General features: G+C 41.9%; 5 protein-coding genes and 1 long non-coding RNA gene across 21 annotated transcripts; 2 read left to right on the top strand and 4 right to left on the bottom strand.

Annotated features, from left to right (window-relative positions):
- Positions 1–33,705: 33,705 nt before the first annotated feature.
- Positions 33,706–49,147, bottom strand: HHEX (hematopoietically expressed homeobox). Its single transcript, XM_028729791.2, has 4 exons — positions 48,696–49,147; positions 38,652–38,830; positions 37,566–37,616; positions 33,706–34,721 (listed from the first exon to the last, which is right to left on the bottom strand). The coding sequence occupies exons 1-4, from the start codon at positions 49,072–49,074 to the stop codon at positions 34,488–34,490; spliced, it is 843 nt and encodes a 280-aa protein (XP_028585624.2). The 5' UTR covers positions 49,075–49,147; the 3' UTR covers positions 33,706–34,487.
- Positions 49,148–62,320: 13,173 nt separating this feature from the next.
- Positions 62,321–91,624, bottom strand: KIF11 (kinesin family member 11). The gene is made up of 22 exons (XM_028729792.2): positions 91,284–91,624; positions 88,724–88,856; positions 87,028–87,125; positions 86,869–86,947; positions 84,638–84,823; positions 84,411–84,535; positions 83,009–83,099; positions 81,915–82,157; positions 80,918–81,013; positions 80,663–80,751; positions 79,520–79,607; positions 78,780–78,968; positions 77,700–77,907; positions 77,367–77,539; positions 76,534–76,656; positions 76,093–76,251; positions 74,985–75,112; positions 72,287–72,566; positions 70,275–70,497; positions 70,026–70,156; positions 69,505–69,618; positions 62,321–62,643 (listed from the first exon to the last, which is right to left on the bottom strand). The coding sequence occupies exons 1-22, from the start codon at positions 91,352–91,354 to the stop codon at positions 62,518–62,520; spliced, it is 3,153 nt and encodes a 1,050-aa protein (XP_028585625.2). The 5' UTR covers positions 91,355–91,624; the 3' UTR covers positions 62,321–62,517.
- A 7,562-nt stretch (positions 91,625–99,186) lies between these two features.
- On the top strand, positions 99,187–148,204 carry IDE (insulin degrading enzyme). Of its 5 annotated transcripts, none has more exons than XM_028729795.2 (25): positions 99,187–99,941; positions 110,663–110,847; positions 111,838–112,045; positions 113,266–113,435; positions 117,198–117,320; positions 117,993–118,105; positions 118,477–118,639; positions 119,548–119,640; positions 121,041–121,132; positions 121,702–121,782; positions 122,820–122,923; positions 125,132–125,234; positions 126,331–126,453; positions 127,160–127,242; positions 130,611–130,755; positions 133,696–133,806; positions 134,553–134,673; positions 137,551–137,642; positions 140,016–140,127; positions 141,090–141,257; positions 141,733–142,005; positions 142,658–142,719; positions 146,252–146,324; positions 146,637–146,704; positions 147,342–148,204. In XM_028729795.2, exons 2-25 carry the CDS (start codon positions 110,688–110,690, stop codon positions 147,435–147,437), a joined length of 2,937 nt encoding a protein of 978 aa, XP_028585628.2. In that variant the 5' UTR covers positions 99,187–99,941; positions 110,663–110,687; the 3' UTR covers positions 147,438–148,204. The 5 variants fall into 5 exon arrangements, with proteins under 5 accessions (XP_028585628.2, XP_028585629.2, XP_028585630.2 ...); XM_028729796.2 differs by lacking the exon at positions 99,187–99,941 and adding an exon at positions 99,995–100,329; XM_028729797.2 differs by lacking the exon at positions 99,187–99,941 and adding an exon at positions 100,395–100,486.
- A 3,467-nt stretch (positions 148,205–151,671) lies between these two features.
- Positions 151,672–155,690, bottom strand: LOC144328019 (uncharacterized). The gene is made up of 2 exons (XR_013393235.1): positions 155,281–155,690; positions 151,672–152,117 (listed from the first exon to the last, which is right to left on the bottom strand). It is a non-coding gene; the product is annotated as an uncharacterized LOC144328019 (long non-coding RNA).
- Positions 155,691–166,452: 10,762 nt separating this feature from the next.
- MARCHF5 (membrane associated ring-CH-type finger 5) lies at positions 166,453–183,999 on the bottom strand. 3 transcript variants are annotated; one of them, XM_028729810.2, is made up of 6 exons: positions 183,882–183,999; positions 173,265–173,467; positions 172,449–172,579; positions 170,505–170,688; positions 169,910–170,046; positions 166,453–168,731 (listed from the first exon to the last, which is right to left on the bottom strand). In XM_028729810.2, exons 1-6 carry the CDS (start codon positions 183,962–183,964, stop codon positions 168,615–168,617), a joined length of 855 nt encoding a protein of 284 aa, XP_028585643.1. In that variant the 5' UTR covers positions 183,965–183,999; the 3' UTR covers positions 166,453–168,614. The 3 variants fall into 3 exon arrangements, with proteins under 3 accessions (XP_028585643.1, XP_028585642.1, XP_028585644.1); XM_028729809.2 differs by having other exon boundaries at positions 169,910–170,076; positions 183,882–183,992; XM_028729811.2 differs by lacking the exon at positions 183,882–183,999 and adding an exon at positions 183,555–183,852 and having other exon boundaries at positions 169,910–170,076.
- An 80-nt stretch (positions 184,000–184,079) lies between these two features.
- Positions 184,080–260,673, top strand: CPEB3 (cytoplasmic polyadenylation element binding protein 3). 10 transcript variants are annotated; one of them, XM_028729804.2, is made up of 11 exons: positions 184,080–184,226; positions 191,958–192,850; positions 216,826–216,985; positions 226,676–226,732; positions 234,372–234,395; positions 239,482–239,649; positions 239,753–239,842; positions 249,654–249,772; positions 251,418–251,532; positions 252,175–252,356; positions 254,867–260,673. In XM_028729804.2, exons 2-11 carry the CDS (start codon positions 191,969–191,971, stop codon positions 255,092–255,094), a joined length of 2,025 nt encoding a protein of 674 aa, XP_028585637.2. In that variant the 5' UTR covers positions 184,080–184,226; positions 191,958–191,968; the 3' UTR covers positions 255,095–260,673. The 10 variants fall into 10 exon arrangements, with proteins under 10 accessions (XP_028585637.2, XP_028585638.2, XP_077786556.1 ...); XM_028729805.2 differs by lacking the exon at positions 184,080–184,226 and adding an exon at positions 189,709–189,843; XM_077930430.1 differs by lacking the exon at positions 184,080–184,226 and adding an exon at positions 189,977–189,997.
- The last annotated feature ends 7,553 nt before the right edge of the window (positions 260,674–268,226 follow it).

Genomic DNA, 268,226 nt, shown 5'->3' with positions numbered 1-268,226 from the left:
ACAAATGTAAGGGGGAAATAACCAGAGGAACTACTGGTTTTGTGCAGAGAGAATGACCTCTTAAATCATTAACCGAAGACAGCATGCTTGTGGCTGATCCCGCCAGCCACTGGATGTCACACAAACACAGATGAAAGGATCGCTTGACAGCAACCGTTGCCATCTGGAGACTGAACATGCACATGCAAAAGATTAGGTATTAACTTCTAGCTTATTGGAGACACCTCTTGAAGTTCAATGATTATAAAATTATTAACCATAACAAAATAATGGCTTACTGAGGGCATGATTCAGTCGTTGCAAACAAGAGTGAGAAACACAGGTAAGTAGTTCTGCTTTGACCCAAGGCCAGTCACTGCCTCCAAAGAAAGAGGTATAATGGGGTGGAAGAGCTCATGGGGGCGGGGTTTCAAAGAATTAGTCAGGTTCAAGTTCACCCCCCATGGAGCATGCAGTTGTGGAACCCTTGAGGACTCTGTCTGACTCCATCTCAGTCTCCTGCAAGCCTCTGGTACAGGGATGGAGAACTTGTGGACTACAAATGTGTTTCTGGACTACAAGTCCCATCATCCCTGACTATTGGCCATGCTTGCTGGGGCTGGTGAGAGCTGGAGTCCAACAACATCTGGAGGGCCACAGGCTTTCCATCCCCGGGGTTAGAAAGTTGGAATTGGACTAAGGGCATCTGACTTCAAATTCCTGCTCATCCATAATGCACATTGGACAATCTTTGGCTAGTCTCACACACATTTTCTTGGCCCAACCTATCGCACAGGGTGGCTTTAAATATAAATGGGAGTAGCTTTCATGTACACTAACCTGACCTTCTAACAGGAAGGTTGAACTAGAAATGTCAGAAAGCAATTGTGAGCCTTGTGCGTTAACCTGTAGTGTCCAAAGTGTTTTTCTCAGCTGCTTTGATCTGGCAGAAATGATGGTGCCCATACACAGATTATCATATTTTCCACTTGGTTCCTGGCTCCCTGCCTTATTTAATGCACGATTGCAAACCCACATCGTCAAAACAGTGGTGATCATTTTGTTCCTGGATCAGTATTGTGTGAACGAACGGTTATGCAGCTGTGAAGACATGTTGTTTTTCATTCATCTAGCACAACGGTGGCAGACAAGCAAGCCCCCCAATGGCCCAGTTACCAGACATGAGGCAAAATATGCGCATAGGATGGAGCAGGTGACAAAAGTTGAAACTGCATGCCAAAATGGCACAAAACCTACCCACACAGCCAAAGGAAAACTGTTGCTTGCATAGCCTGGCAAAGGGCTGGTGATGGATGTTCTCTTCTCTATACTCTCTTGGGAAGTAAAGAAGCACAACCTTTCTAACGTGAACATTGTTTACTGTAGATATTACCCACAGTAAATTTTAGTGTGGATTTTCTGTGGGGTATGTGGCCAGGATAAAAATGACGAGGGGGCTTGGCCTGTAATACCACAAGGATTAACGTATTTATTATTATTTATCTACAGCATTTATATCACACCCTTTAGCCAAAAAGTGACTTACAGAAATCAATTTAAAGCCAAAGCGTGGATAGCTCAGTTGGTAAGAGCGTGGTACTGATTACGCCAAGGTTGCTTGTTCGATTCCCTTAAAGGGATAGCTGCATATTCCTGCATTTCAGGGGGCTGGACTAGAGTTTCCTCAGGGTCCCTGATGCTATGTCTAGGTTTAATTACTCCCATCAGTTTCACAATCTAAAAAGACATATCACAAGAGGAAAAAGGAATGGGAAGGAGGAGGGGAAAGCAAGCTCAGGCACATGTTCTTAAGTTTACAGTTCTTAATGTTACGCTTATGTCAGTCATGGTTCTGAACCGCCTTCAACCCTACAGATCCTTTTGGGGGCTACGTTCAGAAGAGGGGGCTCTCTGGGTAGTTTCACCACCCTCAGAAGTTTGTAGCAGGGAGTGGCAGCCTCTAGGCCGTGGAATGCCCTCTCCCAGAGGTGTATCTGGCACCTTTGTTATGTTTTGGTATCAGATACCCAAAACACACCACTTTACCCTGGCTCTTGACACCTGAGAGATACATATTTTAGCACCTATCCTATGGTCTTGTTTTGTAATTGATTTTCATATTTGAACTGATTTTCATATTGAATTTTTAAAGTGCTGTACCCAGACTTTATGGTGAAGGCCAGGTAAGGAAGTATAATCATCATCATCATCATCATCATCATCCCCTTGGTAAAGAGCGCTGCACTGAAGAACTGCTTCCTCAATATGAGATGCAGGAGTGGAGCTGGTGACCACATCCAGGCCAGGAGGACCAGGTAGCTCCTGCCACTCACTTCTTCCCTCAGACAGCTCAATTAGTATCCTCACAGTAAGGGGCTTGTTGGAACTGAATTCCTCCCTCACCGATAGCAAGTGGCAGTTCCATAATCCCAGTCCACAATCCTATACCCACTTACTTGGCAATAAGTCCAAAGGAACTCTATGAGATGGATGTCCAGGTGGACACATATAGATATTGTTGTATATGTTTTTGTGGACTAGGTGCCAGATGTTGGTGGATAAGAGGGGAATTGTAAACAGTGCAGGGAAGGCCATTGAAACAGCAACCCCACAATTAACACTCCTTCATACCTGTGAGGGGTGTGCTTGCGTTTGTTTGTTTGTTTGTTTGTTTGTTTGTGTGCATGTGTCTGCCACCATCTAACTCTTCCTGCATTAAATGAAGGGACTTTTTCGTACAAAAAGGATTGGGCCATAAGAAATCTCACAGTCCTTAAGGTGCCAGAAGACAGCCTTTGTTTTTGTTTTTGCTATAATAGTTCTGTTTGGTAATAGTCCTGGAAGCATCTGTGAGAGATGTGTATTAGGTCCTATGGGAAATGGGTCAGTGCAAATGTACTGTTAGCATGTGATTCCTCCCCTAGTTAATAGTATATTTATTGCTACCACAACTTCTGAGTAATATAATGAGGGCTGGTTAATTATAGTAAAGTGGCAGCTTTATTCATTTTAAACCCTTTTTTATTGCCTCTTCGGACAGAACCCTTTCACACACACACACCCCTCCTCAGCTAGGACGCTCACTAGGTGAGCTTTAGCCAGTCACTGTCTATAGGGCCAACCTACCTCACATGGTTGTTGTGAAGATAGCTGGAGAGAACCATGTTCATTGCCTTGAGCTCCTTGATGGAAAGACTGGATATCAATACAATGAATAGATATAATTATATAGTCATTATTGGCTATAATTTGCAAGGTAGTAATCAGTGACTTGTTTGTTTTTTTAAGTGGCTGTGTGTATCTCTAATGCATAATTGTGGAGTGCTATTGCTTTTTTTCTTCTTCTCGAAGCTACAAACATGAGTCTGACCAAACTGCGAGAGGCAGTGGAAGACAGGAGTGCCTGGCGTGCTCTGGTCCATGGGGTCACGAAGAGTCGGACACGACTAAACAACAACAACATTGCTTTTTTAAATGGAAAAGGCAGCAAAGTTTTACATCCACGTTGCACTGCACATCTGCTATGCTGCACAAAGTCTGTGCTCCCTCTGTTAGGAAAGAAAGACAACAACAGTAGCCTGGCTTTCGCACTCAGAGAGACCCTGCCTGCCTACCCTCCACATTATAGAGTTAGCCCAAGACATTCAGCAAATGGCTGCCTGCTCCCCCCTGCATTCAAGGTCCCCACCCCACCCCCAAAATTGATTGTTTCCCTATTTGTCTTCCTGGAAGAGCTCCATTTAGCAGCACTGGTGGGTGTCTACATCTGGAACTGCCATTGTATAATGAGCAAATATGTTTTCTGCGGCCTTTTTTTGGAAGTAGCATCCCGTATGGTGCCAGCCATATGGAACAATTTAAAAGGTCCTCTGCATATAATCTGCCATAATCTGCCACTCAAACAGGCAATGATGATCTCAAAGGGGGCAGATAAGGAGGTGGGAGAGATGGGTGTCGAGGTGATTGTGTTGCTCATTATCTATTAACATCCTGCATTAGCAGCTCTTCATTATTCAATTGGCGAGGCACTAAAGGAGACTTTCAGAAGAAGAACAGTCAACACTGAATAAAATATCTTTTAGCCTCTGCATTGTTCAGTTCTCACACATCACCTCAGAGAGGCTTTCTGAAGGAAAAACAAATCCAGATGCTTACCAGATGCCAGGGTAGCTAGGGACCATTTAATGCATCACACAGGGCAACACTCTAGACAGGGAGTTGCACTCAGCGCTGTCTCCCTGATTGAGTCCCTGATGTGATATCTGTGTTTGCAAACATATGTTTGCCACATGCATGTGTTATGTTTTAGGTGAAGAGGGCCTAAGCCATGGGGATCTTGAGACTCCAGATATTGATGGACTTCAGCAATATCAGCCCCAGCCAGCACATTAGGGTTGATGGAAGGAGTAGGCTAGCAATATTTGGAGGGTCACGGATTCCCCACTTCTGCACTATGATAAGGCTAACCTGGGAGAAGGTTTGTATTCAGGTAGCCACTATTTAGGCAGTCATACTGAAGCACCACTAAGAAGTGAATGCTTCTGCTAATCATTCTAAGAATTCCTCCTGAGTGAACACATTGGGGAGCTTATTGTCCTGCCAAACAAAACACATGACAACGTGAAGCTCAAATGATTTTTCAAAAGCACTCCATCTACAGGTCAGGTTTTAGTTCCTCTTTATTACACACCACATAGCATGCTTCCGGCTTGCTTCATGCATGATAATGAAGTAACCATGGAACTATAGTCATGCAAAATAAACATTGTTGTGGGAAATAAATGGGGTGTGTTGCTACACACAAGAATGCCAAAACATTGAGCAACGCCAATCACTTAAATGTCAGTTTAATGAGGGCATGACCAGATTGTGTGTTCTTCCTTCAAATTAATTTATAGCTTGGTGTAAAATGCTAAACTGACTCAGACTCAAGGTTTTACTGTTCTCTGAAAAAGTGAAAAGGAATCTTATTAATGAATGCAAGCATAAATATTTTCTCCAAAGTTTCAAAGCACCTATTCCCCCCCACACACATATTTATTATTTGCAGGCAGAAACAGTTTTTGAAAACAAAAGTAGCTGCAAGTAACTTCCCATGTTTTTTTAAAAAACTATTGTGCACTTTGCCAGACTCAAAGTAAACTAAAATGGTACTGAAGGAAAAATGGGGACATATTGAATCTTCCACATATTCCACAGAAATAGCAGGGCTTCTCCTGTAAATATCTTCCCGAGAGAGAGAGAATGTTTATGGAAAGTGAACATCACATTTGAAAATATGTCTACAACAGTTCATTGAATTGTGTAAATTGGTGTATCAGCTTATTTTTTTAAAAGAAACCTAACTAAATCTTGAATTCAAAATGTTGGAATGGCAAACAGATAACTGAAGTATGTGCCCATATTTTAACATACCTTTTAACTTTCTGCAAATGCATTTATTTAGTTCAGGTTTAGGGCTCATGTATCAGTGTCTGAGTCAAAAGCACAATACAAGCATCTGTGTTCAGTGCAGGACGTTGGTGCCCAAGTCAAGAGGGAGTCAGCAAAATAAAAATAACCCACCCACATTTCTTCCCTTAGTGGATGCCTCCGCTGGAGGAACATAGCAAGCAGCACCAAGTGGATTCCACCTTCTGCGTTTCTGGGTCTCCAGATATCAAGTGATTCCTTTTCAAAGCAGGTACTGAGGTTATATAGCACTTTAAACACTCAGCTGTGTCCTCGGTGTTTGGAGGAGATTAAGTTCAGAGTTCATTGTGCTGTCTGTCATTTTCAAGATTAGATAATTTAGCTAGGCTCCTACCGGCAGTGTAAAAGTCTCCGTATTTATTGACTGTCTGGAATTATTATCAAAGCTTCTAAACCCCATCAACACCTTGTAAACAAAAATCCCATTATTTTAGTGGGCCCGATAAGATTTTACACGGAGTTTACATTTGTGTTATGTTGGATGTTGCTATTGAAGATGTTAGAATAATCTGAGGTCAGTATGATGAATGGCTGCAGATTTCATTAGCAGCTATGGGTGCTTTCACACATGAGGCTTAAACTATTTATTTATTTATTGCTTTAATTAGTTTATACAGTGTGAGACACACCCTACATTGCTTAGGGCAGCAATTCCCACACGGCAGTTGAATTAACTGATTCATTGAAGCCTGAGTACAGGACATTTTTCATCCCAACGGCCAGCTCTACTATTGGGCAGAGTGAGGTGGCTGCCCCAGACAGCAGATACTAGAGGGAATTGTGAGTTGCTGAAGCTGTGTATGCAATGGGACCTGCCCTGCACCACCTAGGCCAGCCTGCTGCCCTCAAGTGCACTGTAGGATGCTGTCCCATCACATGGGTTGAAGTAAGATTCAACTGGCCTTCTGGTTGGCTTTTGCTTCAGGCAGCAAAGTGCCTTGGATCAGCCCTGGGACAAGTACATGCTCTGCATACAGATGATCCCTCATTCAGTCCCTGCCACCTCTAGCTACAAGGACCATACAGCAGGGCAAGACCATGTGGTACAGGGTTACAGGCGCTTCAGGTTACAGACGCCTCAGGTTACAGACTCTGCTAACCCAGAAATAGTACCTTGGGTTAAGAACTTTGCTTCAGGATGAGAACAGAAATCGTGTGGCAACGGTGCAGCAGCAGCGGGAGGCCCCATTAGCTAAGAACAGTTTCGGGTTAATAATGGACCTCCAGAATGAATTAAGTTCTTAACCCGAGGTACCACTGTACTAGGTGTGCTTGGGTCATTTAATTTATTCCAATATAGGGATGCAGCAGAATTTACTTCCTGATGATGATGATGATGATGATGATGATGATGATGATGATGGTGTCTGTACCCAAATCATGGCTGTGGAATGGCCTTCTAATCAAGAGGCAACAGAGGCAGATACTACATTCCATGCAGAGTGAGTAATAGCTATGTCTAAACACGCTGACAGGACATGGCATGGTGCTCTCTAGATGTTATTGTGTCACATCTCCCATCATCCGTCATCATTGGCTATGCTGACTGGGGCTGATGGGAGTGAGAGTCCAACAAGATTAGAGTCCAGTGTGGTGTTGTGTTTACAGTGTTGGACCAAGACCTGGAAGACCAGGGGTCAAATCCCCAATTATTCAGAAAGCTCACTGAGTGACCTTAGGCCAGTCACAGCCTAACCTGTCTCACAGGGTAGTAGTGAGGATAAAATGTGTAGCAGGTACCATGTACGCAACCTTGAGCTCCTTGGAGGAAATGTGGAATAGGTACGTAATAATAAACAAACATACATACATCTGGAGAGCACCAGCTGGTCACCCCTGCTTGAAAATAAAACCTTTTAGGGTGTGAGATTTAAATGTGCCGCCAATTTTTATTAGGAAAAAATGTGGCTTAGATCCAAAGGTGTCTTTCTTTTCCTCTGACTCTGAATTTGCAATCACCGTATTTTTCGCTCTATAAGACGCACCAGACCACAAGACGCACCTAGTTTTTGGAGGAGGAAAACAAGAAAAAAGATATTCTGAATCTCAGAAGCCAGAACAGCAAGAGGGATCGCTGCGCAGTGAAAGCAGCAATCCCTCTTGCTGTTCTGGCTTCTGGGATAGCTGTGCAGCCTGCATTCGCTCCATAAGATGCACACACATTTCCCCTTACTTTTTAGGAGGGGAAAAGTGAGTCTTATAGATAAAAAAATATGGTAAAATGTATTTAAATAAATCAAGTTATTTCAAGCTGAAAGGACTTGAGAACTAAGGTGTTAGTGGATTATGTTAGTTTGTGACTATGAACGAAAAAACCCACACACTCCCATTAATTTATGGATGAAGGAAACTTTTAAAAAATAAAGATCACTTCCAGGAAACACAGTCACTATAGGAGATAAAATGTTCTTTTTTTATATATTTACCTGATTGGTTGCATCAGGCATAGGCAAACTCTGGCCCTCCAGATGTTTGGGACTACAATTCCCATCATCCCTGACCACTGGTCCTGTTAGCTAGGGATAATGGGAATTGTAGTCCCAAACATCTGGAGGGCCGGAGTTTGCCTATGCCTGGGTTACATATTGAGTTCATTGTCTTGAGCAGATAAAAGGAAAACCGCACTGTGAAGCCATAATGCTTGTTGAAAAAGAAGAAGAATCACATGATGCTTTTTTTAGGTGGGCGATTATGGTGTTGGGCTCTTTAATACCATGTCAATTGAAAATGAGTTTTTAGAGAAGAGGTCACACTAAGTGTGCTGTACAAAGTAATTAAGCAAGACAACATAGAAGCCCGTTACAGATTATTCATATCTGAGACCACAGGAGTTTCTGTGGTATGGAGGTTAAGCAGCTTGCAAGTACAAGACACATAACATCTACCGCACCTCCTCTTTAAAGTTTTCCACACCTGGGTGAGGCTTGGGTCCAGTTTTTCATCAGAGTGCAATGCACTAAATATTATTTATGAAGTTCTGCATGGCTTGGGTCCCAGTTGCTGTGCAACACGTTCTTCTTCATACAGCCTCAGAAGTAAAAATAACAACCCAGGGTCAATGGGGCTTCTTTAGATTTTGCTTGGAGAACATTGTAATTTTTACTTTGCTCTCAATAGATTCATGTCTTAGGAGGATATGTTAAGGCAGTCTATAAAAAGACCCATATATTTGGAACTTGTTGCCTGTCTGGTCCATCATAATCCTCCCTCCTCCTTCCCTGGCTTTCAGAAATCACGCAAGTTTATAAGCACGTTAATTCTCCAGTTAAAACAGCTGCATTGGCCTCTTCCAACTCTAAGATTCTATGATTGTATGACTTGTTTCTAGACCCAATTTAAAGTGCTGGTGGTTGCATTTAAAGCTTTTTTTCAGTTTGGCACACGTTAGCTGAAGGAACACCACCACCACCCAGCTTTCTCAGGTCATCAGCAGAGGGCACCCAGTTGAGGAAGTCTGACACAGGGACAGAATGCTCTATTGATTAGCTTCAAAATATAATCAGTTTTTCTATTTAATTCCATTTTCCGTTTTCATGCTCATTTTATTCATTGTTTATGTTTTGTTTAGTTAATGTGTTTAAATGCTGCTAACGTTAATAGATCATCTTTAGTTAGTGTATGTTTTTTCCCCTGTGACCACAGTTCAATATGTTGTGTTACAGTTTCATTACAGAGATTACTGGGCTTGATGGGTCAACGGTCTGACTCAGCATAAGACAGCCTTGTATGTTCAAGCATATTTTGACAGGGACAATTTCATCCTGGTAATGAATGTAGATTAAATGCATGCCAGATCCATCATTGTTTGCCAGAACCCCAAACCTGTCCATTCCTGTCTATATTTGCTAGCACTGACAAAATGGGAAGAAGATAAATCTACTCTGCCTTATGAATGTTGGGTTTATTTTTATTATAACTAGACAAATCTTAGCATATGAGACATATATTTTTGCTTCTCAGCTTTAAATGTAATTGTTTTTGTCAAAGCATTGGGCTGTCTTAGACTTCAATCACTTTGCTTAGGTAGTAGTATCATTCCCTGCTATAATAACCTCTTAAACAATTTGTAGCATTCAATGCAAAGTCCTGTTTAATAGGATTGTAACCCCACAGCATCATTAAGAGCACTTCAGCTACATTTACTTTTTTTTACTGCCTGGATTTATTGCAACCTAGTAAAAGTGCCGGTTTGGATGGCCACACACACAAAAAATCTTTACTTCAATTTATAGAGTAGCCTTTTCTTGAGAGAGATCAGAACTAGCATGATATGAGAGAGAACGAAAGAATTCCGTCTTCTTTAATTAGTCTGTAAAAGGTAGGAGCCCCTAATACAAATATTTAACTGTGCAGTTGTACACCAGCGCTCAAGTCATCAAGGAGAAATTTACAGGCAGCTCTAAAGCCACTTGACAATGATTTTCTTGGGTTACGACTTCTCAAATTGCTGTTTATTGCCAATAGCGCTACATCTGGACATAAATAAGGTTCGTGGGATTAAGGCACTGTCTATGTTAAAATGTTTAATCTTCACTTTACATGAGTTATGTTAATGGAAGGCTTTTCTTTGTGTTCAGGTAGAGTTTTCAAGTCAAGTTAGCTATTTTTACACACACTAATGAATCACTAGTTAAACAGCCTTTTGGATTAGAAGCCAGATTTGTCTTGTTACCTGGTAGTTTCTTTCGGGGAAGAGAGTGGGGAGCATCAATCCTTTGTTGAAAGATGTTGTGAGGGGGAACCAGATTGGCTATTTAATTATACAGTGGCAAAGACATGCCTGATCACTATTGATTAAAACTTTTTAAACACTGAAGTGATAGACAAAAACAAACATTTTCTTTTCTGTTTCCTGGCTGGTTCTTTCTAATGCAGGGTTGCTTGTTGTGGCTGAATGTTGCTTTGTTTCCTTGTTCAAAAAAAGCCCCACCCATTTAATAGGATCAACCAAATAGCAGCAGCAATAAGAGCATGCAAGTGATATTTGACATCGCCGACCAAATAAAACACCCACTTGTCAGGAGCATACTTGGAGAAAGAGATGTTACCAATCCCTAATGGAATTAACAAAGTTAATTTGGAATGTGGGGGGACTTGTTAACGCAATGGCAAATAGCACAGTTAAGCTTCACAATGCAGAGAAGTTCTTAGTACATGAAAGCATTGGTTTAGCTAGGACTTTGTCACACAAACCCCCGCTCTGCGCCCACCTCATCCCAGAAGGTGACAGCCTTGCTCATATTGAGGAGGCTCCACGACACACACACACCCCACACACCAGGTGCCCCTGAGGGTGAATTAACTGAAGAACTTTAGAAAAAAAATATTAAACAGACTTAGTATGTGAAGAAGAGAAAGGGCACTGAAGGGTTAAGAAGAGGGACTGCCGACACAATAGTTACTGGGGTGATGTTCTTAAACCCACAATAGAGAAGTGATTCTATGGCTTGTCAGTCATCTGTGGCACAATAAAGAACAACACCAACATAAGTGTTAAATTGCGTAAGACAGCCATACATGAGATGCATCATCACTTTTGTAGATAGGAAGGCCACATTTACCAAACTGCGAAAGGAAGCACTTTGTGGATAGACCTTAGAACTGTGTGGTTTGCATCACACTTGGGTGTTCGACAACAAACCATAATCTCCAAACAAAATTTTTCTCTAAAGTCTTTAGAGGGCAATTTTGTAGGCTGTCATTTCAATTTTTCTGCCTACCACACGTGCACCACAGCCTTGCTTGTCTTCGCTGAATTCAGCACAGTAGAGCAGCAGCTGAAAAGGTGGAGTAGGCTAGTCCCATCTGCTGCAGTAGCGAACTCAGTTGACCAAATGAGTTAATATTAAAATAAGAATTTGAGTAGCACACATTTTACAAGACAACACACAAACTGAACTTCTCTGAATTTCATATACTAGGGTAAGTGTTGCATATAACTGCAGTGAAGACCAGTATACAAAATTGCATAAAATAGGGGAAATTGTGTATACCAGGAGAAATTTGCACTAAAATACCGATGAATTTTCACGAGGGCTTTTTTCCAAATGCAAACAGGTATGGAAATGTGGATCAATTAATTTAAGATTAGATTAGTGACATATTTGCCTGTTTGCACTGACAGGTGCCAAGCTCAACCCCACCTTACAAATCTCTGGCCAGAGGCAACAACCTTTGACCTGTTGGCAGCTGGCACATGGCATCATGCACCAAATGCCATCAGCCAAAACAGACCAGTCCCTCTCAGTCCCCATCAATGCAGCGTGCTGGCTCTTGCTGTATGGTTGCTGCAGTGCTGGACCTACATTTGGGGGGCCGTGAAGCTCAAACTTATGGGGGGCCCTTCTCAACCAGCAATGAGGTCTTAGTAACCCCGGTTACCTTCTTCAATTGGGTTAATCCACAACAGATCACGGCATTAAACAAAAACAAAAACACTAATACGTCTCAGATTTTGATTACAATGGCTGCCCTGGATTATCTCACCTGTCAAAGTCATTGGGGTGAATAAAAATGTCCTATGCCTTATAGTTTTTGAGCCCCATGTTGGGCAAAAGATTCCTGCATTGTAGGGGATTGGACTAGATGATACTTCCAACTCTATCATATAATTCTGGGATTCTTCCCCCCCCCCCCCCGATTTTTTAAGCAACATATTCACATCCAGTTTCATCAGTGGAGCGCTTCCTTGCAATGTCATTTTCTGGAGACAAGATGGGGAAAGAATTTAAGTGCTCTTCAGCAGAGCAGCCAACTTACTTTGCAGCATCCATGCCACTGACTCTCAAACTTCGGGATTGTCAAAATATATACCATCAAAAAAAGTAGATTTGAGTTATGTGACTCTAATTGGGTCTCCTGGTGGTCCTGGGGGGAGATTTCACTTTCTCCTAGACACATTAGTTTCCTGCATGAAAGTAGATTTTGATGCGAGGACACTTTCAAAACCACAAGCCCCTGAGTACATTCTGATGTGGCAGATTTTCATGGAAAGATTGCATGGTTCAATTAGGCCATTTGACCAAAGTCGTACTGACAGGATCACATGACAAAAACATGCAGACTCAGGGCTGGAAAAGAAGTACCAAGCCAGCATTCATCGTCGTTGTTTTTTTACAGTGGCCAAGCACGGCTACACCATGAGGGCTGCAGCTCCGACCAGCTGCTGGCAAGGGTCTTGAGTAACAGCACTGTGGTTTTTTTTTTTCTTTTTCCAAGGAAGAGTTCAGAGTGGCTGTGCAGAGGTAACACTGCCACCACATGCACAGAAAAAGAAAAGAAAAACCCCAGAGTCAGCAGAGGAGGAGATGGGGCCCCTCACTTGAAGCAGAAGTATTGCTCCACTACACAATTGAATGGGTTTCCTGTGGCTGGCAATATAAGCTAGCATCTGGTAATGCAAGCCTGCGATAGGAAGAGAGAACTTCTCTAATAGAAGGAAAAGAAAATAGAAACAGTAACCACAAGGGGAGAACAGAAACTTTCTAAACCTTCCTACAGGGGCCACGATTTTTGCACTGCTGAGCACAGAAGTACGTAGATCTGAGTTTGAGAGAAGTTCTCTCAGTGAGACTCCTCCTCCTTCAGAATCAAAAGAAGAGTGCTTATTTTTCCAGCAGAAGCAAAGGTGGCAGCAAAAACGATTCAGAGTGAAAGCTTCTTTCTTTGCAAACGATAATAGTTAAGTATTTTGGTTTACATAGTAAAATCAGCCGAACCATATTTCTTTCCTTTTTTTTCTTTTTTTGAAAGGGGAAAAAACAAGGCTTATGAATGTATAAAAAAAAGAAGAAGTGAAACAGCACAGATACCTGAAGCCCTACCAACCAGCCACCCCCACTTTCTGGGCCTGTCCTTTGCTGCACAAACCAACAGAAATAGCCCTGTCCTGTTGAGATATAATTTGTTTTGCTACATAGCCGCATATGCAGCGAAGTGATATCGAGGCCAGAGAGGGTCCGCTCCTTTGATGAGTTAAGCACACAAAGGCCCACATTTTGATGCAATCTGATCTCATATTTAAGTCCTAGGCAAACTGCAACTGAGAGGAAGTGATAAAGAGAACTTCCTGCACAAAACAGCCTGAGATAACACTTTCCATAGGCTGGGAGGGGGGAGACGGGGGGGGGCGACGAGGACGAGAAGACAGACACAAATTGCCACATAACTAAAAGGGAACTCATTCTGCTCTTAATAAATGACCTTTTCTTTTTTCACGTGGCTATTGCAAAAGCCAGAAAACACTAATTACCTACAGTCAGAAAAGTAAGAGCCATTCTCTGCACAGCAACACTCAGAGGGGGTTGTGTGGATATTTATTTAAAATGCACTATATATTTAATGCATTTTTACCCATCTCTGCAGCATAAAAGGGGGAGTTCCCAGAGCAGATCAACAAAAACAGTAGTGAACAAGATACTCCCTTGCCCATAAGCTTACAATCTAAGAATCGTGATGCATGCAAAAGGAAAAGCAGATTGGGACGGAAGAGGAATACACACAAATTCAAGGTACCAGTTTGCCAAGGGACCATGTTCTTATAACGACTGGTTAGAATCAGTGGAAAGAATTCAGAGTGAGGAGGAATCAAATGGCAACTGGTCTTTCTGCTGAGCCAATGGAGTGCGCCCTCCTGCTCCCTTTCTCCCTCTCCTAGACCCACATTGAATTAGGTTGGCTGCTTTGGCATCGCCCGAAAAAGAGGAACTGCATCATCAAAGAAGAGGAGGAGACAAGACACATATTTGCATAAAATTTGCATATGTTGACGCCTGTGCACAGGTGCAAGTTTACAAGTAATTGCTACATTGTAAATAGAAATGCAGTTCATCTCACTGTAGTGGTGTGGAATGTGGCTGTTCAGGTGCTCTCTGTTCTTTTAGTTCTTTATCTTTAACCTGGACTCAGACCAGCCAGCCCTTCAAATAAGGATTGCCCTCTGCAAAGTAGGGCACACAGCCACCTTAGAAGATGGAAGGGCTGCCTATAGCCGACTGCAGAAGGAAGAGAGGAGTCAAATGGAGCTGGTCTCCCTGCAGAGCTGATAGAGCGGGACGTCTTGTCTCATCTCTTCCTCTGCTGCAGCCGCTTTAGTTCTGGATATGAATTTATGCTGCAGTTAAGTGTTGCATGTACAGAGTTGCAGCCCTTAATTTCAGGTTGTGCAATGAATTCTTCACTCACTGTCCTTTTCCGTTCAACTAGAATTCAGTACAGCTAAGTGAGGTTGTGCTCATAGAATCATAGAAGGGACCCTGAGGATTATCTATTTCAACCCCTTGCAGGAATATGCAGCTGTCCCATGCTTTGAAAATCTCAAAGGGTGGGCAAACTCCAGCAAATGGGGCAGTTTGTTTGGCCCACAAGGCCATTTCCCCCCAAATCACACCCAGCAGTCAATCTGTTGGATCCAGATTTATCAGTGCCTTCCTTATGGGGAAAGCACTGGCCAAGCAGCCTCCTGCAGAGAGAAGGACTGAAGTCCCTGTGCGTCAGCTGATGAGCGGACAGTTCAGTCCTATTGGGTGCTGCTTTACCAGGGGTGCAGAAAGATTAAGGTTGCCCTGCCCCAAAGCATTGGAGATTGTTGTTTGTTGTTTAGTCGTTTAGTCATGTCCAACTCTTCGTGACTCCATGGACCAGAGCATGCCTGGCACTCCTGTCTTCCACTGCCTCCCGCAGTTTGGTCAAACTCATGTTGGTAGCTTCGAGAACACTATCCAACCATCTTGTCCTCTGTCGTCCCCTTCTCCTTGTGCCCTCCATCTTTGCCAACATCAGGGTCTTTTCCAGGGAGTCTTCTCTTCTCATGAGGTGGCCAAAGTATTGGAGCCTCAGCTTCACGATCTGTCCTTCCAGTGAGCACTCAGGGCTGATTTCCTTAAGAATGGATACGTTTGATCTTCTTGCAGTCCATGGGACTCTCAAGAGTCTCCTCCAGCACCATAATTCAAAAGCATCAATTCTTCGGCGATCAGACTTCTTTATGGTCCAGCTCTGACTTCCATACATCACTACTGGGAAAACCATGGCTTTAACTATACGGACCTTTGTTGGCAAGGTCATTGGAGATTAGTGTGCACAAAACAAGACAAAACACCGAGGTTTAATTTTAGCCTTTGCACCTCTAAGCTGAGCCCCTCTAGATCTGTGACATGATGCAGTCTCGCAAAATCACAGCCTGCTTGAAATATATATTTTTAATCTGCTGCAACTTCAACAATGTATTTATATTTTAACATATAAATGCAAAAACTTGCTATTTTTAAATGATGTGTGCCTTATTAAGGTGCCATACACAAAAACTCAGTAAGTAAATAAATCTAATAAGTAAGGACATTTAAAACATTGTAAGATAAGTAATATGTTTTTAGAAACCTAAAAAGAAATAAGCAAGTCTATAAAATCAGCATCTAAATAAAACAGATCAATACAAAGTTTAGAAGTCTGGAAAATTAAGAAAATTATTCAGCTTCACCAGGTACCAGAAAAAGATGAGGAGGGCATTTCAAAACCAGGGTGCCACCCTTGAAAAGACCCTCTTCCCATTTGTTTTCTTTATATTATTGTGGATTTTTCATATCATTTATTCTAAGTCACCTAGAGTGTATTTTATACAGAATGACAGGATATAAAAAAAACCAACAACTTTAAAGCAATGTGTCCATTTACTACTTTAGCTGTGAAGTAGTTTTGCTTGCAAAGAAATCATTGCCATTAGATTTATTGATAATAGATTCCAAGCTTGTTTTTGCAGGCATAGGAAATGTTGATGAGTTAATTCCCAGGTCTTCCCAGGCAATACAATGGTGCTTACTCACTTGGATTAAAACTAAATGCATTGCAAAATAGTGGGGAGAGACAGAGTGGAGAGAGTGCGAAGGAAATGTGATTTTTAAAATAAACATGCTTCTCATCTGTTGAATGGATTCCAATGTGTAAAATATACTTAACAAATAGCACAATTTCATTACATGTAAATACCCAGAGCAGATAACCAATGATGAGAGGCTTACTGGAGCAGCCTGTTGTGAAAAGCAAACAGTAGAGTACAGGATAGGAAACAAATGCATTCATGAATACAATTGAAAGATTTGGCAGTGGCAGTAATCTTGTAGTGGGTTTTTGAGCATTTTATCTTAACCATGAATGACTTTTTGCTTTCTTCAGCTGCAAAAACAACACCGGTTAGCAGACTTTCTAAGAACTCCAAGGAGAGTCCTTATCCCATGCTAGACCGTGGACAGCAAAGTGCTGTCTGCGTCAGAACTTGGTGCTTAAGGGAGCAAATCTAAGGCAGAGGCTCTGCTAAAAAAATACGACTATAAGAGTTGCAGAAGGAGCCTTTTCTTTTTACAGTAGAAGATAAGGGTGCTGTGGTTTTAGATGAAGGAAGTGCACAAACGACCTCTCGTCCTCCCATCGTGCTTCTGATCATTTAGGTTGCCAGCTATGTCACCTATAGGTCAGTGGTAAACCACATATTTTGCATGCAGAATGCCCCAGGTACTATCTGTAACATCTCCGGTTGAAGGATGTCAGGTTAAAAAAAAAACCAGAGAGAGTCTTGTGGCACCTTGAACATTTAATTCTAAAATCGATTTGAATACTTGTTTTCTTTAGAACTATTGCATATTATTTTGTGTCCCTGAGAAACTGGTTTCCTTCTGAAAATAATAGCTCATTGCAGTTTGTTTCTGCATCACCCCACAGTGTATCCATTTGAAAACAGATGTAGGTGGCAATAGGGGGTGTATCTACACCTGCCCAGTGACATCCTGGGTGGGGACATACCAAGATTGCAATCGCCACTTCCTTCTTCCTTCACCTGGGGCTTGTGCAGGGAGGAGAAGGCAGAGATAACCAAGCCAAGGGAAGGGTTCTCAAACAGTTTCTGCTGAGGAATAAGGTGGGAGAGGTTAAAGAGGCTGCTTAACCCTTCCTCTTGCCACCGTTTCCTGCTCAAAATCACACTGCCGCAAGATGCTTGTCATCCCAACGAAGGCAATATGTTTCATTCTCCCATTGAAGTTCACAGCCTCTGGAAGATGTTTTCCGATAAGATAAGAAAAGCCCAGAGTGGGGGCAGATACACAACATGTGGTCTGGTCCTCGATGCCTGACCGCTGAAAAGAGCCAGCATTATATTTTAATTTACATTATATTATTTATATCATATCATAATTAGTGGAGAAATTGGGAAACTGTGTATATCTAGATGGTGGGGGGGCTCCATCAACCCCGGCCGAGATGACGGATGTCAGCATCAGGAGGGTCACAGGTCCCCTATTCCTGGTATAGTGAGATGGTGTGACAATTCTTCATAAAGTGTCTGACCTGTGGTGGTTCATTCACATAATGCAAGTCATCACTTGGACTGAACATGCATGTGTGATTGTGAACAAATCTCAAGCTCTAGTTCTGTAACTGTGATGGTCAGTGAGCGACTGGAAGTTATTTGCAAGTGGGTGCTTATGTCTAGAGCAGGCAGACAATTCTTTTATGGGTTTTACCACCTCGGTGGGAAATGGAACTTCATCCTGTCAAACCATGTGCCACAGGGAAATGCCATGCAGGGGCAGCTGAAGATATTTGGCTATCGGCAGCTAAGGACAAGATGGTGCAGACAAAATGCCATTCCACCTACTGTAGTGGACCAGACTGACAGCTGAACTTTACTTCAGCACTGGAGATGAGAGAGGGCAACTAGGTTAGGGAGCACAGGTCAGGCATCGAGGCAGGTAGGCAAGAAGGAAGCTTCACTGCCACTGGGGTTCTGGCTCAGAAGGACTGGAATGGCAGCTTAGCAGAAATGGTCAGGGAAAACGACTGCTACCCTCCAACATCTGCCACCATACTCTGCCTAATGTTAGGGCCAGCTCAATAATACACACATATATAATGCTGCCCAATATTTATGAGAATGATCCCACAACAAACACAGGAGTGTCTAAAGGAGAGCAAGGAGGAAAACATCCATTGCACTGATCCCTGCATACAAAGAGATAGTACAATTGTGCATGGAAGAGCAAAGGCCTTCTTGTTACCCTTTCCAAACTTTTCTTTTTTCCCCTGAAGGCCCCATAGCCTCACAATTCACAATTCTTGCCTGCGAAATGGAGTGAAACTAATAATGGAGCCCACAATGGACTTGTATATTCTTTAAAAAGCAGAACCATCACCCAGCACTCAGGCACACACACACACACAAAACTCGTGAAATTTGTTCATGGTGTCTCAAATGTAACTTCTGTTGATCTTCTCTGTTGACCCATATTGGGACGTTCTGCACATTAGGCATACAAAGTAGCACTTAGAGATCGTTGAGGCAGACATCAGGTGCTTTATAAAGGAATGTCTATCATTTGTCTTGTATTATCCTTGGCTTCCCCGACTCTCTAATATCCAGAAGTGAACTTAAATAAATCTGTCACTCTTCTTGAACACTGCATTAGCTTGGTCAACAGCACAGTAGCCCCTCCACAGTGCAATTGACCATCATTAATGGCTGCTCACAGACATACTAATGGGCTTACTTTACGGTTAAAAAAAACGTTATCTCTGCCCAGGAGTTGTTTTGCGAATCCAGTGTCTGGAGTCAATTTTAACTAGCTCTTGGAGATATACAGAATGGCATTACAAACAAAAGCTTAAGGGGAAGATGTTTGTAACATCGGATTGGATCCTTTCAAGTACAATTATTTCCAGAATATTGGTGCATAGGGACAACCTTTGGCAATTTAGGAGTCATGGGTAACATCTGTCTGAGATTAGAACAATTGCAAAATCCATCAGCCTTATCCATTGTTAGCAGTTCTTAATCCCAATTCAATTCTAACCCTACAGACACATAGGCTTGGTCTTGACTGAATCATTAGCCCCCCGAATCACTGAGCAAGGCAATACTGAAAATTTTAAGGTGCATGCATCATCCACCTCATTTTGCTTACTGGAAAAGTTAGTAATCTCCTGCAGGTTTGGAAAACTTTGAAACTTGGTTCAGTGTTTATATCAATGTTTAATAAGATGCATGATTTTAAAATCCAAAACCTTTAATTCTGTCAGCCAAGCTCTTGGCTTTACTTTAATGTGCAGAGTACCATCTTGTGTATGTTGGACCAAAAGTAAAACTAGCATTCCTTTTTGGGATTTTAACCAATGATATCCCAAAAGAAAGAACAAGATTATTTCTATACGCAGCTACGGCAGCTAGGGTACTGGTAGCCAAGTACTGGAAAAGTGAACAGATCCCTACAAGAGAAGAATGGGAATTAAAGTTAAGCAAGTACTTGGAACTCGCAAAAATGACCGAATCATTAAGGAATAAACCAATCGATGTAGTCCAAAAGGAGTGGGAATGCTTTAACACTTATCTAATGAGACAAGGTTCAACAAGCAAAATTTGGTTGTGCCTAGAATAAAGCCGTAAACAGAAAAAATGTTTCCTTATACCAAGATGAGGACATGAATTGAAATACAGGGAAAAAATCGTATCAGGTAGATAGAATGAATTGTGGTGAGGTAGATGGAAGTTGAAAATAAATAGAATAACAAAAGAGATCTATTCCAAAAGGGAAAGTATTTTGTTTGAGAATTGATGTTTTGGGATAGTATTGTATTTTGTTTTTCCTTTTTTCCTTTTTCTTTTTCTTTTTTTTTTTTGCTTTGTTTCTTTGTTTTCTGTAGATTTGTTTGATATGTCAAATCTTGTTTGCACAAAACTATAAAAAAAGTAAAATTAGCAAGTAACTGCTCAAGCTTCTCCTATTTACAGACTTGCTCTGCTTGTCAATTCTAAAAAGCCAACTTACTGCAAAACATCCTGTGTCTGTTCTGCCATAAAGGTGGGACTTTCTGTGTAGAAGGATCCTGGTTTGATTCCTGGCATATCCAAATAGAACTGGAAGTGACTCCTACATGAAATAATGGAGAGCCACCACAGAGACCAAATGAAGGACATGCACTACCCCACTCCAGCCCAGAGCAGAAGAGGAGTAGCAGAGTGAAGCAGGCTGGCTTCTTCTGCTCTCTGTGCCTGCTGGCTGCAAGGGAATGGGACAATAGCATATATTGGATAACATGTGCTTGGTAGAAATTAGCCATGGGGTTGATCTGCTCCATAGGTCAGGGACTCCATATCCCAATGGTAAGTGCTCACCTAGTCGATCGACCACAGGATAAGAAGTACCACAGAGCAGAAAATAAACTTGCTTGGCAAATCTCTTTTGACCTTTTAAATGATAGGTTTGCCAAAATGAAGACAAGAGAAAGAAGTCGCACAAGTAGATTTAAGCAGCAGGCGATTCACGAATTACCGTTTTATTAATTATGTGAACGTTCTATCATTTCTGCTCTTGCTTTTTAGCAATTCTAAATAACGTTTTGGAATACAAAAATGATTTGTAATTTCCTGATATTGCAAGGTATTCGTTTTGTAAAGCAGAATATATTTATTAATAGCCATGAATTAATTAATAGCTGTGAACGCTAATTCACTAGGTAAGCAAACCATTTGCCTATCTAGTGCATTGATAATGCATGGTTACGAATGAATTTTTCACCATTCAATACCTACAAGTTAAGCCGATATTCCATGTGCTACATTGCCTACTGACAGCATTTGGGGAGGGGGTGCAAGAGGAAGGCCCTCAAGTTTGTGTTCTGCCCCAGGTTCTCTGTGGCCCTGTGTGGTATTCTGTGAGCTCCAAAAAGGTTATCTTGCCACTGTCATAGGAGCTTCCTTTCATCTACAATCTAGTGGCAAACAAAGTAGATTTGAGAACCTGGGCAGTAGGGGAAAAAACCTCAATCAGACAGAAATGAGAGTAGCAGGATTAGTCAGCACGTAGCCTTCAGAATGAACAAACACTGCAATGTTGAAAACAACTCCCATTGCCAAGTTGTTCCTAATGCTGATAGTTCTCCAGTACACATTTCCCTACTCCATGCTCTCTTAAGGGCAGCTATAGCCACAACTTACTTACTTACTTACTTACTTACTTACTTACTTACTTACTTCCTCCACCAGCTTATTCAATATCTTTACAGTACTTTTCCATCCCATCAATGGGTGAAATAAACAGCGGTCAACATCAAAAGTTTTAAACTGCATAGTTTAAAAGAAAAGAAATAGACAAATGCAGCAGCTAAAACAGTTTGCAAAAAAAAAGGGAGAGGATAAATCTTCTATCATTGGTCATCTCTTAAGCTAGGGATGGGGAACCTGTGACATCACCTGCCAGCTGCTGCTGTTCTCCAGATCCCATCATTCTGGACCATTGGCCATGCTGGCTGGGGCTGACGGGAGCTGGAATCCAATAACATCTAAAGATCGTCAAACTTTTGGGAGAAACTGCAATGCACGCACGCACACCACCTCCAAGAATGCATCACAACCTAATCTATTGGCTACAACAGATTTTCACAAGGAGAAAAGGTGGAGGAAGAAGACCCTATGATAGACAGGAAAGGCCTTTGTGGGGCCTATGCACCCAGGAGTGCCACACTGGCAACTCCCAATCTAAAGGGCCACAGATTCCCCCTATTCCTTCACTATACAATATTTTTTTTGGGGGGGGGGGGTTGATAGGATCTAGCTGACTCTAATGTTGACTCCATTTGGATGGCAGGCATCAAGGGCCAAACTACATGTTGTATGCAGTTGTGTGCACTTTTTCTCCTCCAGGAAGGAAAGAGCATCATCTGGAAAGTCACAAGTTCCCCATCACCGGCATAGGATAAAGAAAATAAAAGTTATTACTTGGCATCTGAACACTACTGGATGTCCTGCATCAAGGAGTATCAGTGGTTATTATATGTATATTTGTTTGTTATATTTCTACACCACTCACCAACTGAGTCCTCCAAGTGGTTTATAAACTTTAAAAAAGCAGTATAAATCAATTATATACAGTACAAATCAGCCCTCCAAAGCAAACTAAAAGTCAGTATAAGCACAAGCACCCACAAAAAAACTACAAAAATATATGGAGCTGCTGTAAGTTAAAAGGCCTAGGAGAATAAATGCCCATAACCCACCAGGAGAGCTTCTCTGGGGAGGACATTCTAGAAACTTGTCACCACCACCACAAAGGCCCTGCCCCTTGTGACCAACTACCTTACTTGGTTAGGTGAGAGAACTTGGAGAAAGGCTTATGATGAAGATCTCAAGGTCCAGCAGGTACATACGACAGAAGGCCGTCTTTCAGGTAACCTCTGTCCTGACTACTATTTAGGGCTTCATAGGATACAACCAGCACTTTGCTTTGAGCTTAATAACTGTTGCCAGGCTATCTCTGCCTAGATCAGCCCATTGCTGGTAGGTCAGCTGAAGCTGATAAAATGTCTTCTATGCCATACGAAGGCTACCTGAGCCGCAAGTGGCCATACTGGATTTAAACCCACCCCCACCAAGGATTCCTTTAGCCTCCTAAAGTCCAACCCCATCCAAGGCAATCTGAGCACCACTCAGCATGGGTATCTGCAGGGGCCAACGAGGGTGTTCCCTCAACCGTAAAGGTGTTTATTTTAATGGACATAGGCACACATACATCCAGCTAGTCAAGAAGAGGTTTAGAAGGACTACTCCTATTGTGAGTGGCTGCCAGACTTGGACTCTCTTCACTTTTCTGGAACAGTCTTCCTGGGCCAGCAGGCAACTGAGGAAGGAAATGAATGCTGCTTGTTCTGCTCTCACAACGTTGCTTCTGCAAATGTCCCAAGGTTTGAAAACCCAAGAAATATAATGGTATTATCCATAAGGGAGTTGTGGTGCCTTTTATGATCAGGCGAAGAACTTGAGGGAGCCTCAGGACCACACCAAACTGCCCCCCGCAATTGAAATGGCTGAACAAGAAACACCCTCTCCTGTAAACTCCTGCTTCTCAGTCCCAGGCCTTCTAAGGACCACCCTTCTTTTCTGACCCCATGTATCTCCCCCTTGGGTCAGTCACATTCATTCAGTACAAATGAGCTGAAGTTAAAAGTTAGGTTCTTCGGCTAGTGTTAGGAAAACAATGGGGATCAGATTCAAGCTAAGACACTGAGTACAAATCAAATTTCAACAGACTCCCTTTTTCATGCAATCTTCCCGAATTTTCTCTCTTCTTGTGATACATCTAAATGGATGTATTTACATCTTATACAAGGCATTCCCAACCTGCGTCCCTCCAGTTGTTTTGGCCTACAACTCCCATGATCCCTAGCTAACAGGACCAGTGGTCAGGGATGATGGGAATTGTAGTCCAAAACATCTGGAGGGCCGAAGGTTGGGGATGCCTGTCTTACACAATAGTTGAAACAGTAAAATAAAGTCCCCTTTTACACATTTGAGAGGAATGTAATTGATTTCAGGGGAAATCACTGTGTAAAAGCGAAGAGGTAAGCTAACTGTCCTTGCATTTCCAAAGAGGCTAAAGTTCAGGTTTGGCTTGAATGATTGCAATTCATTCTGATTAGATAAACTGTAAAAATGTCCTAGACTGTCTCAATGTACACATATTTGGTATTTCTAGCCAAGCTTCTACCCCTGACTGTTTTCTCTAGTATCACGCAATGGACTCATTGATTATCCAGCACACAGCAAGCCTGCCAGGTGAAGACAAATTCTGTGGTAAATCATTCATCCTCCTCTAGTTACTTGTGTTTACTGATCCTTTTTCATGCCTGCAACTCAGTTATGGGTGGCTGTTTTGTATTTTTCATTTTCCAATCATAAAACAGGTTGTTGTTTTTTTACTGTAATGGTTTCTTTCATCTTGGTTTTTGTTGCAAGCATGCACTCTATTTTTTTATTATTTTACCATTTGTGGAAGCCACCCAAAGATCTTGACTGGATGGGTGGTATACAGATGTAATTTAAAAAAAAAAAAAAACCAGATGTAATAAACAGGGCTTTGTTTTGCAGGGCTTTGGAACTCAACCACTGGTCACTGTTGATTTGGCCTTAATCTTGAGTCTGCTGCTTCTTTCCCTATATCAGTTGTGGGGATAGTTGTCTTGCCTTTTGTTGCAATATATATGCTTTGATTATTTTGTCATCCTATTTCACAGTTGTTGTGAGTCATTCTGAGGATATCTGACCATCTGCTTCTGCTTACCACTTAGCCTATATGCATATTGAAGAAGAAGAAGAAGAGTTTGGATTTGATATCCCGCCTTTCACTCCCTTTAAGGAGTCTCAAAGCGGCTAACATTCTCCTTTCCCTTCCTCCCCCACAACAAACACTCTGTGAGGTGAGTGGGGCTGAGAGACTTCAAAGAAGTGTGACTGGCCCAAGGTCACCCAGCAGCTGCATGTGGAGGAGCGGAGACGCGAACCCGGTTCCCCAGATTACGAGTCTACCGCTCTTAACCACTACACCACACTGGCTCTCATTTGCATTATGTATACGGGTTGTGAAATTCAGCTTTCCTTGACACTGAATTTGGGTGGAATCTATGTTTAAAATGACAGAATACTAACACCCCAACTTCTGTGATGGAGTGAGAAAGGTATCCTCGGTTTAAGATATGAATCATTAAGCTATTCATTTTTCAACTGTCTCCTGAAATATCAGTGTGTGCAATAAATAATAATAATAATAATAATAATAATAATAATAATAATAATATATTTATACCCTGCTCATCTGACTGGGTTTCCCCAGCCACTCTGGGCAGCTTCCAACAAAATATTAAAAATACAATAAAACATCAAACATTAAAAACTTCCCTAAACAGGGCTGCCTTCAGATGTCTTCTAAAAGTCAGATAGTTATTTCCTTGACATCTGATGGGAGGGCGTTCTACAGGGCGGGTGCCACTACCGAGAAGGCCCTCTGCCCGGTTCCCTGTAGCTTTGCTTCTTGCAGTGAAGGAACTGCCAGAAGGCCCTTGGAGGTGGACCTCAGTGTCCAGGCTTAACCATGGGGGTGGAGACGCTCCTTCAGCTATGAAGACAATTTACTATTTTCCTTAAAATAGACAACTGCAGATTTCTTTCCATGGCACCCACAAAGCCTCCCTGCCCCCTTAGTCATGAAATGGAGGGTAGGTAGCTTTTTCTACCTTGAAAAAAATACATAAAGCTGTCTAATGGTCAGACCATTTTAAATACCATAGAAAAGTGCGCAAGCTTTTGAGCTTCCCAGAACCCTTCTAACAGTTATTGGTAGGTTGTGGAGGGAAGGAGGGGGAGTCATTTGTGGATATATTTTCTACACTTTATTTAATTTATTTATTTACTTACTTACTTACTAACTGCATTTTCACATAAAATATCACAAAATATACAGACTAAAAACCACAGCATTCCAATAAAAACATCAAACAATAAAAAACATCAGATGTAAAAGTATCTTTCACCAAGTGGTATTCTACACAGGTTATGTGCGATATATAAAGGACTAAAAATAAAAAAGTATATGGTTAAACAGTGTGTGATCCTTCAGTCTAACAATGCATGGACACAGAAATCACTATAATAGCAAAAAATGGGTCATTAACAGCTCTCTGTCCAGGAGTGGCAAAGCCATATCAAATGAAGCATTAAACGACTAATCTTGAAAACGATGACAAACACTGGCTAATTGACTAGCATAAGCCATCTTGAGTCAAATATTTAGTTTTGCATTAAATCCGTATCCAGCATTAGAACATTTCCTCTTGATTAAAACAGCTAAAATGTGGTTTTTCTGCTCCATTTCCCACATCTAATTAATGCTGAACATTGACTCATTTTCTAATAACATTACAAATGTATTGGCAAACATGCAGAAAGAGGAACCAAACTAGGCCTGTATGATTAATTCCTATTTCTCCATTTGCAAAGGGTGCTAATATGGCATAAGTGAGGCTATTTGCAGACACTTGCCTGAGCTGTATGCAGTTGAGTCCTCTGATTGCTAAGATAAACAGTCATCTAGATCTGGAGATAAGCACTGCCAAGAACACACTGCTGCTAATTTAATTTTAGGCTCATTAGGAGTTAAAAGGTGATCTGCTGCTACATTTGCAGGCAGTATTGGCAGAGCAATTATATCAGCATCATCCAATATGGTTCTGAATAACCTTTACTAGTAGAGGAAATTTTAAAGAAGAAAGCCGGTTTAAGAGGAATATAAAGGGAAATGAGTGATATGTATCTAAAGAGGAGTGTGGATGTGGTCAATAACATTTTAGCAAAAATACTTGCCAGAACTAAGAACAGCTATACTTTATCTACCTACCTGCTTGTGTACACTATAATGGAGGTTGCCAACAGGGTGCGCTCCAGATATTTTGGACTACAGCAGTGTTTCCCAAACTTGGGTCTTCAGCTGCTTTTGGACTACAACTCCCATCATCCCTAGCTAGCAAGACTAGTGGTCAGGGATGATGGGAATTGTAGTCCAAAAACCGCTGGAGACCCAAGTTTGGGAAACACTGGACTACAGCTACCATTATCCCAGCCCGTTGGTTATGCTGGCTGGGGCTGATGGGAATTGTAGTCCACAACATCTGCAAGGCTCCACCTTGTCTACCCCTGCACCCCACACTGCCTTGATCATATTTTGATGGAGATACAGTGGAGAGGAGGGAAGCAGATGGAAACGGCTGGTGCGGAGCCATTACAACCCAAAATTTGAAAGGTGGCTGTAGCTGGCTCATAATGGCTCAAGAAATTCGGAATGGGGGTGGGATTCATTTCTGACATTGCTAGTTCCAGTTTTAGAAGACATCTCAAAGCAGCCCGGTATTGGAAAGTTTTTAATGTGTGATGTTTTATTATGTTTCTATGTGTGTCGGAAGCCACCCAGGGTGTCTGGGGTGACCCAGCTGGGTGGACAGCGAATAAATAATATTCTTTATATTATTATAATACTTCTGTTTGTACAACTCTCCCTCCCACTGATCATTTTTCTTAAAATGCATCCTTCAGAGCAGACAACAGGTGAGTACGAAGGGCCATGTGTCAACCAGATCTGCTATGCTTGTACCTCTGTTGAGCTCCTGTTTAGAATACTGCGGTGAACTTCTTGAAGCCCATCCAGAGTGGAAGCTGGTTTCACTCCCATGCTTAAAAAAACCCACTGCAGTGGTTTCCATGTAGCTTCCATGTGCTTTTCAAAATGCTCGTTCCTCTGTTGCTTAAGCAATCTAGGACTAGTATATCTCAGGACACGGATGGAGAGCTTGTGGTCCTACAGATGTTGCTGGACCACATCAATCATCCCCAGCCACTGGCCTTGCCACCTTAGGTTGATGGGGATTCGTGTCCGACAACATAGGGCCTCGGGGTGGGCATTCTTGCATACAAGGTCCCCCTCCTATGTTTGGATCTGCTTCAAGAGCCAAGAAATGAATCTGGGGACTACAATGAGCAGAATTGTCCTGATTTCAGCGGCCATTCCTTGGAACTCGGTAACACCCACCTCTCCCAAGTCAAGGTGCACAAGACACCCAGGACTTGACAATATATTCTGGCATCTGAGGTAGAAAATCCCATAAGTGACTCTTATTGGAAATAAAAATAGAATTATAATGAATTGAAAACTAACAAATGTTCTTCCATGATACCAAAACTCTCCATGGTGGCTGCCTATGGTGGCTTCCCCACTCTGCTGAACATAAGAGCCAGTATTGACATTCTCCAATACATTTAAAGTGCATGATTTACTCCCAAGAATGCCAGGAACTATAGTTTGTTGAAGGTACTGGGGCTTGTAGCTGTGTGGGGTAAACTATGGTTCTCAGGATACCTTGGGGGGAATTTAATGTGCTTTAAGTGCATTGTGTGGCTGTGACCATACATTGTTTTGTTTTTAGGTGTTGGTCAAAAGTCATCTCTTTTGATCAAGTTGTTTCCATAAGCCTTCTGCTGATTTATTCAGTTTTTACAGTTGTGGTGTCTGAGCCCATATTGTTTTGAGACAGATTGTTTTCTTTTAAATCTATAGAGAGTACAGGATGCAATTGTGCACCAGTGTTCAGGGAAAGAGGAAGCCTACAGCCATGGAAGGTAAGGAGTGGCAGTTCCTTGCTACCTAAGACCAAGGGCAAGGACCTGCTCCTGCTGTTCCATCTCCAACATCCAACCTCATTGGCAACTGAATCATATTTCAGCAACAGTGGCTGGACAGCATCCTCCATCACATCTGAGGGCAGCAGGCAAGTTTAGGGGGCATATGGAACACAGCTCTGTCCCCACCTGCCAACATCTACTACCTCGTTCCAATTGTCCAATGGTTGGGCCAACCCTAGGACTTCAAGGAAGCATTTGGAAAACTGGGAAGTCACCTTCTACAAAGTTCTTTATTATTTCAATCAGGGATTGAGCAGGGAAACTTTTATTTATTAATTGAAAAAAACAACAACAAATCAACTCAAGGTTCTTCCTTAGGCTTTATACATCAAGAATTCAGATCCATACCTCCATCACCTTGAAAGATCCCCATATCTGATACTTAAGGCAGCCACCCCACACAACTGCCTGTTTATCTGAAACCAGGCCCCACTGTGGGGCTTACTTCTGGGTAGTCATGCATAGAATTTCACTGTTAGTTGTTTTTTTGCAACACAGCAATTAATGATGAATATAACCGAGGCCTAATATTATGGGTTAAAAGGGAGAACAACACAATCCAGTGACTTCTTACCTCCTTTCCTCTGCCAACTTGTGATCCTTGAAAATATCACACGTCCTTAATGAGGAAAGCTGTTCTCCCATGTTTGCACTTGCTATTCACCATTAGCCAGATAATTATCCTAATGTGCTAGAAAAATAGTGACAAGGCACAGTTGCTTCAACCAGGATTGTATGTTAGTGAGTTTTAAGGACTTAAAGAGAGTAGGTAATTGACTAGCAAAAGGCTTTAATAATACTAAAAAGGAGGCTCTATCTTCAGTAAAACAATCAACCGTTCTGTACTTCAATATCACCATCTCACCACAGCCACGTACCTGTTATCAAATCTATTTGTGGGAAACCGTTGTCTAAGAAACCACTTCCTCTGTGCTTCTAAACCAGCACTCTGGTCCATTTTGAAAGCATTTGTTCAATTAATCTGTTGTAATTTGCAAATAATGGAATGTGGATTCCATAAGCAGCTAAGGAAAAATTGGACCCCAATTTGCAAGACGGTTAACGGGTTGATTAACTGTTAATCACGCACTTCCTGGTGCAATTGACTATTCATTTTAATCCTTGAAGCTGTAGTGTGGGGTGTGTTTTTCCAGAGCCTGCAATGTGGCAGATACTCGCAACAGAAGTCAAGGTTGCATCTATTTAATCATGTGGTTAGCAACCAAGCCAGGTAGCTGAAGACAATCTCCATAAATTGACAAAATCATTAATGGATTAATCAATAAACTCAACTAGAACTACTTTGTTTTGTCCTTATCTCCTGATGAAAGGTTTGATGACGAATTGAGATATATCTGCTCTTGCTGATAAGGTCATCTGTACAGAATTTGTGAAACACTGCAGAATAAAAATAAAGGGTGCTATCAAGTGTTAGCCACACTCAGAGAAGGCATATTGAAGTCAGTAGACTTAAAAGTAGCTTCTAGTGGGACTATTCTGAGTATGGTTTTGTTGGCTACCAGCCAAAGTTCTTTCAGCAAACAGGCCTGCTCAGACATGCCATGCCTAATGAGGACACCAGCTCCTCATAGGTCTTTCCCCTATGAAGCAGCTGTGGAGGCTGAAGGTCCCTGCCTTCCCACATCTGCCTAAATCTCCTGCTCACCACCTGGGTCCTTCCTACACCAATGAACCAGCCTCTGCTCCTCTCCCTTCATACCTCTTCTAGTCCTGGGAAACCACAATGTCATCGCAGTAGAGGGGGGTGACACCCTCCTCCTTCACCAACCTGACTCATCTCTGCCTCTTGGCCTCCTTGCCTGCTTCTGCTTCTAGACTGCTCTCTGCCATAGGCTCTTCCTGCTCACTAAACCCTATCATCTCTTCAGCTTCCAACACTTCCTCCTCCCACTCTTCCTTATTAAGAGTGGTTGGCCACTGTGATGCTAGGCTAGATGGGCCATTGGCCTGATCCAGCAGGCTCTTCTTATGCTATTGACAGGATAACATGAGTATCTGTGAAGAGCCAAACTACTGAACTGATAACAGAACTTGGTTTAGGGTTATAAAGAGAACACTTGTACTCTCATGTGAAGAGCTGTTTTGATTCAAAACTCCCTTTTGATGAAAATGCTTGTACTTTAAACACTGCCATGCCTGTTGAGAAATCATGCACCTTTCCACATGCCAGCCACTCGCCTCAATGAAAACCACTCTGTTCTCCCTCCCTCCACCCCCCTCCAAAATCTGTGCCAGGCACTTTGGTCCAGCTGAACTGTTAGACACTGTTGACAGTCTTCAAAAGTGGGTGTTGTTTAAGGAGTCAAAGTACACTATCCAGCAAAATCAATATCCTATTAGGCTAGAAAGAGTTCTGACTATCAAAGGCCAACGAACCTAATGGCTAAAAATATAAGTACCTGACCCAGAAGATTAATCACACACTGCCATGCTGAAATTGGTGCAATTCTTCCAATCATTAACGTTTTGCTTGCAAAAATGCGCTTCCCATGTTTGTTCTGCTGCTAAATGATAACCGTTTTCAAGTTGAATCTCCTGATAAAATGAGCTCCAGAACAAAATGGGAGCCATGCCGTAAAGGTCACCCATCCCAATTCAACCAAAATAGCCAACCGTCAACCAGAGAATGGTCCAGAAAGATGGAGAGCAACACACCAACGTACAGATCTTGGGGTCGGTGAGATGAATAAGAGACCGCATTGAATAAGAGACCGCATGAAAGGGAATATACAACAGATGGTCTGGCGCTACAGTATTGTTGTGACTGATTTCCACACTTGCAAATAGTAGTGGGGATTGCAACTATTGCTACAGTGCTGAAAGTTCCCTGTTCAGAATTCCAGCTATTCCTTTCAATCTCCCATTCCCTGTCCATCCCCCCTCCATTTCTATTTTGAGGACACTGGGAAGAGAGGTGTATGGACACACAGGTGCCCCACGAGTAGAACTTACTTTCCAGTAATCATGCTCAGGATCAGTCCTGATCGTCATTTCCCAGCCTGTTAACATGACCTGTCATCCTGTTTGCAAACTCAAAGCAAACTGAGGGGTTTTCCAAAAGATCAGGCTTGCTTCCTCTCCAGGATCACCTTCCCGGGAACTGGCGGAAACTCACGTAGGCCTACAAATAGCTGCCTTGTCTGGAAGTCATTCCGTGTACTGCAAACAGTTCATCATGAAGCATGGGGTCGGGGGAATTTACCACTGTGCTAGACTTTCTAACACATCTGATTCATTTTAGATGGCAAAGTGGTGGGGGGAATTCAGTTTGAGCCTTGATATGGCTCCTTGGACATAAGTCCCGCTGAGTTCAGTAGTGCATCTCAAGTGCACGGAATTAGATTATTCAAAAGGGCTTGCTTCTGAGTAGATGTGCCTAGGATTGATTGCACTGTGAAAGTCTAGGTATGGGGGACTCGCTCTAATCCTTGATCAGGAGCAAGACAGCTCACCAATGACTCTCCTTTAGCTGACTTGTGCCTCCTTGGGATCATCCACCCTTCAGCACTTGAGAATAACAGACAGGCTGCCCACTTAATATTAATTAATACGTAAGTTCTTTGCAAAAAAATGTATGTGCGTGTTTTGATGTACAGTGGTACCTTGGGTTGTATATGCTTCGGGTTACATACGCTTCAGGTTACAGACTCCACTAACCCAGAAATAGTACTTCGGGTTAAGAACTTTGCTTCAGGATGAGAACAGAAATTGTGCGGTGGCAGCAGGAGGCCCCATTAGCTAAAGTGGTACCTCAGGTTAAGAACAGTTTCAGGTTAAGAACAGACCTCCGGAACGAATTAAGTACTTAACCTGAGGTACAAGGGCATGAAAGTAATCTCTTTTGGCCTTTAGAATAAGTACAGGGATGTGTCCATAGGAACTGGATCTCAAATCTTTGGGGAGGAGGGGAAGTTACAATCAAATGGTGTATAATTTTTATGAAATGAAATAAATAAAGCTAACTCCTAGAGGATGAGTTTGTTTGTTTGTTTGTTTGTTTGTTTGTTTGTTTGTTTGTTTTAAACAGTTTACCCCACTCTCCCATTAAACAGGGTTTGAGTTGTTCTTTTGCTTGTGTTCTTTGCCCCATCTCCTCTCCAAGGAGCTCAGGGCAGCATATATGGTCTCCTTCCTTGCGAATCTTATACCTACAAAAACCCACCCAGTGAGATAAATTAGGTGGTGGCATGCGCTTCATGAGTGAGTGAGGTTTGAACAGAGGTCTCCCCACTCCTAGGCTAACACTCTGACCACAAGCCCCCACAATACACATGTGTATATCCCACAATAGGGAAGAATAATTTAGAATAATAGAATGGTCCCCCGCAATGAAGGAATCTCAGCTAGATCCTCCTTGACAGATAGCCACCCAACCTCTGCTTATAAACCTTCAAGGAAGGAAAGTTCATCACCTCTCATCGAAGTCTGTTTTCCTGTCAAACAGCTCTTACTGTCAGAAAGTTCTTCCTGATGTGTAGTCAGAACTTGAAGCATTGATTTGAGACCTACCCCCCAGAGCAGGAGAAAACAAGCTTGTTCCCTTTTCCATGTGACAGCCCTTGAGATATTTGAAGATGGCTATCATATCTTCTCTCAGTCTCCTCTTTTCCAGGCTAAACATACCTAGCTCCTTCAACTGTTCCTCATAAGGCTTGGTTCCAGACCCTTGATCTTCTTAGTTGCCCTCCTCTGCGGATGTTCCAGCTTGTCAACATTCTTCTTAAAGATAAGGGAGTTCTCTTCCTGCCCATGCCATTGTTCCTTCCCACACACATATTCCAATCATTTAAGAACTCACTTCACATAATACCCACATTGATCTGACCAACAGCATACAAATCAATATAGCTAACTTGAACCAATAACATCCCACACACACACACAAACAAAACACACGCAAACGAAACTTACTGCAGTATACTGAAGGCAAACAACCATGTCCTGGGTCCACAACCTCTCTCGCTGCCAATAACTAATAAATGAATAGAAAGAGAACCTACCCACATTATGCCGACACAAAAACTTGTGTACCATGTAAAGGAATGAAAGTTTACTAACCCCTCCCCCTGCTCTCTCTCCCCACCTTTCTTCTTCCCCAACCTTATACTGCATACAGCATTAATGTCTCACATTGAATATAGCTGATATGTAGAAAGGACTTTATGAACTGAAAATAGAGACAATGTCCATGCTTTTGTAACCCAAGAGAATCTTTAATAAAAACATTTTTTAAAAAAAATCATGATGCCCACATTGGTTATACATTGTTTTCAGTCAGTGGGGCAGGACTTTGGGGCAGAGGTCAAGGTGACCCCACTGATGAACCAGAGGGCCCTCAAATGCATTAAGGCTGGTTTACCACCTTTTGAGGTGATACATATTCTCATCTGAAGAGCATCCCTGTAAGACCACTGGAATTAAGTGTTAAGTGAAATAATACACGATATGATCGAAGGAGAAAGTCCCACAAGCCCAGCATCTGAAATTACCTAACTGCACCACTGTTTTCAGATGATGAAAGTAAGGTTATGTTGATGGTATCTGCTACACTCTCTCCCCACTTTTTGGACCCCTGGGCCCAAGATTCAAAACATTTTGTTTCAGTCCTGCAACATTCAAAAGGTCTTTTTGCAAAGGTTCCATCCCAGAAGTGAAATTCTCCTTGGGGAATCAAAAGGGCCCTTTTCATCCAGTTTGTTTGGTGTGGTTTTTTTCTCTCAGCCAGTTAAAGGTCTTCAAAGAAGATGTAGTAGTAGTTATATTCCCAGGAGGATATAAAAACTGATCACTGTACAAATCTATCAACAAACACAGGCTCTTTCCTGTCATTTCAAAGTAAAAAGATCTGCCCCATTTTTCAGGTGATTGTCTCAACAAAAACACTGACTTAGAGTTATATTTCCCCTCCTCATTTTTGTCAAGCCAACTCCTCTTAAAGTGCAAGCAGAGGGAAAGTCCGTCCTCAAGGGGACCACTACTGATGAGGACTATTGAAATAGCCCTTGTCACCTTCAATGTCCACCTCTTGGTCTGAATCATCAGAGATGTCAGTATCCAGCTCTTCCTGGGAGGCTGGTGATGGGGTGTACAGTGGTCTCCCTGGAGAAGTCTCCTTATTGTGGTCGGGACTCAGACAGTCCTCTTGTCTTGGATCCTGGTGATTGTCCCCACTTTCGGTTTCCTCTTTTTTGCTAGCTTGAGGGTTCTCCTGAAAAAGGCAGGGAGAAAATTTACAATGAAGGATCCCAGGTGAAGGAAACACTGGGGCAGTCAAGTAGGAGGGAAGGGAGGCAAGGATGGAGGGGTTTATTTATAAAAACCATTTTTAACCCTTCCACTATCTCACAGAGATAAGGTAAAGGTAAAGGGACCCCTGACCATTAGGTTCAGTCGTGGCCGACTCTGGGACTGCAGCGCTCATCTTGCTTTATTGGCCGAGGGAGCCGGCGTACAGCTTCCAGGTCATGTGGCCAGCATGACTAAGCTGCTTCTGGCGAACCAGAGCAGCGCACAGAAATGCCGTTTACCTTCCCACCAGAGCGGTACCTCTTTATCTACTTGCACTTTGACGTGCTTTTGAACTGCTAGGTGGGCAGGAGCTGGGACCAAACAACAGGAGCTCACTCCGTCGCGGTGATTCGAACCTCCGACCTTCTGATCGGCAAGCCCTAGGCTCTGTGGTTTAACCCACAGCGCCACCCGCGTCCCTTCTCACAGAGATACCAACCAATTAAAATCACAACTATTTTCCTTCTCACAAGTACAGGTGGGGGTGGGGGGGGTGTGATCAGGGAAAAACCCTAGGACCACTTACTTGGTCGCAAGCCCCATGGAACATGGTGGAATTTCCATCTAAAACCATGATGATCAGAAGGGTTACCGGATTAGGCTGCAATTCTATAGAATACAGTGGTACCTCGGGTTAAGAACTTAATTCATTCTGGAGGTCCGTTCTTAACCTGAAACTGTTCTTAACCTGAAGCACAACTTTAGCTAATGGGGCCTCCCGCTGCTGTTGCACCGCTGCTGCACGATTTCTGTTCTCATCCTGAAGCAAAGTTCTTAACCCAAGGTACTATTTCTGGGTTAGCAGAGTCTGTAACTTGAAGCATCTGTAACCTGAAGCGTCTGTAACCCGAGGTACCACTGTACTTGCTTACAATGGGGCTTACTTCTGAGTAAACATGCATAGGATTGGGCTGCATAGTGTCTGTTTTGGATTGTGGCTGACCATGCCCAAAACTCCTTGGTACTGCAATAGAAATTATTTGTTTTTGATTTTCATTAACAGATTGTGGAGTTTGTTCAGAGGATGTTGGGATTTTTTTTACTCTTTCCTTCCTTAAAGCAAAGAATGCAGCCTGCCATTTTTGCATATACAGTGGTACCTTGGGTTAAGTACTTAATTCATTCCGGAGGTCCGCTCTTAACCTGAAACTGTTCTTAACCTGAAGCACCACTTTAGCTAATGGGGCCTCCTGCTGCCGCCGGGCCGCCAGAGCACGATTTCTGTTCTTATCCTGAAGCAAAGTTCTTAACCTGAAGCACTGTTTTTGGGTTAGCGGAGTCTGTAACCTGAAGCGTATGTAACCTGAGGTACCACTGTAACCTATGTTCACAGCTCCAGGGAGCATGTTCTATTTCCAACATTGCAGGGTGTTGAACCAGATGACCCTCAGGGTCCCTTCCAACTCTGATTCTATCTTAGCACTTCTAAGGGCCACTTTGTCATCTGAATCAGAGCCCCGCTGGGTTTGTCAGTGGGAAATGATGCTTATGCATACTGAACCCCAAGAAAGCAATGAGTCCATTGACTTGGGCTGCATCACTGGTGTGATCCTATGATGGTGAAGGAGTTCTGCCTGTTTCACTGGGGGTGCTCAGAAATAAATGACTGGAGGGTCCCACTCGTTTTCCTAACACGTTCAGTTCATGGGTCAAGCCAGATGAACAGTTAGTCAGGGACAAGGCAGGGCTAAGTTCTCTATCCCTCTCAATCTCCAGAGAGCTGTTGCACTCAGATCCTACTTGTGTGCTTTCCATATGAGAAGAGGATACTGGAATAGGGCCTGATCCAGCAGGGCTCTTCTTATGACTCGGAGCGGCTCCTTTTCCTTTTAATGTGGCCATGTCTTTTTCTAGGGCTCCCAAAATAAGTAACATAATTGGCACCCATTGGAAAGACAGAAAGCAGAGCTAATTTTGGGGTGCGGCAGGGGGAGGAATAAGGTTCATGCTAAACAACAACTCAGAGATCCCAATGGGACTGTTCGTCTTCTTAAGAGTAGTCACCCAGAGTGGCTGGGGCAACCCAGTTAGATGGGTGGGGTACAAATAAATAATAATAAATAATAAATAATAATAATAATAATAATAATAATAATAATAATAATAATAATAATAGCTGAAGAGGGTAAACAGCCTCCTCAGCACTCTCTGTGTGTGTAAAATGAGGATCCTGGAGTACAGGATCAGGTTTAAAGTGCTGGTTTTAACCTTTAAAGCCCCATACGGCCTAGGACCCTCATACCTACGGGACCGCCTCTCCTGGTATGTCCCACAGAGAAACTTACGGTCTTCAAACAAAAACATCTTGAAGGTCCCAGGCCACAGAGAGGGTAGGCTGGCCTCAACCAGAGCCAGGGCTTTTTCGGCTGTGGCTCCAACCTGGTGGAATGCTCTGTCACAAGAGACTAGGGCCCTGCGGGACTTGACATCTTTCCGCAGGGCCTGCAAGACAGAGCTGTTCCACCAGGCCTTTGGACAGGGCACAGCCTGACTCCCTCCTTTGGCAATCTTCACAGAACTCTAGCCCAATGGTTGCCATCAATTTGATTTGAATTAATTTTAGAATGAAATGATTTTAGAATGTTGTACTATTTTATTGTTATTAGCCGCCCTGAGCCCAGCTTCGGCTAGGGAGGGCGGGATATAAATAAATTTTATTATTATTATTATTATTATTATTATTATTATTATTATTATTATATTATTATTATTATTATTATTATTATTATTATTATTATTATTAGAATAGGAGGATCTCTCTTACCTGCTTTAGACGCCGCCATTTAGCCCGGCGATTCTGAAACCAAGTTTTAACCTAAGCAATCCAACAACAGCAAAAAGAGAGAAAAGGGGATATTAGAGAGATGGATGAAAAGACTACAGTCCTCAATACACCCACAGTGTAATGGCAATCATGCCTTCTCAAGAAGTGGGACCCACTGAGTTGACTAGAGAGCTTATTTCCAATAAAGTTTATACAGGGTTACAGCTTAAATTCCACCCCTTCACAGTGGGACTTGAGACTGCAGTCCTGTGCCATGGGCTCCTGTTGGGAGGAAGAGCATAATAAGAAACCTATGCACACTTGCATGAGAGTAAGCCTCGCTGAAATCATTGAATATTGTTTCCAAGTAGGTACGTATGTGTTTGTACTCTTGCTTCCGAGAGAAATTCGGAGAGGCCAGGCTGCATATTGGGCGTATAGTCTACTCCCTACGTCAAGAAATTGCTCCGGATCTTCCTTTATTGTGATATCAGGTAAAAAAAAAAAGGGGGGGGAGGCATTTCTTGGAATTTAGCCTAATTCTTTTTTTAAAATGTATTTTTATTAAAGATTTTCTTGATTTGCAAAGGTATGTGCAATGTCTCTCGTATTTTTTTCCACGTAACACTGTTTTAAAAAAACAACAACAAATCGGTTTCATTTGTTGAGACATTAGGAAGAATAAGGGGCAAGAGGTGGAGGGGGGGAAAGATGAGTGGGGGTGGGGTCGGGTGGTGATGTTTCTATTTTACTTATTATATGTGGAGTTTTGTGTCAGCGTTGCTTGTGCGGGTTCCTTTGGTGGTGAGAGAGGAATTTAGCCTAATTCGAACCAGTCAATCGTTAGCTGCCAATGTAAAGTGGCCAGGTTTTTTTAAAAAAAACAACCCTGTTCCTAAAAACCAAGGTATGTCAATATATGGTAATCATATCATATCATATCATATCATATCATATCATCATCCGAACCCAGGTGATTGCACCGTTCGGGCACGATCACTAAGGAGGTGAAGGGAAAATAACTGACATTTAGTCGGAATCCGTCTTGGAAGGGTCACCCTCAATTGCCTCCTCGCGTCGCCTCACCTGCCTCTCGCTCAGCTGCAGCATCTTGGCCAGGCGCTTCCTCTCGGGCGGAGAGAGGTACTTCTGCGTCTCGAACTTCTTCTCCAACTCGATGGTCTGGTCGTTGGAGAAGCGCACCTGGCCCCCTTTCCGCTTGTGCAGCGGCCTCTGCATGAAGGGGCTCCACAGCAGCGGCTTGCCTGCGGGAGACGGAGAGACAGTGGCGCTGTTAATACCGCATTGCAAGGCACCTCGACGCCCGTGGAGCGTCCAGGGGCAAAGCTTTCCACATCCCCATTTGTGCCAAGATCGCAAACCCCTCTTCGCCGAAATTGATGCCCTCCGGCTACAATTCCTACCTGCAGTCCGCGACATCTGGAGGGCGCCCTCGGTGGCGAAGTCTGATTTAATCCGAATTTCCCTCTACTTGATTCAAGCCCATGGAACGTTCCGTTTACCCCATAGAATGTTCAGTTCACCGGATGGAACGTTCACTTCACTCCATAGAACGCTCAGCTGGTTCAACTCCAGGGATATTTAATCTGGAGTAATTTCCAGCTCTCTTCCACCACCACCGCCCGCAAAACCTTAGTGCCCTTTCTGCTCAGGACTTGGAACAGAAGTCCAGAGGCGGGTTCAGAATGCGCAGAAGGGCACCCTAAGCGCAGCAGGGCTAGCTCACCATATTTTGACAAGTAATGTGCATTGCCAACTAAAGAGACAGAGAGAGAGTTGAGCCGGGAGGGGTACCCCATAAAACCAGAATCTGAAAATACTAAGAAATAAATTCCCATGGAGCTAACTTGTACTGAAATGCCTATTTGATGCATAGGCAGGCGAAGGGGAAGTGCGAAAAACCTTAGCCACCTTTTATTCACTCTTATTCTATTTTTTATTTTGGAAATCCGTGCAAACGGCATACATCGAATGAATTCTCCCAAGAAGGTGCCCGAAGACAACACACGCAACAACTTTTGATCCTTTTTTTTTTCTTTTTTTTTTTTTGTAACTTCAACGTGCGCCTCTTCGACACTACGGTGAGAAGCGGTCTATCAACCGTTGAAATGAATGAATGAGCAAGATCCGTAAAAAGACGCTTAAGAGGGGGCTGATGCTGCAATGCCTATTGAACTCCGTTGAGCTCAATGAGGCTGAGTTACCAGCAGGTGCAGAATGGATCATTTCTTCGCAAAGGCTAATAAATACACCGTTGTTAGCAAATGGGTCCCACTTTCGTCCTTTCTCCACACCAACGTCGTTCGTTCACTTTTGCTTAAAGAGAGAGCCACGTTCCCATACTTTAACCGCTCACTTCTTTCAGGCGCCACTCCGATTTCTGGGTCCGCTCGCCCGGCGTTTACACGAGCAGCCCAGGCCGACGCAAGGAGAAGCCGCCGGAGACCCAGCCGACTCTTTCCTGTTCCAAGGACTGTATTCCCTTCCAGCAATGCCGACGCAGATAAAATAAAAAGGGATACTGCCTTGCCTGGTTGGCTTCTCCCCGCTTTCTAGATCCATGGTGCCGGTCACTTCGACTGAAGCCCGGGACATATCGAGGAAAGGGCGGCGTTTTCCGATTGGGCCAGCTCAAACACCTCTTTTCCTGCACCCAGCCTAATCAAACTGGCACTTTGTGCCAGTAATCCTCCATCCTATGATTAGGCCCTGCCTTTTACGATGCAGCCAGTGTTTAGTTGACTCCCTAACGGTGAAATACTTTTGCGGTGCTACCACTATCCAAAAACAAACTTAAATCGGAGTCAGCCCCATTGAGTACAGCCGGACTTTCTGCTGAGTGAAAATGTCCAGGATCGCACCGTCAATTAAATAATCTAATTGATCAATTAATTAAGAAACTTAAAAGGGGAATGAGCCACCACTGAGTTCTTTCGGAATTCCTGCTGAATGAAAATATTTTCCAGCAGCAATTAATAAATCGCCGGTCTAGGAGACGATACCGCAATGCCTTTTGGAGATATTGAAGGAAGTTCAAAACAGCTGACATGTTAAGAAACAAAAGTCATCACTTATTATCAGAAGAAGAAGAAAACACCTTCTGTGTTTCATTCTCTGTTACGGTGACATACCTGAACCAACATTTTCTAGATTGATTCAGGTGTTACTGTAGGAGGGAATGAAAAATATACACCTGTACGTCGCTTCATATGCACACACTCACACACTTGTATGTGTTTGTACATACATATATGTTTACACGCAGACAAACGCAGGCTTCCTATACACTGTACCTTTAAAGTGCATTCAAATCACATTACCCCCCCCCCCAAAAAAAGAACCACGGGAACTGTAGTACCCACCCCGCAGCTACAATTCCTAGCACCCTACGCTTCCCAGAATTCCGGTCGGAGTGAGTTTATGTGTTTGCATGTGCTTCAAAGGTACGTATATAGCTTGTACATACACTCACAACAAAAGTATCCTGAAATCGCTTGCCAAGGGGGTAGTAAATGCCTTTTGGGATTCAAATAGCCCTCTGAGGTTGACGTGGGTCCTTAACTGAAAGCTGGGGGCGGGCAAAGTGCGTCACAAGATTCCAAAGCGGAGTCACTAATCCGGGGCGGCTAATCCGCGGTTGTGAGGTCGGTGCTGCGCCCGGAGCCGCCTGGGGTTCCTCGCGGCTTCACTTTCCGCTCCAGCCTCCCCCGATTTGTCACATCAGCCAGAGGGCAGTTTAAGTCGCTCTCCGCAATGGGCTGATGGCAACATTTCCGCCAATGTGTTTCCTGTTGGTCTCTCTTGCTCAGAAGAAGAAGAAACACCCAAGGCTTCCTCTCGGCTCTCTCGCGCCCAAGGAAGCCGCCTCCCAAGGCAAATCAAGGCTCCCCGCAAGCTGAGCGCGGCCAGCGCAGCGCAGGCCGGAGCCGGAGACGCGCAGACCCGGAGGCGGCGCGCCCACCCCTCGCCAGCCAGCCTTGAAACCCCCGGGGCTTTCCTCTCTGCTCCGTCCCTAGCAGAGAGGTCTCGGAGACACCCGAACGCGAAGTTTCCACTTAGCGACCGCGTCTAATAGCTGTCCGCCATTGGTTAGTAAACACCATTTTTAGTTGATTAATTCGATGTGTTATGATTACACGGGCGCACCCGCCTTTCTTCCCAGGGACTCAAGGCGGTGCACACGTTCTGTTTGCCCCATCCCCGTTCTGACCCTCACAACAACCCTGTGGGGAAGGTTAGGCTGAGAGGCTGTGGGTGGCCCAAGGTTACCCAGTGAGCTACAGTGGCCAAGTATGGATTGGCCCGCTGGTCTCCCAAGGTCCTAGTGCAACGCTCTAACCACTACTACACCATATTGGCTTTTTTATTTTATTGTAGATCGCAGCTAGGATGGGCGCATCTAAAGCCCTTCGAAAGTCATCTGAAACGATCTGCACTTCTTGTGACATTTCGGACACTTAATTATACCTCGTGCGCACTTTGTTTCCGCAGTTCTTAATCCAGGTGAATGAAGGGAACCTTTCGAGCACCAGATATTGCTGGACTACAACTCACGAGTTCTATACATGAAGAAAAAATTCTGTTCACACGCTTAGAAAATTGGCATCATCTTGATGGTCTTTTTCTCGGTGTTTATTTTATTTTATTATTTTATTTTATTAACAAGCTACTGCTTTATTCTACTCTTTCATCGATTGCATTTTTTTTTAAAAAAAGGTTCTTGAAGCAACTTGAAGAATAACGAGTTTATTATCGTTTTCCGTGGATTTAAACCCATTTCCTCAGATGCATGCAGTCAGCTACATAAAGGGGAAAATTGTAAGGTGGGAGCTGAATGGCAATGAGATGCGAACATTACAGTCTGTGACAATCACAGCTTGAATGTACTGTATATTCAAACATCTTTTACAGCAGGCATGGTCAAACTTGGCCCTCCAGATGTTTTGGCACTACAGTTCCCATCATCCCTGACCACTGGTCCTGTTAGCTAGGGATCATGGGAGTTGTAGTCCCAAAACATCTGGAGGGCCAAGTTTGGTCATGCCTGTTTTACAGAAACAGATTGGTGATCATGTGCTCGGCACATAATCGTATCAACACCCTAGTGGGGGTCTGGGAACCATTCGCAAGGAACGGCAATAGGTAGCACAGATACCCGGGCAGATGAATAACCCTAATTAACAAATGCAGTGTATAATAATAATAGTAATAATAATACATCATTCGTCCCTGTTTTCGCCCACAAGAGGACTGAAAGACGGTCCCGCAGGTATTCCAGATCAACAGCACAATCCTGGGCGCTTACTAAACAGGTAAAGCTGCAATCCACTGCACGCGAATGTGGGAATAAGCCCCAACTGGCGTTGCATACACGTGTTAGAGAATTGCACTGCCAGTGCAAACATTGTTTAAGCCGGACACTTAAATGTGGGTGTGTTTTTTGGGAGGGAGAAGTCAACATTCTAGCTGTTTGTTCAAAGCATTTTGCTGCTGTCATTGTGGATTGCTTTGTGGGTTTTTAAAGGAATCGTTATATCTATATCATCTATCTCTGTACTGTATCTAGATTTTACAAAACTGACGCTTATGCTCATAAAAATGGTTTTAAGTAGCTTGGAGCCCTTACGTGTGTGCGACTAGTAAATAAATTCAAGATAAGTAATAAGATCATTTTTAAAGTGGTGCTTGTACACTGGGAGGGAAAGGGAGAGTGGAATATGCTTTGAATCCATGGAGCGCGCTTGCTTGCGTTTAGACTTGGTGCCACAAATCCGGATGTGCACGCGCTTAGTCGGAGGAGGGGGCCCCACGGACCTTAGCACTAGAGCACGTCATAAGTTTGCCCTGCAAGGACGGGGAGTCCTTATTGTTTGAACGGAGCCCCGGGTCTTTAACGACCAAGCCCGATTCGCCTAGGCAGGAATGAACACGCGCTTGAACGGCGTTCTCACGAGCTCGGCGGTAGGAAGAGGCCGTTTTCGGTGTCAAGGGATCCCGAGGCACCTGACGCGACGGCAGATTCTCTGGAAATCGCTGGAAATGCCCAACCACGTAAAAGCTAGACGGGCGCGCTTAGTCAGATGTAAATTTCATTTTAGCTGGTGGGCTTTCCCTCCATCTAAAGGAGCTACAAGGCTGAAACCTTGAATGAGCAGATTTGCCTCCCGATCCTAAACTCATTAACCTGGATCTCATTTTCAGGTTTAAGTTCCGCAAAAACAACGTGATAAACACAGAACCAGCGGGATTCCTTTCCAAACAATGGAGATCGAAATAACAAGAATAATAATTCCTAGCTATTATACAATGTTTTCAACGTGCAAAGTCGTATGTATTATCATGGGCGTAGCCAATATTTTTGTTAGGGGGGCAGGCCTTTTGTTGGGGGGGCAGAACCTCTGTTAGCCATGTATTTTTATTTATTGGGGACCAGCTGCCCCTCCCTGTCCCCCCTTGGCTACGCCCATGGGTATTATATACTGTATAGGCCATCCGTGCAACGAACCTTTAGACTTCCATTAACTGGTTGGTTGGTTGGTTGGTTGGTTGGTTGGTTGGTTGGTTGGTTGGTTGGTTTGAGTGGGAAGGTGAGACGAATTATTAAAAATATGATATCACGCAAAAATCCAAATACTTTGGTTTGTTGAACGAGATGTAAACCAGTTTAAGTGGAAGCACGCGGAACTCCGCCCACGGAGTCCGTGGCATGCCCTGTCCCCAAATCTGAATGAAGGCACCTCCGTTCAGTTTCCTCTGGATTAAATTCGAGGTGACTTCGATTCTGGTGCACAACAACACCCCATCCCTTAAAGGGTTATTTTTTAACCGGGGTTTTAGGCAGTGCAATTCTGCACAGGGTCTACTCAGAAATTAAGTTCTTCGGAGTTCACGGGACTTACTCCCAAGGAAGCGTGTGCAGGACTGCAGCCTAGTCTGGTTTAATTCAATGGAATTGACTTCCACGTGATTTAGGGCTGCTTCCTCACGGAAGTGGAGGACAAGAACTGTGTAAGAGGAAGCAGAGAAGAGCCTTTAGTTTAGCGTCTGCTGCCAAGCGAGCTTGGGGGCAAAACTCCCGTTGAAACACATGGATTTGTTTTCGTCCCCACGCAAACGGTTTTGTTTGTTTTTTACTATGGTAGGGTGGTGCAGTGGTTAGAGCCCTGGTGACCAGGGTTCAAATTAGCCATAAAGCTCACCGGGTGAGTGACCCTGCCCGTGTCTCTCAGCCTAACCTACCTTACAGGGTTGTTAAGGATAAAATAGAGAGAATCATATCTCTGCGGGGGAGGGGGGAGCAGGATAAAAATTGTAGCAATTAATTGCTACATTTAATTAATTGGTACGTTCTGCATCATATCAAATAATACAAAAAAAGTTTGTGTGTGCATAAAAAGCGTGGGCCTTCAAAAACAGCAGTTTCCCCGTTTGTATAAAGGGAAAATCATTATTTTCTGAGGTGGGCTCGCTATTCCAGTGTTGCCGCAAGAAAACTATTTGACACTGGCGCTTTTAAAGTTTTTCCACAAATTTAAGAGCGCTCTACTGGCCGTGTTGAATCAGACCAAAGAAAGTTCCACATAGACCTGCGGATCTGGGGCCTTTACAAGTGCCGCATAATTATTCATCGGCACAGCGTACACGGTGGAACTCCCTGCCGATTGAAAGTAGGCAGGCACCTTCGCTGTTTTCAGCGCCAGCTAAAAACTTTTTTTTTTTTGTTCCAGCAAGGCTGCTCGAGCATATGATTTTAGTAGGCATAAGGTGTGCTTTTTTAATTGCCGATTTGTATTTATTTATTTTTAAATATAACTTATTTCATTTAATTTTTAATTAGCATTTTAAAGGTATATTTTAGACTTGTACACCGCGCAGAGGTCTTTCGTTCTACTAAGCGGTGTATAAATTTTGCTCGATAAGAAAGATAGAACAACCGTTCCGTCCTCAGCAGGAGTCAGGCTTCCGAGAAGCAGGATCTCGCCTTGGCTCGTTGCTCGCCCCCAGCGTCCCCATAACCAGCTTCGGTCCATCAAGGGCAGCCAAACTGATATCCTCCCGGATGTTAAGGACTACACTCCCATCAGCCCCACCAAGCATGGTCTAGAACGATGGGAGTTGTAGTCCTAAAATATCTGCCGGGCACCATGTTGGGTGCTCTTGCAATATATGGCCACCCTCACAAGCAACCCTGTGAGGGAGGCTGCTTGTTCCATTACTACGGTGCTGTTTCCCGTGCACGGCTTCTGTGGGATTTATCGGCTGCATAAGATCGCAGCCTGGAAACACCAACAGAGCAATCCTATGCATGATCACTCGGAAAGAAGCTCTGTGCCTGTAATCCACTCAGACGCCTGTAATCCATTCGGATGTCTATAATCCACTCGGAAATCAGAGCTCACGCAGACTAACCCGGTGGGGTTTTCCTTAAATATATTTATATTTCTATATATAATTCATTTCTAACGCGATCCTAACGACGTTTACGGAAATCAGTGTAATCTACCATTGCTACTGTGCAGTTTAGGATTGCAGCATGAGGACGAAGCAGTGGAAACGGGAGGTGGGATGTTGATCCATAACATTTTGGACGGCACGCACAATGTACATCTAAAGCGTATTTAAAGCACATTACTTTCCCCCAAAGAATCCTGGGAACCGTAGTTTAAGGGTGCTGGGAATTGCAGCTCGGGGGCAAACAAACTAGAGTTCCCGGGATTTGGGAGGGGAATCTATGTGGCTCAAAAGTACGCAGGCTAGTAAGGTCATGAAACACATCGCTTCAGAAGGCGGCTGCCCTCCTACGCCGATCCACTTGGCAGAAAGCCCCCTTAGGAGACAGAAGGCTTACTTTCAAGTAAACAGGCCCCGCATCGGGAGTTTATCCTACGCCATAATAAGGAGAGCGGGCGCCCGAGTTTCAAAGGGCCCCACATCCCTTCACCCTGTCGGTCGGTGTTTGTGTTTCTGTCTGGCCGAAGCCTTTGAAAAATGCAAAAAACATTGTTATTCAAGATTTCGTTTGCGTCAGGCCTTAGTAATTCTGGTGAAAACAGGCTTCTTTTTTCTGCATGTGCTGATTTTTTTTAAGGAAGCAACGAGTTATTTTAGCTGTCATAAAGCCCCATCCCACACAGAGGAAATGAACAATATCAGAAAAACGGATCCGGGCTATCAGAAGCCGAGTGTTTCCTGAATTTGTCTGTATTGAGGATGTCGATAAAATAATCAGCAGTGTGCACGACTCCCGGGGAAGAGCCTGCTCCGGGCGGCCAGGAAAACACTTAACAGCTTCTGAACCCAGATTTACTCCTATCAAGAGCTCAAGATATCCTGTATGAACGGAAAGGGTCAGCCAACCCGCTCTCAGACAGCACGAACTCGAGCCAATCCTGCAAATCTTAGACGTTGCAAGGTCTGCTGGAGGCCTGCGGTGACTGGGGGGCGGGAAGGGAGGGGAGGGAGAGAGAATCGGGGCCCTCGCAAGCTTCAGTTTTACGCCAAATGGGGCACAACCTCCCCTCTTCCGGTTCGAAAGAGAAACAAGCGCAAATACAGACAAATAATCGAGAAATCGTAAATCCGTTTCGCCTCCGGAGTGACCCCGCTTTTGCAAACCACCTGAACTTCAACCCGTTAGGCTGGATCCCTGCTTGGAGGAAAGCTTTTTTGAAGTCGATGGCACTTAAACTGGCCATGATTACGGTAAGTCAGTTCCATTCATTTCAGCAAGAAATGAATCTGGAGCAAGACTGAAAGCCCGGAGGATTCCGCGCCTGTTGCAACTGGAAGTCGAATCCCGTGGCAAGTCCACCAGCGCGAGAGAGATCGCAGCGGACTAACCGCGCACACCCCAGCCTCCGATCCGAATTAACACCTAGAGAAATGCTTTTGAGTCGAATCGGTGCCCAAAAGAAAGAAGAAGCGTTCGGCCTGCGCGCTCCCTCGTCCTAAAGGCCCATCCGACGCCGCGGAGCTGACTTGGCGAAGGAACACGCCTTGGCGAAGGAGGAGTGACAAGATCCGACGTTTTTAAACGCACGTACTTAATTCCCAGCAAATCCTCCTGCACTGCAGATCGGATCGTGCAGGAGAACAGCGCGGACACACCCTGCGCGGGGCTGGCGGCTGCTGCTGCAGCTGAGCGCCACCCAGTCCCGGCTACGGTGGTGGGGCGCCTAAGCTCGCTCTTTCACTGCCCCGCCACAAACCATAGTTTCTCCCTTGCAGCCTCGTTAATCAGTTGCAGCAAAAAAAAAAAAACAACCCCAAAAGGTTTAGCACGACGGTGACCCCTTAGAGATCAAGGCTGCAAAGTCCTCGGAGCCCCCAGCAGAAAGCCAGAGGACTATGAGTCAACACGCACAGGCTTGCACGCTTCGTGTAAAAGCAAGAGGCCAGCTGCGGCTTCATGTTTCGTCCACTTCCCTGGGTTCTCTGGCCCACGAAAGCTGGTGCCGCAAAACCCGGGTCCTTTAAGGGTCCACAAGCACACGCACCGATTTCAAAAGCCCTCCAAAGGCCGCGGAAGAAGCTGAGCTCCTCTTGTCACATTTGCCGTGGAGGCGCTCGATTCCTCTCGGGAGGCCTAAGGCCCAGGAGGAGCTGATTTTTCCTTTTCCTCCAGAATCATCTGCACTCTTCAATGCAACTTCTATACTGCCCAACCTACTCAGAAACGTTTGGGGTCCAATAGTCACTGGCTCGCTCCTCGGCTATTCTAATTTAAATATATATATATATTTAAAAACTTAGCTTGGTCCTTCTTTGACAACCAAGTAAGTTTCCAACTCGGAAGCCCGCTGCCCTCACCACGATCTCAATCATTCCTCTGGATTTTTGGCAGCGCCGGCTTAAGGCGCGTGGTAAGTGGGTCAACTGACCGCGGGGTAAGGGAACCAGGAGGTTAGGGGCTGGGGAGAGGACCCCATACCTTCCCCAATCCTCTCCCCCCCCCCGGCCCCTTAATTGGTCTATGAATCCCATCCTTCTTGACCAGGAGCCAGCAGATCTGGGAGCGCAACCAATGTGGAAAGCCCCTTGCTTCTTACCCCGGGGTTGGAGCGCCCCCTCCCTGCACCCCCCCCCCTTCCCTCGGCCTGCGCCGCTTACCCAGGGGGTCGTGGCGGATGAGGGCGTGCGCGTAGTCGCTGACGGCGCGGGGGAACGGGTAGAGCGGGGCTCCGGCGGGCGCGCCGTAGGGGCCCGCCCCGTAGGTGGCGGCAGCGGCCAGGTGGTGCGAGAAGGCCGGGTGGATCGGGGTGGGCTCGTAGATCGGGGTCCGGTAAGAGGCCCCCGCCACCAGGCTGGTGAAGGACGAGTTGGGGGACGGCAGCGTGGGCGGAGGAGGAGGCGGCGGCGGCGGCTGCGCGGGGTGGGGGAGCCCCGTCGGGGCGCCCCTGCCCAGGATGTCCTCGATGTAGAAGGGCGTGGGGTGCACGGGCTGCAGCAGCGGGGTGGGCGCGTACAGGGCGGGCGGCTGGTACTGCATGGTCGCGATCCTGGCACCTCGCTCTCGCGCCAGCCCTGCTGCCCCAGGCGCTGGGAAGTTTGCTCTGAGTCTTCCCTCCGGGCAGCAGGTTTCAATCGGAGGGGGCGGGCCCGCCTCATGTCAGGCCGCCGGCTAGCCAATGAGGGCGCTGGGCAAGCGGGTAAGCCACGCCCATCGCCTGTGGCCAATCCTCCCCCCTCCCCTTCTCCAACCCCACGGTGCCAATCCACAGCAGCTGATGGAGCGGCCGCAGAGCGAATCCACAAGGGAAAGTGGGGGGGGGGGTTTGCCCAGAGGATCAGTCCGAGGCCCCAGCTACGCTCCTAAGTGGTTCTTGACAGCAAGAGGGACAGTGAGAGGAAAAAGTACTTGATCCCCTGCTAAATTTGCCCGTTTGCCCTCTGATGAAGAAATGACCAGTCCATAATTTTAATGGTAGGTTTATTGTAGCTGTGAGAGACAGAATAGCAACAGGGAAGAAACTCAGAAGTCAAAAGTCAGAGATTGATGTGCATTATAATGAGTGAAAGAAGTATTTGATCCCCTATCAACCAGCCAGATGTCAGGCTACCTGGTATCTTCACTGTATGTAAGGAGCTGAGATTAGAAGCATCTCCTGTAAGGGAGAGGTCTTACCTGTCATCCCAGTTCGTTACAGTACCTGTACAAAAGACACCTGTCGATAGAAGCAATCAATCCAGCAGATTCCAAAGTAGCTATCATGACCAAGACCAAAGAGCTGTCCAAGGATGTCGGGGACAAGATTGTAGACCTGCACAAGGCTGGACTGGGCTACAAGACTATTGCCAAGCAGCTTGGTGGTGAGAAGGTGACAACAGTTGGTGCAATAATTCGCAAATGGAAGAAACACCAAATAACTGTCAGCCTCCCTCGGTCTGGGGCTCCATGCAAGATCTCATCTTGTGGAGTTGCAATGATCATGAGAATGGCGATGAAGCAGCCCAGAACTACACAAGGGGAACTTGTCAATGCTCTCAGGGCAACTGGGACCATAGTCACCATGAAAACCCTGATCTAGCTGGCTGGATCCTGCCCGCGGCAGCCTTTTTGAAGGGCTTCCCTCCGCCTCCTCTGCATTCTTTCTACCACCAAGCTTTGCACGGATCCTGTGTGCTCATAGTGGTTGGTTCAATGCCACCTGTCGCCTGAACAGTCAGAATGGATGCATTTTGACCTGGGAGTAATTCTAGCTGAGTTCAATGGGACTCCTAAGTAAAGGTGCACAAAATTCCAGTGGGATTTTGCCAGCACGGTTTGGGAACCAAACCTTCCGGGGGGGGGGCGTGTCCCTTCTTTTGCACCTCTTCTGTAACAACCTAGAGGGGGGAGGGGAGATATGTGTCCGAGACACATTTTCTTGCCTTGGAAGCCGCTTAAGGCAGCTTACTCTGATTACCGCAGCAACACGGGAAAGGCACTCTGCAGTCGCGCAGGGGAACGCTTACCTTCCCGCCCTTTTCACAGCTCATCCCAAATATTGCAGAACAGGTTCTGGGGCTGAGCCCAGGTTGGGCGAGTATTAGACTCCGTTCTCCAACGGGCCCTTGTTCCTTCTCTCTTTCTTGCCGATGAGTTTGTTTAAAAGAGTTTCTCCTACTCTCCCAACTAAACAGCGTTTGAGTTGTTGATTCCTTATGGATTTTTTCATCCCATATTTTCTCCAATGAGCTCAGGGTGGTCTCCTCCCTCCCGAATCTTAGCCCCAGAAACACGCACCCAGTGAGGTAGATTAAGCCTATAGGTGGTGACCGGAAGACACTTCATGAGTGTGTGAGGATTTGAACTCAGGTCTCCACACCTCATAGGCTAACACTCTGACCATATGTGTATATCCTTCGTGCAATATGAAGGAACAATTGAGAAGCATAGAACGGCCGAGCTGCAATGCAGGAATCTCAACTAGATCATCCATGACATCTGCTTGAAAACCTCCAAGGAAGGAGAATTCACCACCTCTAGTGGGAGTCTGTTCCACTGACGAACAGCTCTCGCTGTCTCCCCGATCGTTTCCTCTCTCGCTCCCCTGCAACTTCTTCTCTGCCCATTAATTCTTCCGTTCGCTCGCCTGCCTTTGATCCGACAGATCATTGTTTGAAACTGCCGGCTCCTCCTTCCCATTTAAGAAGAAGCTGCGGATGTCTTGAGGCTAAGCTAGGCTCGTTCCTCCCCACTTATCTCCTGGCTGGGTGCTAACTGAGCCGCGAGGACCTTTCACCTCCTGCTCCTCCTTGCACCCGGGCCTTCCGGGGCTGGCAGGGGCGTCAGACACGGATCCATATACACCTGGGATCTCCGCTATGCCAAGCGCAGTCGTCACCATCAGATCCACGCGGGGGTGTATTGACTAGCAGCAGGATTGGACCAGGCGCGAGACAAGCTGGATCAAACGGGAATGCCAGGGACCGCAGTTACCTTCCTCCCTTTGCTCCCCAGGTGTTCGTTCTAAGTTTGTTTTTTATTTTAACCCCCGGAATATTCTCCAGGTCCTCCGTTCTCCCTCCTGCAAACAGATGTTACAGATGTCAGGGGCGTCAACTGCCCGATCACACGCAGGCTTCTTTTGGAATTAAAAATCCCTTTATTGGGGGGACCTCGCTTTCAAGTGGAATAGCAAAATGTCCTGACTGCGAGAGGATTCTTTCTTTCTCAAGTCCATTCTGGCTTGCTTTTGGTCAGTTGCAGGCAGACGAAACCTCGGCCAGTGAAGTCGCCCGGTTCGTTTCCAGTTGCATCTCGTCGAGGGGGGGGGGGCGGGCGGGTAAGGAAACGCAAAGAAACGTAGCCTTTCATGCTGAGCCAACTTCATTCAGAGAAAGGAAGGCTCCTTCTCCTGTTCCCCACCCTCTCCAACACGCCACGGTTTGGCTCGTTTGTAAACCAATTTCCTCCTCCAGCCGAGAAGGAAAACACGCCCTTTTCGTTGACTCAGAAGGCTTTTCCCGCCGCTGATCGTTGGGAAACCGACTTTTCTCGGCTATGAACATTAAGGGCTGGATGTGGGGCGAAATGAATCCTGCTTTATTCCCGTTGCAATCAATGGGACTCGCTGGGCCCATAGATTTCGATGGAGTGTGCGAGCCCAACCGGGGCTATTCAGAAGCAAGTCCCGCTGAATTCAATGGGGCTTAAGCCATAGCTGTCAACTTTTCCCTTTTCTTGCGAGGAGTCCTATTCGGAATAAGGGAATTTCCCTTTTTAAAAAAGGGAAACGTTGACAGCTAAGGCTTAAGCTCCTAGGAAAGTGGGGCTAGGATTGCAGCGTCCAAACCCATACTTTCTCTTCTTGTCGCCACTCCCATTCTTCCAAGACTTGAAGTATCATGGGGAGAGGGGGGGTTTCCTTCCCTTGGCTTCATTCATGAATATATGAACATCTATATATATATATCTGTCTGTCTGTCTGTCTGTCTGTCTGTCTGTCTGTCTGTCTGTCTGTCTCCGTAAGTCCTCATCAGAAGACAAGCAAGGGCAGCTGCTCCGTTTGCAGTTCTTCCGCGTGGCTCCTATCTTAAACCCACGAGGCTCATCACAGGAGAGCAAGCGAGGAGTTCCCAACCGAGATGCAGAACGATCAGAAATCCTTGCGTTTACAGGAGCCCCATTAAGTTCTATGGAGCCAGCGAGGCTTCATCACGCGCGAGAGCCTGCCACCCCCCACTGCGTTTGCCAGGGTCTTATAAAAATCTGGTATAGGTAACTGAATCCCTTTCTTTGATGACTTTTTTTCCTGCCTACCTTAGAGCGCCCTCAAGGTCTTGCCTTGTTGCCCACCCCAAGCGAACTGGCTAACATTTTCACCTGGAAGCGTTGGATTTGCAAGTTTAGTTTCCTTAAGACACGTGCAGTAAAAGAAAAAGGAAAAAATAGTACCCAGCCACCCAGCCACCCACCCCCAACCTCGCTGCCCTTTGGGGATAAACAAACAAACGACGGGTTTGATCGGAACTAATCCAGCCTCAGCCCTCCCTCGATATTTTTACAAGCCACCCAGTTTTTTTATTTTTGAAAAGGCGAGAGACCTCAAGATTGAAAGAGATTCAAGCTCAGGTTTGTTGTACTCTTAGTGGTGGGAAGCAAATAAAGAGGGAAGTGCGGGGGGGGGGCGTGGAGATTATTCTTTGCTGACTTTTATACAGGCAATAGGCCTTGTTAAAAGGAAGTTTCAATAGCCGAGTTATTGCATTCCTGGACTGCTGCATAAGCCCTAGCAAGAGAAGTAGGAGTTTGCGGGGGGGGGATCGGCACTTAATTTTTAGTGCCCCCCCAAATAAACCCCCACCACCATCTCCGTTCGCGATCCCAGCGCCCTTTTTCTAGAGGCTGAAAGCGATTAAGCCCAACTCTCCACAAAACGCCGCATTTATGGAGCTACATAATTTTTAATATCACCCTCGCAGGTTTTTATAGTCGATTGTATTATGTTTTTACGGCCATTCGGGGCTCCAAAAACCCTGCTCTCCCCACCCGGCTCCCTTCCTCCCTCTAAAACTGTCCCCGTCCGTTCTTTTCACACACTCAGAACTCATAAAATGGAACAGTTGTGACTTTTTAATGCAAGAGGGCTTGAAGTTTCAATATTTCCACTCTGCTGGATACTCGAAGCAATAAAAAATACAGGAGATTTTAATTATTTTCTGGATAAAATAAAACTTCCTCCCTCCCTCTCTTCCCCTCTCCTTTAAACAAAAAAAAAAAAGAAAAGAAAAGGCATGGGGGAACATATGTTTGGTTCTGCCGTGGTTGGGAAGGAAATTTGCAACGCCTCCTCAGGCGGCCGCCGAGCGGTGCAGGAACAGAGGCTGCAGCCCAGCGCGCAGAGCGAACGTCGCGCGAGGCGGGTCTCTAACCCCTGGGAGGCTAAACCCAAGTGAAAGCGCAACACAGACGCTCCCCCGCGTGGTAGACAACCAGTGCAGAGTCTCCCGCTCCCCTCGTTATCGACATCCATCGCCTCAGTCTGCAATCAGAAGCAATAGCCACTGATTACCTAGAATTTGGCTCCCGGGCCCCGAGAAGGCTGGCTCTCTTTGAGCAGAAGGGGACTGGACTCCTCAGAGTAAAACCCAATGCTTCAGGATGGGTAGATGAAAAGGACCCATTGGGGGAAACAGAAATGTTCGAAACACCGTGGGTTTTTCCAGGCTTCGTGCTTGAGATGGGGTAGGACATGGGCGTGGCCAGGATTTGGGGGGGGAGGCTTTTGTTGGGGGAGCAGATAATTGTTGGGGGGGCAGAACCTCAGATTTGTATTGATTTAGATTGATTTAGGGGCCAGCTGCCCCCCTGACTATGCCCATGGTATGGGGTGGGGGGTGTTATTCTGTTTTTCAAGCAGACCGCAACACAACCTTCACAGGAATTTCACACTCTTCTCCACCACTTTTAGAATAAAATAGGTTTCAGGTTTTCCCCTTCCCCTTGCTGGTCTGAGCTTGTAGCCATTTTACAGAGTTGGGCTATGTAAAATAGAGGGAGGTGGGCAGGAGAGCAGAGGGAGCCTGTAGTGTTGCGGTTAAATTTGTATGCCAATAATATAGATAATGGGACGCAGGTGGCGCTGTGGGTTAAAGCCTCAGCACCTAGGACTTGCCGATCGAAAGGTTGGCGGTTCGAATCCCTGCGGCGGGGTGCGCTCCTGTCGTTCGGTCCCAGCGCCTGCCAACCTAGCAGTTCGAAAGCACCTCAGGGTGCAAGTAGATAAATAGGGACCGCTTACTAGCGGGAAGGTAAACGGTGTTCCGTGTGCTGCGCTGGCTTGCCAGAGCAGCGATGTCACGCTGGCCACGTGACCCGGAAGTGTCTGCGGACAGCGCTGGCCCCCGGCCTCTTGAGTGAGATGGGCACACAACCCCAGAGTCTGTCAAGACTGGCCCGTACGGGCAGGGGTACCTTTACCTTAATATAGATAATAATAATAGATATGGGAAAGACAGATGATGATGATGATAGATATAGATAATAATAGATATGGGAAAGACTAATAATAATAATAATAATAATAATAATAATAATAATAATAATAGATACAAATAATAATAGATAAGGGAAAGACTAGTCCAGAAAGCAGTAGCAAATAATAAAATTATTATTATTAGTTATTAAGGAGGAGGAGGAGGAGGGAATGGGAAATACCTGCTTCCAGTCAAGTAGGCAGCTAGTGAGCTAGCTGGACTAATAGTGTGATCCAAGTGCTTAAGGCAGCTTCTGATGATGAAACCATCCCTCCTAGCAGCCCCCTCTTCCCCACCATTGCCCCGCCTCTTCTTCTCCTTTGTCCATCCTCCTTCATCACTTAAGTCGCAAAGGAGAGTATTGGATAAACCAGGGATGGGAAACTTAAAGATCTGGCACGCCAACCCGTGACACACCTTGGCCACATATAGGGTGGCTCTGGGAGATGAAGATGCCCAGTGGCTGGGTCTCCCCAGCAGGTGGCCTTGAGGTGCCCCCCCCCCCCGGCTGTCCTATATGCAAAGTTTTGCAAAGCAGAGGCGGGACCAATGAGGCCTGTTACAAAAGACCTATCGCTCAGTGCCCCAGGCCCACTCCCTAACAATGGCACACAATAAACCCATGTGACTCAATGGCAAAGGTTTTGCATGCTGCTTGGGTATTTAATTAAATGTACAGCATCTTGCAAAGTTATCTATTTAAAAATAAGTAAAAGGTAACCACAAATGGAAGAGGCTAGATAAGGTTGCAATAGGCTATAAATCTAAAAGCATTTTTAAAAATTGATTTATTGAATTTATATACCCCAAGGGACCAGAATGGCATGCCAATAGAGGGGCAAATGGCCCTCTATGAACTTTTGGAAAGAAGGTGGACTAAATGAAAATCAAATCAATTAGCAATTGTTAAAAGCTGGTGTATTTCCACAGGTTTATTGAGCGGAATGTCCATTTATCTTCTCAGATCATTTTAGCTGCAGCAGGGGCTGTAGTCAAAAGGGAAACCTCTTATCTCTGCTGTTTGGGGCCTGTCTTGTCCAGAGAGACTGTCTCCCCTCCTCTCCAGTGCAAACAGTTCACCTGCCTGGGTGGTGCCATCTCACCTTGTTGACTTTCTCCTGTAATTGCCAGTTTATCAGCTTTGCCCCTTAAGCACCCAATCCGCCTGGAATTAAAAGCAACAAATAAACTAAGGCACAAGTGTGCACGCCAAGATAATAGAAGGTTGACATTGGCCATCTTTTGTTGGAATAAGCAGGTCATTCTTTTAGCAGGGGATTTTTTTGGAAGGTATCACCCAATGGAACAGGTCCCAGTTCTGAAATGTAGATAGGATTCCATTTTCCTTCTGCCATCTTTATAATAGTAAGCTCCTGCACACTCCCAACTTTCTGCAGGAATTTTCTTTGTGTTCCCAGTTGCTTTCTATTCCAAATAATAGGAACTAGAGTTTGTTCTTCAGCTCCTGCGTATTAGTATCAAGCATGTCCCTGTCCCATGTGTATTTGTGAAATGTGTTCAGAGGGGAAACATTAGCGACTGTAGGACAGTCTTTCCCAACCTGGTGCCCTCCATATGTTTTGGAGTACAGTTGACAGCTGACTGGGGGCTGATGGGTAGAGCTATGCATAGAAACCCAGACAGATGGGCGGGGTATGTATAAACAGACATTATTATTATTATTATTATTATTATTATTATTCCCCCACATCCACCCTGTGCCCTCCCAAATCAAGTTGATTCACCCTATGCCAACCCCAGAGGGCATCTACCCTATACTGAATGCATCCCTGAAGCAATTCAGGAAGCAGGGCTAAAGGTTTTTTAACCCTATTTTACCATCAAGTTAAAATATGGTCTAGAAAAAAATCAGGGGTTGCACTGAGCAATAGATCTAGAACAAGCAGAAACCTATGAAACCTCAGAGGACAGAGGTTGCCCATGATTGTGGTAATGTCAATTGCCACTTGGCCAGAAGAAAGTTACTTTCACTTTGCAGATGCTCCCTTATGAAGCTTTGCCTTTGCCTCCCAGGGGGGATTGGGTGACCTCTTGTGGTGGGTTGAATTATCACACCAAAGCCAAGAAGCATTAAATGGGGATATGACCCAAACATAGACAGAGTTACAGGCATACATGCATCATTCCGTTTATCATCTGGTGTCCTGGAAACAACTAGAAATAATCTGGGTTTTGTCCGCCTTGAGTGCCATTTTTAGCAAATATCAGGCGATGCCAGGACACTTTATATTCAGAATAATACCGCAATGAGAAGTCAGTTTCATAATCGATTACTCCTTGTGTATTTGGTAGATTCGTTTGAATCTCTTTACTTAAGCAATCGAACCTGGCTTTGTCCAGATTGGGTTATTCCTGGTAATTTCCCCTTTTATCCCTCTTAAAAAGAATAAAGACACAACTGTCTTCTTTAAAAGTAATAAGAAGTTTACTCACATTCAGTTCACAGTTGGTTCCCTGAAAGCAGGCTTAAGCTTGTAGTTACGGAAGACAGTTCGAGTTCATCCCATATGGGAATGAGCCCATGTGCTGCTGGCTGAAAGCCAGCAGAAAGCAAAATACGTCAGTATCAGCATCAAAAGAAGAAGAACAACAAGGGAAGATGGCTGCATGACCGGCCTTTTTATGGGGTCTCCCAGGGTTATGCCCTTCTACCTGGTCACACGCAGGGGGAGGAAGCTCCAGACTAGAAGTCCTCCTGGCTGGAGTAGCACCCTCCCTGCGTGTCCACTCTGGGCAAAGAGGAAGTGTTGTACTTGACTGCTTATGTTACACCCCACAAATTCCACCAAAGACACAGCAAAAAGACTTACTATTAATCCCCTACCATTGTAAGCAAGGGGAGTCACCATTTTTCTCCACAGGTGGTTACCACCTGGAACAGCAACATTGGTCATTAAATTTATATCCTGCCCTTTATCCGAGGAGCTCATGGTTCTTCCACCTTTTTTTCTTCTCACAACAAACTTGTGTGGTAGGCTAGTGACTGGCCGAAGGTCACTCACTGAGCTTTATGGTCAAATGGGCACTTGAAACTAGGACTCCCAGTCCTGGGACAGACAACTTTGCTGTGTATATGATACAGTGGTACCTCAGGTTAAGTACTTAATTCGTTCTGGAGGTCCGTACTTAACCTGAAACTGTTCTTAACCTGAAGCACCACTTTAGCTAATTGGGCCTCCTGCTGCTGCTGCGCCACCAGAGCACGATTTCTGTTCTTATCCTAAAGCAAAGTTCTTAACCTGAAGCACTATTTCTGGGTTAGCGGAGTCAGTAACCTGAAGCGTATGTAACCTGAGGGACCACTGTATTTGTCCTTCCCACTAATGGTGAACCTGGAGGCATTCAGAAACAAACCCCTTAAGTTATATCTACAGCTAGCACACACTGGGCTTTGCGGTTATATACGGTGTATATATATATACATACATGCGCCACGCAGGTGTTATTTCACTACATCATATGTATAAGAATATGTCCTAGAACAGCACCAACTTTTTCCTAGGTGACAGAGGTTAAAGAGCCTGAACTAAACTCTGGGCAAGATAATGAGAGAATAACTAACACAGACAATCAGCAGATCATTCAAATTAATTGATTCGGTTTTGTCTGGCGTCTTTTTCTCTGGCTAAAAGCAGCATTGAAATCTGTAGAAGGGGCTGTTATCTGTCTGTCTCTTCCTGTTATCTGGACCCTGCAACATAAGAGAAGCAGAGGGAGGAGGCAGGGGAACGCTGCCTTTGAACAGGATCCTGGCTGTTCACTTGAAGAGAGTACAAAATGGCACCTGAGCAATTAGAGACCATTACAAGGAGGATAACTGACAATCCAGTTAAAGTCAAGGACTAAGATTTAAATGCCAGCACCTTTTTAAAGATTATGGGGCAAGTTAACCTGGGAGTACAAGGCAGTTAAAAAAAAATACTAGGGCGCAAACAAATTCTGCTTGCAAGTCAGATGTGCATGAATGAGTGGTACATATTCTCTCCATAGCTGCATTCTTGCAATATTACAGACTTTCTACCAAACCATTTGTATCCTTGCAGTACATCTTTTTCATGTAGCCTTACCATCTTATACTTTAGGAGAGAGACTTATATTGTGGTATAGCAGCTAGACCACCTACAATATCATTATATATAACCTTCTGATGCCAATCTTTTGCTGAGGAAAACATATGTGCTGTACTAAATTTGAGACTACGAAATCCATGATGCAGAGAGATTGCAAGTGAAATACATGCTCAAATATTTGATGATTTCTCCTTAAAATGATATGTAGCTAATAGTGAAATCACTGATGTGCAAGCAGAACTCGACGTCATTTAAACAGCAGCCTGATTTCCCCTGACAATTATCTGTTCAACTTTACACCTATCCCAAAATATACTGCCTACGTCTCCCATACTTCACTTTACTTCTTATCAGCTTGCTGTTCCTCTTGCCAAACCTTTCCTTTAAAAGCAGCAGAAAAAAAACATCTCTTCTGCTGCTTAGTAGGACTGCTGAGATTTGTTAGCTCAACAATTCTGGACTGTGCTCCACAACTCTGACTGAAAATGAGCAGTGCTGTCCCCAGTGCCCATCCCAGCTAAACAATGTTTCTTGCCACCCTGGGTCCATCTTCCTTTACCTCTCAGCATCCTTCAGGCTTGGCTGTATCTGAGTGGAGTCAAGGACTTTCTGCGTTTCAACCTTTTTGCCCAGCCTACAAACAGGTGTGTCCTTCAAGTAAGAAGTGGGGAACCTGCCAACTATAACATTCATCATGCCTGACTACTGGTCATGCTGGCTGAGGCTGATGGGAGTTGGAGTTGAATGACTTCTGGAGGGCTACAGGTTCCCTGCTTGGCTCAAAGCCTTCCATTATATGCCCCCATTATATATTGCCACTGTCCAACCTTGTGGTCCATCTATCCGAGTCCTGATGCAAATGCATCTTGTCTGCCCTCAAGTAGTTATGCTGTAACATAGCCAAAGGAAGGTCAGCCTTAGAAGCCTTTAAGTTCCAGCCCATCAGCTGTTAAAATCAGCCAGTGTTTTTTTTACTTGGTAAAGTTTCCAGAAAAAATAACCGTTTGCAATCTTTTCTGCTCTGTACAAAATTATCCATAAGAGCGATTTCATGATCTGCAAGTACAATCTGTGTTTAACAAGCAAGGAGATGGAAAGTTGAGCCAATGACATCTCGGAAGATTTCACCAGCCCAGTAAACCAAGCCTGAACAGTTTTATTAGAGCCACTAGTAGTATACTTAGATCCTACAAAAATATATTGGATAGAAAAACTAGCCAGAAAGCAACACACATCACTCCAACCTGGACAGCTGAATCGTTTCTTTCCTTTGTACAATTTTGCAGTGGTGTAAAATGGCAAGACTCATTTAAAGAACAATGACAGTCCCTGAAGAAGAACAAGAGGGACAACCATGTCTCAAAAACAAGTTTTAATAGGCACTGTAATAACCTGTGAAATCAGAGTCAGGGCAGAAAAGCTCAGAGGCCATTAAATGTAATGAAAGCAGCTTTCACTTTCCACATTTCCACTCTTACAGCAGTTTTACGTGAGCATTTCGCAGGCATAACATTTACAATAGCAACTCTATATAAAGCCAATTTAATTATCTTTATCAAATGGCAGATAATAAATTTCGCTGTTCAACAATGAAAATCAATTGTCAACATAAGCTATGGATAACAGCTAATAAAATGACCTTCTGTAAACCTGGGATGAACAAGACTGGCTTCCGCGTTAACAGATGTAATAAAATTTCCTTCCCTGCTTTCAGGCCACCTATTCAGGTGCTAGCTTGCTGGATTGAGTTACATTATAGATAGAACCTAATATAAATGAATATCTGAGCAAATACTTAATATTTGTTGTTACAGATTACTGAATCAGTGCTACGTTTGGAAACTATTGGTGACCCTGGACCCGAGAAAGAAATAATGAACTGAAAGGGCACATGTAGCACCCTCCAATGCACGGTCAGTGCATAGTTGCAGAAAGATCGGTTGAAACACCAATGAGATTTGATTGTGTGGGATGTGATACATAAGTAGCAGTCAAGTACAACGTTCCTTGTTTTCCTAGTGGACATGCGGGGGAATGTTTGGTCCAGCCAGTTGAAAACTTCCTGTTTCCTCCTGGCTGGGACATACTTCCTTTGCATGTGACTAGAGGTGGGCGTGACCTTACCTGTCCAGGTAACAAAAGGACAAGGCACACAGCACTCTCTTTTTGACTTCCTCCCTTGTTAGAGTTTTTAGCTAGAGATGCTCTGTTGGCTTCCACTGGGATTATCCCCATATGGGATAGCTCCACTTGTATATACTTTGTAACTAAGTCTGCCCTCAGAGATCCAACTGTGAACTGAATGTAAGTAAACTACTTTTATATACTTTACACAATATTGTGGTGTGTTTACTCTTTTAGAACCTAATAGTGAGAGGCTTACAGAAGCCTGCAGCCAATTATCCACTGTGAGTTTAAAAGGGGAATGTGAAACTCTGCTAAGTAAAGGAACTTGCTAGCGCAAATTAGGAGGAATATTAATAAACAATATATCCTCTCCTGCCTCCCTGAACATTCTAACAGATTAAATATGGGTGATGAGAAAGTGAATTTAAAAGTGATTGGAGCTTGATACTAAAGACAGGCAGCAGACATGCTTTTAGATGTTTTTAATTGTTCTTAAATGTTCTAAATAGGTTAATACCATTGGAGAGTGTTTGCCTGACAGCAGCATAGGAACAACTTGGTAAGATCCACACCCGTGCTCTGCTGTACGAGGCAAATGTCCTGGCTTAGCTTCAGATTTCAGTTGTGGAGAAGACTTGCCTTCTTGTGCTATGGAGAGTAAGCCTCAGGAGACAAAGCTCAAGGGTTTGATGACTCTATACACTGCTGCCAAGGAATCTAGGATCCTTAAGATACAATAGGGTTAGCTGAACATCTTCTGGGGCTTTCTTCTGAGATGGAGATCTGTTGAGTTCATCCCCGTATATCTTCACTTAATGAGTCAATGCGTTATGTGTATGAAGATTGTATCCCTGAGTTTGGGAAAGCCCATCAGAGCAGAGGCCAATCTGGGGTGGACGGCTTGATATTAAAAATGCTTTTGGTCATTTGTTAGAGAAACCCAGGTTAATTCAATTTACAAATAAGGTACACATGTTTGATATGTTCAAAAGGCCTGTTTCCCACCCAGCAATGTGTGTTGATTCCTCTTGCAGAAAAATAAGATTAACGATGCTGGACATTTCATGTATTTATTAGAAAAGAAGGTGTTAAAAAAATTCAAAAATAGTGAGTTAAAGCATTTATTAAGAGGCTGGTATTTTCAAACTCTCTTCACAGCTAATTTGGGACACCAACATTATAGCACTGCATACAGAGGTCAAACTAATAAGCCGTGAAACATTGAAGAAACAAAGACAAATGCTGTACATTCCTTAGTTCTGTACTCTAAATGGATATCTTGACTTTGGAAAAGTTGGGTCTCCTTTATCCTCCTCCCTGGTCTTTTCCAGGATCAATGCAGATCTGTTCTCTTTATCCTTTTTGATACTCCTTTTATGCTGTAGGGTTAAAGAGCTCAGCTGATCATTTATTCCACTTTATATTTTAAAATTTACGGTACGCACTACAGTACACAGTTCACTGACTGGCAAAACCACACAGAAGATGACACTGGAAATTTGGCTCTTTTGAAAGGTAGACTTATCACAATTTTAGACTGGCCTAGCAACTTAGTGATGATTTAAAGCTGGGTCAACAAATGCAAAATGAAGTGATAGAAGAGATTGCTCCTCTTAATACTACAGGCGGACAATACCACTTAAAGGAGGGGGGGAATCCAGTGAACAAAAAACTAGCACAATGTAAAAATGTTCAAGTCCAGGTCTGGGCCTGTCATGCTGATTTTTTAACAGCAAGGAGCTTTGAAATGTAGGGGAGCAGTTTTTAAAAACAGCATTCTTCATCTGGAGTCTACCCTACCATCTCTTTTGGCTTGTTGGGCAAACCATGTCTTAATATATGGAAAACAGGGTTCCACTAACCATTTTTTTGATATACGATATCTTTATTGTTATTGCCCCATGCAGGACAATGAAATTGAAAAACTACATAAAAACTACATAAAACATTCAAAAACCCCTAAAAACTCTGAAACCCCATTTTAAAATACACTATACTATACTAATGCGTTCTGCAAAATTTAATTTTCCATCTGTATGAGAACACTGGAAAAGTCAGATGCCTCTGCTATAAGCTGCAGTCAAGGTGGAATACTGAATTTAGTTTCTCATCCTTACAGAGCGTCATCTGCATTCTGAGACAACTGTAGGTGCCAGCAAAAAAGTTCCGTTCTGTGGTACCGTATTTTTCGCACGATTGGACGCACCGGACCATAGGACGCACCTAGTTTTTTGGGGGGGAAATAAAGGAAAAAATTTTCCCCTTTATTTCCCCCCCAAAAGCAGGTCAGGGAAACCGAACCAGGTCGAGGAACAGCGGGATAGTGGCGCTGCGCCTCCCTGCTGTCCCCCGAGCTTGTGGGGCTGGCTGATGTCTGCCTGGCGCGCGGGGCGCTCTGCTTCAGGGCGCCCACCCGCCAGGCAGCAGGCTGTTATCCGCAGCGTGGGGAGCCTTGTCGGGAACTCCTGCAAGCCTCCCCACTCTGCGGATGTCTGCCTGGCGCGAGGGGCGCTCTGCTTCAGGGCGCCCCACCCGCCAGGCAGCAGGCTGCTATCCGCAGCGTGGGGAGCCTTGTCGGGAACTCCTGCAAGCCTCCCCACTCTGCGGATGTCTGCCTGGCGCGAGGGGCGCTCTGCTTCAGGGCGCCCACCCGCCAGGCAGCAGGCTGTTATCCGCAGCGTGGGGAGCCTTGTCGGGAACTCCTGCAAGCCTCCCCACTCTGCGGATGTCTGCCTGGCGCGAGGGGCGCTCTGCTTCAGGGCGCCCCACCCGCCAGGCAGCAGGCTGCTATCCGCAGCGTGGGGAGCCTTGTCGGGAACTCCTGCAAGCCTCCCCACTCTGCGGATGTCTGCCTGGCGCGAGGGGCGCTCTGCTTCAGGGCGCCCCACCCGCCAGGCAGCAGGCTGCTATCCGCAGCGTGGGGAGCCTTGTCGGGAACTCCTGCAAGCCTCCCCACTCTGCGGATGTCTGCCTGGCGCGAGGGGCGCTCTGCTTCAGGGCGCCCCACCCGCCAGGCAGCAGGCTGCTATCCGCAGCGTGGGGAGCCTTGTCGGGAACTCCTGCAAGGCTCCCCACTCTGCGGATGTATGCCTGGCGCGAGGGGCGCTCTGCTTCAGGGCGCCCCACCCGCCAGGCAGCAGGCTGCTATCCGCAGCGTGGGGAGCCTTGTCGGGAACTCCTGCAAGGCTCCCCACTCTGCGGATGTCTGCCTGGCGCGAGGGGCGCTCTGCTTCAGGGCGCCCCACCCGCCAGGCAGCAGGCTGCTATCCGCAGCGTGGGGAGCCTTGTCGGGAACTCCTGCAAGCCTCCCCACTCTGCGGATGTCTGCCTGGCGCGAGGGGCGCTCTGCTTCAGGGCGCCCCACCCGCCAGGCAGCAGGCTGCTATCCGCAGCGTGGGGAGCCTTGTCGGGAACTCCTGCAAGGCTCCCCACTCTGCGGATGTATGCCTGGCGCGAGGGGCGCTCTGCTTCAGGGCGCCCCACCCGCCAGGCAGCAGGCTGCTATCCGCAGCGTGGGGAGCCTTGTCGGGAACTCCTGCAAGGCTCCCCACTCTGCGGATGTCTGCCTGGCGCGAGGGGCGCTCTGCTTCAGGGCGCCCCACCCGCCAGGCAGCAGGCTGCTATCCGCAGCGTGGGGAGCCTTGTCGGGAACTCCTGCAAGGCTCCCCACTCTGCGGATGTCTGCCTGGCGCGAGGGGCGCTCTGCTTCAGGGCGCCCCACCCGCCAGGCAGCAGGCTGCTATCCGCAGCGTGGGGAGCCTTGTCGGGAACTCCTGCAAGCCTCCCCACTCTGCGGATGTCTGCCTGGCGCGAGGGGCGCTCTGCTTCAGGGCGCCCCACCCGCCAGGCAGCAGGCTGCTATCCGCAGCGTGGGGAGCCTTGTCGGGAACTCCTACAAGCCTCCCCACTCTGCGGATGTCTGCCTGGCGCGAGGGGCGCTCTGCTTCAGGGCGCCCCACCCGCCAGGCAGCAGGCTGCTATCCGCAGCGTGGGGAGCCTTGTCGGGAACTCCTGCAAGCCTCCCCACTCTGCGGATGTCTGCCTGGCGCGAGGGGCGCTCTGCTTCAGGGCGCCCACCCGCCAGGCAGCAGGCTGTTATCCGCAGCGTGGGGAGCCTTGTCGGGAACTCCTGCAAGCCTCCCCACTCTGCGGATGTCTGCCTGGCGCGAGGGGCGCTCTGCTTCAGGGCGCCCCACCCGCCAGGCAGCAGGCTGCTATCCGCAGCGTGGGGAGCCTTGTCGGGAACTCCTGCAAGCCTCCCCACTCTGCGGATGTCTGCCTGGCGCGAGGGGCGCTCTGCTTCAGGGCGCCCCACCCGCCAGGCAGCAGGCTGCTATCCGCAGCGTGGGGAGCCTTGTCGGGAACTCCTGCAAGCCTCCCCACTCTGCGGATGTCTGCCTGGCGCGAGGGGCGCTCTGCTTCAGGGCGCCCCACCCGCCAGGCAGCAGGCTGCTATCCGCAGCGTGGGGAGCCTTGTCGGGAACTCCTGCAAGGCTCCCCACTCTGCGGATGTATGCCTGGCGCGAGGGGCGCTCTGCTTCAGGGCGCCCCACCCGCCAGGCAGCAGGCTGCTATCCGCAGCGTGGGGAGCCTTGTCGGGAACTCCTGCAAGGCTCCCCACTCTGCGGATGTCTGCCTGGCGCGAGGGGCGCTCTGCTTCAGGGCGCCCCACCCGCCAGGCAGCAGGCTGCTATCCGCAGCGTGGGGAGCCTTGTCGGGAACTCCTGCAAGCCTCCCCACTCTGCGGATGTCTGCCTGGCGCGAGGGGCGCTCTGCTTCAGGGCGCCCCACCCGCCAGGCAGCAGGCTGCTATCCGCAGCGTGGGGAGCCTTGTCGGGAACTCCTGCAAGGCTCCCCACTCTGCGGATGTATGCCTGGCGCGAGGGGCGCTCTGCTTCAGGGCGCCCCACCCGCCAGGCAGCAGGCTGCTATCCGCAGCGTGGGGAGCCTTGTCGGGAACTCCTGCAAGGCTCCCCACTCTGCGGATGTCTGCCTGGCGCGAGGGGCGCTCTGCTTCAGGGCGCCCCACCCGCCAGGCAGCAGGCTGCTATCCGCAGCGTGGGGAGCCTTGTCGGGAACTCCTGCAAGCCTCCCCACTCTGCGGATGTCTGCCTGGCGCGAGGGGCGCTCTGCTTCAGGGCGCCCCACCCGCCAGGCAGCAGGCTGCTATCCGCAGCGTGGGGAGCCTTGTCGGGAACTCCTGCAAGGCTCCCCACTCTGCGGATGTATGCCTGGCGCGAGGGGCGCTCTGCTTCAGGGCGCCCCACCCGCCAGGCAGCAGGCTGCTATCCGCAGCGTGGGGAGCCTTGTCGGGAACTCCTGCAAGGCTCCCCACTCTGCGGATGTCTGCCTGGCGCGAGGGGCGCTCTGCTTCAGGGCGCCCCACCCGCCAGGCAGCAGGCTGCTATCCGCAGCGTGGGGAGCCTTGTCGGGAACTCCTGCAAGGCTCCCCACTCTGCGGATGTCTGCCTGGCGCGAGGGGCGCTCTGCTTCAGGGCGCCCCACCCGCCAGGCAGCAGGCTGCTATCCGCAGCGTGGGGAGCCTTGTCGGGAACTCCTGCAAGCCTCCCCACTCTGCGGATGTCTGCCTGGCGCGAGGGGCGCTCTGCTTCAGGGCGCCCCACCCGCCAGGCAGCAGGCTGCTATCCGCAGCGTGGGGAGCCTTGTCGGGAACTCCTGCAAGCCTCCCCACTCTGCGGATGTCTGCCTGGCGCGAGGGGCGCTCTGCTTCAGGGCGCCCCACCCGCCAGGCAGCAGGCTGCTATCCGCAGCGTGGGGAGCCTTGTCGGGAACTCCTGCAAGCCTCCCCACTCTGCGGATGTCTGCCTGGCGCGAGGGGCGCTCTGCTTCAGGGCGCCCACCCGCCAGGCAGCAGGCTGTTATCCGCAGCGTGGGGAGCCTTGTCGGGAACTCCTGCAAGCCTCCCCACTCTGCGGATGTCTGCCTGGCGCGAGGGGCGCTCTGCTTCAGGGCGCCCCACCCGCCAGGCAGCAGGCTGCTATCCGCAGCGTGGGGAGCCTTGTCGGGAACTCCTGCAAGCCTCCCCACTCTGCGGATGTCTGCCTGGCGCGAGGGGCGCTCTGCTTCAGGGCGCCCCACCCGCCAGGCAGCAGGCTGCTATCCGCAGCGTGGGGAGCCTTGTCGGGAACTCCTGCAAGCCTCCCCACTCTGCGGATGTCTGCCTGGCGCGAGGGGCGCTCTGCTTCAGGGCGCCCCACCCGCCAGGCAGCAGGCTGCTATCCGCAGCGTGGGGAGCCTTGTCGGGAACTCCTGCAAGGCTCCCCACTCTGCGGATGTCTGCCTGGCGCGAGGGGCGCTCTGCTTCAGGGCGCCCCACCCGCCAGGCAGCAGGCTGCTATCCGCAGCGTGGGGAGCCTTGTCGGGAACTCCTGCAAGCCTCCCCACTCTGCGGATGTCTGCCTGGCGCGAGGGGCGCTCTGCTTCAGGGCGCCCCACCCGCCAGGCAGCAGGCTGCTATCCGCAGCGTGGGGAGCCTTGTCGGGAACTCCTGCAAGGCTCCCCACTCTGCGGATGTATGCCTGGCGCGAGGGGCGCTCTGCTTCAGGGCGCCCCACCCGCCAGGCAGCAGGCTGCTATCCGCAGCGTGGGGAGCCTTGTCGGGAACTCCTGCAAGGCTCCCCACTCTGCGGATGTCTGCCTGGCGCGAGGGGCGCTCTGCTTCAGGGCGCCCCACCCGCCAGGCAGCAGGCTGCTATCCGCAGCGTGGGGAGCCTTGTCGGGAACTCCTGCAAGGCTCCCCACTCTGCGGATGTCTGCCTGGCGCGAGGGGCGCTCTGCTTCAGGGCGCCCCACCCGCCAGGCAGCAGGCTGCTATCCGCAGCGTGGGGAGCCCTGTGGGGAATTCCTGCAAGGCTCCCCATGCTGCGGATGTGTTCCCGAAGCGCCCGGAGCTCTGCTTTCAGGGCGCCTGGCGCTCCGGGAAGCAGGCTGAGCGGAGCGCTAATCCCGAAGCCCCAAGCTTCGGGATTAGCGCGGCGCTTCGCTAGCCCTGGGAGAGCCACGCAACGTCGCGGGGCTCTCCCAGGGCTAGCGAGACCTTGCTGGCACCCAGAAGCTTGGGGCGCGCTGAGCTCCAGGCGCCCCAAGCTTCGGGATTAGCGCGGCGCTTCGCTAGCCCTGGGAGAGCCACGCAACGTCGCGGGGCTCTCCCAGGGCTAGCGAGACCTTGCCGGCACCCAGAAGCTTGGGGCGCGCTGTGCTCCACACGCCCCAAGCTTCGGGATTAATGCAGCGCTCCGCTAGCTGTGGGAGAGCTGGGTCTCCCACGGCTAGCGGATAGCTTCCTGAAGCCTGGAGAGCGAGAGGGGTCGGTGCGCACCGACCCCTCTCACTCTCCAGGCTTCAGCGAAAGCCTGCATTCGCTCCATAGGACGCACACACATTTTCCCTTGCTTTTTGGGAGGGGAAAAGTGCGTCCTATGGTGCGAAAAATACGGTATTTTATTGGCACAGCCACTTAAGGTGGATTATCAAGTCTTAGCAGTGATCTATGAGAGAACCACACCAACACCACCCAGAAAAAGAAACTCGTAATTATATTCTTTACCAGACAGTACGGTTTTTTGTTTCAAGACAACTGTATTTATCAGGTTGGTGACCTAACATACAGTTGGATGTAACCTGCTCCAAATTCATCCAAGACATTACCTGTATTTATTCTCCATCTGCTAGTCATGGGGTGGGACAAGGAGATACACAGCACTGAAGCCCCACTGCCTGATTTTAGCAGCTGCCCAAGTTTTATTTGCAGCCAATAAGGGTAAGATTCTTGTTTTTAAAAATGAAAGCTACTTTTCAAGATTAACTCTCTTCCCAGTACCAAATTCCATACTTCATTCAATTCTATCTAAAATCTTCTACAAGCTTATGCCGCCTAAGGATTTTTGCTAGAAATTCTGCAGAGATTCAGGCTTTGGTGTGAAAGTGTGATGCTTCAAAGGTACAAGGTTGCACCACTTTCGTTTTGGACAACTGCAAGTACACATTCAAGTTCACTTTACCTCTTTGTGAGAAGCCAGACTTTCTACAGCATAGTCCTAGGCCTATCTACTCAGAAGTCAGTCCCAGTGAGTTCAAGGACTACGTCCCTAATCTTCTACATTTCCAGTGTGCTTGTTATACTGAACTATGGCTATCTCCTAGCTCTGATTAGTCCCGACAAAATTGTAGATTGTTACAACCTTGTAATTTTCTTGTTCTACAGAAAATACAGCAGTTACCTGGAAGAACGGAACTCCTCCACTGATACACACACTTGTCTCCAAGAAGGATTTTTCACTTAGTGGGCTCCCGTTGGTCTCTATTATATCCTCCTCCTCCTCCTCCAAATCATCCTGGGAACACAACAGTAAGCCTGCTATATCAGTGAATACAGATAGGAGCCCCGTCATAAAGTTAAATGCAGAGCCAGAAGGAGGTGCTTGTGTAACAGGCTAGTTTCATGAGTACACATCAAATGAAAACTTTTCATTCCTTGCTGTGTGCACTTTTGCCTCCAGCCCTGTCCACCACTGGTATGTGGCCTTTAAAAATGGTTTGCCCCCTTGCTCTACAGCCACTTACCAACCCTAGATCTGCAGGTATAGGGCGGTATGATAGATAGGTAGATGATATAGATAGATAGATGATAGATGAAAGATAGAGATCTCACTTCTATTTATGTACTTCTGTGTCCCTGCCATTAAGAATTACACACCTGAAGAAGCATCTTTCCTCCCCCCCTTCTAACTTCCGCAAATACCTTTTCAGGACCTTTGGGCGTAGATGCGACTTCTGTCTGCTTTTGCCTTAATCTTTCCAGCAGGACATCACGAGGTTCTGTTTTCACAACTGTCACTGGGTACTGGTATCCTCTCCTTTTTGGGGTGGCTCCTTCAGGAGAAAAGTAAGTTTAAGTGACACCTAAAACAGCCGTCTTTTGGCACAGAAAAGCTGCTAAATTCCACACACTTTTGGATCTCTCCATGACTCATCGTTTCCCTCCAAATACCTGTCGGGACATCCACTTTAAGTTCCTCCCTCAGGAAGCCATTAATGCGAGTTGACCCATCCTCGGTTTCTTCAAGGAGTATCTCTTTCTGCTTCAGGAGCACATTCTTATCATTCCTCATCCTGTCAAGGAGCGCCTTCAGGGCTTCTGCTTCAGTATCTTTTTGTCCTGCAATATGGTCCGTGACCTTAGCAACTGACGAGCTGCAATTCTCATCTAAACCCTGAAAGCAAAATGCAAGTCTTAAAACACTCCAGAGTTGTAGCAACTGGTAAATGTTTTCATTTTTCATCATATGGTTCCTACTAACCACTGTAAGAAATCTAAACACCACGCATACACATGGCACCTGAAACCCAGAAGTGGGAAGCACCCTGTAGAGTCCTTGTGGCTCCTGAGGAGACCCTCCCCAAAGCCAGAAGAGGGCATCCTCTTCAGGGTCAGGGAAGCATCTCCCGAATCACAAGGACTCTCCACTTAAACACATTTCACTTATGCATGGGGAGCCTGGAACGTAATCCCCACATAAGTGGAGAGTCGCCTGTAATCAGTCAAATGGGAACCATGGGACTCAGAGGGACATAACAGGTCTTTTTTAATGGCAGCTATTTTTTTTGCTAATTAATTCACGAAAACTCCTAGATGAGCTTAATACTAGGAACTTTCTTTACAAAATGTGGAATTAATAAATACAATGCTGGACAAAAAGGGCTTAAGCTTGGTTTCATACATACAAAGGTCCATGTTCTCAGAAAACCAAGTTAGCTTCCAGGTAGCAAAAATATTTAAGCTTTCTTCTTTGCCAGTTCTCCTCTACAAAGGCTTCTAAAACTCTGGAAAACCACTAGTGGCACTGCCCAGACATCTCCTGACTTCTTTGTCAAATTATAAGCAGCAGCGTATAGTGTGTTAACAGACACAGAAATTGGGCTGGGGCAAAAGGGAGCAGCAGCAGGTGTGGGGAAGGAATGAAGCACTCCAATTTCAGCAATATGCCCCAGCATGCTGCATGCTCATCCTGAACCACCTAGTTTGCTTTAACTATGCTTTAATGTATCATGTGAACCAGGTCCTGTTGCCTCGGCAGGAAGGTTGACTAGAAAAAGTTGGTCCAGAATCAGGCCAGAGGGTGAACATTTTCTAAAAGCGCTATATTGCTTGAAAGCACATCACACTGCACACAGAAATGATTGTACATCCTGGCACAACCGGAGCTCAAAGCAAGGGTACTGCAACTTCATTTGCCTTCACCAATATCAGGTGGCCAAATCTGATAGCGCTGCCACTTGTGATCAAACTCTCAGAAGGCCTCATCTGCACTATACAGTTAAAGCAGCATTGTACCACTTTAACAGCCATGGTTTTCCCCAAAGACGGTAGTTTGCTAAGGGTGCTGAGAGTTGTTAGGAGACCTCTATTTTTCCCACAGAGCTACAATTCCCAGAGAAGAGGGATTAACTCTTAAGCCACTCTGAGAATTATAGCTCTGTGAGTGGAGTACAGGGTCCAGCACCCTTAACTAGCTAACATTTCCCAGATTCATTGGGAGAAGGCATGGCTGTTTAAAGTGGTATGGTGCTGCTTTAAATGTATAGTGCAGAGGGGGCCAAAATGTGTTTGAATTCTTCCATGTAAAGATGGGCAACTCTCCCCAACCTCGGCCAAATACCAGATGTTGAATAGGCCCGGCCTTTCCAACTGTTCTCGATTGAGAATCAAGTAATTTTCACACCCAAATGTTATCCAATCCAAGATGTTTTATATATGCCAGCCACAGACCAGTCTTGTCTATCTAAAGCAAGAGTGGGCAACCTACAGTATTAGGCCTATTTTGTGGGTGGCAAGGGGTGGAGAAACAGGAAGGTACACAACAACAAGAAAAAACAGGAGGCCCAGCGCACCACTGCCCCTGACCATCCAACACATCACCCCCAAGAGATTCTTCACCCATGGCCTAAAGTGGTACAGTACTTTTAGGAAGTCTGTCATTAGGCTGTAAGATGCTAAGTAACCTTGTAGATTCTTTGTAGGTGTTCCTTTCTGGTGCTGAGGAAGGCTGCCTGTTGATCAACCATGCAGTCCATCTTTGTAGCCGCAATTTCACTCCACTTATTTGTTTCCTGGCACATGTCTTTCAGGAGCCTGTCCAGGTCCTTGCAGTGGCTGGCTGATTCCAGCAATATCTGAACATTTTCTTCGTTGGATTGCCTGATCTCTTGTGAAAAATCATTCAGAGGCTGCGTTAATCTGCTGTGCTGCAAAGTTGTAGAGTTGACAAGGCCAGTAGTCTGCCTGTATTAACAGATTTAGTAATAGATTATTAAAACTTTTGATCCAAGTACAGTCGTACGTTGGCTTTCAAACAGCTTAGTTCTCAAACATTTTGGCTCCCAAATGCCGGAAACCCGGAAGTGATTGTTCCGGTTTTCTAACGTTGTTTGGGAAGCCAAATGTCCGATGGGGCTTCTGCAGCTTCCGATGGGCTGCAGGAGCTTCCTGCAGCCCATCAGAAGCCATGCTTCGGTTATCAAACTGACTTCCAGAACGGATTTCGTTCGACTTCTAAGGTACGACTGTACAGTGGTACCTCGGGTTACATATGCTTCAGGTTACAGACTCTGCCAACCCAGAAATATTACCTTGGGTTAAGAACTTTGCTTCAGGATGAGAACAGAAATTGTGCTCCAGCGGCGCGGCAGCAGCAGGAGGCCCCATTAGCTAAAGTGGTGCTTCTGGTTAAGAGCAGTTTCAGGTTAAGAACAGACCTCCAGAACAAATTAAGTACTTAACCCGAGGTACCACTGTACTTGCTTTTCATGGCACACAGCAGGCTTATTGCGTTGGCTATCACTTCCTATGTGTTGAACAGATCACATTATTACTGTGGATACTTTCCTGCATTTATATAGTGTATGAGTGCTCAAAAGCACTGAGCTGCAGTCCTTTCTTGATACAGTAACTAGTAATTTTGGGGGCCCTCTGTAGGACAAAGCCTAATCATAAATACAGTGTTTCATTGTGACAGCATCAAAGTGTATCCTTAAAGGTAGCTGAAGAATGTAGCAAAAGAAACAACCTTCCGGAACTCTGTTACACGAAGTTTTATTTAATTCATCTAGCAGGCACACCACAGCTTACAACTACCATCAGCTCTCTGATTTTAAATATATAACCTTTGGACAACTAATCACAAAAATAGGTCAGGCACCCACATTGTTCAGAAACTAATTTAGACCATTTGATAATACCGTATTTTTCGCACAATTGGACGCACCGGACCATAGGACGCGCCTAGTTTTTTTTTGGGGGGGGGGGAAATAAAGGGGGAAAAATTCCCTTTATTTCCCCCCCAAAAGCAGGTCAGGGAAACCGAACCAGGTCGAGGAACAGCAGGATAGTGGCGCTGCGCCTCCCTGCTGTCCCCCGAGCTTGTGGGGCTGGCTGATGTCTGCCTAGCGCGCGGGGCGCTCTGCTTCAGGGCGTCCCACCCGCCGGGCGGCAGGCTGCTATCCGCAGCTTGGGGAGCCTTGCGGGGAACTGCTGCAGGGCTCCCCACGCTGCGGATGTATGCCTGGCGCGAGGGGCGCTCTGCTTCAGGGCGCCCCACCCGCTGGGCGGCAGGCTGCTATCCGCAGCTTGGGGAGCCTTGCGGGGAACTGCTGCAGGGCTCCCCACGCTGCGGATGTGTTCCCGAAGCGCCGGGCGCTCTGCTTTCAGGGCGCCCAACGCTCCGGGAAGCAGGCTGCTATCCGCAGCCTAGACACGGCTAGCGGAGCGCTAATCCCGAAGCTTGGGGCGTGCAGAGCTCAGCGCGCCCCAAGCTTCTGGGCGCCGGCAAGGTCTCCGCTAGCCGTCGCGCGGCTCTCCCAGGGCTAGCAGAGACCTTGCCGGCACCCAGAAGCTTGGGGCGCGCTGAGCTCCGCACGCCCCAAGCTTCTGGATTAGCGCAGTGGTCCGCTAGCCCTGGGAGAGCCGCGCGACGTCGCGGGGCTCTCCCAGGGCTAGCGGAGACCTTGCCGGCACCCAGAAGCTTGGGGCGCGCTGAGCTCCGCACGCCCCAAGCTTCTGGATTAGTGCAGTGGTCCGCTAGCCCTGGGAGAGCCGCGCGACGTCGCGGGGCTCTCCCAGGGCTAGCGGAGACCTTGCCGGCACCCAGAAGCTTATCCCCAAGCTTCGGGATTAATGCAGCGCTCCGCTAGCAGTGGGAGAGCTGGGTCTCCCACTGCTAGCGGATAGCTTCCTGAAGCCTGGAGAGCGAGAGGGGTCGGTGCGCACCGACCCCTCTCACTCTCCAGGCTTCAGTGAAAGCCTGCATTCGCTCCATAGGACACACACACATTTTCCCTTGCTTTTTAGGAGGGGAAAAGTGCGTCCTATGGTGCGAAAAATACGGTAGTTTGGAAGCAGTCCTAAACTTAAGTTTTATTCATTCAACTCCCACAATTACTCATTACTAAGTTCACAGCAGTCACAACTAATTAATGCAAGTCCCAAAAAATGTACAAGAAGTCAGTCAGTTATTACTAGGTGCTGCATTCAAGCATGCTTAGGTTTTGAGATTCTTAGAATCAGACTTCTACATTTAGAAGGCTCACACATTTGAACTCTTACATAGCCTACCTGCAAAATTATTGCAGGGTAAGCCTAAGGAACGTGTGCGCAGCCTTTAAAAGGCATTTAAGCGATAAGCAAGTTGAAGAGCTTCCTTACAAGGTTATGCTTTCTTGGGCAGCACCAATACTCTTCTTCACCATTTCACCTTTCTCCAGCACTTCACTTAGATTCTGCTGGGTTTCTTGCTCTAGCAGGCCCAGAGAAGCAAGAAGCTGGGAAGAGGCCTAGAACAAATGCAGAGAATTAAAACACAAATCTACTGGTTTTCAGAGCCACAGCATAAAAAGAAAGCCAGTGTACTTTTGGATGAACATGGGAAAACATTTTAAATATTCTGCTGCATGGAACTTCAGGCCCTCGACAGGAGCTCGTGAATTAGGAATGGGGACAGTTACCTGCTGCACCACACAAGTTGTACATTAGGCCGACAAGCATATTCAAAAATAACATCTGTTCCTACAGATAATGGAACCTATATTTAAGTACACTGTGTCCAGCACTATTAGTCTCCTTTTCATTGAATATATGCTCTTATGCACTCTAACAACTCATTGTTTCCCTCTCTCAGATGCACATTCAGGAGCGAAACACTCAACTCCTTCATCTACCTAAATAGGGTGCAGCCAGCTGGCTCTCACATGGTTTCACTGCATGTTCAATGGCAGCATGTTGAAATTCATGACACAACAGCAACTAGGCCATATTGCACAACACACTAACCCTGTTACAAATGGGGGGAGGGGGGCAGGGCAGTGGTGCAGAGGGAACACAGCACATAAGAGTGAAGTGCACAGAAACCCCCCCCCCCAGCTGCAGGGTGCACAAATGAGTGTTTATTTCTTGAATGAACCCTATGAAATAACAGATAAACTTCCAGTTCCCATACAAAGAACTGTGGCTTGTATGGATTTGCTCAACACAAAAAAGGACCAAATATGCTGTGTTATATGCCCTTCTCCTGCATATTGCAGCATTTAAATGGAACCTGAAGTTGAGAGCTGCAACTTGACTTTCCCCACCTCTACAGGATGGCAAATGCACAACTCGAGACATAAGGTGAAGGGCACCAGAACCAACAACCCTCACCAGTCCAGTCTGCCTATCAACCATGGTCACAGTTCTGCCTGCCTCTGTCTGATTCCATTGAGGACCTGCAGAGACTAACTTGGCCTATTCCTTATTGTGCTGCAAAAAGCAGAGATACCTTTTTAAGGGCCACCTTAGACAACACCACCTCTTCCTGTAAGCTCTCACAATCATGCTGAAGTTGAGCCAACTTCTGGGAAATGTCCTCCTGTAGTTTACTCAAAGCAAGAGAATGGTCTTGGAAGAATATAGTCATTTCCTCTCTATAACCTGTCATCTATAAACAAGAAAATGATAGATCAAGGTTCAGAAATACACCAATGTTAGGACTTGTAGTAGGGCTTTTAAAAATTACTCCAGCCACACAATCTCTGTACACATCCAAATACAATGCACCATCAATTCACAACGCCAAAGCATGGGACGTTTCACTACCTTGCTTAGATACTTTCTTAAAATATTATTGATGTTGCTGTTATATATATTTTATATCAAAGAAACTTTTGCACACACTTGAGTACAATAGTTCAGGAAATGGCAGAAGCTGTTCAAAAATTACCTTTTCAGCCAGGGATGAATATTTATGCAAATTATCATGAACTTGAGAGTTCAAATTCAGAACAAATTTCAACACAGGTGACAGACTCCTCAAGGCTTGGTCCAATCCTGATGTGTGCTCTTCCTAGAACCGAAAGTAGATTGTGGGGTATAAGACAGTTCTTCTACTTTAAATCATTTTGAGTTCAGTAAGAAAACTGATTGTTGTGGAAAGTGAAAAAGGAAATGTTACAGCTCAAAACCACCTATGGCTTCTTGTTCAAAAGCCATGTTGGCTCAAAAATTAAGGCGAGGGCAGCTGTAACCTGGCTCCAGAAAATGGCTACTATAACTATACTACAGTCTGGTAGCATGGTCAAGGATGTACAGAAGGGTGGCAGCTGACTGAGCAAGACTTTGCTTGAGAGCTAAGGCAACTCCCAAGATGCCCAATGACCAAGTACCTCACCTGTCGCAATGAGGTAGATAGGTCATTTGCAGCAGATCAGTTGCTGGATGACTGTATTATTTGTTTTTTGTTATAACTCAGAAGCTTTTTCCCTATAGCAGCTGGCTATATTCTTTCCTAGCTTCTTCCCTGATGCCACTCTGCCAAGGAACAGGGAATGGCTGGGGAGACGGTTAATGAGGCTGAACAAGAACCATTCAAAACATCAGTAAGTGGCTTCTACACATCATTTCTTTTGCTGACTGCAGAGCTTCTCCTTCCCTGGTTTAGAGAGCCATTATCAGTTACATTTCCACACAGCTGTCCATTTCAAGCAATCAGGATATTTTACAGAAACAATTCAATAATTACTTAGAAGTGTTACTGCCCACGGCACTTATACTTACTAAGAGTTTCCGGAGATCATTTTTATTTTGAGATGTCAGAGACTCCTGATTCAGTATCTTTTCAGAAGCTAGAGAAACTTCAGTGGAAACCATCTCCTGCAGAGAGCCGAACGCTGAAATTATAGCTGATGTAGTAACTCCAAAAGCTGAAGAATTGGCAGACAGAAGATCACCTACCGAGAGAGAGATGGGTGCCACAGTTTAAGTGAGTCACTTCTCAACTGGACAGTCTTCCCCATGATTTCAGGAACAAGTCTGACTCCAAATTCACTTTCAGGGGAAGGGAGGTCTTCTGAATGACTACTGCACAGAAAGATGAATTGAGGCACTTACCAACCGAAGAAGTGTAAGAGTCCAGCATTTGTTGGTGTTTCCAACAATTCTCATTGATGGAGTTCTTCATATCGCAGAAGAAGGCATTCATGTGTTCAGCAAATGTCTTTTGGACCTCCTCATTATGCTGTTCGACTGCTTTTTTACGATCCAATTTTGCATGCAAACCCGAAACATCTGTGGTTGTTTCTTTAACAGCACTAAGCAGCTACGGCAGAAAGGTTTTGACAGTTGTCAGTTCGCATCACACTGATTACAAAATCAGTAAAGATTAGGTGATGTTAAAAAGGTAAAGGTAAAGGACCCCTGACAGTCCAGTCGCAAACGTTAAGCCACCTTCAAATCAAACAAGCAATTATTCCAAATTGTAGACGATAGTATCTAGTGTGAGCACCCAAAGGAAAACCTGTGTATGGACAGTTGCTCACAAATGGCTTCCATGCAGTCAGGACTCTCGCACAATTGTGTTCTCAGTCATATTAAACCCCCACGTTTAAGAAGTTTAGTGTTTGGGTATCAGGGGCAGACTCTGCAGTGCAGTCCAACACTCAATTTTTAAGCAAGTGCCAACATGCAACACATGAAAAAGCTAGTGTTGTAACTAGAGGTGGCCCAAGCTGCATGGAATTGCTGGGGTCCAGAAGTGAAAGTTGAAAAGAGCTATTGAGTTCAGATAGCCTGCTGGGGAACACACTATTTCCTAGCAACGTCAAAGCTTCATTCCAAGGCAACCCTGTGCCTTTTGCTGCAGGGCATGGTGCTAAAACACACTTGGTGCATAAACAGCAGCAAACAAAAAAGACCTTCCAAACAAAATAAAAGGAGAGATGGAAGGGGTGGGATGTTGAAGCTTCAGTCCCCTCTGGATGCCCTTCATGAGAGAAGTAGACCATTCTCTTCCCCTTTTATCCCAAATCATTAACAGATCATTCTTATGGTTTGGGATGCACTTCAAGATTTTGAAAGCGGCCTGAAAACCTATGCAGCGCCGACAGCGTAAGTTATAATCATGACGTTATAACCGTATTGCCCATTCAAGTGCTAGTGAGGGGGGAACTTAGGAGTGTGAATTTTGTTAACCTTAATAGCAGTGCCATGAAGTTTTTCCTCTGTGTTCTCCAAAGCTGATGCTATATACACTTCTTCCTCAAGAAGAACCTTGGTTGTTTCCAAGTGCTTCTGTGTGTTTTCCAGCTCTTTTTCCCTAACCTGCAGGTTTGTCTTGCACTTCTCCATTTCACTTTTATGAACTGTGAATAACTCAGTGACCTGAAATTGAAAGTAATCCAAAACAGTTAAAAAACACTTGAAAGAAATACTATGAGCTGTTAGAGCAGGGGTGGGGAACATCTTTGGCCCAACTCTTTATTTCTCTCCCCCTAGGGTGAACTTTGTCAGGTGGGCGGGACCACCTGAAGGAAGGGACCCAGGGAAGGAAAAGCTTGCTGCTAATGATTATCAGAACAGCAAGCCATGGTTTGTTGTTGCATCTGAATGGAGATATTGTCAGACTGCTTTGTTACACTAGCTTCAACAAATTTAATTTGCACCTCACAGAAAAGCTTTCATGTGAACAAAAGTTGACAATGCTTTAAATATATTGAATCAAGTGAGTAAAGTACATTATTGTCTCCTTTTTCTTACCAACACTGTTCATTCCTCGACATGCTGAACGCTGTTGGTTAGATGGGAACATGTCAATGTGAAGATGCTTTATTTTCATCTAGCTATTCTAAAGCTTTTTCAGAATGTAAACATATTACCCCTCCTTACTCCTCCCAAAAGGAGCCACATAGACTAATAACAGTCTACCAACTTACTCTTTTCAATTCTTCCTCCATTGCACCAATTTTATCAATATATTCTGCAATTTGTTCCTCTTGAACTGTCAACTTCCCATTAAGAGCACTAAAATTTAAAAAAACAACGTATGGTGAACACTGAACAAGTTGACTCTGCCTGCGCAAGACAATTAAATATTTGTAAGAGCAAGGAAAGAAAGATATCTGGAAACTCCCTGTTTAAATGCTATTATGATTTTAAATTTCTTCTATCACTAATTATTGATACAGATTTCTTAAGATATAGGAGCAGCCAATTTACAATGAAGTCTCTGAGATTAAACAAGTGCAAGTGGCCTGTAACTTATACTGTACTTTAGGCATTCTAATATATAGATAGGAGTGTGGTACTTAAAACAAAATAATTATGTACAGGAATGTTGCCTAGGCAGCATATTAGACAAGCAGAACCTGCAACAAAACGTTGTAAGTGTATCACCTTCACGGGCCTTCAAGATGGTACAAACTGCAAAGGGGTTCACAGTGGTCGATTCATACTCCCCTCCCCCCCACCTTTCCTTTTCCACCTGACACAGCAATCTGTGGCTGTCAAAGGCCACAGAACATGTTTGGTCATCATTGTGTTACTGTCATTTTGGGGAATTTTTAAAGAAGAGTTTTGCTCTTCTGCATACCTTGGGTTTCACCAGAGCGTGCGGATGCCTCAATGGCACTGTTGCAGCTCCAACCCTGTTGGCACTCAATAACCTGAGTTCATTTTTAGAGGATATAAGCAAGACCCGAAACAAAACATCTCAGTGTACATTCACCTTCTACCATTAGTGCTCCTTACTCACGGTTCTAGTTAGCTGAGCCCTCCTCAATAATATTCCATTTCATTCCTTCGCACGTGTTCCTATTTCTTCTTTTCTAACCATCGCTCAATATCCATTAGCTACTGAGCATGGCCTGTTCTCCCTGGGCTATTTGGGGGGGGGGTACTCTTAAATTTTTTAAAAAATAGATTGGATTTGTATAAAATCCTCTCATGTTGAAGCTTCCCTCTTGGCTTTTGGCACCAATCCTATTATCACTAACCACCTTAGTTCACGATTAGAGGAAGAAGCGAAGATGCCATGCTGACCCACAGTGGCCAAGCTTTGCTGTTTTCAAAGTACTCACTCATAGTTTTCCACAGAAATGTAGACACCGTTTTTCTCTCGTGCAGAAGTAAGATCTCGTTTCAAACGTTCAATCTCTTCTGTATATTCCTGTTGAAACATCAGTACAGTGTTGTTACGTATCCTCCAAGCTGACTGGCCTTTGCAAACCCCAATCTCAAGAGGTCTCGCATTGCAACTAATTGAACTAGATCTGCCCTGCAATGCAGTAGGTAAGATCTGAAGAGAACTTATACATAATAAAAGTATACTGAACCTTAATGAGTGCCCGTTTCGTGAGTTTCTGGTTCACTTCAGGCTTATTCATGATATTTTTAGCCCTGTGGGCATATTCAAGAGTACTCAGAGTTTCCTGTTGTACAAAAGATATAAAAGTGACAGATAAGTGTTTTCTGTTTCAGCAAGAGTATGCCTGTAAACATATAATCAATCTCCACTAGTCAATCCCAATGGGGAAAGTTGAATTTCTGTATAGAGAAATGGCATCTCACTCTGTGATCTGCTGTGCATCCTACCAACTTTAATCAGCCCTGCCTAAATCAGGCTCTAGGGCTGTAACTCATGGTTGATTAATCATTTTAGTTTTCAAGTTGACAAAATCTGTACATTTGTGTGTGTCTAAATAACATGCATTTTAAAGAAAATTGGTATACAGATGATACACATGTCACAGCAACCACCAACTCAGAAGAAAAAGGAGAGTTGTGGCACCATTTAAAAAATAACAAATTTTATTATGAAATTTGTTAGCCTTTAAGGTGCCATGTGACCCTGGGTTTTTTTGCTTTAATAGGCTAACTTTCTCGAAATCCTCTTGGAGGAGGCATTCCTGCTTGTGTCAGAGAGAAGGTGGTAGAAATCATTATTATCATTTTCTAATAGTGATACAATTCTGTGATAGTTAATGTTTTTTGTATTAATTTTTTAAGCCTCCTGCTCAATGGAGATGGAACCTTACTTAATTGAGAATTTTCAAGTGAATGTAGCTCCTTAATCAACCAAACACTGTAGCTTTACCAGCATCCTATCTCCTATCATCCACAGCAATCTATTTGTTCTGAGCCAGTTTTACAATGCTGTAGGAAGGCTTAGATTAGCATGCCCTAACCCGTACCCTGCAGCATACACAGAGTCTCCCTAGAATAGGTTAGGAGTCCAGTGATGAAGTCTTGGAAGCCCACCCAATCACTCAAGTTATCTTTGAAACAAGGTACTTTTCAGCCACTAACAGAGTTTGAAGGCAAGAACCTTACCTCCAGATTGCTCGATGCTGGAGAAACGGTAGCAATTATGGAAGTTTTTGTGCGCCCTCCAAGGGAGTCCTGCAGGATTCTAGTGAGCTTAGATTCTCTGTATGGAACGTGAGGGGTTCTTTCAACAAGTGCGGTAATGACTCTTCCCAGAGTCAATAGGGACTGGTTGATAGTTCCGGCTTCACGAGCTCTTTTGTCAACGGCTCCAGAACGACCAATATTCTCACTTCCTGCCAAATCAACCTGGAAGCAATACCGTGGCTAGGTTAATAAGCTGTGACAGTCATAGGTGAGACCTTACTTTCAAATTGTCTAATAAGCCAACACAAGTAAGTAAAGTGTGAACTACTTTTTGCAATGAGCCTGTGCTACATGCATATCTGCTAGGCGTGCGTGCAGATCCCTGATCTCCCTTCTGCTGCCCTGGGGGTCACCCACCCTGGATCTGCCCCCAAAACAATTCCAGGGGGAAGGACTAATGGTTGTAAGACCCGATTTTAACACAAATTTAAAATAGGTTTCAAACTAGAGCCAGGAGATGCAATGGTAACACACAAGAGAACACCTTCTGCTTACCAGCTAGCACATCCAATTCTGTGCAGCATCCACATGCCACAAAATTTATGCATGGATCCTGAGGGGTGTCAGGCAGAAGGGGAGCTGCGACATTCAGTCTACCTTCTCCCATGAAGATGCAGCCACTGACCAGAGAAGTCTTGACTCTTTCCCCATGGTTTTTCCACCTTGCTTGCCTCTCCTTTCTGCCTGCCTGATGTCCTACCCATTCCATGACACCCACAGATCATTCTGGGCCCACCCAACCAAACTTGCAGCAATCAGTGGTTTTTCTGCCTGACTTATTGGAGGCCCTCTTAATATGCTCCATTTGGCTCTGGATTCAGGCCTTGGGCAAGTCTAGTGCACTGCCCTAGCACCTATGGTCTCTTAAGACACGCATTTTAAGCAGATCACTTTGTTAAAACATTCAGTAAGAGTTTTCAGTTTCCAAAGCAGCACTGTGTCCCCCACCCCTCATTTTTTGTTGCTCCTATATATAATCTCTTCTTGGGTTAATCCCAAGGATGGGAACCTACCAAGTTCAGCTTCCCAATTTTAACAAGCTCTTCACCATCTGTTGTCGTTTCTTTCATGTGTAGCGTGACAGAGAACACCGAATGGGAGCGACTGCAAATGGAGTGAAGCATTTCAGATAAATATTCCAGTGGAAATTAAAACACACACACACACAGGCCCAGCATTCACTTACATCAAGTCAACTCAAAGTAGAAACTAAATTGGCTCATTTTACAGATTTTCTTCAACTTAGAATATGTGCTGCCACAAACAGCAGGCCAGAACTGTTCTACCGCTGCATTTTCCAAACTCTGCAAATCTCCCAGCTACAGTGCAGCACCTTCTCTTTCACAAAGCTTCATTAATAAAGCCTTTTGTTTCTTATTACAAGTAGGACTGCAGGAAGTATTCTGTGTTGGTGGCTCTAGCGCCACCTGCTGGCTTCCTGTCTCCAAAGCATTCTTCCATATAAGTGGGCAGAAAGTTCAAGGCCTGATTCAAACTGTTAGATGGGACCCTTCTGGGGGCATAGAACCTGGAAAGGGAGGAGGCTTATGGGTCATGGGAAAAACTGCATTGAAAGGCAGCTTGAGCCTTCTTTCCCCGCTAGCCAAAACCTGGGTGGCTAGTAGCGGACTCCCACTGATCCACACTGGATTTGTGAGGGTGACATGAGTTTGTGTTGTCGCCTCACTCAAATGCAATTTTCAAAGAAGAGAGTTCAAAAACAGGACAACCAAACTGCCGTGAAAATGAAGGACTGTAAGCTCGATAGTATAGTACATTCTTAATGCAAACGCTCCCAGGTTCAATCCTCGGTACAGCCTATCTAAAAACCCCACAGAACTGCTTCCTTGCACTGAGCTAGATGGACCAGTGGTCTGATTCTACATAATGCAACTTCCTATAATATTTTCTACAAAAACTCAACCAAAGAAGACAGATGTAACACTAAGTAGTGGAGTAATTGATTGTTCCGCCTGCTGTAGCAACTGCAATGCACTGTGCTAAATGCCCTATGATTTTTAACTGTATTTTTATTGCTTCTTTTATTTCTTATGTGGAATTTTATTTTGTTATAATTTGCATTCCACAGAATTCAAAATCAAATATCTTTTCCTTGGATGGCAAGGGAGTACATAAACTTATGATATAAAAATGAATAAAATAAATAATTGTATGTTATATTGTTGTAACCTGCCCTGGGTGCTTATAGTAAACCTTATAGTTTAATGAAGCCTGCAGCAGACAAGGATCTCATAATCCAAAACATCGGGGGCGGAGGCATACCAAGATCAAACCTGGCATTATCAGAACCATGCTCTAACCAACTGAGCTAGCTAGGTGTTTTTCTTTTTTTCTTTACCAATACCATGAACGAATAAGATGCTTCTCATGGAGAGAGAAAGACATGTTTCTTACCTGGAATACTGGTTCATTAAAGTAGCTGCAGTGGTTCTTTTTGCTGCTCCCCTTTCTAAAATCTGATAAACTTCATCCTTGTTATGTACCGTTATCTCTTCCAAACCCTTGATTATGACACCTCTCTGTCACAACAAAATGCTAGGTTAGCAAGTAATTTAAAATCCCACAGCCTTCAGGAGAAGCCAAACCAGGGTTGTTGTTGTTGTTGTTTTTGGTTTTTTTACCTTGTTACGTGGGTCATCAAACATTTGCAGCTTTTCCCCAACATCTGGAGAGGGATTCAATAGATCAAAGAGCTCCTCGTTGTAGATTTCCAACAGAGATACTTTCACAGAAAATTCTGTACCACTTTCAGCAAGCTTTTCAAATATTTGATGCAGTGTACGGGGAATTATACCAGCTAATGGATCCTATAATTAAAAGTAAAGAAACACAGCATACCAGCATTAACTGGTTTTCTTTTTGGAGTTTAGGAAGCTGACACAAAAATGCTAGTATGGGCATACACCTTTAAAACGCAAGTGTGTCTAATACAATCCATTATATATGGTTTTATGCTGGAGACACTGAAAATGTTATGAGTTTGAGGTGGTTAGGCCAGTGTTTCCCAACCTTTTTTGGGCAAAGGCACACTTGTTTCATGAAAAAAATCTCGAGGCACACCACCATGCCAGATGGGGAAAGGTCACTTTTTACTTATGTAAAAAAAAATAAAAAAATAGTAACAGCATAGAAGGTAGAGAAGGTAGGACTCGAACCAGTGGATTCACGTTACAATAAAGATTTTGACTAAACATGGGAAAGAACTTTCTGCTGGTAAGGGCTGTTCAACAGGGGAATGGTCTCCCTCGGGAGGTTTTTCCCTTCTTGGAGGTTTTTAAGCAGAGGTGGGATGTCTGTCTGCCATGGATGCTATGGCTGAGATTCCTGCACTGCAGGGGTTGTACAGTACTGGATAGCCCTGGGGATCCCTTCCAACTCTACGATTCTATTAGGATCCCTTTTATAAAAGAGAGAACTTTAATGGCACGGCCATTATTTATTTCGGCTTCTCCCAACGGGGCCACGAAGGATCAGAAAAGCTGAAGAAGAGACCCTTCCTCAGAGGAGGCGGGAGACCACCGGACCCGCCGAGAAGGGGAATCCGGCCGCCTTTCCCTCCAGAGCTTCGCCTTTTGCCCCAGCCAAGTTGCGCCGAGGGCGCCTTGCGGGCTCTGCGTGGCTTCAGGCGGAGCCTAGGAGCCACTTCCCAGCCTGGAGGGCAGGCTGTGCGCGGACCCCGCCACTCTCGGGGCGCGACCCAGACCCGGCTGCCTTCCACGGCCAGCAGAGGTAGGCCGCCGGCTTCTAACCCGGCGGAACTGGGGCGTCCCGGGCGCAGCGCCGCGCTCCCCGCTCCTCCCGCCCCGCCCCCTTCTCCCGGGTGCCCCCTCCCTCCTTTGTTCTCCGGAGCCCCGCCTCCCCCTCTGCCCCAGCTCGCCTATTGGCTCACGCAGCCGCCACTCAGGTGGGGGCCCGCTTTGGCCCCGCTCCCCGGCCGCCGAGAGAGAGTGGGAGCGTGCGGGGCGGGGCTGGGCGGCCAGGCGTCTCCTTCCCTGCACTGCTTCGGCCGCGCCTGCAGCCGCCCCGGGACCAGGCGGGAGGCCAGTCATGCCCAGACACTGCCAGCCGCTCGGAAGGAGCTGTCGCTCCGCCGGGCAGCGCCTGCCTGCGCGCCCCTCGCTCCCTCCGCCGAGGATGGCGGGGGCGCCGGGCGCAAGGCAGCGCCGGGGCTGCTGGGCAAGCGGCAGATGCTGATGCAGTTTGGGGAATTCCTGTCACAGGGAGCAAGGCAGAAGCGGATGACGGGGCACGTTCCCCGGGGGAGCGGGGCCGGAGGATTAGCCCGACTCGCCCGCCTCCCTCCCACGGCACACTAGGCAACGTCCGGCGGCACACTAGTGTGCCGCGGAACACCGGTTGGGAAACACTGGGTTAGGCTATATTCCTGAGCCCTACATCCAATTCCTGGATCCATTACAATTCAATTGCTGGAATAGCCAGGCCAGCCTGATAATGGCCTAAGTATGAGCTGTTAAGGGAACAAAGGAAGTGGCTGTGTCAGAAGGCAAATGTGTGTGCCTCCTTCCCTGGTTAATTAGAAAGACAAAAGGCCTGAGTTTAGAGTTGAATTGCAGTGATGTGACCTAGACCTAAAGCAAGAGAGTCAGAGCAATGTTTGATTTTTGTTGGAATCCAAAAACGTGGCTATGAGAGAAGCAAGGCTTTATTTGGGTGGTAATACTAGGAACCCCCTCAGGTTCCTGTATGTGTAAATAAACCATATATCATCAGTCTCCACTATGCCTCATTCCAGAAGGAAACATAAGTGCCTAGAATCTTGCACCACTTGCACCATTCCTTCCAAATAAACATGCATAGGATTCTGCTGTTTTGTTCATTCCTCATATTTTACCTCTTCCCATGTGTATTCTTCATTAGGTGATCTCTCCCCTTCCATAGTGAAGGTCTTTCCTGTTCCTGTTTGACCATAGCTGTACAAAGGAATTTGGAATGTTAACTTCAGGAACATAGATATGGATGGAGTTAGAAGAAAAATAAATATGATACTCACGCAAACACTGTACAGTTGTAACCCAAAAGAACTTCATTCAAAATCGGGCACACAACACTCCGGTACACATCAATTTGTTTAGCCTGAGCTCCAAAAACCTGCAGAGTTCATACAAGGCATCATTGCTACATGTTTTTCATGTACTCTCCAACTTGCCACATAATTTCACCAGTGTCAGAATTATATTCTGATTTAGCTACAGATTCTCATCTCCCAGCCTGTCATCTCATGCCATTTGCACTTGCTTCCCCCCAAGAAGAGTGGTAGAAGTTTTTGTGGTGTAGCAGTCAGTGTGGTGGTGTAGTAGTGTTGAACTAGCACTTGGGAGACCAGGATTATAATCCCCTCAGCCATAAAACCCACTGGGTGACATTGGGCCAGTCACAACCTTGAGTTACCTGAAGGAAAGATGTGAAAGAAAAGTAATAAAAGGAACTTTCCCTTATTAAAGATTGTTTTAAATGAGTTTGATGGTAAGCACCCATTGTTTAGGAAAGATGTCGGCCAAATCAAAGGTTTTCAAGGAAATGGGTGTTTTGGAGAATCTAGGACTTTTCTAAAATAAAGCTGAGGTTTTGTACTTAACCTTTAATACGTAGGCACTGTCTACCAGTAATTCCATGCAGACATGTGAGCAAGATGGTGAAGGGGGAACAGATCACTCATCTGTCCTCTTCCTTTCTATGGTAGGCATGGCGGAAGGGAGTGGGAGGAAATACTTTTGTTCCACATTCAGTAAGTATGCTGGTAGAGGGGAGATGGAGTGAGTCATCCCTCTTCCTGCAGTCCAGGTAGGCTAAGCACTTTTTGGGCTTGCTTACAAGGTTGTGCTAGGAAGCCATCCTCTCCCCCAAGTATCTGAAATAGGCTGGTCAGATAAGTTACCTGTTACATGACAAGAGACTTGCCACTCCTACCTACCTCTTAATTCTTCCCAGCGTAAAAGACTTTGAAAAACAAACAAACCGCTTCCTATCTATATAGCATTTGCAAATTATTTGTAAAGCTAGTTCAATTTATATTATTCCACAATAGAAAGTGCTGCATACTAGCTCAAGAAGTACGCTCATTCAGACGTGACGCTCACTTAGGGCTCAGTGTTCTGTGAATGAGCACCAGCCTCATATGCTTCTCACATTTTCTTCCTCTGGTGCAACTGTGCTGTAAACTGTTGCCTCCATTTTTCACTGTGGTTTATGATCATGTCTGAACCCAAATAAGGCATGAGTCTTAACTATAGTTGAAGCAGCCAACTTCAAACTAAAGTTTATGGTTCTGGCTTGGTTCCCTATAGCACCGTCAAGACTAACTTCAGTTTCATAGTTTAAAAATGAACCAAAAGCTTCTGATCTCCTTTTCACAGCTGTACTAGTAGAGTAGGACAGGTGGGAAACACACAAGGGCCAAGGTAGGCAACACTAAATCAAATTGTTACATTATGTTCAAATCAGATATATCCATCTGGTCCTAGTATTATCTTGTCTAGTATCTATTCAGATTAGAAATGAATCCTTAGGGTCTTAAGGCAAAGGACTATCTAACCAGCTGTACCTTATCCCAATGTCAGGGATCAAACCTGGACTCTTCTGCATACCAAGAATATGCTCTATTCTGAGCAATGATTCCTGCCCTAAATTCTCAAAAATGATAAGATAGCTAAGACATGCTAGGAAGCCAACCAAATAGTGATACTTACCATATCAAATGTGTATGTTTTCTTTGTTGTTTTATCCATCACCCCTCCAGTGCGAACTGAAATTTCTTTCTTTCCATTTTCACACTCCACCACAGAATAGGAGTTAGATTTGCGCTCAGCTGCATTGAAGGGCCTTTAAAAATGGTAAAAGAGTTGATCTCAAATTGCATATGCACTAGTCTAGCTCCAGGCAAACACAAGGCTGACAAGAATTTAGACAGTGGATATGCTACTTTCAGATGTCTTCTAAAAGTTGTGTTGTTCTTTATCTCCTTGACATCTGATGGGAGGGCATCCCACAGGGTGGGTGCCACTACTGAGAAGACCCTCGGAGACAGACCTCAGTATCTGGGCTGAATGGGAGTGATGATCTTTCAGGTATACTGGACAGAGGCCTTTTAGGGCTTTAAAGGTCAGCACCAACACTCTGAATTGTGCTCAGAAATGTACTGGGAGCCAATGTAGGTCTTTCAGGACCGGTGTTATGTGACCCTGACCCTCCCCGCTTAAGAACAGAATACAAACTATATAAAATAGAAACTAATTAAAAAATAAAACAAAAAACAATTCAGTTATACTAAAAATTAAACTAATCCCCAGGCCCAACAAAACATTAATCCCACCCCCAACAGAGCAAAAAGTAGACCATAAAACCAAAATTTAAAACATGATAAATTAAAAACTATTTAAAACATTTGAAAGCATTTTTGACATTTGCCCCAACCCCAGTTTGTTCCAGTGAGCCTGGGCTCCTCAGCATTCACAACAGGGCAGTGACCCTCCAGTCTCCCAGGAGTCCCTGAAATAGGGCAAGGTGAGCCAGGGGCCTTTCCACCTAGGCCAGGTAGAAAGGACCTTGTAGGGAGCAGCCTTCAGCACTAACACCTTGAACACTGAATTATGAATGCAATATATGCAGGTTTTATGCTGAAATTTGATTTTGCTGAACTAGCTTTGACAAGTTTAAGAAATGTCAATTGTACACAATAAAAATGGGAAAATGTTGGACTTAATCACCTACAGTGATGTGGGATTCTTGGAAAATCTGGAATTGTGGAAAGTTTTCCAATGCCCTAAATCCATTGAGATTCAATACAGCATATTTGCTAGGGTTATTTAGAGAGGATAACTAAAAAGTATGCATTTAGGTGATGAATCAGTATCTCATCCTGCCCCCCAACAGAAGTATTATGACTGAAATAAATGACTAAGAAAATATCAAGGATACAATTTGATTTAAATGTTATAGGTAAGCATATTTACACTATACTTGAAATTAAATTGTCCCAAGCAATCAGATAGTGGAAACTGAATTGCTGAAGATTGTCTCCACCTTAAAAAAAGAATCTTATTTTCTATGCCAAGCTAGAAAAAAATGACTCATCTCATCTCTTTCACTTTGTTCTTAATGAACTGATAGCTTTTCTATTGACATGCACTACTTAAACCTCTTGGGAAGAGGAAAGAGGGAATAAAAGATGGCATAACAAAAGAGGCACAATGCTTTTTTTTCTTTTTTAAGCAGATAATGCAAGACAGTCATCACCACTGTCTACAGCAGGCTGTTTAATTTCAGCTCCCATTATTCTTGTCCACGGACCCTGCTAGCTGGCAGTGGTGTCAACTTTAATAAAATATTGGGAGAGGGAACAGGTAAGCTGCACCCGGCATAAGCAATCACATGTCAAGGTGCATACAGCATTTGAATGGCAATGTCTTGGGGGGGGCTGGCCCATCAAATATTTTATTGGGGGGCTGAAGACCCCTTGGCTGCTATGCTAGCTGGGTCTGATAGGAGCTGGAATCTAATAACATCCGGAGGAGCATGTGTTGGCCACACATCAGCCATCCTTAGGTGTGACATATGAAATTTGCAAAGCAAAAAGAGCTGGGGACTTATTCCAACATTATGATTAATATGCATCAAGGAAGAAACAGGATCTACAAATCCCAACACAACTTAATGCATAAAAACTGCAAATGTGTAGGTTCTGTCTGCAAGATCAAGGATCTTGCTTTCTCCCCACGAAGTATCCAGTAATTTCTAAGCTAAAGTATAACTGATCCTGAATATACAGATATGTAAGTAAGCCGACTGCTGGATCAGACCGAGGCTGAACATTCTCTGCAAAAATGCCAGCAATCAACAGGAGATGGACCTGGACCAACCACGGGGAAGATGACCAGCTACCAACCCGAGGATCACCACCAACCTTCTGCCCAAACCTACAAAACACTTGGGGGGGGGGTGGTTTCTTCGACAACAGCAGAACCCTGTATGCATATTCAGATGTCCCACTGCGCTGCCAAGCCAGTGCGCCCAGGACCGCAGTCTTTAGCACCCAACCTCTTTGAATTTCACCATCGCCGACAACGCCTAGAAAAAGGATCTCTTCGATACCCGAAGCATCCACAACAACACCATCGCGGGGGGATCAAGCCTAGTGAGAAGTCAGCGAGGCTTACATGCACAAGATCGAGAAAGGCGCCTAACTTGGTTTCCGCAGCAAATCCCCCATACTGTATTTATTTTGCAGGACCCCCCACCCCCCGCGCTCACCTGCATCTGACCACCACTTGGATGTTTTTGCCCTTCTCGTCCTTCTTGCCCCCACCACCCGCTGAACTCATGTTGAGGCCGCTGCAGGCAAGACCCCGACGCGGGCGGAGCGGAGGAAGGGAAGGGAAGGGAGGCGGCCGCTCGAGTCCCGTTGCGTCTTTAACGGCTGCGGGAGGGGGGTCCCCGCACTTGCGAGCTCCACCGGCTGGCCGAAACGCCCGCGAGAGATGGAGAGGAGAAAAAGAGCCGCCGGCTCCCGGAGGAAAAAGAAGCGCTTCGGACCGGCGAATGTCAAGAAGAACCGCCTCAAACGAGACGCGCGCCCAAAGCGCCTCCACACTCGCCTACTTTGAACGACTCGCTCCTTCGCGCCTCGGCCAATCAGCGCGAAGGGAGGAGGCGCGCAGGGCAACACGGGACTTTTTCTCCCTCTTTTCGTTTATTATTTCCTCCCAGGAAGCGGACTTACGTTTTTGACTGCGTGATCCGGAGACGCAAGGATCAAAATGAAACATAGACCACTAATAGAAGAGCAGTCCGTTCCCGTTTTGTAGAAAGGACTTCTGGGCTACTTCTGACGCGAACCTCATTAGTCATTACTCTAATACAGATATCTCTTCCTCCCACGCCCGGCAAAAGCCTGTGGCAACATTTAAAACAAAATAAAATGTCAGGCTGAGATTTGGTGGCAAAGTGTTTAGAGCAAAGGCAGGAGTTTGTGCACAGGTCTTTACGTTGTATTAAAAAAAAATGTATGTATGTATGTATGGGAAGCGCATTCCAGCCTCTGGACCTGAGCCGCGGTAAGAAGACCATTTCTCACATTTAAGGGGGGGAAAGAATCGGGAGACGCATCTCTGCTGGAAATATTCGTGTATAACACCAGGACTGGCACGTGTGAACACTTGATCCCAAGCAAACGCTCGGTTATTCGGTGGTCCTGTGCGGAAGCTGTGCAGCATTACTTCTGCAGACAGACACTCTTCTGTTTTAGTCATCTCACGGAGTAAAATAGAAATTTCCAAATAGGGAAACTACTGGCTGTTGCACTAATCGTTTATCTCTATGCTTAGGGATTTGTAAAAGCACCGTCAGTTTAATGACAACAGGGCATGCTGGGAGATGTAGTTTCCACTGCCCTTTTCGGCTTGCCTATCACATAGCTCTGAAGCTGTGAAACCTGAGTCCGTGTTACACGGTTGCTATGCAGGATTCCTTATGGTGGAAACTAGGGAGAGAAAGCGTACTTATTTACATATGACGTGTCCAGTCAGTCACCAGGTGAACTGTTCCCATTCCCTGCCTCCTTGCTGTGAGGAAAGGAAAACTGCAGAGGGAGGAGACTCACCTAGGGCGATTCATTTGCTGGAAGCTACCATTTGTCCTCTGTGGTGTGAAAGGACCACCTTTGGGGCCTATAAAAAGGCATTTCTTAAGTATCCTTGGGAGTGACACAAAGAATTTTTAACAACCTAATGACAGTTTACTAGGACCAATCAAAACATAACAAAATTATGAGCCAAGTTAGGCAATAGTAGGCAATAATATAATTACTAGGCAAGCACCATAATTATATTGTTTTCCATGCCTGCTATAAGCTTTTCTGTTTATGAAAGACTACACAGACATGTAATTTTATCATGCATATTTGTTTTTTTAAAACTTGCTTTTATTTAAATTTTGAAAATTGTATTATGAAATTTTAAAGGCTGTTTTGTCACTATTTTAATTAATATTTTGTACTATTTTACCTAAACCACCTAGTTGTTCTTAGTGCTATCTAAACCTTACTAAACAAAATTTTAAAAGGTTTTTAGAGTTCAACAGAAATTTGTGATTTAGTCTCAGTTTACACTCCGTGACTGTGCTGTGAAACCGATGGATCCAGAACTTTGCAGCACCACTGTGGATTTATGTGGCATGGATGTGGCCTGTTATTGTACGGTGGAACTGTGATACCTGCATGTAAAATCATGAGGGCTTGTTCCTTGCATCTTATACTTTTTTGCTTTTCCAGAGCAGATGGTGTTAAGACCATGATTTTACCATGCTGTCTGTGGGCATGAAGAGAAGCCTAGATTTGGGGGGGGGGGGCATGTCATGAAGTCAAGAAGTAGCTAAACCCTGTATGGGAAATGCACCAGAAGATATATTGTACATCGATGTGGTGTAGTGGCCTGTCACAATTGCTCCTTCATGCCAGTGACCTTCACTCTCTTAGGCAGCAGTTATCCTTATTTTGGCTAGAAACAGCCTTACAGTATTTTGCTAAAATGTGTTACTTGTCTGCTTCCCAGCTTAAACATTTAGAAGAGATAGTGTACAGCTATACCATCTTAGGAGGATCACAGCCTAAATACCTGTAAGAGAGAACAGTTGTGATAGGGGTGGGGGAGAATCCCTTGAAGCAGTATTAGGCTTATTATTGGCAGCGCCCGCACCAATCATGCAGCCCAATTTTGGAAGGCCCCTGTGATTCAGACACAGGGAGAGCATCAGTGTAGACCTGCCGTGCTGTGTCATTTGGTGACTACCTGTGGAGTCCTCTCCATTGCTGTCCCTGTGGAGCTCCCAGCAGCTGAACGGAGGTGTTGCTTACTTGGTGTAGTATACTCTTATGTATAATCTGCCTGCTTTTTAATAAATCTTAACGCTTTCTTCCCCAATTGTGCCTTGTCTTGCTTCTGAATCCCAGAGAAAGAACCCCCTTGCCTTTGGCAGGACACCCTCCCTCCCTCCCAAGAATCTGGAACAAAAATATTATTTCAGCTGTGAATGGAGCTTCGTCACTGTCTTGTGTATACTGTAGCTCTCATCAGAACTTATTTGGCTTCCCATGTTCCTGCTTGAACATCTTCAAGACGCAGAGCACAGAAGACGGGGCATTCCAAGACTTTATGGCGGGGTCAAATTAAAATTAGCTGTTGCCCTGGCTTCTGAATATATTTAACAGCCTGTTAATGCAGATTCATTGTCCTACTTCGGTTTCTTGGGTTTATACAAACGCCTTAGATTTGTTTGGACATGGGTGGATGACTGACAGCAGCAGGCAGGAATAACCAGTGAACAAAGATATTGCAGCAAGGATCTGCCAGGTCACAGACAGTTCCACCTACAAGATTGTGTGATTTAAAATTATTGCCTATCTCTGCATAGGTGACTTCACTGCGTTTTAGTGAGGCTTTCTCTCAAATGAGTGGGTAGAGGGTTATTAACTATGAACCCCCAAATTTGGGATCCCTTCCAAACCTCTGGCTAGCATGTCAGGCTAGGACCTGGAGCCAGGGTTCTGTTCCCCACTCAGCCATGAAACTCACTGGGTGACCTTGGGCCAATCACTGCCTCTCACCCTAGCCTACCTCACAGGGTTGTTGAGGGTATTAAATGAGAAAGGGGGAGAACCATGTACACCAAATATGAGCTCCTGAAAGAAAAGGGTGGGATATGAATTCAACTAATAAAAAGGGTGGGATATGAATTCACTTCAGTTTAAGAGGAATTCATCCATTGGTATCCATTGGTCAAAAAACATACTACAGCAAAAGTAGCTTGTGCACCATGCTGTAATTGACATGATTGCAATTAGGCATTTCCTCATATATATCATTACGTATAAGGCTTAATGAAAGGAGGGTGTGTATATAATTGGCATGACATAATCACATTCTTACTAATTACTTTTCACCTTGACTATATCTCACAGGGAACTGAGTGTGTCATACAGTATGTCTAAAAGGATCTGAAAAACAAAAGCCAAAAATATGTATGCTACATGCTTTGAGCACACTTCCAGGATACTAGTACTTTAAAATGGGGGAAGTATGAAGCCTTTTATCAACTAGGTGTTGAGGCCAAGGCATTCGACCAGGAGCTTAAAGTGAGCTCCTATAGCAGAGCCATAGCAGTGGCGGCGGAGCTAGCCAGATTTTTTGCCCCAGGTGAAGCTTCTATAGAGAGGATTACCATTGGGGCTCCCAGCCTGTGTGTGTGTGTGTGTGTACACAAATGTGCATGGGGGGTGTCTTTGACCCAGATTAAATAAAGCCTAGTTTCTCCCCTGCCTACAGCTGATGAGTGGTGGGAACTCAGCCTGGTCCTGGAGGGTGAACAAGTGGGGCTTCAAAACCCTATATCACCTCACATCATAGTGACATCAGGTGACTGAAAGGAGGACAGTCCCACCCACTTGTCAAACTTGGTTCAGCAGAGGTGGAAAGATAAGAATCTGGATCACTAGCCAGGAAAGGTTCCCCCACCCCTTCGGCTGAAGGACTAGGGAGGTCAAGGAAAGAGGGAAATGTTTACAGATTCTAAACAAGTAAAGCAGGAACTAGCCTCGGATGAGGATGTTTACAAAAGTTGTATTCTTTCGGGGTGTCCCAGTCCTGTAATATGTTGCAAGACTTGTTGGAATCATTGAGCAAGTCTGGTACAACAACAGGGAACATGTTGAACATTAGGAACATGTTGAACATCCAGCCCAATCGTCTTCTAAATGGAATCATTGTGTTTTTACATGAGAAGAATGTGTCCTTTTATTTAAAATGCATCTCTGGGTTATTTGTGGGGCATAGGAATTCATTCATTCACCCCCCCCCAAAAAAAATATAGTCTGTCCGTCCCCCAAGGTCTGAGGGACAGTGGACCGGCCCCCTGCTGAAACAGTCTGCTGACCCCTGATCTATTTTGTTTTCATTAGAACCTCAAGATAGACTCAGGTGGAGTTACGTGCAAAAGAGGCACATTTAGAATAAAAGCATTTGGAGCCCAGGAATTCATTTTGAATACCATAACTTAAATGAGCTGACTCAAAAAGCAACTTCTGGTTACCCATTCTGGTTACGCTCCCTATCTCCCAACTTCATTTCAGTAGCATGTGGTGGATGGTGAGTCTTTTTATTGCTGCTAAAACAACTGAGTGCTCCTTGTCAAATTTCTTTGGTTTACCACCAAAACCTACTCCACCTTCTGCCACTCCTGTTAAAAGAAGGGAGACAGAGATTGAGAGAGCACACATCTGTGTACTGAAGTTCTCAGATTTGTACTCCATTGATTGTAGCTCTTTCTGTGACAGCAAGCCCCAGAATTCCCTTGTTCCTACTGGCAAGTGGATGTCAAAAGAACAAGCAAGCACCCCAACCTCAAAACCAGCAGGACTTTGCAAGAATGTTGGTGTTTCAGCAGCTGGTGGAGAATGTTATTGAAAGGACAGAACACAAGTACTTCCATTAACCTACGAAACACTTTTTGTGCAACTGTCCTCAGTTATAAGGTTCAGCTGTTGTGACGGCGCATCGGCACTTTCCCCCCTGGCGCCATTGGGCCCACCCTCACTTAAATATATATAGTGCACCCACCTCACAGAACACCAAGCACCTTCACTCTTTCTTGAAATGCGAGGTTTCATCTTCTCTCAAAATTCACAAAATTAATATTTCACTCAAAATTCCACATATCTGTGGGCGTAAGTACAGCATCCAGTTTTCCTCAGTAATATTTAAATCTTTACAGGTCCGTTCAGAACTAAACAGGAATGCCTGTACATCCTCACCTTTGACATACTTTGGAAATCTCTTTATATTAGTTGAGGTAAAATCTTCACCCCGCAACAATGGTTGTGGCAGTTCTGCTCTCAGCTTAATTTCCTCCATTTTTAAAAGAAACATGTCTTTTTCATGGGCCATCTTGGCCTCCCTTTCTCTGTATTCTTGGGCTAATCTGGCATCTTTCTCTTTTTCCTCATGAGCTAATCTGCTCTCTCTGCCATATCTCTCTCAGCCTTTATCTGTGCTACCTGAATGTCAGCTTTTCTCTTTCTGCTTCAATTTGTTTTTCTTTCTCTGCTTCAACTTTAGCCAATTCTAATCTTAGCCTCATCATTTCTAATTCAGTATTAGGATTCTCCTCAAATGCAGCAGCTCCCTGCACTGGGTCATCCCGAGTCTCTCTTGCTTGGCGCTTACTGGTCATTTTCTGACAGAATTTTTTTCTTCTTTTAATAAAATATCCTCAATACTTTATTTAACTGGTTGTTCTGTATCTCTGGGTACATTTCTGTGTGGGTTTTAACTTCATATCACGGCGCTGCCACTAATTAATATGCGACGGTGCAACAGCCCTTTCCCCCCCCCCCCCGGTGCCATTGGGCCCACCCTCACTTAAATATAGTGCACCCACCTCACAGAACACCAGTTCCACGAATTCCCACAAACTACCCCAGATTATCTTGTGGGGGACTTGTGTGAGGGAAAACGTAATAATTTGGAGTCTCAGGCAGAATTTGATCAAATAAAGAATAAAGATTTTATTTAAAAAAGGAAGTTTATGACACAAGTGGGTAAAACATAGGATACTTCAGATTGTAATATTTCACTTCAGTGCTCTGTTGTTGCACAGCTGTTGCTGCTTAATATTTTGGTTCTTAAAACAAGGTGGTACTTCCTGTCAGTTACACACTCCTTAGACAACCCTACTCCTGAGGTACTCCAAGTAACAGACTCAAGGGATCTCCACACCCCTCTTAAGTGGTTTGGGAGTCTTCTCTTTTCGTAGAAGAATCTCTCCCCTCCTGACTGGAATGAGAACTAAGTAGACTGTATCTGTCCAGCTTCTACTTCTCCTGGCTCAGCCTCCCAGTTAATTCCTGGCCTAATTACTCTTACTGGACACCACACACTGTCCTTCACAATAAGCTCAGAGACTCCTTTGTCTAGCTTGTGATATATTCCTTAGAGTGGGTGTTTCTACCCAATTCTACTTCCTCTCACTCCCCGTCTCCCTACCTATTCTCCCAACCTACTCTATCCCAAACTAAAAACTGTCTCTCCAAATCCTCTCCTTTTCAACTCCCCCTCCTGGAACCCCCAGTCAACCATAAGCTGCTGTTTGCTAACCATTTGCTGGCAGGGAAAAAGAAACAGAAAACACTTGTTGACCCAACCTGCCAAGCAAAACAAACTTTTCCAGCACAGCTGTTGCTTCAGGAGGCCCGACTGGCCTAGTTGCCCATCATTAAAAACCCACTGGGAGCCATTATTGTTTATAGGGTTAATAAGACCCAGAATGTATGTCAGGCAATGAGCTGCTTCCCTGTGGTGGCGGAAGGCCTTATCAGGCTTAACTGTGGTGGCAGCAGACCTCCCTGGGCCTTGCGGCCTCCTCCTGATATGTGTGATGTCATACATATGTCAAACATGTGACATCATGCGCACACAACAAGCACCCCCCCTCCATGTCACACAGACCTTGGCACCAATGCTCTGTCCAGTTCTGGGTGCCACAATTTGAGGAGGATATTGGCAAACTGGAATGTGTGCAGAGGTGGAATGTGTGCAGACGACCTCAGGCAGTTGTGGACTCTCATGAATGCTTTAGTTGAGATTCCTGAATTTCAGGGGGTTGGACTAGATGACCCTCGGGGTCCTTCCTTCTACAACTCTCTGATTCCACATGTGTTTAGTATTCCTGGAAGTATGAATTATGTTACTCTAATCAAAATATGTCAAATGTCGTCTGTACAACTTTGGAAGAAGAAATTAACAGTTTTTTAAAAACTGTACATCATCAGCCAAACAGAACAAGCTTGAAAGCTGCAATTAAAGTTAATGGGAACTTTTGTACTGATTTTATAGGCCTGTATAATTCTTCCAAAGATTCCTGCCTTGCAGAAATGCCCTGAGTTCTTCACGATCTACCCCATTATACGCCAGGATGATGGACTAGGAAGGGGTATTGGCCTGATCCAGCAGGTTCCTCTTATGAAGTTTGACTGAATACCAGCCTGCATATAATTTGTGCTTTAAAAGGGAAAAACAACAACCCACTAACACCAGAATTTTACACCAAGATCAATAAAATTCTGTGAAAAAAGGATGAATTTTATGACCAGGTGCTGGAGACAAAGAACAGGAAGAGGCTGTTGTCTTCATGCTACGCTTTTAAGTTTTCAACAAGTAGCTTGCTAGTCATAGCTGGAAATGTAACACTAGACTCCTAGATAGACATTTGGTCTCATCCACACCAAACTAGTTATATGTATATGTAAATTCAAAACAAAGTATTTGTACTTATTTGCATAATTTGTTTTGCTTTTAATCTCAGGGAGAGGCAAACATGAATGTAGGAAGGAACCTATATTTCAGACTAGAGGGCTAGAACTTTCCTTTAATAATAAACAGAAACTCTTAGGATGCTTAAGTTTGTGCCCAAGGCTAGTTTTTGCCTCTGTGCCAAATACACGTGCGCCTTGATCATTTAGCTTGATTTTACCGTTGCCATTTCACAGATTACCGGTATTTCTGAAGCCCTTTTTGTCCTTACACCGATTCTACGCAGCTTAGCGCATAACCCATCGAAATCAAAAGGCATAGGCGCGCCTATCTGCATCGGATCTGGCTGCTTAAAAAAGGAGACAGGTGATGCTGCCTTCCAACTGCTTCATTACTGGGCAGCCGATTTCGCATACGTACAACCGTCTAGTAGGCTGTTGTCTGCCGACGCTCGTGCCGAGCAAGCCATCCGCCGGCAACAGCCCCTGCCGCAGATCGCGTTGTTCTTCCGGAATCGGAAGGATGCCGGGCTCGAGCGGTGATGTCTCCTAACCCATTTTAATCGGAAGCAAAATCCAGTGGATGGTGGCAAGACTCGTTCTCCCCCTAGGTAAGTGTATAGTTAGGAGGGTCTCCCGGAGAAGCAGAATGAGAGCGCGCGCTCTGGGGCGTTCCACCCATGTGCCAGTTCCTTTCGCACGTGCATGCTTCTAACTCGGAAGTTAAAACGGGGTCGACTATCGAAGCAAAGCGTGCAAAGGGCGAGTGTCTTAGAAACCAGGCTGTCATCATTCTCCATAACGGGAATCCCTCCACCCCGCGATCGAGAAGAGCAGCAGACAGCTCGGCGGCCTTTTGCTCCTTTTATACCGCAGCAGCAGCAACAGGCGCTTTCCCGCCGCGTCGCTTCTGCAGCCGCCGCCGCCGCCGCCGCCGCCCTCGGTCTCTCTTTTAGCGGTCCCTCCGCAGGAAGGCGACTTGGTTCCCCTCGGCCCCAGGTAGGAGCAGCAGAAGTGCTTCCAGGCCTCGGCGCGGGGCTTGAAGGGAGGAGGAGGTGGGCGAGGGCAGCAGCAGCGACACGGGTAAACGAGGGCAGAGAAAATGGCGCCTCCGCCGGCCAGAAGCGGCTTCAACTGAGGGAGGAGCGGCGGAGAGGTAGGCCGGGCTTGAGCACCGGCGACAACAGGCAGGGCCGGGATATAATGCGGCAGTGGTTCCCCCGGCTTATTCCTCTCCTCAGCAGGACTGTGCTGCTCTCCTGGGGCTGCTGCTTCGCCCGGCCTCTCGCTCCGCCTCGCCTGCTTTCGCTGCGACAGCGGCTCTTCGTCTCCGGGTATCGTGTCTCCTTCCCCACCTCCTCCGCCACGCGGCGCGTCGTTGCCCCAAAATGGGGGTGTTGTGTGCCAGTGTAGTAGTAGTAGTAGTAGTAGTAGTAGTAGTAGTATTAACGGGGGGGAGGGGTGGGTGGGTGTGCGCGCGCCCCCCAGCTCCCTCTTTCCGTTGTGTAAGTGGTTGAGGAGGCCGAGGAGGAGGGTGGGGTGGGATGTCTCTCTCCACCCGCCCCCCCACCTGGGTTTCTGCCCTGGTTGTATAACAGGCGGTTAAATGTGTGTGATTTTTCTGGAGGGGGACCTCTACCTGGGAGCGGGTGAATCAGCGCTAATGCGAGGCCGTGGGGGAAGGGAAGGTGGACTCTGGCACTGAGCTGTTTAAGGAGGGAGGCTTGGCATTGAGGGGAAGGGGCGGTGTAGCGGCCTCTTTCTCCGACTCTGCGAAGTGACTCTGGTAGGCAAGAAAGGGGGTCGTATGCGGCTGCGAAATAGTCCCCAAGCGACTGAGTCGGGTGTAGTGGTGCAAGTAGGAGTAAGCAAGTCGTAAACAGCTGGCGCAAAAACGCTCAGTGGTGGCTGTGAATGTTTTCTTTTCCCTACCCCTCCGCCCACCCCTTGTATTTTTTGCTGGGAGTCATGTTTTTAATGGGAGGAATTCAACGTCACATTGGTCGTAACCGGTTTACTAAGGGGAGAACTTAGCAAGCGGCGAACGATCGCTGAAATTCGAGCGAAAGAATTTTTTTTCGCAGAAAAAATCTGGGAAATCGAGTTTTTTTCTTCGCAAACTGCGATCGTCTTTAAATACTGTGTCGCCGTCGGTACATGAATGCTTTTCTCTTAGTGTGTGTGGATGTCAGAAACGAGAGCACAAAATACATGCATGCAGGCGAGGGTTTTGCAATATCGTGTTGCTGTTCTTTAAGTGCGACTGTTTTGCATGAGTTGGCAATATTAGTTGTTTACCTACAGGGCTGATGGAAAGTACTTCCCTGCAAGTGTGTACGTAACAGGTTTATCAGATCTCCGTTGTCTTTGAAGAGGATTAGCTTTTAATGCTTGCATGGCTTTCATGTGGACTTAAAAACACAGTGCAGACAACTTTGTGTAGAGCAAGAATCGGGAACCATGTTAGCCCAACATTATGTAAGTTAGGAATGCATTAGACACCTTTATAAGTTGTTCCGCAGGAAGGAAGATTCTCTCCCCACCCATTCAAAACTGTGGTTTTGACACTGTTTAACAACTGTTTTACTTTATAGAACACATGCAGCAATGCTAAACACACTTACTTGGGAGTAAGCCCCCACTGAACTAAATAAGACTTCTTAGTAGACAGCTGTACAATTGCACCATAAATCATTTTTAATTCAAAAGGTATGCCATAATTGAACAGAGTAGGATTTGGCTTGTACTCAGAAAACATACTTAAATACAAATGAGGCAACAGTTAGTTTAAATACAGTAGTTTAAGTACAATATACAGCAGGTATACAGGGCATCTGTTTTCTGACAGATTGGTCTGTATGAGGAAGAACAACCACAGTGCTGAACAAAAGCATGCAAAGCTTTGAAAATGTATAGGCTTAGGTTAATGTAGTAAGATGAGGTGCAACAAAGTGCTCTTGGAATTAAGCTCCATTGAACTTGGTGGGAGTTGCCTACCACTAAACATACATAAATAAGATCAGGTTGTACAGGTTTCCAGTGAATGTGTCATGTAGTAGCCAGATTTTTGAACTTAAGAACTATTATAAAAAATTATTTGATCTATTTATTAAATATAAATCTGTTGCTAACATATTAAGAAAGGATGACTGAGAAGCTTACACCAAAGGTAACTTAATACTCTGATATATGTTGGAAATAAATACACCCCTTGATTCTGTTGGAATTAGGCCCACATAACTGCATCAGTAAATTTTTTAAAGAAGTGGGACAAAGGTTTCAACAACACAATCCATAAAATGAGTTGGCAACACTTCAGATCATTTCATTCTTTAATTATTCTTTCCTGCCTGTATGTGCACCACATGCATGTACTGTACACAACATCAGAAGTACGGCTATCTCCCATTTAAAGAAATCTTAATTTTTAGTTGCTCTGCATATATTTGCACATTAAAAGTTCTTCAGATGATTTGATATCTCAGCCCTCCTGTGTCTTCCTGGAGGAAATGGTACTTCTAAAATGTTCTTTGAACTTTTTAATACATTATCAATACTGATTTTTTTAAAAGGTAAATTGAGGATACCTTTCCAGTTGGGCACAATGTTTAATTCATTGATCAAATAGTTGCTGAATCTCACAACAGAAGATAGCTTCGTTTTGCTGGAGCAATAGACAGTAGTTGGATTTTCTATCCACCCTATGAATGTTTGGACATGGCCAATGCTAATACAATGAGATCATCCATCCAGGCTCCCATCCTTAGCTCATGAGGAAAAAGAGAAATATGCCAGATTAGCCCAAGAATACAGAGAAAGGGATGGGACGCGGGTGGCGCTGTGGGTAAAAGCCTCAGCGCCTAGGGCTTGCCGATCGAAAGGTTGGCGGTTCGAATCCCCGCGGCGGGGTGCGCTCCCGTTGTTCGGTCCCAGCGCCTGCCAACCTAGCAGTTCGAAAGCACCCCCAGGTGCAAGTAGATAAATAGGGACCGCTTACTAGTGGGAAGGTAAACAGCGTTTCCGTGTGCGGCTCTGGCTCACCAGAGCAGCGATGTCACGCTGGCCACGTGACCCGGAAGTGTCTCTGTAAGGCAGGGTAGCTTTCTTTGACTTGAGGGATTCACTTAGGGGCCCCATTCCAGTAGTAGGTGTGGCTGCCACACACTCATTAATGTACTTGCATGTTGCATGCGTGCAGACACTCTTACACAGAATATCCACAGGCAGACAGCCTCCCCACCCCAGCTGATCCACGCTGAGGGTGATCATCATTCCCTCTCTGCTCAGATGATCAATCTCATGACACTGGAGAGTGATTTGAATTCCCTTTGGGGGAACTGGGCTCTTCCCACTCCAGCACTGTGTCTGTTTCATTTTCTTTCTTTTTTGCTGCTGCAGCAAAAATCAGAGTTCTGGGAGGGCCAGAAAAATTTGCTTAAGGGGTCAGATCAGACCTGAACTGAGATTAGCCATCCCTGTTATAAGGTGATCATACAGCAGCAAATAACAAAGAGAGGGTATAGGTTGGCTTTCTTTTATATTTCTAAGGTACCTACTAGATAAGAATTGATTGCAGGAAACAACAAAAGTGGTTAGGGACAAAATGTGTTACTTTTTTTGGTTAAAGCAGCTGGCGAGAGTACAGTCCAGTTTTTTAACTAGGTTTTTTTGTAGTGTACAGGGTGGCTTAATATTTAAAATATTGGTTGACATATTTCCCAGATAGAAACAGATACCAGTTTGTCACATGGTTCCTATTTATAAGTACCCTATGAAGTAAGTGAGTAGAACCCTCTCAGCAACCAGCTCATCACACACTTAAACTACCATTGGGATCAATTCTAAGTAGTGTTCCCATGATTAGTAGTCTGTCTCCATCCTTTGTCGCTGAAACATTAGATTGTGTTGGCCCTTGTGAAAATGGAAGGGACAGTGGGAAGCAAGCCAATTAGAGAGGAATACTGTTGGAAGGCCGAAAGAAATGTGATCTTAAACGACAAGGGAAATGAAGGAAAAGGGGAAGCATTATTTTCCTAAGGTGGAGGGGATAATCATAATAAAATGAGTAAATAAGTTCTACAAAGACTAAAAAGAAGAGATAATTATGCAGACCAGAGCAAGGGCAGGGAGTCTTATCTGGTTTTCTGGGATGAAAATTATACTTCAGGTATATCAAAGGTTGAAGGCATTGGCAAATAATCAGTAAGATCAGGAGCTCTTGACCCTTTATTTTGTGAGGAAAGAGAGGTATCAGGTGAATATATCTGGTTATTATATCTGCTGGATGGAGTTCACAATTCTGTAGAAAAACAGTGACCTTTGAGTGATGCAAGATAGTCAGCTAGGGATGTAGCTGAATCATTTTGGGCTTCCTACTTGTTTTGATATGAGATAGCAATCTTTCTTTTCATTGCGCGAATAAAGTCCTACGTGTTGCAGTAAATTAACCTTTCAGTTCAGCTCTCGCAGACACCTGTGCACCTCACTGATATTTTCCCATTAAGTTATTGCCAGAGAACTTCAGGCTTTGTGAGCGTCTGCTTCTGTGTTGCTGCACTGTGCATGGTATGAAAAAACATCTTTTCAAAATGAACTGTTGTGTATTTTTCCTCTATCTTATTCTCACTTTGGTGAAACTTCTCTGTTTCCTCTTCTAAGCATGTTAATGACTGTTATTGCCTCCAAATAGTCTTGTATATGATGATTGAATTGGGGGGGGGGCTTGTAAGCCATTAAGCCCAACCCCTTGCTCAATACATGAATAACAGCATTTATCCTTCCTGTTATTCCATTTGAGTCACTTCCTTTGTGGCTACCCTTTAATGACAGCACCTGAAATGCCAGAACTTTGTACACCACTTTTGAGGGTTCTTCTTTCAATTAATGTCATTATGTTCATAATTTAATTTTAGTTTATTGTGTTGTATACCACTATGGGTCCTCTTTATTTCTAGAAATTATAAACATAGTGTATCATTACTGAAAATAAATGCTTATGACAGAAGCATTTCTCTAAATCACTCTAAAAACCTTTATAAACAGCTTGGGAATACGTATGTGTTTTTGTGTGTATCCTTTCTGTAACTCCTTCCCACGCAATTGTTTAGATCTTAGTTGCAAGCCACTTTCATCATAAAAATGTTCTGTTGAAAGCAACTCACACTTTGCATCCGTGATGTGTGCCATCGTACAACATTTCCTCTTTAATAGTACAGTATTAACTATTTCAGAAATGGTTATTATTGAGAAGCCCCAGGAAGTATAAAGATATGCTTTATATATCTAGATATATAAAGCAAAAAGATATACAAGTGGTGAATTGGGGGTGTTCATATTCTTGTTTAGAAGAATGCTTATTGTTAAAGAGCTCTGGTTTGCCTTGCACAAGCTTAGGAACTAATTTGATGAAAGCCATTTCCCTGTTGAGGTTGTGAGAAGTGTCACTAATATATGGCATGTAAGTAATGCTTTTCTCTATAAAAATATGCAGGAGGCAGAGAGAGAGGGAAGAATAAGCCACTATACATCCAAACTGTATCTCCATAGGAAAAGTCCTGTTTTTAATTGAACTGGAAATTAATTGATCTCATTATCTGGGTTATTCCAGGTCAGTGTTTAAGCTGCTATAAATATAGATTACTCAGACTGTCACATGCTAGTTCAATACTTGTTCCCAGAAGTATTATTAGGTACCACCTTAGCAAGTGCATTTAGCTTCTGTTGAAAGTATCTTCATAATTATGATGAGTTTTTTGTGCCTCTAACAGCTGCATAACAGTTGGATTTCAACAGATGTAGCTTTCTGAAGATTATGTACCATTGCTTGGCAAATTTGTTACATGTTTTATTTGCCTGTCACAGGCCTAATAAAGACACAGAGCCCTTGCCAGGACAAAAAAAGTAGGAACTGTGAAAGCCAAGGTGTGTGGTAAATTAGATGCATAGGAAGCGCAAGTAGGGATGAGTCATGCTTTTGCTGTAACATGCAGAAGGAAACAGAGTCTTACCTACAGTGAGATCTATCAACTCTAGGATTCATTTTCTTTCCCTGCTTCTATGTAGCATTTGAACAAGAACTAAACTCGGGATTCTAAAATAAAGCAGAAAATTATCAATTTAAAAACGTCATGATAAAAGCGGGATGAAGGGAGATGCCATTTATACATTTCTGGAGGTACCGGTACTTTTGACTTAGATTTATGAATTAGGTAGAGTAGAGATATTTGTAGCTGAGTTTGTCAACACTTCGTATGTAAAAGTCTTTAAAACATCATAATTCTTAAAGCATTTATGGCGAAATCATTTTTAATCCTGGAAAAAAGTGACAAGTCTGGCCTGTTGTTTAACGTCTGTTTAATGACTTCGATGAAGGAATTGAGGGGATGCTCATCAAATTTGCAGATGACACCTAACTGGGAGGGGTAGGTGATGAATTGGGATTCAAGATGACTTCAACAGATTGGAGAAATGGGCCAAACTAACAAAATGAATTTCAATAGTGACAAATCTAAGGTTCTGCACACACACAACAATAACCAGCTGCACAAATATACGATGGGGGACACCTGGCTTGCCAGTAGTACATGTGAAAAGGCTTTAGGGGTCTTAGTAGACCACAAACTTAACATGAGTCACTAGTGATTTCTGCATAGCAGGGTAGTTGGACTAGATGATCCTTGAGGTCCCTTCCAAGCTTACAATTCTATGATCTATCTCACTTCCTTGATTACTAGATATAGCCAGTGACTTCCAAACAGTGAACTTGGTAGTTACAGAGATTTTTAAATTACTTGGGGTAAGTAGCAGGTGGTGTGGTGTCGCCACTTACCTGCCCTCATGTTTCTGCTGCTTAGCTGGAGGACTATTGGGAGGGGAAAGGCAGGAGCAAGGGCAGCATGGTACAAACACACCAGTGAGAGCACTGTACCAACATGGCTTCACCTCCTGGTTAGAGCAACAACTGACCAGAGGTCAGGTGAGTGATGGTACTTTACCACACCACTTGCTTGGGACATGAGTGATGATGCAGATATGGTTGAAGTCTGACTTTGGAGATATGGGGGTGACACTGCTAGATCTTTTCCAAGTACAATGAACTTCTGTGTTGTATCACACTGAACGATATAAAAAGTGTGACTTAAAACTACTGAACAGTAATGTATTTAAATAGCTCTGTACACTGATGAAAATGCCTCTTTTTCATTACTGAGAGTAATATGTCAAAAAAAAAAGCTTGTTATTGGCTGATGTGTCTTTAAATGTCACTATTACTTTAGGAAATATGTCACAATATCAGCCCCCTCATCTTCACTCCCTGTCTTTAAGAGTTTTTTAAGGTCAACAAGGAATGTGTATAAGGAGGACTAGGCTAAAAGCTATGTTAGGGAATGGACTTGGTTATTTTTTATTTGTATATGATAGTAGTGAGTTTTAATGAATTCCTCCAAAGCTCTGAATTCTGTCTTCGTTATAGAAGAGGTGAGAAGTTACATTAACGTGATTGCCATTTGGCAGGAATTGTGCAGCTGGTGGATTTTAATTAATGGAAACATTGGCTTCTGTGGGTGTCATACCTGAATTTGTCAGTTGCGGGAATTTCTGACATTGTAGCCATTTGAATCCTTCTGCTCTGCTTTGTGCTATATTTTGCAACATACTGTTCATTACAAGCTTTATTACTCTAATTTAGGACTCATCCTTAACTGTGGATCGAAAGGTAAATGTTGTTAACTGTTCCATAATGTCAGCATTCAGAGTCCAATCAGCCAAAGCAGTACTTTATATACAGCTTCTTAGCTCTAATATAAATTGGGAAAGGCCCACAGGTCTCACTTCAAAGTCCTGGATGGTATCTACCAACGGTTTCATGTAGACGTTAAACAGCATTAGTGGCAGAGTGAGGCTTGTGGAACACAAGTCAGTTCCTTTTATGCTCCACTGTTCACTCCAATACTAGATCTCAGATCATGTCCACAATCTAAGCTAGGAAATCAGCTGGGCAGCTGGCGCACTGTTGAACTTCCAACCTGAAGCTGAATCCCAACATAAGCTCCACAGAGTCCAACTGCTGTCTTCACTGAATACCTATGCAACTCTCAAATATGACATTTGTGTATCATATTGGCTCTATTTCCTTCTGTTCTTTTAAACCCCACTACACCCCTACTTTTTAACTATTATTTCTTATTAATTTATCCTAATCCTCTGTTACTGGAGCAGTTGTTGCTACTACAGGCTTTCACTTCTACAGCTGCCTGACCCCTCAGTTTGATTCTTAATTGTGCCTGTCTGCAACCTCTGCTCTTTGGCATGGTATCTTTTGACTATTTTTTCTTTTGCTTGTCTTGTTGACATCTGCTGTTTCATAGGTTAGCACAGTTCTCAATGAGGGATGTTCATCAGAACAAGATGAACACCTTGATTTTAGAAATGCAGTGTGCTGTAGCTGAGATCAAACTGGTTTGCATAAAACATCAATGTAAAATGTTTAGTATATAAGTGAGGGCTATGGACTTTGATAGTGTCAGTAGACAGTGGAATTTTACTATGTGGTTTAACCCATGGTCAGTATGAGATTAATTGGAGAACATAAAAATATTTATGCAAGTAAGTTTATTTATTTTTATTTACGTTTCTCTATTAAAATGTTTAAAAATATCCACTGTTCCATGTGGATGGATGTCCTCTGCACAGTTGCATGAGAATTGACTGTGTGGAACCCAAAATGCTTTTTGTAGACCTTGCTAACTATTTGGGGTGTGTGATTGTGATGGCTGAACGTAGTCTTTACATATGTGGTCTGATTTTGGCCTAGATACGTAATAGTCCTTAAACACACTATTCTCTAGTACTTGTTTCGCCTTCCTCTAAGCCTTAATTTTTCACATTCTTCTGTTACCTTTTTTTAAAAAAAGTAAATAGCACTGTTCCCAAAATTCTATGCTGTTATTTTTCCTTTTGAAGTTTCTTTACTTTTGTGGCAGTAACAGTAATGATGGAATAGCTTTGTAGTTTTATCAAATGAATTATTTAGAACAATCGTAATGTGATGCTGTTCTGCTCCAAATAGCTAATACACTTTGTATTTGTCTTCAGTGTTTCAGCCTGGTGGTGTAATTGCCAGGAGACACTGGGAACAAATCATTCAGCACTTTAGTTTGCAGAGTACAAGATACTTGGGTGAAAGAGGCGAGAATGATCTAGGAACTGAAAAGGGACCTTGTTAACAGGCTGATCTTGTGTCTTTCTACTCAGAAATAAGTCTCATAGTTTTCAGTTTGGCTTGCTCTTGGGTAAGTGTGGATAGAATGGCAGCACAAAAGCATTTTTATTTGGCAGGTTGAAGAAGGCATGCTGTTCCTTTCAGGCATATATTTTAAATATGTATTTATATGCTTTACATGAAAGCCAAGAAACAAGAGACTGTATGCAAAGGCATGACAGAACAAGAAGCTCTTGCAATGATGCCTGGTACCTGGAATATGTGCAGGGATGGTTTTCTTATTTTTCTATGCTTCTTCTTTTCTTTTGTTCCTATCTTCTAGCTAAATCAATGACAGGTCAGGAATAGGGTGTATGTAGCATGAACAAATACAGGAAATGCAATTATATTTATTCAGTTCCCAATAAGGGTGTAGTCAGGTAAATAGCCCAGCATGAATGACTTCACCTTTCATGTGGGCTTGAATTAATTCACAGAATCACAGACGTTGAAGTAAACTGTTTTTGGCTTGTCATTGGGAGTGTGGTTGTGACATTTTAAACCTGCTTGGTCAGTTCATTTTGGCTCTCTAGCATTCTATATTCATTGTAAAGCAATTCATCATGGACTTAAGGAGCTATAGTAATCTACACTTGGCAGATGAAAATGATGTTATAAACTAGGCTTTACTACATCATAACTGAAATAATGCTTTTATTTAGGCATGCATATGTTGATTTTACATTGCACTTTTTTCAATATATAGCCAATATTATCAATTAGTGAAGGCTGACAGCAACTATACTGTTATAGATAAAAAGGAAATAAAGTACAGGCTTTTAATATTATAAAATAGATATTAATAAACTGGATTCACTGTGACCATTATTAGGCCAACTTGTTATTGAAAGCACTCAGAGCTGTTCTACATTTGAAGGAAGTATTATAGCTTTAGTCTATTGATTTCAGTGAACTTAAGTACGCCTTACAGTGTTGGACTGTGGACAATAAGTTTTTGGTCTGGACCTTCTAGAGTTGAGTGTTCTTGAGTTGCAGATGCGTCTCCCCCTTTTCTTTCTTAGGCTATTTGAACTGAGATATGGCTTTAACTTTTACTGCTTTTTTTTTTAGGCTTCAGCAAGCAACACACAACAAAATGAGTCATCTTGCTATTAAAAGAATAGCAAATGATATTATCAAATCACCTGAAGATAAACGAGAGTATCGTGGGCTAGAACTGGCAAATGGCATCAAGGCAATGCTTATCAGTGACCCCACTACAGACAAGTCTTCAGCTGCACTTGATGTACACATAGGTATATGATCATCTATAATAAATTGTAACTTGGTTTTGCACTGTAATCTAATTCAAATGCGATAACTTTAAAAAAAATGGTTTACAACCTTCAACATACTACACTGAGGCTGCAATCCTAGTTTTGCTTACTTGGAAGTTGACATTATATGGAAGTGCACAAAACCCCATTGAACTCCCAGGAAGATGTGTATAGGTTTGCAATCTTACAGCGCTGGCTATCCATTTCTACTCAGAAGTCCTGTTGAATTCAGTGTAGCTTTCTCCCAGGTAAATGGAAGTAGGATTGTAGCCTTAGCCAGATTAGCCTCAGAAGTTAGGTTTGTCATAAAACTGGCTGTATAAATTACTTGTTCTAAAGCAGGTCTAAGTTTTTCAAGGATGAATGATAGAAGAACTCAATTTATATGCTCCATATCCTTCTGCGCTTAAGCTCCCAGTGTGTCTGCCGGGGAATTAAAATAGTTTAATTTCCTGGTATAAATTAATGGCATATGGCATGTCACATGCAAATTATTCCTTTTTTAATATGTTTGAGAAGTCAGATAGTAGGCCTGAAAATGATGTATTTGCATGTTAAGCAAACATGAAATTAGAACATGGTTGTTACCTAGATGTTCTGATTAAAAACCAAAAACCAAAGTGGTTACATATGTATGTCCTGCTTTATCAAGTAGTTTGAAGTGCTTGGGGTGCTCACATAAACCACTTGCCTCTGATTTCCAGCTAACACCTTTCCTATAGCTTCTCTAAAGTCAGTATGAAGCAGCTGTATACTAGCAGATGCATTCCAGCCTAGCTTTTCTGCAAAGGGAAATGGAGCTATATAATTTCCTAAATATTTGCAGTCATAATCAGTGAGATGATTTCTCTGACCCAGAGAAAAGTGTTAAAATGTTGATTGTTCTGGATGATTTGATTGCTTTATACTGAATTTGTGTATCAGCTTTTAAAGTAAGACTCTATTTCTGCCCATTTCTCCTATTCATAGGGTCATTATCTGATCCCCCTAACATTGCTGGGTTAAGCCATTTTTGTGAACATATGCTTTTTTTGGGAACTGAGAAATACCCAAAAGAAAATGAGTACAGCCAATTTCTCAGTGAACATGCAGGAAGTTCAAATGCTTTTACCAGTGGAGAACACACCAACTTTTATTTTGATGTATCACATGAACACTTGGAAGGTGCCCTGGACAGGTGAGCATATCTATTAATGATTAAATATATTGGTTTGGTTTTGTCTTTCCAGCAAGCACAATTAACATGAGAGTCCTACCAGATGATAACATTATTTAGTGTATTTATTACTTCTGCTTTTTTATAATAATGACTTTAATACAATTGTAAAGACTAAATTACTGAAATACTTTTAACATCTTGGGAATAACAGTGCTAAAAGAAAACATATGGAATGAGCCCTTGCGGTAGTATATCAAAATAGGTTCTAAGTGAGGAGAGACTCATCAACAGTATGGCGAGTGTCTTAAAAACTTCATATGGTTTATCATTTTGCTGTTACTTTACATAACCATGAAAGTGTTGCATAGGAACCTCACATATGTTTGTTCTATAAATATATTCTGCTTACACTCTCAGCATATGTTGCATATTTATCAGCTGACTCTCAAAGGCTCTTCTCTCTGTGGAATTTTATATTTGGTGAAAATAGGGATATTCAAGCTACTGCTGCATACTGTATATTTGATTTTACTTCAGAGTTAGCAAAATAACAGTGCAATCTCTGGTATGTCTACTCAGAAGTAAGTTGAATTTGGTGGGGCTTACTCCCAGGTAATTTAGCATGATTTTTTTTTCAAAGACAAAGTAATTAACAGGTTGCACAGCCCTCACTCATTTCATGGTCTGTGTCCTTTTACTTTTTTAAAAAAAGTTCTTTGGTTCATGTTGAGGGCCAAGGAGAGGCTTAGTAACATTAGCTTTGGTGATTTTGGAAGGGTCCTCAGTACGTCTGTGTAGAGCAGGTCCCAATAGCTCTTTTTCACAGACACACAGCAGGCCTCTGCTAAGGAAACTTTGAGTGGCTAGTTCATAAGACAACAGCAAGAAGAAGCAGATCTGAAGTAGCAAACAAGGCAGCTGATGGTATCTTGCTCATAGAGTGTGTCCTGTCTGCTAAAAAGGTCATTATAGTAAATTGCACTAGATTAGAACATCCACTTGGTGATGAGACTACTTAGCAACAGAGTGGCTCCAGGTGAACCAAATTTTTAATTAAATTATGGGCATCTGTCCAGAGCATTGAAGACAAAAGGCTCAGACCTGGTGGGCAAATCCTATCCTGAACTGATAATAAATTGTGTGCTTCTCCACACTGAACATGAATTTCATATGTTAAACTATCAACAATGTAATTGTCGAAGCATTGATTTGGGAAATCTGACTTTTTTTTCTTGCAGGTTTGCTCAGTTTTTCTTGTGCCCTCTGTTTGATGAAAGCTGCAAAGACAGAGAAGTGAATGCTGTTGATTCTGAGCATGAGAAGAATTTAATGAATGATGCTTGGAGACTATTTCAGCTGGAAAAGGCTACTGGAAATCCCAATCACCCCTTCAGTAAATTTGGAACAGGTATTTAATCTTCCATTACATTTGCACATGATCTGCTTTCGATTGGGGAGTCCCTTTAAACTGTGCTGTGCTGTGAGGCTCCAAAGCATTATTTTATATTGGAAAAAATATATTATGAAGCAGAATGCCTTGTATGGCTGGAAGAATGGATCACTTTGGAAAAAGCAGATTTATTAGACCTGGAGGGCTTTAACAACAGGTATGGATAGCACGCCTACCTTGCATATGAGAAGATTAAAGTCAGAGCTGCACCCCAATTAAGTACTTCTGGGGAGAAATACATGAGGACTTGAAAAAAATGCTTAAAATCCCACTAATGAAAAAACCAGAGGCTTACCTACTGGGCCTATTAGGGAAAGAAATACTGAAATCGAAAAAAAGAATTTTCTTATATGCAACCACCACAGCTAGAATAGTAATAGCACCTAAATGGAAAGCTAAAGAATTACCTACCAAGGAGGAATGGATTCTCAAATGAATATTTAACATTGGCTAAACTAACAGCATCCATACGACAGCAGTCAAATAAAAAACTGAAAAATGAATGGCAATGCTTTGATGACTATATGGCAAAATACTGCTCCAAAAAAGACATGCTAATATGCTTAGACTAAGAATGTAAATGCATCAAAACAATAAATTATCAGTGACATATGTATGTATATAGAGAAAATAAAAACAACCAGAATGCAATGATAAGGGTAAAATTGATTCTAGAGAAGACGAGTAGTGGTGGAGGGAAGTTAAACAGGGTGGTGGGTTCATTTTATTTTGTTTATGTTCTTTTTCTTCTTCTTTTTTGGATATTGTATAATGATTTAATGTATAATGATTTAATGTTTCTTTTCTGTTATGTATTTTTTTCTCTTTTTCTCTTAAATTGTATGACAGAAAATCTAATTTTTCTTTTTTTTAAGAATGTGTTAAAATAAAAACATGTTGTATGGAAATTATTTGATGATGTAGCCTTTACACATGGTTTACTGCATTTGATTCACCTTTAAAAGCAACTGAGAATGTGTCACATTTATTTAACAGAATTTATATACCACTTGATAATTACAAAGCCTATAAGTGGTTTACAAGAAGTATTAAAATTACCAATAAAAAGCAGTTTAAGAATAAATACTGTAATTAAAAACATTTAAAAGATAATTAAAATTAACAGTAGACTGAAGAGAGATTAAAGCATGTCAACATCTACATGGATGGGCTTGTGTGAACAAAAATGTTTTAAGCAGATCATAAAAGAGTACTTAGGTAGAGAGTTACAAAGTGTGAGTGCTGCCACACTAGAAGAAATATTTCTTTATAAGTGTGGAAAAAGTATTATATAGCTGTACTGGTGGAAGAAACCTCTCTCAGCACTGCTTCTTAAACCAGAAAACAAAGCAATTCCTGAGAAATTTTCCAGAAAGATATTGTGGTTGATGCCACAGTAAAGTTCAGATGAATCAGTGTGTTTCACTTCCCTTCTCTCTTTTTCAGCATAGATCATCCACCCTTCTGATTGAAATGTGCTTTGAAATTGTGATAGCAGAGGGTTTAAGTCCGGTTAAGTGAGAGCAGCATGCAAGCTCTCACTCCTAAGGTTTTATTCCGTCCGTTTATTACAGCAGTATTACCTTTGGTGAACGTATTAGGGTTAAAATGGTGGTAGCAAGATCCCTTTCTGATAATGGTCACTTTTTGCCTTAAACATGATTTCAAAAACTCTTATTTTCAAATGTAGTTGCAGTCTTTAAAATAAAATAAAAAAAAGAAAACAGAAGCTTAAAGAGGTATAGCAGCACCAGATACTCTGCCATGTGAAGTGCAGATGTTGAGTCAGATTCCACTAACCTAGTGTGCTAGCGGAAGCCAGTGCAAGGACTCCAATTAGTACAACAGGGCTTTCCTCCCCCTCCACAACCCCCAAATCTGCTCTGGAGGGTCAGGATAACAGGGCATGGGGAGGGGAAGAAAGGGGGGATCATTCTGTCTCGCAAGCAATCAGGAAAGTGCAATGTTGAATTATTCTGTAAGGGTGGCAATTCACAATGAAAGTGTACGGAGACCTGAACTACTGTGCATTCATCATAAATTGAATAAGACCATTTGTTTATGTATCTTGAATGGTTTTTCTTATTCGTGCTTGTCTATATTCATTACTACTATTTGTGAATTGAGCTGATCATTCTTTAAATCCCTGTTCTCATTATTTTTAGAACATTATCTTCACCTCACTTATTTTATGATTTCTTGCATTAAGCTTGTTTTCATAACTACATTTCATCAACCCAGAATGCTGTGTTTTAGCTTTATTTTGCATAGCAGCAATGTAAGAGTCAGCTTACTGGAAATTAGAAACTCTAGTCTTGATTTTCCTTTTTCACTGCCAAAAAAAGTGAAGTAATTTAGAAAATTATTATTGATTAATAAGAATTGGGAGAAAATTATGATTGATTAATAAGAATTGGGAGATTGATTAATAAGAATTGGCAGCCCATTTGAAGTTGCCACATGATGTCAAGTGAGTGATATCCACCCTGACTTAAACCACAGTTTCCTAAGTCAGGTATCGTGGGGAAACTGTTTTAATTATCCTGAAAGTCTTATCTAAGGCCAAGGGTGGGAGGAGGAAGCGCTTGAGCTAACTGCTCATTTCTACTCCAACAAACCATGCTTTGTTGACTCAATAACACTATATCTGACGCTGGCCTGAACATGTCCATGAACTATGAGGATATACACTGCATTTGTTGTTAGGCACAACACTAATTGTATGATTAACATACCTGTATTTCTGCTCTACACAACCTTTATATTATGAATATCAGAATAGGATTTGCCTGTTATCTTATTAAGCAAAACCCAGCAAATTAGTGAAAATGTATAAAAAAGGGTCTAATTTATTCTGGAGGTGCCACGAGATGGAGGGAACCCTGATCCATATGTGGTGGTCATGTAAATATGCTGGAGAGTATTGGGAAATGATCCACACAGAATTAAATAAGATTCTAAAACTCACGTTTCTCAAAAGGCCAGGGGCCTTTCTATTAGGGATAATAGGTGGTGATATTCCAATTCCAAAAAAGGCATTAGTATTTTTCTGTACAAAACCGCTGCAGCTAGAACAGTATATGCGAAAAAACGGAAAGAAGAGGAGATACCCACGATGGAAATTTGGCAAAACAGATTGATAGTTTCACAGTCATGGTTACTAATGCTATGTATTCTAAGGAATAAGGATGAGATAAAGATAAGAGTGGAGGTGTTTTGGATACTGCACGATGTGTGTATAAAAGCTGTTAAAATTGTGTAAATAAAAGTTTAGAAAAAGGATTTGTAGAAGCAATCCCTTGAGAACACAATTCCAGATTTCAATTCTCCTAACTCCAAGCTATTCAAGCTGAGCCACAAATGGTCTTGCTGAAATCATGAAAGCAGGAAATCCGATAAACATCTTGCACTCGATAGAAGTACCATCATGTGATAGAAATATAAATAGGATCTGCATGCACAATGCCCATCATTTGTTGTTATGAGAATAAAGTGAGGGGGTGCGGAGAACCATGTATGCCACCTGAGCTCATTGGAGGAAATGAAGAGTATAAATGTAGTAGTAATATAAAACAATCCAGATGCTGTAATCTGTTTGAGGGATATGTGCAGTATCACCTCTTGTGATTGCAGGGATTAACAGTTTTTACAGAACTGAGCACATTTACCCAGTCATGGCTCTTATTGTAACACATCCTTCTTTTTATTTATGTACTGTAGGAAGCAAATTCACTTTGGAAACTAGACCAAACCAAGAAGGAATAGATGTAAGACAAGAGTTATTGAAGTTTCACTCCACTTATTATTCATCAAATTTAATGGCTGTTTGTGTTCTAGGACGAGGTAAGAATGCCAAACTTTTTGGGAGCCACTTTTAATATATACAATGGATTAGCACTGGAACTTAACTCTGTGTGGGTGTGGGTGTGTAAAGAATGCAACCACTCTCCAAATCCTAAACCACAGGTCTACCTTAAATCTGTAGCATTTCTAATATCTACACTTATTAATTTGTAGGATGACTTAAAAAAAAATTATAGGAAGGGATGTATGTACTCTGCAGATTTGTAGTAGAAGAAAAAGATTGTGTGTCTGCTGCAGAATTTGTCATTCTGAAAATGTCTGTTTTTATATAATGTATATGTTTCTAGCCCTAGTATTTTCTTATAGATGAATCTTAAAATATAAACATGCAGTGATGTTCCAGAACTCAGAACATGGAGGGCAGGCTTCAGTGACATGCATTTCCTAGCATGCTCCAATCTCCGTATCTTTCTTAGTCTCACTGCTTTCTGCCTCCCAGTCTAGACTCCATAGTTTTAATTCCTTAGGAAGATACTTTATTCTGGGCACAGAATTTTTATATTGAAGAATGTGTAAAATGCATTCAGATTTTAGATACTGACTTTTCTTAAGACTTATCAAGGCTTTCTCTAAAAGGAGCAATCAAGGATAACATCTGTGAAACTTTTGACCATGTGTAACTTTCTTTTCCTCCCAAATATATGCATACAGAATCTTTAGATGAGCTAACAGGTTTGGTAGTGAAGCTATTCTCTGAAGTAGAGAACAAAAACGTTCCATTACCAGAATTCCCTGAACATCCTTTCCAGGAAGAACATCTCAGGGTGGGTTTATTGCATTGTGACTTCTTTTAAAATAAGTTTTATGTTGTGTTTTTAAGCAAGACCAGAAAACTACTGTGATAAGTTGAGTAGCGTCATAGCACATCAGAATTACTTGTACAGCAAGACAAATGTATGTTGGCTGGAAAAGGTGTGGGTGTAGGTGTAATCGGTCCCTTCCTGAAACTTCACTAATTGTTCTGCTAGAAAATGCAGTTGAGCAATATTAATTTTATGTTATGGCCTAAGCATGAAATGGGCATATGTGTAATGAACTGTGGGTGGTGGATTTGAGAAGAAAAGTAGCCTTGTAAAGGCAAAATACTGGGTTCAGTTTAAATCTGATTTATTTTGCTTTTTTGTTTGTTTCACAGCAACTTTACCAAGTGGTACCTATCAAAGACATTAGAAATCTTTACGTCACGTTTCCAATACCAGATCTTCAGAAGTACTATAAATCAAACCCTGGCCATTATCTTGGCCATCTTATTGGTCATGAAGGTCCAGGAAGTCTTCTATCAGAACTCAAAGCTAAAGGTAAGGTGTGCAGTGAGTTGACATTGAAACCTTGGGGCAATTGCTTCCCTACAGCTCAGCCCCTGAAAAGTAGGAGTGAAGTAAACAAAATCCAAGTTGCAGTTGTAATATTTCAAACAATCCCGCATTATATTACTGATGCTCTTTTTGGTTTTTCCTATCAATGGCTCAGTACTTCTTATATGAAAGATTATAAGGGATCTCATTTGTATGCAGTATATCCCCTCTCGCCAGTATTCCATCAACAGGATCACTGTTTGTGATGCTCAGGACATGTTTACCAATGTGTAGCATATGTCCCCCTTGCTCTCAAAATGCCCCGTTTGGGGGCCTGCACCAGCTTCAACTCCAGCTCCACCAGGAGTGGCAAGGGGGCACAGGCATATTGCCAACTGAGCTGGGGATGGGGACTTGGACTGACATAGCCTAGCTGCATTGGGAATCTGCTGAATTCTAAACTGCTCATTGCAGAAGATCTTTACAAAGGATTGCCCCCAATGCACTTAGATTTTGTCTGCATGCAATGTCTTTCTGTCATTTGGTTCTTTCATAGTATTTATTTAATTTCATAGATGTTAACCAAAGACATATACAGTGGTACCTCGGGTTACATATGCTTCAGGTTACAGACTCCGCTAACCCAGAAATAGTACCTCAGGTTAAGAACTTTGCTTCAGGATGTGAACAGAAATCGCACGGTGGCAGCGCGGCGGCAGCGGGAGGTCCCATTAGCTAAAGTGGTACCTTAGGTTAAGAATGATTTCAGGTTAAGAACGGACCTCCGAAACGAGTTAAGTTCTTAACCCGAGGTACCACTGTACCTTCTAATTTTGTTTGTGTACATGAACAACATAACTAAGAAAAAATAAACTATTGTGTGTGAGTTTTAAATATATTCTATTTCACAGGCTGGGTAAATACCCTGGTTGGAGGACAAAAAGAAGGTGCTAGAGGTTTCATGTTTTTCATCATAAATGTTGACCTCACAGAAGAAGGACTTTGTAAGTGGATCCCTTCTTTTATTCTGTGGAGTTTGGATTTGGAGCACATTGATCTAAGTGGGCTACTCTAAGTAGACTTTTTTTACATCTCCCAGAGTGAAAAATAATCTGATGGAAATCCATACTATAATAGCTAGGTCAGGGACAAATGAATTGGCTTCAAAGTAACTTCCCCATCACATGCAAAAATGTAGAGATAAGAACAACCTCACTGCCAAACATTTGTAATTTTAAGATTGTAGGTGGGGTTTTTTAGAGGGTTGAACAAATGATCTATGTGCTCATTCTTAATTCTACAGATTTGAAAATTGTTTTCCTGCATCTGAATACTGCTAGTGTTCGCCCAAATATGAGGAAAGTTCTTAGCCCATCTAATTCTGTTGAAATTATCAGGAAGCTAGTTGGAGGATTCCTAATTGTATATAAAACTAAGCCAAATTATGGCTTGCCACAAGGAAGCAAATGTGGGTTCTCAGAGATAAGATAGTGGCTGTTTTCTTTTCCTCTAGTGCTACTCCTACTACATGGTTTGCCTTAGCATTACATCTGATCCTGGGCTTATGCTTTATTTTGCTCAAAACAAGCCATGAGCTGGGGGCAAGGTTTGTTCTATGGTTTTGCCACTCGTAGTTTGTGCAGGGAAAATAAAACATGAACCTGGATTCAGACATAAAGCTCAGCCGTTATGTTTGGACATAATGCTAAGGTCACAGCAGCATAGCAGCAGCAGGATCAGAGGAGGAGCAAAGTGGCCACAATCTTCTATCTTTGGTTGCTCACAATGAGCCATGGTTTGGTTTTGTGTTACGTGCAAATTGGGCCTCTGTTAAGATCATAACTGATCAGCAAGTTTATCTCTCTGGAAATTATTTGTATATCTAAAGGTATCATGTGCATGTTGTTTGCTTGATACTCTGTATACTTTTACATTAGTCAAATAGATGTGTGAATACAGCATACATTCGGTTTGTACAACTTTGTATTAGTTTAGCCTCTGTCAGACTGAGCTGCTAGTTTTAAGTATAAGGGCTGAACTGGAAGATTGATGGTCGGCAATGCAGTCCCAACCATATCTGCTCACCAGTAAGTCCTGCTGAATTCAGTGGGGCTTACTCTCAGTTAAGTGGGGATAGAATAGCAGCCCTAAATGGCTCACCCACTGGAGCAAATAGATCGGGGAAGGGCATTGGAGAAAAGGGTTTCAAACATCCCCGTCTTCAAAGTGCATGCATGGGGCTGCTGATTCGTTTTTTAAAAGCCTTGTACATGCACACAGAAGATTCTAATTGCAGATCTCTTGTGTCATGTCTAGTCTTGGCCCTAAGAAAACTAAAAATGTTCACTTTGTGTTTCCCTGAGAAATTGCTTATGCATGCAATATTTTATCTTTTTCTTGAAAGTACACGTGGAGGATATTATCTTGCACATGTTTCAGTATATACAAAAACTACGTACAGAAGGACCTCAAGAGTGGGTTTTCCAAGAATGTAAGGTATGATCATTGCAACATATTTGAGGTTTTCTTTCAAGTAGTTTTAGAGATTCACACCGGATCTTCTCTTATTTTAGATACCTTAATTAGAAATAGATTGCATCTGTTAAATCTTCTTGTTTTTAAAATTAATTTATGAACTTATGAACAAACACATGACCTACCTAAAATGATGCTATATTTAATAATCCATAACTTTATAAACATAAATTCATCTTATAGAAGATTAAAATTATTATAACTTCCATTTTCTTTAAATCTGCTTAGTTAAGTTCCTAATGTTCTTGAGTGCAATCAATTAGTTTCTAATGCTTTTGAATGCAGTTTATTACATACATTGTTTACTTTGCCCTAAATGCTTTGTAATAAAGCTGTTTTCACTTATTCTCTTATGTTTGCCTGCATTCATTAAACCACAGTGCATTTATTCAATTGATTGCTAACTCAAAAAAACAAAATTTATGTCCAAGCTTCATTTCCCATTATCGTTTAAAAATACCATTCTTACCCATTGTTTACAATATGAAGAGTGGCATTGCAGAATAACTTAATTTTATTTCTTGTTTTAGGATTTAAATGCTGTAGCCTTCAGGTTTAAAGATAAGGAAAGACCCCGGGGTTATACATCAAAAGTTGCAGGGATTCTTCATGTAAGTTACGAAATTGGACTGAATTTAATGCTGAAATATTTCTCAACATTTCTGAAATGTGTCAAAAGTTGGGCATCAATGTCATTAGGCTGGGGTAAAGCACAAAAAAATTCTGCATGTATAGTGATAAATTACTTTGTCCAAGATGAGTATTGCAGGCCAAAAGATGTTGATATGGCACACAATTACACTATAAAGTGGTAGTGACAGCTAATTGTCTCCTCACTTAATAACTCCATGGAAAGACTAGTTACCAAGTGTGGACTGGGACCCTGACTGGTGCTGGATATAGCTGAATAATTTGCACTGTTTCCTTCCAAGCATAACTGAACTGATTATCTGTATATTGATTAATCAGTATGACTTTTACAATGCACAAGCATGCTTACTGGTTAAATTATCTTTCCTGTACCAGGCGTTCTTAGGGCCTGGTCCTAAACATATGGTATTGTCTTATTTATCTGTAGACCTGTTAGGTTTTAGTGTCTTCACATCTAAAGAGCCTTGGTGACTTAGATCAAAGGCAGACTCACCAAAGGTTCCAGTTTGCAAAACAACATTGGAGACATCTTTGCTTCTACACTCTTTTTTATTTCCAGAATGAATTCATAAGTACTGAATTCTTTGCTTTTTGCTGGGGCGGGGGGGGGGGGGAGAAGATAGCTTTCTGTTAGAATTTCTGAAAGTAGGGTTTTTTTTAGATACTGCTACATGAACATGTTTATGTTGCTTCCATTCACTTTGAAAACATCCTCCAGGGGTCAGCATTTGCTTCTTTTTATCCCTTATAATATCAACAATTTAGTACAGGTAGCTTTTTTTTTATTAGCTGTGTACCTAAATGACAGTGATTCTTTCTGTACTATGGGTGACATCTAACATTAGTCATAACTCTGAGAAGATCTATTGATTTCAGTGAGTCTACTCCAAGTGTTACTTAGAGTGATAGCCAACTATCTTAGTAACTATATCTTATCACTTTAGTATTATGCATAATGTCTTCGGTTTAAACTAAAAATATCACATTTTTATTGTAGTACTATCCTATAGAAGAAGTTCTTGCTGCAGAATATTTACTTGAAGAATTTAGGCCTGATTTAATAGAAATGGTATTGGATAAATTAAGACCTGAAAATGTCCGGTAAGCTATATTGCCACATCCAGTATTTTGTACAGATTGAGATGGAAATATTTTGCAGGTTAAAACTGCTAATGGATTGTAGATTGTACTTTTAAATCCAAAAGAACTTTACACATGCAAAACTCCTTGAATGAAATATTTAAGTTTTCCTAATTTATACAAAGAAAAATATTTAGCATAGCATGGAAGGAGGGAAGAACACTGCATAATAATTTTAAGAACTGATAGAACCCTTTGTCATATTTACGTAACTAATGTGTAGTTCTTTTGAATTATCATACGTTGTTGATAGACTTCATTGAAACTTCACACCCATGTCACTGACTCTTCTGGATGCTTTCACACTAGGGCTCAATTGAAACAATCATAGGTGAAGAAACGAAAGGAACAGCAGGCATGCTCTTCCCCTCTAGTGTGATGCTTTTCTTTCTGTTTTCTATTTATTGTAACTATAGTTTGCCACATTGGCAAACTGGTCAGTGCTTGCCCTTGAAATCAGAATCTGAAAATGAGATTCGAATTAGGTATCTGATTCTAGTTGTGGCAGGTTGAGGGGCATAGATGACACAAATTGATTATTTGGGAAACTGTAAATATGATAGTTGCTGCAGAATAGGGACCGAGAGGGAACTTGTGCTTGTAGGATTAACTGGACTGAGCCCAATGCTTCTACTTAAGGAAAACACACTCTTCTTTGTGCAGCTCTTCTTGAGAATCACAGTGGTTCATCATGGTTTTTACCTGTGATTGTATGCTCACCCCAAGTTTGCACTTGGCCCACATACAGGGTCCATGTCAGCAGACACCCCTGACTGATGCTTAATTCATAGTAATGTATTGACTTGCTCTGTATTTGTCATATGATTTGTAAAACAAGATTGTTGCAGCGGAGTGGAAACACACTTGTCCACTGGCAACAGAGAGGTTTTTATTAGTGGCAGGTAACCTCTTCCTGCTATTTTCAATACGATAGGCTTTCATACTTGGTGTACATAATTGACTTTTATTTTTTTGCTGAAGCCATGGTTCTCTGCCAGTGTATGCTAGAAACACTGAGATAAGCAGTGTTCTCTCATTGCCAGTGACAGAATTGTTACCATAGTAACTAATTTCAAAGGGAAATAAAGCTTCCCTCATACTATTGTATTGTGCCTTGTAGTCATACATAGTGTGAAAGAAGGCTGAGTGGGGTGCTTCATTTACAGCACAGAATCTTCCATCTTGAGATATTATTTGGCAGCCAAGGACAAGGTTAAAATGAAAAATTGCTAGTTATTTCTGTCTCTGATTCAGCCCTATCCTTTGTTTTTAAGGTTATGTTTGTACTAAATGTTCAGACTGATTAAGTGTTCCATGTATCCAACTGTCCTATAGTCTTCTAATTAACTACGAGTTGGCTCCGAGGTGCTAGAACAGGATTGATAGTAAATGTTTTCTCTCGCATATAATTGGCCAGAGAGATGATAATTACTCTTGCTATTCTGCATTATTTCTCCTTACTTACCCCCCCCCCCCAAAGCATTTCTTTAAAATTCTAGACCATTTGAAGCCTGGAAAACTGTTAAAACTAATTGGAAACAGTTGTTAAAATGTTGCAGAGAGCATGATCACAAAAGTATGTTGTAGTTTTACCCATGGATGACATTTGCATGGTCTTTTCCTTTGCTTCAAATTTCTGTTTAGAAATGGTAGAAAATGAATTTAGGAGCACCTTGGGTGTGTTATATATGCTCTTAATTGCTGGGAATTTTTTCAAATATTCTGTTAACGTCTTTTTAAAAATACTTGTCATGAGAGCTAGAAATCTTTTATTTTAGTGAAATTTTTAGTGAAATTTTGCATAGCTGCAAAAAGCAAACTGAGCTTAATATATTAAATCCTGTAAAATACATCCTCTTATACGCAAGTTCAGTGTATAATCTCTCTCTCTCTCTCTCTCTCTCTCTCTGTGTGTGTGTGTATATATATATATATATATGACAAGGGGTCGTTTAACATAGCCATTTTGATATGGATAAATGTTGCTTTTTGTTTTACTGACAGGAGGATTACCGTACATGGAAAAATAGAATAGGACATATAGAATTTACAGTATTAATAACAGAATCTTTGAACTTAGTGACCAAACAGAATTATTTGAATAGTATTTTGGGGAGTGGGGGAGGTAATATGCTTGCTTACTTACTATGTTTTGGTTTTATTTTTTAGGGTTGCAATAGTTTCTAAGTCTTTTGAAGGAAAAACTGATAGAACAGAAAAATGGTATGGAACCCAGTACAAGCAAGAGGCAATTTCTGATGAAGTCATTAAGGTGTGGTGAGAAAGTTGGTGGTAAACTGAATATGTAACCAGTATTTTCACACTTCTTACAATCAGGGCGGAGGAAGGGGGGCGGTGGGGGCGGTCCACCCCGGGTGTCACCATTGAAGGGGGTGACAAAATGCTGGGCGACACTCACTGCGGGGCCTGCAGTACTCCCAAGGCAGGCGTCTCTCCTGGGAGTGATGCGGTGGCTTGAGTGCCCGCAGGCTCTGCACTGCCCCAAATGGTCCGCCCGCCACCTTCCCCTCAGCTGTAGGGTGGCTGAGTGGGAGAAGGCAGGCAGACTCCTCGGAGGCCCCGCGGAGCGTCCTGCCCTGGGTCGCCCCACCCCTGTGGCTGGCCTCGCCCCTGGGCACAGGGCACGTATGCTGCCCCAGGCGCCCGATCGGCTTGCTCCGTCACTGCTTACAATAAAGTTTATTTTGTGTTGTTTACAAAAGCAACTAATACTGTTGCTTGTATAAGTGTGTCACATTGGTGTCAGTTAATTTCAACTGGTGTTATGGGGGGAAATAGATTTCACTTCAAAATGTGAACCAAATCCTTGAACATCTCTTTGTGGTGCAGCCAATACTATACATGTTGGACCCTTAAAACACCCCCCCCCCCAAAATCCTGATTAATAAGCTTTAGCGAGAGAGAAACTATGTGCAGAGCACCTAGCTGAACATACAGCTATGATCACACATGCAGCTGTGTTTGGAGGATTTGTGTAATATTTTCACATATTGCTAAGAGGGAAAACCAGCTGCTCACATGGTGATACATATTGCAGAAAGCGTTTCTTAGTAGTTCTACACAGTGGTTAGAGCATGCACTCTAGCCCTCAGTCAGCGGTATGTTCTAAGTGTTTATGGAACATAGTTAAAAGCAAACTTAAATGGTATTATGTGAACTGCAAGGAATCATACAGATTAAATAATTTGAAACATTAGTAATAATTAATTTTGTCATGAATTTTGAAGAAGCATGATTCATCAGAGGTCGATAATTCTTCATAGAGCAGCACAATTGCAGCACAATTTTTTTTAACCCACCTACTTGATAATAACAAAACTATCCTCTTGTTTGCACATTGAATGTAGAAATGGCAAAATGCTGACCTCAATGGGAAATTCAAGCTGCCAATGAAGAATGAATTTATCCCTACTAACTTTGAAATTGTACCTTTAGAGAAGGATGCACCACAGTACCCTACTCTTATCAAGGTAAGCATATGTATTTAATAGTTGTGGGTGGAATTTTGGGAATATGTACCATTCTTTCCTGAATTGCTTTTGAAAGATTAAGGTCATTGAGTAGGCTGCTTATAATATGAACAGTATTGTAAGAATAGATTGTAAAAATGAATGAAAATTGGATCTTTATTTTAAGAGGTGACTAGCTCCTATCCAGTTGGCTTTTTGCCCCGTATTCAAAGTATATAAACCTTCACATAGTGGTGGAAGTGAGTTCAAATTGCAGAGTTAGGAGATGAACTCCTAATGGGTCATCCCAATATCAGGGAAGCCCAGACCCTGCCATAGCTGTCTCTTCTTTCCAGACTTACCTGGCAGTGGTGCAATCAAACGGCGTATGGATTTAGTGTTCATACCGGCAAAAGTCCCACAGGGCTTAGAGGTCCTCCTTCCATCTCAGAAATGTTAGCATATAAGCATGTGTTTAGACAGCACAAGGGAACATCGTAGGGAATAGGTCTGCATCACTGTGTGCTTAATTGGGGTGGGGTTGAGAAATTTGGGCTCTGTTAAACCCTGTGGGACTGCACCCAAACTCAGATGGCCTGGCTCTGTATGTTTAAAGAATATAAACAGATTAAAATGATAAAAATACAGTTTGTAATTTAATAATAATAATAATAATAATAATAATAATAATAATAATAATAGAAAATGTATGTTTTCTTAAACCTAGGACACTGCTATGTGCAAGCTATGGTTCAAGCAAGATGACAAATTTTTCCTACCCAAAGCTTGTCTCAACTTTGAATTTTTCAGGTATGCACGCATTCTTGTCTTTAAAATTTATCATTCTAAGCAGAGTCATTCAAGAAAACATTTTATCATTCTAGACATGCTTGGGGCTGCTACAGTGGAATAACTGAGATTGTTGGTTCCCACTTATTGCTGCAATCCAGCATTATGGATGTGCAACAGTGTGCACAGGTTTTGTGCTGGCTGAAAAGTATTGTCCACGTTCCAGAGGAGCAACCATGTTAATCTGTTGCAGCACAAACAACAAAATCTTTTAACATCTTAATTTGTTACTGTTAAAGTGCCACAAGAGTGTTTTAAACATAATCCAAGAGCTGTTAATGACTCTCCTCCTTCACCACACTCCTACACCAAACATACCTCTGGTGATAGAGCTTCACAGCACAGAGAATATATGCACAGAAACATGCTTCCATACATGTATGGCTATATCCAAGCCATGGGTGTTTGATTGATTGATTAATTCATTCCTCAAAGGAAAGTAGCTTTCAGTCTACTCAGTGGAGCAGTCCCTCAGCTTTATGATCCCGATGAGTGCCTTGTTTGACCTGGACAAGTCCACTTTTATACAACTTTGGTACCATTCTACTATCCTTATTTAACCCCTAAAGTTATTTTTGTGTGTGCTAGGAGCATCTGATTTTGGAGGAAGGTTTTTTTAAAAGTAAGATTTGTCCAAGAAGTAGAATGTAGGACTGTTGTATTTGTCAGAAACTGGTATGATAGCAGGAATTAGTATTGTAGAGCCATAATTCCCTTACTGTACACATGCATTTTGTGTCCTACCATATTCTGTGGAAGAATCACTTCTTGAGCCTTTGCAGCACTTCAAGCTGCATCCTAAAAAAGCAAAAGTGGGAATTGTAGTCCAAAAACAGCTGGAGACCCAAGTTTGGGAAACCCTGCTCTAGCCTCCCACCATTGTTTTATCCCCTGCTGTCTCCACGTGTTGGGGAATATCAATGAGGCCAGTGGATCCAGCTCCATGTACAGTCATCTGGAGGGAAATAAATGAACAGGGTTTCATTCTCCTCTCCCTTCAAATGTCCAGAACAATTTTAGAACTGCACTTTAATGCTTTTGATTTTAAAAACATTCTTTAGCACACAAAATAATTCATCTTTGTTTTGGTCTGTCTCAGCATGGGAGCTTTGAGAACAGTTAATATGCAACAAGTAATAAAATAAATATATTTAGCATTCCTGTGAACCCATAATCACCATTGCGGTTCTGCATAAACTACGCTTCAGGTCTTGCCTCCTTCCCACCAGACCTCTGGGCCAGATAATACTGTTGCATCTCTGCATTGGCTGTGCTTGAATCATTAAATCATTTCCAGTGCAGTACAACTGATCACCCGCAGAGGTCTCCCTTTGTATCTAGTGATGATGAATTACTCAATTTGAAATTGGGATTTGCTAATATTGCTGATAATATTCCCCCCATCAGATAATAGCTCTCACATACCCCAATTTGGAAGCTCTGTTGCACTCTTGATTCAATGTCACTGGGATCTCAAGAGGGCCCAAGCACACCTTTCTAATCTGTGAGCCTCAACTCACCATCCCTTACTTGTAATGTAACCCAGGGTGCCCTTCTACAAAACCTCCATTTTCTGTCGTGTCTGGAATGTGGTGTGTAGTTTTCCCAAAGCAGCTGAACGTTCAAACAGAAAATATATGTTCCTGAGCTTCTTATGAGCTAAATATGCTCATAAGCCTGATAATTTCTCAGTGTAATGCTGCTCAATTCATAAGGAAGGCTGAGCATTATGAGCTGGGGATATTTGTATAGACCAGTTAAAAACTTACTTTGGTGAAATTGCTTGGTTCTGAAGTCAAATTTCCTGTTAAAGTTGAAGCATACTTAACATTTTACAGCACTGAAAATGAAATTTAAGATAAAACCAAGTAAGTTAGGTTTTTACACTTAATATAATTGCTAGCTAATTTCATGGTCCCATTTTGATTTTTGAGGAAGCATGTGAACTGCAGTACTGCTTAGTTTTGTAAGAGAGTTTATAGATAGAAACTTGGGTGGTTATGTATCTTGAAATGATAATTCCTATATTAAGTAAAATGCAGTCATCCCCCCCCCCAACTTCTTTATCTTCTGATGAGTTTTGTATTGAAAAGGTTTTAAAAATGAGGTCTCAGCCTTTTCTGATTATGTTGTTTCTGCTTGTGATGGGTCTCTACAATAATAGCCTTGAGATAAGATGTATATGAAAATGCAACATTGTCCAGTGAGTTTTAACATATATTGAGGCCGCATACATTTCTGGGAGCAAGTCTGATTGAGCCCAGTGAAACTTAACTTCTGAATAAATAGTGTTGGTTTGCATGTCAGAAATCATTGTGCAAAGGGTCACTTGTTTCACATTATTAAAAGAACATTCTGATTTTTCTTCAAAAAGAGATGCATGGTTTTAATTAAATGTTTTGTTCTTTGAATCATTATTCTGCCCCATAATTATTATTTTGCTTTAACATGCTGAATATTGTTGTACTTTTTATTTTACTTATGATAGAATTCTTCAGTAAGAAATGTTGCTTTGTGAACAATTTACTTGGGCGATGTTGATGATTTCATATTTTTAACTGCTATATGTATATATCCATAATAGATATTAGACCATACTGCACACAAATTACTTCTGCTCTTAATCTGGTTTGTCACTCTTAATATGTTGGTGCGAAGCAGTATTGTTGAAACATGACTTGAGTCTTTGAGTTGTCTTTACCTTTGGAAGTCTGTGCAGCGTACTCTTCCTCCTTGGGATATTGCAAAAATATATCAGGGTAGTGTTATGTGCTATAGCTAAATACAAAACTTTGATATTTTTGTGCCTAATATAGAAAATGCCAGTGGTTTGGTAGCAAACCTATAACTGCGCTATTTCCTGATTTAGTGAAACCAGCAGCTGTGTTCAGTGAGGTTTAATCCTGATGACAAGCAAGTTAAGTGTGAGACTGTCCTACTTGGCAAGCTTTTAGATTTATCCACTGTGGCGATTTTTAACTCATTTTATATTTTAAGTGTTTTACATATGTTTTGTACTTGTTTGTAAGCATTTGTCTTTGTAGCAAATTCAGAATAATGTGAGCTAAAAACGGTTTTGTGTAATCTTACGCAGTAGATTTAACATAGCTGTAATACATATGTGTGTGTGTGTGTGTGTCTCAGTATGGAATTGTTTAATCAATCTTTCCCCCTTTAGCTGTGTGTTTGTGTTCACATACTGTCTTAATATTCCCATAACAGGAAGCAGGTTTTTCTTTTTTACTGTGTCCTTGAGATCCAGTATGGAGGATCTAGCAGAACTGGGAAGTAATTGCAGCAGATATTTTACTTTCAACATTTTCTTCCAGCCCATTTGCTTACGTGGATCCCTTGCATTTTAACATGGCCTATTTGTACCTTGAGCTACTCAAAGACTCCCTCAACGAGTATGCATATGCAGCAGAGCTAGCTGGCTTGAACTATGATCTCCAAAATACCATCTATGGGATGTATGTAAGTACCAAATCAAGGAGAATCTTAAAAGCCTTAAATTTACTTCCACTAATCAGAAGGAAAAAAATTGATTTGCTGGAAGCAATTTTTCAATGGCTTTTCCAATTGAGAACCTGTTTTTTTCAGTTTCTTTTTCAACCTTGATTTCTAGCTATACTTTCTCATAATTTGAAATTTCTGGAGTCTTCAACATTTCCATTCGCATTCAGCAATTTTTGCACTTCATTTTACGTCATTCACCAGAATATTTGCAAGATTTTTTTTTTTACTTAAAACTCAAATTTACAGTCCGAATTGGAGTTGAGATACTGCTCCATTCCACTAGAGTTCCGAATGAGAAATCAAATTCCCAGTGTTTCATTCCCGAGAATATTAGTTATGAGGCTGCATATACATACTCTTCAGTCATGTTTCTTCATCCATTACCGTGTCGCTCCTTGAAGTATCAAAGCATCCTTTTGTTTTGTTTTTCTTTTTTGTTAGTCGCTACCTTTATGCTGATCCTCTCCATTGCAACATGACATACCTGTTAATCAGGTTATTGAAGGATGATTTAAAAGAGTATACATATGCAGCACGCCTCTCAGGTTTGGTCTATGCCATTGCATCAGGAATGAATGCAATACTTGTAAGTAAGATGGGGGGGGGGTGAACAAGCAAAAATTAGATGGCGTGAGAGTTGAGTGCTGCTTGAAAAAATGGCTACTGGTTTTGTCCTCCTTTGCATCCCTATCATAAGGGCGTGAGACTTGTGCAGTTTTATAACCATTTATTGAATGGTTTGGCCATGATTGGAATGGTTTTTTTATGACTGAGAAGTGTGCTGATGCATTACTGATCTGCATTTCTTACTCATTTGTATAGTCTAGTAACCTTGAAAGAGTTGCTATGTTTTTAGTTAAATATGGAGTTCTGCTGGCTTTCAGTCATTTAGATCCTAATATATCCTTAAAAAATAAAAAACCCCAGCCACCACCAAAGTACTGCAGGGCATCTTGAAGACTTAATGTATTTATTGCAGCATGAGCTTTTGTGTGCCAGAACCACCTTCATCAGACATGCAATTTACTAAATATTACTAACTGCATTATTGGTACGAGAAGACTGCATTTCAGGATCAAGATGACTTGTGAAACAGGGTCCTTATATAACAAATGAGTACATTAAAAAGTGATCTCTAGTACATGACTATTTCTTCCTTAAACTTTCCCAAAACATTGCACTTACTTTTAAGACTCCAGTAATCTCTGCGTAGGTCATACATTTTCTTTATCTGACGAAACATGGGGCTGCTAAAAAGCATGCTTTTTAATGTACTGGTTTCAGTGCTAAAATTGGCTGGGGGGGAAACAGCACAGTTTTATAGTATTTTTGCTTATTTACATTTGTAGCTTGCCATTTTTTCCATCATGGAACTCGGTGTGGTGTACAAAGTGTTGTTCAGCAGCCTCTCATCTGATCAGACCTATTTAGCACCAGCAAGGTTGCCAAGGTGTTATGTTTTCAGACTGCAACCTGGGATCTAGTCATTATGAGTCAAGTCCATTCTAATTTCTTTCATCATGTAGCACAGGGGTTGGGGAGCCATTTTGACTTCATAGGCCAGATCCTTATTAGGATCTGCCTCAGAGGCTTAGTTTGCAAGGTTGGCAGAGCCTCCCACATACCAGACATCACAAATGACAGGTGAGTCGGTGCATCTTGAAGGCAGCAAGGTGTTGCTAAAACAAAGGTTTTATCCTTTATATGCGCAGGGAGCTTTGCAGATGCTGCTAGTCATCAGTACCTGCAAATCCTCTTTTTTCTTCTCCTCCTGTCCCCTCTAGCTCCCTATACACCTTCAGAGTAAGCTCCAGAAGGGTGGAGAAGCCTGTTTAGCATGTTTGGGGGGGGGGGCAGGAAAGGGAGAGGAAACTGAAGTCACATTGCACAAGCAGCACCCAGTTGGCACTTCGTTCAATACAGCCTTGTGTGTATGGTGGTCAACCGAGTTATGCAATGATTTTATGAACCTGTCATTTTGATGTCTTAAACATTTGTAAGTCCCTACTTCTTAAAAATCAGTATATAATGGACTCTTCTGCTTTATTAACTATGGAACAGAAGTTTTTCTTTCCTATATTCTTTTCTAGATTTGGGTTCCTAGGGTACTTTTATTCTTCATTTGGAAAAAGAATGGTAAACTACTCTTTTCATTCCAATTAGCATATTGCTTTTCTGATTTTAATCCTGGGAAAGAGCAACAACATTTCATTCCGTTTTCTATTACCTGACGTTTGAAGCATTGCTTTGCAGCATGGAACAATATTTGTTTTCCACTATAATTTTGCTATAATTTTTTGACGCGGGTGGCGCTGTGGGTAAAAGCCTCAGCGCCTAGGGCTTGCCGATCGAAAGGTCGGCGGTTCGAATCCCCGCGGCGGGGTGCGCTCCCGTTGCTCGGTCCCAGCGCCTGCCAACCTAGCAGTTCGAAAGCACCCCCGGGTGCAAGTAGATAAATAGGGACCGCTTACCAGCGGGAAGGTAAACGGCGTTCCGTGTGCTGCGCTGGCTTGCCAGATGCAGCTTGTCACGCTGGCCACGTGACCCGGAAGTGTCTCCGGACAGCGCTGGCCCCCGGCCTCTTGAGTGAGATGGGCGCACAACCCTAGAGTCTGTCAAGACTGGCCTGTACGGGCAGGGGTACCTTTACCTTTACCTTTATAATTTTGCTTTGTAATTGTAATAGAAGATGTTAAGCCCTGGGAAAAAGTAACGCAGTAATAATATCACACATAGACTTCCATGTAGTAAAGGGCAAACCTTAGTATTTCTGGTGAAATAAGGGAGAATGCTTCCCAGTGTTAAGAAGTTGCTGTTTACTGCTTTGATGGACTATCTAGAATTATAGAAAACAGAATATTTCAAACACATAACAGCTTATATATCCTTTTCCTATAGCTTTCCGTAAAAGGTTACAATGACAAGCAGCATATCCTGCTCAAGAAGATTGTTGAGAAAATGGCTACCTTTGAGATTGATGAAAAAAGATTTGAAATTATCAAGGAGGCGGTAAGCCATCTTGAACTTGACTTTGATCCTTATAAATCAGAATATCAAGCAGCCCATGCTATCAAGCAGGGGAAGACACCATACATGCAATATTTCATTCCTTGAAGGCAGGAGGGGGTGTACAGGAGCCTAAAAGTTCAAACAAGTTATGAACAATGTGTAGGGAATGTACATATGCCTGCAGAAAGGTATAAGACTGCAATGATTGGTGCCACACTTGGACTGTCGTCATTTGCACACTTGCCTGAGAGTAAGCTCCATTTGAAAATAATGTGACTTCAGAGTAGTCATCCATAAGATTTAAGTCAATTAAATTTAGTGAGGGCTTTTTCAGCTATGACTCTGTCTTTCTGTAGTTCTCTTCCTCTAGCCAGCACATATATACTGTTTCCCATCCCTTAGTGCTGGTTCAGAGATTAGGAACAGACCACAGGATCCCATGCTTCTTCTCCTCCACCTGCCAGCTGCTCATCAATTACAGGCAAATTCCTGATGTGTTTGATTGGCCCCAGTATTGGTTGATGAATGCTAGTCAGGGTAACCTTTTAATCATGGATGAATAATTATTTGCCATCCAGCTTCAAACTATGATATGAGATCTCAGTTAAGAGGGAGCCCTGCCCATCTTGAAGGGCATTTATTTCTTTTATCTGACCATATAATTGGAATATAGAACATCAAAAAATCAGGCAACGTTCATCGCAAATCTTCATTTCTTAACCATTATTTTATTTTAACCTTGTTAGTACATGCGATCGCTTAATAACTTCCGAGCTGAACAACCACACCAGCATGCCATGTATTACCTCCGACTACTGATGACGGAAGTTGCCTGGACCAAAGATGAATTAAAAGAAGCTTTAGACGGTGAGCTGCTGCCAGTTTATATATTTTGCCCATTTTAATTACATCTTTTCTATCTAATGTGTATTTTTACTTGTTTTGATTTTTAAATTGTTGTTTATTAGTCAAGCATTTTTTATCTCAACTGAACTTTGAGCAAAGTATTTTAATTTCATCTCAGTCTTAAATAGTATATGCATTCATACAACTGTTCTATGGAGGGTATGGAGATTTTTAGTAATTTAGATTGACTTAGTGGTGGGGAGAAAACCTTTTAAAACCTTATTGTCATGTTCTAGGTTTTTAAGATCTAAATTTAGAATTTAAATAATCCTTAATGATAACCAAAACCACATTTGTTACAGAGGGAATATTAAAATAACAAAGCTTTAAGCATTTAAAATAAGTCCATTGTGAAGAAGCTTAACATAATCATTAAAATATCTTTCTCTAAAATATATCTAGTTTAAAATTATCCACCAGCAACAACTAGTCAATCCAAGAAGATTGTAAGCTTCCAAAAGTATGCTCAGATGTGAAGTTTGAAGTCCCTCACAGAAAAGTCCCACAGCTTTGGTGCAGACAGATTTCAAGAGCTTAATTCCCCTAACTGGGGCTTCATTTAGTTCCAACAATCTGCCCTTAAAGGGTGCCTTTTAAATTCTGGGATCTGGACAGCATAAAAACACTTTAAGAAATTAATTCCATATTCCTGTGGAAGAAGTGGTTATGCAGTATGACCCATGGATATATAATTTGCCTCTTATTTTTTACAGTTGCAGTTGTGCAGTTCTAAAATTCTGTTTGATAGTCTTAGGAGAGGGGTTGCCAATATTGTGCCCCCCCCCCCCCCGTGTTTGACTCTTAGCTCCCATTAGCCCCAGCCAATATAGTCAGTGTTCAGGAATGATGTGAATTGTAGTGCAAAACACCTAGAGGTCAGTACATTGAATATTCCTGTTTTCAGATGAGATTTCCAAATACTTTTCAGAACCCCAGCATGCTGAATGCCATTCCTTTCTTCCACTCTCAAGTCCTGTTTCCCTGTTACCTTTTAAAAGTCCAGAGATGCAGCTGTTCTAGCTCATCAATTTTCTTTGAGTCTAGGGAAAATCAGAACATTGGAGAAAGGTACAGGCACTGCCACTCATCTGATCACTAAGCATAGTTGGTGCTTTTCCAGGTTGGCAAGCTCAACCTCCGTCATTTTAAGTCTGTGAACTGTGTAAACACTCAGTCTCTTTCAAGACAAAGGGAAGCACAGTAATATTTGTTTTATGCTCTCAGCCAGACTCGTACAATTTGCTCCACTTTGTTCAGGAACATTGCATGGGGCAGGGCAGGATATAGGTCTCGGGAAGAAAGCAGCAGATACTTAATTCACTCACTCCAGTTTGCAGCCACATAGCTCACTCAGGGCTCACGCTGCTCCACTTAGAAGCCCATGTCTGTTATCAGACAAATGAACTGGGCCAACACAAACTCATGAGTGATTCTAATGACAGCAGCAGAGAATGAAGCAAAGGGGAAATCACTATCCAATCCAACCTAGTCCCCATTCCCATCTTCAGGGCCAGATGTAGACTAAATGGATTAAATCAAACATCCTTCTAGTTTAGCATTCTGTTTGCAGCAGTGGCCATCTATATGCCATTGGAGATGCTCCCAAGCAGGACATGAAGACAAGAGCCCTTCTCTGCTGTCCCCCTCTGTTGTCCTTGCAGTAATGGGACAACTTCATTGGATGCAGCACTGTCTTTAAGTGACACTGAAACATCAGCACCATCCGGACAGTATAATCTCAGTCTTCTTAATATAATCTCATTAAGAAGACCTTGCTCCACTTCACCACCCCATGGGCCTCGCCCTCCAGCAGCACCCAAGCAGGACTTCCTCCACATAGACTGGGCTGGGAGTTATCAGGGGAGGTGCTCCTTTAAATACTTGGATCCCATAACCATCAGTCAGTGCAGAATTGATCGCTTCTTGCCTCCCTGTGTAACAGCCAGCATAATCGTTCTGCGGTAGCTGCAGCCTCAAGAACAACCCCAAATACAGCATTCCTATGTTCTCTACCTTACCATCAGTGATATCAGAGATCTTATTTACACAGCATCTATTTACTAGTGATCCGTATGCCAGGCTGTAGACAGGCAGGAGGAAGAAATTTCTTTCCAATATTCTCTCCTCACCCCCTGACCCCTATGTAAGTTTCCCATCTTTCCCTTTGTACACATCTACAAGGGAGTGGAGGTGTGAAATCTAGGTTAGTTTCTAAGGTTGATTGCCACACTCCACTCTGGTGGCACTTAAACTTGTATTCACCATTTATATTCATCTACACTCACATGTGTTTCAGTGGGTGTTTGGATGTGCCTGTAGCTAAAGGCATTAATCCTACCATACATATCTATGAAAAGTTTAATTAATTTCAGAATAACCACCAATCTCTGAAACTGCCATTCAGAAATAATTGCTGTCAAGATGATGGGGAATGATAAACTACATGTTCTTTTATGTAGTTAACAGCTTAAGCTTTATCTTCAGCCACCACCTGAATGACTGTTACTATTTTTGAGGCTGGATGTCTGTTTAGCCTAACTGCAGTGCAGCATAGTCTGTCTGTCTGTCTGCCTTTCTCTTTTCTTTTCTGTGCTGGAATCTGGGTCAAATAACATGTGAATTCTAAGCAAGGCAAACTACGCAGTGAGCACTGCAATTTTGTCCTGGAAACTTTCCCAAACTTGAATATTTGTGAAGAAAACTCCCACTGACTTTTGTTGATTATTATAATTTTCTTTGTCATCTTCTAAGACATGTATTGGATTTTAGGATGATATAGGCCTTGTTTTTCGAAATGGAAAATGTGATTGATTTTAAACGTCTAAATATCTATTGTAGATGTCACCCTTCCCCGTCTCAAGGCCTTTATTTCTCAGCTGTTGTCACGGTTACACATTGAAGCACTTCTCCATGGCAATATAACAAAACAGGTTGGTTTGATACGTTTTTCACCAGAAGCAGATTTATACTGATAATTGTACGTAAAATCAAGGGTTTACTTAAGTTTCTCTATCTTTTGATCCATGCTTGCTTTTTAAATCTTCAGAAGCTTTTCTGTCAGTGAGTCTATCTTACAGGTTTGCTTGTCCAATATTGTTCTGTGGGTGTCTTTAACTAGAGAAAAGAGTATAAAATAACACAGAAAGGCTATGACATCTATTTGAAATGAAATCTTCACAATGCTGTATCCCAGACTTAGGTTTCTGTTTCTTATTACATATCTTGGGGACAGTACAGGTGCACAATCATATCTGTGATGTCTCTTTAAGCTTACTTTTCACATTCAAGATTGAACTGTTTGGCTGTGTGATGCTTCCTTTTTGTCCCAGATAAGTAACTGACCCTGTTAAGTGATTTCTTAAAATCAAGCAAAACTACTTGAATGTTCAAGGGACTTGCATTCCAACATGTATTGGAATGAGCTTTCAGGCAGTTTATACTTCATGGTATCTGCGCAGTCTGCTTCAGTGATGAAATAAGGCTGTAAAATTGAATGCTAGATCCACACACTTAAGTTCTCAAACAGGCATATAATTTGAACCAAGAGCATGTATTTAAAATAGCTGAGAATGAAGTCAGTGGCTAATGTTAAATGGCAGTCTGTGAGCTGGAAATAATAGACATTGTGACTTTAATGTTATAGTATAAGATTGCCTGGTACAGCTTTGTGAGATGTTTGAATATTATCTTAGCAAAGGAATTTAATGCAGCAATGTTAATGGTACTTTTGATGAAATTATAGAGCTAGTTTGCTTCCATACCTACCTGTAAAATGAGACTAGGGTCTTACATATTTGCGCTAAGTGTGACAGCTCTGTATTGCGTATATTGGTTGGATAAAATAAGTACGAGGAAGGTACCAACAGCCATGTTTGTAGAAAAAACTTTAAGGTACTCTATCTGTAGAAACTGTATATATTTTATGTTAAAAGCCAACAGTGAATGAGCATGTCCAGCTCACTTATTTCTGAGCATCTTAAAATAACCCTTAATGCCATAGTAATGGTAAAATAATTTGACTTAAGGCAAACCAAAAGGGCAAGGTCTCAAAGTCCTCCCGCATGAGCCATTAAGGACTAGTAAAAACTATTTGAGTCTCCCCAGATAGTGAACTGCGCAGTGAACAATGACATCTACCATACCTGGATATTTAGTTTCATGGAAGAGGAAGTGGATTTCCTTGACATTATTTATTTAATCAAACCACACCCTGGTTTAGCATTTTTAAATGTTGTCTTTTCTATGCAGGGTTACTTTCTGTGATGTTAGAATCCAAAAGGTTTTGGCTTACTGAATTTGAATTTTAAAGCACATTTTAAATGAGATTTTCTTGAGTTCAGATCAGTTGACCCAGCCTTGTAGTTTTCATTTTGAAGTTGCATATCTGAATATGACTGTATCTTTCAAAAAGGCTTTGGAATTTTGCATCTCTATAAGCACAGTTAGCTTTTAACAGCCTTTATTATTTTGGATTTAATTTCAATACATCTTGATGAGTTTGTTTCCTCTATAAAGGCTTTCCCTAGAGTGACTTGGGGCTTTTTTGTAGATTTGTTACTCATTATCGTAAGGTTTTATTTGGTACTTTAATGCATAGTGATTTTGATATCAACTCCAGAAAGTAAGACTCCTCTCTGGAGATGGTCAAAGGGTTTTATAACATTGGCTTGTCAAAGGCATTTTTGCTGTTTGTGCAGCTGTATTGTTTTAGCCCCATGATGCATACGCGTCTCTCATAGTTACAGGCTTAAGAGGACCATGGACTTGGACCTTAATCAATGCATAAAGTAGGAAATGAAGGGGGAACTAAGGAATTGTGTGGTTTCACTAAACTTTCAGAAACTAAATGCAGAAGAGTAGGAGACAAGAGTAATATGGGGATGATACAGCAGATGCTGGCTGTGGACATCAAAGTAGCAATGAGTTGACATATTTTCTGTAAATGAAGAGGGGTGGCAGGGAGGAAAAAACAATTCAGCCTTGTGTGCTAAGATGTAGGGCACAGCCATTGCATATAAAATGTGTATTTATTTTTTTTATAAAAAAGTTGATCTTGTTTTCTAAAAGTATTTAAAACATAATGTAGAAGCAAAGATTCAGCCTTTCAGTTTTGTGTGCTTCATAGCTGTCACACGTACCAACTTGGCTTTGCATTCCTAATGCTTGCATCTGCTGCAATTAGTCATCTCCTTTTCCTTTCTAATTTCGCCATTTTCCGTAATACCTGTTATCCTTCTGTGTGCTGCCACATGGACAATTGCCAGGAGATGAATAAAATCTCCAATGAATTTCTTCTCTTCCAGGCTGCATTAGGAATTATGCAAATGATTGAAGACACTCTCATTGAGCATGCTCATACAAAACCTCTGCTTCCGAGCCAGCTTGTAAGGTATAGAGAAGTACAGCTGCCTGACAGTAAGTTGTCCATTGGGACATAAGCTAGAAAACATATAAAGCTGAGGTTCATGGTGCTTGCATTTGCAATAAGTCAGGATGAAATTTCTTGATTTGTTTTTAGAAAGTGACTTGCTTTCAGTACTGCATGGCAAATATTTCAAAATCAACGCCAAAATGATATATTATTTTGGCAACAATAATCTAGGTCTGTGTTGTGAATCTCTGGGTTAGTTTTGGAGGAAAAGGTCTTCCTCACTGAATAGAGTGCAGAATTACTATACAAATGAAATCACTCAAGTCTCAGTATTTGACTTTCAAATATATATCCTGAATTTGTTCACAGCGTACAAAGAGTTAAGCACTGCAGAGTAGAAAAATGGATAGCAATGTGTAGAGGTGCATCATGGGCAGATCATGCACCATTTGGGGGCTAGTTGCTAATGTGGAAACGAGAACTACTGTTTACCAAACCACTCACTGGCATTGTTTGGGGTAATTTTGCACCTGATTATAATATAAGCTGAAGTTCTTTGCTCATGGAACAAAGAAACCATGACTAGAAAAAGTACCGTATTTTTCGTTCTATAAGATGCACCAGACGACAAGACGCACCTAGTTTTTGGAGGAGGAAAACAAGAAAAAAAATATTCTGAATCTCAGAAGCCAGAACAGCAAGAGGGATTGCTGCGCAGTGAAAGTAGCAATCCCTCTTGCTGTTCTGGCTTCTGGGATAGCTGCGCAGCCTGCATTCGCTCCATAAGACGCACATACATTTCCCCTTACTTTTAGGAGGGAAAAAGTGAGTCTTATAGAGCAAAAAATACGGTAATTCATTTCGGTCCTAGGCTTCCAGATTGTGTTTATATAGAGTACTTATATTTTCTTCTCTAAACTAGTGTACATTGCATAGAGAGTATGGATGGTTCCCTGCTTGACCATTTTTCAAAATGACCCTTTGCATCATTTTCATGTTTTTTTAGGAGGTTGGTTCGTCTATCAACAGAGGAACGAGGTTCATAACAATTGTGGCATTGAAATATATTATCAAACAGATATGCAAAGCACCTCAGAGAATATGTTTTTGGAGCTCTTCTGTCAAATCATCTCAGAGCCTTGTTTCAATACTCTGCGTACTAAAGAACAGTTAGGTAAATAATAGCTTGCCTATCTTCACCTAAATATTGTTATAGTGAGCAGAATTTGGATTGTATACTTCAGCCACTATAGTTCAATGTAATGTGCTGTCCATGTGATGGCTGTGGAATCTTATTGCTGGCTTGGGGCCCTTTGTGCTCAGTGACAAATCAATGAAATCACTGTTTCAAAGAGATACAGGAGAATCATGAAAGTTATATAAAATTATACAATTTTAATGTATATGCTGTTTTCTTCATGGTCAAAATGCATAATGTGAGATCCCTCCATTAGCTTGCACGAAAGCTAAAACCTGAGATTAGTTACGATAGTTATATCATCTATTCACTTGATGTAAGGCCATTTAAGGCACTAATGGTCATGTTAGAATTTGGCCAGAATTCAAGGGCAGAAATACAAACCCCTTCTGTCTTTTTTAATTATTTATTTAGTGAGTCTAATAGAATGAATTATTTGGTTTTTTTCAAGGTTACATTGTGTTCAGTGGTCCACGGCGGGCAAATGGTATCCAAGGACTACGATTTATCATCCAGTCAGAAAAACCTCCACACTACTTGGAGAGCAGGGTTGAAGCTTTTTTAAAAACCATGGAGAAGAGTATAGAGGACATGTCTGATGAAGCCTTCCAGAAGCACATCCAGGCTTTAGCAATTCGTCGCCTTGACAAACCAAAGAAACTGTCTGCCGAGTGTGCAAAATACTGGGGCGAAATTATTTCCCAGCAATATAACTTTGACAGAGGTAAGAAGCACTCCCAAGCTGGAAATGTAATTTTTTTTGGATGAAAGCTTAACAAAAGTAACAATTCAGACCATCTAAAGTGTACCCACCATGCATGATAAAATAATAATATTTAGTTCTGGAATACACTTAGAAGATTAATTAGTGTCAAAGTCACAATGCTGGGATACTGCACATAGCCGGGGTGACCTGGTCAGATGAGTGGGGTACAAATAATAATTTTTTAAAATTAAATTATTATTAGCTATTTCTGTGGTATTATCTATTTCTTTGCCCCATCTAGACCACATTCCATTTTTGAAAGCTGCCTGGCATGTATTCTTATAACCGATTATGTGATGAGGGATTTGCATTCTAGAAATTCCAGTGCTGCCTTATCCCTTCCTTTGCATCAGTCTAAGAACATATTATGCTTGATGCAGATACTCCTGATCCATTAATCATAGCTAAGGACATGGAATGTCACATGTGCACAGGCTTCAGAAAATGTCCTGATCCTTCAGGGTAGCAATATTTTCAGTGACAGGCATATTTCGGGTATAGGGCGGTACATAAATTCAATAAATAATAATAATTACAGTATGCTGAGGTGTTGTGGTTTGAAGGAAGTGTAAATTTCATAATTGTATTAATTATAATCTTTGTCGTCCAGATAACATTGAAGTGGCATATCTCAAAACTCTTACTAAGGATGATATTATGCACTTTTATAAGGTAAGCTGATCATAATATTTCTGATTAGTTTGGCTTCTGATTGTAAAATTGTGTAAATTTAAGGGAATATATTAATAACAGTTTGAGAACTTGATAAACATCACAACTTTTATCTAAATGGAGTACATACATATACCAGATGTTAAAATGTTGCTGTGTGCTATGAACATGACAATAGAGCCTGTGAGTATTCTTCTGTTTTTTTATTTTATTCCACATTCTTTTTACCAGGGTAAAAATGTTGTTCCCAAATTATTCCCTAGTCACTCATCAGAATGCTTGCTAACTTAATTCTGTGCATACTGTCAGCATAATTCAAACATGTAAATGATAGTTTTTCTCTTCTTTTTTGCCTGGACAAGCCAAAGCTCTTTACAGGAACAATTATATATATCTGGTTGGGTTAAAATTGTGACACTATATTCTAAAAGCTTTTTAAAGTAGATGGGGGTGGGGAAGAACAACTATTTTTGTTGTTGTTCTTTAGCCAGATTCTACAAAGCACACGTTGTCCTTGGGGACATCTCTGCAGCTACTATTGTCATTGTTACGTATAGCACCTGAACTGTTTGTATGCTGTATTTAAGGAGTTATAGGGTTGTTTGAACTTTGCAATCAGCTCTGTATGTATAACAGTAATTGGTGATTTTGCAAAATTAATAATATTGCCTTGTTGAGCAGCTGCTTATTGCAATACAAGTACATAGCAGAGGAGTCCTATAGTCCAACTCGGTGGTTCTCAACCAGTGGGCCGTGGCACCCTGGGGTGGCTTGAATGATGGTCACGGGTGCCATGGACAACACTGGCCTCTGTCTCTCCTTCTTTCCTTCCCTTCCTCCTCTGATACCCTCTTGCATCTCTGCCTCCCAAAGGCTTGCACAACTGTTTGTTGCAGCAGCCCTGGCTATGAGCTCCCCAGGTGAATGGTGTCTCTGGGGCTGGCCAGGGGGTGCTTCCCAGGCCCCTGTGGGGCAGTGGAAGGAGGCAACTCTTTTGGGGGGGGCAGCTCAGAGACCAGGGGCGGCAGCTACCCAGAGGATTCCCAAGGAGCGAGGAAAAGAGAGGAGGCTGAGGGAACACTCCACAAGGGAGGGTGTTTGAAAAGGGGTGAGGGGCTGCTGGCTCTGCAGGCAGGGGATGACATAGCTGAGCTCAAGAGGCCCACGGGATACCACAGAAAAAATATTGTTGGTCAAGGGAGCCATGGACCCAAAAAGGTTGAAAACCTCTGGTCTAACTCAAACCCAGCTTGGAAGAAACGAGGAGAAAATACAACAAGAACACTACAAAAGATAATAGTGTTCTTGTTTTCCTGTCCTCCTTGTGGGCTTCCCATATCCATTGGCTTGGCCATTGTGAGAGCAGAATGCTGCACAAGCTAGGCCTTTGGTCTGATCCAATAGGGCCACTCTTACAATATTAACAGCAGTCATGCTCCCAATGTCCCTGGAATAACCTCCCCAAATCAGGGGCAAGACTGCAACAACACTCACATGCCACATGGACACAGAGAGAGGCAATCTGTGCATGCTAAGAGAGGTGTGTAACCATCAGGTCACAATGCCCACAACTTGCAAGAAACACAGAAAGCTAAACAATGCCAAAAGGCACAGCGCTAAAGCAGTAGCGCACTTGCAAAACATTTTGCTTATCCCCTCCAAACTGCCAGTGGAAGAAAGCAATACGACCAGGTGGCAGTAACAAGTAAGGGTGCAGTGTGTGCAGCTTGCTAGGCAGGTAAAAATGAATACGTTAAACATATTCCAGGGCTGTTGGTTCAAGTTCAGACGAACTAATTTTCCCCCTTTAATAGCTGATGCTTATTTAAAAAGGCGTGGTCATTACAGTTTTGAAGTGACTCAGACAAATTCATGCATGCTTTTTGGATCTTTGGTTTGAATATCCTAAGCAGAATACATGTTACATATATGCTAGTATTGGTTTTGGGAGTAGTACAACAGAACAAGGTGGAGGTGGACAAGGAAGCACACGACTCTTCAGCAGTAGAAGCCCCACTAATGAACCCTCCCCCAGGCTAGAAACCATACAAAAGGGTATTTCCTTCCATGCCCCAATGGTTGCAGAGCATGAAGTACTGGGGGAAGCCAAATGCACACGCAGCTGAAAGAGGCAGCATATAAGGGCAGTGTACGTCCCTTTGGGTCCCTGTTTTCAAACAGCAGAGTGGATTAGGAGAGAGCTCTGAATCCTTATCCTGTCTGTCAAACACAGCTGCTCGGTGTGCAGTTAAAATGCATGGTTGCAGACTGTAATCAAGAGGTAGAAGATGTGCTTTCAGTGTCTCCACACCAGGAGCAGTCATGAGGATATCCAAGATGATAGCCATGCTCCCTCCTATCAATCCACCCCTTAGGCACACACCCCCACACCATATTCATCCATCCATACCCCCAGTCCATTCATTCCCCCATCACTGCATCTGTCCAGCTTTTGCATGTGTACACACACACACACTGCAAGAAGGGATGCAAGAAAGGGAATGAAACACTGTGCAGCATTTCTGTTGAACAGATTATAAGGCAGCTTCTTTGAAGTGAGGCAAACTTCTTCCTGCCATCTAAAAAAGTAAATTAAAAAATATTTTGGAATTGAAGCCTCTCTTAAAAAAATAATTGTGTAAGGAGCTTGCCATTAACTGCCCCCCCCCCGCAACTTTGGAATGGAGATGCTTTTTCTAGAACCACTTTAGTTACTTTTAATTATGAATGCTCATTGTGTTCAAGTCAGTACTAATAGAACTTGACTGTGCATTGCATCATGGTTTTCAGTAGACTTGTCATTACGGCCGATTAAGAAAATGTTAATTATTGATATAAGTGCATTGTAGTTAAATTATTTGATTACAGTTGCGGAAGGCAATTGATTTACACCCCAGCTAATTCTGTTAATGAAGCTTTTAAAAGATTTGAGCAACTGACAGCTAGATTGACTTTGAATTGCTTACTCTTGCCATATATTTTAATATTGCTCTTAAGTATTGCTGGTGTTTCTAGATTATTCAAAAATGGCTCTCATCTCTAGTAAGTGCACCTATTTTATCATTAATTTTATTTACCTTCCACAGTATGTGGAAGAGATTTTGGCAGAATTTGAGGTTTTCTTGGGCAGGCCACAAGCACTATGTAACAGCCAGGGTGAGTTAATGGGGTGGACTCACTGGCATAACTGAAATATTGACAAGCCAGCCCTGCTCAGGATCAGGGAGGGGCCCAGTAGGTCAGTTCTGTTTAACACTGAACAGGTGTTTTCATGTTTGCAAAAGAGTGACTTGAGATTGTATATGACAGCATAAGAAGCAGCAGTTGACTGCATATCACAGTGTGCATAGGCTACATATTTCTCTTCCTATTTGGACATTCCACCTTACTTGGATAAAGTGTCCTGCTTGGGTCAGGCATATCTGCTCCGGGCTAGCAGACTTTCTTGCACACTTTGGTCTGCAGTGCAGATGTTCCTGTGCTTTTGTTGGAATAACCGATTCACATCTTTCTTTCCTCTGTCTTTCTGTAGGAGATGTTGTCAGTTGATGCTCAAAGAAGGCACAAAGTATCCGTGCATGTACTAGCACGGGAAATGGATTCCTGTAAGTACTGAGTGCCTTTCTTTGTTTCCAAATTATCTTCACTCAAGTTTGCACAGAAAAACACTTGGTAGAACAAACAGAATCTTTTGCAAAGGATGGTTATGACCTCTAGTGGATCGGTGGGAGTATATTCACTCTCAGGAGTCCTGGAGAATAACAAATGTGAGAAAAGTTTGCAAGTGTGCAGATTTTCAAGCAGTACGAAAAGCAGTTCAACCCTTTGCTTTTAATGATCTGTTTAATATCTGTGTATAAAAGTAGATGTTTTCCTAGAGGTTTATGAACTGTTGTTGTTGTTGCTGCTTTAAACAGGCCCTGTTGTGGGAGAATTTCCATCTCAGAATGATGTAAACCTGGCACCAGCTCCACCACTGCCACAGGTAAGATGTTTTTTAATCATCTATGAAAAAAATGAGAGTGCCCAATATACGCTCCAACACTGTTATTACTCGCTCAGCCTTATCATGTTTAGAAGTAACTATCCCTGTGTTCAAATGAGGCTGGTGGTTCATATCACCACCAGGAAATGTATTACTCATGGGACCTATCTGGCTGCTATGCTTGGGACAGCTTAACCACTGTGTGAACAAGCCTTTAGAAAAATTGTGAGTGTCGTGAATAGTATAGATTTGGGGTGTGGCACTTCTGGTACATGGAGCTAATTAGGCCCAATTAGGCTTCTGTATTTGGCCATTTGAAGCAAACCACACCTACCTGTCAAGCACAGAGAGATGTTCCTGTCTTAAGATTGTCATCATAACATATTGGATGTATAGTTTTGTAAGAAGCCACTTTTTAGGCAATTTTATCTCGTAAATTTTGCATCTGAAGGAAGTTCTTATGTAAGCAAGGTTTGGATCTTAGTTATAATTTTTTTGCTATTGGCTTTTTAACTGAAACTTAAGGACTTGGTCACCCTTTGGCTGATGATTTTAAAAATGAATTTTGCTTCAGTGAATACATATAGGCTATGTGCTTGATTCTCAAAGTTTCTTTTTCTAAAATGTTTCTTTGCAGCCAGACGTGATTCAGAATATGACAGAGTTCAAACGCAGCCTGCCACTCTTTCCTCTGGTGAAGCCACATATCAATTTCATGGCTGCAAAACTGTGAAGAACCTTTGCTGGGTGAAGAACTGGAAGTGGAAGAGTCTTGTATGACTTCAGTGGATTTTCATAATGAACCAACATCTTAAGCTGTTGTTAGGACAAACAATCCTGTCCATTATGAGGGTTCCTGATTCCTTCTAGGTTCATTCGGCATTTCTGGTGTGATAGGGTTACAGCAAATTAGGCAAATAGGCTGTAGTCATGCGTCATGTTTATTGTAGAGCCACTCTTGGAAACCAAAATCAAGTGGTATATTCAAAGGTCTGTGTAGGTATGGTATATTTTACAATAGTGAGGCCCTTTTAAAGGTTTTGTTTGCATAATGGAATATGAAGAAGCTTACTGAACAAACTGGTGTTATTTTAAAGGCCCTTCCTTTTCTTATGGAACGTCATTAAGATTAAGCAATTTATTGGATGTGGAGGAACGAAACATTATTAAAATGCACATACTGATTTTTAAAGAAAAGACTTAAGCATATTGATCCTCAGAGCAGCCAACCATTTAGGTACTATATAAATCAGTGGAAATGAGGGGGAAATGTCAACAGATATATTTCAGATAAATTACCAGGCATATTGACATAGTTTTAATCTTTATACACATTTGAGGACATTTTTTAATATTCAGACTAATAAAATGCTGGAAACACCTGGCTAGCCACCCTTTTCTTGCCCAGAGTGTTACCTTCTGCTTGTAACCCTTGTGTTTTCTCAGGGTTACTTGGAAAATGTTTCATTTGCATAAATAAAATTGTTTTGGCGCTTTTTCTTCCGGTTGTTCATGTATTGTTTTTAGATATCTCATCAAACTTGCCCTCTCTTGTTGGGTATGTGACTTGTTGAAAAGGCTATCAGTGACCCTTAATAGGTGTTTAAGCTGTGGACATGGGGCAGACTTCTGTGAGAAGGCATAAAATGGAAATCTTAGTCTTTGTCATAAAGACACAGCACAGCGTGTGCCTGATTCCATAAATGCACCATTTGAATGTCCGGAACAGGGTGGCCCTTCAAGGCATGTGATACAATAATACCTTAATCTGACCTACCACTGTTTTTGCAGCTCTTGGTGCAAGCTTTCAAGCTTTATCAGGCTTAGATATTTTAAAGTGACAGGGAAGAAGAAATCCCAGAACAAATGGAAGGTTAGCATTTGCTTAGCCATGCCAGCAATTAAACGTCAGCTCAATAGGGCGACATCACATTGAGCCTGACCAAGGCAAACTTCCCTGCGCTTAAAAGCTTGCAGCCAGTATTTTAAACACGGTTTAAATGCTTATCCTGGATCATTTGTATTTGACACTTCAGGCATCTGCAATGCAATAATAGCACAATTTAATAATCAGGATACAGGAAGTTGGTGCCAACTGCTTTCTAGGAAAACAGCACAAAGCAGAGATTTGTATGCAAAATAAACAGGAATGATAAAATAGAATAATTTTTTCATCTCTAGCCTATTGGTTTTAGTGGAGGTTGTGCTACTAAAAGCTCATAGGAAGACAAGGGAGCCAGGTGCTGAAGTTTTGCTTAATCTGGTTTTTGGAGAGAAAAGGCATACATTTACCAAAGTAATATGTCTTTTAAATGCTGGCTTTTTTCCAAGTTTGTTATACAGATTCTAAGTCTGAAGTATTTCAAAGATCCCAATGGATTTCTAGTCTCAGCTTGGTTTTCTAAGAGAAAATGTGCCTCCTACTTCAGAAATCTGACCAGCATAGCACTAAGCGTATAAGAGCACTGGTTACATGCTTTGCAGTCTGAGGCTGGAATCTGAATGTCTTGGCTACCCCGTCCACTGTTTTGTTTTATTAGTTCCAATGTTGATTGCCTTGTGAATTGTCAGAATAAAATTGTGTGTTGCATTTTCCTGGAGATACAATATATAATATCCGAGTAGGAAGTAAACAGCTAACCTTGGGACATAGAATTAACCTGCCTGTATCTTTAAAGGGCGCAATGTTTTATCATTGCTGTATTTTACCTTGTTAAGGCTCAAGGCCCCTCCTGCATCTTACAGCAACGCAGTGAGTTAAAAGAAATAGGACATAATTTCTCAGGGAGTGTTAATGCTATTGAACATTAACCCTTCACGTCCAACAAGTTCATTACTCATTATGGCTGGCATCATGGTAAAGAGGTCATTCGATTGTTTTGTTACACAGAAAGCTGTAGCTTTTTATGTGATACAGATGATAGGTTTTCCACTCCCTTCCTAACCTGCTCAAAAACTGAAAAGACGACAAGGAATCAGATGAACACTTCATGTGATAAGTGGCATTAGACATGACACACGCTCCATGGATATTGTCATATCAATTATACCTTGATACTTAATTATACAGCAACCTTTGTTTACAGGATGCAAGCTATGACAGAGGCATCATTGGAGTTTAATTATGCTAGTATTGTTGCATATGCATGCAATCTGTTCAGGGATTTCCTCATCCAATCCAAGCAAGGTTGCACAGGAACAAGACTTACAGAATTTTATCCAGGAAGCTTTTAATTCGTTATCTAGGGGGAAAGACCCTGTTTGTGGCAAATAGTGTGTGTGAAAAAGAACCATCAAATAATTTCTGTCCTTAGGGAACACTGGCTAAGAGATGCACAGGATTTCAATAGTGGTTTATGCTATTCACACCCAAAACGTTTGCATACCCATGGTGATTCCCATTTTGTGTTAAACGTCTGTGCTGGTAACTTTATCTCAGCGAGAACACACTTTGGGAATTGTATGCTTAGTTCCCTGTAATAGAACATTGGGCATGAGTAAATGTTTGGTCAGTCCCAAGAATGACTTCAAAATGCTGCAGTGGTCTTAATCTCATTTCTCCCACTCTTCCCTCAGTAGTAAAAATACATTTTGCTGGAAATCTTGGAGGAGTGGAGTGAACATGTTGGAAAACGTGCCATTTTACTGTTGCGTTGCCAGCTGTCAACAAAAAAATGCTACTTTTTTTTTCATTCATACATACCATATTTCTCTCCACTGTGCTTTTCACAAATATTTAAAAGGTTTTAGATTTTTCCTCACAAATACCTCATTTTTATAAGTTTAGCTCCCCCCCTTTTTTTTGTTAAAATCATTTGCACAACTATTTTAAAGAGATTGGAACGCACACTGCAAAAATTATATATTTTGAGACTTGTTAAAACATGCACAACTCTCAAGAAGAGCCCAATGACTTTGGTAGAAAATCAGTTCATGAAATAGATAATTCCTAATGCAATACTTTAGAATTTATATGACAACTTACACATTGATGGAAATTGCTCCCCTTATTTTTGTAGAGCAAGCATGAAACCACTTTCCAGGGAACTGGTTGAATACAAGTCTGTTCACTGCACGCTCCAAAGTGATTTCATGATTGCCAAACTGAAGGTTTTTTTTTTTTTAAATGCTGGGGTTACAACATAAGCAGAACATTCTTTTTTGTGGTGTGATACTGGTCCAGTTTGCACATAGCACCACTAAACCATGGGCAAGACTCAGTGAGCGCCCATGTCCCCCCCTTCGCTCCTCCACAGCCAAGAGGAGGACTTCTGCCGAGTTTGGTTTCACTTCTAAAACATATTGTCTTAGTCTTACCTACCAACCAGGATTGTTGGTTTAAAACATTGTGTCTAATTTAATTAGCCAACTGCATAACTCATAGTTTGAAGTTGGCTTGTTATGAAACTGACTACAGTTTCATGTGTGCATGCAGTTCACCATTTGTGGCCCCTCAGCATCCCGAACTATATTTATTTATTCACTACTTATAGGAATGGCCAAGGCGGCTAGCAAAATATATCAACAGTATCGTAAAAATAAATAAAAATCCATTGTACAATGAACCTTTATTCTGAAATATCATGAAGTCAGTGTGTCCACATGCTGTGAATGCCAATGTGTCCAGTAGAGAGACTAAATTTCTTTTTAAGTGTTCTCCAGCATTTTATGATTTCCGAGTTTGGTAGAACAAAATGCAGTTTGATAACTCAGGCATATCAGTGGATTCTCTCCAGTAGATCCAAAGCTGCAGTGTCAACAAGCAATAACAAACTACCTAGACTACACTGTAATTCAGTTTTAGTGCTCGTTAACAAAATTTATGTAACAAATCATAAATTATGACTAGACTACTGTAATTTTTGCAAGTGCTATTTTGAGCAGTTAATGTGGAATTGGGTGCATGTTGAACACAATATGACAGAGTGCTTGTCATACTCTTGACAATAAACAATCTGAATATAACCTCGAGTCCTGAAATGGTTTTATTTTTAACTTGTCACATTCTGGTAGCAATGCATTTGTCAGCAGCTGACTTTGCTGGGCACAAGACGTCATTTTAGGAATCTAGATTACAGCTTTCAGCTAAGTCTCCTAACGCATTTCACTTTTACCTTTTAGGGTCCACCCTGCTTTTTTAAAACACCCAGAGTATGGCAGAAACATTAGGAATGAGTTAACAGCTGCACTAATCAATTTTGTTTTAAGCCTTCCAAAGTATTTGTCTCCGAAACGTGGTTTGAAGTACAGTGCTTTTGCTTTACTAGAAAGGGATTTGCTGCTCCAGTCTTAATTTGCACCAAGAAGATTTCTGTTTCCTTTAATTCCAGCCTACTTTCTCTAAATCCCAGAGCCTCCGTCTATAATCTTGGAGATTTCTTGGAGAACAGGCAAGGTCCCTGCAGACTTGGAGCTAGGGGGAAAAGGAAGACTCAGGTAACTAGTGACTGGTGAACTTGATATTGATACCAGAAATGGTCATAGAACAGATAAACAGTCAGTCTGTGAGCATTGAGAAAAGGATGCTATAATTACTAAAACCCAGTATGGCTTTATCAAAAACAAGTCATGCCAGATGAATCTCATTTCCTTTCCGTTTTTTCTTTTTTCTTTATCTGAGTTACTGTCCCCACAGGGGAACGCTGTGGGCATAGTTTACAAACCGTTTATAAGCCCCATTTATTTCAGTGCAACTTATTTCTAGGCAGGTATATTCTGTATGGATTGCATCTGGGCACTATGACACTCAGAAGTCCTGTTCTGAGCCAAACCTGATCAATAGACACAAAACTGCAAGTTAAAGAAGCAAAAGTAGACTGAAATCAACAGACTCTTATTTCCTGGTAAGTACACTGAAGATTAACAGCCTTGCTTGGGAGCAAGTGCCCCCTGAGATCAATGAAGCCTTATTCTCATTCAAGTATAGCTCAATCTCAAATATGCTGAAATAGGGACGTGGGTGGCACTGTGGGTTAAACCACAAAGCCTAGGACTTGCCGATAAGAAGGTCGGTGGTTCGAATCCCCGCAACAGGGTGAGCTCCCGTTGCTCGGTCCCTGCTCCTGCCAACCTAGCAGTTCGAAAGCACATAAAAGTGCAAGTAGATAAATAGGTACTGCTCTGGCAGGAAGGTAAACGGTGTTTCTGTGCGCTGCTCTGGTTTGCCAGAAGCGGCTTAGTCATGCTGGCCACATGACCCGGAAGCTGTACGCTGGCTCCCTCAGCCAGTAAAGCGAGATGAGCACCGCAACCCCAGAGTCATCTGCGACTGAACCTAATGGTCAGGGGTCCCTTTACCTTTACCTTACTGAGGGATTGGACTACAATCCTAACCATACCTCCTTAGAAATATGTTTCTCTGAAATCAGAACCTCAGATTGTGTTGTACGTAGTTGTTTCCTATCAAAGGTGGACCATTCCCAAACCTGGAGAATATTTAGAAATGGAAAATGCTTGCTGCACATGTAAGGATAAAGCTCTGCTTTTATTTACACAGATTCTAGCAAATCACCTGCTTGCAAGGCTGTAACAAGAGATTCACTTAAGCAAGAAACAATTGCACTGGAGTTCCAGGCCATGCTGTTCTCTAGCCGAGTGGGTTGTCAAGATAACCCTTCACAATTAACCCCTGGTCGCCAAAGGAATGATAACAAGTGCAACACAACTTGAATTTTCTCAGTTGTCCTTTGCTGAAAGAGAATTGGGCCAGAAAATAATTCTGCTGGGATACGCCCTGAAATGTTAACCTAACTTTTTCCAGGACTTTGTTCTGGGTCAGTATTTCAAAATTCAAGTTACGACTACAGTCTTGAGAAGGGCTTGCATTCAGATGTACTTAGCAGAGAGAAAAAGTGCAGGTCATGATGCAGTTATGTTTAGGCATTATACATGCCATAGGTCTGAAGCACTTGAAATTTTAATGTATTTTTTAATATTTTGTTGGAACCTGCCCAGAGTGGCTGGGGAAACCCAGCCAGATGGGCGGGGTATAAATAATAAAATTATTATTGGTATTATTATTATTTATTGAAACTAGTTTGAAGATGCTGAGAATTGTTGCTCTGTGAGGGGTGAACTACAGTTCCCAGGGCAAAGACTAGCAGTCATAAAATTGTAGAGTTGGAAAGGGACCCCAAGGGTCATCTAGTCAAACCCAACAGACCTAACTGACCTGACATGTCAATTCTGTGATTGGATTCCTCAGTGTTTTACCTTTCCCTTTTATACCCGGGGGAAGTTTTGACCTTTCTTGGAGAGGTGGTGAAGGAGGTTCTCCAACCCCAAACCCCCGTATTTCTATTTTGTTTGTATCTAGAAACTATGAACAGTATACAGTGGTACCTCGGGTTACATACGCTTCAGGTTACAGACTCCGCTAACCCAGAAATAGTACCTCGGGTTAAGAACTTTGCTTCAGGATGAGAACAGAAATTGCGCGGGCGCAGCAGGAGGCTCCATTAGCTAAAGTGGTACCTCAGGTTAAGAACAGTTTCAGGATAAGAACGGACCTCCAGAACGAATTAAGTTCTTAACCCAAGGTACCACTGTACAATGGAGCAGTTCAGCTAAGGCAATGAGCTTTGGCTGTACTACTGAACTTTCCCTCCTTCACCAATCCCTGCTCACACCATAAATCTGAACAGATTTGGGGAGATTTCTAGGACAGAGGGCAAGGGAAGTTCTGCTGCGCTAACAGAATTACTGTTTTGGACTTCACCCTGTGTTTGCATTGAGTGAGGAATACAAAAATCAAAATAATAAAGTGTTGCTAGCATGGCAGCCTATTTTGTATTACAGTGGTACCTCGGGTTAAGTACTTAATTCGTTCTGAAGGTCTGTTCTTAACCTGAAACTGTTCTTAACCTGAAGCACCACTTTGTCTAATGGGGCCTCCTGCTGCTGCTGCACCACCAGAGCACGATTTCTGTTCTCATCCTGAAGCAAAGTTTTTAACCCGAGGTAATATTTCTGGGTTAGCGGAGTCTGTAACCTGAAGCGTCTGTAACCTGAAGCATCTGTAACCTGAGGTACCACTGTACTACTTATGCTGTGTTATTGAACAATTTCTAGGAGCATTAAGTAGCAACCCCCTCTTTTTCTTTTAAAGCTTTCTGTTGTCTTTTAAAGCAAAAAGGTTGAAGAATGACGTGACACACTCGTTTGTCATGTGCGCTGCCAACGCTAAAAATAATGTTGACATTTATAGAAGATGCACATTTGAGCCAAGTTTTCCCTACACATGACTCTTCTTGAGCTCAGAGAGGCTCTGTGTGTGTCAGGATAGGCCTTTGAAACACCTTCTCTTCTCCGCCGCCACCCTGTCAATTTTTTGGTATCCCATCCCCGCATTTTGTGTCTTTTCAGGCTGCTGCAGAGCAGTGAGAATTACTAGTCACCCAGAAGAGGGTTGGTATGTTGTGTACTGCCCTGGAGGGAGATGCTGTCAGCAATACATTATGTACATAAAAGGCACTCTGGAGGATCAGGGACAAGCTACGTGGCATGAGCTCAAGCCAAGCTGGAGAGTTTGTTTTGTAAAATTATTGTCAGTTGTAGATTTGCCACCCTGCACTCACCTGGAAGCAGATGTTGTCTACTTGGCTGCCTTCCAACAGTCTTGCTTAGGGCTGGTTCTGTTCTTGTGGTGCTTGAGCAATGGTTTGTTTATTAATTACCTGCCCTTCACCCTAAGTTCCCAGGGCAGGTTACAGCATTAAAATACAATATTAAAAGTCATTTTAAACAACTTAACAGCCCTAAGGATAAGCTGGGTGCTAAAAACATACTCATTACATATCAGAAGCTGCTTTAGCACTAGCTGCATAAGGTAGGTGCCAGACATGTGGGAAGGGAGTTCCACAACCTAGGGGGCCACCACAATAAAGCCCTCTCCCAGACTGCCCTTGTCCCGAACCTTTGGGGACAGGCAGTGGCGTAGCGTGGGTTGTCAGCACCCGGGGCAAGGCAAGTAATTTGCGCCCCCTAACCCGTGGATTTGCGCCCCCTAACCCGTGGATTTGCGCCCTCTAACCTGTGGATTTGCCCTAATCCCAGATGTTGCGCCCGGTGCGGCCGGCCCCCCCTGCACCCCCCACGCTACGCCACTGGGGACAGGAACTACCAAGAGAGGCCCCTCTTCCAATCTCAACATCCAAGAGGGTCTGTAAGGAAGGAGGCGGTCTTTCAAATATTTGGGGCCTGGGTCATTTAGGGCTTTAAATACCAACATGTGCCTTGAATTGGGCCTGGAAACAAGCTGATAACCAGTGCAGCTGTTTTAAAACAAGGTGGTGCAGTGGTCTAAACCACTGAGCCTCTTGGGCTTGCCGATCGGAAGGTCGGCGGTTCAAAACCTTGCGACGAAGTGAGCTCCCGTTGCCCTGTCCCAGCTCCTGCCAACCTAGCAGTTCGAAAGCATGCCAGTGCAAGTAGATAAATAAGTACCACTGCAGCAGGAAGGTAAACAGTGTTTCCGTGCATTCTGGTTTCTGTCACGGTGTTCCATTGCACCAGAAGCAGTTTAGTCATGCTGGCCACATGACCCGGAAAGCTGTCTGTGGACAAACGCTGGCTCCCTCGGCCTGAAAGTGAAATGAGTGCCACAACCTTTGACTGGACTCAACCATCCAGGGGTCCTTTACTTTTACGTTTTATATATATATGATGCCATACAAGCTGTCTTACTCTCCCATGTGATCTAAATAAACAAACCTGATAATGCACAGGTCCACCATGACTCTGACCTATGGTGTCACCTCAAATGAATGGAGATAGCATCTGTTTGAAAAGGGTGTCAAGCTTTGTCCAGGTTCCAGGAAAGAGGTAACCAGCAAGATGCTACTTTGATATGGAAAGTGACTGAGCTCCATGGTGTATGTGTGTAGATCAGCCGCTTAGAGACAAAAATAAATGAATACATTTAACATGCTTGTTACAATCGCAATACATTTTACAGGATTGTGATATTTCATTGTGATTTGACTGAATTTCTTGTTCAGTCAATCTTTGTTGTTATTTCCCCCCAAAATGTCTGTATGGCCTGAAACACCCTAAAATGGATTGTTTTGGCCCTGCCACACAGTGATGGTGGATTTCGCAAATGCTGCCCATTTGCTAGTGCGGACCGCTCACCCACATGAATAATCACATCTCATCTGCTGAGTAAGTGTCATGAGGATGTGCCTTAAATAATTTTCCAAGAATCTATGATACAAGAATGGAAAGAGAACTGATCGTAGAAAATCAAAACCCTGACCGTTGTGGATTTCACATCCTAAAAATGCATAGGAACACTACAGATTCTGAGACAATGCAGAAGGCGCATAAATTTTAAAGCTCCATAACAGATTACGTAATTGTAGATATTTTTTATTTTCCACGTGTTTTCATACAGCTATGTCAGCAAAGAAATTGGTCTAAAAGGATGAATATGAAATATTTTAGCAGCTTCCCTCCCACTTGGGGTCACCAAAATGTAAGAAATTAAAATCACTGATGTTTTGCCAGCTTTTATGTCACCCATATATATGCTGCCTGTGATGGTCACACTTCACTCTGTCCCATGCTAGGATTGATCTTGCAGTGTAGTCAGCATGACTAACAGCATGAACCCACAGGGGTTCCTTGATAGCAAAATCATTTTATTGCGATTTGTGACTGGTGCTGAAAGCACTTTCAAAATCAATTGTGCCCAGTATTCCAAAAAAGTTGGCAACCCCTATCATAGGTAATGAGTGTTTTCATACTAAAGTGCAAACTAATATGTGATGTCGGTTCTATAACCTGTGATCCTGTGTATTTTGTCACTGGGTTTTACCTCTCAAATTGTAGATCAGTCACTTAACACCAGATCCAGTCTTGGCCTTGCTCTTGATAGAAAGCAATACAAATCCCAGATTGGGAATATGGTGGGCAAGAATGTCAATAGCTAATCACTGGAAATCTTGCTCACCTTCCTCAGTTGATTACTGGGTTGGTAGAGCCTGGGATTTAGCATACTGAGCAACTCACATATCAAAGAAAACTAACTACAGGGGAATCTAAATCAGATCACTTTTATGCTACTTGGTCTAAAATTTTTATTTATGTCAATACAAAAGAGACAGAACATGGTCCAATTAAGTTTGTGGAGAGGATATGTTTCAGAACATTAGGATATAAAGCGATCTATCAGTGTCTTGGATTGTGATGATAAAATATGCACCACATAATTTAATGTAGGGTATGGCCTTCCCTTTTCTTCCCCTCCTTCTTATCCATTCTAATTTTCCTCCCCACCTTTTTTATCAGTATGTTTGATGTTGTTTACATATTGTCTTTATTTTAATATTTATATTTTTTATTTTAAAGCAAAGGTATATATGTTTGTGTGTCTCTGTAGATTCAAACAGGAGCCACAGGGCTGAGGAAATTGACAGTGAAATGGGCTCCCTTGCAAGGCGGACTCTCCTTCATTGGAGATTTTTAAATACAGGTAGGGCTGGCCATCTTCCAGGGATTATTTAGCTGCGATTCATGCATTGCAGTGGGTTGGACTAGATGACCCTTGGGAATCCTATGATTCTCTCTATATATTTTAAAGCCCGCCTCAACACCATTTTTATAATTCACATGGCTGCTGTTTGTTCTGCATGTGGGAGGAAAGAGAGAGAGATTCTTGCAAATACTGGTAGAAAGCAGCCTTGCTTTGCACAAGGTTTCCTCTGCTCTTTTCTTTTACTTTTCTCGTTTGCATTTGTTCCCAGCTTTGATCCCTCCCCTCTTTCCCCTGCTACAGCTTAAGCCGATCCATGTAGAAATCCAGATATGCTTACAAGGCAAAATTTGTGTGCAGAAACTGTGAGGCACACAGATCAAAGGGTAGGAGAGGCGGTGTCTTTTCCACCCCCTTTTTCTGCTGTGTATGCCAGGTATGCTGTACATTTTCTTTCTCTGCTTAGCTCAATGAAAACATTGGGGATATATTACATTGCTCTGAGCCCTCCAGGACAGTGTGGCCTGTTTCTCTTATTTAGATAGATACAGCTGTCTGAGAGATCATTGTTTTGCATGTATACTAAATATATATATATATTATCCTTACATTGCCGAGAATAGAGGCCTGAGTTGTGCCTGCTTTGGTTTGCAAAAGGGCAAGTCCATGTATACAGTAAGTCCTCAAGGATAGATTACTGTGATAATTTATCTATCTCTCACAGTCCAAATACAAACCACAGAAAGAGAGAATTTATTTCACTGATATTTTATTTCTTCCTTTCCAAGGTCTTGTCATAAAGTGGGACGCCAGCTTCCTTTAAAAAAAGGTATAAAAAGGTGATACCACTAACCAGAGCCTTCCTAAGTGCTTCGCAGCTGTTCCCTTGTATGTATTATGTATTTCATTTAGATCCCTCCTTTCCTCGGAGGAGCGCAAGTGATGCCTGAAAGAGAAAAGCAGGCACTTTTTATTGGGGTGGGGTGGGGATGGTGCATCTCCACCCCCATCATCTAGCCCGGACACTGAGGTCCAGCTCCAAGGGCCTTTTGGCAGTTCCCTCCCTTTGAGAAGTGAGGTTACAGGGAACCAGGCAGAGGGCCTTCCCAGTAGTGGCACCCACCCTGTGGAATGCCCTCCCATCAGATGTCAAGGAAATAAACAACTACCTGACTTTTAGAAGACATCTGAAGGCAGCCCTGTTTTTAGTGTTTGACCTTTTATTATGTTTTTATATGTGCTGGAAGCCGCCCAGATTGTCTGGGGAAACCTAGTCAGATGGACGGGATATAAATAACTTTATTCTTATTCTTTATTTTCATGCCAGGGAAAGGTCCAGTATGGTTGTAGTGAGAAATCAGTGGGCCCATCAGGAGTTTCGGTTTCCTTCAAAAGCAGCTCTCTGTATTTTGTGCGCAAGGGAGCCAGAGCTGTAGCCTCGGCGTTGCTTTTTCTGTGGCTTAGCTGGCCAAATAGCTGGCATTAAATTATGAGCTCGTAGGGAAAGGTTTTGACAGGTGCTGCAGGGCTTGTTTGGCTAGCTAGAGCATTTTGAATCAACATCTGACTTCTGAACTTTGGGGGCTGATTTTTTCCACCCTGTGACTTTGTGCCACTTAGCACAACCTCAGCAGAAATGGTTCCCTGCTGCCTGTGGCCAAGTGCATCTTAGGCATGGGTAGGCAGACGAAGGCCCGGGGGCCAGATCTGACCCAATCGCCTTCTCAATCTGGCTCGCAGACGGTCCGGCAATCAGCGTGTTTTTACATGAGTAGAATGTGTGCTTTTATTTAAAATGCATCTCTGGGTTATTTGTGGGGCATAGGAATTCGTTCGTTTTTGTCTTTCAAAATATAGTCCAGCCCCACACAAGGTCTGAGGGACAGTGGACCAGCTCCCTGCTGAAAGTTTGCTGACCCCTGGGTCTTAGGAGTGCATCTCACAAGCAGGGGGCACAAGGTGGGTTTGGGGATGTGGATGAAGTGGGAGGCACTGGAGTGATGGGGTGGGTGGTGCTTATAGGTGCTTGCGAGCTGTGAGAGTAGAATGGGATGTGTAGTGGGTGCTGTATTATTTGTGTAGAGATATAAGGCAGAATTTGGGTATACTGTGTCTATGGTACTGGGGTGACTGTTGTATACTGGGAGTCAGGATGTGCTCTGGCAAAAGTATTGCATTGTATAGTTTATTACATATGTTATTTCTGTAAACTGCTCAGACACATTAAGTGATATTAAGTGACATATAAATATATGAAATACTAGAGGCTGCCACCCCTGCTCTCTCTATTCACCAACCCTAACTACTTGCCAATCCCCTTCCTCCATAACTGTTCCTTCTCTCTTTATACCTCAGTGAGTGTCTATTATGCTTTTAAGCATTTTATTGATTGGTATTGATTTTATAGAAGTCACTTTGGGAGCCCTGTTAGCTGAAGACCAGGATACAAATGTCCAAAATAAAAAAAGAGGATCTGTGTGTTATTTTTAAAACTGCAAATGACATACAAATCATAAAACTACAGTGACAAAATAACAGGACAACAGTGTGCACAGCAATGCGCTCATGCCGTTTTCACTAATATTCATTTTTACAGACATTTCCCCCAAATATATGCATCTGTACATATTTTCTGGTTGGAGAACTGCATTGCAAAATCAGGAGGAGGGTGAATTTTGGAAACTAGGTAGGTTTGCATCAAAAGGCGAACTGAACCAAATTTCTGCGCATTGCTGGAACAGGCCACATGATTTCTGTGTTCTGTACGGTAATAAACGCAATATCACAATATCAATACTGGATTCAGGAACTTATTTCTGAACTGCAATATTTCATCAGACATCCCTTTATGGAGGCCCTTGAATCTAAACTATTGATTGTGCAATTAAAGCTCCAAATCCTCACCTTTGTGCTTCTGCTGCAGGGGTATCACGTTTCCTAAGTGCTCAGAGCACAATGTTTATGCCTGATAAAACATAATACCTCCTCTCTTAAGGACTCAATAGCATCAAGTGATTGTTAGACCGGAATGTGGCTGGACAGGAGAAATGAGAACATCAGCTTTTTGCTTTTTTTTGGTGGGCAACAGATTCATGTTCCCAGACCTAAACATTCTGTGAATGTCTCCTGTTTTCCCCATGTCAATTCCTTTGATGCTGTGCACAGCTAGAGTGTTAAGAGGCAGCTCTGAACATTACAATTACTTGGTGCGTTTAACACCAGTATTTTCCCCACAGAAAATAAAAATACTTGACCTAAGACATTCACCTTGAAATCCATTTTCACCCAGCAAAAAAGATGTGGCGTGGGAGTTTTTTTAAAGTTGCTGTAGGTTTTTAAGCATAAGTTGGATGGCCACCAGTCATGTATGGTTTAGCTGAGGTTCCTTCACAGCAGGGGGTTGGACTCGATCACCCTTGGGATCCCTCCCAACTCTACATATTTATGATTCTATGACTAGGGGTTAGTCTGGTTGTGCTCTCAGGATTCTCCTCCATTCCTGTGATTTTGTAGCTGCTGCAAGAGTGGATTCTGCAGAAAAAGAGACCGTGAAAAGTGGTCGAACCAGTCTGTGACGTTAATAGCTATAGCCAAGTCTGCGAAGTATCAGATGTTGTTATGTTATGCTTGAGCTAAACTGTTCCTCCGAAAATAGCTGGAAATCTTTCCAGGAGGTGAGCTTAGGCAGGAAGGTATTCTTCCCTCTCTCACCTGGCGGGAGGTGATGCCATCAAGGTGTGGGACTGAGTGTGCAGAAGAACAAAAGAACCAGTCAGGCTAGTAACTGGGAGTTGGAAAGACAGAGAGACCTGAATTCTCTCTCTATGAGAATCTAGTACTAAGAGTCTGTGAAAGCTCCCCTAGAAACCTAATGGGAGAATAGTAAGATCTGTTGGCTGTGTTAATGTTGAGAGCCCTTCCATATTATGCTCAGTCTACGGTGTGTGTGTGTATATGTGTGTGCACGCTAAACAAAACCATATCACAGAAACACTGCAATCACTACCAACCTTCATTCTAAAGAAACTAAGCCCAAGGCACTTGCAAGCTCCCATGAAAAAATTAACTGCTCAGAGACTGGGGGTGTGCTTGAGAATGTATTGACTCTGTCTAAAATTGATCAGAAATATAACACCAGTTGGCATCTGCTAGAAGGATAGATATTTTTAATTGACTGGATATGTAATTTTTCCTAAATATGAATTTTATTATAGGTGTGTTTTTCTCTCTGCTGTTTTAAGCTGCTTTCAACAGATGCTGGGAAGACAGCATTTAATTTTTGTTTAAAAAATATAAATAAGTCAACTGAAGTAAAAGTACAGTGGTACCTCGGGTTAACCTGAAGCGTATGTAACCCGAGGTACCACTGTATACTATGTGCGGGTACAAATATATAGGCTCAGCTCCATAAACGATTTCACAGCCCAATGGCTTCTGCAAATGACTGGGAGATGTCTGGTTTTCCATCGGGTTGCAGCCCTTGTGGTTTATGGCAAGCCATGCTGCGGAGAGATCCCTCCTGCAACCTTAATAGTGTGAATGGAACCACTAGACCTGGTGGGGCTGCTAGGAGGTCCCATGGGCATGGCCAAGTTGTTCTGGTTTTCTCTCCATCCTCCTTCCTTGCAAAGCTAGTGTGGACACTTAAGTGCTAACAACTTGAAAAGTTGCCACCCTTAACTAAACTGCCAAGGCAACTTTAGGTTCAGTTTGGTCTTCCTTTTGGTCCCTGCTGTCATAGGTGTTTCTTGGGGCAGGAGAAGACAATAGAACAAAATTCCCAGAAGTGCTCGTCCACCAATAACTATAAAAAGAACAAATCCTATGCCGCTCCATTAAAAAGATGACCACCACATAGCTGGCCAAAAATCACACCTCAGTGCAATCTAAATTAATGAGCGGAGCAAACAGAGACGCCTTAAGTCTGGTGCCTGCAAGCTGATGATGATGATGGTGATGATTAAAATTCATACACTGCCTGTCATCCGAAGATCACAGGGCGGTTTTCAGCAGTAAAATACAAAATGGAAAAACACAAAATGCATATCATAATAAGAACACCCCAAAAATCCTCCTCCCACAAACACATTTAAAAGGCCATAGATTTAGCAGCCAAGGGTCTGGTTATAGAATAATGATGGCATCACACATGCTTCCCAGGGGGAGAGCATTCCACAAATGGGGAGCCATTCCTGAAAGAGCAGGTTCTCAGGTTGCCACTCACCTCACTTCCCTCGCAGGAGGCTCACGGAGAAGAGACTCTGATGATGGTCATGTGGGGACAGGCGATCCTTGAGGTACTGGGGTCCTGAGGTGCAGGCGGCTTTAAAGCTCAAAAACAGTACTTTGAAATGAGTTTGGAAACGGAGTGCCAATGCAGTCAAGCCAATGCAGACATAGCACAATGGACTCTGGAAATCCCCTGGAGATTCAGCTGGTCATCCATTATTGGGGTTTGGGCTCATGGTACTCGTGCTTTGATCCTTTGGGATACTGGCAAACCAGTAAATAAAGGTAAAACAGCCGGTTAGCAGTTTAGTCTTGGTAATAGAGACAGAAGATCATACAAAGCTCTTAACAACTTGGGTCCAGGATGCTGTAAGGACCACTTTAGCCCTTATGTCCTGGCTTGACCACCGAGTTGCCCATGTTACAGAGGCCTGGCTGGCCTCCATTGAGAGTTGCACATTTTGTGTCAGAAGCCCTGAGCTCTTCCAGCAAAGATTCAGTATGTTAAATTTCAGCCATCTCCTTAGACCTTTTTATGTAGACAAGTCTATGCAACCTTTTTGATCAGTCATTTTAATCATTTTATAATGTTTTTATGATGGTTTTGTACACCATGTTCTATTGTCTAAATTGGCAACATATACTCTATAAATAAAAATTCAAAGTGTTTATTGAATAGGAGCAAGAAGAACACATGAAATCTATTTAGGAACCACCATCCTCCAGTAAGCCTTTAATTGAATTGCTGTTGGTCTAACTGCATTCAGTTCAGGTTTCGATGCAGCAGGGAGGAGACTACTCATAAAATTCTGGTTTTTTTACTACTGGCTTCCATGCTGTTGTGCTGTCTAAATGATTATTGCTTTGCAATAAAGCTGCCTCCACAGTCTGCAGGCAGTATTTTCATAATATAGCCAGGATAAATGCTCATAACCACGCTCAATTATTTACAGAAGAGCTTAATTAAAACAAGTGTAGATTTAAATAAAGCAGCAAGCAAAGTTCAATGATGCGTAAGAGAGATGTTGCAGTGTTAATGCTTTCCTCTCACCGTAAATATAAATTGGTTGTCCGGGTGTAATGTGAACAAGATGCCCTGGTCATTCCAGACACAGAACTTGAATTTAACCCATAAGGTCTCACTCCCAATGTCTATTTTATACAACCCACTTTTAAAGCTATCGTCTGTCTGCTTAACCCTCTTACATCATTTGTTTTGACATCAATCTCCCTTTGAGTTAAATTGGAGCACCTTATTAAACTCCCAGATAGCAATAAAGATACAATTTATTTCAGTGTGACTCTGTGTTTAACATAATAAATTTATTGTTAATCACAGTTCAAAAACACTGCTAAACACACGTTACTAAGGTACACTGGCCTCCACAGTGTCGTTGACATGATTATTTTTTAACAAAACTGCTACTGAGATTCATTAGAGCAGTTTTGTGTTGAGCAACTGTGAGTCTCAAGCACTTTAGGGCTGAGTATTTATTTATTTAGAGACAAACCAACCAGCTGGGAAAAGGTACAACCTTCCAATGAGGCATCCTTCATTAGAAATCTCTGGAGAAAACCAAAAATGCCTAGGTAAAATATGGAAGGTGTTTAATAAACCCCAGTAGATTAATAATAAGAAATAATACAAATAATTTGATCTTTGAGAGTATTAACTCCTGTGTCAAGATAAAGACAACTTGGAGAAGAATGAGCCTCCTAAGGTTAAGCTTAGCCTGCGATCCAATGGATGCCTGCAATGTTTTATAATGTTGGGTTTTTTTACATAAAGAAATGAAATATAGCCCTTTACAAAAAGAACCCAATTTTGATCAGTTGCTGGAGATAGGTAGTGCCTTTCCTATTCAATTTTAATAGGGGTAAATAGGATCCTTTCTTTTTGCAAGTTAAACAGAAATTTTCATTTTTAAGGGTGGGGATATGAAACACCATAGTGCAACTGGCCTCAATTGTTGAGGATTTCATGGCGCATGAAATGGTTCAGGGTTTTTTGTTTTTAAATTGAAAACAGTGACTTAAAAAGCCACCCCAACTTGGGCAGATGAATCCGTCATGTTTCTGTATTTGCCACTTTTTTCTAATGTGTATGGGGGGGGGGGAGATCACATGAGCCATCCTTACTATGTAAACAAGGATTGCTTGAATACTGAACAAACTCCTAGAACCCAATGGATTTTACACATCTTTTGACGAGACACCTAATGCATCTGCTGGAATTTGTAAAGCTTGGGTATGAGCACTCTTAATGGTGATCTAAATGGAAGAAGACCGGGATTAGCAAAGGCTCTGCAATTGTAATATAGAAGTTGGCACAACACAGCAATTCCTTGTGGACAAAGAGATTTTGCTGTGTACACAGAGCTGCCTTGCACGCAATAGTTTCCTGGTTTACTGCACAAATGGGCACAAGGCCAGTGCACTGGTGGATCTTCTGTCTACGCATGGGAACTTTTGATTTTTCCTTGTGAAATCTAAGCTCTCCCTTCCCACTGCAACCCCTGAAAAACCACTCCAGAAACCCTCTAGAATAGCCACCAACCCAATTTTGAAGCTGCTGTAGGTATAGAACATCAACCAAGCATTGATTCACTTGTGACAGTGCTTCCCTATATCATGGGGCTCTTTGAATCCTTGATTCCACTTTCCAGTGCCTAACAAATTCAAACCCCTCTTTCCAACACCAATGTCTCAGCCGCACATTGAGGCTTTCAATCTCCTACACAGTAATAGAAATATCACTTCCAGAACCACACAACTTGCATTTCTCAATGTTCATTAAGCATAAAGCAATAGGTTAACGGGTTGGAGAAGGTGGGCTCAGCCATTTTATGAAATTAAGCAAAGCAAACCAAATGGTGGCATGGTCCTGCATAACTAAATCTGGGCAGAGTGAAGATGCTCTCGTAGAACTGGGATAATAAACAGCAAGCTTCTTTATGAGAGCTGAAATCTGATGTCGCTAGTTGATGTATGCTAGTAGAAATAATCAAACTAATATATTGGTTGTTAAATTAAGCAATGGATATAGTTCAGTGTTTAATAGTTTATTCCCCCAAACATTTAAAGGAATTAAAGCAATCTATGTTACTATATTTGACACCATACACCTAAAGAATATAAAAAAACTTTATTCAATCTAATCCAGTATGTGATCGTAAATTGCACTACTAAAAACATGTCAAAAGCACAGTAACCAAGGAAATGCTTTTTGCTACTGAATTTAAAATATAATCCCACATTCTTCACAGTACATTTGTAGTGATAAAACAATTTCAGCAATTTTACCATAGAACAAAATTTTAGACCAACCAATCTATACTTTTAGGTTTTGTAAGACATAGTTTAAAAACCAGCAGGTATCAAAGAGCTGATGTATATAAAGTAAAGATCACCTAGAAGGCTTCTTACAACAGGAATTTCTGCAAGAAATGTTTTATAGTGCTGAAAACTCATAGAAAGCCAACATTCTGCAGGATACTGCTGAATATATAAATATATAGATATCAAAAGTCAAATTGACTTACAGTGGGGGTTTTTAGTATTTACAACAAGAAACTAAAGTATTCTGTTATGCTTTAGGTTTTTCCACATATACCAATGCTGGAATACTAGCTGGTCATTATTACCTTTTAAAATATTACATTTTTATATTTAAAGTAAAGCTTGCTATGGAAATAATATTTCTTTAGCATACGTTATTACAATCAAACGAAGACTTTTTTTCCATTTGCATCACTTCTGGTCAACAACTATTTACCAGTACTTTAAAAAGATGTGTTTATTACCTTTTCCATGCATTAGATATTTGAACTGGAACATAATTTGAGAGTTTAAGAGACACTCAGTGGTTCTTTAATCCTGCCAAAGCAAATACCACTTGTAAACCCAGAATGACTGTCATTTGTTACTTCGCGATGATGTGACTTGTACAGAACCCAAAATTTAAACACTGATACACTAATTTCTACTGTTAAGAAAAAGTGCAATTTAAATATCTCCCTTATCAACCTCAATCCTGCCATATACTAGGAAATCCATCTCACTGACTGGAATGGGACTTGTGCACACATGTCTAGATTGGAACCTATGCTCCAATCCAAAGAATTTACTTATAGGTGCCACCAAAATCAAGGACACTTTGAAAACAGATTTCAAAAGAGATGCAGTTAAGGTGAGTGTCAGATAAGTCTTAAAAAAATAAAAATAGAAAATAGAAAACAGACTTCAGTAAAGCAGGACTGACTTGTGTAATCAATAGTCTTTTAACATTCACAACTGAACATTTATACTTCCTTCTAAACACAGCTATGTGTTACCAGTGCTTGTTTTTGAACCCTTGCTTCTTGATTTAGCCTGAATAATGACTCCACAATTTGGTTGTGCTTCCACAGCATACTGGCACTAAGCAACAGTCTAATATTGAAACTAGTCACATATAGATTGTAATTCAGTTTTTCAGTTTTACTGGTGGCAGACAGGAGTTAATTCATACAATGCTACTTGCATTACAATGAAAGAGCCAAAAGACTGTTGAATTTTTTTAAAAAATAAAAAAGCTATTTGCTGGTGTTCCAAGTTATCTGACCCAGACAGGTTTTTCTATATTTAATGAAACTTCTAACAATCTGGGCTGTTATGATGGACTATGCGAACTAGCAAGAAAATGAGTTGAGTTCTGCTATCACTAATTTGAGGCTTATTCTTTAGCTTCCTCTATGAATACGGGAACCCTTATTAACTGACATTCCAGAGTTCCACTTGGCAATAATAAACTATGCATATTTTTAGAAGTTTCTTATATTGGCCCATTTAGCAAAGTACTGTGCATTTACTGCAATAAGCATACAAAATATAATTCAATACAGTCTGCACATAATTTATTAACTTCACAACTGTTTGGCTTCTGTTTTGAAAGAAGGCAACATTTGCCCATAGGAAAATGATTCAGATGTCTTCCGCCACAAAGTAAACACATCAGTGAAAACAAATCACATTCTTAGGATCAACAACTAAGGAGGATTTGCCCTGCCATAATAAGGTATTTTATTATTCTATGGGGGTGGGGTGGGGGGACCACAAAAATCAGCAACATATCCTCCAATTTCAGCTCCTTTAGCCAAATAATAGGTATTGGTACATTGCTGCTGAATATAGCAGATGAGATTGTAAAAGTCTGACATCCACAGTCATTTATGCACCTTCTTGCTCGGGATAGTTTAAAATTTTCCGATGAGCTTGTCGCAAATATTGCTGCTGTTTGAAATAGACCTTGAAAGCTCCTTTTATAGCAACAAAAGCAATTCCGCCCTAAAATAAAAGGGAACAATTATTCAAAACTGACAGAACATGTTTAACACCTAATATATTTTTTTAATGGTTACACACACACACAGGATTGTCAAGCCCCGTTTCCTTTGAAGTTCGGCTAATTAGAGCAATTCTGTACTAAAACCCGAAGCATACATTTCCCTGTCACAATGGGGGTAATCTAATGTTTCTATGCTGAGTTTGCACATTCTTTTGAAAGTTTTCATTCACTTAAATGGGGAGGGGAGGGTTATGGTTTGTTCTAGGGCTGAATCTCAACCTTCTCACACACACCCCGTGGGCCATTTTGACAGGTGGGTGGGGCCACTGACACAAAAGAGAAGAAGAGGATGTTCAATCCTTCACAGCTCATGCCCAGTCCTCCAGTCCATGGTTCACAGGATTGTGTGAATGCAATCCTAGAGCAAGGGTGGGGCACCTCCAGCATGTCCCAATTTGGCTCACAAGGCTGTTTCCTAAAAAAAAACACCCCACCTACCTGCTCCATACCTAATTCTATATGGGACATCATGTGCAGTTAAGGATGCATTCCAAAGGAACAACCAGAAAGTATCCTTGGACCCCAAGCACCACCACTATCCCCCAGACCCTATGCAATAGGACCTACTGGAACTCCAAAGTGCCATATAAATGCTATCTGAATATTTTAACTGATATTAAAAAGGTAAAGGAACCCCTGACCATTAGGTCTAGTCGTGGCCGACTCTGGAGTTGCGACACTCATCTCGCTTTATTGGTCGAGGGAGCCGCTGTACAGCTTCCAGGTCACATGGCCAGCATGACTAAGCCACTTCTGGCGAACCAGAGCAGCGCACGGAAACACCTTCCTGCCAGAGTGGTACCTATTTATCTACTTGCACTTTGACGTGCTTTCGAACTGCTAGGTTGGCAGGAGCAGGGACCGAACAATGGGAGCTCACCCCGTCGCGGGGATTCGAACCCCCAACCTTCTGATTGGCAAGTCCTAGGCTCTGTGGTTTAACCCACAGCGCCACCCACGCCCTTTTAACTGATATTATGTAACAGTAAATGTAACTAAACACACCAAGCGTGTTATTTGACAGAAGTACGACAAAGGTGAAAATATGCAGAGAGAAGCCAAATCTCCGACACGTCTGCCAATCTAGTTCTATAAAGGAAATTTTACACAGTCTTACCAAAATTGTTCGCTGAAGATTAGAGTTAACACTGCTGAACATCAACTTGCCAACTATCGTAGCAATAGTGGGAAAGACAAGAGCTCCACAGAGAATACGAGTAGCAGAGACGTGATCTGCCAGAGGGTTGGCCTCAGCTGGAATACGAGGAACAGGACATCCAATCCCTAAAGAAAAATGCCATTGCTAACCAAGAATTAGAGTGCACTAAACCAGATTTGTATTACAAATGTAACCTCTCCATTCCAATTAGCTCTTCGATTTAATGGTTTTGAGTACTCCTAGCCAGAAAACTTATGTACTACAACACATTCTAATAAAATTATTTATGGCATTTACTTCTAGTTTCACAGATTAGAAAGTGCTGCTCACAATTACACTGTTTTTAGTCTTTATACTGCAATACCTTCTTGCAAGCTGCATTTGGGAGATGGAACTCCTCTAACCAAATATTGTGCTGGACAATGTCTTTTTACTTAGCACCAAGGAGAGAAAAAGAGAAGTGCTATATTTTGGATACTAAAATCTATCTTACCACCCCTCCTCACAGAAACAGCCAAGTCTAGATATTCTACTCAAATTTTGGTAGCATTACCTGGAAATATGCTGTTCAGAATCTGTAGTTTGTTAGAATATTTTCGCCACAATCTAAGCACATAGTCTTCCCAGCGAATCATCTTTCCCAATATAAGCATAACTGGGATGGTGGGAAGTCCAATTAAAAGGAATAAAGGATCAGCTCTTTCCATAACATCGAGGCCTTCTTTATGACCCACAACCTGACAAATAAAAAACACATTATTACATTAAGCACAGCACCATTCTAAATATAGGTAATGTGGCTACTTTACAATGGCCTGACTTCAGGAGCTACAACTAAAGAACAACCTAATTTGAACCACCATCCATAGAACCGACATGCCACTGCCCTGTACACTTATAGTAGTGCTATTAGCTTCTCTTGCACACCGAGATCAGAGTGCCAGACCTTCTCGGCTGGTGAGCAACTCATACGATTAGGCAACTGTTTGTCTCTCTTAGGCTAGATATCCATTTAGAACCTCTGCACCATCAAGTCAAATAATCCTGTTTCTGAGTATACGTAATTATTGCATATGAGTTTGGCAGCACAGGAAACAATCTTGTAACTGAAACCTGACAAACCATTTTAAAAAGATATAGATACATATCTGAAATAGACTAGATCTGAAACACGGAAGTATTTTTAAGCAGCTGTTTTCGGTATTAATTCCGCTATATATGTCCAAAAGCATCTTGATATGAGTCATGAGGAGTGTTGCAGTCAAGAAAGAGCGCTACTCCACAAAAACTTCAAAATAAATGTTTTTTATATATATATGCTACTCAAAAATGATGTTCCTAGAACTATGTATCAAGAACAGAACCCATGAGTAAAGCTAACTTTTTAAAATGTCCGATATTTTTCAATCCACAGTTGTGCTGATAAATAACCACAATCTATAAATAATTGAAAACTGTTTTGACAGCAGTAGTACATTGAGCACATCTGTGCAGTTGTCAAAAGCCTGCTTCAAGTACTATATATAAAGTGAACAGATGGATGGTGAAGGTACTGCAAGTGACTCCATATCTATACTCAAAGGTAGGAGTGCATCAAAAATGAGTCCTGGCTTGTATCTTTCCTCCAAGTATTCCTCTAGACAGAAAAGATGAAAAATTGGGAAGAGGCTGAGAACAAACTTGTTCATTGAAACTATATAGGAAGTCTATATCCAGGCTGAGGGCTTGCTCTGAGTATTCTCCCTTTGCTCTCAACTAGGTATTTATTTCACCTGTTTCCCAGCTTTCCTTGAAGAACAGAATACACAAGCATTTTATCATCACAACAGGGGGAAGGCTAGCCCAAGCAAGAATAACTGGCCCAAGGTCACTCAATAAACTTTATGGTGGAACAGTGACTGCTTCCTTCCCCTGACCCTTACCCCAAAAAAGTGGGAAAGGTGAGCAATAAGCAGTGAGAGAATCATGGTGAGCATGAGAAAAGCAAGAGAAATCTCAGATTGTAGGTAGAAGCAACAGGAATTATCAAGGAATCTGTTTCTCATCCAAATAGCCGCAGTGACTCCCATATAGTTTAGCAGAGCTTGTTAATGAATAGAAAAGCACAAGTACAAGTGGACATATGCAGAGAAATACAGACACAGGCAGAAATGGACAGATGTGAGGCTTTGCAGGATATTTATGATGAAATTTATTCAAACAGATGTGTGTGTGTGTGTGTGTGTGTGTAGAGGGAGGAGCTGAATACAGCTGTGCCTGTTAGATGGGATTTGTCAATCTGTAAGCACAGAGTTACATGAAATAGCAAGGCGGGTAAGGAAAAACCACCACATGGGTAAGGAAAGAAGAATATGGAGTCACGCTCTTGTAAACTGTGTTTTCCAATCCTCTCATGGAATTTTCTTCCTTACAAAAAACCAAACAAACTTCTTCAGCAACTGTCTAGAAGTTTGCAGCTTGATTAAGATAATGTAACATTTAGAAAGTGCATCTGAACCTGCATCACTGTTACTGCTCCGTAAGTGACAGCTGTCCAGTAGATAGAGCCCACCATTATTCCAGCTGCAGCAAAGGGACAGGCTTTTGAGATAAGGCGATCTGCCAGGTCCAAGACATAAACAACTGGACCTATAACATAAAGGAGAAATAAAGTTTTGTAGCAGAGATGATGAATCAAAAGAGTATATAGCATGGCACTACCTCTATTAACTCTATCACTGTCTTTTATGATTGGATGCTATGAGCTGCTCTGAGAATCTCAGTGCAGGATAATAATAGAACAAAATCCAACCCTGAATGTTACACTGTCCCTTGCATCACTGTACATCACCTTGAGACAATTGTGCATAAGGCAAATGATGAGATCTTCCTTATTACATAAGAATGTAAAATGTCACCACCCTCTACAGTTTGCATTGCTTATAGGCAGATGGGAGTTCGCACCCAGCCCCGCACATCTCCTTCAAGCCCCCACTGAGGCTTGAAAGGCCTCATGAGGATGTTTACAAAGTGTGGTTTTAAATCCCTGTGGTCCACTTTGAAATTGGGGCTTCAAAGTGAAGCACCCCTTGACATCAATATGGCATAAGGTGATTGACAGGTGGGCAGAATGTGGGTGGAAGGAGCTGTGAGGGTTAGGGGTGAGGTGTAAAAGATGCAGAGTTGCCAAGGGAGGGTGAGGGGGTTGAGGAGCTGAGCAAGCAGGGATGGAGCCCCTGGTTAATATTAGTAGTAATGGTGGTAATATAATAATATTCCAGTTGTGTGCTCCCCGCAACCCACTCTTCATGGAAGTTTCACATGCACATCTTACCTAGTTTTGGAAATACTATTAAGTATTCTGCATTGCACTGAGGACAGGCAACACGAGCTGTACTGTTCCCCCTCTGTTTTTCATCCACCCAGCGCTGTAGACAAGTTTGGTGAACCCATTTCGTAGAGCCTCTACACCTGCATGGTCTCACCCACTCTGCTGTTCTGTCATCCTCATCAGTTGCAAAACACACCCAACAACTCCTGAAAGTTAAGCACAAGTGACACATCAGAAAGCTTTAGCTGTCAATATCGTAAGAATAAAATCCCCCCAACCATTTTATTGCTAACTTGTTTACCTAGAAAGGGCATTTCCTAAATGCAGTGCTACTAACTCAAATTCATCAATACCATATTCTAATAGCTAGATTTAAAAAATAATAATGTGTGTGCTTAATCCTAATGCCATTTCTTAAAATCATATTTTGCATCATTCGTGTCTGAAGTAATTGAGGTCCATTTGCAATTTTTTGCTTTATTCATAAAGTTAATGTATTCCAACAAATGAACAAATATAATATTGATATTTTGGTCTTTCCTGAATAGGGAATGTTTACATCCTGGCAGCACTTACAAATAAAGAAAAATGTGATTGTAAAATTAAGGAAGGAAATACACGTAATTCTCTTGTAGATTGATTATTTTATTTTTAGTTATAAATGTGTTTGACAGTAATCTATCGAAGGGAAAATTGCCCTCTTGCAATTGATCTTTCCCCTCCTGTTCAGATAACGGAGTGATTGCATTATAAATATATCAAAGTCTGTAGAGCCCTTTGCTTTCCACAATCAATCGTAATCACAGCACTATACAGAAAATGCACAGCAAAAGAGACATACATTTCCTTTTCCAATATGGAGAGAGAAAAAATTCCATTATTCTTATCATGTCAAATCTACATAGCTATAGCACTGCAACTAAGCAGAATTCTACCTTCATTCACTTCATTTCTTTCTTACTTCCGTCAAGAATATTGTTACTGGGCAGAATATAATAAATACAGTAAATAAATACAAAAATTTCTAAGAACTACAACTATTAAATGTTATTCAGGACGAGTAGAATGATCTAGAGTTCAGAATAGGAAAGTAAATCCACAAAGAAACTGTAGAGTTAATTACAACTTTCCCACATTTGCACAGGAAACATTTCTGGCTGATTGTGTTCAAAAAATCCTGCATAGAAATGAATAAATGCTTATTTATGTAAACTATTTTAATCTATTCCATATTTATAATCACATGATAGGGCAGAAAATAATCGTATTTCTTATTTCCAAAATGCTTATCCTGCCTTTCAATGGCTAATTTGCATTCTCAGGGCATCTGAGAAACGCAAACACAAAAAACCCATCCTCATCCAGGAAAGATACACAAATAGTTGTATCAGGAGCAAAAACAACAGTAGACAATTTACTGGGAAGATAATCAAAATTGAATCTTAAATTGAAGGCAGGGTGGACTGATCAAATCTTTCATCTTGAAATTCATCTATTTTCTGAAGCAGCATGCATACCAATTGGGTGCTTTAACAATTAAACACATTTTTTCTGCAAACAAATACATTTCCAATGAACCTCAGACTTCTGCTTGTGGTATAAGGCCTTTACTTCTTCAGCTCAAACTACAGCATAGAAAATAGGTCTGCATTCCTACTTACTGTTCTGAACCACTTTGGTGCCTGCCACCAGGCTCAGAATAATGGAGGCAAACCAACAAGATCTGATGGGGCACCCCTGCACAAGCGTCATTTACCATTGTTATAAACCGTTTGGCACAGGATTTCCAGAGTTTATTCAAATAAAGATTTAAATATTTTAAAGTAAGCAGCACCAGCTGATGTGGCTTTTAGGAATTTTATAAATTCATGAATAAGGACACAAGGAACTTAATTACTACCACCCTGCCCTCAATAGCATGGGCCAGCAAACTTTTTCAGCCATAGGCCAGTCCACCATCCCTCAGATCATGTGGTGGACCTGACTATATTTTTTAAAAAAGTAATGAACGAATTCCTATGCCCCAAAAATAACCCAGAGATGCATTTTAAATAAAAGGACACAGTCTACTCACGGAAAAACACGATGATTCTTGGACTGTCTGTGGGCCTGATTTAGAAGGCGATTGGGCTGGATCCAGCCCCTGGGGCCTTAGTTTGCCTACCCATGCTCAATAGCTTCAGACTTGGCAATCAACAAATTATCTTGGGAAAGTCCCCTAACAAAAATTAACATATACTCTTTCTATGGTGTATTCTATCTTATGTACCCAATCTTAGCTATGATTATCATTACTACCTTTATTTCACTACAGCTCTGTCCACTATTTTTGTGTGTGTGTGTGTGTGTGTGTGTGTGTGTGTGTGTGTTTTGTATTCACATCTAACAAACTGTATTCCCTGTTTACTTTCAACTTTCCATTACTTAGGCAACCCTCTCCCCCCAAAAAGCAACGATGAGGCAGTGGTAAGTTATTGGGACTACATGGCAATAGAAAAGCATTTATCCGAGCTTTAGAAAAAATGCATACAGGAAATAAGTTCAACAACAATTCCATCTTTCTTTTCACTATTACAGAAGAACTGGAATTTCTACACATAGATACACACACACACATCAAAAAGCAAAACAGAAATAAAGTTGCAAATGCAGAAACTACTAAACATCCTCACTGAAATTTGAGTAGTGTTTTCAACCAAAAATAGTATCAGACTGGTATATCAACTCTTTTACCTAGAAGACACATACATGACATATTTCATAGCTTGCTCAAGTTACAATGTATGATGGCTACCTCTGAACTGTTAATGAGTGCAAAACTGGGCCACACAGATAAAGTTGTGACATGCCTTGGGGCAACCTGACACCCCAAGAGGTCTAAAGTTCATTTGGATGACAGGAAAAAATGACTTTACAATCTTGCAAAATAACACCCTTGAATTAGTTATTAAAGTCTATACTTTGAAGTATTAAAACATGTTTAATACAAGGTTATACGCTTGAAATATAATATATATCATTAAGACTATCAAATTCATTTTGATACAGCAATGGATCAATGTCACATACATTTTTTAAACAAGAAGTTTCATCCAATTTATTGCTCAACAGCTATATTTTAAACAATGGATGGCCTACAAAAAGAATCACATGATATCCTTTATATTCTTAAGCCTTTAGCAAGTTATGAATAATGAATAGTAAATCCCTTGTTTTCTGTCATCAGCTTTATCTTGCTATTGACAGTAGCTACAGCAGAAAGAGCTAAATAAAACCATTGACACAAGGATCTCAGTTCTTGCCAGATTTTCCATTTTCTTGTATTGAATAAAACATTACCCTGGTCTTAGTACAGAATCAGGTCGCTACTCAGACTGCAACCTAAAATAGAAACAGCTAGCTAGGTCAAACAAAACATAGTTTCTGAAAACTCAACATTACTATATAAAACCAAATGAATTAGCAATAGTATACTTTCCCCAACTCTTTTCTACTTTAAGCATTTCAGAACAGACTTATTATTTCAGTCTTGAAAATAAATATCTCTTTAGTCTAGCTACTACTGTATTAGCATTCAGCTTCAGTGGAGATCCACAAGTTCTAACATCATGAAAGCGGATCTTTGCATCCTGGATTTCAAGTTTCCCAAAAATGACACTGCTGTTAATTTTGAGCAGCACATCTAGCTTAGCATCCTATTCTCACAGTGGCCATCCTGCTGGCTACAGGATGTTCCCTCTTTTAAAGTCAAATGTGATCGTGTTGAACTTCCTTGGCAATTGTCCACCTACATATATGTCAAAGTTACTCATTACTACAGCACTTTCTTCTTTTGGATGCTTCCTTGATTTCATTCTCCATCTCACTATCATCTTCACATTTTGATCAGTGGCAAGATAGTAAGCCCACTTTTGGGGCCAAGTATAATCAACCACAGCAGCTGTGTGGAGGATTCTACCCCTTTGGGGATTTCTAGCTTGGGGACTCTATGCCCGATGTACAGTAATGCCACCTCCATGATGTCCTTCCTGTAGAGTTTATATCCAGAAATAACCATGTCCCACTGGTTTCTCTCCGTTCCACCAGGTTTCCATTATGCCCACTATATCAATGCTGTCCTCTAAGACCAAACACTCCAGTTTGCCCATCTTGGCTCAGAGGTGTCTAGTAGCATTAGCACATAAACACACAAATATAGCCTCTCTCTCTCTCCAAGTATCTTTTGGCATGTGTGTTTTATGCTACATCATTTTGTAAGTCAGAAATGCCAGCCATGTGCCCCCTGCCCTCTTAACGCTTAGTTCTACCCCTCCCCTATTTAAATCAATTTTTTTCTTCATCTGGTGGGGAAGGGAACACTTCTTCTGAACCAGACCCTGTTTTGTTCCTGTCAGCTTTCCCCCCCACAATCAGTTTAAAAGCCGCTCTGCCACCTTTTGCTTTTAAATGCCAACCGTCAGGTTCCGTGCCAGTTCAAGTAGAATGTATTCAAGTATGTTAGCGAAGAGCCTGTTTTTCAATATAGGTGTGGCTCCATTTGCTCTGTGCCAGACAGCTGGCTATTACTTTGTGTCTTAAGTTCAATTGATAGGGATTTTGAAAAGTAAAATTTCAAGCACCACTAGATTACACCACTTTCCAGCTGTTGTGCGCATAACAACTAATTTCAATATTTATGACCCTGTAAGTGAGGCTCTGTGGACAAAACATCAAGAAGATAGATACTCATACCTCCCTTTTCTTGATTTCTGTATTAATCTACTGCAAAGTTTTTCTTAAAAGCAATCTGGGGATTTAAAGCAGTGTGAGCAACTAAATTTTACATGGATGGTGCAGGAAGAAGAGATTCATCTAACTAGTCCTGCCAGGGGAAGCCCACACAAGGACATCTGCTAGCACAATACGGCTTCCCCCAATCTCCTCCCCCTGGTATGGAGGAACTCCTGGAGCAGCACATTAGGCGGGAAGGAAAGGGCAAATTGTTCCATCAAGCAAACAGAATTGCTTGCTCTGATGGAGTGTTCTGCTTAGCACAATGTTGAATTCTTCCCTGAGCCTTTTCAGAAGACACATAACCATAATTGTACATTAACCATTCTGTTGCACACAGAATGTACAGCAAAAGAATGCTCAATCTTTTTTATACAGAATGAGTGGCATCCTACATTTCTTCTAGCATAAGGAATTTTAGCTGAGCAGTGGAACTTTCCTGCCCTCGTCTCTCCCCCATGGACCCCAGAAACGTGCTCCCAATGGTTGAGGAAATCTCCAGAACAGATTTAGAGGGTGCACAGGAAAAGAGGGGGGAAGTTTGGTTGTATAGTTAAAAGTCCTTCTACTAGCAGAACTACCGGTATTTTGCTGGATACATCATTTGCTTTTGAAAATTAATGTTGTTCTAAACTCTCAGTGTTTTCTATTTTCTGTGAGATTACAGTACTGACCTATTTGCCTGACTTCTGCAGTTTGACACACCAAACGTCATTTTAATGAGATACAGAACTGGTCAGTAAAGGGGAAGAACTAGAATCATCTTAGGAAACCAAGGTAGGGTTATTACTGGACAAATTTCACAAGATCTATCTGAAGATATTCTTGATTAGACTGAACTATAGTAATGTATGTTTGCCTTTAGTGGAATTACAAAAGGTCTTACGTAAACAAAAGGTAGGTGTGTATAGGATTGCACTGTTAAGTACTTAATCTTGACACTATTTAAGGACTCTACAATGTTTCCTTATCATATTGCACCACTAGGCTAGAATTTTATGCCTTGTCACTGCTACTTACACAACTTCACTAATCAGCCACGCTTCATCTGTGTGCACCAACCATCATGTTCACTCATCTTGTGAGTGGAAAGAGGAAGTAGAAAGTGCCTTTTTTGCTCTTAAATAATTCTGCCACTGGGAAGCAGACCTTCCTCTTTGCGAACGTGTAGACAAATAATTCAAATACTACTGGTTGAAATACCTTATTTGTTTTGCTGATTGTGTAAATGGCTTAGGGTATTTGTTTTCTCCTTCCGTGGGTGGCAATTACTTCTAGCAACTGCAGAACTGCTACTCCCAATAATTAAATTTTCTGTTTCCACATATAGAAACTACTTCTAGTAACTGCAATTGTGCCTAAAAATCCCTTTCTTTATTGAGCACACAGATTGTTGTTTAAATTAGCATACAGAGAACAAAAAAAATGCCTCCAAATTAATTTTTAAAATGAGAACAACTTTTTCTGGAAAAAGAACATTAAAATCAACATAAGAGCATATAAGATAAAGGTAAAGTATTTATGCCTTGTACTTTAAAAGATTTATTAAGATATATATTTATAACAAAAAACATTTATCTCCAATTTCATTTACTATCCTACAATAATATGAGAAGAATTAACATGTCCTTATGACATTAATTGCCCCTGCAGCTAGTAGCAGCAAATAGCACACCACCACTGAATTTTAATGTGAGTGATCATTGCCCCCTTTTTTCCATTGTATGGTAATTTTCAAATACACAACTTCTGCCAATACTTACAGATGAATGTCTATTTAGAAGCAATTCTCCTAAAAGTCCACCAAGCTTACTCCCAGGGAAGTGAGTGCAGAATGCTTTAAAATTTAAGCTAATCAATACTTATTCTCTATTGAATGGCAAATCTTGTTTTCTTTTAATGAAAAAACACTGTCACTCCCATTTTGGAGAGAAAAATGCTATTGTGCCTCTATATGTGCAGGTATCCATGGTACATTACAAACATGATGGAAGGGCTGCTGAATGTCTGCACTTCCACTAGGAAACAGACACAGGCAAACATCTGAACCAGGCCAAAAGTCACCAGGGGGAGAGAAGTAACCTAAGGCAGGTTTCCCCAACCTGGTGTCCTCCAGAAGTTTAGAGGTCTACAATTTGAGCATGGCCAACAGTGAGGAGTGATACGGGTTGCAGTATAACACTTTGTATGGGGCAGGGGGAAGAACCAGGCTAGGGATCTTCTCCTCAGTTTTTCTCTATGTCACAGGAGACTATTTCCACATTAGAGAAGTCAATAAAAGATCAAGAAGGGCTGCAGGAGAGACAGATGTTAGAATCTGCTGGCAAAGCATAACTCCTGAACTTTGGTTCAGTCATCATCCACTGCATTCAATGGGGCATTCTACATCTGTGTATAGAACTGTGACCTAAGTAGCCTTGGACAAGCCACTCTCTCTCAGCAGCAGTGATCCATCTGAACTATGGAGATACAACTTTTGTCCACAGGCAGCTTTCCAAGTCACGTGGCCAACATGACTAAACTGCTGCTGGTGCACGGAGAACCACGACGAATGCCAGAGCGCACGGAAACGCCTTTTACCTTCCCGCCACAGCAGTACCTATTTATCTACTTGCACTGGTATGCTTTCGAACTGCTAGGTTGGCAGAAGCTGGGACAGAACAATGGGAGCTCACCCCGTTGCAGATTCAAATTGCTGACCTTCTGATTGGCAAGCCCAAGAGGCTCAAAGGTTTAGACCACAGCGCCACCCGCACCCCTTATCAGGTTACATATATCAGGTAAATTAGGGCAGTTTGCTGCATGTAATATAAGTTGCCTTACTAACCCACAACATTCATTTAAAAAAGGCATTCCTACCACAAAGATAGGCAAGGCAACAACTTTCCAAAAGAGAGTGATTCCCCTGTATTCACTAAGAAAGACTCATTTCTAAATATGATAAATGAAGATCAACTACATTGCAGTGCTTTTCCCCCCAGGGGGTACTCAAGGGTACACAGTACTAGCACCTCTTTTGTTGTTGTTAAGAAGTGAGCCACTTACTGTAACAACTTCATGGTGAGTACCAGCACCTATTTTTCTAGAAAAAAAGGACTGGTACATTGGCATTTGCCTCTCCAAAATTTCATTTAGCATTCTCTTTGTTTAGTTAAGTCAATGCTAATTAAAACTTCAGGAGTTTTGCACGACGGATAACATGAACTAAAAGCAAGCAGGCAAACCAATGCATTTCTTCAGTCTTACAAATTCTATTTTGCTATACTATATATGATTTAGCCTAAATAGTATGAACTTAAAAGTCTTCTTTAAAAACCAATGAAACCATTTCCATCAAGGTGGTACAATAAAGAATTGTCCTTATGCTGTATCTCTCATTTTGTGGATACAAACCAACAGCAATATCCCAAGCAATTGGTATTGTACACTATACAACTTCTGCCAATAGCTCATGACAGTGTTTCCTCTTGATTTGTTAATACACTTCAAACAATGTGACCAAAAAAATCCACTTATCTATTAAGTTGGCATCTGTCTTGTCTCCAGAGCCAATGGAATGTGTCTCCAGGGGTGCAGTCAAACCACCGGTGAATCACAGTGCCTGTTATGGCTGCAGAAACCAGTAACTTGTAACTGCAGACTTCTGCACTGCTTTTGTTGTGCTAGCAGCACTTAAGTGCAGGGGAAGTCCTTAACACACTGAGGGTTTGAGACCCATTGACTACCCTCAGCTGTTTTAGCCAGCCAGCTGAAGCCATTTCCTGAGGTGTGGCCACTGCTGCATGCTGACAGCTTCTAAGAGCCACAGGTGAGAGCTGACTAAGTGCAGGATGGGAACCAAAGGTGGACAAACCACCCCAGACAGCATGATGTGTCCCCCACCAGAGGTACTACCCCTCCTCCAACAGCCCATATCAACACCCAGTATCAATCCCTTATATCCAGTAACTACAATACAGGCAACACATGATTTGTGTGGGAGTTGCATTCTGGGTTATCACATACGGTGGCGGAGCATGCATATGCCTGCTTCGCTTCTGCCCCCTTTCCAGGTTGCTGCAATGCCCTATCATGGTTGTGCATCAGTTGGACACACATAAATTCATTGTTGCCTGTATTATTGGAATGCAATTAAATGAGACCGTGGTTCCTGAATTGACTAATGTAACCATTTTGCCTTAGTCAACTCAATAGGGCCGTTCTCAAAGATACGGGAATTTACCTTCTGTCACTAGGTGAAAAAAAGCACAGGCTCTGGGTTATTTCCATTATCATGCCACCCACCACAACAAAAAAGCAATATACTTTATATAGAATTACTAACAGGACCTGTCTCTTACATGTTATTACTGTAGATAAAAGGTAAGCCAACAAAAACTGTGGAACTACAGTGATCACTGTAGCAGTACACTATGGAATGAAAAGATCGTACAGCAAGCTACAGTCATATAGCTGGATCTCAACTCTACAAGAATCCTTTGAAAAGTTGTCCCAACCCTCCACATACTAGGTTTCTAACTTAATCTTTACAGTGGTGCCTCGCAAGACGAAATTAATTCGTTCCGCGAGTTTTGTCGTCTTGCGATTTTTTTCGTCTTGCGAAGCACGGTGTCGGGAAAGTTTTGGGAAAGCTTCAAAAACCTCAAAAAGCTTTAAAAACCTCAAAAAAGGCTACCACACCGCGTTCTATGAGTTGCTCCTCGAAGTCAAGTCGCAACTGTATTAACGGTGTTAAGAAAAAGGAAACAAACTTGCAAGACGTTTCCGAGGCATTCGTCTTGCGAGGTACCACTGTATTCTCTGCTTCTCCCCTGCAACCACGAAGCCAGAACAGTAGCACTCCTGTCCTTCTGGGCCACAGAATTCAAACTCTTTTGGAATGAAGGCCTGGGGACTCTGAACTGGTCAGTGCTGAAGGATAGTGACAAAGACATAGAAAAGGTTACTCGGACATGCAATGGTAGTATGAGCACAAGGTTGCTCCATGTGGTGGAAACATCCATGATCACAACTCATTGTTTTATATGCAAGATATGCAAGGTACTAAAATAGGGGTTGTGGGTGTTGACATAGATGTTTTTAACAGCACTGTAGGGGCTACTAATTTTAAGATTACTGCAAGGTGAACTTAGCAACAGTTTCTACTGGAAGACATTTGACAGCAAACGGTGCGTGTGTGTTATGTGGGCCCAAGGCCTCATTAACCCTCAGAATGCTCCTGGTGGGGACACAGCAGCAACTCTCCAATCCCCTGCCCCCCCCCCAAAAAAAGACACAAACAGCCCTGCGTTTCTTTTTGAGCCCTCGTTTCCACATCCGCTCAGGCCTAGGGCAAGCAGCTCCCCTCAAATCCCCCCCCCCCGTGACTTTCTGCACGCATATAGGCCGTCGCGGCCCAGGATGGTGCGGTGCCTCCACGCGTGCTTTCCCTTCGACCCGGTTCCTGCTCCAAAATCATCCCCTCAAGGCGCACCTGGAAATAGGCCCGCCTAACCTCCCGCAGCTCCCCTTCTTTCCCCGTACCTGTCCATGGTCTGCGGTATCAGCAAGCCCGTCTGCTCCGACATCCTCTCCGGGTGCGGGGAGCCCGGGGGCTCGGCTACGACAGGCGCCAGGAGCCGGTCGGGGGAAGCAAGGCCTAGAGCCTGCCGCCAAGGAGAAGGAGGAGGAGGAAGCGGCAGGAGGCTCTCCTTCCGAGCGGTGACGGGCCCCTTTGACTAGACGGCGACCTAGGCCGGTAAAGGGGGGGGGGGGCAAGGAGAGCGAGAGGCACAACAGAGCCGCAGCCTCGGAGCGGGCGAGGGGGCGGGGAGGAGCGAGGGCAACTGCGCACGCGCGGGGCCCTCTTACCTCACAGAGGAACCGCCGCTGCGCCTGGTTCCCTTCTCGCCCACTCCGAGCTGAGATACCGCAGAGCGCGCCCAAGGCACCATGGGAGATGTAGTTCCCGCTCTTCGCCGGCCCTGAGGGGGGGATTTAAATTCCCCTTTCCCTCCCCCTCCCAACCCCCTCGCCCCTGCCGCCTTCTTCTCCTTCTTCTAACGGCGCGCTCGCTCGCGACAGTTGCTCGTTGCCCTGCTCCTCCTCGCCCGCCGCCGCCGCCGCCGCCGCTGCGTGAGAGCGCGGGCCGGCCGGGGTTGGGGTTTTGCCTTCGGCTGGGGGAGCGGCGAGATGGCTACGCTCGCTGAGGGAAAGGTCAGCACACACCTCGACGCTGTCAGTTCTTGCTCCTTGCTCCCCACCCTCCCTTCCTTCCTTGGGGAGGAGGAAACAGAGAGAGATGGGCGAGTGTTTCCACAACTCTCATTTCCCCCGCTCCCTGTGCGGAGACGGTGGTGGGGTGAGGTGGGGTGGGGAGAGGTATTTTTCGGTTACATCATCACATTGAAGCTCCTTCGCCCCCCTTTGCCTTGCCTTCCCCACTGGTACAGGTGCGCCTCCTTTGTCCCAGGGCATTCAGCGGGGAGGGGGGCAACTCTCTCCCATCCCCCCCTCGTCATAGACGTCCTTTTGGGGCAAAGGGGTGGCTGGGCTGTGACTCCTTGACTGACTGTGCTCGCTTAAATAACTTCATGTACAGTATACTTGTTTGTTACCTTGATCTACTTAGCCTTTCCTCCAGGAGGCTTTTCCCTCTGCGCAAATGGTCCTTCCAGCTCCCTGCCCCACACTTTTATCCTTCAAACTCCCCTATGAGGTAGGTTAGGCTGAGGGGGGGGGGGTGACTGACCCATGGTCACAAAGTGAGTTTCCCAGCTGAGGGGTTTCAACCCAACTCTTCACTGTACTAGCCAGAACCACTATAGAGAATGGCTACTTTTCTTGCCAAAAGATGACACAATTGCCGCTGCCACCATCACCACCCTGCCACAAAAAAGGTCACCTGCCTCAACAAAAGGCAATAAGCAAATACGCTTTGAGTATGTGTTGCGAGTTGGTTAATAATATGCTTTTCATGAGTTTTGTGGCTTCTCGAAATCTTTTTTTATTGGGGAGGCTGTGGCTGTAATTGAAACCAACATTTTATTATGGCTGTGTTTCTCAACCTCAATTTCTGAGTCAACAGAAGTACCATTCAGGAGACTTTTCTCCTGGGAAGAGGGTGCTGGAGCTTGGAGGCATTTTTGTAAAAGATGATTGTTTGCGTACCAGTATTCATGTTGAGTAAAGGGGACAAACACCCAGGCTGTAAATTTATGTGAAAATGTTACAAATTTGAAGTACGGTGTAACTAAGTAACCTAACCAATTGGGGCCTACTTTCTATAATGTTCTGTAAAGTAGCCAAAGGAATGCTGCCACTTTTTGACCTTTTATCTTTTTCAATATTTTGATTAAACATGCAGACTAGCATATAGACAGTGATAACCAAGTACATAGATATGATATAGAAATAAGTAGCAACATGCTTCTCTTAGGGGGATTTAGTGAAATGGGAGTACATGCATCACTGTGGCTGGTCAGGTTAGTTAAGGCTGCAACTGCTGAACCAGCTGAAGCTGGTGAAAACCTTCCTGGCACCTAATGTCACTTGGAGACTTTGTAACTAGCTCTTCAAGAAGAGTATGACCCCATCCAGAGTCAAATCTAAACATTCTAATTACTAGATTTTCCAAACCATGATAGTTAAGAAAAACCTGGATTATTTTTTTACTTTGTTAGCCCTCATCCATTCCAGTCCTGTAATCAGACTGGAACCTGCTGAGGTGTTTCCACACTGGAATTAGAAGGTGAAAAAGTGGTAGAGCTATCCACATATTGATAATATTGCTGCTCAAACAAATGGATCACAACACCATAATTTCAGACTCAACAAAACACTTCTGTGCAAAAATTGTCTTTTTGCTTCAAAATTGGTGCACTCTACAAATGTGAAAACTTAAAATTAGTCAGTTCCTAATAGCTGCTGTTGCTCTGTCCCAGCTCCTGCCACCCTAGCAGTTTGAAAGCACGTCAAAGTGCAAGTAGAAAAATAGGTACCGCTCTGGCAGGAAGGTAAACGGCATTTCCGTGCACTGCTCTGGTTCGCCAGAAGCAGCTTAGTCATGCTGGCCACATGACCCAGAAGCTGTACGCCGGCTCCCATAGCCAATAAAGTGAGATGAGCACCGCAACCCCAGAGTCGTCCGTGACTGGACTTAACAGTCAGGGGTCCCTTTACCTTTAATGTTTCTGTTTGGTTAATTTTATGAAAGAATTAAACTCCATTATGTTTCCCTGATAATTTATCTCCTATCAATTTTAATTTGTACATAGTAATTGATATTGCTTTTGCAATTGTTAAACATGGCAGAACTACAAAGTGGGATGCAATAATTTGTATAACAATTTAGCTATTAGGGTTTGTAACAATTCTTAGTTATTTCTGTCTGCAGATTGGAGTTGCTTTGGGGGTCATGCTAGTGGTATACTTCTACAGAATGCTAGAAGTGTAACCTTCTGATACATTGTTTTGCTCTATTTAAAGCTGCTTGTTAGAATTCATTTGTTTTCCTATTAGCTGATAGTTTTGTATATTTTGAATATTAGCATGTAGCTTGCAGCATTGAGAATGAGTTGTTGTTGTTGGCGGCAGCACCTGTCTGTCTCGAGAGGCAATAGAGTGTGCTTCCGGGGGTGAAATCAAACTGCTGCATAAGCAGCACCAAAGTGACCTCCTCGTGGCACAAGCCTGGGCTGCTGAGATGACAAGACCCCTCTCTCAGCCTTGTTGATGTGGTCCAAAGGAAAGTAGAGTAATACATTTGGCACAGGCTTAGCTGCAGGAGTTGCTGTAAGGAGGTGTAGAAAGCACCATCTAACCATCTTAGGGACTGCACTCCAGGTTTGTGTAGGGTTAACTCCTTGGCCTTTTCATCTTCCAAAGATGTCCCACAAGGCAGTGGGCACAGATTTTTCCTCAGAGTTTACTCTCAAACTACCCCCAACGGAGCATGATGTGTCCCCCAGTAGAGGTACCATCCCTCCCCTAATCCCCTCACACCCTAGAAGTTGTCCTCTTATACCAGGTTCAGACCATTTATATTTTCCCTTCCACATCCATTTTTATGCAGATACCAGGGATTGATCCTGGAACCTTCTGAATACAGATTCAATCCCAGTGGTATCTCCAGAGAGTGCTGGGTATGTTCTGAGCCTGGAACCCTGGACAGCTGCTGCCAGTCAGTGTTGAAAATAAATGGTATACCTTTTGCCATAGTGATCAAGCAACAAAAAAGCAACAAATCCTGTCTGTTATTCCCTTGTCCTTCTTGTCCACTGTTCCAGGACTTGGAAGATAATTATGAAAAGACATAGTGGACCTCCTTTAACCTGAAAAAGAGAAGGCATGCAAACAAGAGTTATTTCATTGCTGCTGACTTTCTTGGGGCAATTAATGCTTTCTTGTCTTAGGGTCTTGGCTTAAGCTTGCCTTGGAGACAACCCCATCTTGGGGCTGTTCACTTCTGCATAGTAGAGGCTGACCTTTTGGGGCAATTGGGGCACTACCCTACCAACCCAAGTCTGCCCTTACTCAACCCCTATATAGCCATCTTCTTACTTACAACCAGTCAAGGGTGGCTCAGTCTGCCATTCACTTTGGTTCCTCCTACTGTTGGTCTTCTTGCATTCCACCCTACCAGTCACGTTGGGCACCAGCCACCACTGCTCCTGCAGGCAGGGGAGAGGGGTGGATTAAAGGACCTAGGGGAGGAGTGGGCAGAAGCAGCTGCTACTATGTTTCTTGTTTGATCCCTACACATAAAAATAAACACCTGTTTTTCAGGTTACAGTCTTGCTCCCTATTATTATTTTAGTTCCAAAATAATATAATACAGAATGGTTTACAAATGAAGCAAGACTGACGTGGTTAGGCATGCCCTCTCCAGGAAAGGGGACATGTGGTATAGTAACCAAACTTGGTAAAAGGCATTTCTAGTCAACTGGCATGATCTGATAATTCATAAGCAGCATGAAGGAATACCCTCTCGCTGTGATTCTGAATTTTCAGAAAGAGTGCAGCTGCATCCATGACAGGTTGTATTTGTAATCCTAGATCCTACAAACAGTTATTTCATCTTATCTGAATTAAGTTTGTTCATTGGCATCCAGCTTCTCACAGTTTCCAGGCACTAATTCAGGCTTTCCACTGCCTTCCTCAGATCAGAGGCAGATGGAAGATGATAGTTTGTATGGGAGAAAGGCCCGATTGTACTTTCTGGAATTGACATCTGAATAAACAATTGGTGTCTGAAATCTAACATAGCCAAATCCAAACTTGTTTAAAAGCCCTGTATCTTATTAACAGTACATAATGCTACTTAAGCATAGTAATCTTTGGTATATGTCTTTCCAAGGTACTACTGTGAAGTAAAATGCTCATTGGTTGGTAATTGGGAAAACATGCAATTTTGTACATTTAACTTGGCTTATTAAAGTCACGCCATTCTATTATTATTCATAACACAGGAAGAGAGATAATTAAAGTGATTTATGATGATGCTGTACTGTACTTTGGTTAGTCAGACTAACCTGACAACCTTTGGGACTGTGGGGTTGGGAAGTAGGTATCTAAAGCACAGTAAAGGAATTCTGATACATGTGATGTGTTGAAAAACAAGGATTTCCATTTCTGCCACTTTTGTTGCAGGAATATATGTTACCCAAATTTATCCCTGCCCCAAAGCTATATGTGAATCCAAGGCATTTGACTAGGATATGCTTTAAGAATGAAGGGCATTATAATAACTTAAACAGTAAGAATATTTTGAAGAAACCGATATGAAACCTGCTTCCCATTAATAAGATGAAAATAAAACTTTGTGTCAATTGCCTTCCCCTTTTCAGCAGTGCAGTATACAGTGGTACCTCGGGTTAAGTACTTAATTTGTTCCGGAGGTCCGTTCTTAACTTGAAACTGTTCTTAACCTGAAGCACCACTTTAGCTAATGGGGCCTCCCGCTGCTGCCGCGCCGCCGGAGCACGATTTCTGTTCTCATCCTGAAGCAAAGTTCTTAACCCAAGGTACTATTTCTGGGTTAGTGGAGTCTGTAACCTGAAGCGTATGTAACCCGAGGTACCACTGTACACACCTGAAGATGCTTAGGTGGAAGATGAGCATAACAGTTGTTTGCTGTGATTGTGTGTATGTATGTACATAACACACACACACACACACACACACACACACACACACACACACAAACACCCTGAACATGGGGGGTTTGTCTTTGCTTGTAATCTTCTTAGTGTTGTATGATGTGCACTGTTGGAGAAAGTACGGGATAGATTTTTTTATTTGATCTATTATGGCAACCAGGTGTTTTTGTGTTGTACCTTTTAAAATTGAAAAATACCCAATAATTAGCTAGTATTACAGTTGCTTACTTTGGATCACGATTACTCTGTTGGATCTTAATTTAGATGCGGCTCAAATCTCTCTCTAAAAAAATTATAAATAACATCTTGACCCAAATCTAAATTAAAATCAGAGTGACCCGTGCCTAATAAAATGCTTGGCTCCAAAGGTACCTGTTAAACCAGTTTTGCCTCCTGAAGAGTGATCGAGAGGCTTTCAGCCATGAGAGAGCTGCAAGCTCTTTCAGTTTTACAAACGTGCCTCGGTGCTTTGAGCACTCTTCTCCCAGCTTGCCTCTGTTCAAGGAAAGACTTCAATCCCCACAATTCCGCGGTTGCACATGCGTCTTCTGCTTACAGTTGTCAAAGTGCTCTTGCCAGAGCAATTTCTATTTGTCATATACCAAACCCGAAAGAAGGAAATAGACACACTGTCCCTTCCTTTTATTGATCTTTAAATACAGAATACTCAAAAGGTAACTGTTATCGGCGGCTAAGCGGGTTACTGCATGCAAACGAAGTATTATGGGAGTATTTGATTTTCATGTACAGTAGTTTAGACGGGCACAAATACACGGGGGGAAAGAGGGTGGAGGAAACAGGAGGCGCCGCATACCAGCCCAATGCTAGGTATTTAGCTGCCTATTTTTCCGAGTAATACCCAATTTGCCTCTCTTCAGTTTGCCTGCGTGCACGTAATGGTTAGGTATTGACCTTGACAGAGGGGTAGATCTGTAGTGAAATCGTACGTATAAGAAGCGATGGGGGAAATAATGCTAGCTAGTGTCTCAATATGAAGTTGATTAAAAATACCTTAAAATTGTTGTAGCACAGCTTATCTGCTATATTGGAAGCAATAGTTTTACTGTTACTATTGGCTATTGTTTAAATGATTTCCTAAACTGGCTGTTAAAACACAGGAGGAGAGCAATACAGTATATCTGATTGTCCCTCTTTGTATGAAATGTATTGTATTAATTTTTCTTCCTTTACTGTTGTGGTGACTTTGATCGGAGCGCAGCTAATGGAAAACTACACAAAGCCTTTTATATTATGGCTTGCTGCAGTGCTGCTTTAAAGGTTTCCCTGCACCCCCTACAGCAGCAGCAAAGCTGCGTGCTACAGATGCGCTAGTTTGCTCCTTTTCGGATTAGGAATTTAGCTTAATACTCTCTTTATGCACTCCCTGCAAGGCATTATTTTTAGATTGTGTGCACAGATCAGCAATAAAATAAAATAAAAAAATACTGCTTGAATATATTTCTTCTATGCCCATTAAAAATGTTGATGTTTTCACTTGATTACCTGTTATGAAGAGGGATTTTAAATTCAGGAATGTTTTGAATTTAGTGGTTATGAGAGAGGAAGTTACTACCTTCATATTTCTTCACACCCTTCTCAAAGCAACCCCTGTTTAAGTATTGGTTATTTTACTGATGCAGTTAAATAGCGTTGAGAGATACATTCGATTTTGAAGGTTGCAATATTATTTGAGAAAAGCATATTGTTAAAACAAGCCTGTTTAATTTATGAATTTGTTCAGCGTCTTTTCCAGACGGCCGTCTTTTGTTTGGCCTATTTAACTATTTGCTGTTCCTCTGATAGCGTTCTCATAGGTGCAGAGGTAGGGAATGCTCTTTAGTAACAATAGATAGAAGACAAAATTGTCATTATTACTATCTGGTGATTTATATTGGCAATATGAATTAATTAGTGTTTTATGCCTGTGCGTGGAAAAATCTGCAGCAGGAGGATGCCTACAAGGAAGTGTTAAGGCGTCTGAATACTTTCCCCAGTTTATGCTGGATTGAAGGTTTCAGTATTTTTTGCTCAAAGCAATTTAGTTCTTGGATTATTAAATGCCATATTTAACATGGGAGACAAAAGGACTATTAAAACAAACAAAACTGTATCCCCTAGTTACGTGTAAGATGCCTCCCACCCCTTCAGTAGCTTAAAAAAAATACCGTTTGGCTTAGTTCTTTTCGTTTATTCAGGGCTTTAAAATCGTGGATCCTGAACTGTTTTTAATTATTTGGTTGAACCGGTTTGTTGATTAAGCGAAATGGGTATGCGGCTCCTTTAAAAAGTCTATTCATAGGAAAGGGGGTGGGGGAGAGTAAAGGCTGCTGTCTTTTTAACCTTGCTGAAGGACGCAGCAGTATTTATTGACGTATGCAAATAACAAGGAAGGAGGAGGGTGCACGGAAAAACAGGAACCAGAATCAGTTTCTCATTGCAGGGCGAGAGCTCTGAGTTCCGGTGTATGAGAAAGAGACGTGGCGAAATTGCTGTATATCTCTGCCCTATAAGCATACCTTTCCTTTACACTGAAGGGAACCAAGACATCAAAAAGGGTGAAACATCTTTAAATGTATTTTTAGAAGCGACGTGGAGCGATTACACTGATTCAAACTGTTACTCCTAAAGGGGTGGGGGTAGGGATTACGTATTAGTCGTGCCTTGCAACTTGCGGCAGCGTTACTCTCGCAGTGGCATTCTTGCAAGCAGCAGAGGCGAAGGCTAAAGCAGCCATATGAATGTTAACAGTCTGTCTTCTGGATTTTTTCCCTTCTTCCTCTCGTTTCAGCTGCGCAAACCATGCAGGATGATTTACTGATGGACAAAAGCAAAGCCCAGCCCCAGCAGCAGCGGCAGCAGCAGCAAGATCCAAACGCAGCAGAAGCCCCTTCTACGCCCATCACGTCAGAGACACCCAAACAGGAGGACAGCAGCCCAGTGACTAGCATCGGCTCAGCAGCTCCTGCCCAAAATAGCAAGGAAAAGATGCAGATGGAGTCCCCCATCTTGCCAGGCTTAAGTTTCCACCAGCCTCAGCAGGAACCTACAGCCGGCACCTCCTTGTCTCCCTCCTTCGGAAGCACCTGGTCTACTGGGACCACAAATGCAGTGGATGATAGCTTTTTCCAAGGGATTACCCCTGTCAATGGGACAATGCTTTTCCAGAATTTCCCTCACCATGTAAATCCAGTTTTTGGTGGCACTTTCTCCCCCCAGATTGGCCTAGCTCAGACTCAGCACCACCAACAGCAGCAGCAGCAAGCCCAGCAGCAGCAAAGGAGATCGCCAGTCAGCCCCAATCAGGCATCTTTTGCCCAGAGAAATGCTGCTTATAGCCATCAGCCCATCATGACCAGCAAACCTTCCTCCTCCTCAGCTTCCACCTCTTCTCCTTCCAGCTGGAATAACCACCAAAATGCCGCCTGGAGTACACCTTCCAATCCTTGGGGCGGGCTGCAAGCTGGCAGGGACCCTCGAAGGGCAGTAGGTGTGGGTGTTGGTGTAGGAGTGGGAGTTGGAGTGCCATCCCCACTTAATCCCATTTCACCTCTTAAGAAGCCCTTCTCTAGCAATGTCATTGCCCCACCAAAGTTTCCACGGGCTGCTCCCCTAACCCCAAAATCCTGGATGGAAGACAACGCCTTCAGGACTGACAATGGTAACAATCTGTTGCCTTTTCAGGTAATGTCTTTTATTTGAGTAAAGGGGAAGTGATATTTCAGTATTTGTCTCATAATATAATTCTATGTTAGGTCAAACACTGCTTTTGCCATTCTAGCACATGCCTGACTTCATTAGCTGTTTTCACTGAAATAATTCAAGCTATATAGTAGCTGAGGGCACTCACATATGTTAAAAATCTCAAGTAAAAATTAGAGTCAGGTTGTGATTCAATATTCTTTGTTTCCCTTTAATTTTGACTTTAAGGATCAGAAATATTTGCTTCTTGGTGCTCCCTTTCTTCCCACCCTTCTTCCTAGGATGTATCATGTTCCAGTATTTTAATTGGTACAGTATTATTTATTTATTTTAAAATCTGAAATATAGGAACATTAATGGATCCATTAAAGTAGTTGGCTTCAAATTTGAAATTAAATGGCTGACTAAAACCGAGAACAGTTTAGGAATCTCGTTAATTACCTTCTGCATATTAAAGGGCCAAACCCTTTCTGCTTTAAAGGGCTTTACTTTATTAGTCCTGAGAAATGAGGTTCAGCAGGATTGGGTTTGCAAAATCAGGCAGATGAATGCAAATAAAATGCTGAAATTGCTGAAGTGTAATCATGATAATGTGTTTAGGGTGTGGGTTTGAAGGAGTTTTGGATGTGTGTTGACTTGAGTATCATTTGCTTTCAATAAGGAAATCTCTAATGGCAACATGCAAGATTAAGAAATACAGGGAACATATTTGTGTGAATGAATTTCTTAAACTTCAGTTTTATGCCTTATCAGAGGAAAGATACAATAGGACATGACCTTCACAACCATATTGCAATGGAGCCTATTTACTAGCTACATAAGCCCTGAAATATTTAAAGCAGCAGTGTCCTTCATTGGTTTTGTTATCTAAGATGTCAGGGCAGATCAATTGCAACAACTGAAACTGGGGAAAATAGAAGCTCTGAAATTTTAATGTAGAATGGAACTTGTCTTGGTGTTAAATGCCGCCTCAACTGAATAATTGGCACATGCACTTTACCTTGTATCCTGTATCAGATTATGAAGATAGAAGCTTTTTTGTTATATGTTGGTTGCCCCAAGTTGTTGCTTCTAAATGCATAAATTGGACTCTTAAAGGGCAGTGAAATCACTTTGTTTTCTGGTTTCAAAGGAACACTCTTTTAAAGTTACATTTTCCAATTCAGGCAATAAATTACAATAAACAGTTACTGTTGGGATTGATTTTAAAATCCAGTACATTCATTTTTTTTTTAAAATATATTTATTAAAATTTTCATATAAAACATGCATTTGAAAAACACAACTCATCATTGTCCATTTAACATCTCTCAATTGTTACATAGGACTCCCCCACACCTCCCGCGTACACTTACATCATTATTAAATTAATTTCAAACAAATTATCATTTTACTCATAATCTTAATTTTAGTTAGCATATAATTCATCCTTAAATCTAATTTAGTGATAGACAGTTATTTTCTGCTCTGGCATCCGGTTCAACACTCAACCAAATTACAATATTTTTGTAAGTAAATCTTAAATTTCTTCCAGTCTTCTTCCATCCTTTCTTCTCCCTGGTCTCGAATTCTGCCGGTCATCTCAGCTAGCTGCATATAGTCCATCAGCTGCATCTGCCATTCTTCCACAGTGGGTAGCTTCTGAGTTTTCCAATTCTTGGCAATCAATATTCTTGCTGCTGTTGTTGCATACATAAAGAATGTTCTGTCCTTTTTTAACACACTCTGGCCGACGATACCCAAGAGGAAGGCCTCTGGTTTCTTAGTAAAGGTGTATTTAAACACCTTTTTTAATTCATTATATATTGTCTCCCAGAAGGCCTTCACTCTAGGGCAGGTCCACCAGAGGTGAAAAAATGTTCCTTCATTTTCCTTACATTTCCAACATTTACTATCAGACGAATGGTATATTTTGGCTAATTTAACAGGGGTCATGTACCATCTATACATCATTTTCATCACATTTTCCTTCAACGCATTACATGCAGTGAAGTTCAGCCCAGAGGTCCACAACCTTTCCCAATCTTCAAACATAATATTGTGCCCAATGTCCTGGGCCCATTTTATCATTGTTGATTTTACCATTTCGTCTTGTGTGTTCCATTTCAGCAGCAAGTTATACATTTTTGAAAGTACTTTAGTCTTAGGTTCTAGCAGTTCAGTTTCTAACTTTGACTTTTCCACTTGGAATCCTAACTTTTTGTCATTTTTAAACACTTCTTTAATCTGAGCATAGTGTAACCAGTCTCGCACTTTATCTCTCATCTTCTCTAAACTCTGCAATTTCCAATTGTCACCATCTTTTTCTATTATCTCCCAGTATTTTGGCCAATTGGCCTCCATATTGGCTCTTTTTTGAGCCTTGGCCTCCAGGGGTGACAGCCACCTCGGAGTTTTACTCTCCAATAAGTCTTTGTATTTTATCCAGACATTAAAAACTGATTTTCTGACAATATGGTTCTTAAAGGCCTTATTTATCTTAGCTTTGTCATACCATAAATAAGCATGCCATCCAAACGCATTATTAAAGCCTTCCAAGTCCAAGACATCCGTATCTTCAAGAAGTAACCAGTCTTTTAGCCAGCAGAACGCTGCAGCTTCATAATACAACTTTAAGTCTGGCAGGGCAAAGCCCCCTCTTTCTTTCACATCTGTTAGTATTTTAAATTTGATTCTGGGCTTTTTGCCCTGCCAGACAAATTTAGAGATATCTTTCTGCCACTTCCGAAAACACTCTGTCTTGTCTACAATCTGTAGTGTCTGAAACAAAAATAACATTTTTGGCAATACATTCATCTTGATGGCAGCTATTCGGCCTAACAAAGAAAGTTTTAGTCTTGACCAACTATCCAAGTCTCTCTTGATTTCTGACCAACATTTTTCATAGTTATCTTTAAATAAACTCAGATTTTTTGCTGTTATGTTTACCCCCAAATATTTAACTTTCTTAACCATATTTAGTTCTGTCTCTTTCTGAAGCTGTTCCAGCTCAGTATCTGTCAAGTTCTTTCCCAAAACCTTGGTTTTTTGCTTATTTAACTTAAATCCTGCCACTCGACCAAAGTTTTGAATCAGTTGTAATACTCTTTTCATACTAGATTCCGGCTCCTGTAGTGTCAAAACTAGGTCATCTGCAAAAGCTTTAAGTTTATATTGTTTCGCTCCGACCTGGATCCCTTCCACCAACCGGTCCCCCCTAATCATATTCAGGAGCACTTCCAGAACCGAAATAAACAGTAATGGGGAAATCGGGCAACCTTGTCGTGTACCTTTTTCAATTTTGAACCCTTCTGTAACCACATTGTTAACTATCAGTTTAGCCTTTTGTTCTGAGTATATTGCCTCAATCCCATTTTCAAACCCCCGTCCCACTCCCATTTCTTTTAAATTCCCCTTCATAAATTTCCAGGATATGTTGTCAAAGGCTTTCTCCGCGTCTATGAAAATTAGAACTGCTTTAGTGTTTATGTTTGTTTGCAAAAGTTCCAATATGTCTATAATGTTCCTTGTGTTTGCAAACATGTGTCTGCCCGGGAGGAAGCCTGCCTGGTCTTTATGGATTATCTCACTTAAAACTTTCTTAAATCTTCGTGCCAAAACATCTGCAAATATTTTGTAATCCACATTTAAAAGGGAGATGGGACGGTAGTTCTTATCCATATTTGTTGATACGACCCCATTCATGTCCCCCATCATAATGACGTTGTTATAGTCCAGATAATCCAGCATGGTCTCATGCAACTTCTTGTAAAAGTCCGATTTTCCTTCATTTGGAGCATAAATTCCTAATATCAAAATTTTTTCTCCTTGGTATTGTACTTCTATTGCGAGGATTCTTCCACTTTCGTCTTTAAAGAGAAATTTTGGTGAAAGGCTCTCCTTTGCATAGATCACTACACCTCTCTTTTTAACTGTATCCGATGATATAAATTCTTGACCAAGCCTTTTGTTTATTAACACCTTTCTGTGGAGCCTAATCACATGTGTTTCTTGTAAGCATATAATGTCCAATTGTTCCTTTTTTAAAATATGAAAAATTTTAGACCTTTTTTCGGGGCTGTTACAGCCATTTATGTTCCAGCTCAAAAGCTGCAGAGACATCCTGGATAAATCTGGTTATTCTTTCTGGGGTGGTACCTTGTTCTCCGGTCCTTGAGGATCCGAGGGGGCGGGCTCCCCTGGAGGTTCTGGCGCTGGCATTCCAAGTCCTTTGTGGAGGTCTTCTCCGTGTGCTCCCAGAAACTTGTCTCTATCTTCCACTGTTTTGATTTTGATCTTTCTCCCTCTGTAGGTAAAGGATAATCCTTGTGGGAACTCCCACCTGAATATAATTGCGTTGCTTCTTAACAATCTTGCCAATTCCGTGTAGTTAGATCTGAGGTCCAGCAACTGTTTAGGGATATCCTTGTAGATTTCAATTCTCTTGCCCAAAATGTCTAGTGACTTTTCGTAGTGCAGGCCCAAAATCTTGTCCCTTTCCTCCTTTGATCTCAGTGTTATCAAACAATCTCTGGGCTTCTCTATCCTTCTGACTCTGCCAAGCCTAAAAGCAGATACTATTTTAAAGTCTTTTTCCTCTAACTTCCAAAACTTGGCAAATTCCTTAGTTAGAAATTCAATAAAATTATCTTCTTCCACCTCTGGTATTGACCGTATCCTCAAGTTGGTCTCCCTGTTTCGCAGTTCTGTCATCGAAAAGTAAATCTGATGTTCTCCAACTTGTTTACTGAGTGGTCTTACTTCTTTCTCAAGTTCCTCCAATCTTTGACTAGTATCTTCAGCCAGTTTCCGATTTTCACCTACAGCCTCCTTTAATTCTCCAATAGACTGGGCATTCTGTGCAACTTGTCCAGTCAACTTATTCAAGCTTTCTGTGTTCTGTTCAATTTTAGCTGTATGCAAATCAGCCTTCTTGTCCAAAGCCTCTAGTTTCTCCAAAATTTTCTCCAAGACAGAGCTACTTGTCCCTGAAGCCATATCTTCCAGGTGCAACTCCTCTGTCTCGCCCTCCCCTGCCTGTACATTCAGTAGTGCAGAATAAAATCTTTTAAGAATACCTGCTTACCTAGAGCTTTGAGGAAGCAGCGCTTTGCTGCATGGCAGTGGCAAGGTTCTGGGCCATCTTTCCTGCATGGCCATTGGGGGATGCCAGAGCCTCCGCTTCTGGCTGCATGGTTTGGCACGAAGAGTCCTTTCCAATGGGCCAATCAGAGAGTGTTAGGTTGTGTCAGCAGCCTATCTTTAACCTGCTGATATCCTATAAATTGTGGCTGTACCTGGGGCCCCAGTTCTTCTGGGGGTTTCCCACCTTCTCACCCTGTGTATGTATGGACATGCTCAAATGTGATCAGGCAAGCCAGTGTGAAGACCTTGCTATGGAACACTTAGTTACTATTCTCAGAGCCATGAATTAATTTTTCTTGCAGACAAATTGGCCGGTCTACCTCATAGCAAGTGTCACAACTTTTTGCAGATGGCACTGGCTTGAATCTTTAGCCTATTGTGTTCCCCCTAAAAGGGTATGGGATGGGGTGTTTCTTTCCAGGAGCCTACACACGGGGCCAATAGGCCATAGCACCTTTCTGAGTGGCGGCCCTGGTGGGTCGTCCAACTTGATATATGTCAAGGGGTGACTCTCATCCCAGGGATGACCCATCCCATTGACCAACCAGTAGGCAGGTTGATTAATTCTGGATTCATACCCAATGCCTTTGCCTATGTCTATTTACATCTGTAATCAATAAAAAGTTGGGGTCTATTTCAACCCAATACCATCCTGTATATTTTTTTACCGTTTGTTTGGCCCCATACCGTGCTGCACACCTCCTGCTCTTGAGCATGCAGTGCTGCTTGCCTCCTTCTATTCAAATAAGAGGTTTGGTTTCAGATTTCATTGTGCAGCTTAATTCTGTTAAAGGAAGAGTTGCTTAGTTCCTACTGGTTCTTCTGTGTGAAAGGAGCTACAGGCTTCTTGCCAGTTGATATCTTAAAAGCCAAAGAGGTGGACAGACAGACTTCTCTTGAGACATTTATGTCTGCTAATTGTAGTCTATTATTGCATTCCATGAAGTAAGTGTAAAGTATAATTAGATGCTTCTGTGGTGCCTAATGACAAATATGGTAACCTATATATTGCTATATAGGTTACTACATTGACTTTCTGAAACATAGGTGTTAGACTGACATGCATGACAAGTCACTTTTCCATTAAAACAATGAAGACAAGCTAACATATAGCATTTTCCTTCTAAATAATGAGTGACATCCAGTTGTGGCTGCCATGGAATGGACTTCCACTGGTGCAATGGTATTTCCCCTTCCTTTCTTCTTACTTGTTACTCCCCCCACCCCCCATTCTCCAGGAGTCCTCCAGAGCAGATTTGGGGAGAAAGTAGATAAGAAGGAAGTCCGTTCATTGGATGTTGCCCAATGTTTACAGTACTCACATTCTAAACATTGATATATCTTGTGTTTATGTCAAGAGTAAAATAAAATAAAAGTAATTTATAAAGCACATTTGATTTTGACTCAAAATAGATACATTGTACAGGCAATATTAATTTAATGTATTGGTTCTAAAATATGATCGAAACCTTCCTTTTCTTTAAATATCCTATAAAAGTAAAAGCCAACATAATAATTTATTTATTTATTTATTTTGTAAAAAGAAATATGATTTTTCAACTAAGAAATGGCTTACGTTGATGAGGGATGGATTTATGACATGAGAATATTCTCTGAGGGGGGAGCCTAGTACTCATTCCATGGTTCATTTAGTAGGTATGTTAATAGTACAGACTTAACTTGTTTCATAGTTTGTGCTTCTGGAAGTTGGAGGCGGTGTGGCTTAATTTCCAACAGAATTCTTAGCATTGTCATCAAATGACAGTTCCAGATTTATTGGGGAGTATGCATTGATAGTTCCACTGCGTTCAGACTGGGTTATTATAAGTCAGACTTGTTTGGTGTTGCTTTTGAAAATGGTTCAGAAATTTCAACTTTATGAAACACAGCTGCCCAGTTGCTTGACAGGATCAGGCATTTGGAACACATAACACCTGTACTGTACTATATAATACTGCCTGCCAATTCATTTCAAGGCCTGTGCTAGGTTTTATTTTGAAATACTGCTGCTTTGTTTTTGCAATTCTAATTAAATAGCTTTCATCATTATGGTTGTTTTGAGCCATATTTGTATTAAGTTATTGTAAGCCATGTTGTGAAGGCTTTTTTTAAAGAGCAGCATATAAACTAACTCAGAATAAAGCTAATTTAAGTTTATAGTATGACTATGCCATCCATACACCTGGGAGCTTTACTAAATACTAAGAACACCAAATGGCACGATTATTATTTTAAACATATGTTGCCAAATATTTTCCCATAAAAAACAATTGGGCAAATTTGTCACACCTTTTGCTATTTGGTGTTGTTTGAAAATGTTTTCATTTTGTAGCTTTAACTTGGCATGTTTACTTTAAATGATGTTGCGACTAGATAAGGTGGCAGTTCTAAAATTACATATGCATTGCAAAAACTCTTTAGCTGCCTAAATTTAAATATTACATTTAACTTACCCTGTATGAACTATGAAAACATAAAGATGCTTGTTAATACCTAGGTGAGGGTGATGATCTTAAAGGAAGACTTTGTTTTTCATCACCATCAATGCATGCTTTGCAAATGGTCTCAAGAAGAATTTAAAGAATGTGGGGTGACGTATTGAAAAATTGTGGTTATTCAGTCATATTCAGAATTTGTTATCTTTTTATGAGAATCCCACAATCTGCATGTGGCAGGTTTCAGTCTTCAAGGTACACAGATGAAAGGCAAATAAGGGGTCCTTGCTGGAAAAAGGTTTTGAATCCTGCCTTTTTTGTATGATGTCCTATTTAGAATTGGTGCTTCAGAATATACAAAATATTATTTGATAGTGTCAGCTGCAAGCACTGAGAAGGAACCTCATTTCTCTACCTTTCCCAAATAATTTGTTTGTAGTAGCTGACTGCTTCTCTAAATGAAAGTCAAGCTGCTGTTCCCAATTATTACCTTATTTAGATGTTGCAGTATTGACATAATTAAGTATCCCATTTGGCTCAAATATTATGTATTAGAGGGCAACATTTCTTGTAATGCTTCTGCTCTTGAGTTACAGCCAGGATATCCAGAGCCTTAGATTTTTTTTATTAATCTTATAGTTGGAGATCATTTAAAATATGTGTGGCTACTTTAGTGTCATTTTCATTACTTCTGCATATATCTTTGAAACATATGCAGTAAGTTTCTAAACTTTTGAATGCCCATCATGCCTCTTGGATTAGGTCCATAGGGGAATAGTTCTGAAATCCTGAGGATACACAACAGAGTATGGCACAACAGATGTGAGCTGGAACTAAATTTCAGTAATGTTGACTACAGACTCTTAATGCTAAGAGTGTATATTTAAGAATTTAAAAATATTTTGTATTATGATTTATGTACTTTGAGGAATTAATGCTGTGCAGCTCTATCCTAGACGATGTTAGTATTATGCCATATGTTGCTCTAAAAATACCTTGCTTATCAAACAAAAAAGAGAGCAAGCAAACACAATATCTTGGCTACCATTTGCTACTGAGCAGCTTGGTTCAGCAGGAACTCTACACATGTCCTGGCACTAAAACTATTTTGCTTTCACACTGTGTGTGTAATATATTTTAACCTTTTTTAAAAAAAACCTGGCTAGTGTTTGAAAGTAATAAGAGAGCTATCAGTTGTTTTAAGGTGAATAAATTCAGTATAGTGTGGAACAGTGGACTTAGATCCAGATTCAAATTGCTGCTCAGCTGCAAAGCTTACTAGCTGAGCTTGGGCAGTCATTGTCTCTTAACCTAACCTACCCCACAGGTAATAAAGTGAGAACATCACGTGTGTTGCCTTGAGCTCCTAGATGAGAGGAATCAAAATGTACAGCCAGGCCTATCATTTTGGCTTTTAAACAGTCCTTGAAAACCTATTTATTCCAATTTGCTTTTATTTTGGGGAAAAACAATCTGAGATCTTGGGCTGCTTTTCTGATTTATTGCTGTTGGTTTAAAATTCTGTTTTTACTAATGGTTTAATTAGTTGTATCAGCTATAGGGCTGGACTCTGAGTTGGTTTTAACTGCTGAAATCATTGTATTTTATGAGAGCTGTATATTTTAATGTAAACTGCCTTGGGGGGCTTTTTTTCCTGAAAGGTGACCTAGGAATATTTAACAAAAATTATTAATAAAAAATAAATGTGATAATTATATTATTGTTACTTCTTACAGATACAAAGCAATATTCTGGGTTCCTTCAAGCTACAGTTGATTATTACTTATTAGGAAAAGGAAGTTAAATGTTTAGGATGATGGCTTTAACACCCCTTATACAATAGTTCTGTTGCTTCTTGATAATATAGTAGCAGATGCTGTTGAAGTAGTCATCATATGGAAAAGTGATGGATGGGTGGGTTAGAGTGCTGGTTGAATAATTTTTCATGTTGCTTAAACTGAAACATAAAATTAATTCCATGCTAATTTCCACAGTTCATTTGTTGTTGAGACTAGAATATTAATTGATGCAGCAGCTTTTAAAATGACTAAAACTGATGATTTAATAAGTACATTTAAATATAAAAATAAAGAATTGGATGCAGCTTTTAGAGAACACTACTTGTTTTGAGAGAGATTTTAAATACAGGCAGTGACCATTTTGCACGTGTTTTATTGGCACACAACCTCTGATGCACACCCTGTTTTTGACCCTAGAACAGGGCGGGCTTATTTGCACTCCACCAATTCATGTGATAACCCAGCATGCAATCCCTGCACAAATGAGGAGTGCCTGTAATATTAATATGACCCTTGGTACAGATGTGTATCTTAAAATGCTATGGCATAATAATAAGCCCTGTTCTGATGTCAAAGGCTAGTAATGTGGCTTGTGCATTAGTTCCAAAGCCAGAAATAAACTGGTTATCATACCATACAATACTGTATTGTATCCAATCCCAGTTTGAACAATATGTGCCAGCTGACTTCCAGTTAAGATGGTGATCTGAGGAGCAGTGATTCCACAAACTCCAGACCTAATTTTTAGCCAAAGATATCCTGCAATGGAATTGTTTTTTCTCTTTTCCCGTAGCTTATAATTTTTATTTTGTCCTTTTGCTGTACATAATCAACTTCACTTGGAGTAATTTATTGTATGTGGGGTTGTTTCCTTTGTGCTTGTGGCTATGCTGTGAAAGGAGCCTAAGAAACTGGTGGACTCACAGCACATGCTGAGGAACACACCTGAAGTTGAGCCTTTAGTTGCTTCAAGTTCCACTGAAGAGATTATGGATCTTAAAAAAATTATCTGAATGAATGTGACATCTATCAGATCTTCAATTCTGATGCTGCACACTTCAGCACATCAGATTCAATAACATATGGTCACCACTGGGTATTGCCTTTCAGATGTGCAAGGCTGGGAAGATGAGACTGTATTCCCCCTTTATATCCTTAGAGTGGAGAATTCAGCTTTACATGCTAAATAGTTGGAGTTGGTGGGTAGGTCTCATAGTAACAAATTAAGAATTATGGGGGTGAGGGAGAGATTGGTGCAGGGGGAACCCTATGTTTTTGTGGCAACCCTGCTAACAGTTACTGGATTTCTTTAATGGTTCTATCTTACGGTAGATAGAATGTGCAAAGCACAGCCCAGTCCCCCCCCCCCCGGAAGAGAATATGTCAATATTTTAAGATATCTAATCAAATAGGATTTGTTGTGGAGTGCATGTGAGAAGTGGGTGATGAAGTGGGGGCCAAATGTGGATGAGATAGTTTGTTTCTGGATTATGTGAAGGAGGTTTTTGAGGCTTGGCAGACTTTTTCCAGTGTGAAGTACATGGCCCAGGAGTGTGACATTACCTTCTTTATTATATTTCCTGCTATTTTCTGTATGTGCATCAATGGGCAAGTCAAAATTTCTATGAACCAGCAGTGCAGAAGGACTTTCTGCTTACGTTTGATCTTCCCCTGGAAAATCCTGTACTGTACAGGAATAACTTTCTGTGCAGGTCTGGCCTTTAGTTGCTGTCCAGCTGCCTTATTCTACCCAGGTTGATTACATCAGCTGTCTTCTGCTGAGAAACACTGTAGACCTGGTTCCTGCAAACTTAACTATAGCCTAGGTTTAAACAGTTCCTGAAGTTGTCTGTGACTATGGACTTCCTCATTTTGAACACAGGCATTGCATGGACGATAATTCTGTTTGTTAGATTTAAGTTTGTTTTGGATCTCCATGTTTTCTCCCTCTTTTTCTTTAGTGTGAAATAACACATTCTGGCAATCCCCATTGATCTTCTGGTTTCCCCTTCCTTCTCCTTCATATACACAGCAACACATTTGCTTTATTTTAGTTATATTATACTGTTTTGTTTTACCCTGTGTTACTGTTATAACATAGGAGAGAGGAGTTGTTGGGCTTTTACTTAGCACACCGTGTAGCTCTTTGACAATCCTGCTATCCCTGTTAATAAACAGGTTCTTGGAAAAGAATCATTTATTGGTTGTGAAGGGCCATACCTCAGTGGTATAGCATTTGCCTTGCATGTGGAAGGTCCCAAGTTTAGTCTCCATCATTAAGGAGGTCTGCTATGCATGATGCTAGAATTGGTCCTTTAGCATTGCAGCACCTACCTTTTGGAACTTCCTCCTATTATATATCAGACAAGTGCATTGTCCAGTGTCCTTCTAAGCCTTTTAAGTGGACACTTGTATCCCTGTTAGTATCTGTTGGATTTGAACTGATTTGGATATGTGTTTACATTGTTTACATTGTTTTTATATTTCTATAATTGTTCCAAAGTTGTTTTATACTGGTGCTCAGCAGTGACTTGTGAGGATGTCACATGCCCTCCCTTTTTTGTTTCTTTTCATGGGGAACTGTATTTATGTTACCTAGGGTCTTCCATGAGAAGCATGCTCTTGGGTATGTTTGCATAAAAATTGGGGACAGAATGGTTCTTTGGAAAAAATGGGCTGAAGAGGGACTGCCTAGCTGAGACTGGCTGGTGAGCCAAGATCACAAATCCCCGGGCATGATTGCACCGGTGTAACACTCAAGACCTACAACTTATTCCTTCAGGGCATTGCTAGGCAAAACCAAATTAGGTGCTGAGGGGACAGAGACCTGGAATATCCCATGCTTGAAAGGCAATGGAAAGTTGTATAAGGTTGTGCTCCATGGGCCAACCAAAACTTGTTTTATAGGCATGTTGGATTTACCACTGCCTTTTCCATAAGCATATATGTCACCTGTAAATGTGTGTTGGCACTGTGGAATATAATAGGCAACACTGAAAAACACAGTCTTGTCCTGTCCTGTGATGGTGCTATTTTGGTCACAGGTTATCATTCTTTTTAATCTGCTATTGGGAAAACCTCTAAAATTTTCAGGTGCTGGTCTCATACTCAATTATATCCCAGCACAGTAGAATCTGACCAGGAGCAATGCAATTGGGTTCTTTGTCCCCTTTTGGTGGCCAAAAGTATTCTAAGGAATTCACCACAGCCACAATCATTCAGTGATCACAAGACTTGTCAACTCTTGCCTAGCTTGAAAAAGTGACCTTTGGCAGTAGTAACAGATACACAAGCACACATACATTTGGTCTTCATATATAGTACTGTTTGAATCAGGTAGGGTTCATCAGCCTTTCTGGACCAGTGGACACATTTTTAACTTTGGGAGGGTGCTGTGGATGCCAGTCACAAAATACCTGCCATGGAAGTGTAGCATAACAATAAATTAGACAGTACAGTCCTGGCAAAGCTTTTCCCATAACTATATTTCCATACTCAAGCCATGACTGTACTGTCTAATTCATATATGAAGACCAAATGTCTGAGTGCCTGTGCACCTGCTCCTACCTGCCCAAGGCCACTTTGGTTAAAGGCACTAAAACCTGGTTTTTCTCCAATACCAACCCCTAAACCAAAGCCTAGACTGCCCCATTAATCACAGAGACGTACTTCTGTGTAGACAATTCACTGCACACTGAATTGTTACTAAGTGCCTGGTCTTTAGCTCCTGTGCAGCATGAGACATCCTAATATTCTTTGCAAAGTTTTCATATTTGCCGGGGGGGGGGAGTTATTTAACATCCATCTACACTTAATTGTGTAGTATTATTTGCAGAAAATAACTTCTAGGGACCTACTGATCTGAGATGCATCAACGGCAGGAAAGTTTCATCCTGGTTGCTAGTGAAAAAGGAAGGAGGGCAAGCTACAGAGATTCCAAGGACTAGAAAGTAAGACAGAAGCAGGAAAAATGCACTAAAGAGGAGGATAAAACAGCAGCTCTTTAGGACGCCGGGGATTCCTGTTGCCTGATGTCCAAACAATTATCAATCCCAGCTGTGACTTATTTGATTGGCTAAAAACAATGACAGATGGGAGCAGGCAGCCTGGGTTATTTCACAGAAGTCACTTAGAAAGGTAGTTGCATATTTTTCTTCATAACTTCCTTTCTAGGAGGGCTAGATATTTATTTCTCTTTAAAAAAAGAAAGAAAAGGGGGGGGGAAGTAAAACTCCGCTGTGCCCTCCGCTGGGGCACTAATGATGGCCTTCACAAATAAGAGTGTAACCCTATGACATGGAGGGTATAAGTAGCATTTCAGCTGGAGACCATTCCCCACCCCTTGCCTCTTCTCTCCCCCGTTTTATAATTGTATGACAGTATATTTATGATTTTGCTTGGTTTGATTGTTGCTACTGTTTCATCTTGTGTTCATTTGTATTTTTACAAAATGAATACTAAAAAAAACTCCTATGCATTTAAAGAAGTGTGCAAGCTGTCATTGCTGGGAGAACATCAGCAGAAATACTCAAGGATGCTATTATTAGTTTGGTTTGTGGTCCTCTGTTCTGTTTGGTCAGAATTTCTGAAGTATATTTGGTGGGTAAAAAGTGCTTTACACTTCTCATCTTCTATTAGCTGATGAGATAGGTCAAGCTTCAGAAATGGTGACATGCCCAAGGCAACTGAGATTTGCAGTTGAGCAAAGACTTGAGCATGGGTCCTCCATAGGTCACTTGGCACTTGTCCACTTCACTGCAGGGTTAATTAAACTGGAAAATGAGTTTTTATATTGTTTGTGCCATTTGTGCCTATTGCACCAAAATTCAGTGTCACATTCTAGTGTGGGTAGGCTAGGGTTCTCTTATAATTTTGTTACAATAAAATATTTATTGTTCACATTTTCCTTTGCTCAAAGACTGTAGGTTGCTATGTAATTCATTTACTTCTATTTAGCTGAAAATTGCCATAAAATTAAAAATATTATATACAGTTCAGGTGATTTTAAATTGCTCCTTTACAAACTCTTTTTTTCTGGTTCCATGTTAAAATAAGGAATATCTGAAGCAGCTTTCAAATGTTTTTCAGAAGTCAAAATGCATTTTAAAATTATGTGTGATGTGTGGAATTTCATCTAGACTCTTGCAAGTGCAAAAACAGCCAAAGGTAATATCTGTATACCAAAATCTGCATTGGATCTCTTCCATGCCCAGAGGCACAGTCACCTTCTTCTGTTTACCACTGAAATAAAATAAAGATCTATTGCAGCACAAAAGCTTCAGAAGCCATGCAGAAGATGAGCAATTGCTTATTCCTGGATCTATTGATCAAAAACCTCATCTTTATGAAAGGCATGTGTGATAAGGAAATATATATATATAGAGAGAGAGAGAGTGTGTTTCTAAAAGTGAAACCTAAAAGTGTTTCAGTCACTGATTGGTTACTGACTTACAAGTAACAGAATGCAGTAGAATCTGGTTTGAGACCCTTCCTTTAAACACACTTCCTCATATTCCTAGAGGTGTACACCTTTCCTATAGGAGTCTCTAACTTGATCAAGTAGGATAAGCTACATCTGCGCATGTTGTTGACTTAAATGGGGAAATGGACATTGAAGATGAGGTTAAATCCATGTTTCTGGAGTATAGTGTTCCTTTATGTACTGCATCCTCCAGATAGTGCAAAGTAGATGGACTAGGTCACATTACTTTGTAAAGAGTAGTTTGTATCATAAATGAAAACATTATAGGTCGGGGTAACCAATGCAGTGTCCTTCAAATGTTGGTTGTTTACAGTTCCAATCATCCTTGATCATTGACCATGCTGGCTGGTGCTGATGGAAGAGGGGAATCCAACAACATCTAGAAGGCACCATGTTGACTGTACCTAGGCTAGTTATTTAAACTGATCATACAGTGATAAAACTGAAGCTTTCAAAATGTGCTCTTTGATCCTAGTGCAATTTATTGGGTGTGTGTGGGAAAGCATCATGGTTAACTGACATTGCAGATGTTCTGGTTGTACTTACTTAAACGCTTAAATCATACTGTTTCAGGATACAGACTTGTGTGTACTTGTAAAACGTTAGCAAATATATTGAGAGTAGATATATGTTTGAATTCAACACTTTTTAAAATTGTAGGTTATAACAATAATAGGAATAACCAGAAAAATATGTATTATTTTTCACTGCTTATGTTGATAAACTCTTATGTCCCTGTAGCTTTTGGGATTTCTCTTCTGGAGTATTTCCTGTAGTTTATTGGCTTGTAGGAGTTTTGGATGTTGCTACTAAAATAAGAATAGAATAAATTAACATTATGTTGAATCAGAAGGGTTAGAGGTTTTAAGATGTTCTGCTGCTTTGCCATCATAATAAAATATAAGTAAAATGTACAGCAAAGGTTTGCCCTGGTGTATGCTTTTGAATGGGAAAACTTCTAATAAGTAAAAACTTCTGATTACTTCAGGATGATCCAAAATTTACTTCACTGGGACTGCATTTGAAGACTGATTCAGCTGAATCAAACTTCAAATTCTTAACCCTGTTAGTTTTAGGACTGTAATATCCTCATTATATTACTGGTTGTCCTGTGGCATTGGAGGTGATAATTTCAACTATGTTCTACATCTAGTTGTCACGAAAGACTTCATGCAACTGAGCTGCTGCAGAAGAAAGTGGCTTCTTTGCTCACAACTTCATCATTACATGATGACACTTCTTTTGTAGCTCCGGCTTGAACTGTGATTTTTATTTAAATTGCTTAAACACAATGAGAAGATGGATGCTCACATAATGAGTATTTTCCCACCATGAAAGAAAGGAAAAGCAGGCACAAAGCCCTAAACTTTCCAGGAGTTCTTACCTCCTCAGGCTATCCTTAGAGCTCTTCACCTGCTGCAATATGGGATGATATTGGAATACTAAGTGGGTGGGCTTCAAAGAGGGTGACAACTCAGAGTTCCTGCGTGTGCATGAAATAACAATAATGTTCACATTATTAGGCCCCAGGTCAAAGTTATTAATATGTGATGGGAGCAGATCCACAACTGTATAGGGAAAGGTTAGTGTGTTTGATTGTAAGAGCAAAATGGGTGTGTGGATGTTAAATAGAACACCCCAACTTGCATTTCCATATTCCACCGCCTGCCCCCCCCCCCCCGCGTAACTTTTCTGTTCGCTGTACTCTGAAACCAAAAGTGAGACCAGCTGAGAGAAAGTGCTTGGGGAGGACAACAGAGAGTTCAATGGCTGGCAGTGGTAGGTATTTGCAGTTTTCACCTGTATGCCACCTTTGCTCTTTAAATTGCTCCCAACTCCTGCTTTCTACATATATTGTTAAAACTTTGCCCATGAAGCCTACTTAGCATTGAGTCTTCCGAGTATTGAGAATCAACAGAACAATTATGAAATAAATGAGTTTGGTCAGGGCAACTGAGCAAAATCATTTGCTTGCTGAGTAAAATTCCAGAAGCAGAACATTTTCAGAAGTGAGATACTGTAATATATGTTTCTATAGATTTCCCTCACCACCACCACCAATGAGTTGGAAAATAAATGTACCATATGTTGGGAGACAGCAATGAATATTAATAATTTGAGGACAACATATTGTTGAGCTTGCATAATTAAAGTCTGTAAAATATCGATATGAGGTCACCCAGACAGGCTGTGAATGATCACTTGAAGCCTCATCAGGGTCAGTCTACAATATTTTAAGCTCATACCAGTGGCTTTGTGGTGGCCAAAACCTATTTGGCTTGTAATTCATGTTCTTGTTAATCACCACTACCACCCTGCTTATTTTTATTCATTTTAAGACATTGTGGCATATTTTGGCAAAGGGCCACTCACGTGACTCATTAATGTGCTGCTGCATCCCAGAAACTTGTTACATTGGCTTGGATTGTGACCTAGTTGTATGATTTGTGATGTGTGCCTAAACTGTTGTAGTAGCATTTCTTTGCTAACAAAATGGGTCACAGCTTCGCCAGCATTAAAGATCTGTTATTTTTAAGCCAAGCTATTTTATAGTCCAGGAATCTACAGATTCAAATAACATTTCTCCTTCCTTGTCTTTTGAGCTTTTTAAACTGATGGCCAACTTTGGTATGACTTATTCTTAAATTTTTGAATATAGAAGTAAATTTTACCAGTTTTAGTCAATAGAAGTAGTCATTGGCTTTTTAAAATAGATTCATAAAGCAGAATGTGTGAGCAGATTTTTATCTGAAGCTTGGTGCTAAACAAAATTTAACTGTAACCTAAATGCCACAAGTTCTCAGTTGATCGTAAAAATGTCTGCAGATAATTTGCTGGAGTGCAGTCATAAAAGTAAGAATAATGACTTCCACTTTCTCCTTTGACAAAAAAGGAAAGTACTCTATAATATCTTTTTAATCTCCTGCAGAAATAAGTGGTGTTCATTTTTGAACTGCTGGGTTAGGTGAGCTAGGTTAACTGTAGGTTTCTGTGTGGTGGTATACCTCTTAATCATGGAATGGAAAAGCATAGGTTTTTCAAAATTGTTCAGCAAGCATATTATGAAACTGTATTTGAAATATTGTAAACATTAACTAGAATGAAGTGCTTGAAAGATCAGTTACAAAAACCTGCAAGCCACGGCTCCTACAGAAAGTAAGAGGACCAAGAAATGTGTGTATAATCAAAGTCACTTTGCTCCTAGGCTCTAACCAGTCCTCCTGATTCCTAGGCCTCTGACAACACTGTCCTCTTCCTGTTTCTGAGCTCTGTGGAAGGGGAAGCCCGCTGCTGAGATAAGCATTATTAAAGTTTGGTGGAAATTTCACCCCCCTCTCTGCTATCTAAGTTGCCAGGTGAATTAAACATTGAAATTGACTGCTAGGCTAGGTCATACACAGCACAGATACACTAATAGAGCTTGAAGAATAACTGCTAATGGCTTGGGGATCAAAGAAACAGACTAACAAAAGAAAACATTTATTTACAATGTATACCCTAATTTACTTCCACAAGTTGGGTTATACTGAGCTGTACAGATTGAAATCTCAAGTTGCTAGATCTTGATGAGGATTTGTCTTTTACTTCCAGTCCCTTAAAATATCACTGTCAGCAACAGGAGGTTGGAGAAATAGTCAAAAGTTCCTGTGCATTCTCATATGAATGTGTGAAGTCTTCCTTGCCCTTGGGTTACTGCTGAGAGCTAATTTTTCTCATTTGATTATGGGGCAAAAGTTTCCAATTCCTGGAAACTTCCTCTGGGCTAAAACAATTATAACACAGAAGGGTTTTTGTTGCTCTTTTTCTTACTGTGTACAGCAACATAATAATGAAGTGTGGTCACACAGCAGAAAATCCTCCTGCATTTGCTGGAATGCTTTTTAAAAGCAATAAAAAAATGATTCTGCTGAAAATTACAAATCAAGTAAAATTCTGTATTTCACTCACTCATCGGTGAAGAAAGAAAGAGAAGGTATAAATGTTAATTTTCTCCTTATCTGACTCCAAGATTTTATAAAGGGTAGGCTAATATACTATGGCTATACTGAAGACATTATTCTTTCAGGCCTTGTTGAAGAAACTTTGGGGCTTGAGTGTCCTTAGTCCATGGGTGGGCAAAAAGTAGATCAGATGTAGTAGTGGGTATCTAGGCCATTTGCAATACATCTCCAAGTGTTTCAGAGCGCAATTGTAGCAGCAACAAAATAACTTTTTGTTAAAATAACATTTAACACCTAAATTAGGCTTCTGAAATGAATACATCTCGGGGAAGCCAAGAGTGAACTTTTGTGTTGGAGGAGTGTGTGCTCAGTTCAGTTCTGCTACTGGTAGATCTTGGGTTATAGCAAAAGACAAAGTAAGTCTGACAAGCCTGAAATCTGCTCACCGCTGCCCTAGTCACCCTAGCATCATGGGCTTTTGGTGGCTCAGTGCAGATGCATTTTCTCTCTTTTTTTTAGCATACTGGAGTTTCAGGAATATATGTGTCCTCAGGAAGCACATCCTGGGTGTGTGTGTGTGTGTGTGTGTGTGTGACAGCAAAAGATCTATCCCTACTGTCTTGCTTCCACCTACTTATGTTTCTAATAAATTCTGTGATCATAGTCTACATGTCTCCAGTCAATTAGACATTGGAATGCTAGTAGCATAGGTAGTTAGAAATTGGGAATCTTCCAGTTGTTATCCTAAGTGAGGTCTCTTGAAACTAACTTGCCATTCAGTTGCGTTAAACTAACTCCAGAGCATAGACAATACAAACCACAAATTAGTTAAAATAACAGTAAGAATGTTTCCTCAGATACCTTCAGGGTGAATTTTATTTTATTACAAAGCAATTAGGCAAATTCATGAAGGACACTGTTAACCACAGTACTGTAGTTCAGTGCGGATGCACTATGCCTCAAAGTACTGGATGCTGACGGAAGCAGAGGAGGAACATAACTTTCTTGCCTTGTTTCCAAGTACCTAGACATCTGGTAGACTATATACAGAATATTAGATTTAGATTACTGTACTTTAGTCTGATTGTGCAAGACAATTTGTACATTCTTAGCATGATGTTTGATTGTTGAATATACTATTCCCTCCCCCCGCCACTTAATATTCAAAAAGCCCTTACATTTGTATTTAAGTCAGGTTGACAGGAGGCTTTCTGAGCATTTGACTTAATGCTTGAAGGTGCATCAGCTCCTATACCACCCTACTCCATTATATTATATTATATTTTATATATATATATATATATATATATATATATATATATATATATGCAGGTTTTGGTGTCCTCGGGTATCTTCCCGTGTAAAAGTTGGGGTGTCTAGGCGACGTTTCGACGAGGTCTCACTCGTCATCTTCAGGCTGGTGCTTTCGGCTTCTTGTTACTGGAACAGAGCAGGATCTCAGTGTTTGAGTTCCTATAAATACTGTTGAGGAGGTGTGGCCTCCTATGTTCTGGGCAGAGAGGAAGTTCCCAGGCTAGTGTGCCTTTTCTTCTTTTGTTCCTTAATTGCTTGAGGGATATCTTGAGTGATTTCTTGAGTGATATCCTGAGTACTCAGGATATCACTCAAGAAATCACTCAAGATATCCCTCAAGCAATTAAGGAACAAAAGAAGAAAAGGCACACTAGCCTGGGAACTTCCTCTCTGCCCAGAACATAGGAGGCCACACCTCCTCAACAGTATTTATAGGAACTCAAACACTGAGATCCTGCTCTGTTCCAGTAACAAGAAGCCGAAAGCACCAGCCTGAAGATGACGAGTGAGACCTCGTCGAAACGTCGCCTAGACACCCCAACTTTTACACGGGAAGATACCCGAGGACACCAAAACCTGCATTCCTGTACCCGTGAAAATCTACGAAAGCAAATATATATATATATATATATATATATATATATATATATATATATATATATGAATGACTAGGGGATGATCAGAAGGAACAGAGTAGCTGTTGGCAGATGGCTCCAACACAGAGTTGACAGTTCCAGTGGGCTGCCCATCTGGCAGCAAGTGACACTAGAGTACTTCTCCTGCCAGGAAATCATGGGGATAGATTACAAGCCTCTCCATTTTGTGCCAGATAATGACTTTCTGAGCATACTTTCTTGCATAAGGAAACACCCACCAAAACCTTCCAGTCTTCATTGGAGCCCTCTGCCCGTTGCCACATCTTCCCCCTTCCCCCAGGTGAATGTTTTGTTCTGGGTGTGTGTGTGGCGGAGATAATCGCTGATGGTGTGTTGATGTGGAAGTATACGTAATTAAGATAGGAATCTGTTTGAAATGAGCTATGCCTGCCTTTTATCTGCTTGTAACAGGTCAAACATGGGTGTTAGTAAAGTTGAGCACTCTGGCACTGCATGTTTGCCCTGTTCTGGTGTTTATTATTATCCAGGGGTTTAAGGAAATCAAAATGGTTGGGTCACTTATCTTCCATTTTTAAAGAGACTCCTGATGATTAACGTTATTATTGGATGTTACATTTCTTTGTGAAGTTCCGGAAGTGTTAGTAGGCAGGAAAGCAGTACAATATGAATAAAGCCATTACCTTGAATGAGAAATTTCTGAAGATATGAGTATTGTTTAAAATTATTTAAACTTAACCCTTGTATATTCATGAATTTTATCCCTTGAAAAGCAACTAAAAGGATAATATCCTTGAGGAAAGGTGTTGGGTATGACTCTGAAATAGTGTCCATTCCTTTGCCTACCCTTCAATTGCTCTATCCAACATCCCACTCTGGGATAATAATGAACTTGGGTGGTGAGTACTGAAAGAAATTGAGCTAGAATGGGGCTTTCAGAAGCAAGGGGAACATATCAGCAAGTTCAGGGAAATCTCAAAGCCCAGTAAAATGGGAGGAATAAATCTGAAACAACCTGGATTGAGCCTGTACAGTAGTTAAACAATGAGAAGGAAAAGAATGGCATGGTCTGTTGGAGGCAGGTATGCCTAGCTGATGGAACTCTGAACTGGAGCACTCCAGTTAGAAGGTAAAGATACAGCGCAACTTATAGTTGAAGGTCCTACTTGTAGGGTCCTACTTGTGGACATAAAAGTGACCTACTTCATAGGTGTCAGCAAATTGCTGAGAATTTATGTAAAGCAGTTTGAGTATAATGGTTAATATTGTTCTTCAGTGGGAAGATTGTGTACAAATTCCCATTAAACTGTGAATCTTTTTTGGTGATACTAGAACAGACACACATAATGAGCTTATCTTACTTGAATGTTAGGAAGTAATGGAATCGCCCCACATTACCCTTCTGATCCTTATCATAACTGTTAATTAATGCACTTGCAGAAGAGAGAAAACGTGCCATATTCTTATTGAAAAAACTTAGAATATTTTGCAAGCAAATTTTCTGAGGCACTGAAATTACTGGACTCTCCTCTCCCTCTGTGTCAAGTCCTTGTGTGCACAAGTGTACTGTCTCTGGATCATGCATGTGAACAAGGCCCACTTTTAGTTCTGCTGCCCACTCGTGGGTTTTCTCTCTCCAGTGATGTAATGCAATCAATTGTCACATTTTGGCTGTGCCAGGGACACTTTATCTGAGACTACATATTTTGCTGCTCCACTCAGTCAAGAGAGCTAGGTTACTACCAGCTTGAACACACTTGGAAGTCAATTGAAGTGGATCTGTGTTTAGGGTTATTGGGAGAATTAGGTTGCCATCTAATATTTTTTTTTGTTACAGGTTGGTCTGGGTATATATGGGCTACACCTCCCAAATTTCTTTCGGGTAGAAACATAATTTAAAATATCAGTATAGAAGCTTCCATAGGAAAGAGACAGTATTTGTTGTCATCAGCTTAATTTTAAACGGTCTTCAAAAAAAGAGTATGAAAAGGCTCTTGGATATGGATTAATAATTGATTCTTTGTGCAATGCTTGCTAACACTAAAATAAAAAATAAAAAATCAGCTGAAGCTGGCAAGGATTTTAGAGAGGCCACTGTGTGCTGCTTAGTCTTCTGCTGTGCTTCACTGCTTTTATCTGTTCTCAAGTTGTTTGCACAATCTTGCTGTGCCCAAGGGTTTTGTGTCAGAATAATTGCCTTATTTTTGCAAGCAGGCAATGCGAAGCTTCTTATTGGGTGCAAATGGTAAAATTTTCAGGGAACACTGTTTCTGAGTGAGGCTGATTTCCTCCTCGCCCTGGCTACCCTATCTCTTAGTTTTGCGTATTAAGATACCAGGAAATGTAAAAATCCACCTTGTACTGATACATTATTTACCTTCTAGCAAGCTTAATGTGAACAGCAATGGGATTAAAACAAAATTAAGGGAATTTTATTTTTGAATCTCAAGAACTACAATGTTCCAGTCACAGAACAGACCCTTTCTATCTACTCCTGCCTTCTGCAGCCTACTTTGCCCCACCCCCAAGCTGTGCTTGAGTGTCAGAACGGCATCTGGAATAGGATTTTTATTTATTTGCACGTTTGATGAGGCTTGGGGGAGAAACAACAGGCAAGGCACGTCAGCAGAAATCCAAGAGCTTGCATAAACTCATATGATCATAGAATTTGCTTTATTCTGGATCTAGGGTGTATAAAATAGATTTATTTATTTATTTAGTGCAAATTATGCTTCACATAATTTGGATGCCAATTTCTTAATCTCTCTAAATAAACAGAAATAATTACAGTACATCTTGTTAGTTCTTGGTCTTTGTGGCTTAATGTCTTTATTTCTCAATCTGTGGGGGAAATGGAAGGGATATGTGGAAATCGTTGTCTTAGATGTGGATTTGGTTCCTTCCAGATAATGTTGCAATAGAAGAGGAACATTCATTATAGTTTTATTCCAGCATTGATTCTGACATTCTGAGACCTTTCTGGTTACTCACTTCAATAAGCTGTCAAGTTAAAACTGTGTCCTTTTTTGCAACATTCACACTTGCCATGATCAGTTGCATTTATAGAAAAGAGGATCTTTCTCTTTACATGTTCTGCACTCAAAATGTTCTGAAGGACTTACCATATTGAGCTTTGCATATTTTGCTAATTTTACAATAAATTTGTGGTGAGTGGGAAAAGTGTTAAGTGTTTGCATTATTTAGTGATGACATTGTAACGGTCCTCTTATTTTTTGTTTTTTTCCTAGGACCGGAATCGGCCCTATGATACTTTTAACTTGCACTCTTTGGAAAATTCATTAATGGATATGATAAGGACTGATCATGAGCCTCTTAAAGGTAAACACTACCCTCCCAGTGGCCCACCAATGAGTTTCGCTGATATAATGTGGAGGAATCATTTTACAGGTTAGGAATATTCATATGTTCATACTCACTTTAAAAGAAAACAGCTTTTTTGCTGCAATAACATTTATGTTATACTTTTTGCTAGTAACAAATTGTTAATATGTTTTATGCTACTCTTTGGCTTAAAAATCTCAGTTAGCTAATTAAGCATATAGTGTGGTTAATGATGCAACTGGATGCTAAATAATCATGATTTCTTTAGAGGACTTTTTTTCTTTTACAAAAAGATCTTAGGCTTTCAACTTCTAATTTTTAAATCAATGAAACCTACAAAATTGATAATCCAGTTATTCTGTTATGAAATGGGTTGCTAATATTTTCAAGTGGTTGTTTAAATATCTACCCATAATTATCATGTTTCCAATGTGGATACAAATCTCAAATGGTTTGGAATTAAGGGGAAAGAACGATTACATTTTTTAAAAATCACTTCTTTGGTTGAGATAATGAAATATTGATATCTCTTCAGCTGAGAAGACCAGGCTGTTCTTTCAGCTCCAGTGATAAAGATTAAACTACTCCTAGCACTCATCATAAACTATGTGAGTGAGTGGTTTGGGCAGCTTTTAGTTTAATAATTCATACTAATGTCTACTTCGACATCAGTCTCGCCAGTCTTTAGCTAAATGTGCCATATAGCTTTTAGGAATTACTTAACAGAGAGCAATGGATTTTGTTGGGGGGGAAATATTATCACAGATATTTAGTGCACAAATTTTGAGCAATATATAATTGCTTATCAAACTTTGGAGATCAAGCAGTTTGTCTGGGATCTAGACTGATCTTGTATTTAACTGCCCAGATGGAGCAGAAAATGGATTTGCATTCATTCCAAGCTCCATGGGACACCTAGGATATATTGGAGGTCAAAATCATCAATTTAGGTTGGTTGTAGGAAGGCTGAAGACTGGGCAAGTGAATATGGGAACTGGTACTCAGAACAGTGAAGCATTTTCATCTTTCAGCCTTTTAATTCCAGTGAAGTTCAGAATGCATGCCTCAAGTAAAGATCCTGTTAAAAGGATTCACTGCTTTGGAATTACTTGTTCAGCTGAAGTGAACTATTCCTGCAATGCCATTTTGACCAAATGTTTTATTTACACTTGTTTCCCACAACATTTGCATAAACTTGTTTGAAAACATTTACTGTATTTCTGTGATTTCACATAACTCAAGTATAGTTTGGGAATCCAAGTGTAAGTTCTTGTGTTTGAATGCCACCCCCCCCCCATCTTTGACTGATAGGTTTGGAAGGCCAAGTTTGAGGAACTTTCAGCTGCATTTGTTGGCCTCAGACTGGAAAGATGTAGCTTTAACCTTCTCTTTGTTTTCTTACAAACCAGCCACCCAAATGGCACCACGTGGGCCTGTTTTCTTTCTATTCAACATTATGTGCTTTCTGTATGTTTCTAAAAACAATTGGCTAGCTTTCTTCTTTTTTTGAGGGAATAACTGGGGGGTGGTTTCTTACAGAAGAAAACTACATATACCTGAGCTTAATGGGAACTTAGACCTTTACAGCACACCTGTGCCTCTGAAATGCTCCCCCTCAAAAAAACATTCCTGCACATAGACAGCAAGTGTGCCAAGAAAAAGACCCCTGGAAATGGTTTCTCGTGGACACGGACATACAGTACATATGAAAGATTTGAGTATTGTACTCAACCTCCTATCAGCCCCAGCCAGCATGACCAGTGATGATGGATGGGTGTTGCAGTCCAGCAACATATAGAAGACCACAGGTTTCCCATTCCTGCTTTTGTCTCTGGTGCAGTATGGCCTAGGTGCTGCTGTGTTATAACAAACTTCATAACGAACAGCTCTCCTACGTATCTTGTAAAGGCAGTACTAGAAAAAGTAACATCAGAATTAATTTAAATACTCAGTCTGAAGTTGCAGTACACTTATTTGTCCTTGAATAAAACCATGTGACATGTCTCTGCAGGGGTAACATGAGATGTATTCTATGTCTCAAGGACTGATTTACTTCGCATATATGTGTGCCAGATGCTTGAGGCAGCTCTTAATGGGCTGTTATGATGTCAAACTCAGTAGATATTTGTACATACAGTGTTCCAGTACTCCCTATTAGGCATAAAAATGCAAATACATGTTTGAAGAAACATGGAAAGTTGATAAAAACCTGTGCATATACATTCTAGTCTCCATCCTTTTCTAAAGGGGTGTCTTTTAGCTTGGGAGTCTTTCACAGAGACCAGTTGCAGAAAGGCAAGAAAAAGTGCAGTGTAGGCTTGTGAATTGGAGGACTAGTTTTGGTAGAAAGGTGGGATAAAAATAATTTGAATAATAAGGCTGGCTTTAGTATTGGCCTACCAACTGGACCTTAAACAAGTATCTGAGATGTTTTGGAATTTTCGTAGCAAAGGTATCAAACTATGATGAAATAAGAGGCATTTGGGGAAAGTCTGTAGCAGTCTGTGCAGTAAAAATATGCTGGTCTCTTTCTGCTAAAATAAACTATTGTGTTTGAAAATAGACGATATGAATGTGTGCTAGCCAGTTCAGTTGTCCTTCTGTCAGATAAATGAATCTTGGAAGGTCTGCTTCATAGCCATTATGTCTTTTCAGATAAAATGTCAGCTTGCCACTGGGCACTGTGAAAAGCTCTCAACACCTATTCTTTTATGAAGTGTCCTCCTGACTTGACTTCTGGTTCTATTCTTTATACAATTGTGCCTGAGTATAGCACGGATCTTGCTGAGCCTGTTGCCTTCTCTGGAACACAATTCCCACTAGTCAACTTTACATACTGAGACAGAATCTTTGCTGCAACTTATGTTAAATGAATTGCCCATGTCTCTTAACTGTTGTGTTAAAGACCTAGAAGTCATAGGAAGCAGCTTTGTATGATAACATATATCACCATATAGAAGCTTTTATTCTTCTGGAACTAAAGGTCTTCTCCAGCTGCTTGGCAAACCTAATTCAAGCACCATATGTGTCTTAATAATCCCAAAGGCCAGAGAAGAGCAATTAAGGTCTTATCATAAGCTGACCAGTTATGACATAGGTAGTTTAGACAGTAACAATTCAGTATTTACTATGATTTTTAACATAATAATTATAATTATTTATTAGAAAAGACTTGATCATTATCATTGGCCACCTGCTGATGGAAGCATGTGGACCACTGGTTCCATATCTGAATCTGCATTTGTGAAGTGGGGTGGGGGAACGGAGTATCATGTCCTTGATGTGTATGCTTTGTTACTTAGTCCAGTGGGCACATTATAAATTGCCCTTTGCTCTGAACAGATGCAAATGTCTACCAGCCATCACTATTGTTAAACTGTAGCAGATAGGTTTTCTAATGAACTATAGAGTCGTAAAATGTATGTTTTTTAAAAAGTCTGGTGATGTTTATTTTCATTTTCGCTGAGTCATGTACCGTATTTTTCGCTCCATAAGATGCACCTCCCCCCCCCAAAAAAATAAGGGGAAATGTATGTGTGTCTTATGGAGCGAATGCAGGTGGGAGGCTCTTGCTGGAGCCGTGCGCTCTTTAAAGAGCTGCGCCTAGCATGTGTGCGGCTCTTGTGGGCTTGCTCTGCTGGCTTCTCAGCGAAGCGGGAGGAGGGACGGAAGGGGCTCCATGTAAGGGCTCCCTTTCATCCCTCATCCAACTTTGCTGGGAAGCCAGCAGAAGAAGAGGCACTGCGCAGCTATCACTCTTGCTCTGCTGGCTTCAGCGAGAGCTGCGCAGCAGGAGAAGGGACGGAAGGGTTTAAAGCAAGAAAAGCGAGAGCCGCTTACATGCTCTGCGCAGAATATATTTTTTCTTGCTTCTCCCCTCTAAAAACTAGGTGCATCTTATAGTCAGGTGCATCTTATGGAGCAAAAAATACGGTAGTTGTTTTGCTCAGCAATATTGACACTGCTGGTGATTCTTGTTTATTGAAGTTCTCTGCATTATTGAGAACCAGGCAGCTGAAGTGCATCGTGATAAAGATAATGTTAAGGGAATGAAATTCAGTATTCCTGTAGGAATGCACGAGTTCTCTAACCCAAATCCAGTCAGCTGAGGTCACGTGGCTGGAATTACACAGTTGGCTGCTAACTCTTTTTGGCTCAGTACCGCTGGGACTGCCTGCTAAAAAGCAAAAACTAAAGAGGGCATTGTGTGCTGCAACATAATGTTTACATAAAGTGTGTTTGAAGTCTCTCTGTTTAGAATATTTCATTTATGAAGAAGAATGACCTCTTAGAACTTTAAAATATTTTGGGGGTTTTTTCAGGTACTGTGAGCCAAATACAAGTTCTGAGGCAGTCAAAGTTGTTTTACCTTCCCTATCTATGGGGAATCTGAAGTCCAATATAATATTGTACACCTTTTAAAACCAGTTTGCATACCTTATTTAAGCCATTAAAAAGTTTTCTATTTAAATATACTGTAAATATACTTAAATTCCACATAGATTCCTTTAAAATATAAGTAGTAATATTTAAATTATAATATATATAGAAGTATTACTGGTCAACATAGCAATTTAATTTCCAAAATCTTGAGTTTTTCAAGGCTGCACCCTTCATGTTGACGGCAGAAGTTTAGAACTATCTTGTTGATAAAATTTCAGATGCAGTACCTCTGCCAGAGATTTAATCAGAATATATATTTTTAATCTGGTAGGCAATGTATGTGTAACTCATTCATGCTAATATCTAAACAACATTTTTTAGGAGTAGGTGGATGGATAGATGTTGTTATTTTCTTTTATTTTTGAAGAATTCGCAGTCTTTCAATCTGCTTTCTCTCATGTTGTTAAGCACAACAGCTATTTTCCTACCATTGTACACTGGCATGAATTATTTCTTCCTCCTGCGCTTTGAGCTGCTTGAAGCCTTCAAGTAAAGTAGAAGTGGGATTTGACCCATCTTACCATTACTGCTTATGTTCTCTTAAAGTTAAACATAATGAGAAACTTGATGCACATGAAATTGTTCACTCTTACCTTAGTGCCTCTGGAGTGGAGAACTATGGTCGGACTTACAGTGCTAATACTGCAGTTTCTCTTGAGCCATGCTTATACTGAATCATAGTTTTCGCCATAGGAAGTTTTGCTATCTGAACAACACCTTTCTCAAAGAAAAAATAGAATATGTGCTCTATAGTAGAGGACATCAGCTAATACAGATACTATAATCATTTTCAAAAATCCAATTTTGTTCCCTAGTAGTTCTTGAAATAAACCTAATGATTTAAGTAGGGCTACTGAGAATAATAAAATGTTCAAATCTTAAACTGGCAAAAAAAAGTTCTGGTCTCTACTGGATACAAATGGCTGCTTATAACTCGGCACTTCGTTTTGGCATTTTCTAATGGATCTTCCTCCTCTACCTTTTCTCATCACTTCCCTTTTTTATCTTTTTTAAGCTTGTAAGCATGACGGCAGGGCTTGTGTCTCATTTTGCCAACAGATGTTAGCCTCTTTGGCAGACCCTTGTCTGAAATGTGGGAAATAAATGATTCAGACTTGTTGCAATTAAGCACGTGCCTTGTGGTGAATTAAAGTTGCCCCAAGTAACTGCATGCAGGCCCACCACTGAGGGAGAATACAGGCGCTGTTGGCACAGCTCTCTGCTATGCTTTCTTGGTCAGGAAAATCCTGTCCCCACACTACCTCCCAGTGGCGAAGCTGCATGCTCCAGCACCGGGGGCGGAAAGCAGGTGGGGGCGTGGCTGGTGTGTGTCCCGGGGGCGTAGCATGCCACCCATGGGGGTGTGGTGCGTGTCCTGGGGTGTGGTGTGCGTCCCGGGGGCACACAGTGCGTGCCTCCGGGGGTGTGGCGCCTGGCACGGTGGGGGGGGGTGCAGCGGGTGTCTGGGACACAGCCACGATGGTACCCTCCCCGATGGTGCCAGGGGTGGTGCGCTCCCCCCTTTCCTCCACCAGTGCCTCCTCCCTGGCCGGAAAAATAGGGAGCGCCAAAGCCAGAGAAGTTGAATGAGGGGAAGAGTAAGTGTTATTGACCCAGTCAGGGTTGGCAATAACTGCCCTGTCATGATTTGCAAGCTGAATACCGTACATGATGCAAACATTTCAACTGGTATACTTAAAGTTACTTTGTCCTTAACCACTTTGAACTTGAAACTGAAAATATCAACCAAAAAACACAGCTGTATTTGTATTAGTTTCAGTCAGACGTTATTACTACTGTAGTCTTCTCCCTAAAAGCTAAGATTCTTGGTTACAGCTAAACTAAAACACAGAATGCTGACTAATATTATATGTTATTGAGATATTTTTGAAACAGCAGTAATTACTAATTCTATAGCTGATCAACTTCTCAAACAAAAATTAATGGGAAGTATTTCAGTTTTAAGTTATTCACTCAAGGAGCTGAAGACCGAAACTATCATGTGTACTTTCCTATTTAGAGCTCTTAGTATTGTAAGAACAAGTATGCGTGGCTGCTCATACAATTTGACATTTTTGCTTTTCTGGGAAGGTAGTTGTCAAGAGAAACTTAAAAATAGAAGGCAAAGGGCAGGTGACAAAATGTCACACAGGCAGCACCTGGCAGAGTGACTGAATGAACACATACACACACCCCAGATGTCACACTCTTGATTCTATTTTTATATCTGGTTGAATAGCACAATTCCAGCCTCAGCAAAGGAAAGGAGGAGAGAGATTAAATATGCATTGAGAGCCTATAATTCATAGCATGCTCATTTATTCACTCATATCTAACCATAAAACAATTTAAATGGTTGGGTAACCTTTTATTGCAGTCATTATGCTGATAACTATTTTGGCAGACATTTGTGTGCCATATGGGATTCTTCTGCAGACATAGCTAGAGATTAGATTGGATTCACATGCTGTTTCTTGCTTGGGTAGTGTGCACACCTCCCTTCGGGGAATGGGTGATTGCATATTGGGTAGAGGGCTACCCTACTATACCACAGTGAGAAGACAGTATATAACTTGCTTGTTATTCTTGGAAATGGATATCCCATGAATGAATATGAAACAATGTGGGTAGCAAATTCCAGTGAAGGTGGATTTTTTCTCCTTCCAATGTCAAGTGAGGCTTCTATTAAGATCTTTTAAACTGCAGCAGCAGTAACAGGCCCATCTGCTTCATCCAACTAAGTCTCTGTTACACGTGCCAGGTCAAGTCCTCTCAGGGATGGCAGTGGTCTTATGAATCATTGACCTTACATTGCACAGCAGCACCTTCAGGTCATGTGGGTATCCCTTGCTGATTCCAGTATCCGTCTGGACAAGACCAGACCTGGAAGCAGGGATAGTCCTCAAATAACGACTAAACCTGCCTCCTCGGTAAGGACATGGTCTGGTCTTAGCGTAACTCCTCCTCCTACCCGTGATCACTGAGATCGGTTGTCCCAGTGCACCCCCCTCCCCTGTGGAACCTGCCCCAGACATTTTGTTGGCTGGGACCCACTCCCAGGCAGCCCTGACCCCTCCCCTTAAAACAAAATAAAACTTATATAAAAACAAAACAACACAATAAAACAATAAAAACCAAAAACAGTAAAAATTACAAACATACCAAAATTAAACACCAGCTGAGTTCATGGTAGGCAAGATTCAAACTAGAAAATTTCTGGTTTAACTGTCTCTTAATTTGCAAAAATACAGCATACTGCTATTGCAGTCCTCTTTCAATCACCACACAAGTTTTAGTGAATCAAAGAGGGTCACAAAAGTTGCCAGAAGCAAGGCAGAGAGAGGATTCTTTATATTCACATCTTGATGGTCTCTAAGCATTTTCTGCATTGCAGCAGGTTGGACTAAATGACTCTTGGGGTCTCTTCCAACTCTACAATTCTGTGATTCTAAGCTATGTGCCTCAAGGATGCTTCTGCTTCTTTTCAGAATAATGGAAGAAGGGATTTATTTCTGTCTTAACTATCAGCATCCCATTAAGCAGGCACTGAACATCTGTGGGTTGTCTTCTTCTTTCCAGTGATTTAGTAGAGTTGGAGTTGACAGTAACAAGCAACAATCCAATAGGCTGAAATCATGAGAATTCTTCAGATGTTCCTTTCTCCTCACAATTAGCATTGCATTGAGGAGGAAATGGGGGCCAGCCATACTTGTCCTTCAGTCATCTCCCTTCATGAGTTGGAGGGTGACTGTCTACAGCAGGGAGCCTATACAAGTAGAGTAGGCTTCCTTGCAGAATTTAGAACCAACGGGAAGTCCACATGAATGAGTGCTGCAGACAGTTGCCCTCCAACTCACGGAAGGGGATAGTGATGGAGGAGAGTGCTTTCCCCCACTTCCTCCTGAGTGCAATGTAATTGCGTCAAAAGGAACACTTGAAGAGGGCTTCTGTGAGAGTTTTCAACAGCAGTTCTTTCTTGCTGAGCTAGTGAAGAGGGACAAATACTTTCATTTCTAGGGTTCAAGATTTTGCTTAAGGTGTTAGTTACTTGCTATAACTAAATAATTTAAATTATTGAATTGAATAGTTGAAGAATAATAACAATATAATAATTAATATTATAGTATTACATAAATATTTTAGCAGCGGAACAGCCCTGGTTGGTTTGATGGCTGTCACCTTTATCAGGAGAGACATGGCAACAATGCAACCATGCTGGCACTCCCTGATGTGTCAGCACACTTGACACTGCTTTCCATGGTGTCCTTCTGCAACAACTCAGGGGTTTGGGAGACACTCTGTTAAAGAGGTTCTGCTCCCGTCTTTGGGGTCACTGCCAGAAAGTAGCATCAAGGGTCTGTTGCCCTGCCCCATAGTTTTGGGGCTATTTAGCTATGCTGATATTTATGAAATGATTGGGAGTTGTCAGCTGGGTATTTGGATCATGGTGTTATTGGTATGCTGATGACCCACAGCTCTCTTCCCATTCCATCTGAATCTGGAGAGGCTGTGAAGGTGTTGGAGTAGTGTCTGGAAGCATGATGCACTGGATGGAGGCCAATAAACCGAAGCTCAGTTTTAGTAAGGCAGATGAGCTGTGGGTGGCTGGTTTCTATGTCTTGTAATTCATTGAATGACCTGCTTTGGGAGGGGTTGCACTTCCTCTGCAGGCACAGGTTCATAGTTTGGGAATACTCATGGATTCCAATCTGTCACTGAAGTCTCAAATACGTTCTGTGACTTGGAATGCTTATGCCCAGCTTAAGCTACTTTGTCAGCTGTTGCCATTCCTAAATGGTGATAGCTTGGTCTCAGTACTTCAAGCTGTAGTAAACTCCAGTCTGGACTACTGCAGTGTGCTCTACATGTAACTGCCCTTGAAGATAGTCCAAAAGTGGCATGTGCTACAATAAGACCCCCCCCCAATATATGCTTTATATTGTTTTTATAAATATTTATTGTTTTGTTTGCTGCTCTGGACTTCTTTGGGGTTGGTTGGGATAAAATAATACTAAATGATTAACATAGGTCTGTCAAGTTAATAATTTAAAAAGTGTAAGTCTGAACTGAAATATTACATTTAATTAAATTAATAAAGTGAAATTGGCAGTGTTTAAAGTTCCTCTGATCTTCCCCTTTCATTTTTCTTTAGCAAATAGAATGCATAATTACTATTAAACATTCTTATAGAGAAGTATATAAAAAGCAAATCTTTTCTAGTTTCATTACCATTTTTTATGTATTTGTGAAATCTAGCATTGAAAAGTAGCCTACTGAACATAAAATATGATGCCAAAATGTTCTATTTTTTAGGTCGTATGGGTATAAATTTTCATCATCCAGGAACAGATAACATTATGGCTCTCAATAGTAAGTTTACATTTATCTTCTTATAATACATTTTATATAATTTGGCTATGCGCAATATGCTTTTAAATATTTGTCTTTTGGGTACAGTGAAGAGAAAGGAAAAATAGATGAAAAGTCTATGTACATTTAATCAGTCTCTACTGCTACTATAATGTGAAACAAATAACAGAACACATCTATGGACACAGAGGTAATATTTGATCAGATGCTGATTTTGTGGAGATCCCTTATAAAATCATGAGGATCCATAATAATCTGTGCCTTATATACATGTTCCCATGGCAGTGCTGGAAATAACAGATCTGTGATTTTTGACAATGCAATCAATGGAGATGGATGTGATTTGAGATTTGATGGTAATTATTGGTGGTGTGTAAAATAAAAATGCAGCTTTGAGAAGATGTTTTGCTGAATCTCTTATGCATGTCTCACCTCTCTTCTCTCTTTCTCTGACTCCTGTGGAGCACCATTTTCCTGCTCCCAGTTTTCCAGATTGTCCCCCTTTATACTTTATCCTTTCTCAGTCATTCCACTTTCTATTCTGCTGCTCATCTGATTCTTGAAAAGCAAATAGAGCTAACAGACGAAGTAGAAGTGCCCATTGTTCTGGCATCATCATCACTTTGAGCATAACTTGCTGAAAGGCTGCATGCAAAACATAATTAAGAACAATGCTCCTTCATTTTCTTGTACTTTTCAAACATGGGGAGGGGGATAGTCACCTTTTCCATCTCATGACAAATGGGGCTCTGAGTGGGAGAGGGCTCAGAGGCTTTGCAGGTACCAGAGGAAGTCCTCATGGGTGTCGTTGTGCCCATGGACGCCATGCTGGTAACCACAACTTAACAACCTCTCCCAAAACCAGTAGTACGGGACTGTGGAATGAACTCCCTGTCATAGCTGTAAACTTCTCCCTTTTCTTGCGGGGAATAAGGGGATTTCCCTTTTAAAAAAGGGAAACGTTGACAGCTATGCTCCCTGTCCTTCCCTGGAGGTTTTTAAGCAGAAGTTAGATGACTGTTTGTCATGGATGCTTTAGTTGAGATTTCTGCTTTGTAGGGGGGGGATGATTCGATAACCCTCAGGGTCCCTTCCAACTCTACAGTTTTATGATTCTATGTGAAGCATAGGAGTGTCTTTCTACTATGTCACCTCATTCACTTAGCCCAGTATATGCAGGTCCCACTATCTGCATGCTTGCTATCTGAAAGATCAGTTATCCACACTTAAAGGATTATGCCCAAATCTCACTCAGCAGGTTCACTTATCTGAACAGCTGACTTCCTTCCTTACTTCCTTGTTTGTTCGTGCTTTGTTGGTTGGCAGCAGCCATTTTCCAGAAGAAACCATGAAGAGAGGAAAAGGGGAGCGAGATCAGACAAATCAGAGAGCAGGAGAGATTGGACAAATCAGGGTTTTTTATATACTGTATATAAAAAACTTTATCTCTCTTTTGCTGATTGGCTGCAGCCATTTCAGGAACAAACCCTTGGGGGGCGGGGGGACAAGAGCAGGCAAATCCAGCTTTAGAAATATTTCCATAGGAAATAATAGAAATTGTGGATATGTTATGTGAAGGCTTGCCAAATGAAAAATTTCCAGGTAATGCATTGTGTTCAGGAAACAGGACCTGCATGTGCAATGCAGTACCTTTTTTTAGTGTAGTGAAACATTTTGGGCTTCAGCAGCCTGAGAATTATGCCCTGTTCAGGTCTTTAACTCTAATACCATATGTTGGGAAGTCAAGAACAGTAGCTTTACAATACTTGTTTATTGGTTAGTGAAGGGCATTCTGCATATGCTCAAAGGCACACGTTTATTCACACCAGAATATTGCAGCATGAAGGTTTTCAGTGACTAAAGGAAAAACATGGCTGATGATTAAATTCCTTCTGGCCTAACTCTTCCCTTGCTTAGTGGGTAGCTTTTGTGGTATAGCTTTTGTGGTATGTCTAGATGTTGTGGCACTACCATAGGCAGAATGCCAAGTTGTCAGGGTTGCTGGGAGCTGTAGTTCAACATCACATTGACTATCTCTGTCTTAACATAAAAAGGCAAAGGGACCCCTGACCATTAGGTCCAGTCGCGGACGACTCTGGGGTTGCGGCGCTCATCTCGCTTTATTGGCCGAGGGAGCCAGCATACAGCTTCTGGGTCATGTGGCCAGCATGACTAAGCCGCTTCTGGCAAACCAGAGCAGTGCATGGAAATGCCATTTACCTTCACGCCTATTTATCTACTTGCACTTTGTCGTGCTTTTGAACTGCTAGGTTGGCAGGAGCAAGGACCGAGTAATGGGAGCTCACCCCGTTGTGGGGATTCGAACCGCTGATCTTCTGATCGGCAAGCCCTAGGCTCTGTGGTTTAACCCACAGTGCCACCCGCGTCTTAACATAATTCTGAGGTAATTCCCCACTGTAAACAGGGACAGTAGCAAAATAGTATCCAAGAGATGTCTCTCTAATGTTCTGCCTGAAGGTTACCTAATAGAACCAATATCACCCTGTTGTAGTTACAGGCCACATATTAAATGTTCTATAATTTTAGCTAAGTTCCATTGTGAGAGTAAATACTAGGTTTTCAAAAGGAACTGATCCGTTTGTGCTTAAACCTACTTCAGAATCCAATGCTAGACATGTTTTAGGGAATGAGTCCCTTGGAGGCTGACCTCATCATTTGAGAACAGAGTCACACTAATAGACAAAATCTCTATTGCAGGATATATTTTAGTAACATGAATGTGTTCTGTAACTACACACAGATCTGGTTAACATGTAATGCTAAGCCAAACCAAGGCTTAGCACAAATGAGCAAACATGCTGGATCTCAGAGAGATTGCAGCTGCTTTGCTCCTCTGGTCCTGCTGCTGCCCTGCTGCGAGTTAATGCATGGTTTGGCTTAGCATTATGTCTGAATCCAGGCTTGTGGTTTATCTCCCCTAGACAAACCATAAGTGGTAACCTATAGAACAAACCTTGGCTACTGTTTGGGCTTCATTAGGAGCAAGATAAATGTTGAAAAAGTTGGCTTTTAGTGTAGTTGACTTTTCCAGTATAACTGGAAGCTAGACTCTGGAAAAATCAGCTATTAACAAACGTAAGACATATTATCCACAGCAGTCAGTTGATTTTTTCATAGGAAGTTGCTTCAAACCAAAGTATTAGATTTAGATGTGGTTTGTGCACTTTTGCCATGCAGTGACTTGCCAACTTGCTTCTTGCTTCTATTCTGCTCCTATTCTAGGACAAAAGGAGGAATGGGTTGAGATATATTTTTGATAGATAGTATTTAGTTGACTGAGATTAATTAGCATTTTCATTATCCAAGCATTTTTGTCCTTCCTTCCCTAGTTCCATGGAAACGTTTTACTAACATGTCATATTATTTTCTTTATGTTTAGTCATTAGTATCATTTAAATTTTTTTGAGCGGAGGGGGGGAGTTATGGTTGTAAGTTGTTTTTAATTGTTTTTAATCTTGTGTTTTAATGTTGTGACCCACCCTTGAACCTTAGATTGAAGACTAGGTAGTTAATAAATAATTATTCATCATTATCATCATTATTCATTTCATTTCTATACCGCTTTATATTGTTAAGAAAAAAATCTGTCGTTTACAACCTATCTTTAAACACCAAACAAAGCAATCCATAATAAAACATTATTGAAGAAAGTCAAAATATAAAGTATACATTCAAAGCAACATAATTACCAGGAAACTAAAATATTATCTCAAAGATTTAAAACATTACAGAGAGCAACTGCGGAATGTACATTTGACACAGCAGAGTTAACAAAAAAAAAACCTTAAACATTACAAAAGAAAACTTTACTAGAAGGCAAATAAAAATGCACTCTTAAAGCAGCATAATTAGCAAGAGAATAAAATATTATCATAAGCATAGAACATATTTGCATCTGTTGCTACTAACCACTGTCCATGGCAAGTGGCAGCTGTGGAAGTTCCGGTTTGATGACCTGGGTTTGCCCTAAGAGGCAGCCAAAACCATCTCTCATCTCTTCAGCAGTCTCAACTTTTGTAGCTGGAGTGAATCAGGCCTCAGCCTCCCAGGCCAGGTGGAAAAAGGCCTGCAGGGCAGGGAATGGGCTGTCCAAATCTCATAGCCAAGATGGTCTCTGGCCACAGTTTTCTGGTACTTCTGAACCAGTGAACTATGGGCTCATCCATACTGTTGTCTAATGTGGCTAGTGTAAGCTTCCTATTCCTTCATTATTTCACTGTTGTCCATATGACATTCTCCTCCAAATCACTGCCTTCCTGCACTTAATGTTTGATGTATTACAGCATTTTAATATTTTTTTGGAAGCCACCCAGAGTGGCTGGGGAAGCCCAGCCAGATGGGCGGGGTATAAATATCAAATTATTATTATTATTATTATTATTATTATTATTATTATTATTATTATTATTATTTTATTCCTTTTCCTTAAGTCTGGATTTTCTTATACCTGGGATACTCCAAAAAGTGGAGGAAAGGAATGATGAGCTTTGGAGTGGAACAGTATTCAGGGTCTCAAATAGTGGCTGTTGAAGGGTAAACAGGATCTTGTGGTGAATGGTTGGTGGAAAGGAAGCAGAAGCCGTAGAGGAAACGTTTGTTCAAAGGATGAGATCCAAGATATACAGAATGGAAGAGAGAATAGAGATATGGTAGCATTGGGTGTTCGATTTAAGACCCATGTGACGCTCATCTTGCAGGACCCAGTAGGCATGGGGAATCTTAGCTTTGGAAGGGCGAAGGCACTTGTGCAAAAACCAACTGGTGGAGCTCTTCAACTTAACATGATACAGGTGGAACATAGATAGTCTGTGTGCCACTAAGATGATATAAATCACCTCCCTTGACAAACAAGATTTTGATTTTTTTTGATTAAATGGTTTATAAAATTTCTTAAATATTATTGTGGCTTTCGTGGGGCTTTTTTAAATTGCATTTAATTTTTTTAAGCTGATGCTTCTGAATGATGACTGATAATGTAGCATTAGGTTGGTGGTGGAGGCAAGTGCCAGAAGGTGATGGTGGGAATCTATTGCTCTGCCTCTTGGCCCTTTCATTAATTGGATGCCACAGGATTCCATCTTCTTTCAGTCCTTTTTTTTTAAGTTGGCACTTAAAGCACAAAGAAATGTGATAAATAAAAGCATTTCAAAACTAGCTATAATTTCCTCCCTCCCTCATCCTATCCCTTGCCAAGGGGAACAATGATCAGTTAAACAAAAGAAATAATACTTTAAAAGAAAAGTTACATAACCTGCCCCACCCCATATTTATGCAAACATTAAATTGCATGAAGTTTTCTTAAGAAATCTAAGACTTTGGAAAAACTCAAGGAATCTTTGCCAAATACTTTGAAATTTTTCCGGGCAGTGACACTTAAGATAAATAATTTTCTCTTTCACAGCCATGTTGGTAAAATCTTGTGTCCAAATTTCTGGGTCTGAACTAGCTTAGCACAGCAGGACCAATTGTTTAGCTTCAGTTTCTGCACATTGAATCCAAGCTTTCAGATGTTTGTTTGGCCCCGATAGATGTGTTAAGTATCCTAAAATTTCATATATAAAACATAGATTACCGGTAAATGGCATATTTAAGACATGTGAATGAATGCCAGTTCTGCATTCCAAAAGTTGAGGCTGTGAAGTATGTCCGTCCCTCCAAAACTGCAACCCTGCCCTGTTTCTCAATAGCTACATGAAATCTCTGAGTGAAGTCATGTGGAGTTCCAGGCTGAAATATTATCAAAGCTGAGTAACCTCAGCATACTATCTCATTAGTTTCTAGGAAGACTGTGGGCTTATGAGACCAGAGTATAATACTCCAATCCTGTTTGGTCTTTGGGCTCAACTCTGCGGGCTTTTCTTTTAAACCCCTGCTCAGAACTGGAGTACCTTAAGGACACCTCTCTTTTTATATGTTCCCTTCCATGCACTCCAGTCAACCCACTGAAAGCGATCACTGACCTGATTATTAATGTTCATAATCACTGCCTGATTATTAATGTTCATTTACTACTACTGCTGTGTTTTGTTGCTATTGCTTTTTTATTGCTGTTTCCAAAATATTTATTATATTTTGACCTTATTAAAGGACGAGAGGGATAAAATTTTCTTGCCAGTTTAGTTCTTACACAGCCCACTGCCTACACACCCTTTCCACCAAGGGTTATGCAGTCCATAGCTGAAACAGCAGAACATACCTATTTTTAAAATAAGCAGAGTAAGTCATACTCCAAGAAATCCTATTGCCATGATTAAATTAAGCCATTTGATTCATTGGGCCTCCTCTCTGAATGTGGGTCACAACCATTTGAATTATGTTAAGATTATGTTGTGTGAATGTGAAAATGAGCTACATATTGGCTAGAAGAGTCAATTATGTTAAGATTATGTTGTGTGAATGTGAAAATGAGCTACATATTGGCTAGAAGAGTCAAATCTTCTTCAGCTACAATGCCAAAAATGTTCGTCTTGCAGTCATGAGCTATTCACTATTTTTATTTGGGAAGTGCTTTCTGGTTGCCACATAGATAGGGATGTCCATTAAGCTAGCTTCATACAAAGGATTATTTGTCTGGCTGAATTCCATAAAGTTCTGTGTTTAAATCATGCCCCCCTCCGTAAATATAAGAACACCTTTGGACTGTATTCCCCCACCTACCCAGCCTGCCTGCATTTTTCTCTGTGATAGAAGAGAAATACAAGGAGAATACAAAATTCAGAGATTGCTGCAGCAGGGAGGCAGCAATCAGAAAATGAAAACCATATCCATTTGCTGTTCTCAGTGTGATAATAGACCTTGCATTTCTAGGAAAAGCGTGTGTGACTAAAATGCAGAGATGCTATGTCAGGTAGTATTGTGGGAGCTTCATAAAGATTCAGCGGCATAAAGCAATGTATAGAAATTCACACTAACCCATTTAATTAACTCAGAGCTTCATTTACCAAATGGCTTGTTTCAGTTGTCTGCCTCAATCAGATAAGCACCCTTCTGCTGTTTCTTCTACTACATTTAGTAACCCATGTACTATTATCATAGCTCAGTTTTGTCAAGGTTTGTAAAAAACTATCAAACCCCACTTTGGGGGCTGTAATTTAAAAAAAAAAATTAAAAATACGTTGAACATTTTTGTAAGAATTAGAGTTTTCTAGTGAGTTTCTTCATTGACATTATTTTGCCAAGATCTGAGATAAATACTGAAAATTAGAGTTGCTGTGAAATACAAATATGTGCGCACACACAAATTTTAGTTCTATGTCTAGCCATTTAAACAGATACTAACGGGTGGTTATGTTTTGACAATGCACATTGCTGAGTTTTCAGTGCTGTATTTATTTATTTCTACTGAGTTCTGTGAGGAACTCTTTTAAAAATGCTTTCTACATAAAAATCATTCAAGATAGGCATCTGGATAAATGTCTACATCCTCTAGACACCTACTACAGATTCTTTGCTATTGGGGAAACGTGTTGCCCAGACAGTGCTTCTCTCAGTCACTAACCCTAGGACTGTTTGAATTACTTAAACTACTTTATTCAAAAGCTGAATTTTACCGAAAACAATATATATAGTAATTACTGTTATGCCAATACCCACTATATTTTTCTGTATTTACATGCAGCCAGGAGCTATGGGCGGAGACGAGGTAAAAAAAATATTTTAAATTTTACTGAATATGGTGATGGGAACAGCAAATTGAGGCTATGTACAGCTGGTTATTTCTGTGGGGCAACAGGAGTGTTTCCCCCTTGCTGCCATAGTGGCACTAGTCCCAATACTGGAGATATATAGCTTTATAGTTATATGAACATAGTGGAGAAGTGTTTTTGAAAGGAGAGAGATTTTGTTTGTTTCTCTTAAAAAACACAGTGCTGTAGTGGTAGACAGTAGCTGCTGAACTATCCAAAGTAAAATATTCATGAAATGTTGATATATTACTAATGGCAAAAAAAGTTTAACTATTTTCAAAGATCTATGTGAACAGGTGTAGACCAACATCTATGATCTCACATGCTTTAACAAAAAAATGAAAAATTGAAGTGCTCAATTTTCTATTAATTTTTTTAAATTGTTGCTTTTAAGCATGTAAGATTATAGATGCTGATAAAAAATATCAAACATTTGCCTAGAAGAGGCACACCAGAGTATACATGTATTGTACCGCTGTTTCTGTGCCTTTGGGGACTTCTGGAGGTTTTTACTTTTCCCCAGGCACAGCTCCTAAAGCTATGACCCATTTCAGTTTTCATCAGAGACTATGATAGACCATAATAATATGTGTATATACTGTGGATAATTATTATTTTATCATGCCACCCCCAAGTTTGTAATGCTCTGTACAGCTTTCCTGTATCAGATTCTGTTTCTGCAATCATGCAATACAGATTTCTAATTGCTTGTGGTTAATTTATCACAAATCATTGTTTTGCTGCCAATTTTTAAAGTTATTATTTAATACTTGAAACTGAACTTGAGTAATTTAACCCTTGCACATATTCTGCCTTGATGGTTTTTCAGTGATGCAGTATGTTTTATTACATTGTTGAAGGAGCAGCTTCAGTTTAAAGTTATGCTGAGGTTTTTTTTAAAGACCAGGCTTCTCATTTTAAAATTGAGAGAAAGCTTTCTGCTGAAATTAGCATGTTAGTCTTGAAGTTTCCTAGGAGAGAGAGGGATGGGGGGAGGGCAGGCTACTGCGGCCCTTTAAAGGAGAATGTTATTCTTACTGGTTTCTGTGCAATCCCACATACGGCTTCTGTGTTTGCATACAGCAAACTTCAGCTCCTAGAGCAGGGGTCAGCAAACTTTTTCAGCAGGGGGCCGGTCCACTGTCCCTCAGACCTTATGGGGGGCCGGACTATATTTTTTTGGGGGAATGAATGAATTCCTATGCCCCACAAATAACCCAGAGATGCATTTTAAATAAAAGGGCACATTCTATTCATGTAAAAACACGCTGATTCCCAGACTGTCCGCGGGCCAGATTTAGAAGGCGATTGGGCCCGATCTGGCCCCCGGGGCTTAGTTTGCCTACCCATGACCTAGAGCATAGATAACGAACTTTGTGACCCTCCAAATGTTGTTGGAGTCCAACTCCCACCATCCCCAGCCAGCATGACCAATGATCCCCAAAACCAAGGGCCGTCCTTGGGGTACATGCTTAAGGGACCATAGGCTGTACTTTTGTGCTTGGATACTTCATGATGAAAAGAAAGTCCCAAATGTTGATTTGCATAGGGCTGTTTGACAGCACAGATGACCATTTCAAGAAATATTGTTACAGGTATCAACCTCCCCGCTCCCTCCCAATGCTCTCTGTCTGTAGCCAGTCTACTCAGTCACCATTTCCAGACTTGAATAATATGGCCAAACACTATATCTGCCAATCATTCCAACGATGTGCCACTGGCTGGCTGACCAGTGAGGGCCTACAGGATTTCATGCTTCTCAAATTTCCATATCAGCCATGACATGGCTGCAATCCTAAATACTTAGTTGTAAGTAAGTTCCATTAAAATCATAAATCCCGTTAAAATATTTCTTAGTAGACATGTATAGCAATGCACTGTTAATATACTAAGGGCTAGAGTAAAAATATCTTAGTCTTCTTTGCAACCTTCTATTTTAAAAGGCACAAATACTATCTGTCTTTGAAATATAAGCACTGGAGAAAACTATGTGGAGCAGGGAACACATTAGCAACTGGATCCCCCGCCCCCAGCTAAGCAGCGTTTGTTAGTTAATCAAAACTACTAAAAGGAATATTCTCATAGTTCATATCCTAACTTGCATAGGGAAGTTTTCTTATTTTTCTATCTGCCTCCTTTTTTTAACTCTTACGGCAGTGGATACCTGGCTTTTTCCATCATTTCTAGGCAGGGTTACATGATGGTGCTTGAGGCTAGAGGGGAATATTAGATCTGAGACACCTCCCCTTTTCTACTTATATTTCGTTGCTATTGTTCTGCATGCATGTTACACTTTTCTGTCCTTTTCATTTCTGTCCTTAACTAAATATTGAATTGTTTCACTTTTAAAATTAAAGTTGTGAATGCAGAATAACTGTTCCCAACACCATTATCTAATTAAGAGGGAATGCAAGAACACACACATTTCAGTTCACCAAAGGAGAAAGCAAAACAATCAATGCATTAAAGAGTTATTATCCTATTCTCTATTTTTTTTTACTGAATTTTAAAGAAAATAATAGAGAATTTTTGAGTCATCTTGCACGTCGAACTTCTGTTGTTGTTTTACTCACATGTAAAATTCCATTTTGAAAAACTGTTTCCAGATAATGAAACTTTGGAAAATTATATTTAAAATGATAATAAAACAGGTTTATTAAAAATGAAAAAAGTTTGTAGGTTGACATTTTCATGGAATAGATGTTGCAGTTGCCTTGCTTTGGGGATTGCTGATGCATCAGTGCCATGGATGCTTATTGGATAACGATGGGCACGCATGAAGCAAAATGCCTTCTATTTTGGCACCAAGTCTATGGAATAGCAAAATGTATTTAGAGTGTTTTTGGGTGCTGCTGCTTAGTATTATGCTAGAAACATTTACAACTTTTGACCTACTGGATTTTAAAGCAACTTAAATGATTTTTGTTGCTTATAAATTTGTTTAGCTGGTATTTATTATTTTAACTGTCTTGATTAATTTTTGATAGAAATGGATACAAATACCTTAAATAAACAAAAATCTAGAAAGACCCACAGGGTTAAGACTATCTCTACAATTCTGAACTAGCGTAACATTTTAAAGTGAAAGCTGAGGTGACCAGCATTCTTTCTAACAAGCTTCCTTGTCAAGATAAAATTTCACCGAGCAGCGCTGACACATGAACAGGGAAAGACTGAAGAAACTAATTATTGATGAAAATGTTTTCCAACATGGACTTGGATCCAAAGATAAGTTAATTTAACCTAAGGAAGTTTACAGAAGGAAAATTTTATGTTCCTTACAGCCACCTGAACCTCCCAAAAATCTTTTTCAGAGGTTTTGGCATGTGACATTGGGGGCACTGCAGGAGGTGAGGAATTGAGTAGACCTCTGTCTGATTTCGGGCAGTCCTCTATTCCCTTAGCACACCCCATTCACACCCCTTCCTACATTGTTTAGGAAGGCCCTCTGATCCTCTGGAGTGACCCTGGAGTGGGGCACAGGTGGGTATTTGAGGAGAGGAGGGCGGGCATGCAAAACTTTCCTTCCATGTACTTGTTTTTATCTTGAGATCCAACCCATAGTTTTTGAGTGTATCCAAAATAGGAATTACAGTATGATTGGATCTTGCAAGGGTGTTGTGTTCTGCAGTGGTGTGTATACACAAAAACATGTATACCTTAACTGCTCCCACATGACCATCCTTACCTTCCAAGCAAGGCAGAGAGCATCCCAGAGCCCAATAAGCAAGTCTGAAAACCAAGTTACAAAATGACCTTTTAAGCTCTCCACCTTGCATGCAATTAATTTGTGGGCTTTCAAACAGACTGTGCAAAGTAAAAATCATGCAAGTTAATTGTGCGTCAGATGCGATCATACTATATTGGCTACTTACATTAATTAGGACTTGCTCGTGCTTCCACTTTAGTCTTTACATTTTAAGATGAAATTTTCTTATGCATCCAGCATTTCTTCAAAGCAAGCACCTTAGCACGGAGTGTTCCCCCATGTGTTTAAAATTGTTCAGGTGTTTAATACAACTGGCCCTTTCAAAACTTTTTAGTTTCCTAAATTTATAGTATATTGCCCATTATAATTATTATGAACATTCCAGGTGACAGAATAAGAGATTAATCTTCTGTGTTTGATTTTTATTACAATAATAATAATAATTTCATAGGCAACTAAAACATAGATGCTGGACAAAATACATTAACATTTACAAAATCCTACCTGCAGACCTACATTCTAATCAGTGCTATAAAACATGAAAATGGCTACAGATAAATTTTGTGATCTGTAAACAGAATGGGCTACTTTATCATCTTTTATCTCCTCTTTCCATGCTAGCCAAAATTAATTTCTGAACTCACTTGACCACTGTGTGTATTGTGTGCATCTGGATGAATGAGTAAGGGGGTCCCAACATTACCCTCATCATCTGCACATGTTCAAACCGGTCATTGCTGGTAACATGCTTGAAATGTATTGATATCAGAAATGACACTTATTCACATGTATGGTTGGAGGATCAAGTACATATTAAAAAAATTGTGTGGTGGTTGGTTGGTTGGCATTTGTCTACGCCATCAACTCCAAGGCATGTGGTAAAGCCCCAGGAAAGGACAGATTCCCAGCAGAACTGCTGAAAGCAAACCTCAACTCGTCCCTCATGATGCATGATGATCATATAATTATTATTCACAGCATCTGAACCCACCTATATTTGACACAGGTGTCTTACATCATCAATTTGACACTTGTAGACGCTCATCTAGAGTAACAGTGTATTATTGGTTAGTGATCTGAGTACCACTGTTCAAGTCATGCTGTAATATGGGGTAGAGGTAGGCAAGAGAAAATTTTTGTACTCATCTGCAATATAGAATTCACTTACCTCTGGCTACAACAGTGATTGCATAGCATGATAGAAGGGATTTTAAAACCCATTGGGGGAAGCATGAACTGAAACATTTTAAAACACTCTTAGTTTGTTCATTGAATATGTCTTTCCAGAAAAGTGTAATGTTCTGACTTGTAATACACTACAACATTTTTTGCAGGTCGTTCTTCACTCTTTCCTTTCGAAGATGGCTTCTTAGATGACAGTCATGGTGACCAGTCTTTATCATCGGGTCTTAGCTCTCCAACCCGCTGTCAAAATGGTGAAAGAGTGGAACGTTATTCTAGGAAGGTGTTTGTTGGAGGTCTGCCTCCTGACATTGATGAAGGTACTATGAAATAGTAATGTTCAGTGTGGGGAGAGGAAGGGAAATATTGTCATTTTCCTTGAAGTTCCCTTTCTAAAGGTCTTTACAACTTTTTTTTATGTAGATGAAATCACTGCCAGCTTTCGTAGGTTTGGACCTCTTGTAGTAGACTGGCCTCATAAAGCTGAAAGCAAGTCATATTTTCCACCTAAAGGTAATCGGGTTAATATAAGCCTTCTGGTGCATGTAAATGTTCCTTCTGTGTGTGAATGTTATTTTTAAGTATACGTTTTTAAGTGCTTGAAGTATTTTTAAATTAAGCTGCTTCTGATGGTAGAATATGGAATAAACACAAAAAGGATGTCCTTTTAACAGTATTTTTTTTAGAAATGAATTTAGAATTTCAGCACATGAGGCTTTGTATGTGAATAGTTTCTTTCTTCTTCTCTTTCTCTAAAGACATATGTGGTTCTTGGCTTTTTCTTTTGGCTTTTCAAAGTTCTTTAATCTCTCTCTTGAGCATGTGCACAGGGTCACTCTAACAATATGCTAGATGCAATATCATTGTGTTTGCTAGTATTTTAGGACATAAATTCATAACCATTTGCTTGCATGTCCAGCATCTGGATTGTTTAAAAGAGCTTAAAGTTGTTGCAATGCTAGTCCATGCAAGACTTCATAGTCACAGGCATACTGTATAGAACAGGAGTAGCCAGCGTGGTGCCTTCCAGATATTGCTGGACTACATTTTCCATCACACCTGAGGATTAGCCTAGAAAAATGTATGCCACTTCAATAGGCCGTATTTTGGGCTGTGAACGTACATTTCCTCTTCTCTAGCTGGGTTGAGCTGAGTTGATTAATAGTAAGTGAAGCATCTCTAGCAGTAATATTTTTGAGAGCATGCTGACTAATAAGATTCATGGTTCCTATTCAGACTATGGGGCAGATCACTGGAGGACCATCCACTTGATCATTGTTTATGTTAAAAACAACTGTATTTTTCCAAATTGATTTTTAACTATAGCAAAAAATGATGCAGTGGATATGCAATATAAACATGTTGATGAGAAAACCAAAATGAATCAGTTAACCTGCCAGTTTGATTGCAAAGTTTAAAGATGCCTTTCCCCCAAAGAGCATTTGTAGAAGGCTATGATTTTATTTTTATTTTATCATACAGGCCTAGGGTAAAACCAGTTTCTGCTTCACCAGGTGATTCCTAATAGTGTGTGGGTTTCAGAGTTGCCTTTGAGCTCACATAAAGAATTGCAGTCCAGGAGAGACTCCTCCCTGGGGGAACGGTGGGGTTTCTTATTGCCTGTTTCCCTCCCTCTGTGGCATCGGTTTCACTATTCCACAGATTTCTGCATCCCCATAGGGAAGATTTTCAGAAGAGACGGGGGTCTGAAGGAGCAGGGGGAGAAAGAATTGGCAAAAATCACTTCCCTTCCTCCTCCAGCAGAAGCATCCCATGAGTACATGGGAACTATGGAGCCAAGCCAGCATGTTTCCTCTTGCTTTAGTTTTAAAAAATACCTATTGCTGAACTGCAAAAGGCCTTAATTGTTACTGTTGGAAGCAGTTTAAACTACCTTTGAGGAAGCTAAATCAGTGCTCTGTCATGCTTGTAAAAATCTTGTTGAGTAAGATCTATTTTAGCAGAAGACAAGGAAACAGTCTTTTCCTATTTTTATCATGGTTCTAATGTGGGAAACAGCTTTCAAAGCCCCTGCCAGTTGCCCTGAATGTCTGTCTGAAAGTGCTAAAGAACACTCGGTCACAACTGTTCCAGATTATTTATAACTGACTTCTGAGCTGTCAAAGCTTTTAGCACAAACCCTGTAGCACAAATATATTAAACTCTGTTGGTCAGGTAAACTTGGGAACAGGTACTTAATTGACAACTGCAGTACCATTCCTTCTGTGTTCAAAAGGCTAGTGCCTTTGCAGGTATGTTCACATTCTTATGTCGACAGTCTTTGTTATAATGTTTTAACTCCTCCTGAGCACTCTTCTCACCCATCACTGGTTGTCAGGATGCTTAAAAAATAACCTTGCCAATGTTTCCTGAGATCAACATCTATGCCAGCTAGCTAAGAGTACTTTTTACTGTATCCTTTGCAGCATTTTGTTTTCTTGTGGCTTGTAAATATTTTAAAAGTTTATCTCAGGCTTATAACTGTAGTTGTGCAACACCATGGGTGTCACACCCCTTTTCTTTAAGTGCGCTTTGAATCTTCTAGGTAACCCACCAAATCTTTGACCATTCAACCAGCATTGTCACATTCCAACTCCCTTAAGTGAAGGGGAGCTTTTGTGTTTTGATGGCACAGAGACACTTGGCAAGTACTGCTCCTTTTATTGGCTGTAGCGCCATAGTGTGAAAACCTTCATGTCACCCAGCAGCTTTTTGGGTTAAAGACTTGGAATCCTACCGAAGGTCTGCTTGCCATCTAAAGTTGTATGTTCCCATTCCTGTCTTAGTTTTGCAGTGGTCAACATTAGGGAAGTCTTTGGTTGTATTTCTGGAATTTCCACCCACAAAGCCTATTATTCCCATTGCTTTGTCAGCCCCACACTTTTTAGGTGATGAGTATGTACATCTTCAGTCAATTATGTCCCTGTAATTGTTGGGAAACTCCTCCGTCACTTCTTGGTAATGATGGTTCCAAGGTAGTTGTTGACAGAAGCCCTCCTGGCAGCCCCACTGGGGCAAGTCAGAATGGAATAGTTGACGTAGTGGCAAGGAATACCTGAGTTGTGCTGGGAAGAGGATGTTTGTTGCTCCCAGGACAGCAACATTTCAACAGCAGACATGAGAGCAACTTAACCAGGAAGTCTGCCGTGTACATCAGCAGAATCACCACTCCTCTTGGTTCTAAGTACTAGGAGTTCACATCCAAGGTTGTTGAAGCTTTGCATGAGATGTCAGGTAAAGGAGAGAGAATCTATACGAAAGATTTGACAACTTTCCCCTTGGGTTAGTGGTCCTGTACTGAAAAGCACAACTCTACTCCTTTGGTGTCTTCAGATTTAGGTAATGCATATTGAATCAGCTGCTTTCTCTACTACCAAGTTGTGAAAAACTGCCAACAACACATTCAACAGCTACAAACAGCTCAAAGATTTCACTGAAAGAAAGCTCATCTTGGCTAGTGTTAAAGAGGCACAGGGATTGAAAGGTGCCAAAGCTATGGAGCCCCTTCCCCCATTCTTTGTCTTTTCTCCACCCTACTTTTTGACTAAGTTAATTGAAGTCACATTCCTGAATAAATACTGGCCAACTCTCCCTGCGACAGTGTTAATCAAGAATCCCATTTTGAATACCTTGCTTTCCTCTCACTGAAGTAGCTTGATGATGATCCGCCCTGCTTCCAAGTTGAATTTATTTTACCAGAGTTTTGTGTCTCGTATGAGTTCTGCTTTTCTTTTCCACATAACATCTGACCCAGCTATACAATCAAAATCCCCAGATCTTCCCCCAATGCTCTCCTGTCATTCAAATTCTAAGCCTTACTTACTAGTCAAGTCGCATGTTGCCGAAATACAGTTTATTGATACTTCTCACAACCCTGTTCTTTGTGATCTTTCAGGCACATTATTATTATTCTACACAAACTCTCAGAAAAATCATCAGGCACTACTACCTACAGATTGCCTTCTTTTTTACTCTATCCAATGCTTAGGAAACAGTTGCATAGACGCTATATCTTCCTATTCTACTAATTTAACCAAAAGACCTCTAACTTGTTGCTGAGCACCGTTACTCTGAGATGTTTTACTCCTGAGCCAATTATGGTACTAGGAAATGATACCTTAAAGTCATCACTCAAATGTATATGTAATTACTGTTATTTAAACAATCACCACAAATCATTTAAATATTCTTATGGTTTGTATCCTAAGCTAAGTGTGCTGCTTATTAAACAGTAATGCTGTGGATTAAATATTAAATCAAAAAGCTGTAATTGCAAAGGCCAACCATCTTCATACTATGTTAATAAATAGAGTCTTAGAGTGCTAAGAACATAAGTGTTTTCACACAGCTGACTTCTCGGAATTAAAGCTGAGTCCCTATATTTGAACAAGAGATTGCTATTTCTGGTCTCTGAGACATTCAAAAAATGGCTTTCACATAGCATTTTACATTCTCCATATTCTGAAGCACTGCACTATGTGTGATGTGGGTATTAGTTCCATCCATGATTTTGCTTCTATGAAAAACTGAAGTAGCATTTGTTGTTTTGAAGATTCTTGGAGTGCATTATATATTGCTGAGGATTACAGTACAGTATGTCCAGGGCAAATGGCAAAGTACCGTATTTTCCTGTGTATAAGACGCCCCCATATATAAGACAACCCCCCTTTTTTTAATCCCAAAATTAAGAAATTGGGCCAGAGACCAAACTCGAGCTTGGGCCGCCCACACCAGAACTCAAACTCAAACCCCTGTGCATTCACCACCCATGTATAAGACAACCCCCCCCCCAATTTTTGACTATTTTTTAAACAAAAAACATCATCATACACAGAAAAATATGGTTTTAGAGTTAATAAAAGGTATAACTTAGTTGATGCAGTTGTTCAAATGAAAGTATTTAGTTGCAAACAATTGAGTAAAGTGCATTTTGTGGTTATGGAGATAATTCTGAATATTTTGTGCATAAGCTTCCTATTAAGTTATGAAATGCCTGTTCTATTACTTAAAATTTGTATCTCACAATTATTCCTAGAAGAGACTCTATAGAAGATACTGTAAAAATCCTAATAGTATTATTTAACATCTTATAGTGTGTTCAAAATGCTTTATATGCATTATTCTGTTGTAATCGTATATCCAACAGTTATATAAGGTAAATCAGTGTCATTATCCCCCATATTGCAGATGGGGAGAAGTTTGATGAGAGAGGGTTGCTTACCTCAGGTCAGTTAGGAAGTTTGCAGCAGAAGCAAGATTTGAAGCAGGGGTGCCCTGATACAGAATTCAATCTCTTAGCCACTGTGCTTCATCACATAAAAATACGTTTGAAAATATAATTGGGTACATTAAATAGCAAGCACAGAAAACATCAAAAATGGTACCAGCCAATAAAAGTAACTTGCATAAGTGCATGATAAAATAAGAGCTTGGTCAGGTATGTTTTAGCAAAGATTTGGATTGATCAGTTAGTCTAGGTAAGAAAGCAGAGTCATGGAATAGGATAACCAAAGCCCTTTCCTAATGTTATCTTAAGGGGCATAGGCAAAATAAATGTGATTGCTGCAGGGTTTCCCCACTGGCTAACCTGCAGCTGAACTCTTCAAATGCACATGCTGTGAAACATAATCCTCTTTACTGCTGTCGCCTTTCTCCCTACTTCATGTGCCAGGTATGCAAGTGGCACTGTCTAAATAAAAAACATAAATAGATTGGATGACAAAAAGCTTCAGAGTTTTAATTTTTTGTTTAAAAAAATGCAGAATTGGTAAAATGAGTTTTGAAGAAGCCTGTATCCTTCAATTTGCATATTATATGATATTTAAAACCACACAACTCAAATTCAGTTACGTATGAAGTAGATGATTGTATTTGTCCCCTCAACTTCATCCTGAATGTTCATGTATATAAATGTGTGTGTATGTGTGCATGCATAATATGTGGGATGATAGCTCTACCTGTCATCTCTTTACACTTTTAGAATACAAAACTAAAACTTCATTTTCCTATGTTAATGCTAAACTGGTTTCTGAAGTGGTTGATTGTGTTTCATTCACAGAAATAGAAATGTAATTTTCTTACCTGGAAGTTATTCCACCTATTGCTTCCAAGTGCCAAATCTAAATCGTACTTTAGGTTTGTTTTTTGTCTTGTCTATGAAAGACTACATACTATCTTAATTGTAACACAGTTCATCCTTGCCTCATTGAAATCTTTGTTGTTGTTTTCATTTGACTTTGAAAAATACCATTTTAAAATTGAATATAGCATCTGAACTTTTTAGTATGTCCCTAGTCTACATTTTTAAGGGACGTGGGTGGCGCTGTGGGTTAAACCACAGAGCCTAGGACTTGCTGATCAGAAGGTTGGCGGTTCGAATCCCCGCGATGGGGTGAGCTCCCGTTGCTCGGTCCCAGCTCCTGCCAACCTAGCAGTTCGAAAGCACGTCAAAGTGCAAGTAGATTAATAGGTACCGCTCCGGCGGGAAGGTAAACGCCATTTCCGTGCGCTGCTCTGGTTCGCCAGAAGCGGCTTAGTCATGCTGGCCACATGACCCGGAAGCTGTCTGCGGACAACCGCCGGCTCCCTCGGCCAATAAAGCGAGATGAGCGCCGCAACCCCAGAGTCGGTCACGACTGGACCTAATGGTCAGGGGTCCCTTTACCTTTACCTAGTCTACATTTTGTTGCAAATTGTTGTGGCCTGTACTAGCAGTTTAGTCTGATGCTTTAAAGTTGATGTGATTTTTTTGAAAGAAGAGCTGCCTTATAAAGCTAAGGAGAAAAATGTAATCAAAACAGTAATATGAATATGTGTGTATTGATATTTCTACGTAAAAAGATGTAGTGGCCTGCCAAGAATAACCAAACCATAACAGTTGTTTGTAATGCTGGGTGCACTGATTTAAACAGGGTTTTTTTCTTTAAAAATGTTTAGGGGTACTCTCATTTTCCTACTCATATTGAAATACTGCCCCTCAATGAGGCCGAACTTAGATTCACAAGATGTTTAGGGTTATGCGTACCCCTGCATCCTCCCAGAAAAAAGCACTGGATTTAAATCAAGGCAACTCAAATTAATGATTTAAATCAACAAGAAAAATGGCTAATTTAAAGCACTGACTTAAAAGAAGTTTTGTATTGAAACTTCATATTTTCCCCCAAATAATGATGCAAACCATGACCACTAAACAATTAATTTAGAGTTGCAAAACCTTACTATAAATTATATCCTCCCTAAAAGAGGGCACATGTTGCGGTGAGACCTGGAGACCGACCACCTGTGTTGTGGGTGGGTAAGATTGGTCAGCCACAACACCCGATTGGTAGGTCCTTCAATGTTGGGTTCAATCTGGCCATCCGAGTTCCCAGGAGCTGACAACTTCTCAGTCTCCTGGTGTAATAAATGGCTTTTTCTGAGCATCAGAGGTTAATCCCCTGTTCTACAGCTTCTACAGCTCTGGATACCTACACACTCTATGGAGCAGCTGCCACAACAGCAGACCATTCCCCCTCTACCAGTTTATCTACCTTCCCTGATGAGCTGCATGACAGAGGCTACAGCAGTGTGGAGGTTTCCTCTCCTAATCCCTTTTCAGTCCCCTCCTGAGAGACAGTGGTGCAGGAGAGGGTGGGGAAGCACCTAGTCCTTCACTTATCTGACCTGCCTTTTCTTCCTCTTCTTCCAACACATCCTGTGCTCCACCCTCCAGCTCTGAAAAGTCCCCTGCTTTCAACTCTTGCCTCCTGGCCTGTGCAGTACCGCACATGTCATTGACCGCCTCTCCTGAGTCAGACTCCAGCCCCCCTTCCCCCAGTGCACACTTGTCAGAGTCCTGCCAGTCCTGGACAGGAAACTCTTTTACCCTGACCCCGGTTGTGTTGGGGGCAGCTCTTCAAAGCTCATTGAAAATGGATCAGTTGACACAAATTTCTTGCATGTTTTCAATGGAGTGTTAAGGCAAAATAGATTTTCTTTATCCCTAGCAATAATTATGCTCTCTCCGTGTTGATTCGTCCTTTTATAGATTAACTTTCATTCTTTACAGTGTGCTTCTGTATTTGTGATGCAGAGATGCTGCTGCTGCATAAATTAGTTTAAAGCTTTAATACGAAGAAGCCCAATAGCAATAAGGAATAATGTCTTTTATGTGGCAATTTTCCTGTGGCTTTGTGACAGGAGGACACTACATAGGAATCAAGCTGTAAAACTATTTTTTTTACCTCATCTGAAATGTTTATGCACCATTTCCTTGGTTGAATGAGTCAGCTGGCACTGCAGTACATTGCCACTGCCTAAAGAAACTAGCTTCATAGCCTAATATGCAATATCACTCTTCTGCAGTAGCTAAAGTAAGATTAGACTCTTCTATTTTGCAATTTCTTTAGCGCTAATGCCTTTGATGTTTTTGGAAAGCAAGTCACAGCACAGCAACGCTTTAAATGAAACTCTGCAGATTTTTTTTTAAGTACCTCTGGGTTCGTATTCTTAAGTCAGCTTCTTTGACTTTTCATTTCATCCTTGGATTTTGAAGTACAATTTTATTAGTGTTCAAAGCATACAATTATAAGGTTAAAAAATATGCCTGACTCTAGAGCAATGACCATTTATGCTAATTGTAACTAATTAAAAAAAAAAAAGTTGCCTACATTTCTTAAGGACTGTATTCAAGTAAGTTATATTCGGAGTAGACCAGTTGAAAAATGTGGACTAAGTTAGATGCACTGATTTCCGTGGGTTTACTTTGGGTATGGCTTGGATAAAATACTAAATGTTTTTCTCATGTTTTTCATAAAGAGGGGCCTATATGTCATCTCAATAAATATCATTTTACAGTAGTGGAATTGGGAGCAACCCACTGCAGTGACATTATAAAGCTTGAAAAACAGTTTTAACACACTTTGCAAAGTGTCAAATGTCTGCAATTTAAATGTATTTTTGCTTAATAGCTATGGTCATTGAGTTTAAATGTGTTCTTCCCCATTCTGATCAAATGCAGTAGCTGTCTTGAATAGGAAATTCTATGTAAAACATTTCTGAACAGTGCCTGTGCACAGACCAAATTTTATATCTATAAGTGATATGTTCTATTGCTGATATGCTGTTAACAGTTTAGAAAGATTTCCTGAATATGCAAATTCAATCTACCGTTTCCCAGTAGAAAAACACCTTATTTTTTATGTATCTTTATCTGTTTGAGTCAATTCAAATATTAATGGATCCAAGATATCTATGGATCCAAGATATCTCTTAGGTACACTTAAAAGAAGGGCTTTTCAGATGTTTGCTTAGCATAGAATTATTGTTTCTATCTGGAGAGTGGTCTGTCTTTTAGCCTGGTCCTCTACCTATGAAGTGGTATGAACTGTTCTATTTCATCGTTTGCATAGGATCATATCTAATGGTGAGATACAAATGGAGGAAAACCAGCAAGAGTCTTGCTGTCTTCTGTCACTCTTAATACTTACTGCAGGGGGTATGGGTGCTAAAATGCTGATTCAGCTGCATATACCAGTGCTTTGGCGCACACAACTTAAGAGTTAGCTTAACACCAAGCCAGCCCTTCTTGCTACTGACTTTTATGCTGTTGCAGAGGAGGTAAAGTGGTGAGGCACAATAGTTCAACACCTTGCGCGCGCACACTCTACATCTATACTGTATTTATGCTAGTCCATTGTGATGCTGGTGACAACCTGTGCATTCTCCAGGGTGAGGGAAGCCTTGGAGACTCGCAGATGGTGAGGAGAGTAAACGAGTGGAGGGCAGAGTGGGCAAGTAAGCTGGTTGTGCAGCAGCGAGTGGGTTGAGTGGGAGGAGAGTTGCAGTAGCATGGGCGAGTGCGTGGGGCCTGTGGCAGTTGAGCAAGAGGGGTGGTGGAAGGGTTATGGCCAGTAAAATGAGCAGGGGCATCTGCTGTGTGTGTGTGTGTGTGTGTATGTGCGCGCGCGCACACACACACACACACAAAATTTCTTTCTACAGTTATCAGGCCCACTTTACTTATGCCCCAACATAACATTTCTGCTTGTGAATTTATGCAAGTACAGCAATAATTAAACCCCATCCTAAGCCTTCATGCAAATAATGCCTTAGGAGTTCAGGTGTAAACAAAACAATTGACCCTGTTCGGGTCTGGAGTATTTGTATATGCCTTGTTTCCACAACAACATTGTGCCTTGAATCAACGGTGTCCACGGCACATCTGTCATACAGAATCCATGCCATGTTTTAATTTTAATATTTGTGTATTTAAATGTATTGCTTTCCCACAATAATTTGTATTTTCTGACTCTATTCCTGTATTGTAATTTTGTTCTCTTCCAAGGTTATGCCTTTCTGCTATTCCAGGAAGAAAGCTCTGTGCAAGCTCTAATAGATGCCTGTCTGGAAGAGGATGGGAAACTTTATCTATGTGTATCAAGTCCCACTATCAAGGACAAACCAGTAAGTAAATCAACATACTACCTTTTTAAAATGTGTGTGTGTGTGTGTGTGTGTGTATATATATATATATATATATATCTGAAAGTCAACTACTGTTGTGCAAAAATGGCTGTCTCTGTTCTGTTATTTTGACTGTTATACTGGCATATTGCTTTAGCATATATTGACCATGTTAAACTTCAGTAAATGTCAGAACAATTTAGCATTCAAAAGTCTTTCCTTTGAGATTGTATAATAGATTAATGCCCTCGTCCAACAAACTGATCCATGTACGAGAGCTCTAGTGAGTACACAAAGCAGCTTTATCACGCGTGTTAATGTACTCTTTATGTGCATCCCTTTCCATGTGCTGGTTAGCTCCTTTCATTTGAAATGTAGATACTGCAATGTAAAATTATGTGCAAGAGTATATGGCTCTTTCGACTGAGTTGTGAGTCAGTTTGTGTATGGGATGTTTCAGCTTGCAAATAACGATTAACCTTATTTTGCTTAAGTTCCATTGCTGCAGACATAACAGTACTGAATTCTGTATAGTTGAAGGCAATCTAGCAGTACTGCATTGAAGTAAAATATCACAAGTGAATGATATGTCATGGTGTAAGGCAGTGTATAGGTAAAACACATGAGCTGATTTTTCTTCTTAATAGCCTCATTCAGTCTTAATATATAGTCTAACATTAGTGAACAGGCTTTTGGTTTGTGTGTGCTCCTGCCACGCCCCCCCCCCCCATAAGTATGACCACAGTGAGACTTTTGCTTCCGTTTTTTAAAAGCCATGGTTATTTGTATCTGAACCTGGACAAACTGACTTGTCTTGTTTGCCTAAACCATAGTTCAAATAAAACTACTTATGATCTTGATTTGTTTCGCAAAATTATAGTTCAGTTTCAGGTTTGGACCTAATGATGAACCACGGTTACTTGAAAAAAGAAGTGAAAGGTGTACATAAGCCTGAGTCTCATTTGTATAATGCAAAACTGTGTCTGAACCAGATTGATGTTAATTGCCTAGTATGCAAATTGGGAATTATTCCAAAATTCTCTCAGTTCGTATTTTACTAATCCCTAACAATGTTCCATTCAGTGATGAACACCCTGATTTAAAATTTACACAATGCTTTTTGCTGGCAAGTCAAATTACCGGTAGCATGATTTGCTATGCCTGGATAGAACCCAAGAGTTGACTGGATACCATGCTTTTTATCTTATTTTTGGTCAGTTTAGCTGTCACATGTAAGACAACCAGTGTTTGGGAATATCTGAACATACTTGTAATCTGGATGATGTATTTGGGAATCCTAATGGAGGTTTTCTAGCTTACTTTGTACCTGCAAAATTAATTGGCCAGTTTGGTAGACAAAGCTGGTAGTGAGCACCAAGGAGATACAGCATTGGTTAGGGGCAAGCCTGCTGCCTGCATTCTTTTTGCATAGCTGCATAAGTTGATGCTTTTATGATGGTGCTTCAGTGCAGCATATCTCTTCTGATAAATTCTAGAACATCCCATCTTCATTGGTTTGTATTTATTTGGAATTAACTTTGGTTATACTGCTATTAGAAATGGGAAAGGATAAAAAGTTGTTCCTTGACTTTTGTTGCTTTCAAAATAGAAGTTTAAAATGAAGCTAATCTTTTGGCTTTTTCAGGTGCAAATTCGACCTTGGAACTTAAGTGACAGTGACTTTGTAATGGATGGCTCTCAACCTTTAGACCCCAGAAAAACTATTTTTGTTGGAGGAGTCCCACGACCCCTCAGAGCTGGTGAGTGAATATGTTTAATGGTTACCAAAACCATGACCAACAAAACGTTCAAAGAATGATGCAGTAATAGTCTGTAGAGCTTTTCATTATATTTCAAATTGGCAAGGACTTCAATGTGGTTTTTTCCCCTTAAGCAGCAAGATTAAGGAGCAAACTACATACTATACAGTATTATTTCAGTCTTGAAAAACCACTTGCATTGAGATACTGACTGCTCTGCATTTTAAACAGTAAAATATAAAACAATTCATTTTAAAAGCGTAATCAGTTGACTGTCATAGATAGGTAACTGATAAGAACTTGTTTACATTTCTGGTATTCCATTTGTCTTGGTTTATAAAGTTTGTTTTCTGTTGCTTTTGACTTTGTTTGCTTTTTTAGGATTTTTGTCTTTTACACAGTCAATCATTTCCATTTCCTGTTTTAGATTACTTGGGGCTATAACTATCAAGAATTTTGGTTTTTTATATATGTAGACTAGTCACAAATTTGTGGGAGGCAGTGGAAGACAGGAGTGCCTGGCGTGCTCTAGTCCATGGGGTCACCAAGAGTCGGACACGGCTAAACAACAACAAGTCACAAATTAGCTACTGGAAGTTGAATGAATGTATAGGTCTTTTATAGTTTAATATTCTTTTACAGTTGAACTAGCAATGATTATGGATCGTTTGTATGGAGGAGTCTGCTATGCTGGCATTGATACGGACCCAGAGCTGAAATACCCAAAAGGTGCTGGTAGAGTGGCTTTCTCCAATCAGCAGAGCTATATTGCTGCTATAAGTGCTCGCTTTGTCCAGCTCCAACACAATGACATTGATAAACGGGTAAGCAAAATGCCATATGACTGATTGACATGGCTGACAAATTATGCAGGCATCTTAAGTGGGCTCAAATCATTTGCCCATCTTAACCACCACCGTCTCCTCCGACTAAAATTTACTCTCAATAATCTTGGGCTGTGGCCTTTTCAAGTCCTACTTGAGGAGATCTTTTAACTGGAGATACAAAGGAACCTTCTTCATGTAATGCATGACCTCCGCAGCAGTGCTACGAGCCCTCCCATGAGTTTGTGATTGATCACTGTTTTAATGTCTGTTTTAATGGCCAAAATTTAGTGTTTGCTAGATTTTAAAATGTAAATTCTTTCCAATCTCAAACGGGTTTCAATAACAGTGTGCAAAATCAATATTGTCTTCATAAGTGAAGACATAGTACAATTTCCTTGTTACTTTTTTCTGTAATATACTTTTGGATATAACAGTTGGGCTGGAGAATACACTAGACAGTAGTTGGGCAAAAGTACTGTGGTTAAATGTGGGAAGGTGGAAAAATAGCAGAAATTCAAAAATATGTGAGGTCAAATCAACAATACCCTTTCCTTTGAAATTGATTTCCTTCATAGTCTTAATTCATCCCACAGTAAAAACTGCTGCTGTTGGTATGATTTTAACAAAAATTGTTGTGAAAATGGCACACGTACCGTATTTTTCGTCCTATAGGGCGCACCGGCCCATAGGACGCACCTTGTTTTTTGGGGGGGGAATGAATAAAAAAAATTATTTCCCCCCCCCAGCCGCGGCTGCCGCCCCAAACCTTGTGGACACCCGCCCGAAGCACGGGGAGCCCTTCGGAGGGCTCCCCGTGCTTCGGGCTGCAGGCTGCCGCCCCAAGCCTTGCGCCGCCCGGGAACTCCCGCTGGGCTTGCAAGGCTTGTGGATAGCTTCCTGAAGCCTGGAGAGCGAGAGGGGTCGGTGCACACCGATGCCTTTCGCTCTCCAGGCTTCAGCGAAAGCCTGCATTCACCCCATAGGACGCACACACATTTCCCCTTCATTTTTGGAGGGGAAAAAGTGCGTCCTATGGGGCAAAAAATACGGTATTTTTGTACAGGCTTGACCTTATTTACATAGAAATGTATTTTTAATGAAATAAAATAGGGTATGTGAAAAAAAATCCAAAGATTATGTATTTTTAAAGCTCTCATTGAATATCCAAATGGCACTGCCACCCCACCCAGGAGAGAGAAAACTCTCTAGACTTTACTTAGAAAAAAACAACCCCACATAGATTTTAATGAGAAGTATGTAAGCATGTTCCATTGAAACCAGAAAGATATAAGTATGCTTAACTTTGGCTGACTCATATCCTTACAGATTTATAATTTTTAAGTGTGATAAATCTGATAGGGCTTAATCTATAAAGCCATTAATTCTTGCATGACTGGAACCATCAGTGTTAATCCTGAGTCATGCTGTCACTTTGTCTCAAATGCTGAGCTCAGAATATAATTACCTTGACACTGAATCATTAAAGACTTATTTTGGCAATAGCATCTAATGTTATGAAAAGAAAAATGGGACAGGACAAGAAAGACAAGGCCTTTTCTATTCTGATCACTTTTTCCAGTGATCATGACAAGTTAATGTTTTAATGTGGTTGTTTTATTGGGCTTGAAGCTCTATGTTTAGGTCAGTGGCAGTGTCTAGTACTTTAAACTTGATCTTAATATAAAGGAGAACCTAAACATTTGCTATTGTAATAGGAGTGGGGTGCTATCAATACGTCAAAAGGATTTAAAAGAGCAGATTTTGAAAACATTAGACTTTTATGCTGATATATGAAGGCTCATTCACGGGTTAGGTAATGATGCAAATGGAAGTTCCAGCAAATGCTTTGAAGCATAGCAGATTCCTTAGGTCGTTGATGACTGACATTGTCAGTGACTTCTATTTCCTTCCTCCTCCCGCAGTCTCCCCCCCCCCCAACTTCTCTCATGTTCGGTGCAGTTCTCCAAACGCTGTGGGAAAGCTTTGGCCAGGAAATAACGAGGGTTAGTTTTTGTAAGGTTTCTGGGTAGACTTGCTCTATCTAAAATTGGAACTGAGAATTTTGATACTATTATCCTGGAAGCTTAATTTAATAGTAATGAAACGAGGACACATTCTTGCTACTCTTGCCTGAGGCTTGTCTTGCAATATGGGTGTCCATGTGGAGGTGGCAGTTGTCCCCCCTCTAGTCCTGATTCCCATCTTTAAGTTTACTTTGCCCCACCCCAGAAAGACTCCTGTGGACACCCATGATGGTAATGTACAATGGTGGGAGCTCTGACAGATCACTTTCTAAACCCATGCACTTCTGTGATGTGACAAACTGTAGCAGCCAGAAGCACCACATTGTCTCTGATACTGAAAAGCTAAGTAGAGTGTGTTGTTACTGGCTATTCTGGCAAATTTATACACTATACAGGTTTGTCCTGCGTTCAGATGAATGAGATGAATTCACAGAGCCTTCTTTCTATTTTGAGTTGTTTTGTGTTTCTCCTCCCCTTCTGTAGGTGGAAGTGAAGCCATATGTGCTTGATGATCAGATGTGTGATGAATGCCAGGGCACTCGCTGTGGTGGAAAATTTGCTCCATTTTTCTGTGCCAATGTTACCTGCTTGCAGTATTACTGCGAATACTGTTGGGCCAGCATTCACTCTCGTGCTGGGCGAGAGTTCCACAAACCACTCGTGAAGGAAGGGGGGGATCGGCCACGCCACGTTCCGTTCCGTTGGAGCTGAAGTCTGGGCCTAAATCCAGCAGCAAAGAAGTACTGGAACTGAAGAAACTGAAGGGAGAAGAGAGTGCTGCCTCAGGGCTTTAGTGTTCTGGAAATCTGTGCATTCATCCTTTACTTTAATGAAGAGATGGGTCTTTTTATTACGATTACTATTATTATGATGATGATTATGATTATTTACAGTCACATTACTGAACTCTGTGTCCAGTATAATACAAGCCTAGCAGAGTGTAACTATACTGATTTTGCACTTTGATTCACACAAACATCTGCTTGGTACCTTAATTTCTTACACGAGACTTGTCATGTCTGACAATAAGTAGACTGCCATTCTCATCAGCCTTTACTGAGTTGGTGTGTATGTGAGAAAGACTTTTAAAATTATAATTTTATTTTAAAACTGGAGCATGCACTTATTTTCAGAAACTTATAGACTTGCCCCTAGCAGATGACTTACCAAAGGTAACACTCACAAGTAGGTAGGTGGCAGATGTAGCAAAAACTTAAAATGGATATTCAGCAATCATTAGTTTGGGTCATTTAGAATAGGAATAACCCTGAAAAGCCTTTAGTTGCTCTCCATTTTTACTGGTAAGGTTGATACCTCATAAGCTGGATCACATTTTCTCCACCCCACCCCCCTTTTCGTTTTGCTGAGGGTTTCCTATTTGGTTAGGTCTTTTAGTGTTATGTAAATGTATGCTGCAATAGCTTTTGCTGCTATTAAGATGGTATTACTAATACCACAATACTCTATTCAAGCTAGGGTATCTATCAGTTTAAAAGATGATTATATGATTTAAAACCGTGATGGCTGCTGAAAGGAGATCTGTATAGCTTCCAAGGAAGGTCAATAGTTTTGACTGCATGTTTACTTAAATCAGGTTGCTGCATGCAATAAATTTTTTTTATATATGTCTCATATGAAAATCTGCCCACAATGCACCAATTAAGGATTTATATAGACTACAAAGTACTTGTTATTAAAAACAAAACAAAACCCACACACAGACTTAGCACACCAGACACAAATTACTGACTGGAGGAAGGCATGCCTCAGTAAATGTAAATGCTTCTGAAATTAGGATCAGCCCTTTGCAGTATGACGTATATTACAACAAATATTTTTTAAAAAAACTAGATGTAGAATATCCTTAAAACAAATTTCTGAATGATAGACGAAGTACTTTGCGGTGCTCTGTTATATATTGTGCAATTTATTTTATATAGTAAAAGTGATTATGTCTAGTACTGTGATCAAACTTAACTGTTTAAGCCTCTATATCTAACGTTCAGTCACTTCTGAAAGATACGGATACATATGCACACTCACAAAATGAATTATGAGCTCTTTAATTCCAATCTCATAAATGCTTGCACCATTTATGTAGCTGCAGCCCTTGTCCAGAAAACCAAAGAGCTCATGGCAGCGTATGTACACTACTAACTTCACTAATAGGCTGATAACCTAGGCACATTTTATGAAAGGTGGGGGGAAGTGGTGCTAAAGAAATGTCTGCATACAAAAGTTAACTTGCAAGATGTCTACTCTCTGGGTGTGACATTTAATTTCTTGAACCCTGGATGTATCCTGTGAAGCTTGAATATATTTGAGATCTACTTTATAACAGTGGACATTTTTTTAGCATGTATTCTGGGCGTGCAAGACAAACACATAAGCACACATTCGTGTGCGAACTATAAGAAAGTGAGGACGTGTACACTATTCTTCTGCATTTTTTGTGAGTTCCCTTCTCCACCCCACCCCCTGGGAGTTCTGGGGACAATCTGACTGGATCTGGCACCGCATAGTAGATTTAAATGTTACGGATTTTGTGTGTTGTGATGGCCTTGTTAATGTCTAACTTTGTACGTTTTTCTTTCAATGTTTAGTTGCAATTACTGGCTCTGAAAGAAACTTTGTGTTTAGAAAAATAGTTTTTTACTGGTTTAAAAACAAAACAAAACCATTCGTAGTATCCCTTCACGTTTTCTCCTGGGCATTTTTGTGATATTGCTTTATCCAGCCCAGCTGTCTTTTTTCTTCTGTTTGGGGTTTTCTTTTCTTTTCATCTATACAAGATTTGTTATGCACTACTTTTTGTATCTAGACAGTTTTCAATAGTTGGCAGATTATTCTTTTTTAAAAGAAAAAGGCATGCTTTCTGACTGACATGATCTTTTGCAATACCTCAATTTTGAAATATAGGAAAGAAAATATTTTCTAAGTAAGTTTATTCAGAAAAAAATATATATTAATTTAATTCTGCGAGGAAATGATTTAACAGATGGGTAACTTTATTTTTTTCATGCTTATTTGCGTTTTTGAAAATGAAGAAGTTAGAGCTTTATAACTGTAATATTGAAGATCATAGCTAATCTACAGAAGTCTACCTAATTATGTGAAACAATAATAAACAGTTTTGAAGAAATATCCCTCTCTCATTGTACAAACACCCCGGAAAGAAAGGAGGGAAAGAGCGAGAAAAAGAGATGCTGGAAGTTATATAAGTAATAACATGAAAACAAAAACACAGCAACGAAAGGTGTAAAAAAACCTGCATTTGGTGCTGGAAGTTGTGAATAGAAGGTGAAAAAATATTTTTCCCTTAATTTGTATATTTATAATCAAGCAATTATGCACGACTGACCAGAATTGTGAGAGTTCTTCTGTTTGTATTTTTTTAAAGATACTTTTTTAGTTTATTAAATTATAACATGGTCCCTTTTTGTTTTGTAAATGAATGTGCCCCCTAAGTTGTTAATATGTTATATTATTATGAGAGGGTCCTTCAAGAAAAGAAGTTATTTTTTAAAATAAGGTGTTCTGAACTGCAACTTGACTAAGAAGTCCCTGGGTACAACAGGTCCTCTTGTGGCCTTCTCTTGATGTGAGACTTGAACTAGTCGATTTTTTTTGAAGGCAACTTAACCTCGACTATTTGTTGTTATGTGCAATACTGTTTGTACTGTTTGTATAAAAAAAAGAAAAAAGAAAAGAAAAAAGGCATAAATCTTTATTGCAGATTTATTTTCATTGCAAACTTTAGACATTGTGATTCACTAAGATCATTTTTCTACTGTCAAATATGTACCTTTTCTTCATGCTGGTATTTTTTCAATAGTAATGTAGCCTTTGTACTGAGACAAATTTTCATTGTTATTTTTAGAAAGATTTTTTGCTAAGAGAAATTTAAACATTGACATATTTTTCATTTTTATTTCAGATTTTCTTTAAGGAGTGCTTTCTCAACCATTAATATAGTTGTTTCTGGGAGAGACTTTCATATCTGGTCAATGTCATTAATATTATTTTGTATTTTTACTTGGAATAAATTAATTTTATGATGCTAATTCTTTAAAAGTTTATTTTTTTCATTTTCAGTTATTTTTGAAGCTAAGAAAAAACCTTTGTAATATTGTTACTAAAAGTGTCTAGTTTTTTGAAATGCAAAGCTTTATGTATTAACTCGCTGTTGTGGTTTACAATGGTGTGAAAATGGTTGGATATGTAAAATGATTGAAAAACTGTAATGAATAATTGGGCAATAAAATTACAGAATGAAGCAGGAAAATGATGTGATATTTTTGAGAAGCCTTTTTTTCCTTTGTCAGAATGATTTAGGAAGATATTAGGGATGTCACAGTACCAGTTCGCTGTCTAGATTTATACAACACCAATGCTGATAAAACACTATTGCTGTTGTAATTAACTCCAGTCTACAAAAATAACAGGCTTACAGCCATGGCTGTTTAGTGCAATGCAAATTTGCCCCCCCCCCCCATTAGCATAGGCCCAGTCAGCATTCCTGCAAGTGCCGAAAAAACAAATGGAGACTACACAGCATTAATGCTTGGTCAATTCCCTGCCCGTCCCCCCTCCCCCTCCCCCGCCAATACTCTTTATGGCCTCTTTTGGACTGTTATTTTAAATCTCTCCCAACATGCTTCAGTGTGATCTGCCATTATCTTATTTATTCCACTCGCCCCTCATGCTGCATTATTCATGCACTTCTTTAAGTGGCAACCCAGAACAAATGGAGGAAGTTGTATAGTATCTGCATAATGTTACAGTGCAATTACCATACAGTGTAATTTATGACATAGTTAGTGCTAAGTAATGCATGTGTAGCAACCGTTATTACTATATATCTGAGCACTTTTTTGAGCTTCTTGTATATTTATCCCTTTGTGTTGGCCCTTAAAAAAAAATATCACAAGTGCAACGTCTGTTGCTGCTATCAAAACACTGCTTCACTTTATGTAGTTCATCACCACCACCCTTTGCCTATCTAATCCTTACCTTTTTGCTGTTATCCTGGCAGATTTTTTTGTGCCTATGCTAGAGGTACTATTATCCACCCCTTCTGATCCTGCAAACCAAACTGGTGTTATATAAACAGAACATCCAATGGCCATCCCTAGATAGATCAGTTGCCAGATTTGATCTATTCTCACGCTGGCTTCTACCTAAGGGGGGTAATTTATTGATCTCTTGTAGAAATGTCTAGAGTTGGCCCATTGTGTCCTTTTTGTAAGAAATGTATAGGGGGAAAAATAAAATAGTGAGTAAAATTTAGACTCTATAATTAGGTACTACTACTGGTTGGGATGTACACAAATTGTGCAAGTAAAATAGAAGTGGAGGAGAAATTTCTAAATTTCCTGCAAAGTGGTACAAAGTGTGTTCTTAGATTCTGCCTACACACTTGCCTTTTAGGAAGGCAGGGGCTAAAAGACAATTGTATTACAAATATGCAGTTAGCAAATAAACTTTGCTGATTTCATGATCTTTGTTAGAGTAGTACAAAAAGTATAGTGCTTTACTGGGGGAAATCCCCCATGTTAATATTTCAGTATTGTGACATCTCTATTTGCAAGATATGAGTGAAAGATTAGTCACAGATTTGTAAAACAAATAATAAAAAAGTCTTTTGTTAAACCTGGCTTGTATGTAGTTGCTTTTTACACCAGTTTGTATAATGTCAGCTTAACCTTTTTTTTTAACCAGAAAACTTTTCTTCTCAATCTCTGTTGTTGTAGTGTTTATGTCTTACCACAGAGTATTTTATATTCATGCTGATGGTTTGCTCTATACCCCGAAAGGGTAGCAGATCAGGAGCTTGTTATGTCATTCTGCACATTTTAAATTTACCTAATAATAACGTTTAGCAACAAATAGAAATCCAGGGTGCTAATACGGGATAATCATTTCTGCTATTTATTTTTTTCTGGATGTAGCTCTGTTTGGGTATAAAGTATTAGGTATTTGTAATTTTGCTGTCAAAATAATGGACATAACTTTTAGAGTGTTCACAGCTAAAATCTCTGTACTTGTTTTTTCAACTAACTAATTTTAAATGTATCATATCTTTTACTACATGTTCTCTTAGACTGGTTTTGCTAGTAACCCTAAAAGGCTTTTACCTTTTTTTGGCTTGGACTAATGCTTTGTATGGAACTGCAGTACTGTGACTAAACATGGAGCTCAATGCTGCTATTGCTTACAACTGCTTCAACTTTGTAGTTTGGACAATTTTTTTTTCTGTAATAACTTATTAAATCTAGTTGTATGAAGTACTGACACTTGTCATCCTTTGCACATTTAACAGAAAGCCATGGGGGAAACCCTTCCTACACATTGTACGCTTTAACAACACGCATGCACATTCTCTTGCCCCCTTGTTCTGTTAGTCGATTGTCTGCTTAATACGAAATGTCAATGTTTCAGGTTAATCAGTTAAACACATACACCTAATAAAGTCCTTTTCTTTGTTCAATTAGTTTAATAGAAGTCTTATGAAAAAGGTGGAGGCAAGCAATCATTTACAAAATGGGAACTTGTCCTTGGTATGTGTAGCACTTGGTAGCCACTTCTTTAATCCTGCTAAAGCCATAATGCCAGTTTTACTATATAGTAAGCCCAAAACCTGTGCAGGGGTTATGTTCCAGGGTTTATGCTGAAAGCCAAAATCGTGTACAGTGGTACCTCGGGTTAAGTACTTAATTCGTTCCGGAGGTCCGTTCTTAACCTGAAACTGTTCTTAACCTGAAGCACCACTTTAGCTAATGGGGCCTCCCGCTGCCGCAGCACGATTTCTGTTCTCATCCTGAAGCAAAGTTCTTAACCTGAAGCACTCTTTCTGGGTTAGTGGAGTCTGTAACCTGAAGCGTATGTAACCTTAGGTACCACTGTATAGTCAAAACACATTGGATAGCAGTAATGTGCATTGAGGCCTTTCATGATGCTTTGGATTCATGTGGGAAGTTTGCCCACATGTTATGAACTTTCACGTGGACTCCCTCCTGAACCAGAAGCATTCATTTGCTGCTCTCACATGAGGGATGGGGGTAGGCATTAGGTGAGACTTATTTGTTAAGCTAACACAGCTGTGAAGTGGCATGGAAGACGCCTATAATTTTAAGTAGTGGCTGGGAGGGGGCTGCTCCCCCTGCCCGTTGCTGGTCCTCGGCGCCTTCTCACCCTTCTCCTCAGCTGCCTTTTTGACACGTAGCAAACACACCTAGAATCCCGGATGGTGGTTAAGTGATTGTTGGGAAAAGTTGGCTCATAATTGGCAGTCTGCTGATTCTTTTTTTAAGAAGCTGTGCTTTATCTCTCATGACTAAAAAGGATTGAGACATCCAGTTAAACAAGCAACACAGGGTCAACCTCAATTACATTCTAAAGGAGAATATGTGAATGCTAATTAATGACCCAGCAAATGTCTTCATAGAAGCAATAACTAACTGAAAGTTCTCTTATCAAACGGTGCTTTCTAAGAGCCGAACAATATATGATGCGGACAATCCACAGTAAGTTCTGCTTCAAAGCATCACCACTGATTTGATTGGGAATGTAGCACTAGAGTCAGGCCTACCCCTCCCACCCACAACACATCACACAGCACCATTTCGCCATTAAAATGGCAGAGTCATGTATCTACTTTTGCAAGAACAAGAAGTTGGGAGCACTGGTTAGTTCATACATCTCAAACCTGCTTCAGGTTCATTTCTCCTTTAAGTGGAGCTACTCGCCCGTTTTCCCAAAGCTAGCTAATTTTGTGGCCACATCTTGAGTTAGAGAATCTCATTGTTTCAGTTGCTTTGTGTAACGTATGATTATTTCTTATCTTCCTGCACCTGCTATCAGCTGCCTTCAGTGGATAAACCCAAGTTCTGGCAAGAGGATGCAATCTCTCACTGCAACTTATGATTTTATAAATTCACAAAGCCCAGCTCTTTAGCCTTTCGTTGTACAAAAGATCCACCAACCTTTGATAATTGTAGACGGCAATTGCTCTTTTCTGTGTATTTCCCAGCTGTAACATGCTCCTTTTGAGCCAAGATGACCAGAGCTGTGTGCTGTATTTCATATCTAGCTGAAATTTGTCCCCCGACTCCCCACACCAACTTCAACAGCACACTCTCTGTGCTCAAGCTCACTGATCCGAAAGTTGCTCTGCTCACAGCCACTTTTGAAAGCTGGGATTCCTTGCACTTGTTTATATCACTTTACTCACATTAATGTTGTTAAGTTGCTTTGTCATCCCATCACTCCTTTTGGAGGCATTCCACATGTTGTTTAGAATACAGGTAGGGAACATGTGGCCCTATAAATGCTGCTGGACTACAATTCCCATCATCCATGACTATTGGCCGGGTGGATGGAAGCTGATGGGACTTGGTGTCCAACAACAACCTAGAGGATCTCAGGGTCCCCTACTCCATGCCTGACACCAGATTGCTTCTTGTAAATGAATCAGTAGCAATCCTGATCCAGGGGAGTCTAGAGCTTGCATTTGCCATTATGAAGGAAAGTAAATGTATTCTACCCCCATCCACAAAAAGGTATATCTTACCCCATCACTGCTATATTTATTTTGCAAAGTTGATCATCAGAGAGATTAGGATGTTCCAGTGCCAAGTGCAGCAAGTTTTGGCGTCTCTCCTTGCTTTAGCCTGCTTCCCAATCCTGCTTTAGCTGTAGCAGTACTGCACACACTCTCTATGTCTCCATTACTACATCTAAAGCAGCCTCTTAGGCTGCCTATAAATTTGGATTGTGACATGAATGCCAAGATTCAGCCAAGCTCTTTCTAGAACAGTCCAAGATCTCTTAACAGCTTGCGTGGCAACTTGCCAGGGGGAAGTGGAAAAGCAGGCAGGCACTGTAAACCCTGCTTTGTCAGCAACAGGACAGCAAGTGTGCATAAAAGCTGACTAATGCTAATTCTCCAGCAGTGGGGAAAAAAGAGCCCCACTAGAACACTCTAGTGCAATAAACCAACCAGCTTCTGGGAATCTTTAGGGAGGGGTGGGGGTGGCAAAAGTCTGAGGGCCAGACTACAGATGACAAATGTGTCTTTTTGAATTTAATGTGCAAAAATCCATGTGACGGAAAGGCTGCTAATGAACAGGATTGCATCTGTTGCAAAGGGAAAACTCAAGCCATTCCTTCCCTGCTGGGGTCAAGAGGGAAATTCCCCTCTTCTGAAGTTGTTTTTTTGCTTTGGGGGAAGATCTGCACCACCACCACCCTGCTCCCGCTTTGCACCAGTGAGGGATTTCCTCCTGCTGCAAATACTAAACATAACAGCTTGCTCTTCTTACAGCTATATGTTGAGGATTGTAGACTTATATATGAATGATGCCTCGGTTATTGGAATGCAACAGACAGCGAATTCTCAAATAATGCTCTAAAGAACAGCCTGAAAATAAGTTCATGCAGGAAATATGTACAAGCATTTCACTGTCATAAAAATATATACCAGTCACTCAATGCTGATAGCTGTCTTACAATGGGGCATTTATAATTTGCTAGCTGTGAAACTGACATTGATGTGCTCCTGTAAATATTCAGTTTGGTGTTATTATGAAATAATAACGGTAGAATCTTTCTGTCAATTTTATTTGCTTCTATAGTGATATTAAAATATAACTTGTAAGCTTGAAATACATAAGCTTTATTTGTTTGTTATGTTCTAACTTTGCACATCCTGCATGCTTCTACAGTGCTGGTTGACAACATTTCCCATGAACACTCATGCCATTGTCTTCTTTTAAAAACAGGGTTGTTGTAATTCACACACTTCTACTGATTCTTTAGTTTCCATGAAGTTATAACGGAGAACTGGCAATGTTTCATTTATTTTACTCTGCTTTCTGGTACCCTCAGAATGGTTTTATAATAAACTGTACCATATGTACCGGCAGATATAAATACTATAAAATTAAAATTTGAGAGGAAACCGGGATCAATAAAAACAGCATTAAAGCCTCAAACAATGTAAAACGATAAGGTTGCAAATTCCACTTTGTACCTCTATTTATTTGAACAAAAAATGGTAGAAATTCATAGAAAATATTAAGTCCATGACAAGTGATGCTATACAGAGAGAAACCACCACTATGACAACAACAAAGCTCACCTGGGTATCCTGATAAGCAGAGGTGGCTGGTGCCCAATGGGGCAGGTGGGGCAGAAGACAGGGAGCCATAGGCAGAGCCAACTTACTCCAATTTTGTCCCCATCCTCCTGCTGAGTTCTACAATGGCAAAACTGAAGCTAAGAAGGAGGAAGCTGATAGCCCCCCCCCCCCTGGGTGGGTTGATAGCAAAAAGGCAGGCAGTTGGGAGGTGGTTGAGATCAGATTGATGTTGGCAGGGCCTTAATGGATCCTGCTCCATGGCTAGTCAGGGTGAAACTGCTCTCCCAACATGCAAAGGCTGCCCTTCACTCTCCATCAGTTTGGGAAAGAAAGAAACAGCATCTTAAACCGCTTTGAGGTTTTATTACAATCAAGCTGTATATAAATGTTGTGAAATAAATATCCAGGGAACTAAAGCTAATGAAGGGTCTTGCTGTGTTAGATGACACTGATAAAGCAGTGGACTAACACTCCTGAGGTCAGTATGTGTCATCATGCATGTTTGTGTTTTCCTCAACATCAGCCTCAGCAGGTCTGCAGTGAAGAAACTGCATGCCTGGCAGAATTACTAAGGCCAGATGTTTTATAATCCAGTTAACACTGTCCTGGTTGTGGGAGATAGTTAACTTAGTTGCTTCAAAGAACATTCAATTTTACTAGGCTAATTTGTCATTAGAATGAGCACAAACCATTGGCTTTTATGCTATATCCAGATCATTATCACTGTATATTTAGCTTATGTATGAAACCCGCTTGTTAGTTTTTAATTTATTCACTTTTTTATCCCAATATTCAGCTCACTGAACCCTCGGGGTGATTTGCAGCAGCACAAAAAATATAAACAAAGCACAAATAGAACAGCTGCTAACAAATCCACCATTAAAACAGCAGGACCCCAAAATCCCCTGTAAAACACAGGAATTGTATAAATAAACAAGTTCAGCTGTCATCTCCAGAAGCCTGCTGGAAAAAGAAAAGATCATAGCCGAGCAGGCCTGATGAAATTCCCTAGGCAGAGCACTGCAAAGAACTGGAGCCACCACTGAAAAGGCCTTTCCCCCATATGCCAGCCCATGAAGCTCAAATCAGGCTAGCCTCTTACATACTATATCCAGTGCTATTACTCTAGAAAAATAGGTGCCAGAACTCACCATGAACGCCTCCCGTGTTCTCTTATAATGGCAATGTCTCCCACCTGAGAACTGAGTTCTGGCTGAGAGAAAAAAGCCCTGATTATACCTCTACGAAAGAAGCCCAAGGGCCCAATCCCTCCCCAAATAGTGCAATGAGGACTGAGCCTGCTCAGTGACCATAGAGTGCTAAATGTCCGTTGGGAATGAGAGCTGGCCTCCCTCACAAGGCAGTTGTGGTAAAGGACGTTGCAGAAGGGAAGTCAAATGGCATACCTTGAGAGACAGCATGGCTGCCTGAAATACTGAACATTTTGTATGGCAGACTACATACCTTAGGAGATTCTGAAGTCCTGGGCCGGCCCAATACATTCTGCTGCTCAAGACACAACAGAAAATGGCACCCCTGCCACTGCCACCCTCCCCTACACCCACCAATTCCCCCTCCTCTCCCCTGCTGCTGCTGCTACCTGAGGTAACTGGAAGTGACCCCAGAGAAGCCCTTGCACACTGAAGACATGTGGGGAAGGAGACTGGCGAGGAGCAGGTGGCAGCAGCAGGGGCTCTGCTCTTCTGAGGCAGCGGCTGAGGGCAGCAAGCACTGCCCAGCTTCCAGCAGGTCCTGCCCTGCCACCTGAGGCGACAGCCCCGTTGAGGCTAATGGCCCACCTGATGCCAATATGCAGACGGTGTAGTTGACTCCCAGAATCTGTGACAGAACCTGCACTTTGAGGAGCTCTGTCTTCCTGAGGAACAGAATAGGCACCACTTATCAAATGAGCAAGATAAGCTTATCCCAGGCCTTGACTTTGGTGTACAAGTGGCTCTATATAAATGGTATGGTACCCCTCTTCCACAACAGGAACCTCCGCCCTCCAAAACTAGCAGGAAATTACATCCCTGTGCTGCTTTACGCAGATGACACAGCTATGCTCTCGAGAACTCCTACAGGCCTTGAAAGAGCCATGGAAACACTGGCAGCATACTGCAAGGAGAGCAAGCAAGAACTAAATTATCAGAAAACCAAAATAATGGTTTTTGCCAAAAGGCCCAAACCTTGCTCTTGGTAGGTACATCGATGGCCGTAGATTGAGCAGGTCACCTGCTTCATATATTTGGGTATAACCCATCACTCTTTTGGAGGTAGAAAAGCCCAAGGGGTTTATGTTGCAGGGAATGCCAAGAGAAGCTGTAAATGCAATACTCACGTACCTAAGGACTGAAGGTGGACAATATATACCTGCAGCCCTCAAACTGTTTGAGGCCAAATCCATTGTGCAGCTTGCATATGGTGCCCAATTAGGCCCCATTGCCAATTGTGAACTGTTAGAACTGGTACAATCTTAATTCTTAAGATCAGCCCTGCAAGTGCCTAAACACGTCTATTATTATTATTATTATTATTATTATTATTATTATTATTATTATTATTATTATTTATACCCCACCCATCTGGCTGGGTTTCCCCAGCCACTCTGGGCGGCTTCCAACAAAATATTAAAATACAGTGGTCTGTTAAACATTAAAAGCTTCCCTAAACACATATGCTACCATACATATTGAAACTGGATTTGTAAGAATTGAGGCTAGAATATGGCTGATACTATCCTTCCTTCCTTCCGCATGGCCTTGCTCCCTTAACTTTCAAGGATGGCTTCCAAATGACATGGAAACATGCAGTGCTAAACATAATAACTCCTCTAGGCTTCACCCCACAGATCCTACTCAACGTGGGGTATGAACAAGCCAAAAAACAAAAATGTCAAACAGTGTGTGGAAGATACTGAACGCCAAGCAGATCTAGCCAGGTCCTTGAAATTTTTAGTCGGTGAAACCAGAAGACACCTCACCTCCCAGATGCCATATATGACGAACCTTCAAATTCCAAAACAGCGAAGGGCTTCTGCTCTGCCAGGCCCTCCCTTCAGCTGTCCAGGAAAGCCGCTTTAGGAAGACACTGTATGAGGAGAGGAAAGGCCCGTGCGGCCTGTCTTTTTTCACTGCCAATACTATACAGATATACAAACTAAGTTCATCTTGCCTATATTACACAAATCCCCAGGTTGCACAGAACAACTTTATACCTCCCTGCTACTTCAAGATGAAAACCCAGATGTTACATACTCAGCTGCTAGATTCTGTGCTGCTATGATGGATATTCGTCAAAGGATGGTTTGCGCCACAAACTAGGCCCAAAATGCAAGGCCTGTGCTCCTTCATGCTCCACCTCCCTTGTTGTCACTTTTAACTGTCCCTGTTTCTATCTTTTTAAGTATGTATGATATACTCACCTTTCAATTACAGTGGTACCTCGGGTTAAGAACTTAATTCGTTCCGGAGGTCCGTTCTTAACCTGAAACTGTTCTTAACCTGAAGCACCACTTTAGCTAATGGGGCCTCCCGCTGCTGCACCATTTCTGTTCTCATCCTGAAGCAAAGTTCTTAACCCGAGGTAATATTGCTGGGTTAGCGGAGTCTGTAACCTGAATCATATGTAACCCGAGGTACCACTGTACTAGTTTTTATTCCTTACCTGTTTTAAGTCTTATCTGTATGTTTTATCTTATGCTGT

The sequence above is a fragment of the Podarcis muralis genome, chromosome 6 (genome assembly GCF_964188315.1).
Source record: "Podarcis muralis chromosome 6, rPodMur119.hap1.1, whole genome shotgun sequence".
Lineage (NCBI taxonomy): Eukaryota > Metazoa > Chordata > Lepidosauria > Squamata > Lacertidae > Podarcis > Podarcis muralis.
This window is presented reverse-complemented; position numbering and strand designations above follow the sequence as displayed.

Excerpts from the sequence above, each read along its gene's own strand:
- HHEX (XM_028729791.2), bottom strand. The coding sequence starts at position 49,074 with ATGCAGTACCAGCCGCCCGCCCTGTACGCGCCCACCCCGCTGCTGCAG. Across the intron at positions 38,831-48,695 it reads CATCCGCCACGACCCCCTGG|GCAAGCCGCTGCTGTGGAGC; the intron begins GTAAGCGGCGCA and ends CGTCTCCCGCAG. Across the intron at positions 37,617-38,651 it reads TGCAGCTGAGCGAGAGGCAG|GTTAAAACTTGGTTTCAGAA; the intron begins GTGAGGCGACGC and ends TGGATTGCTTAG.
- KIF11 (XM_028729792.2), bottom strand. The coding sequence starts at position 91,354 with ATGAGTTCAGCGGGTGGTGGGGGCAAGAAGGACGAGAAGGGCAAAAAC. Across the intron at positions 78,969-79,519 it reads TGGAGGAAGAATTGAAAAGA|GTCACTGAGTTATTCACAGT; the intron begins GTAAGTTGGTAG and ends TTTCAATTTCAG. Across the intron at positions 70,498-72,286 it reads ACCTACAAAGAATCTACAAG|GGTTTAGATGAGAATTGCAG; the intron begins GTTACTTAGCAT and ends TTTTGCTTTCAG.
- IDE (XM_028729794.2), top strand. The coding sequence starts at position 100,534 with ATGCGGCAGTGGTTCCCCCGGCTTATTCCTCTCCTCAGCAGGACTGTG. Across the intron at positions 126,454-127,159 it reads AGTACCCTACTCTTATCAAG|GACACTGCTATGTGCAAGCT; the intron begins GTAAGCATATGT and ends TCTTAAACCTAG. Across the intron at positions 142,720-146,251 it reads ATATTATGCACTTTTATAAG|GAGATGTTGTCAGTTGATGC; the intron begins GTAAGCTGATCA and ends GTCTTTCTGTAG.
- MARCHF5 (XM_028729809.2), bottom strand. The coding sequence starts at position 183,964 with ATGGTGCCTTGGGCGCGCTCTGCGGTATCTCAGCTCGGAGTGGGCGAG. Across the intron at positions 170,689-172,448 it reads GAGCAGTAACAGTGATGCAG|GTTGTGGGTCATAAAGAAGG; the intron begins GTTCAGATGCAC and ends TTTATTTGTCAG. Across the intron at positions 168,732-169,909 it reads ATCTTCAGCGAACAATTTTG|GGCGGAATTGCTTTTGTTGC; the intron begins GTAAGACTGTGT and ends CTTTTATTTTAG.
- CPEB3 (XM_028729800.2), top strand. The coding sequence starts at position 191,634 with ATGAGAAAGAGACGTGGCGAAATTGCTGTATATCTCTGCCCTATAAGC. Across the intron at positions 226,733-234,371 it reads TAACATTATGGCTCTCAATA|CCAGGAGCTATGGGCGGAGA; the intron begins GTAAGTTTACAT and ends ATTTACATGCAG. Across the intron at positions 234,396-239,481 it reads GAGCTATGGGCGGAGACGAG|GTCGTTCTTCACTCTTTCCT; the intron begins GTAAAAAAAATA and ends CATTTTTTGCAG.